General features: G+C 33.7%; 8 protein-coding genes across 11 annotated transcripts; 5 read left to right on the top strand and 3 right to left on the bottom strand.

Annotated features, from left to right (window-relative positions):
• Window positions 1-15922: 15922 nt before the first annotated feature.
• LOC126978500 (zinc finger BED domain-containing protein 4-like) lies at window positions 15923-19110 on the top strand. Its single transcript, XM_050827339.1, has 2 exons — window positions 15923-16734; window positions 17301-19110. Exons 1-2 carry the CDS (start codon window positions 16515-16517, stop codon window positions 19004-19006), a joined length of 1926 nt encoding a protein of 641 aa, XP_050683296.1. The 5' UTR covers window positions 15923-16514; the 3' UTR covers window positions 19007-19110.
• An 8765-nt stretch (window positions 19111-27875) lies between these two features.
• Window positions 27876-54881, bottom strand: LOC126978507 (probable citrate synthase 2, mitochondrial). Its single transcript, XM_050827349.1, has 9 exons — window positions 54707-54881; window positions 45407-45568; window positions 42736-42965; window positions 42159-42315; window positions 40863-41062; window positions 32020-32152; window positions 31130-31275; window positions 30251-30413; window positions 27876-29184 (listed from the first exon to the last, which is right to left on the bottom strand). Exons 1-9 carry the CDS (start codon window positions 54749-54751, stop codon window positions 29023-29025), a joined length of 1398 nt encoding a protein of 465 aa, XP_050683306.1. The 5' UTR covers window positions 54752-54881; the 3' UTR covers window positions 27876-29022.
• Window positions 54882-57069: 2188 nt separating this feature from the next.
• On the top strand, window positions 57070-66349 carry LOC126978503 (putative serine protease K12H4.7). The gene is made up of 9 exons (XM_050827344.1): window positions 57070-57465; window positions 57584-57768; window positions 57922-58160; window positions 60094-60229; window positions 60856-61003; window positions 61534-61690; window positions 62766-62898; window positions 64689-64858; window positions 65680-66349. The coding sequence occupies exons 1-9, from the start codon at window positions 57268-57270 to the stop codon at window positions 65787-65789; spliced, it is 1476 nt and encodes a 491-aa protein (XP_050683301.1). The 5' UTR covers window positions 57070-57267; the 3' UTR covers window positions 65790-66349.
• A 2386-nt stretch (window positions 66350-68735) lies between these two features.
• Window positions 68736-89061, top strand: LOC126978984 (uncharacterized). Its single transcript, XM_050828123.1, has 18 exons — window positions 68736-68917; window positions 69834-70021; window positions 70985-71229; window positions 71941-72076; window positions 73689-73839; window positions 74218-74374; window positions 74522-74654; window positions 75635-75804; window positions 76149-76210; window positions 79250-79456; window positions 81093-81277; window positions 81886-82130; window positions 82635-82770; window positions 84425-84572; window positions 85935-86091; window positions 86477-86609; window positions 87188-87357; window positions 88879-89061. The coding sequence occupies exons 1-18, from the start codon at window positions 68753-68755 to the stop codon at window positions 88995-88997; spliced, it is 2907 nt and encodes a 968-aa protein (XP_050684080.1). The 5' UTR covers window positions 68736-68752; the 3' UTR covers window positions 88998-89061.
• Window positions 89062-90492: 1431 nt separating this feature from the next.
• Window positions 90493-104839, bottom strand: LOC126978506 (solute carrier family 46 member 3). The gene is made up of 9 exons (XM_050827348.1): window positions 104644-104839; window positions 104204-104395; window positions 101763-101937; window positions 100059-100244; window positions 98611-98901; window positions 97639-97793; window positions 94557-94725; window positions 93588-93747; window positions 90493-92031 (listed from the first exon to the last, which is right to left on the bottom strand). Exons 1-9 carry the CDS (start codon window positions 104674-104676, stop codon window positions 91953-91955), a joined length of 1440 nt encoding a protein of 479 aa, XP_050683305.1. The 5' UTR covers window positions 104677-104839; the 3' UTR covers window positions 90493-91952.
• Window positions 104840-105185: 346 nt separating this feature from the next.
• Window positions 105186-106165, top strand: LOC126978518 (uncharacterized). Of its 2 annotated transcripts, none has more exons than XM_050827373.1 (2): window positions 105186-105359; window positions 105455-106165. In XM_050827373.1, the coding sequence occupies exon 2, from the start codon at window positions 105464-105466 to the stop codon at window positions 105965-105967; it is 504 nt and encodes a 167-aa protein (XP_050683330.1). In that variant the 5' UTR covers window positions 105186-105359; window positions 105455-105463; the 3' UTR covers window positions 105968-106165. The 2 variants fall into 2 exon arrangements, with proteins under 2 accessions (XP_050683330.1, XP_050683329.1); XM_050827372.1 differs by having other exon boundaries at window positions 105186-105363.
• Window positions 106166-110619: 4454 nt separating this feature from the next.
• On the bottom strand, window positions 110620-111879 carry LOC126978982 (uncharacterized). Its single transcript, XM_050828120.1, has one exon. It carries the CDS (start codon window positions 111877-111879, stop codon window positions 110620-110622), a length of 1260 nt encoding a protein of 419 aa, XP_050684077.1.
• A 2421-nt stretch (window positions 111880-114300) lies between these two features.
• Window positions 114301-239012, top strand: LOC126978498 (uncharacterized). 3 transcript variants are annotated; one of them, XM_050827335.1, is made up of 7 exons: window positions 114464-114585; window positions 185705-185800; window positions 186523-186666; window positions 191134-192414; window positions 194939-195104; window positions 207780-207978; window positions 237096-239012. In XM_050827335.1, the coding sequence occupies exons 2-7, from the start codon at window positions 185762-185764 to the stop codon at window positions 237211-237213; spliced, it is 1947 nt and encodes a 648-aa protein (XP_050683292.1). In that variant the 5' UTR covers window positions 114464-114585; window positions 185705-185761; the 3' UTR covers window positions 237214-239012. The 3 variants fall into 3 exon arrangements, with proteins under 3 accessions (XP_050683291.1, XP_050683293.1, XP_050683292.1); XM_050827334.1 differs by lacking the exon at window positions 185705-185800 and having other exon boundaries at window positions 114301-114585; XM_050827336.1 differs by lacking the exons at window positions 185705-185800; window positions 186523-186666 and having other exon boundaries at window positions 114301-114585.
• Window positions 239013-241384: the final 2372 nt, after the last annotated feature.

The raw sequence follows: 241384 nt of genomic DNA, 5'->3' as shown, positions 1-241384 counted from the left end.
TGAAACTTGTTGCTTTGAAGGGCACTCCGATGTTTATACAGATTTATTGGAGTGTATTTCTCGTTAGTATGACCTTCTAAATACGACTGCTTTCAATGAAACTCATAATATTTTATTTTATACTCATAATATTTTTATGTGAGCAACAAACTTATGGGAATCAATACAAATTGCTTTACTATTGTTAACACGTTAATCGTTCTTAATTAATGACTCAAACATTAACGGGACTGTTGTTCTATTTTGACAAAAAGTTGTTCGAGTTCTATAAATATTTGTTGTAGCTAAGAAAAGAGGACCCGTAGCCCTTTTCTAAGGGATCTCGTTTTCCCACCACCAGTGCTTGTGATTCCAGGAATTAGCTACTAGAACTCACGTCCTTTAAACTGGTACAGAAATCCGATAGAAGTAACAGTAACTCTTCTGGAGGAACATAGTGTTCGTTGTACTGCTAATTGAGTTATGATTTCAATCTTGTACTAGAAATTTAAGTAAAAAAAAAAGTGAGTGCACTATGTACGCACGCAAGAAGATATTCTTCTTTGCCGGAATACGACAAAAATCCTTATATATTTTATTCCTCGTGCTATTTTACGTATGCAGAAAAAACAATATTGTAATAAAGTAGGTATTATATCCAACCAATGAATATATAATGATACCGCATCATTTTGTTAAATAAGTGTTATTAAGTATCATTAAACTATTGTTATACAATTAGATAGAATTTTGAAATTATATATTGAAATTTATTTAAATCTCGTCCATTGGTAGTGATTCAGCTACAAGAGGCTTTGAAGCTGAAGTATGATTTTTTTAATGAAAATAAGGAACAAGACGAGCAGGATGTTCAGCTGATGGTAATTTATACGCGCTACCCATTACAATGCAGTGCCGCTCAGGATTCTTGAAAAACCCAACTATTCTGAGCGGCACTACAATAGCGCTCGTCACCTAGAGACAAGATCTTAAGTCTCATTTCAGTAATTTCACTAGCTACAGTACCCTTCAGACCGAAACACAGTAATGTTTACACATTACTGCTTCACGGTAGAAAAAGGCGGCGTTGTGGTACCCATAATCTAGCCGGCATCCTGTGCAAAGGAGCCTCCCACTGGTATAATACAAATGGTTGACCAAAGTTCTAAAACGCGGGCAACGATCATGAGATTAATCGAATGTGGGCAGCACCAATCACTTAACATTAGCTTACCCATACGCCCGTTGTCCCTCTCTTCCATAAAAGACTTAAAGCAATAAAAATATCTGATTCAAGGCTAAGATAACAACAAAGAGGATGTCTGTAAGCGTCGCCTTATCGCCTTATATTGAAGCAACCTGTAGCGCCGGGCGTGACACCTGTTGCTTTAGTTGTCCCGTTATCTAAGTCAAATTTATCTCAACGTGCCTCACAAAACTCTTTCGTTTTTCATGATTTTAAATTTCGAATAAAAATTCGAAATTACGACTTTTATTTAACCTCGCTATTCAATATCATAGAATAAAAAAAATAAAATGTTTTTTTTTTTAAGTTTTGGATTTTGTATGTGAATCTTCCAAAATCATAACGTATATTTATATTAATGAAATAAGTTTTTCTTTTTGCAATATAGAAATAATTATTTTAATAGAATGCTATTTTTATATTTCATACAAATGGCGCTCAGAGAGAGAAGAAGCGGCGCAATAAACTCTCCCAGTATTATTGTTTTGCGCTTTCTTTAATAAAATATATATACTAGTCAAAACAAAATAAGGGCCACCACGTTTTTACAGTATTCTCATGAATTCTTGAGATTTAAAGGTTGATCAATGTTTCAGTTGGATAAATTGATTGATTTTTATTGTAGACAGCATAAAATAATGATGCATTCCATTAGAAAAAGAAATTTGCTCCACATTTTCTAAAAATTGACATTTTTGCAAAAATAATTAGTGAGGAAAAAAATTCTGAAAAAAAAAAACATAAAATGTTTCTTGATTTATGACTTTCCTCAATATCTAGTATGCCGTCCTCGATTACTAATGCACTCTTGAAGCCTAGAAGGTACATTCTCCTCCAGGTGAACCACTGTTTCTTGAGGAATTTGTTCCCAGCTTGATTTCAGAACGTTTATTAGCTGTCTTTCATTGTGCACGGGTTGGTTTGTGCTTCGAACACTGCATTTCAGTAAATCCCACATGTGTTTAATGGGATTTAGATCCGAACTGTTTGCAGGCCAGGCCAACACCTGTATACTAGCCTCCTCTAGGGCTTCTCTGGTGGCCCTAGCTGTATGAGCGCGAGCATTATCGTGCATCAGATGGAATCTTGCGCCGATTCTATGTGCATATGAGACCACATGGGGTCTTATGACCTCCTCGATGTAACGTTGAGCTGTTATTGTGCCTTCGTTTAGAATTACCAGCTCGGTTCTGCCTAACATAGAGTTTCCTCCCCATACCATAACATTGGGGCCCCCAAATCTGTCACTTTCATGGATGCAAGCATCCGAAAATCGCTCACCTTCACGCCTCCAGACCCAAATGCGACGAATATCACTAAAAAATTTAACTTTGCACTCATCCGTAAACAATACTGCAGTCCTACAATCATTCATATCCCACGCCAGATGCTGCCTTGCGAATGATAATCGGTTTGCACGATGAGCACTTGTTGATGGTATCCGCACTACACGTCTCCTGAAGAACTGCTGGTCTTCGTGTAAACGATTTCTAATAGTTTGATCACTAACACGTGTACCGGTCGCCTGCTGCAAACGGTTTTGTAACGAACGGGCTGTTATACAGAGTTCTCTACGCGCAGTCAAGCGCACGTAGCGGTCCTCCTGTGCTGTAGTTGCTCGAACTCTGCCAGATCCCCGTCTCCTGGTTAGTCTCCCAGTCTCTTGAAAACGATTCCAAGCATTCTGGATCGCTCGCCGGGAAAAACCCAGCTGAAACGCCACAGAACGCTGCGAATGGCCTTCTTGAAGCAATGTTACGGCCCTAGTTACGGTTGGCAAGTCCATATGACTTCGAATTCTCGGAATAACTTTTTTAAAATGTTAATTCAGCCACTAGTCAAACGAAACTTACAGTGTTCCTGAGAGAATCGTCAATTTGACTGAGTTGAAATCCGTCTTAAAATCGGGTAGAATCAAGTGGTTGCAATAAATTATCTAAAACTACCCACTTTAAACAATTATGCGGGTGGAATGCTCAAAAAAAGTGTGTAAACAAATAAGGTAACACCACAATAAAGTATCAGCTACTTGAGAATGCATAAAAAATAAATTATCGCTAGCGAGGTCAAAAAAATCAAGTGGCCCTTATTTTGTTTTGACTAGTATATAATGTATTATGTACTGTCATTGTTATTGTTATAAAATAACCATAATCTATTCCAAGACTGTCCGATCACTTAGATATTCAGCTGTGGAGTAGCAGGATTTAGACACAGCTATTTTTTAATAAAACATGTAAATTTATTTATTTATAATTCCTGAAAAGTGGCTGGGACGTTATTAAAAAAGTACATTACATACATTTACCCTTAAAGCTAATATATATCTTATGAACCCTACTTGAATTAGTTACAATCAATCCCTTATTTCTAGTGTTATAATAATGAAAATCATTAATTAAGAGCAAAAAGGTGTAACTTTTGTGATCGTATATAAAAATTTACATAAATGTACCGAAAATGAACAGTCATAATATTTATTTCTTTAATTTTTTCTTTGAGTGACTCTCTATGACCAAGCTGATGTATAGCATGAACAGCTCTCTTTTGCAGAGCAAACACTATACAAAATACCGTACGTCACGACGCTGTGAAACAAGATATTTAACAGAAGTATACTAATCTATAGCGGTAGCAAAATTCGTGTACACTCGAATCTAACAGCGTAAGCCGCAGAGTTGAGTCTATCTGTTACTGAAGCTTTTTACCTACCGTGATACCCAAGAAGACCGTAGTTTCCAAAAGCACCACTAGCTGGTCATTTATAAGTACGTTGGTTTGTACCTCCGCTGTTGGTTATAATGAACCGCACTTTGTTTTTTTACTGTTCAAGTGCAGATTTTTCGTCACAAACCAACGCACTATTTTTGAGAGTGCATTTTTTACCCCATCATCAATATCTGCACGTCGCTTCACTTCACAAATAAGTGAAGTATCATCAGCAAACAATTCAATCTCATGGTTATCATCTACCATAAATGGTAACTCGTTAATATATATAAGAAACAAAAAGGGACGGGGAATAGAACCCTGCGGAACACCAATTCCTACAGGTTTACCCGAAGAGCGTTTGCCGTTTACGGCAACTGTCTAAACTTTTTCGCTAAAATATGATTTTAACAGATGTAGGTCTGTATTTTTATTCCATAATGCTTTAATTTTAGGAGTAAAATTTAATGGTTGACGCAGTCACATGCTTTGGACAAATCACTAAATGCCCAATGCATCCTGTGACTCTCTTTTCCCAGGCGTCAAAGATGTGTTCAATGAGACTAACCCGCATTAATTGTTGATAAGCCACTAATGAAACCAAATTGATTACTGTTCAATAATTGACAAAAATGCAAATGTAGCTGCTGAATCAAATGTTTTTCAAAAATTTTACTAAAAACAGGCAGCAATGAAATAGGCCTGAAATTAGCAGGGTCAATAGAACTGCCCGATTTAAACAAAGGAATAATTTTTCTGTATTTCATGAGGTCAGGGAAAACATCCTCATTTATGCATGTGTTAAATATTATTGCTATTTCAGGTGCTATAATGCCAAGTGTGTTTTGTACAATATTATTGGAATGGCCCCATAGGTCCTTTTTATGTTTTAGGTTAATTGATTTGAAGATTTTTAATATATCGCTTTTAACATACTTAAATATCAAATCAATGGAAGATATTACAGGAAATATTAAAAAAAAGTGATCAAAATCCGCTTTTACGAGTATAAAGCACTTTTGTAAGGGCAGCATTTCAAAATAACAATAGGCGCGATTCCTACTTGAATTCATGATGGCATGAATCCTACTTATGAATATATTGTGCCCTCATCAGTTTCGTCTCCTTTGGCAGGACACGTATAATATTATATTTGTTTATATGTAGAAAATTATCTCTGGACTACTCAACCGATTGCAAATATGATTTCTCATATATGACTCCATTTTTTATTTTGATATTGATATATTTGATATAAAACAAGCTTATATCCAAAATGGGCTACATAGTCGCTTTATAGGCCTGCGCTAGTCAAATGATTGACCGTACAAGAAAATACCATTTTATAAAAATGTTTTTGTAATTAAAAGTAAATAATTATGGCCAAACTTTTCCACTGACATGCGAAAAAATACAAAACTAATTGCGAAAATTTCAGGCGGGTGTCATAATATTATTTTAAAGGATAACGTGTCCTTTTCTCTAAAATTATAGGATAAGACCTATCCTATCCTCTATAGCAATTGCAGGTTTACGTTTACCTAGGCCTAAATTTAATCAATGTATAATGGATTGAAAATCCTTTGAACGATTTAATTTCTAGGGTTCTTTCACCATCTTTATTTATATTTTATTTTTTAACTGAATTAGAATTCCACGGCAAAGATAAATTGAAATTATTAACATATTATTAACCCGATTAAACGGTCAGAAGATTGGTATATTCACAAAAAAGCAATTGTGTAGTTTTATGAAACCACCATGCAAGTGAATTTTTTTTCGCAAAATAACATATGTATTAATATCAGCATAGAATAAAAAACAAATTTATATATATGCTTTACATCATAAAATAAAAAAAATTTTCTCAAGCGTGTGGGGTTCGAACCTACTCTTCCACTCGAACGCTATTGCATCCAATATGCAAACTATAGGCGCCGCCCGACCGTCACGCGACATGCAACACACAGACGAAAAAGATTGAGACGATGTAATAAAAGTTTCACTTTAAAAGGAGCGCGGGTGATGTCGCTCACGACACTCATCTCACTTCCGATCCTCATTACACAAAATTTCGTTGAACCGCTTTTACCCATATTTTGATAATAAGACACTAATTGACAGGTTGTAATCGAGAGAAGCAGCACTGCACGACTGAACGCTGTTTTAAATAATTTGCGATATATTTTAAGACGCTGGTCAGGTTACATAATAAGGACTGTTGTTATATTAATAGAGCTCTTTTAGCTTCAATTAATCGAATAAGAGCAATAAATAAGGAACAACTGACTCTATAGAATTATATACTACTAGCAATGCCCCGCGGTTTCATCGATTTCGTAGTAGTGGAAAGTCTACTAACACGGATTATAAAATTATTTATGTTAACATAAAATTTTTCTTTTACTTGGTTATTATTGCATTATTTTCTTTAGATTGACATTTTATAATTCGGTGTGTCTTTTGAGTTAAATGTCCGATTTTAATAATTTAAAAAGTATTTTACTTAATGGGATAAGGATACTTTTATCAACTTATAAAATGTAAAAAAGTAGTTACAGTAGTTTAGCTATAATAGTTGCACATATGGTATTGCGGTCTTTTTGTAGAAATTGATATGGTATAATATAATACGTTAGAACATTTTTAGTTCAACTATTAATATTTTCCGCAGCGCACGCGATGACAGATTTTTTATGACAAATTTTTTCACACCTTGGGTTACATTATTGCATTTTATTAGGGATCCCTATTTTTTATGAAAATGTTAAATAGCCTATGTCACTCAGTGAAGATGCAGTTTTCTAATGGTGAAGGAAGTTTTTAAATCAGTCCAGAAATTTTGTGTGAAAACATTGCAAACATACAATTATTAATTATTACAAATACACAAATGTTTCCTCTTTATAATATTATATATTATAAGGTTAAATTATTAACGAGTCATTGAGTGCAGTTTTGAAGTCGCCTGACCATAGACTTGGTATATAGGAAGAGATTGCTCTACATTTAAAGCTACGAAAGCCTTTATACAACGCCTTTAACGTAGCAATCATACATAGTCGGACGATGCTTTATCATAGTTCTTCTGTCGAATTTATAACGGGGAGTGTGCTGGAGAGCTATCTGACCTGATTCCTCTCACCAGTTTCCACGAAACTACTAAGAAACTTGGGTATCATCCGCAGCATCTGAATTTATGGTCGTTCCTCCACATTGCCGTTTTCAAACTACTTTCTACGTAAAAAAAGACCAGCTACGCTCCTGTGATTCTTGTCGCGTTACAGGAGTATGTCGGGCGGCGGTGGTCACTTAACACCGGTGGCCCGTACGCTCGTTTGTCCACATGTTCCCTCAACAATAACTTAATTATTTAACGGTGAATATAAACGACCATACTTATTAAGATAAGAACGTAACTCACAATCCGACTCGCTCGTCACTGTTATTTTTTATAAAAACACTTAGAGCTTTGCAGGGGCGTTCGTTAATTCAAAATAATTGAGGAGAAATGTATTCTGCCAGTGGCGATATTTCTTGTTTCACTTAAATACTAAGCCGTTATAATTAAGGCGCGTGGTACCATGGAATGATCACCTTTGAAGGCCTACTTCCCTTTATTTCGTTTACTGGAAGATTAAAAAAAAATAATGTTAGGAACGGATGTATTATGATCTGCAACCTGAGTGTTTAAAAATTTTGTAAAGCGAAATATTATAACGAAAATGAAGCTGTTTTAGACTTTAAATTTTCCACTGCTTCTAAACTACAGGAGATATATGTTCACACGCTAGTGTTTCGTGAATTAGGGAATCAAATACTGATACGAATCAGAAGCCACGCAGACAGATTGATATAGATATGTGTCAAGGGGCACTAAAACAAAGGGTCGGGCATCTCTGGTATATGATAATATATTATCTATAGAGCACAGTATGAACGGAGCCCAAGAGTGGACGGGTTGCGTGTGTGTCTGTACTGCGTTCTTCCTGCAATAACAAATATGACAGAAGATATGTCTACATTTGAATCACGGAGTGAAAAAAAGTAATACAGTTTATCGATGCGTACGGAATAATAAAATGAATATTTGTATAAAAAACATCACGAACAGGACTTGTGATTGGAAATTGCCAACTTGATAGAAATAAAACAAAATTATTAGTTACACAAATAAAATTTGAAAACAAAATTGTATGAACGATGCGGGTCTCGAACCCGCAACCTCTCGCGATCCGTGCAATCTGAGAGTTGAACAAAGCGTACAAGATTTTATCAACGATACGTTACTCGAACGGTTGGCTCAGTTGGAAGAGCGCTCGCATGGAACGCGATAGGTTCGAGTCCCACATCGTTCATAAAATTTTGTTCTAAAATTTTATTTGTGTAACTAATTATTTTGTTTTCAGCCTGAACATCGGTATATATTTAAGCTTCGCTTCAAAAATCATAAGGAAATGGTTAGAAAACACAAAATTATCATTTATGAAGTTTTATTTGCATTGTATATTTTATATTTGCATTTTATTGCATTTAAATTTTAGTTAAATTATCACCACAAATCATCGTAGCCACTAATTGGTCGTCACGATCATTCTCTTGGCGTGTTTTTGGCAGGTTGAGCTATGTTCGCCGCGGGCATGCCGGAAACAGACGTGAGTAGGTAGATGGTCGATATGAAATTCTCCTTTCATATAACACTTCATGTTCTGTTACAGCAGTCTATACCCACCTTAAAAGTATGTTATCAAAAATCAAAATAAATTAATACTTGTACATTCTCTTCTTGTAAAATGCCTTCGAATTTATTTCACAAGTGAGTGCAAACTGATCAATTTATATCCTATTTTATTTAAATGTATGATTCAATACGACAAAAAATGTAATGGTTCTAGTTTGTTGCTACTATATTTTAGTACAGTGTAAGCTGCACGTTTTGGCCACAGGCCACAAAAAGAATGTAAAGAGTTGCACTCCGGGAGTGCCGGCAGAAATGAAAACTTGAACATTAACGTTGTGCATTTTTTAATATTTTGGATTTGTTAGGGAATAACATTGAACGAATTGCTTTATTTATCAGCATAAAAATACTAGCATTTATATGGTTAAATACAATTTTCATTTATTGCGCTAATATGTTACATAAAAAACTTAACACTTCAGAACTATTTCAATTATTTTACATTAGAAAAAAAGTTTGCATTGTTTTGAAAATATTTTTAAACTTTTATGTAATTAATATATATGTATCTGAATTGTATTTTTTGTGATTGACGTTGACGTCTTTTGATTTTATGTCAATCAAATATTTTGACTTTGACTTTGAAAGTTTATCTCTCAAAAAAATCAACTTTCAACCTTATTTATTATACTGTTAAAATAATTTACCGCAGAGATACGATCCCTGGACCTCGAGGTGATTCGGCCTAGCATTCACGATGATTCAACCACTTCACCGACCATTAAGTTTAAAAAGCCGAACTATAATAAGTTACAAGTATAAATCTTCCATCATCAACTGATACCATGTAACTAAAGATGGCGAAAAAATAAATTTGAAGCAATCATAAAAACGTCCAGAGAAATTGAGTGCAGTGGATGAATCAATTGAAATACATCATCCAACGTCCATAAGTGGCTCCAGTTTAGGATCACCTCGCATGGATCTGCCATCGCTTCCCTTTACCATACTTTAAGGAGGGCAATGATATTAAGTGAAAAGAAAAATATAAATAAGAATATAACAGTTTGTGTGTTTCTGGTATTAAAATTATTGACTAATCGTTGACAGTATCTCGATTAAGTATTCTTTTCTCTTTGTTCGAGTGTCGCTGTTTTGGTCGCGTCCCCCACCACACCTCCCTCTGTGGGAAGTAAATAAACTTGCTAGATGCCAAAAGTCCTTTTGTAAATTTAAGACCCCTAGGCATCTGACGCACGCTAAGTGACAACCAACGACGACACAGCTAAGATTGCCAACCTCGAGGAAGTGTAGTGAAGTGGTGAAGTGAAGCTTTTTCTATTACTAATTATGACACACTCTCAGAAGCCACGCCGAAGACAAACAACGACAAGGCCTTCGTTGGTCGACCCTTCTTAGTCCTAATTTTTGAAATAGGAATTTATTTTGTTGGAAAACACTTTATTTTTTGGAAGATTTGTTTGCACGACGCTTCGCCGAGATGACGTTCTGATTCAATTTACACCACGATTGTAGGGGTGTTTACCGATAGCGCTTAATTTTGGCAGATTGCAATAGACGACGGGGCCGTTGGTTCTTTGAGCTAACCGTGCTCCGAAGGACACGTGTTCGCTTCCTCGCCAGGGGCTCGCGTTTGAACAAGAAAACATCTCACAAGTACCTTATTGCATTTCTTTATTCTCCTTGGGTGGACAGAGACACAGGGATCGCGCCCATTCATTACTTTATTTTATTCTAGTAAGCAATGGTATATCAAAGTTACCTACGCTCCTTGCTCCAGGCTTGCTCTAATCTAGCTAGGTTCCTAAGATTTTTTTATAAAGTTACACTGCAGTTGGCTTTACCCTAAAATATTTAATACTATACAATTTGTAAATCTAAATTTGTAACGTAATAGATAGTATTTTCTTTGATAAACGCGAGTGTTACACATTTATATAAAACACTTTTAAAGTATTAAAACGCGTGTAATTGTAACTGTTTTACATAAGGTTTTTGCGTAAAAGTTAAATTTTTCTGTCTACAGCAAATACCACCTCCAAGGCAATAAATGGCGCTAAGCATCATAATAACAACTATGACAAACACTATCTTTGACTCATTTCATCTGCAATCCCCCTGAAACCGAGATCTGGAAAGGTCTTGAAACGTCGGGTTAACTAAAATAATAATAAATATGTAACTTTTACGCAAAAATCTTTATAAAATTACACACGTTTTAATCCTTCAAAAGTGTTTTATTTAAACGTAATAGAAACCTTAAAAGAGTAGAACCAACTCAACTTGGATACTCTGATTGTCAATTTAACATAAAGTAAATAACTATTAAACTTGTCGTTAGACTTTGAAGACGGTAAATTAATAGTTTTTATTATAACTGTTATACTGTTAACTCAACTGTAAATTTAATTTACCTATCTCAATGAATTAAAGTACATAGTAATTAAGTACAGCCTTTAAAATATAATTTATCTTGTTGAATAAATGTAGTGACTTTGTTTAATTTCTTAATCCTGTATAGAAAGAAATTTTTGTGTGTCCACTAAGTTTAAAGCAACAGGGGAACTCCTTAATATCTGTTTTTTAAGGTATAACATAGGGAATTAAGCTAACCATCCCTTCCTTCTATCTCTTCTTTTTTTTTGAAGGTGTAACAAGGAATTACTAAACACTTGACGCTACGCCGACAGTATTTGAAAGAGATTGCCATGGTCCTATTCAAGCAATATATGACCACAAGGTCATCCACTGATACATTTAATATTCCGTTGAGGAACCAAATTGCTCTCTTTGTATCTAAAGAAGAAGCATCATCTTCAAAGAAGGGGAAAATTAAGTAAATTACCAACAAAGAAGATAAGAATAGACGCATGAAATAAGGGTGTTGCAGGTACTCCAAGTGCTCAATGAACATTGTACATACCTTTGTAAAGACTGTTTGTGTAAAGCACATTCTGTAGATTTGGAAAACATACAATTTTGTATATTATTTCCATGTTTTCGGTATTATCAAGGAGAAGTTAAAATAGTCAATTAAAAAATTATATTTAATCTTTCAGATTGTTTTTGTGAAACAGTTTCTAAAACAGAGTTTAATAAATATGTTGATTTATCATTAGTTATTTTTGTATAACTTAAATCCTGAGAAAATAAGTTATTTAAATTCCTGTATTCCTTCGAACAATAGTCAGTAAAAAGGGGGCCGTAAAATGCTCCCCACTCGCCCTCTCACGTTTCGCGGAAACACGCACCCACTCTTCGGTTAAGCTCTCATTGTTTTGCCAATTTACTTAATTATAACAATGTCAGTTTTTATAGTGATATTATGATGTACGAGTAATGAAATTTCGTCTTTCAATTATGTTGTCAAATGAGTTATTCAAAGAAAAATTTAAGGGAATATAGAATTTTCTGCCGGCGAGTTGCGCGTTGCACACCCGAATCTAAAGTATCATCACTATCTGGATAAATGGTGTTTCTCCACTTTCCAGTTTTAAAACACGTAATCTTTTCAAGAACTGATTATGGAAGAAACTTACTTTTACAGAATTTGCAAGATATTACGAGCTCTAACTCGAGTTTACAGTTGTCATACCTCTCTAAGGGAGCATTACATTTACAAGGGAGCATTGGCAGTGATGAACATTTAGGTGATCAAATGAGAAAACTCGTAAAAAAAAATAGCGTCGTCTAGGGACGCCCTTAAGAAGCAAATCTTTATGAATAAAGCGGAGGAGCTCCAAACTTAAAGATATATCAGTAGAATGTTATTTATTTAATTATTTATTTATTTAAAAAAAAAAAAGTATTTTACACAGAGTGACGCGTCTATTTTATATACACAGGCGGTACGCGAACACCGTCTGCGAAGTGCCGACTGCCGATAAGGACGACTTTAAACGAGAACGGTAAACATGAGCAGGGACCAAGACTAGGTATTTTTAACAAAGCTATTTATTTTTCCGTAACGACCCGTTGCTCTCGTTTTTCGTTTTGTACTGTTTCGGTTTTCGTGTACGTAGGTGTTACCGAGTAGGTGTTGAAAGATTATTATTTTTTATACCTGCTTATTTACAAGATTAATATCAACAAATCTAAGATTAGAAAATTTAATCTACTTTTATATTGCTATCTTTGTCTGATTTTTATTTTATTCTAGTATTGTGAAGCCTTAGTGTGACAGGCGCAGTGTGCAAATCAAGTCGGGGTCATATCATAATATTATTATTATTTGACGACCTGTATAGCCGAGTAGTTAGCATACTTACTAAACTAGAGGTCCCGGGTTCGAATCCCGGTAGGTGCAAGCATTTATATGAAGAATATGGACGTTTTTTTCCGACTCATGGATGTTTGAATGTATTTATGTATGTTTATATGTATTTATGTATGTTTAAGTAAGTATATTGTATTAAATATATCATTGTCTTGTAACCCATAACACAGGCTATATGCTTAATTATTGTAGAATAGTATTATAGTATTGTTTAACGACATTTTATGGAAAGCTATGACGGTTGACATTATGTTAACATGTTTGAAACTTAGGTACCTATATTTTATCTAGTTATAGAAAAGTTTGACTAATAAATTCCATCGCGACAACCAACCACCATTTATATGATATATCTATTTAGGAATAATAAAATAAATTTTTACTTGATAATAATTAATCAGTTTCACAACTACGTGAAGAAATAAAATAAAAATACTATTGTATTTAAACTCTGGGTATTGTAAAATACATAGTTTTATAAGAAATAGTTTTTTGAAACATTGCACACTGAAAACTGTTTAAGTTTTGCTTCTGGGGAGAGCGCAGCATCTGCCTCTCTGTAGTCTTATATACTATTTCGTGTTACGATGACAAATCGGATGTTCTAGTGTAACGATAGAAAATCTGGCTGACTAATGTAACGCTAGAAACTGACGCTTAGCTCAAGTAGACAGCTTCGCCTCAAAACTGTTAGGGCAAGTCTCCAAACACAGGATTTCGCGTATATTTTGTTTTCAAATTCAAATTCAAATATTTTCATTCAAAATAGGATTCAAAATCACTTATGAACGACATAAACTACCACCCATTCAAAAGAGACTGACAGACAAACAGATTTTTGTATATAAAAATATGGATTAAAATGTGATATCGTACAATAAACATTTATAATTAAAAATCTTGAGGGTGTTCGCTTTATTCCCAGTCCGTGGGGACATTAAGAAAATCGTTAATGCTGTTGTAACCTTTCCCACACAAACGTTTCATCGCCCAACAAAAGACTTACTAACTCGACCTAACCCAGTAGTAGGTATAACAAGTTTATGATTGTTCCTCGTGTTAACATTATGAATGTCACAGTTTCTAGAAAATTCCTCAATGTGCTTATGAACATACAGACAGCTTATGTCAGACATTAACAATAAATAGTATAGGACTTACTTGACGGTACATAATTATTCTTGCGTTTCACTAGAATATATGAGCTAGTGATTAAGTATATTTCAACATAGAAGGGAAGATTCACAAACTGAAACCGAAACATCTAATTCTCGACGTCTTTTGCATTTTTGAATACTCGAATAAAATTACATCAAAGCACTCGTGGTTGAAATAATTGAAACCACCGACCCGTTTTTCGATAGGCAAACAAATAATTCCACCTCATTCAAGTTTTATTATAATATTCGTTTCATTTCAAATGAAATGATGTTAATTAAAATGGAAAATGTGATTTATCACGAAACAAATATGATGAACAAAATAAGCACGAGCAAAGATCAAATGTTCGCGTGGATGGAGTCTTAAATATATTTTACAGTCGGTCTCGCCCGAAGCATTCTGGTATACCTATTGTGTCGAATTTATATTTCACACTCATATTTCTCATTTTCATATACAATTCATTTATTAATTTACAAATGAGAATATTGTTTATATGTTTCTGCTGTATGTATAATAACAGATATAGTCATGTTGTTTTATTAAACGACTTCAAAAAGAAAGAGGTTCTCAATTCGATCGGTATTTTTATGTGTGTACACCGAATACGTTGAGGTTTATGATCGATTTACGTAATTCTTCTTTACTTTAATGCGGAATAGATGCCATTTGGTCCTTTGAAATTTATACATAGTTAGTCTGGCGCTGTAGTTTTCATTCTATGAACATTTTTTATGAAATTTTTTGTCTACGTGGATGATATAATTGTTTTTTGTGTACCGCTTTTTTATGAGTTTTCATTCAGGTTGATTATAAATTATTATTATTAACTGGCACTTAAAAGTTAAAAAGAATCTAGGTTTAAAAAACCGATTTAAAAAACTGAAAAGTATAAAATAACTAAAATTTTTATTTAATACTCCTTGTATGCATACCTTTACCTATAATATTAATAGTCTACTATTATTTATATGTGCTACGTATTAATAGCTAGGCAAATATGTAATTTCAGGTATCTACACTCGCCAGGCGTGACTTTGAGCGAGATAACTTCCTCTAGAACAAAACAACCCAAACGGACAGACACGCGCGGCCAGACTTCCTTCCTTAATAATTACAGTAAGTAAGCTGATTATAATACTAAGTTTTATTTTATTTAGGGCTTGGCACCGACTTAAAACCTATCAATAGGTAGCATATGTAAATGAAAGTATTTTATTAATTTTAAATGTAAAGGTTCGCCTAAGAGGTGTATTAAATTAATTTTTTAGTTATTTTACAATTTTCAGTTTTTGAAGCCGGTTTTTTTACATATAAATTTGGGTATGAACTACTTTCATTATAACAATGATTATTTTATCATAAGAATGACCACTTTATTCAGAGAATTTATTGCCCCCTACTAGGGCTTAATCCCTCAGATACTCTTCGTACCTTCGAAGTTGTGAAAATCGTGGCTAATTATATATATAAAGGACCTTGCCCTTGCTTTGCTGGAGTTTTAAATCACGCCCTTGAGTCCTACCACTTATAAGAGGCGTGGGATCGCACAGCAGAATCTTCTCTAAGACCAATTTTGGCTTGTGTCCACCCGTTCAGCTTACAATGAAAGCATGCTCAGGGGTCATGTTCAAGGGTTCGCAGTTGTTTTCTGTTGCATTAGCAAGGCGGTTAGAAATCTAGTAACCATCAATACCTTTGTGATGGCAGAGTAATTTTCTTACGTTGCTGTGTGTGGGAATGTAGAAGGAAATTGATCTCATAGGGTGTAATACTAACATTGAGAATATTGCGAAGGACTTTGCTGTCGTGACGTTAGAGCAGCTTGGCTATTTGACATAATAGCATAATATAGACCAGGGATGTTGCGAACATTCGCATCTGCATCCGCAAATGCGGAACATCCGCATTGTTTTGGACATCTGCATCTGCTTCCGCATCCGCATTAATCAATGCGAATGTTCATGCGGATGCGAATATTATACAAGTAGCGACAAGAAAGAAATTGGGCGGGGCCGGTGATTGACGCGTGCCGGTCGCACGTGACAATAACCAATGGGAGCGAAGAAATTAGTGACAAGATTCGACACGTTTGTTTGTTTTCGCTAGTGCATCATTTGTTTGTTCCTTTCCTTGCAAGTGGAAGTGAATAAATACGTGTTTGTTTGCGTTGTGAAGTGAAAGTGAACTACTTATCGTATCATAAAGATAAATAGGTATTTTTAATGTTATTGTGATACAGTGTGTAAATAAGAAGAGTTTACAAGAAAACTTTATATTATTTAAGACTAATATCCATAAGATCACAGGGTAACTTCTATTATATTACGCCGGTAATACGTTTTATTGTAGGAAAAAATATCGTTTTATGACGAAATTCGTTATTTTTCCAGTGTGATTCCCGTTATTGATAGTTTATCTATCTAACTATTTAGTCAACAATGTCACCACCGACCAAAAGTAATGTATGGGATTATTTTGAACCAAATAAAGAAGACCAGGATAAAGCTGATTGTAAAATATGCAAAAAAAGCTACTCTCGCAAGGGCCGCACCACGTCGTCTTTAAAAAACCATCTTAAGTCGATGCACTCAGAAGAATTTTCTACATTTGAGAACATTAGTAAAGAAAAAAAATTACAACAGATGAAATCTGACGCAAGTAAGTTTCATAATTAATAGTTTTAATTAATTAATATTTACTTGAGGCATTGTTTGGTTAGTTTAATAAAAGAATAGTTTTAGTTGTGGTTTATTGGCTAAGTTTCCACTCAATATTATAGTTATTTGCTGTCATATAAAACGTCAGTTGTAAAAAGACTAATATATGTAATTCATTTATCTACTTTTTTATTGTTTCAAAATAAAACAACCTGTACATAAATGTATATTTTTAATATGATATTAAAATATGAATAGTGAATTACTTAACTCAAAAACTATTCGGCTGATTGCAAAAATTTTATCACTATCAAAAAGTGTACCTTTTCTTTTTAGTGTAGTTTAGCTTCACGCTATATTTAATGTTAATGCCAGAAAACATTAGGGATCCTTCCTTCTTATAAATATTTATAAGGAATAAACTCCTTTTATTTTTATTTTTTGCAATATAAGTTGGACATTTGATAGAAAGGTTTTCTGGTGTTTTAAAATGTCCTCACTTTTTAATTACTTTTAAGTAAATAGTTTTTTACAACGAAAATTTTTATTTATTTGTGTATTTTTCAGATAAAGTTACCACTCCTCTGCAAGAATCAAAGAAACAACTTTCATTAGAGGAAATGGTTCTAAAAGAAAAGAAGTGGGACGTCAATAACTTGAATTCTAAAAAAATTGATAAACTCATTGGAGAAATGATTGCACTTCAAAATTTGCCGTTTAATTTTGTTGAAGGGCTAGGTTTTCGTAGACTGATGCAAGAATTAGCACCAAGATATAACTTTAGGGGACGCAATTTTTTTACAGATTTTGTATGCAAGGAATTATATAGCAAAGTGGCTCAAAAAGTTAAAGGATTAATCGAAAATTTTGATAACATGTCGTTTACGTCTGACATTTGGTCGGATCCTAGCTCAAACGCTTCTTTGCTTAGCCTGACTTGCCATGGAATTGCAGAAAACTTTGATAGATCATCGATAATATTGAAATGTGAGACATTTGACGGCCGTCACACTGGTGACATAGTTGCTGAAAAATTCAGTAACATGCTTTCTGAATGGAACATTAAAAAACAACAACTGCATTGCCTAATCAGAGATGAAGGGTCTAATATGAAACGAGCCGCGCGATTAGCAGCATTAAATGATATAGACTGTACTGTTCACAAGATACAACTGGCTATCCGTAGTTGTTTAGGTTCTCAAGAAAACATAAAAATACTAAAACAAAAATGTAAGAGAATTACGACCCATTTCAATCACTCTACCATTGCCCAGAAACAACTGCAATCAATTCAGGACAGACTGAATCAACCGCACCTGAAAGTGTTTCAAGATTGTGTAACACGATGGAACAGTACATTCTACATGTTCGAGCGTTTTTCAAAGATAAAGGATGCTCTGAGCCTTTACATGAATGATAATGAAATTGACCCTATTCTACCAGAAGAATGGAAAATGATTGAAAGTTTCATTCAATTACTGGGACCTTTTGAGGAAGCAACACGGGAACTGAGCAGCTCTTCTGCTCTTATTTCATCTGTGATACCGATAATACAAATGCTTGAAAAAAAAGTTGATGACTATTTATATTTAACAAGATCGCAAGAGTTTGATCCGATTCGTCAGGCTGTAACGACTTTGAAAAACGAACTTTCTACAAAGTTTTCTAGCTTGGGAGAAAACAATTTATATACCATCGCTACCTACTTAGATCCTCGCTATAAGCACAAATTTTTCACACCGGTGACTGAAGAAAAGATTAAAGATGACATTTTAAAAATGATAAATATTGAGAATGACAATTTTGAATCAGTTAATACCAATGCCAAAAGGGCTAAAATAACTGATTGCATGGAAAATGAAACAGAACAACTAGGACCAGGGACTTCAGGTTTCAACAAAAAGCCATGCTTAAAAAACGACCTGGCTATGATGTTAGATTCGTCGAGTGAAGACGAAAGTCAAGATGAGCCAGAAAATAGTAGCGTTGAAGCTGTATTAAAAAAAGAGTTACTTGCTTACCGTACTAAAAAAAGAATAAATGTGAGTGAAAATCCTTTAAACTGGTGGAGTGTACATCGAGGGGAATTCAAGGTATTATCGCCGATAGTACGAAGATTTTTATCTGCTCCACCGGGCAGTGTTCCTAGCGAACAACTATTTAGTAGCGCGGGATTAATTTACGAACCTCTGCGTAACAGACTAGAACCAGAAAAGGCGGCAATACTACTCTTCATCAAGTATAATGCTCCTATTTTTAAATTCAACTACTGATATAAAAAACAGAAGGTGTTCAGTTACATTATACATGACTTATATTTTTAACATAAAAATAAGTACTTAATTATGTTTGATTACAATAAAAATGTTAATAATTACGTTGTCATTGTTTTAATTCTTCATGGATAGACTTTATTTACATAATATCTTATACATCCGCATCCGCATCTGCATCCGCGGATGTGAGCCTGCTAAACTCCGCATCCGCATCCGTATCCGCGGATGTGAAAATATCGGCATCTGCAACATCCCTGATATAGACCGTGACTGGTATATTCTACGTAGGTTCATTTGTGAGAACCTGTCGAATGCAGCACCAGCACCGCTACCGGCTTCGGTCCTGGATCCATCCGCTTACTATTTAATGTTATAATTATCAAAGTTTTCTTTAGTACAGTACACTTTAGTGTCACAGAAGTAAAGATTATTATTTTTCATACCTACTTAATTACAAGATTAATATTAACAAATCAAAGATAAGAAAATTTTACCTTCTTTTATATTGCTATTTTTGTCTGATTTTTGTATTAGAGTTCGACATTATGTTAACATGTTTGAAACTTAGGTATCCATATTTTATCTGCTGATAGAAAACTCTGACTAATGAATTCCATCGCGGCAACCAACCACCATTCATATGATATGCATATGATATTATATTATATAGGTAGGAATCACAAAATAAATTTTTACTTGATAAATAATTAATCACTTTCACAACTACATAAAGAAATAAAATACTATGGTATTTAAACTGGTATGGTATTTATCTGAAATACATAGTTTTAAAAGAAATAGTTTTTGAAACACTGCATACTGAAAACAGTTTACGTTTTGCTTTTGGAAAACGCGCAGCAGCTGCCCCTCTGTATTCTTATATACTTTTCACTCTTCAACTGTACTTTTTTAGTTTAATGAGAATTTGATACTATGAATAATCAACAACCAGCTCTTGTAATGCCTGTAGATTTCCACCAAAGAAATTTAGATGGATACTTGTGATGGGCTAAAGCGGTTGAGTCAAAAGCGGGGACGTTTATGCCAGAACAATATTATTATCTTAGAGCTAGTCTGGCACGAAGCGCTTCTATCTGAGGTAAACTCTTATGAAAACCCTGAGAAATCATACAAATGAGTTCCAAGCTTTTTGTCCGATCGGAGCATCAAGGTTGTAATGAAACGTTGCGTATCTTCTGAGTGGGTCGGTGTATGCTTCTTACATCTGTGCTGCCAATATCTCGGGAAAATATCGACGAGAGCCGTCATCAACTTACAACGTATAGGTATTTTTTTTTTGTAAGGAGAATCAAGTTGTGTCACCTTGTGGTAAGTGATCGCCGCTGCCCAAGATAGAGAGCCTGGGTAGCAACAGTAGACAAACACCAGACATATCACAGGAACGGTGACGGCCTTTAAAGTGGTTGTACACGCATATTTGAGAGTATCCATGTCGTATCGTCCCTGGTGAAAACGCGCAGGGAAGCTTAATGCATAGTTTTAAGGACGCGTTCTCAAAACAGAGAGGTATCGAATCACACTACTACACTGACACCCCTCAAACACATACACTTACTTAAAGTTAATTGCGGGAATCAAATGAATTTGATACTTTAGCAAGTTTGAATTTTATTTTTTTAATACCTATGTATTTTTGATAATTGGTTGATGTATTCGTTTAGTAGTTAAATATTAGAATTTTAGATGGCAATTCTGTCGCATAACGTCGTGTGCAGTAAACGCAGTTTTTTTAAATCCAAGATGGCCGCCGCGAAAAATTATGATTTCAACAATATGGGTATCGTATCCGAGGTTATCGAGGGTGCAGAGAACAATTAAATAGGTCTTTCAAAATCAAATTTTGTGATTTTTTAAATAGATTGGTAACGGAATGTGTTTTGTACATATTGTGAGTGAAAAGTCGAAACGTAATTATTACTATATTTAGGGAATGAAGAATTAATTTAGCATGTGGGATATTGTTAGACAGGCCTTTTATAAGATAATTTAAGTTTATGAATGAATTCTAATTTTGACGATGTAAATGACACCCATGAAGAAAATTTTGTAAATTTCATAGGCGCCATCATGGATTTCGAATTAGGCCCGCTATACGTTATTGTTGACCCCAAAATCCATGAAAATGTGACACCCATGAAGAGAACTTGGTAAATTTCACAGGCGCCATCTTGGATTTCGATTTTGACCCGATATTCGTTATTGTTGACCCCGAAAACCATGAAAATGACACCCATGAAGAGAAGTTGGTAATTTGCATAGGCGCCATCTTGGATTTCGATTTAGACCCGATATTCGTTATTGTTAACCCCGATTATCATGAAAATAACACCCATGAAGAGAAGTTGGTAAAAAAGGCGCCATCTTGGATTTCGATTTTGACCCGATATTCGTTATTGTTGACCCCGAAAACCATGAAAATGACACCCATGAAGAGAAGATGGTAAATTTCATAGGCGCCATCTTGGATTTCGACTTAGACCCGATATTCGTTATTGTTAACCCCGATAATCATGAAAATAACACCCATGAAGAGAAGTTGGTTCAAATTGAAAATGAAAATTCATAGGCGCCATCTTGGATTTCGATTTTAACCCGATATTCGTTATTGTTGACCCCGAAAAGCATGAAAATGACACCCATGAAGAAAAGTTGCCAATTTTATAAGCGCCATCTTGGATTTCGATTAGACCTTATATTTAGAGATGAACTTATAAATCACTAATTCTTCAAAAAAATACAGAAATATAATTTATAGAAAATCTGACTGCGTACAAAATATGTAAAGTATCAAAGACAGTATTGTATAGCTTATAAAAAATATTCATGTTCGTACAGCGATCTTTCCGAGTACGAGCTGCTGCTTACAACCGACACAGAGTCTACCCAAGACGGCGGCCGAGCGCGGACTGAGGTTATTTCGATAGATCTTTCTGTGCAATGCGTACGGAGTGACAAAATAAAATAACCCTTAATACCACACTTTAAAGCTCATGTTTATCAGAGATATATATGAATTTTAGACGATTCATTTTTATTTTTTTCTGAGATTATTTATTAGATATTCATTAATTCATTTCCCGTGTTTTTGAAAATATTATATCTGCTTTCCTTACATAATTTTTAAGAGCCAAAATTGTGTAAGTGGTAGCAGAAAACTGATCCTGAATGAAGCCCCATTTCGTCAATTTTGTGTGAAGAGGTAACGGATAATCGTTTTTACGACATAAAATATCAAAATTTCAAAGCAAACATTTTCCGCTAATTGGAGATAAAGAAGTAATCTATTTGTGGCAATTTTTAGTTTTGTTAGACTTAGTTTAATTTCATCACAAACTCTACCGAAAAATATCATATTTTTGTCGGATTCGTAAACGCGTCCTTAATGTATATACGTGGAAGAAATGTCATGGAAAATACTGTACATGAAGTGAAAAATTTGAGTTGTACAATTGTGTGTATTCGCCAGCATATGTGATAAACAGCTTTTCTGAATGATCCGTAATAAATGCGGTACAAGACACATAGAACCGACATCTCTACGTAACGCTAGGCGATCAAGCCGTTCACAGAGTAGGTAAGTACTGGATCTCGACAATACGTGCATATAATATGTATTACACGCGGTAAGTGCAATACACCATATGATACCGAAACAGCACCTCATAGTATGCTAGAAAATTGGCCAACTTGAAATACTGTTTCGTTCTAATTTCAAGTAATTCGCAGTCACTTGAGAATATGTGGAGCTAAAATAGCGACATTAAATAAACACACATCATGTTAAAATTAAATAACATAAATCACCTTAACAAATCAATTTTCCATTTAATATCATTTCGGAAAGACCTCTACGTAATTTAGTAGCTAGTTAGCCACGCGCTAGCCTATGCACTGATACTACTTCATTCCTACTTATTCCACGCCGCAACGTAGCCGTTTATGACACGAAATAAGGTTGATTTAAATTTTGTTACCTAAATATATAATTATTTTGATTGAAAAATTTTATTTTTAGATATCTTTTTTATGTTTACGATTAAGTAAGCTATGCCCGGGTGTTTGTTTAATGTTGCCATTATCCCACGCTAAAAGCTCCAGCCTAAGTGAGTATTGTAATGAAATCCCACACAGATTCCTTGCTTTGAAGAGTCGAAATACATAATCTTAGTATTTTATCTGACATGAAATTTATCAAAATCGACATACAAGCCTCTATTGGGGAATGTATTAGTACTAATGTACAAAAATATAACAATGAAGATTTTTCTTCAATTAATTTAAATTAAGTTATTTGACAAGGGAAGAATATCATACAAAATAGGCAAATTTCACCAAATATAAATGTTACTGCTAGGGATAATCACAATATAAAGCTCATAAATATTGTTCACCAGAATATACAAGGTAGCTCAAGTAAGGAATTAGAAATTGAACTGTTTTAGAGCTGCTGTAATAGATATATTATGTATTACAGAACATTGGCGTAAGAGTCATCAGCTCCAGATTCGTTTTAGAGAACATAAAGTAGTCAGTTCGTTTTGTAGAAGTAGGGCAATACATGGAGGTTCGGGGTCACCGAGGACTCTCCCTGAAGTCATGGGTGACATCAGAGGTTTGAGTAACTTCCTTGAGGAGTTGGGATGGCAAGATTAGCAACCCAACCCTATGACGCAAAATAGGCGCATAGCAAACGTCGAGTTGCGGAAAGTAGCCCGTGAATACCTATACCTATACAGCATTATCACAATCTCGGAGTCAATAGATACTATTTGTGGTTTCCATGCATATTTTTTTCAAAATAACATAATTTCAAAATAAATCATTACTGTTCATAAACAACCCATGCGTAACAATTATTATTTACATGATTTGAATATATACGATTTAAATGTCAAAACCGATTTTTGAAAGTCGGGTTGTTCGTTATGCGTGGCATATCACTATACTCATGTACCCATCCATGAAGTATAACATTATCGGTATGACAGTTTAACTTAAAAAAATATTCACTAGTCACTAATATACTTCATAGGCGTGAAATATCAAAAGTAGGCGTGTTTATTATGCCAATTATATATGTGTTGACCAATAAAAGGGCTGCGTTAGTGGTTGCGTATGTGTGCGAATGCTTGTGTTTATTTGATGTGGGGGTGTCTAGGGCGTGAAGTAAAACATCGAGTGGCGACAGTTGTTCCCATACAAATTACGAGTTATGGCCTTTCTAATGTATTCTACCTGTTCTGTGACTAGTGGCCATACATGGAATCGGAATAGCTAGCTACTGCAAGCTCAAGAGAAATCGTGAGTCTGCGAGTCGTATTCGATGGTAGGTCGCATTGTCCATCGCAAAAAATTATTATTATTACAGTCCGGACTTTACCAAGTACGACGCCGGACCGATCGGTACGAGGCACCCACTGGCCTGTCGCATGGTCCGGTCGAACCGAATCCGACCATGTGTTTAGGCTTGCTAGATTAGTAGTAACAACTGCAGCGACGTCTGTCGGTACCAGTGTCGAGAGCAATGACAACAACATCTATGTGTATTGAAAACTGCGGCAACAATATATGGCGGCAGCGTGTGTTACTTCAGGTACGTAAACATACCTACGGCAGGCGTTACTTCGAAGTTCAAAGTAGTTACGCAATCAGTTGTCAATAGTTCGGCACGATTCCAATACTTACATAGGAGGGCGGCACTGAAAATTTCGGGAATCAAGGAAGTGACACAACATTACTATTTAAAAATGTATTTATTCAATTCCATTTTCTCAACGGCTAAACAAGTTTGAAATTATCTTGTGACAAGACCGAGAATCTTTTTTTAAATAAATAAATGGTATTCCATTTTTAAAACTAAGGAGTTTTCAATTAAAAAGATTTTAATATGACAGGAACAGTGGAAATATTCCATTCCCGATACTTTTAGTGCAGCCCTCGTACCATTACTCCTGACTTACTATTTAAACTCTCTTCTGTGCCAATACAGTACATATTAATTGTTTTTATAATTTCCTTAAAAACCATATCATAGCTTTGGCTTTATTCGGGTAGTCATCAACCTTACAACAAGCAGAAGAACATTAAAGGTAGTTTTCTCACACATTTTGCTTTTGAACTTATGTACGAAGAATATTTTGTTTTTGATGAAGTTTCCGCACTTGCTTAGTGGTGATGAAACATACACGTCTTTTTATCTAATATACTAGGTAATGGGAAACTGGATAACTAACTAGTAGGTACAACTGCATGTGAAAATTGCGCCTGTCATCTTTGTCGGGCGCGACACCCGTGTAACCTAGTAACTACTTACCTAATCTGAACAGGAATATTAGAAAAAAAGTTACCAAAAGTTTGAGCGATATCCCTACTATTTTCGATGACTACTCAATCTTTTTTAATACTAATAGAAGCTTTACTTGTTTTATTTTTACCTGTTATTTATGATTGCCCAGGTCGTTTTTATTATATTATTTTAAGAAACAGTCTGAACGCGAAAATGGATATGTTTTACCTCTTCACAAACTTTTTTAAATATTTTAGAATCGTTACGCACATATTTCTTGAATACTAGATCGTTGTTCAAACTCTTAAGCTTAGAGTTCATAAAGAAGCATTCTACTCCTATGAATGCTTGCTGTAGCCCAGTCACTGAATTTCGATTAATTGTTGATACACATCTTTTTTTCTTTAAAAATATCATCAAATTCTTTATGCAAGAAATTAAACAATGTAAAGAACATTTGATTTGTGTCTGATTGTTTTACAATATCATTGTTATATTCAATAAGTTTTTGAGCAATATTAAATTGGAAACATTTTATTCGATTTATTCTCATGGGTCTACAAATAATTCGACAGAAGTCGGATTCGTTGATAACAGTTACTATGACGTCTGTCGGTATAACTGTTTACAACAGTTACAATGACGTCTGTCAGTATAACTGTCGACAGCAGCGACATCGACAGATGTCGGAATTATTGACAACAGTTAGAATGACGTCTGCCGGTATAACTGTTGACTTCAGTTAAAATGACGTCTGTCGGTATAACTGTTGACAACAGCTACAATGACGTCTGTCGGTATAACTGTTGACAGCAGCGACATCGACAGATGTCGGAATTATTGACAACAGTTAGAATGACGTCTGCCGGTATAACTGTTGACTTCAGTTAAAATGACGTCTGTCGGTATGACTGTTGACAACAGCTACAATGACGTCTGTCGGTATAACTGTTGACAGCAGCGACATCGACAGATGTCGGAATTGTTGATAACAGTTACCATGACGTCTGTCGGTATAACTGTTGACAATAGCTGCAATGATGTCTGTCGGTATAACTATTGACAGCAGCGACATCGACGGCTCGAATTACATTTCCGACTATAGACGTAGACAAATCTTTCCTTTTACGCTTACTTACATTTTAATAACCTATTGATATATATTACTAAACGGTGACAGCAATGTAAGTTAAATTATGGGTAGATAGGTTATCGAAAACGGCCGTTAGAAGACAAACTGTCAGCCAGATTATATTGTGTGATCAATTCTGATTTATGTATGTGTGCGTAAAAGCTATTATTTTGCTAGTTTAATATTCAACATGCTAAGGAGTTTCAAGTGTAGCTGACCATCTAAGATTTGTCAATCAACTGTTACCACAACATTAGAATCGCTTTATCTTGTAGGTAGTTCCTTACCTTTTCTATCTTGCTGTATTCTTCTCTCTGGCACGCTTTGTTCGTCTATACGCTACGTCTACGAGTATGAGTTTCAGAGAGTAGCGACAACTACATCTATCAGTGTGTAACCGTTTTGCTTACCTGATGAGCAATACGGATTATTAATGTCGTCCATCTTCCGTTTATTATAAAAGGACTGTGTGGTTTCTGTGCCATATAAATGAGTATTCACCAGGCTTTGGCCCCTTCAACCAGGCAGGCAATGGTTACTGCTAAACAGCACTAACTAAACCTATAATCCTATAAGCCACATAATTAAAAGGGGTAGAAGTATCTTGAAACCCTCCTTGTTTGTGCCTCTATTATTTCTCTTTTACCTTTTTATTTCTTACTATAAACTATTTCTTTTTTATCCGTATAGTACTGAATTATTTGTATAATTATAAAAGATGGAATAAGATTTCTATCATATAGGGGGAAGAAATGGGATTCTTTTTTTAAAAGTGACAATTCAAAATTAAAGAAGAAGTAGAATTATATGCTTATATAATTATACAAGAAGACTGAAAACTCTTGTCTTAGTAACTACTAAATGTATTAAGAAAAAGTGAAACTAAATATAACCTTTAATTAGTTCATCAAGCAAAAGATTTCTTTTTAGCATTCTCAGCCTCCGTGGGTCTTGAATGTTCGTAATCTGTTAATTGAAATATCATTTAATAAAGTTGCATTACACGCAAATTGATTGTGATTTTGCTATAATCTTGTTTTAACTTGTAACATAAGATGTTCATAAATATTGACTTACAAAATATGTAGGTAATAATATGCTCCATCAAAGAGTAGAGTTCAATCCCACCATTGACATAATACAGCAAAATGAAGGTTGTTTGAATGTATTGTTTGTATGCATGCATATCATTACAAAGGGTTGTTACATTGTTACGCTCAATAAGGTATTTTTAAATCCTTTTTTGAATAACAATCATTTAAGTGAATGTTAAACTCAGGTAGTCAAACAAAATAATATTGAGTGATATCCTTAGAGTATTTAAAATAATAAACATATCTATGCAATCTAACCATCTTCTGTTATTCTATTTGGCTAAGATACTTAGATTACTTCGAAACCAAAAGCTTAAAAGGACTAAAACAAGATTGACTAAAATTACCATTTAATTAAATATTGTCATCAATCACCTTGACATCAACACTACAAAGAATTAAACATCTCACTACTAGCATGAATGATTTATTAGACTTATATTTAAATGACAATAATGTCCTCCTAACCATTACAATAACGAAAGATACCCCAAAACATCTGAATCAAAAATGAACAATAAATTATGTGAATGAATACTTTGGTAACTCGATACATAAACTAGGTATTGGTTTTATTACGATAGTCTATTAGATGTTGAACATTAATAAATAGCTTTATCTTTAATGAAGGAGTAAATACTGAGCACGCCAGTTAAAACCGTATAATTAAATTAAGTGTGTTTTTGAATATATCACAGAACAATAAAATTCAGAAGTGGTCTTGATAAGTAAAATAAAACAAATCGTAAAATAATACAGGGTACATAACATTAATAAGTATATATATCATGATTTCAATAATAATCAGATACATGTATAACTATTTCCAAATTTACACAATAAAATATAGTACAAAATCCATTGATACAATTCATTTCAAAGAATTGTTCTTTTTAAATTTCAATAGAGGAATTTAAATAAGTGTAAATATAATAAATAAACAAAAATGTAATGAATAGTTACGACATAGCAGCATGATTAAACATAAAATGCTATTATAATATATAAGAATTACGTATTTCTGTGACTATATAACTTCAGAAAACTTACTCCGATTTTCGTTCACGAGACCATGATTCGTAAGGGATCATAGACGACACCTTGCATTATTTTTAGAGGTTTGTAATGAACATAACGGAAGTGTCTACAAAATGCGACAGATTGCTACTGTACTGTCTACAAGTACAATTTATATAGATCATGTGCTTCAACCACACGATATGCAACAACTAAGCATGACATGATAATAATTATTGTATGGTGTTAAATATTTATTTTTTACATCTGTTAGTATACCTCGAGTCAGCCCTATTTATTTGGTGTATGTATTCAATTGTTCTTATAAAATTTTAATCTTATTTAGATAAAGATGACTGTTTTGAATGCTAAATAACAATATCATGTCATCCGTAATTGTGACATACAATTCTACTCTATATCACCTATTCATTACAAGCCATATGGGCAATTATTATTAAGTCTACATGCCGAGTTGTTTAATCAGTGCTTCGGTGCTGAGTGATTTGGGTCTCTCGATGGGGAAGCCCAAGGCTCTGGACCAGACCATCTGGGCTAGGACACCAAGTGCACGAGACACGCCGAACATTACAGTGTAGTAATTCATCTCCTTCAATCCGTAGTACTGTTGACAAAAATTTTAGAGTTATTCCAGTTTTAAACAAATAAAATTTTGTATTCTACAGCTTTGTGGAATTTATGTTGATGTGATAGCATAATAGTGGTCCCCACGCTATATATAGATCTAATAGGCAATCTCTTATTAAACCACATCCATCATAATATTTAGTCCAATTATAATCTTGTGTACAAAAATCTCATGAATATCGGAAAATCTGTGGGCTATTTTCCGCAACTCAACGTCCAATGCGCGCCTATTGTAGGTAAAAACGCTCTGGCTTTGTGAATTAGGCCAAATTTTTAAGATAAGCTCTGAATTTGTACACAGGTGTATGAAAATAACGTACATATAATTTTTTGTATTAGTACGTGGCAAGCTGAGAAACGGCGCCTCGCGGATGAACCTTAGCGCCATCGAAAACTTCTAAAATATACCATTTTAACAATAACCAAATTGTGTACACTATAGTGTAGTCATAATTGTATAGTAGTAAGTTAGCTTACAATCCTGAAGTCCTTTCTACCCCGTTATCAAGATGATGGGAAAGCCAACACAACGGCGAAAATAAATTAAACCTTTACTTTATCTAAATAAGTTAGTAGACACATATGTAAATTATACTTCAAGAGGGACACGAAAATATTCATGTTATATACATTTGTCGATTTATGAGTATAAATATATTCTACAATAGAATTAACCTCTATTTTGAGCAATGCATGCACACTACAAAGAGACATACCGTGCGTAACACGTAACTTGTTACGCACACTAAAGTATTAAGCCTGCCTGTTTTTATTGGTTCTCTAACGGCAAGAATCTCTTTCTAGACATATAAATTAACTAAAGTTTCAAAATAGCTTTCGATAGGAATCATTAATCTCTTCGACGTATGGATGATTTAAATTTACTTTAGATTAACACAGGTTTTAGGGGAATTCATTGAGCATACAACTGATTCTTCTGTACTCGTTTTAATCCTAGCAAATAAATATAAACTACTATCAAACAAACTTGATGCATTTTTAACAACAATAGATACTGAGCCACTGAACAAAATTATTATTACCTGTAATAGGACACCAGAGTGCGAGTCTACATTGGGCCATGGGTTCTTGACCTTGCCAAGCTCAGTTAGGATTGGTGGCACAACTTTATAGACAGACGCCACCAACTTGAACAATGGGTCGTTTGGCAGATGCTTGAGAGCGAACTCGCGCTGACAGGTGTATCTGTAAAAATATATGTTAACACTGTTAGAAGCAAGTACCTTTATTACCCTACTGCCTACTGCAAACCTTGGTAATGTGTTTATCAAAATATGTGTGTTTGTATCTTTATGGAGCCCTAGAGACGAAACGCGGGATTGAATCTCATTGATTTTTCATGTCAATTATCTTAATCTTGCCAAAGTGTCACTAAACAATTGGGATCTTAAGAAGTGTTAACGCCTGTCAAAGTCACTCATTACTCTATGGTAATCTGGTACCAACTGTCGAGATAAAGGTCAATTAAAATAGTTGTTTTAATTAATACGTTCACGACGCGACAACAATATATTTTTTACATTCCGGTAGTATTCTCAAAAAATCTTGTCATTGTACTCATTACTGGATTACGAATAAGTTTTAAAATGGGTTAAACACTAAATTAAATTGAGAAAAATTATTACTCCGACAAAATAAAAAGAAAACAATTAATATACAAAAAGATTAAGAATTGCTATTTAATCAAGTGTATCCTTAAATCCCAATAAGTAACTTGCTCTTCAGAAGTAATCTTATTTAATTACTTATTTAATTGAATCTTAATGCTTCTTCTCTTTTCTTGTTTTCTTTTTATTTTTTTCATTGTACGCGGTCAAATAGTTAGAATTCAATAATAATTGGAAAATTTAGTCATGTTTCTTATTGCAATGAGATGGTTTACAGAAATTTATGGCTCTCACCTAGGGTCAGTCTTGCGCAGTACGGCATGACCGTAACCGGGTACTACTTGGCCTGACTTGAGCGTCTTCCAGATGAACTCCTTAAGGCTGTCCTCTGTGAAGTTGTCACCCACTTGCTTGCGGAGCTTCTCCAACCAGATCAAGACCTGTTATACAAATGGTTCTCAAGTTAACACATGTACTTAAAAGAAATTAAAAGTGTCAATGTAAAAGATAGGGGTTGCTTAAAGAGCACAGGAGTAAGGACAGATGTACAAACTCTGTATAAGTCGAGGTTAATATTTCGAATAATTCGAGCGTTACCAATTCTCAGTCTCATTCAGTACCCAGAAAATAAAGTGCGCCCAAATAAGTTTTCACTTTGAAATATCATCCACAAAACATTTAAAGGTTTGCATGAAACTTTTCAGACGTTTTTTCAGACTCAAGAAGCTTATTTATTTCATTATAATAAGTAAAGGATGAGCAAAAAAGCAAACAACAATTATAATACCCGAAATTTCACTGTCAATATGGAGATATGTTTTTATTTTATAGGATAATAAAAGAGCCTTCAAATGAGTCTATGTTATCTTCCAAGAACAGTGAGGATGTATACACTTTAAATAAAAGAATATATTGGACCTAAAAGCCAACAAAGTCCAAACTGTTTGACTGTACGTATCCAAGACTTACTGTGTTTCGGTCTGAAGGGCGCCGTAGCTAGTGAAATCACCGGGCAAATGAGATCTTATGTCTCAAAGTGATGAGTGCAGTTGTAGTGCCGCAAGAATTTTTGGGGTTATTCAAGAATCATGAGCGGCAATGCAATGTAATGGGCAGGGCTTATTAATTATCATCAACTGTATGTCCTGCTCGTCTCGTCCCTTATTTTCATTACTGTTCCTTACCTCTTGATTGGCAAGTCCGTGCAGTGGTCCAGCTAGACCGTTGAGCGACGCCGCGAACGACAAGTAAGGATCGCTGAGTGCTGAGCCAACCAAATGTGCGGTGTGTGCTGATACATTGCCACCCTCGTGGTCACTGAAGACAAATAAACAAACAATTCAATATAGACATTTAAAAAAAAACCCTTTTTAAGGGATTAAAACGCGTGTATTAAACTTTGCTTTTTCATTAGTTACCAGTTTAACAGTGGGAGGCTTCCTTGTACAGGAAACCGGCTATATGATGGGTACCATAACGGCGCCTTTTTCTGCCGTGAAGCAGTAATGTGTAAACATTATACTGTGTTTTGGCCTGAAGGGCCCCGTAGATAGTGAAATTACTGGGCAAATGAGACTTAACATCTTATGTCTCAAGGTGACGAGCCCAATTTTGGAGTGCAGCTTAGAATTTTGGGTTTTTCAAGAACCCTAAGCGCACTGCATTATAATGGGTAGGACGTATCAATTACCATCAGCTGAACGTCCTGCTAGTCTCGTCCCTTATTTCAATTTAAAAAAAAGTTTTAGGGTAAAATGTACATTTTTATTATTACTTTAGTAAGCCTAACGTTTCCAGACCTTTCCGGATCAAGCTGTCAGGGGGACTGCAGTTGAAATGGGTCAAGATAGTAGTCTTCATAGTTGTCATTATGAAGTTTAGCGCCATTGATTGCTTCGGAGGTGGTATTTGCTGTAGACACGACGGTTTTTGGCAAAATTTACAGTGTCCCCTCCTTTTTGGTATGTGTTCGTTTTGGGTTTTAATTTAGAGATTATTGGATCCCGTTTTATAATTTCAATGGCTTCACGTACCAGTCTTGGGAGAAATCTATTCTCTTTTACCAAAATTTTTGGTTCGTCGAAGAAGCAGATGTAGTGGTTAGGACAGTCTGTTATGTGTTCACATACAGCTGACTTAGAGTGACGTCTGTGTTTGATATCCGTTATATGTTATAGTTTGTCCAATGTAAAACAGGCCATAGTCACAGTCCAGTTTATAGACACCCGGATGTTGCAGTATTATATTTAAATATGCGCTTATCAAAGAAAATACTCAATACGGACATTTTTTGTATCATTTCATGCTTGCGTTTAATTAACTTCAATCCGTTTAATGTTGAAATTAAAAGAAAATAACAATAATTTTATCTTTAAATTTCAGTACAGTGAAATATGCTTTGGACATATGACATCAGAAGCAAGGAAGATCAATATCGTATGATGATTACAGGTATTATATAACATACATTGCGTAGGTAACGAGACATTATAGAGCTGTTATCTTGAAAGAAATTTTCCGATAGGGGCAACAAGTCGTGTCCTTACGTTTACGTAATGTGGAAACGAGATTATCATATACTATTTAATAGGTATCTTCTTGAAACTATTTACGTTCTATAAATGGGCTAAATTAATTTTTATTCTTATGAATAGTCGACAAAGTAATACAATTTGAAACTAATTAATCGAGTTTTTCAACCGAAGTATGATTAGTTGATAATTATTAGATTTTTTTTTTGGTTTCATTAATAGTTTTCGCCGTGTTTCTATTTAAGTTCACAGTTTTTTAACGACAAATTTCAGTGTCTTCTTAATTTAAAGTATTGAAACGGCACTTATTTTTTTTTTCATATATTCTTTTTTAGAGGGACAGATTAAGAGAAGATGAAAAATAATGAGATCTAAATTGAGATTCATATAATTGACGATAGCAAAATCAGTGTGTCAAAAACATTTGAAGCAGAAATTATCTGTTAGGACAATGGTTGATTTATACAATGGAATAATGATGGATTGTCTAATATATTTAGTTCTGCAGCATATTATGTTGTAAAAAATATTGGACAATTAACTGACATACAGCAACTAGTTTAGTTATTTTCATGGTATTAATCCTGTGGTAAACAGTGTTATGGGGTAGTGCGGCCGATATTTATATTGAATACAACCACACCACACTTGAATTGTTGCATCTCAACATATTCTTGGTAATGTTATATATGAAACTGTGATAATCGTAATAGTAACGCCAGGAACAAACAAACATGTTATACCCACTTTTCGATTTCGAGTTATTAAGCCTTTTGTTGGGTGATGTATATGCTTTTACAACATAATCCTAGAGAATGTACTAATCAATAATTGTGATACGAAATTCAAACAATAATTGTTAAAAAAAACGTTTATATAGTAAAGCTGACTAAGGTATTATAAATAACTTTCCTAACTGACTAACGGATTCTGAATGGGGCGACCGGTCTCAGGCTATAGAATAATATTTTTTAAGCTTGACGGATTACTTTTGAAGGATCAAACTACACACAGTGTGCAAAATTAACTGAAATTGATTCAGTTGTTTAGGAGTTCATCGCGGACAAACAATGCGACACGAAAACTGTATATATGAAGATAAAAAAAAAACGAAAATGTGAGTTTTTAGATATCATAAATTATTTATTTTGTTAAAATTTAAACTATGTTAGATATATTATGTACCTTATTTTAGGACAGTGATATATTATAATATTATCTCAAGTAGCAATTGCTCACTCGGGATATATCAAGGTGACACATTTATCGCGATAATAAATAACTAAGGAATTCATATTATATAACCACTGCCATACAAATAAATAGTTAAGTGCATAACAGTTTATAGTAGAACAAAACGAACAAGAGAAAAACATATTTATCGGAGATACAGCAAGATATAAAAAGTAAGGCACTACCTACAAGATGGCAAAAGGTCATTAAACAAAATGGCACATATATAGGTAATGCAAATAAATAAAACCTATACTTTTTCTCGACCTAATACATAATTGTCGGTGGCAAGATATAAGTCTAAGGCGAAAGGCAGAGGACGTGACATGTCGAATGTGAGCGCGACGGTATCGTATAAATAAAATGTGACAGCTCTTATAAAATGGCCGCCGCTCTGCGACGGACTCGACTGCGTGACGCGAAACCTTACGGCGACCTCTGGCAGATTGTTTTGTCTCGCCAGTATACATTGTGATTCTTTTAATTTAGATCCATTGTATTACTGTTACAGTTTGTGATGAATAAATAACTTTTTTTTTAATGAAATCAGCTGATGGTAATTGATACACCCTACCCAATACAATGCAGTGTCGCTCGGGATTCTTTAAAAATTGCACTGCAATTGCGCTCATCACCTTGAGACAAGATGTTAAGTCTTATTTGCCCAGTAATTTCACTAGCTACGGTGCCCTTCAGACCGAAACACAGTAATGTTTACACATTAGTGCTTCACGGCAGAATTAGGCGCCGTTGTGGTACCCATAATTTAGCCGGCCTCCTGTGCAAAGGAGCCCCACTGGTCTGGTTGTATCTTAAGAATATTCATTTGCGGATATATAAATGCTAATTGTGGGTACACTTAAAAAAATGTAAATAAATACGTTCGTGAGATGTACTACTTATGTAAATAGTACAGAAAGTAACAAAACACCTCATGATGCCGAGATAAGTCACCCTTGTATATATTTTGATTACAGTATATATAACGGTTAACTGTCACCTACAACTATAGTATTTAAACCACTTAAATAAAAATACATAAAACAAATAGAAACATTTCAAGAACAGAATTGATAGCGTTTAGAAAACGAGCACGAATAAACAAGGTCGCTATTATAAAGCCAATTCGCAGCAAGATGTCACGCGACGTTTGTGAATTAGCACAGACATGCAAACAGAAGCAATGCTACATTAAACACACCCACAATCAAGAACAATCTTAGTAGCACACACAGTGAAAATTTATTATTACAATTACAAACAGTTGCATGAAGAAAGGGTTTCATAAAGGTAAACTGTACAACGATGAGATGGCAGTCATATGAAAGATTAGATACAATATATATATATAAAGATACAATATACTATCGAGTAGATAGCTTGACACTCGGATGATGCGTGACCAATTTTAATTTGTAGCTAGCAGTTTCATATTAGTATACAAATTTTTTTCTTTAGTAAGAGCTAATGCTAAGTGAGTTTACGACTTGACAATCAAAGTCGGTTGAAGTAACAATAGATTCGGCTTCTCAGTCTCTCGCAAGCTTTTTTTTTGGTTTATACGCTAATATATTGTAATTCTATGTATGGAATAATTTCTTAGTATTTTCTTAAGCGTCGTTGGCGTTAAATATAGAACCGTTGAATCTCCCAACGGAGCCCCGGTTCAATCCGCTCTCACCACGTGCGTATCAATGTGTTTTCGGTATTCGAATGTATTTGTACGTTTATTGACGCTTTATAAAGTTCACAACCATCACGAGAACCCTCGGGTATAGGCTGTGGTGATCACATAACATCGTTTGTTCAAATTTCCGTTAAAAAAAAGTATAAAAATTTGGTTTCAAGAGAGGATAAATAAGATACGTCAAAAGTTAAATTAATTTAGAACATCAAAGAACTTTTATAGGTAACAATAATTTATTATAAAATAATAATTTATTATAAAAATATTTATAATTTTAATAAATAGAATACACTTGATATACGAATTTATATTTGATTATGTTTTAAATTTCTCTGTGATTAATTTGGACTTCAAGAAGTCATGAGTTAGTTTGAGGTGGTAATTTTATTTATGTAAAAGGAGACAAACGGGAAAGTGGCCCACGGAATGAGGAGTGATGAGGCAACCGCCGCATTGGACATCCGGAATGCCAGGTATCAGAGATGGGTTGCCGGCCTATAAGGTGGGGGTATGCTCTTTTCTTGAAGGTCCCTAAGTCGTATCAGTTCGGGAAAACAGCAGTCGGTATCTGATTCCACAAAGTGGCTGTGTGCGGCAAGAATTTTTTTGCAAAGCGCGCGGTTTTGGAGTGCCAGACGTAAACGTGATATGGTTAGTATTTAGCATTTTGACGTATTGTCCGATGGTAAAATTCATCCGCTGGTAGCAACCGGACAGCTCCTATGAGCACTCCCAGTGATAAATGCTCAACGGAATGCTAAAGAATCAAGCCGATCGGACCTTGATCGTTGATGATTCGAGCCGTTCTTCGTTGCAAGCGGTCAAATGGAAGAAGCTGATACTGGGGAGCCCGCCCAGAGGTGAGAACAGTACTCTATGTGAAGCCGAATTTGCGTCTTATATTAATTAGGCAGTATAGTGCGGGTATTTTAGAAGATAGCTCAAGATACAACGGAATATTGAGGATAGTGTTGTTTGTCACTGTCTTTTAGCTCTTTCAGCAGATGTGATAGACACAACTGATGAATCTATCTTGAGTAATATTACAAATACAAAATAAATGAATTTAACTTCTATTCATTAATGCTTACACACTTAATTAAAATTCGCTTAATGCATTATCTACTACGATAATTCATATATTATCATCATCATAATAAACTAGGGGCTATATGCGATGTTCGTCATTCCATGAAGTGTCAGGTCGCTCGCGTTCTTACGAAGCAACTAAAGCTTAAAAAGCCTTCCTCACATTTAAGAAATCTAAATCAATATTAATGTCGCACCTACGCGGACGAGACAAAAAAAATGCGATAAAAGTCCAATAGCAGCTCCATTAGCTATCGATCGAGCTATGATTTACAAAAATTCTCCCAAATAAAAGACTATTCCCTCCTCCTAAAAACTTGCTAACTGAATAGGAAGATAATATTCTGCATTGGACTGCTTTGACTTTTACGCTTAGCCTATATGATAAGGCGGTTAAGCTTTGTTTAAAGTAAACTAGCTCATACAGAATCAATACTCTCAAAACAGAAAGACTTATGTTATTGATACAAGGTTAAAAACCAAGGAGTAAACAGTAGAGCACTTTTGTATGGAAAATTCGCAAGCAAAAGTTATTTTAATATCAGCTCACATGAAAAGCCTTTATTAGAACAAAAAAAAGTATTGATTCAATGTCAAATTTAAGTACGGTTTGTTAAGTTATATAGGTATAAACCTATACATAAAATGATAAAAGTTTATTTGTTTTTTATGCCAAGAATGGAAACTTAATGTGTGTTTAATTATTATTATAAGTAAAATATCACCTCAAGGTTAGCTATATGAACGTAACATCGAGTTAATGTGTAGATTTGATCCAGGCGTTAGACTGATACGTATAAGGCGCATTTCTGAGAGCCAGTTTGATTGCAAATAAGGTTCTTATGAAAATTAAAACGAATTCTTACTGACCGCACCGTACCGACCTTACTTACAATATAGAATTGTGCGTACAAATGATTTATAATAAATGACGGGAGATATCAACAGCCATCAAATAACACGTAAAATACAAAATATCTCCAACCGTAATTACAGGCACAAGAAATTCCATCTTAAATCCGCATTCCAAGAGGTGTTTCAATACATAATCCACGATCGAGTGTATTGTTGCCACAGCGTCATGTGAATACCAGTGGGAGGTTTTTTCCGCCGCCAAGGAGTATGGAAGCACTATTTCTGATAGTTTTGAGACTTTAACATTGTATGGCTCTAGGCGATGAGCGTACTCACGGTGCCACTGGATTTAGGGTTTTTCTAGACTCTTGAGCGGCACTGGCAGGCAGGGCGAATTATTTACCATTAAGTGATCGCCTTGCTCGTGTCGTCATGTAATCAATAAAAAATACAAAATATCTAAGTCTTAGTATGTAGTCTTAGTATATTCACAGATGTGTAAGGGTCAAATAAATCGTCACTTATATGGCCCGATGATTCCTTTTACCGCATATGCTAATTCCGTCACTGGTGGCAGCCATCAAATAAAACAAACCCATATTTTCACAAAGTTAGAGTCCAGTCTTACTTGGCATGTAAGAAAATGTATAATTAATACGTATGGATTGATATAAAGCAAGTAGTTATTTTGATGCTTATATATGGACATTATGTATTTTGATGACCTCTATTCTGTACGTGCGTGGGGTTAAGACAGTTCATTTCACGTCGCTGGGTTTAAAATTTTTAAATCAACTCATTTTTAATGTAAGTGTATTCAATAAAATGTAGTTTTTAAAACCGACACCACAACAATGGGGTTCTTAAAGTGTGGCTCCCAATTTGTTTGCCACATCATCTTTTTTAAGCTCGCCACTTCAGAATCCGTGCTAAATAAACATTTTTTTTTAGTTTTCTTTTAGTCCAGGGAGTTTAGATCTGAACTCGACGAGGGCCTGACTTTAGCTCCTATAAAATCCGGAATATTAAAAATTTTATTGCTAAGAGGTTTCACAACACGATCTAAGACAGTCTCTTGATATTTTGGCAAAGATTTCACTCGGTTTTCACAAAAATCAACCTTGATAAGAAACCCGTACCTAACGTGGCTGACACGGATATATGACAACCAAGTATCTCTTTTCCAACCTTGTGAAGATTCTTCGGGGCATGATGAACATGCACTGTCATTTTGCTAGTTGTAGAGCCCTTCATTTGTGAAAATATTTAAGTATTCTTTGATGACAGAAGAAAGAGGCCTGGCGATAATTTTCATAACTTTTTAACCGAATTAATTTTAAAATGACACTCAGCTAGATATTAACATAAGGTATCTACAATATTATTGAAAATCGGTAAAATATTTCCGTTTGCATTGTTTTACCTAATCCTATGGATCTGACTACAGAATGTAGTTTCTCAAGATTTTTAACTATTAATAGGTACATTATCATATTGCACACCATGTAATCTATACTTATATTATAAATCGGAATATTTTTTTTAGTTGGTTTGGGCGCGCTTATCTTAGGTCTACTTTTCGGATTGGAATAATTCATTTTATATGGTAGCCATGAAGAATAATACGAATGATTTAAGCTATGCAAGAAGTTATTACTTGTTAATCCTAGATGAAGGTCCTAAATATATAAGCGATAACTCAATCGATTTGGAATGACATATAGAATAATGTATCTCAACTATAAGCATATAAAAATGGTATTTCGTTTAACGAAAATAGCTCTAGACTAATATTAATAAAGAAATTTGAAAAGAAAACATCCTTAGTGAGGAGGAAATTCTCGAACCTGTGCCTCTCTTATTTATAATTCTGATTCAACGCCGAAAATAGCCGCTACGGCATGGGCGCACTGCTGCTAAAAAGTGTATCACATAAAATATATTTTATAGTAATTTAGTTTAATGCACTCTTGTAAAATAAAGAATAAGTTATTGACACTATTGACTATCGCCTCAACACAAATTGACAACGACATTGTGACAGATGACAGTTCTTTTTTTTTTCTTACTAACATGTGACGTAGAAAGTGACCTTCCCTTTCAGATATCTTTATCATAAAGAAATGTTGCTTACGACACAGAAAGAAATGAAAAATTCAACAAGTCAACGTAAATTATACAACATACATTTTTCTATTTCCATAGAGTAATAGCATTTATAATATTATATAATTATAATTGTGGGCTATTAGGACTCTGGTAAAATTTTCACTTACTGATCGAGCTCTCACACGCTTAGTCGACTCGGGCCGACTTTACCCGAACAAGCTAATGCTTGTTCGGGTAAAGTCGTAATATGTAATATATCTGAGCGTGACAGCTAAGTATCATTCAATGCCTTCAGAATAAAAGCGCTCAGCGCGCCTTAAAAACGATATAAATAATTTTGTAATTTGGAATAAAGAATTACATAAATCTGTTAAATAATTATAAAATACTCTAATGTGACGCACATTATTACGTTCGCACATAAAATTGGTATGTGTAGAGAATTTCTATGTATTGCAAAATTTCCGCCAGCATGTTGAAAATAGCACAAGTAAAGCATGAAAGCACACACATTATTTCTTACCTGTGTATCGTGAGGTACAGACGCATCAGCTCAGTGAACTGCGGATCGTCGAATCCCAGCATGGTGCAGTAATTAGCCGACCAGTCTTTGTTGTCATCAATGGCGCCGATGCCCTTGCCGTCGCGGTACACATTGCGGTAGATCGTCGCAGCGATCACAGGCAACTTCGCGATCAGATTCATCGCATCTTCATACACGTACTAAATAAAATAATAATATATATGTGTGTGTATATTATCCATGTGATCAAAGGGATTGTTTATCGTATGTAACAACGTGTTTATACTATTTTGTGACAGAATATACATTATACTGTACCCGCTACTTCTTCAGCCTGGACATAATCTAACTCAGCCTCATCAAGCTCTAATATTATTACAAGATAAAACGAAAATGGATTATTTTGTATGTTTAGTCGGTTGACAATTTGATTTGCTGATCAATAAAGATCTGCAAACTTGAAGCCGCAACCTATGCTAACAATGTACCTCTGTAATATTCAATAACTAGTTTCTCTGTATATTAAAATAGAAGTCAAATATCCAGAAAAGCGCGAATCAATATTTTTCAATGTATTGAGCACGAAAAGCAACTCACAGTCAAATCTACGGCTGCAGTGGAAAAAGTTGGTCTTTGTGCTTTTTTTATTGTTACTGCATAACATATAGCATACGTAAAATACAAGGTACAAGATCAACATAAAACGGGAAATTATTAGTAATTAGTTAATTATTCAAAACAAAAAACTCTAAGGCCGTTATACATACCTACTCGTAATATGATAGACATTATAGTAGAGACCCTACAGTAGGTATAGAATATAGTTATAAGCACAATAATTATTATATGCAAGTCTACACGGTGAGTGTGATAAAGACGACAATAATGTGCAAGCGAGACAGGAATGAAGACTGACAAATTCATTAACGACGCGAGTATATAAGTGAAACTTCTAGAACCTTACTTTTGTTAGCTAAAATGATATTTCATCTTTACGTTATTAAAAACAAAATATCAATATCATAATATTATATAATGCTGTACATTTAAACATACCTTTTACTGTTGCATAAGTACCTATGATGTATTTTCAATCGTTACTAATTTTGGAACTTGGCATGAGTATTGCGCGTAGATACTTGACCTTTTAAAATAGTTCTGCCACGTACTAGTACTGCCTAGTACTTAAAATAACATACGCACTCAGAAGGAAATAATCTAACAAAATACTTATTAATATTTCTGGGAATGTATTACATATTTATGTTTTTAATAGTTCATAAATGTGGTACTAACCTCCCAATATTTGGACTTGTGTACACCCTCGGCGTAGGCCTGTGCGAACTTGGACTCGCTATTGAGCGCTGTCACGGCCGCCGAAAATTGTGACATAGGATGCAACTTGGTGGGCATGTTGTTCAGCATTGTAACGACGTGAGATGGTAGTTCAGCCCTGTTAGAAACACATTGAGATAAGCATCCTATATGTGTATATAAATACACAGTAGAAGATAATTCTAAACAATATTACATATTCCAGAATTTTATTTTATATTAACATGGATATGATGTTATATTGAATCGTAGTAGTATAAGGATACGTAGTATTAGGATGCCCTTGTAAACAACGTCACAAATAATCCATTTCTTTTATGAAACTTTTAATGTATTCGAGAAGCGCATTAATAATATAGGGATACGTTTTAATTTGAAAAATTTAGAAAACTGTTTTAAACACACGTCTATACACACATCTTTGATGTTTTACGATGTGCTAGAGCAAAAGTTGCCTTGTGTTCGGTGCTGGAGAAATAACCCTGTAAATGACTTATACCTACTAAAAGTGATAAACAGCCAATTAATGTGGACTTACCTCTGCGCCCATTCTTTGGAGATCGCTTCAACTTGTGCATTTGTTGGCACATCTCCGGTCACTAATAACCAGAAAAGACCTTCAGGCAGCGGTTCTTCGCCGCCCTTGGCTTTGGGAAGGGCCTTTTGGCATTCAGGGATGGACATTCCACGGAACCTGATACCCTCATCCGGGTCCAATACTGAAGTCTCGCATATGAGACCTTTAATGCCGCGCATACCACCGTACATCTAGTGTAAAAATAGTGAACCATTAAATCCAATCTATACAGATATCATACAGATGTAAAGTTATTTAGAATCAAATGTACCATACGAGGGACGGCTAAATGTTTTCAGCCTAAGCACCTTAAAGTGTCACTAATGACTTGCGCTGTATGTACGTCACTAATTGAGCATTATCTATTTAGTATAAATACCAAATTTCATGTCATTAGCACCATTGCATTATAAGTTATTGACCCTTATACGTCACCATGTCTGAGTCATCCCTGTATTGTACCTCACAAAGAAGAACAAAACGCCGCGGCGATCAGAAATATTTGGACCTTAGTTTGGCATCATAAAATGTTAAGAGCCGAGAATTCAAGATTGGCAGAGAATCGCTGGATGATAGCCCCAGGTCAGAACCATCCAAACACCGCCGTTACCGAAGAAAATGTTGAAAAAGTAAAGACACTTTACCAGTGGGAGGTTCCTTTGCACTGGATGCTGGCTAGATTATGGGTACCACAACGGTGCCTTTTCCTACCGTGAAGCAGTAATGTCTAAGCATTATTAGGTTTAGGTCTGAAGGGCGCCGTAGCTAGTAAAATTACTGGGCAAATGACACTTAACATCTTATGTCTCAAGGTGACGACCGCAATTTTGCATAATCAATTGCAAATGCAAAAGGTGTGCGCGCGCTGGGTGCCAATAATGTTCACATTGCTGGACAAGCAGCGTCGAATCCCAAATTCGCAGGAGTTTTTGGACATATGTAGCGATAATCCTACTGAAATATTTAATCGCATTGTCACAGTTGGTGAAATATGGATCAGATGATATGACATGAAGTCAAAACAGGAGTCAATCCAGTGGATCGCCTTCACGGTAGTTCGAAGTGGAAAAATCGGCATCCATCATGGCCACTGTCTTTTGGGACTGTGAAAGGTTTTTTTTTCAATTACCTTCCTAAAAAAACTAGGATGAATCGGGACTATTATTCCACATGCTGACAAAAGAGAAAAGGAAGGTAGGCAAAGAGACCTCCGAGGGCGAAGATTTTCGAGTGACGAAGAGGTGTAGGTGACATTTGAGGAGCATTTCCAAGTTGGTTTAAAATCAGGTTATAAGACATAAGTAAAGGCGGACTACATAGAAAAATATCGAGTTAAGTTTAGAGCTGGCAAATAGTCAATACAGAAACAAATTTTAACAACACTTATGATTTATTTATTTTCACAACATACTAAAACATAAAAATATATAGTACCATACACCTAAAATGTTATTTTATCGTGTATTTCAGAGTTCATTCTATCGATTAAATGTTATAGCTTCCAAAAAACATATATAAATGCTGACAAAAACTTCTAATAATTTACGTAGCATTACACAAAAATGAAAGAAAATATAGTCACACCGCATATTAATTATTTAACAATGACGTAAGAACACAATATTACACGACATTGACTATATTTCTAAAATAATTGAGGTTCCATTAACAAGGTCAACCATTATATTGTCTTTGGTTAGATACCAGGCAAATTAACTACTTATTCGATGCTAGAGACCTTCTACCTAGTATAATAATTGTCTCCGAGAACATAACACTATTTATTCATCTACCTATAATAATATTATAAACAGGTAAAGTTTGTGAGGTTGTAGGGGGGTCATTAAAGGATCTTCTGAACCCATTTTGAAAATTCTGTTACCAATAGAAAGCCACATTATTTGTGAGATTCAAAGGCTAAATATTATCCCAAAAAATTAAGACTTTTTCGTCGGAGTTGGATTTGCAAAATAAGTCAGAGAATAAACGGTCTAACGAAGAGATTGGACGCTGCTTTAAAGATGAGATATATTATGTATTATAATTGTTTCGTATATATGCATATGACAGCATTAGAACACCAACTAAAATGGTTACACTGGTAGATGCAAAAGAAGTCGAGGGTAACATCTAGTTACCCACAATACCTACAACCAGATATCTACGATATATCATATTATATTATACGAGTCAAATCTTTTTTTATATCAATTTAGCTGCTGAGAATCTAATGCACGGAGAACAATAAATTAACTTTTGTAAGTATTTATACAAGGATTTTTTTTAAATATTTAAATGAAAGTTATTCTTCGGCATCACAAAGAGTCATTCAGCTAATGTGTAATCGCGCAACCTGGCTTTCTTCAAATGCAGGTCACGTTTCTTGGTTAAATTATGGGAAATTTGAAGGCCACGTGACCAAGTTAAGTCGGTTTTGAACAATTACACAATTAGGTAAGTGTGCTCAGGAAAAGAGTTCTCTTGCTCAAATAATAATAATAAATAATATAGCTAAAGCAGAAAAAGTAAGAAAGTGTTTGATACTAATTATTATAGGCTCTATGAAATACGTCATCATTGGGTGCGTAGAAAAAAGAACAGCTTTTTTGTTGGTATTCCCGTAATATCTTACCATGTCAACGGTAACTTCACCAACTTTTGTCGAGCCATGTTTCTTACGAAACTCCCTGATCTTCTCTTGTTCCTTAGGGATTTTCTCTTGTAGCACACTCTTCAGGTTTGTGTTCTCTGCGCTCAGGTTGCGGAGTAAGATAGTCGCCGTTGGGCATGTTTTCTGTATAAAGAACAATTAAATATACAATTATTAATTCTAGCAGGGGAAGAAGTGGTATGTTCTTCTAATTTTTATTCTAACCATCACGCGTCCGACATCGGACACACTTTACGGTGGGTGAACCAATCTATTCACAAATTGAGGCCGTAAAGTCATTTTACACTTGACGCACGGAATCATTAGCCTTACATTCAGATAACAATCCTAATATTATTATACAATAAGTAGTTATTTAGAACAATATTGCGGCACTGTTATCTTGAAATTGTATGCCGACACAATCAGCTTATTAAACCATTGATGCGGTTGTTAAGATAAGTACGGCCTGTTTTTACGTGAAAATTACAAACTCAATGTTAAAAACAGGTAATAACATGTCATACTAACAAAACATCCACGAACAGTAAAATAAAACCAGTAACAATTCAAGGTATTCCACATAATAACTACGGGATCTGTTATGTATTAATATTGACTATCAATAGACATAGAATAATTAATAGTACTACCGTAGGGAGGACAACATATTATACGATTGTTAAAATTTACGAATATATTGTGAGTCAGACTTCTAGATAATGTTGTATTATAATTAATTATATAATTAACATATTATTTAATGTTGTGTCTCCTACTGCTCTTGATACGTCTTATTGCGCAATGTTATATTTACTTGTATTTTAATAGAAATAGAAATTAATTAATTTACCATTAGAAGTGACAGTAAAAAAAATATTAACAACACTAAATGTCATGAAACTACATCAGTTCGTAAAGGGACTTTGAAATGGTGAGGAGAAATGATAAGAAACTCCCAGCCCATCTTTAAAATCATATAACAAATTAGCCTATTTAATATAACATTATACAATTTGGGTGGCCTGCACAGAACAAGAGTCATGCATCATTATCCTCTATAAAATCTACTACATTATAGTAAGCCAGGGGTGCTCAAACGGTCGATCGGGATCGACAGGTCGATCGGGATCGACAGGTCGATCGCGTGTGCTTTTTGAGTCGATCTTGAGCAAAAAATCCGGTATAATAAACTAAAATCGGTAATTACGTACCATCTTATGAAAAGTATGCTCAGGGGTGTCACGCTTCAACAGCCAAAGTCACTCTTTAGTTAAGCTTATAACTTTAGAACGCGTTTGTTTTGTAAGAACCAAAAAACTCGCAATTTTAAATAATAATTATGAGATTTTTCAGTGAAATTTAAGAGTAGACCTACACATACCTTGACTAAAAAAATGCATATTTTGCGCACAACTAATATCTATGTCATCGTGACACTCTACTTAGACGACAATCCTTCATCATACATACTTGAATTCTCTCAGAGCCGATCGATCGTAGTCTAACAATTTTGAGGTAGATCGCCAGCAGTTCAAGCTTGGGCACCCCTGTAGTAAGCCTTATTTGTCAAAAAAGCTTTCTTGAATTTGTGCTCAGTAAGAATGACCATTTTAATCCTATGTTGTCCGTTAACAGTAAATTATTATTAAAGCATTAATATTACGATTAATCTATGATTACTAGAACATACAAAAATCATTCTATATGTACAAAGAGAAGATTTCTTTTTGTAAGTTTGTATTGGATTAACCCAAAAAGTACTAATCGGTTCTTGAATAAGATAGGCGGTATTTTTAGATAAGTAAATAACCATTATTTATATGTATTGTAATGGTGAAGCGTGGGAGGCTAAGTTTGTCATATTATCAACTAATCATGCCTCGTGGGCTAACATAATTAAAATATTTGTTAACACAGAGTACCTACACAGAATCATAAAGTTTTGTTTGAAAACTCATAACGTTATTTGGCTGATACAATGCAGAGTGCACGTAGACGAGGTTGAGAGCACAGCTTGTATATAAGTATCTACTAATTAAGCAGTGCGGATCGATTCTAACCCGAGCTTGAAAATTAAATAAGCCATCAAAATCATACTCAATCTGTCTAATAAATAGAACCGTCTAATTGATGTGATGATCCGATCGAGTCATGATCAATTGCAGGTCAGAGTTGAAAACAATTGACATTGTTTGGAGTACAATGACAACAGCTCATGATTGAGTTTAATCCGTCTAATTGAAAACAATCAATGTATTGCAATTCAAACGGCAGATTGTTAGCAATTTATACTTTCAACAATACGCCAATGTGAGAGCTTACATAAAACAAACTTGGTTAAAGAAATATTTGAAGTTACTGCAAAGTTTTTGTGTTGCATAAGATAAAAAAAAATCGTATAATAATCCATATTTCTTTGTAGTCATTTTGTTTTGAGATGCCGAAGTATCATGTGAGCCTCAAATTAGTATCGTTTGCCAAACAGGGGTCCCGTCTTATTGAAAGCGAGGGGTTAAATTGATTCGAATTGACATTCGGTCACCAGAAGGAACACTGTTTAACTTATAGTATAGAAGGATTGGATTGTCACACGATATGAATAAAATCAAAATTTAACGCAAGCATTTAAAATATCCTTATGATAGCCAACTGTTAGTAATAATGTCTAAAATAGCTTAACGACATTCTTCACTAAAATAACAAGTTAACCACCAAAAACCTAAATTTCGTTCGACGATAACGTTATATGGAATTACAATTAGATACGTTATTTGATAGCAATGCACTAACTGTCGTAAAAATGTTTTGTTAACGAATTCAATAAAAACAAAATAATATATCAATTTAATTTTATAAATACCCCCAAGTTTATATAAGTTCTTTACAAGGCCTTTTTCAGCCTTAAGAAAGGGTGTGCGTGTTTTTTTTTGTTATGGAAGAGGAGGACAGATGAATCACTGGAGCGTTGCCGGCCTTCGTATAAAAACGAAACTCACTGACATACCTACAGAAAAGAGTAGACCATCAGAAAAGGAGGTGGACAGAGCACTTGATGCGAGACACAAAAGGAAAATGGAGACACATTCATACGAGATATGAAGTAATGGAAATCTTTACAGGTCTATGCCAAGAGGCACGTCAAAATTAGGGATATCCTGTAAATTTTGTTTTAGTATGATATGTATAATAAAAAGAAATTCGAGACAGGTCTGTTCTATAGAATAGTTCATCGTTACACAATCATCAACATCTTGACAATATAATCTATTTTATGTATTCATTGCAATAGGAATCCATACAAATATACGATTAAGAGACTTTATATGAGTGCTGACAGATTTACTTAAGACGACTATGAGGTCGTATAGTCATAGGTTAGGAAACCTAAGTATAAACTAAAAGGCTTTAGGTTAGTTAAAATGAGGTTATTGCGCAAACTTTGTACATGACTGGCTTGTAATATTTTCCTCAAGGATAGGATACTGTTGTTGTTTCAACAGGAAAATCTTGTGTTAAATCAACATTCAAAATAAGTATAATAGTATCTGTATTAGACCCATACCAAACAAATAAAGCTGCAATTGAATGGAATGTGTTTGTTTTCATTCATGCTGCTGCCGCAAACGACACATTGTACAAATAATAAATACTAGCCCATCAAAGTCAGTCCTGTCGGTTCAGACATAAAGCGGCACAGACAGACACACAATAATTTTAGAAATTGGTAGAAATTCCGTATAACACTCAAATGCATATAAAATAAATATTTTGATACTACAAATAGGCACATTAATTAAGTCATAAATTATTATAAAATTGACGGAAACAGCGGGAGTGACTTAACTGGGTGGTAATCTCTTTCACCCTAATACCGAATAAAAAAGATAATATGTGCACAAACCGCCCAAAAGCACTGTACGTTAGCGCCGTATAAAATAATAGAAATATATGACAAAATATTTTCATGTTAAGTACCGAACATGATTACAAGTCTGAAAATATTACTTTAATTTAAAATATTGCGTCGATTGAATATCCATTTTTTGTTTTTTTTTTTTTAATAAAAATTTTCGTGTTTCTAACTTAATTGTATAATTATTAGACTGAATGTTAAAATAATTTTGTAAAATTGTACTAAAAATAAATTAAACATAAGAAATAGATAAACCTAAAAAAATTGACAAGAGTTTTATCAACAATTTTTCGCGTGATTAGTTATTAACTTATTTTTGGTCCTGCTCTCAATTTTGCATGTAAAAATTGCACAATTAACGACTATTAGCTACTTTTTTTTACTTCGTAACAGAAAGTAGCCAATCGAGACTGAACCAATGCAAACTCTTCTGTTCTTTATTCTGCGGCGATCTTTCTGCCACGTACAACTGACGGTGGAATTAATTCATAGCGGGGTGATTTCAGGTAGTAGTAGCAGGTGTAGCATAAGGACTTAAAAGCTGGCAACACTTCTATGATTTTCAGTTTTAATAGCATCGATGGCAACTACCGGGTTACCCGTACGTTTATCGAAAAGATTCTTATGAATCTATTCCATATAGAGTCGTTGGCAAGTCACCAATTTAATTCGTAGCTTTGTGTTTTTAAAATTAAGAAGAATAAAATAACGATGTTTTTACCTTGTTAGTGACTGAAGAATAAGGAGGAAGCAATTATAAATCTAATTTGGTAAGGTTGCTTAGCTTAAGCATTGTTAGGAGTTTTTTTTATAATTAAATATTTACTTGTAAATCCACAAAATATATGAAGACTTACAAAATAACGCAGTTATTGTGTGGATTAAAACTATTAATAGCCTATAGCCTGTCAGTAGCACCAACATTTGCCTCATAACCACTAGGCTGAATAGATACTTGGTGAGTGTTCATTGTCTTTTGAAGGTCTCTTAACATACCTTCTCAGAGACTACAGATAAGAGAAGCCTTATTTGAAGAGAGAGTTGAAACTTTCTCTTATACTGAAGTATTCTAGAAATTCAAGAAGTATCCTAGAGGCATTGATGATCATTGGTAAGATAATACAACAAAACGGTTCCAGAAAAGCTTACGATATCACGTGACTGCTTCCTTTAGCTCGTCTTGGCGATTTTCTGTGCCCCATATGTGTATATATATATATGACATTGATACACTTATCTCTTTCCGATTCCTTTAGACGTTATGTTTCCGAATATATACCAGGTGGTACTTTTATAGCTGATTACAGGACTATATCGGGAATTTACCTAATGAACTAATCCTAAAAATTAAATCTACCATATAAGGCTAATACAATATTCTACTTATGAACCAGGGTGAGCAGTTCTATGGGTTCAGATCTAGTTCTAAACTGAAGCGCTCGGTTGCACGTTATATGCACAATACAGATCAATAATCAACAGCATAAAAGCATAATTCACGACTAATAAAGCAGAATTGCTCCATAAATTCGATGACGTAATCATCACAGAAAACGTGGCGCGAAAGCAATTTGTTCGTATAGCGGATCCTGACATTGAACCACGCAGCCGAGAATATTATAGCCTTGTTACGAATTACGTAACACTTCGTTCGGTATAGTCGCATGGAAACTGAATACTTCGGACATAAATGGTATCAAAATATATCATTAAAATAAATGATCCAGGTTATGAGAATAAAATTAACAAAAGTATTAATCTTATTTTAGTATCAATGAACGATACTTAATATTGTATCTACAAAACCATGACTAAACTAAAACTGGAAACCAATTTCACTATGTTTAAAATATTTCTTATTTGATATTCAATTCACTACTTTGTATGTTAATTTCATATATATTTCCTCTAAACGAACAAACCTTTATATAATATATTGGTAGCCACTAGGCTTAAAATATAGCAACTAAATGAAATAGCTCATATCAACGGGTTCAAAGGACTGCAGACTAGTGTTTGTAGATCATTTCTCTGAATTATACTTTCCGTATTGGAACACATGGACAGATGCCATCACAAAGAGTCAAGCTTCCATTTTTCTTTTACAAGTACGAAAACCTGTTAAAGGGTATTATTATGCGCCTTACAGGTATAGTCCTGTTTTTAGTGACATAGGAAAGTAAGTAACTATATTGTATTTTTACTGCACGTTATATTGATAATAATTTAAAGTATTGTATAAAATAATTCTCTGCGGTTTCTTAGTAAATTAAATACCGCGTTCTATGCTTATCTGATTGCGGTAAAGAGTATTATTTAAACAATTGTTATTGAATTACTAGTGTAAGTTTAATGGAGTAGTTAATACCACATGCGCCGTGTTGAATTTAGATTTCAAAAAATGATCTGAATTTTTAAGGCAAAATTTTGAGTTAGTGTGTGAAAAATAAATTAAATTTAAGGCCCGTAAAATCAATCACAGCACTATTTAGCCTTGTGTACACCTACATTCGAGTTCGATTACAGTCATTCGTAGTCTTTATTGTAAAGGTCATTATCATATTATGTGAACTTTGATCAGTATTTAGATAATACGGCTTTGCATTTGAGTAATACATTGATAAGAGCGTATAAGAACGAATAAAACATCGTGTGCATCATTCTTAGATATGTGGTATGATGAATTTAGCGCATTTCTTATCGAGATATCATAATATGTATTTTATATCTCTTATCAAAGGATCTTGTAACGAACCAGATCTACTAAAGTTTTATCATTGAAATTATAGTTACGTAATATACTATCCCCCTTATTCATAATGGTCCGCTAACTTTAAACAGCCGCTACGGAGTGTTTTTTCTCATTCTGACTTAGGTCAATAGAAGAAGACAGAGTGAGAATTAGCAATGCTTTAAGTTAGCAGACTATTATGAATAAGGGGGTTAGTCTATTACGTAAAGTATGGTTCCAACAACAACAAAGAGTGCTAGTTTATGTATGTATATATGTATATAAATTTTCTAAGATTCTCTAAGCCAAAAAATTCGTGCCTACTTATAATGATTTCATGGCTCAAGGTGCATCGCTAGAACGACTAAGTTGGCTGGAAATCATTCATTCATCTCGAAAACTTTAATACAGGCCAGGATACAAGGTCTTGATTACGACATATTCTATATCATCATGTTATTACAGTACTTGATATAGGTGTTATAAGCCAAGATTAAAATTCATTATAAATATAGATATTTAGCATAGGTATAATTTGAGTAAAACTACAGTAAAAAAAATTAAACAAATATATTGCGAGTAACTCAGAGCAGCTAATATTTATATATCTACTATAATGTCTTAAATAATGTTAAAACATGGGGAGAATTGTGGAAAAATAAAGTTGTACTAAAAGTTAAAACTGATTATAATACTAAAAGTTAAAACTGGTTATAATGCAATGAAAGTACGAACAAATAAAATTCAATGGTAGGTACATTGCACCGATTCAATTTGGCAATGTCTCAATTATGTACACATACAAATAAAAGGAGGGACTGACTTGCAGTTATGATTGCATAATATTTCAATATATACATGTAAGTGATTTTTAAAAGGAGATTTGAATATAACCCTTAAACATACTTATGATGTCAGTGAAGTGGAAAAAAACACTAAGTACTTTTTATGTGATAAAAGCAAGAATGCCTAAGTGTTAGTTAGCAGACACTTATTACCACCAATCAATCTCTTACAACACCAGGGAAAAAAAAGTATTGTGGGCCTCTTAGCAAAATATAATATGCACTATTTCAAGATAGTGTACCTATTTTTCAACATGTTCATGTAATATATTATGTTATTTAAAAAACATAATCTTTTGTTAAAAGTCACATAAAAAAAGATTAGGACACAAATCATATTATTATGACAGCCATAAATGTCCATGAATGTAATCGATGCACGTAAGCATGTAAGGTGGTAACTTTATTTCACTATACAGTTATATCAAATACTTGAAGGCTAAATTTATTTCTTCATCAACAGTTATATACAAGGAAACTTGGCTCTAACAAGAAACAAACCTTCAGGAATTTTCTGAGAAAGGGGTTATCAACTACTATAGAAAATCAGTGATCTGTAATTTATTAAGGAATAAATTGAGTAAATTTTTTATGCTTAGGTTATTCAAAAAAATATGTACAATATAAAATTACATTAACATTGCAAATGACAATTCTATATTCAAAAGGAATGACATAATTAAATTATGATAAAAGAAGATTGAAATTAGTTTTTTGTATTCCGTTTTGCATACAAGTTTGAGTAAATAGACAAAAATGAATTAAGTGGAAAGAAAATGTAATTAATTCTCCATGTCCTGACTGACATTGAAGGTAATAAATTAATCTGAATTTACATTCACTTACAATGTATGTCTTACATAATCTGTATAAATTTAAGATACAGATTATAATTTACAGTAATCTGAGATAGTTTCAAAGAATATTATTATTTCTCCATTTGTACTAGTTCAAAATATTATTTCTGTTGTGGTGTAATCAACTTGATGTTCAATAAATTTGCTGGACAATTATATCATTTATAACAGCGATATTGTATAATTGTATTAATTGTTAGTTCAATTATTCAGTACTGAATTATAATGCAATCTTCCACATTGCCTTACTACAACATAATAATGAACTGAATATTAACAATATGACTGGCCAATCCTGCCATCACAAATACCCTATTTTTAATATATAAGTTAGAAGTAAATCTGCTTTTATGATACAATCTGTTTGCAATTAGATGCCCTTAATATTATCTGTTTTATAATTGAGTAAGTCATAAGTTGAAAATGATGGTGTTTAAGCATTTGTCAAATTATGTAAGTTTAAATACTAATCGACAAATATATAATTCACAAATATTAACATTTTTTATTCTAACCACCTTCAATACCCTTCCTGATGTTACGATTCAATTAAAATATAGGTAATATAAGGAATAATAAAAAAAAATTACTCAATACACTCATTTATCTCTAATAAATTATTTTAGAAAACTAAATGCCTTATTATGCAAAAAATAACGAAGTTATTGAATTTCGTAAAAAATTCCGATCCTTTTTATATAACACAAACTACAATAATTTATAAATCAATAATGATTGATAAGTGACGAATGAGTGCACATAAGCGCAGATATAAAATCAGTTGATCTCAAAATAGATAAAATCCCATTACATAACTGCAAATTCAAAAATGTGACTGAAAAGGTTATAATAGGTATGCGCAAACCGCGATAAAAAAATGTAAAATTAATAGTTATCAAGTTATACTAATTTGAGGGTTTATCATTATCTTACCTGTAATTCAATTAATTTAGAAGTGCTGATCCTGAATAAAGCCATTTTTTTCGCTCACCGTTTTCTGGTCAGCACAAAATCAAACTGATAGACAGACTTCAGAATATAGAGTACAGACTAACTAAATGTGCGAAAAGAAACCGTGCAGCCCGCTATCGATCACATTCGTAAGTGGAAAACACAGAACACTATCAAATGGAAATTGTGCGTGTATATAGACTGGAAGTGTCGACGCCTAAAAATGCGAATATATTAAATATTATTATCTATGACAGCTTCGAAATAAATTATTTTTCATTGTAATTTAAAGTCAGAAAGTCTGTAAAATGTGTATATTACCATTATTTATACTTTATACTTTTATTCGATGGATTATAGAAGAGTGGAGAATGTTAAAAGAAGGATGGAGGTATAATAATGTTTCGTTTTGTGAAAGGTTACTCTAAAATCTCAAAATATATACATAAAAGAAGAAAATAATATTCTAATAATGATATGCTGATTAATGAAGCATTTACAGTCACAATCAAATAATTTTTGACTGATGTAGCACGCTCCAGCACGATCCCTACGAAAAGATCTTACGTTGTCAAGTCACTCACCGCCTAGCTTGATTGCATGACCCGATTTAGGGACGTCACATTTGTCCCAAAAGCCCTCAATTTCTATGTTAGTTAAAAATTGTTAAAATATTAACGCGGGTTTTACTCTGTAGGTTAGTTAAATAATGGGTAACCCTTTTTTTTATTTAACTTATTTGATTAAAATGGGTCAATATATTTTTATGACTACATCAAACCATGCCGCTAATTTCTTGGTATTTTGGTGCGAATTAACTTCTGTTATATTCATAATATTAAAACATATATAGTTTTTAAAATAAACATCTAATTTTTGAAACCGTCATCACATACCGAAAATTGTTTACGTTTTATGTTTTGGGCAGCGCGCCGCAGCTGTCACTTTATGTATATCTCGTGTAATGGCCCTAAATCTGTCGATTTCGTGTAACGCTTGAAAATTTTGACGCTTAAGCATTTATTACACTTCACTGAATTTAGTCCTTCAAATTCAGAAGCAACTTACAAATTAGAAGCTTCTGATCACACTGTCCTAAATCAAGTTACTGAATCAGTTACCACTTAAAGCGCAACGAAATCAGACGTGTCGTATACAAGGATGACTCCAGACACCAAGAAAATGTGTATTGCCTAGCCCTAGCCGTTAGCTCAAGTAAAAAAGAAGAACATGGGTGAAGGAATATTTATTACTGTGTGCAAAGCGAGTAAACATGGACGTTATGGGTATTTTAGAGGCAGTGGACTTCAGAAATTATCTACGAATGGATTCGAGATCGTTTAAAACTTCGGGCTATTACTATTTTTCGAGAACATAAAACAAAACTGAGATACGTCCTCCACGCACAAAGAGTCGACTGAAATCAATAACTTAATGCGATTACACCTTTATAATCTTATTATAATAACTTCTTGCATAATTACAAATTATGCTTCTAAATGATTCAGTTAGAAACCATATTTATTTCCAAATTCAGGATGCTAGATTGCTAAATGTGATTATACTTGTCTACATTCAGTAACCACGGAATTCAGACGACTAAATGCAGTGAAGTGTAATAAGTACTTTAGCTCGAGTAGACAGCCCGCGCAGTGAGGCCCGAACATCCGTATAAAAGTTTCGTTCCAAAATAAAAGAAGAATATTTAAATTATTTTTCAATATACTCGATAACAAGAGAAGCTCCTGTTATTGGCAAGTAAATCTTGATGTAGGTTACACCTTCATTTTGATAAATAATATGACTTCACTGTTCATAATACATTAAGCTAGCTGAAGACCATTGATTCCCGACGTTGGGCCTACGTCGAGGGCCACACGGGGGCAATTTAAAAATGGACTCGATACAACTTTAACCCTTTCGCTTTGGGTTATTTAACTGCAATGCTAGATATCGGTGACAAATTTAACAAAAAAAGGCAAACTTCAAGAATGTGCAATAAAACTTTTAGACCGTTTCCATCTTCATATATGATTGAATGTGGAATTTAGTGCTGTAAGTGATTTACTGGTAAAAAAAAATTACTTGATATAACACAACGCCGAGACTTGAGATTAAAGCAAGGTAAATTGGAACCTCATATAAAATTTATATTTCATAAACGAAACAATTTATAAAGGTTAAAAATTATGTATGGAGGAGTATAGGAGAAATGTTAAGGTGGGGCATGGCCAAAAAAAATTTTGGGAAACACAGACGTATTGATCGTAATTCGCTTTCGTTACCACAGAGTAGTTTACCACACGCCACAGACTACAGAATACTTTTCAGTTTTAAATTATCATATAAACTTGAAATCGATAAATTATTTAATTATTTAGTTCGGAAGAAATCTCTGTTTATATACATATAAAATGTATTGTGATTTGTATTGTTACACTCAACTCTATTTAATGACATAATTTATGATTTCGCTTGTGAATTTATGCAAAAATTTTCGTGTGAATAACACCAAGCATTGATATTGATACCTAGTTGCTACAATGTATCTTAGTTTTAAAATATGTATTATTTTAACCTTCGGGGTTACAGTTGAATGTGGAAAACATTTTCGTCTAGGACGAAGTTCAGGGGGAATCCTTAAAGCAGCGGCTGAACCTGTTCGCCACAATGCGCCGGCTAAATGGTTCAACCAAAAACTTGATCATTTCACGCCCACAGACATGCGAACATGGAAACAGGTGCCCTACATATTTCTTGTTTGATTTTATCAGTCCTCTTTAAAAACATCAAAGAATATGAATGAATCCAAATATGCTAATAATAAGATGTTTATATTTCTATTAAATTGCTTTGCAGAGATACTTTGTGAATGATTCTTTTTATGATTCAAAACATGGCCATATATTTTTGATGGTTGGAGGTGAGGGAGAAGCCAATCCTTTATGGATTATCAATGGTACATGGATAGATTATGCCGAACAGTTCAGGGCACTTTGTATTATGCTAGAACATAGGTACTATGGAGCTAGTCACCCAACAAGGTATGTCACAATTTTTTTTATTAGAACAATAACTCGAATGGGAGAGGACAATTAAATTTGTAGAACAATGTCTCACTATTATAAGTATATTAAGAAGTAGTATATGTATAATAAATACCATTTCAATAACTTGTTATTAAATCTGATTTTTAGTGATTTAAGTGTAAAAAACTTACAATACTTGTCATCCCACCAAGCACTAGCCGATGTGGCTAATTTCATAAAAGCCATCAATGAAGAGTATAAGTTGGACTCAAACAGAGTCAAGTGGATTGCATTTGGAGGATCATATCCTGGATCATTGGCAGCTTGGTTAAGAGTTAAATTTCCTCATCTGGTGTATGCATCTGTTTCTTCAAGTGGCCCACTCCAAGCTAAATTGAATTTCAATGGTAGGTGATAGGAAAAATATGAAATGAATTATTTAAGAATATAAATACTTAATCATTTTTATGTTATTACTACATTAGAAATAATATTTAAATGATTTAAACAAAACTAAACTAAGCTCCTTTGCAAAAAAGCTGGAACTTTTGACTTAATCTAGTACTTTTAGTATTAAAAGTTGTCAACGGAAACCGATAAATAGCAACAACAAAATAAAATAAATATTATTATCTGGTGTTCAACTTGTTTGGTAATTTAAGTCGAGCTTAATCTGTGTTTGATTTTCAGAAACTTGCTCGTATTGACAAAAATGACATAACATCAATTGACTTATGTGACATACTTGACAATAATAATAAAGTTATAAACAATAAAAATAATAATGTAAAGTGTGGCCTCCACTGGCTGAATGCTGCAATTCTTCATGGCATGCTTTGGACTAGGTTTTTTATGGGTTCTTGGGGAATATGCTCCCGTAATAGCAATTTTAAGCCATTGGATGTAATGTGGTGCTGGGTGTACAGCTCTAAAGCATCATTTTCAAAAGTCTCATAATAGACCTCTATGTCACCCACTTGGTATGCTCCATTGCAGTATCATCCATAAACACAGCAGCACTTCCTGTCACAGCAGTAACATTGGTTGTAAATGAGGAATTTGGATATAGAGTTGCGCATTTACAGAGCCAGTTTCTACAAAAACTAACTGCATTATCTTCAGAAGTTATACTAGGCCATGAACTAAACATGACTTCTTCAAAACATGCCTCTGCATAACTTAGCACTTTATGATGTTGGTCCTCACCAAATAAAGAGATTCTGGCTTCATGAGAAAATGAAACCTTGCTCCAGTCTACATATGTCCATGTAACACAATTTTTGAAAAATATTAACCTTGCAAATAGTGCTCATGGGGTAATTTATGACCCAGGATAGTCCTAATGCTAGCACTCACATTTCTAACATCTTCAAGAATGTTTTTGATGTTACTGTAGGTAGACTTCTGTTTTCATAAAGATTGGCATCACAATGCATTGGTTGTGCCTGGCCTCAGTACATTGTTTTCTTCCTAATCCCAGTCTTCTTTTTGAAGAACCACTTTTCTGAAACCGAGTCCAGGTCTTCTGAATACCGACACCAAACCATTCCAACACAACATTGAGTACAGCCTTCTTGAAGAAGAGTCACTATATTACCAGCAGTAATTGTCTTGTCATTCATATTGCAGTATAAAATTTATCACACAAAACCAATTTAAATAATTAACATCAACCTCAGTTTATTAAAATTACTAAAAACCCTTTTTATATATTTATCACACTATATCTAAATACAAACTGCAAGCAAATGCTTGAATCAAATAGAATATTTATTGAATTAGGCGTTACTTTGCGGAAATCCATAATTATAAAAATGATTTAAGTTTTAAGACTCAGTTAGACATAGTCTCATGCCAGATTTTGGCGAGACAACACGTCCTGAGGATGCCTCGTGTAGAGACGAAACACGTGTCGAATTGTTTTAAAAAACAAATATTGGCATTTTTACAAAATTTTACATTATTTTTACAAATAATATGTTAAAATATCTTTGAAATTTTCAAATTTGTGAACATTTTACTTTACTTGCCAGTACTTTGTAATGCAAAGACAATTGTTTCTAATTAATTGAATGCATATAAAACCTATTGTTTAAAATTTCCATAGTTGTACAGAAAAGATTTGAGTGCCCGTTTTTTTTTGGTAATTGGTTTACCTAATAAAAACTAAATTGGCTTGAAAATATTTACCATAGGATCCACAGGTTCTTTTAGAATTAGCTGGATCTGTTCTTTATAAAGGGGCCAAGCTTACCTCTTTAGTGATAAGTAGTATAATTTTTAGACTTTGATTTTGAAATGTTTCAACTATCACACAACTAATCTTATGTTTTGTTCTAGAATATTTCCAAGTAGTAGAACAATCCTTAAATGCAAAAACCTCAAGTGATGATTGTGTGAACAGTGTGAAGATGGCCCATAAAGAATTGGAGGCCTTAATGGAAAAGAGTACAAGTATTGTTGAGAAAAATTTCCGGTAAGTAATCTCTTATTATTTATATTAAAAATAATTGTCCTGAAGCCAATTCTTTTGTAAAAAATAGCTGTTTTCAACATACATGAGTTTCCAATTTCACCAATTTTTTTTGGTTGGTTTGGTTACCTGCACTGTTTATTTTGAAAAATATTTTTAGTGTGAAAGAGTATTTCTCACAGACTACTCCCATGTTAATAAGAATTAGATCTAATAATGAAATCCTCTTCCATAATAGCCTTTTGCGACACCAGTGTTTTACTTATTATTAATCGTTCGAGCTGTTTTTGAAGCCATGTTAGTGCCACGATAAAACTTGTAATCGTAAATAATAGAATTTTAAAGATTTCCTATGTAGAATATAAGCTATGCCAAAGAAAAAACAAATCAGGAAAAAACAAATTAATGACTGTTTACAAAACTCAAAATGTACCAGCTAATTGGATTTATAAATATTAATTTGGAAATCCTAACTAAAGATTTTATGATGATAGATTTCAGGTTAAAGTGGCCATAAAATAATCCAATAATTGTATCCAATCATAAAGCTTCACAAGGTTGTAACTTTTTTTAATGTGTCATTTAATCGGAGTTCATATAATCATATTGTAAAATAATTTATTCCACAGTGTCTGTGTTCCCTTCTCAAAGGCGAATTCATATGATGTAAAGAATTTCTACAGCAATATAGCCGATTATTTTGCTGAACTTGTCCAGTATAATGAGGATAACAGATTGAGTGTCAAACCTGCATATAAAAATATTACCATCAATAGTGTGAGTACTTTTTAAGAACATTATTTAAAATAGTTTCTATTACATTTTCTGTATAAAATAAGGTATCACACTCAACACTCCTTAAGAACAAATTTATTTATTTATTTTAGATAGCTTGATGTCATTTAAACTTTATGTTAGGGTGTTAAGGTTTAATTTGCATTAATAGACAATTACATAGTTATTATTTAACTTCATTATGAAATGGTATATCTTGGGTTATTGTTATATGTCAATGCTTTTATGCCTTTATCAGTGTGCAGTTTATGTAAAAAAAAACTCTTACACTCTTATATCTTACAATATGATATTGTTTTCTTATTAGGGTTCCATAGCCAAGTAGCAAAAAACGAAACCCTTATAGATTTGTCATGTCTGTCTGTCTGTCCGTCTGTATATATCACTGCCTCTTTTTTCCAAAACTAAGAACTATATATACTTTAGAAACCTGGTAAGTAGATGTATTCTGTGAACCACATTAACATTTTTGTACCTTGTTTCTTGTTTTTGTTAATATTTTATTTTACCAGGTTTGTGATATGTTCACACAAAGCAACGAGAAGCCATATAAAGCACTTGTCAAGCTCAATGATTTAATGCTGGAGAAGAATAATGAAACGTGTTTGGAGTATAGCTACAGTAATATGATAAAAGAACTGAGAAATACGACATTCGGAAATGAAGGAGGTGGGTCTTGATCACATAATGATGCTACAAGTTTTATTTGATATCACAATGAAAGCACAGTTTGAGTATTGTTGAAATTTTTTGACACCCTAATGAATTGTGTTCTATTGACTTGAAAGAAAGAGTTTTGTGTTTCTGTTATAGCCATCTTGCCTAAAAAGTAAAATCTAATACTAAAATCTTAATAGAAACCAAGGAAATTAGTATACCAAAAAATTTTTTTTTTATGATTATTCAGGATAAAAATATTAGATAAGTTATTTTAGAATTGTGTTTATCAGATTATTGATAAATCTACTTACTAAAATGTGTTTTATGTATACACAATCAAAAATATAGGTATATAGAAAAAATACCGCCATCTTGTGAATTATTGTTTGAAAATGAGAACAGGCCAACAAAAGTGAGGCAGGCGAGAAACGTTGGTAAAAAATTATTGCATTTTTTACTCAGCTATGGGTCCCATCTGCACAATTCCACTTGAAGATCAAAAGAGTGTTAATGCCAAGTGGTATTCTACCATTTGTTTACTCAGGGTGTTAAAAAAAGTTCGCGAAAGACGACCAAAAAGCCGCGTTCTCCTACATTATGACAACGCTTCTTCACACACGGCCAACAAAACTAATTCATTTTTAGCTTCCGAAAAGTATAACTCGTCACCCATCCTGCACATAGTCCCGACCTACCCTGTGATTTCTGTATTTTCCCCAAAATCAAAGATTTGATGAGAGGTTTCACTTTTACCAATTCCGAAGATGTGTCCAATCAGCACGTAGAAAACATGCCTTCAGATCTGTGGTCTTCCTGTTTTAAAAAATGGTTGGATCGCATGAAAAAATGTTTAAAATGTAGAGGAGAATATTTTGAAAAGCAATTAACAGATTATTTTGGTGATAACTTGTTGTTGACCTACGTGCAACTATTAAAATTAACAAAAGTAAATTGCTTGCTGCCTATGATCACACCTCCCGCTAGGGGAATATAATATGGCCATGAAGTAATATAATGTATAATTATTATTCATTTATTTTATCTCTTGTAAAATTGCATTAACTAATGTAAAGAAATATTGCAGGTCGCCAGTGGATGTACCAAACATGTACGGAATTTGGATTTTACCAAACATCAAGCAGCGAAACTGAAATGTTTGGTGATTATTTTCCGCTTGATTTCTTTGTAAAACAGTGTGAAGATATATTTGGGCCAAAGTGAGTAAAAACGCTTTCCTTTGACAGAAACATGATTTGTGTTTAGTGTTGCTGTATAACTGTGATATATTAAGGAAGTACGCACAATGATAATAATATTTATACACTGGACAGCAAATAAACTGGGCCAACAACTACTTCGGATATCTGACTCGATTTTGTCGAAAAGTATAAGACTTACAACTGTCCTAATAATTATACTTACAGAAAGTACGTTTCATGATAATTAAAATTACTATAAATTTATAATCGAGCACCTAACACGATTGTAACGATTTTCTATGTTTTAACTAGAAATCACGATTAGCGTTCGTTGTACTCCAATGAGGGTAGCCGGATATTTCTTATAATTTCCTTAGTTTTTGTCAACCGTTTGATCTAAAGCGCGTAATCTTGCCTTTTTTTCGGTCAATAATAGATACGACACCTCAGGCAACAACTCAAGCTGTAGCACTACTTCAAGCAGGCCTCACACAACGTAAGGTCGCTAGAAGATTTCGAATCAGCAGATCTTCAGTGCAACGAGTTTACAGACGATATCTAGAGACTGGAGCATTCGTTCGCCATCCAGGTACGGGCAGACCTAAGGCTACAGAAGCACCAGATATCCTACTTACTGTTCTGCGAAATCGCCGCCTCAACGCAGTTCAAGTCCAACTAAGTCTGCGTGACGAATGCCAAGTGGTCATAAGTTCAGATACCGTCAGAAGAAGACTTGCTGAACGGAATAGACCGGAAGATCCTGACTCCAAAGAGAGCTGCAACAGTTCCAGCATTAACGGTAGCCCACCGTCGAGCTCGACATGAATTTGCTTGGGAGCACGTAAGAGCAGTGAGGAAATTTTCTCTTCACTGATGAAACCAGGGTGAGTCTACATGGAAGTGACGGACGACAGATATATACAGTATATCGTTGCCCTGGAGAACGTTATTCTCAGTGTTGCATCGAGGAAACTGTTGCTTATGGATGAGGATCTGTAATGGTCAGGGGCGGCATTTCGTTAACCGTTAATACAGCGTTATCATCGAACCGACGGCCCTTGGCCATGCACGTGGTTTAAGTTCTCATCGGTACATTACTGAAATCCTCGCAGACCATGTGGTACCTTACGCAGGATATATCGAACAGAATATGCAGTTGATGCATGATAATGCACGGCCTCATGTGGCTCACGTGGTGACCCAATACCTACGCGATGTCGGCATTCATACAATGCATTGGCCAGCTCGAAGCCTGGACTTAAATCCGATAGAACACTTATGGGATAAGCTGAAACGTCGGGTTCGAGCCGGGTACCTACTGCAACAAGTCTTCCAGAACTGCGAATAGCAATTGAAGAGGAGTGGAATGCATTTCCTCAAGATTACATCGTCAGACTCGTGAGATCGATGAATACAAGAATGCTGGCAGTTATCCGCGCAAGGGGAGAGAATACTGAAAAATAACTTTTTTTAATTTTTTGTTTTGTTTTAGGCTATAATTTTTAATTTTATTTTATAATTACTAGTGATTATTACTATTGAAATATGGCTCTTTTTTGTAAAACCTGTAATTAATACTTAAAAATGAATTTCTTTTCACTTTATTTCGTCATGAAACGCACTTTCAGTAGGTATAACTTCGATAGATCTAAGTTTTATACTTTTCGAGAAAAACAAATCAGAGTTCCGAAGTAGCAGGTGGCCTGGTTTATTTGCTGTCCAGTGCAATATGCCCATCTTAAACCAACGAGTTTGATGTGATATGATCCCTTACCTATTATATTCATTAATTCATTGTGTTTTTATAGATTCAACGAGAAATTCATTAGTAGTGGCATTGAGTGGAGCAACATTGACTACGGCTCGAAAGACATAAGGGCAACGCGCGTGGTATTTGTGCATGGTTCGATTGATCCGTGGCATGCGCTCGGTATTACTAGCAGCATGAGCTCCGACACCCCAGCCATATTCATCAACGGTAAAATATCTACTTACATAATTTAAATCACATTAATATACCTAAACATTATCTAAAAGTTATTTAGTATTGAAGTTGCCTTAAAATGAGTGAAATATTTATAACAATTGAACGTTCTTAGACAATTTATGCGTCTAGAAAGAGTCCAGGTTTAATACTTTGATGTGCCTTTCAAGCTACGTCCTATACTTTGTGTTAGTGCGTGTATTGTTATAAATAGAGGCTAATTCTAAACTAAATTTTTATTCCACGTTTTCACAGCTGGCATAGTCTATCTATACGTATAAATGAATATTATTGATATCCAAAGTGTGTGTTATAAGTAACACTAGTAATCTGTAATCTGTGTCATGTGCCTCCAAATCCATTTTTGTTTCTCTAAAATAATCGTGCTCTTGTGTATACTGTTGTGTCCCGTTTCGAATATTATGGATCATGCTGTTCTTATTTAATCTTGATAAAAACGGGAAGATTTCCACAATTATCATTTCTTCTGGAAGGAGAACTAACATCAATATGATAACTTCTGGCTCTCTTCTCTCTCAGAGCGCCATTTGTTTCCAAAGCGGTGGTATTGTGTAAAGTGATATCCAAAAAAGAATCACGAATGAATTTTGAGAAAATAAATGCCTTTATGCCGTTATTATGTTGTATGTAGATGTAAATCTTAAAGATACTATTCTACTTACTCAAAAGAAGGCCCGAGGCTCGTGTCTTTGAAATGTATCTGTTGAATATTATCATTAGGCAGGTGAAAGCAGGTTCACGCTGTGAAGGTTCCTTACGTGGCCATTATACTCATACTGAAAACATCCTTACAGGTACCGCCCATTGTGCTGATATGTACCCGAGACGCGACGAAGATTCCGAAGAGTTGACCCAGGCTCGTTTACAGATCCAAACCCACTTGGAGACTTGGTTAAACGTCTGACATCTAAATCGCACGATAAGAAAATATAAACTAACCAAAGGCAAATGCTCAATTTACTTCCATGTGTTATTATATATATTTTACTCTATTGCTCTCTTTAGATAATCTGATTACATACTCAACGTAACATGTATTAGGTTAATTGATTAGTTAACTTCACTATTATCATAATCGTCATATACGTGAATCAACGTGTTCATCAAAAAGTCATCATTTTTATAACATCTTATTTAAAATTAGGTCGCAATAAGTGTGGCAGTGCGATGTGCCCACACGTGCTTAAGGCTTGATTTGAACTCAAACGTAACCTAATGGTATGTAGGTACATATTATATTTTATTATGTATAATAAAATCCAGCTCAAAAACCCATTTTAGCTCAATGACTGAAAACAATACTCTGATTATGGTTAAACACAGGTAAAATTAATGTGTAAATGTAATTTAAGGTAAACAGTAAGGGTATACGATGTGGTTAAATATAATTAAGTGTATTTTGAATATTTTATAGTATATATAAGAATAAATATCGTTGTGTGTAAAAAAAACATGAAGTTATGATGTGTGTGTTTTATTTCATCATCAATAAAAATATATATATATTTTATGTATATGAAATAAAAAGCTATATTTTATATACTTCAAAATAATAGTTTAAAAAAAAACTAAAAAATAGAAAATAACTTAAATTGAAAATAGTGTAAAAAAATATATTTTATTTTAAAAGAGCATGGGGTGTAGAAGCATTATTATTTTAATAATAGCTTAATAAGCTGCTAATATTTGCGAATAAAAATATTTTAGTTATATTGAAAGATCACTTAATTCAGGTCGCCGGAGATCACCGAACTAGCTTATTAATTTATAATAAGTAATAATTAGCTCAGTTAAATCACAATCAATTTATTATGGAAACAAATTAATTAAACAGCGCCATCTTTTCATAAATAAAAACATCATTTGTATACGCGTACGTTTCAGGATATCATTTCATAATTGCCTTAAGAGTTTATTAAAATGCTGCTAGATGGCGTGAAATACAAATTCATCGCCATCTAGTCGCTTTTAAACGAATTAGATACTAAAATTTTCTTGTATTGTCGCGCGGTTCTTTGTAGTTTATAATAAGTCACTAGATGGCGCTTATTAGTGATTTATTTATTTAAAAATTATATAAATTGGCAAAAATCTTATTTTGCAAATTGAATAATGGAATAATCTTATCAAATTAGAGTATTATCATCGGTCCTCGATAAATCTACAAAGTTTGAATGAAATCTGGCCGTTTAAATGGTATATGTAATTAAGGATTTTTTTAAGCTAGGGGGGCGACATACTCATTATTGACTAAACCCCAAAAAAAAATAAAGAATAAATATTTGATTTTTAACAATTTTGCCGGCTATATTTTTATCTTTTACTTACAGAAATGAAGGAACATTGGATCGAATTGTGAGATGCGATGAAAAGTGGATTCTTTACGATGACCGTCTGCGAAAAATGTAATGGCTGACCCAAAGCAAAGTTTACCAATAAAAACCGTTTTAAGTCTACAGGAACTGCAATTAGAAACCATTCGTCACCCTCCTTATTCGCCAGAACTTGCTCCAACGGACTACAAATTTTTTCGTGATTTGGACAATTTTCTACGTGAAAAAGTTTTCTTCTCAGGAGGCAGTAGAAAATACATTCACACAGTTTGTCGAATCAAAAAAAATAAATTAAAAAATAAAACGAAGTTCAATTTTTCAGTTTAAATCGTTAATTTCATACTTTAATACCTAATATTTATTTTACACTAAGAAACTAGTTTGTACTGTAACATGTTATATGAAAGATCCGAGCACTAATTTACGTTATTTGGAGTGAGCGGTAATTTTTAATATAGAAGGGTGCAAAGGGGCAACAGACTCCCGATGGGGGAAACCACCCACAGACATCTGAAATCCAAGGGACCAGAAATGTGCCTCTGATGTTGGAGTATGCTCTTTGCTGGAAGGTCCCTGAGTCCCGGCCCGGGAAAACTGCAGCCGGTAATTGATTCCACAAAGTGGCTGTGCGAGGCAAGAAATTCCTCGCAAGAGTCGTGGTCGTGGAATACCAGGCGAATGATTTTAGCATTTTGATAGTCCGGTGGTGGAATTCGGCTGCTGATATCTACTTGAACAACTCCTCTGAGAACTTCCCGTGATAAATGCGGTAGAAGATGCAGAGAGCCAAAGAATCAAGCCTGACTTGATCGTCGGTGATTCGAGCCGATCTTCGTTGTATGTTTAGGTATCGAATGTAACCGATCGTTCAGGCGCTATGTCACTTTCGTTTTCCCTATTTTTCAAACAATGTGCTGGATGATACTACATGCTGTTTGAGGATGTTGGTGTTGATGATAGACGAACCGCAAAGTGTCGTTAGCTGCCAGGACTTTGCCGGTGTTGAATTTGATAGGTGATATAGATACTGACGAGGCGACTTCAATAATTTATTATTTCTTTGTAAATAATTGTGTGATATGTACAAAACATTAGAACTTCTATATTTGTAGGTACCTATACCTTAAATTTAAATAGTTCCTAAGTACCTACTGGTAATATAATATATACCTTTTCATATAAAAAAAGAGTCCAAATCTTTCAACTTTGATTCAAAGATTGAAATCAAAATTAGTAGGTACCTACCTATACGGTTGGTATAGGTACTTAGGTACAAACATTATCCCTCCTACACTAGAACGTATTTATTCATGAACATACATTAATAATATAATGCTTATGTTAATGATAGTTTAATAATTGTATACTTAGTAAGATAGTGCATGTAAATTTTTTACCATTTACTTGCGAGTTTAAGAGTCATGCTGTTTTCACTTTAGATAGGACATCAACTTGATATAGGTACAGCACATGTTGTATCCAAATATTTTTTTTATTAAATATGAACGGTCTTACAATAATTATTTCAACTTTTATGAACGGATTGATGACGGTTCAAAGTGTGCAATATTTTCGCTTAAGACAAAGTTCGGGGGGCCTACATCCTAGCTCTTCTGACGATAATCATATCACCTCCGGGCACTGGTTGCAGCAAAAACTTGACCATTTCAATACATTGGACACGCGGACATGGAAACAGGTATTTTTATCTCGTTATTTCAGTACTATATATGAATATATTGTATGTATATTGAAGTGTTAGTTTGGAAACGCCACCATGTCAGTCTGTCTCCAGGATCAGTTCTTGAAGCCTATCCGCAGCGGGGAGTCAAAGGCGGTGTCATATCGGCTAAGCTATTTACCGCTGCATTGAAAGATGACTTTAAGCTTCTGGACTGGAAGGGGATTGGCATCAAAATAAACGGCGAATACATCACTCACCTTCGATTCGGAAACGATATGGTATTCATTACAGATACCATGGAAGACTTAAGCCATAATATGCTCGATCTCGGCCTCAATACACCTCCACTAGGAGCTCAAAATGAACATGGACAAGATGAAGATCATGTCTAATGCCCATGTCGCACCTACACCCGTAACATCTGGGATCGGTACTCTTGAAATTGTTGACGAGTACATCGTTCGTTGACAAGTACGTCGTTCGTTGACGAGTAGTCTACCTTGGACAAATAATCCGGTTGGGCAAGTCCAATTTCGCGAAAGAGGTCCCTCATAAAATCCCACTCGTATGGCCAGCGTTTGGGAAGCTCCGTAAAATCATCTCGTCCAAAATACCACAGCGTCTGAAGACGAAGGTTTTTAACAAGCGTTTGTTGCCAGTGATGACATACGGAACGTACGTGCGTGCGAACGTGCTATACTCGGAGTGTCCCTGTGAGATCGAAATGAGGAGATTCGTAGGAGAACCAAAGTTACCGACATAGCCGAGATGGTTGCGAAACTAAACTGGCAGTGGGCAGGGCACATAGCTGGACGGAGAAATGGCCATTGGGGCGGTAATGTCCTCAAATGGCGACCACGTACCGATAGACGTAATGTTGATTGACCCACCACAAAAGGTAATAAAATATTGATTTAATTATTTGTTTTAGCGATATTTTGTTAATGATAGCTTCTTCGATTCTAATGAAGCAGGACCAATATTTTTGATGGTTGGAGGCGAAAGTGAAGCTAATCCTCAATGGATGATCAGAAGCACATGGATTAATTATGCTCAGAAATTTAAAGCACTTTGCCTTATGCTTGAACATCGCTACTACGGGAAGAGTCAGCCAACACCGTAAATACTAATTTAATATTTTTTATAAGTAACTTTTGTACGTGGATTGTGTTATTAATATTAATTCAAATTGCAATATTGTGAATAAATTAAAAATAAAGTCATATCATATACCTACGTCCGAATACACCATATACCAGAATATATTAACGCTAACGAGGTCAGTTAAACTCATTTTTCTCAGATTTCATTGCGGATGGCGCCATTCGAAAGCGCTTGATGAAACTTAGATTTTGAATACAATTCAGATAATTTTAAGTAATCTCAAAAAAAACAACGAAAAATGATTTTCATATTTTGTGTCGTTTTTTTGGAATAACTTTTAAACTGCTTTACCGATCGATCAATCAGCTCTTAACATGAAAAAACCACGTCGATCGCCACCAAGCCGGTCAAAATCGGTTGATTTGTTCGTGACTTGACGTTGACGAAAGAAAACCGAAAAAAAGTGTTTTTAGGGAATGACTTCGAAATTCCTATTTCAATCAATTGAAACTCAAAGAAAAAACTGCATCGAATGCCGCCAACCGCATGAAAATCGGTTCATTCATTCAAAAGGTACTGCCGTGTGAAAATAAAAAAAAATGTGTTTTATTAAACTTCGAGACTTTTATTAGACTGTTAGAAGTTTAAAAGAAGTCTGGTCGTGATAAGTACAATTTGAAGCATTTCGGTATGGAATTAGCGGGAGTTGCAGGGATGGCCTTTAGGGTCAACCGATTTTATAATTTTTTAAAGTGTCCAGTGAGTTTCTTCTATTTTCTTTACATGGGCTCTACTTTTTGATTGAAGACTTAAAAGCGAACAGTTCAAGCTTTTTTGAGTTTGAGCTTAAAGGCCTTAAGACGTAGAAGATATTCCTGAAAATTTAAATGGCAAACTGCGCAACGATTACGATCCGAAGTTTTTACACTACTTGAAATCTAATTATGCATATATAATGTAAAATAATGCATGTTCTAGTGATTTGAGTGTGGAAAACCTGCAATATCTGTCATCACAACAAGCACTCGCTGACATCGCGTACTTCATTGAAACAATGAATAAACAATACCAGCTGAATGACAGTAAGAAAGCAAGGAAGTGGGTGGCGTTTGGAGGATCGTATGCTGGTGCCTTGGCGGCCTGGCTGCGAGTCAAATACCCTCATCTGGTGTTCGCATCCGTGTCTTCAAGTAGCCCTTTATATGCTAAATTAGACTTTAGAGGTATGGCCGACTTCGACCGCTTAGAGTAATGTGACCTATAGGATTAATGTTTATAATTAAGTTAATAGGTAGTTTATATTGAAAATACAATGGTGCTAAATCCAAGCGCTGCTTACGACTTGTCAATCAGAATTGGTTACAGTAATTATAGATTCGCATTTCTTCTATATATAGCTGTGTCGCCGTTAGATAAATTCTTCACCCTCTCGGCCCATCATCCTCACGATCTCTGCTGAGGAGACCGACATCACAACACAACAGTACACTAATTGTACATTTTGTAGAAGAAATAATTTAATGATTTTCCCAATAAATAATAGTATTACAAGTTAAAAATATGTTTCTAAATTATATTATTCATTAAACTAATTATGTAATTTATAAATTATTATTATTAAATAGATGTGGTGGTAGTTCTGCGCAAATTTATAATTCATAAAATTAAATTTTATAGACAACAATGCAGTTGAACTTAGCTAGCACACAAGGTTATTATACGGTACATAATAACATAAACTAAGATTCTTCACATTGTAGAATACGAACTTGAGATTTCCGTTGAGCTTCTTTCTGATACCACTCGGTATAATTAGCTTAACGTATATGTGATACAGTTAAAAGATTTAATTGACTATTCAAAAGTGTTTTTTGATAACGTACTTTAGTATATATGTGTAGCAGTTCTACAGTTACATAATTTTTTCATTGTAGAATATTTTGTTGCTGTTGAACAATCATTAAAAGAAAAGACTTCGAGTGTTGAATGTGGGAACAAAGTAAAGATGGCTCATGAACAGTTGGTTGCTCAAATGAAGACAAATCCGAGCGCTGTTGAAAAGGATTTTAAGTATGTATATGTATTGTTATAGTTATTTGACATTCTAACTAGTACCAGTTATATATAAACTATACATACAGTTATGATAATATTAATATTATAATTAGTAACCTGTTAATGTTATATTGTTTTAGTTATTATAATTTTATTAATTGTAATATCATATAACTACATGCAAAATCTTAGCGATGTCGGCTTTATTATGAAGTATATAATTTCGTATTATTAAGTTAAGGTAGTATGGTAACTCTTAGGTATTGCTCTCAGCTATTACTTTTCAGGCGGTTCTTCATAGAGTACTTTAAGCTCTTCTTGTTGGAGCAGTCAAAAGTGATAGACTTGCTGGTCACCCTACTGCCCTAGTGTTATAGATCATTTAGTATTACTATATATATCTAACGTGATAAATAAGTGTATACAAAATAATCGTCTATCTCTCATAGTTCAGGTAGCGTTGGTAAAAATATTTCGTTCGACCGTGTTTTCTCCGACTTACTTCACAAATCCAACTACCGCGCAAAAGTCTTTTAATTTTTTTTGGGTTAATTAGGTATTATTAGTATAGATTATTCTTACAAAATATAGTTACCAATGAAGAAAAAAATTATTACCACACGATTTACCTTCGATTGCGAGCATCAAGATGACCATGACATGATGGTAAATAATCACCGCCCCTCTTGATTCTTGTACCACAAGAAAAAACACAGAACCGATTCAGGGTGTTAGTTTGTGGACTTAAGTTTTTTGGGAACATTTAGGACTGCACCTGGTGTTATTTTTTATTAACCTGCCTTCAAACTGTAACTGTTGCGCTTCAATTATTCAATATTCCGTTGAAATAAACATACAAAAAATCTTTTTATTTTGTCCCTTCAACATATACATCAAGTCAGCGCTTCATACATCCCTCCATACAGGCACCCTTTGGAATTGTTTTCAGTAGTATCTTTAAAAAATTATAATTGATAGCCTCGAAGAAGTAATTTGGGTTTGTGAAAAAAAAGAAGGAGTTGTGCTCGTGATAACGTTGGTGAACCTTATGACAAAAGCGACAACCAAGGCGATATTAATAATAAGAAATACTACATGACTGGCCTCTACTATATACCACTGGACTGGCGGCTGTCAAAGTGCTTTTGTGCCTGTTTGATATTCGCCATTTTGGCGCTGTTGGCCATGCAGCGAGAGTCTGCGGTACTAAAACTAGTGATGACAACCTAATGGTCAACATAGATGGTGGGAAACTATTTACAAAAATAATGTATACTTTATCACGTTGATTCTTTAAGTATAAATCACACGGAAAACGAACGAAATTAATTCAAAATGTAAAATACTTCAGAGTATTGTAAGTTCCTTCGCAGCCATTTGTATTATACGTCAAAATTAATTCTCTAGACGTTGTCAAACATATGGAACAGCCTGTCCAGTAGTATTTATACAGGTCAGTGTCAAACACACTGTTAGTCAACCCGAGAGGACTTTCACCGAGCCAGCACAGGCAGCGCGGCGGCTCAGTCTCATTGAATACCCACAAATTTTATTAAATCCTTTTGTGCAATAATCATCAATTGTGTATCTTTGTTAAGTAAATAATAATTATGTTTTATATTGATAGGTCCTGCAGTCAGCCATTCTCAACAATGACCACAGATGACGTAAAGGTTTTTTACAATTCAGTTGCACAAAATTTCGCTCAAATTGTTCAGTACAATGAAGTGAATAGATTGAACTTACAACCTGAATTTCAAAATGTCACCATTAATACTGTGAGTTAAACATTAATCCACTCTTATAGTTCTCTAGCCTAACAGGGTAATATTACTAGTGTTGTTTGCTAATAGTTAGTGAGATAATGAAGTTATTATGAACCGAACTTCCTACAGCGATGTGTTTCATGGAATAGAAGGCAAACGAGTGTAATGCATTTCTTTGTTTCGGTTTTGAGGGCGCCGTAACTAGCGCAATTACTGGGCTTATGGGCTTAACATCTTGATGTGACGATTGCAATTGTGACGCCGCTCAGAATAGGCGGCTCAATCAAGAATCCGAATTATAGACGGGGTTCTAATTCACAATTAGGTGATTTTTTTTATATTTATAAGCTTATATGTAAAACTTTTTGAAGGAATGATATATAAACGCAGGTTTGCGATATGTTCACAAAGGCAGGTGATGAACCATATGAAGCCCTCGTCAAGCTAAACGACTTAATAATTAGGATGGGAAACGCAGATTGCATTGATTACAAATATGACACATTGATATCAGACCTTAGAAATACGACGATAACGGTGGACCTAGGTACGTTAAAACTTACACAGGAAACACTAGGTATGTGTAGTAATGTAAGCAAATAATAAATATGTGTTAAGTACATTTATGTGAAGAAACAACTTATAATTTAAGGTAAGAACATCGTAAGTTATTATTTTTTTGTTTATATTGTAGGTCGCCAGTGGACATATCAAACGTGTACAGAATTTGGATTCTATCAAACATCCAGTGACGTAGTGCCTTTGTTCGGTGACTACTTCCCGATTGATCTGTTTGTGAAACAATGTCAGGATATTTTTGGAACCATGTAAGAATATTTTGCTTCTATCTGCATTTTGCTCTTTCTCTCTTTGCATTCTCTATCTCTCTTTTTAATGGATCTTCCGTCCTTAGATCTTGTTAACCTGTTAATAAGTGTTGCCCCACCCTAAGTGGTCATATATTAAAAAATCTTAAGTTGGTAGCAAGACTGGTTTTATTTAAATTCATACTTTTACATTGTACGAATGGCAACAGATTAAACGTCAGATTTACATAAAAACAGGATCGGGGAAAACAAAAATGCAATATATAGGGACAAACTGACATACAGATGTAAATAAATACAGACTACAGATTTACCAATTCTCCCCTACCACGTATCAATGTGTTTTCGATTTTCAATTTTATAATGTAGGCTTACAAGAGGGTACACCTATGGGCTGCGATTATGACATACCATCAGGTGACCCGTATGTATACTTATTCTGGCCACAAATACTGTTACAATAAAAATTAACAAAATATTACATTTGAATTTGGAATCTGTCATTTTTATATGATTGTTCATAGAGTTTTCTCATTTTGGCGCCAATGCATAGTAATTTGTACAATATTTTGCAATATTAAAATGGAGTGGGGTGATAAAGAGAACCGCATCGCTGTGATTGCATTACATAAGTAGAGTCCCTAAAACAATCCGTACGATTGGCACTGAAGAATTTTCCCATGGAAAGAGTGCGTGCATCTATTGATAACAGCGGCCTCAACGTTTAACGGACTGTATTTCAGCCAATGGAGACCACTTCGAATAAGCTTTTTATATTTTAAATTGTTTTATATTTATGTATGAAAATAAGACACAGTAAAAGTAATAAATTTTATTTGCAATTACAAGACTAGGTATGTGCTCGATTAGCCTTCTCTCCCAAAACACGTTCAGTTGCATCTTATCTGCATTTTAAAAGGCCAAATAAGGAGAACCAGGAATTTAAAATAGATTATTGGTTGTTAAAATACTTTTTGCAGTTTGAACGAGACACTCATGCGCTCTCGGATCGATTGGACAAATACCAACTACGGTGGTCTAAATATAGAAGCAAGACGCATAGTGTTCGTGCATGGCTCAATTGATCCCTGGCATGTGTTGGGCATTACTGAATCAAGACTCCCTGAAATGCCTACAATTTTTATTAACGGTATTTTCAAAAAATCATAAATATTGATTAATTATAACTTTTTAATTAGAGCGGGAAAATATATATATATTAATTGGATTATGAAGTTTTTTTTGTTATAAAGGTATATATATAAAGGCCGTCAACGCTCCTGTGATCCTGATTCCTCTGGTGTTGCAAGAGATTGTGGGCGGCGGTGATCACTTAACAACAGGTGACCCGTACGCTCGTTTGTCCTCCTATTCCATAAAAAAAGAAGCGTAGGCATGGACTATTTAATGATATACAAGCAAGACTGATGTTTCATTAATGTATTTTGTTTAGTAAAATCTCCAAATTCTCTAAGTAATGATATTTACTTTCAGGTACAGCCCACTGCGCGAACATGTACGAGAAACGTGATGAGAACTCAAAAGAGTTAACTGAGGCCCGTATACAAATTGAAACGTACTTAGATAACTGGTTAAATAAATAATATTGACACGTTTATTATAGCTATTAATTTGGAGTAAAGTCTATTAGCATTCTGTCTCAGAATACAGAGTTGTGAGTTTTCTGTACCTTACGTACATAGTTCGTACATACACCACAACTGTGATATGGCCGCTGAGTTCTCCTTTCAATCACATATAAAGTAAATTAACTGCTTAGTAAAATAATAGTCAAACAAAATAAAAAACACGCTTTTTTGGAAGTGTCTCTCGCGCAAACTATTCAGCTTAGGAAAAAAATATTTTAGAAACCTCAATATAATTTTGGAAGACCTATCCATAGATACATATATCTAAACCCACACGTATGGGTTTAATGAAAAAAAAATTGAGTTTCATTTCGAAGTATGGGGAACCCCCAAAATTTATTATTTTTATTTTCTATTTTTGTGTGAAAATCTTAATGCAGTTCACAGAATATATCTCCTTACCAAGTTTCAACAGTATATAATAATCGTAACGGATTGTTTTTATAAAAACTGTCATGAATTACTTGTTTAATTGTTAATATTGTATGTAAATAAATAAACGTATATTTATGGTCATAAGATGCATTCATTCTCTCACAGGTAGTAGAGTGGTGATTGACACTTTGCTTATGAAGCTCGGTAGAAGTACTTTTTACCTTAATAAAACATCCATCCCCTTGTTGTGTTTTACGATCTTGCTATTGTTAACAATGTACTTAAAATAAAGAGACTACATTCTATCTATACTAATATTATAAAGCTGCAGTGTTTGTTTGTTTGTTTGAACGCGCTAGTCTCTGGTACTACTGGTCCGATTTGAATGATTCTTTCAGTGTTGGGTAGTCCATTTATCGAGGAAGGCTATAGGCTATGTTTTTTTTTCAAAATTAGGGATCCGTAATAAAATTGCTATTTTGTAACACAAGGTGTAAAATCGAAAACCTATTTTTGCGTGCGCTGCAAAAACTATTGACAATAGAACAAAATGATGTACAGGCTATAATATAGGCAATATTTTATTACTTAATAAAATAACGCTTAATATGGCAAAATAACGTTTGCCGGGTCAGCTAGTAATTTTATAAAGTCCGCTTAGAATTTAATTCATTATTTTATACAAGGTTCGACTACTTCTCTTCATCCATCAGCAAAAATATTAGATTGAACATTTAGTTCCAAAACAAATATTCAGAATTAATTATAATAATAATTATTTATTCAAGACGAATAATAGGTATATGGTATAGAATATTTTGTGCCCTACCCTCTATGGTAGGATAGGTCCTTCCGAAAGGTACACATAAAGTTACTAACTAACCATGATCTTAAAGATTTTGTTAAAGAGTATTTATTTATTTACCTCATAATTTTATTAAATTTACTAAAATAGTTACTTAGAAGCGTTTGCTGAATTAAATTCATATTGTGACTGAGCAAAGCGTGGTAATTCTGTTATTATCATTAGAGTTTATATTACTTTTTACATGAAATCGTGAAATTATTCCATAAATATATTGCTGGCGGACACTGAGAAGTTTACTCTCTTCATGTTATTGGTTGGTTGGGTACCTAAACGGCTTATTGAATTATTAATTTATAGCATTTTAATCGCTAACTTCACTCAACGCTACACCTGAAGATTAAATAATTTGATAAATTAACTGACAATGATAGAGCTGAATTATATTATCTTATTCTATATTTGCAATCGTATATTATTTCGTGGTAATGCCGATACTATATTTGTATTGCAGAAAATGGGTTGTTTTCGCTATTTATTCATATTATCATTAAGAGGATAATTTAAGAAATTAATTTATTAACTACAATATTATTTAGTATAGCTACGGCTATAGGCTATTATTATAAGCTACAGCCTCTGAATATATTCCTCATGTTAATATGTAGGTATATAATAAATTAATAAACAATGTTAGTTTATGTTTATTCGTAATGTGACCAGGAACAAACATAAACTTGTTGTGCCTACTACTCGGTTATGTCGAGTCAAAATTTATTTTATTGGGTGATATATATGGTTTCACGAACTGATTCCAGAAATGTACCAAAATGTGTTGCGTAATTCAATAGAATTTTGTATATATATTAAATGATTTTGTGGTTAACTCAAATAAAATAAAATCAAAACAAAACAAATGTTATTTTATTAATGTAGGAAAATAAATTATTCTTTTAAATGTCGAACTCAACCATTTTACTATTTACCGTCATTCGGAAAAGTTGAGAGGAAGTAACAAGAAACTCATTGCCACGCCTTTAAATCAATATTAGGTACCTTTATCATCATAGAAAATATTTTCAAATAATATATCTAAAGTGACGTAACTTTAATCTAACTATAAGGAATTGAAAAAATAAAAATGGTTCCGAGTGAGCCCGTTCCAGTCCACAAGCTTAAAGACATCTTCCAATGCAGCGGTGATGAGACATCGCCTTGTCTGACTCCCCGCTTTGAGAACTGATCCTGGAGATGGATTGACAAGGTGGTGGTTCCATACTAACACTTGAACTCTTCGATATATCGATAATCAATCTGGCACCTCTGTAGAGACTGAAGCACCAAAATCAGATAATGCAATTAATTTTATTTAAAAAAAAATGGATCACCCGTTTATCTCCGGTCAGTGGATCCATCTCTTTTGTAATAGGATTTGACGTGCAATAAATGATTTTGGAATTCAATTTCTAATATGTAAAAGTATTTAATTTGAATAACACTCGTGTATGGGCTTCAGGAGATTAAGTTAGAAAGTAAGTATATAGTTTTTAATTATTATGTAGTTGAATTTTTTTAACTTATAGATAACCTCCAAGCAATAAATTCATTTGATACCTATTACAACAGTACATTCGTTTCATATTAACATATTTTAATTATATAGATAGCGGTTATGCATTACATATTCACACTAACAGCTTGCTTGTAGGGATTAAGTAGTTGAGTTTGATTTAAACTATTTATGTGCGACCTCTGTATTTAATTAGTTTTATAAAATGTATTATCTCCATTATTGCGTGATGGTTATCTTGTTTGATTCATTTGAGTGCTGGAAACATTTTCGTGTGAAACGTTTTTCAGGAGAACATAAAGCAGTGAGTGCAGATATCGACCAGCATGGTATTGTACCTGCTAAGTGGTTTATGCAAAAACTTGATCATTTCACCCCAACAGATGAGCGAATGTGGAAGCAGGTATTGTTTATTTTTATTTGTAAAATATGTTACTTCTGTGTTTTACACTTATTTTACATATTTCACATATTACGTATATAGCGAAAGAGAACATTCAATATCTGAACGTTTGTTTAAAATATTAGGAAAAACTTCCTAGAGAGTAAATCTTGCATGGTCGCAGAAGAATTTCACTATCAGGCGATATTTTAACAACGTGATTATCTAGTTTATGCTTAAAGCAGAATACAGCGAGCATTATTCAACTTAACTGATTAAGTGGTGTAGTGCTAGTTAACAAGATGTGACTGAGCCATGCTTTGGTGGAATCTACGACTACGACTCAAATCAAACTCCAATATACACAAACATAATTTTGAAATAGTCGTGGAAGACAACTAAGCAAACGGGTCTCCTGATTGTAAGCACCGCTCTGTTGTAACAACAGAGGAATGACAAGAACGATGCCGGCCTTATAAAGCGTCAAATAAACGTGGCGGACGAGGATCGAACCGGCAGCTTCTTGGTGAGAGTCAATGGTTCAATCTATTGCGCCACTGACGACACACATTCTTGGAACCTGTGGTTGAAACGTTTCTGACTTTATGAGAGCTGAAGACTGGTCGTCATTTAGTGCCGATCTTAATGTGCTGGATTATAATTTGTGGTTAGAGAGATCTATGATATGCTCCGCATAGACCTTGGCATCCAATCCATAAAATGACTAAAAGGACTATGTGAGGGTCAATTGAGAACATTAGTTTCATATCATTTAAGTAATTATTTTAATATATATTTAAACTTATGGACACAACATTACTAAATGTTTAATGTACATAATAGAAAAAAAGTGATTTGCTGTTCGTTAGGTCTTGCTAAAATTCAACACGGATTGGACTGACTAGAATGTTTTGTTTTGTTAATTCTAATACAGCGGTGCGTGGTTTGAAAATAAAAATAAAAAGTAATTAAACCGTTATTAATATTCAGTTGTGTATTGAGCAGTGAAATTCGGTAATTTTTTTATGGTAACACATATAAATACCAAAGGAAATATAAAATTCACAATATGTCTCGTTCTTAAAACCGTGGTCAAATGGTCAAACTATTTTAATTAAAGAAAAATATGTCTTTGTATGTTTTTGGCAATCTTTTGGAACAGGGGAATAGATACAAATACGAACCCTTTATCTGTGAGCTACAGTTGTTCCTATCGTACTCTATGGGAAAGATCAAAGGTGAGGGAGATAATTTTAATACCTATTTCTCAATAATGATGTGACATGTGGGTTGTCTTTGCATCTTCTGTCTGCATTTATCTCGAGGAGTGCTCAGAAGATTTGTTCGGGTGATGCCAGCAGCTGAATTCTACCACCGAAGGTAATGACGTTAAATGTGTAATGCCCCCGCATCATATTGACGTCTGGCATTCTACAACCTCGTACAGCTACTGGCCGGTAACGCATCTGTTGTTGCGAATGTCCATGAGCGGTTGCCTTACCATTTTTCATCGCTTGTCTGTTTCCCCTCTTTTACGACAAATTTATCTCAGACTGTCGGTGTGTCGGTCACATTCTTCTGCGTTTTGAATAAAATTTTGATTATTTTATAATTAATATTTATCGTAATTATAATGACATTGTTAGTATCTTTTTAGCGCTACTTTGTGGATGACACCTTCTTCGATTTCAAAAACGGGCCAATATTTTTGAGGGTTGGAGGAGAATCAAATGCTAACGCCCAATGGATGGTCAGTGGACCATGGCACTATAATGCTCAGGAATTTAAAGCACTTTGTATCACATTGGAACATCGTTATTATGGAAAAAGTCATCCAACAAAGTAATTAAAAAGTTTCTATAAAATAGTTAATGTAAATATTCCTTACTTATTTACTCACAATATCATTTTCTCTTATTTCATACCATTTATTTTGCTTGTTTTATATGATATTTTATCGTCAGCTCACTGTTATGATCTTAAGTTTACACCAGGGGATGGCTATTTATCAAATATGAGTAAGTATATAGTAAGTACGTAGACATAATGAATATCGAAAATTTTGATTTGTTAAACACTTAAGTTTTTCGTTAAAAAAACAGTCATTCTATTAAAAAAAATATTAAGAAAATAGTAAAACCAATACTTAAAACAAAATTAAAAACATGTGTTAATGAAAAAATTTATAGTTAACAACACTTCTTCACGCGTGGTAGAAGTGTAACCTTCAAAAGTTTTGGATTCAATGTAATGAGACGAAAGAAATATTTCGGGGAGAGGATAATTGCAGGTATTAGTAATGATCATAGTGATACAAAGTTCGATAGTTATTTTACATTTTATTAGTATATATTACATAGATTTATTCAGACTCAGAGCTTACATTTTCGTTAAATGATACAAGAGGCTTAGGTAACTAAAGTGTATATTATGTTGTATCTATGTTGTAGTGACTTGAGTGTGGAAAACCTGCAATATCTGTCATCACAACAAGCACTCGCTGACGTCGCGTACTTCATTGAAACAATGAATAAACAATACCAGCTGAATGACAGTAACAAAGCAAGGAGGTGGGTGGCGTTTGGAGGATCGTATGCTGGTGCCTTGGCGGCCTGGCTGCGAGTCAAATACCCTCATCTGGTGTTCGCATCCGTGTCTTCAAGTAGTCCTTTACATGCTAAATTGGATTTTAAGGGTAGGCACAATAAATAATTTCTTTTCTTATAAATTTTATTTTATTAAAAGTTACAATCATCGCATTGAGTGCTTTGCTTTAGAAAGAAGTTTTTTGTATGACAATAAGGGACGAGACGAGCAGGACGTTGAGCTGATGGTAATTTATACGTCATGCCCATTGCAATGCAGTGCCGCTCAAGAATCTTGGAAACCTAAAAAATCTGAGCAGCACTACAATTGCGCTCGTCACCGTGAGACATACGATGTTGTGTCTCATTTGCCCAGTAATTTCACTAGCGACGGCGCCCTTCAGACCGAAATACAATAACACTTACACATTACTGCTTCATGGCAGAAATAGGCGCCGTAGTGATACCCATAATCTAGGCGGCATTCTGTGCAAAGAAGCCTCGCATTAGTAAAATGGTTACGGTAGTCATTCAACTTATTAGGTAACTTGTCTATATATAAAACAATTGCCTAAATAAACATTATATTATATTCATTCATTATCGTCTTTTAGAGTATTATGAAGGATTCAGACAGGCATTGCGGGCCAAAACGTCAAGCCTTGACTGTGAAAATAAAATAAAAGAGTCTCATAAGGAACTGGTGGACATGATAAAGAAGAATCCGAAAGCTGTTTGGGAGGATTTCATGTATTATGTTTTTTTAATAATAGATATTTATTTTTTAAGTATAATTTTTTTATAAGTATAGATTAGTCACGTAACGCTGTGATTTTGGCTTTTTTTTTTTAATCCAAGATGTCTATGGCTTAAAAAGGCAACAAGCCTTTTTTTACCGACTTGTTAAATTTGTTGGGGAGTGCGGCTGCCACTCTGTATACTTATATAATATATCTGTAACGGTCCTAAATCTGACGTTCTCGTGTAACGCTAGAAAATCTGACGCCTAACTCAAGTAGACAGCCTGCGCAGCGAGCGGCTCCAACGTCCGTTTAAAAACTTCGCTTCAAATTACAGTTCTATTTTCATTTATGGTGTTAATAATTACCGCATCAGATAGATTGTAGTTTTGAAAGTCTTAATTTTTATATTTAACTTGGCACCAACTTTCGAACGCTGTTGCGATTGTTTTTTGTTTTAAATTTTTACCTTGTTTTAAATTGTACACCTTTTTTGTTGTTGTTGTAAATTTGTTAATTATTTACGATCCTTCAACACGAAATCTCCTTAAGACTTGTACTGCCTTATAAATTTACAGGAATAAAAATTCTGGCATAATATACCTGTAAAAGTATAAGGTTATCTTTGTAGTGGCAATGCTGCAAGCTGCTTCACGTGCAGACTGCGAATTTGATGTTTTTATTGTTATAATATTTTGTATTATAATTTAGATATTTTTTTGTTGTTTGGTTAGTAGATTTGTTATTGCGTACATAATAAGGTCAATTACTATTGTTTAAATTTTTGCTTCTTTTTTATTTGTTGGTTAAAATATTAATTAGGTATTTTATTTGTTTTGAAAGAGTAGGACAAACAAGCGTACGGGTTATTTAATGTTAAATGACCACCACCAGAGGGGTCATAGGAGGTGACAGGGCTATAGAGGGGTTATAGGAGCGTTGCCAGCCTTTAAGGAAGGTGTACGCGTTTTTTTGGAGGTACCCATGTCGGGGCGATCCCGGGAACACCGCACTAGGAAGCTCATTCCACAGTATTGTTGTACGTGGAACAAATTTCCTTGAAAACCACACTGGAGGAAAGCCACACCTCCTGATGGTGGGGATATTATCGCAATTTGTGGCGTGTCGTGCTAAGGTGGAATTCGGCGGCGGGAATGTAAGAATATCTATACATAGAAATCGAGTTAATAAGTCATCTGATGATTTTTGTTCAATGAGAATCCCGGGAGAACGCCAGAAAGAGAAGAAGATATTAGTTCAACTTCTGGAGCTCTATTTATTTTTTATGTATATTCATAATAATATAACATTCACTTATTTACATACACACACATATAAAGTAGAACTAAGAAATTTGAACTAAATGTAGTGATTACTTAATTACAAATAAACACACTATGTAGCGACATTTCTACGTAAACACTTACCCCCTTATTCATAACAGCCGCTAAGGAGTGTTTTTTTTCATTCTGACTTAGGTCAATAGAAGAAGACTGAGTGAGAATTAGCAATGCTTTAAGTTAGCAGACTATTATTAATAAAGGGGTAAGGGGTCGAAGTATCCACAAAGACGGGGTTCTTGATTACTTCTACTCATGCAGCTCTGCAATAAATATATTATATGACTAAATATAATATATAGCATGACTAAATCCCACTTCCAGATCCTGCGAACCATACTCAAACCCGAGTACTGATGATTTGAATCAATTTTATAACTATATTGCATTCAACTTGGCCGGAATAGTCCAGGACAATGAAATTAACAGACTAAGCATCCCGATTGAATTTAGAAATATCACGATCAACACGGTAAGTTATTTAATATTGCAACAGTACTTGTATTTGGTGATCATTTAACAAGATGAAAGTTATCGCATGCAAGCAATTTCTCGATATGTTTGATGAAAAGATAATAAACAAATAAACTCATGTGATACTACCATTCCTTTCAGTATGAGGCTCCGTTGCACAGGATGCCGGCTAAATTATGGGTACGACAACGGCGCCTGTTTCTGCAGTGAAGCAGTAATGTGTAAGCATTATTGTGTTTCGATCGGAAGGGTGCCGTAGCTATCGAAATAACTGGACAAATGAGACTTAACATCTTATGCATCAAGGTGACGAGCGCAATTGTAGTGCCGCTCAGAAATTTTGGGTTTCTCAAGAATCCTGAGCGGCACTGCATTGTAATGGGCAGGGCGTATCAATTACCATAGCCTAAACACATGGTCGGATTTGGTTCTCGCTCGCACGCCGCTTTGTACTCGGTACGATGCGGATGTCAGTAATAATAATATAATTTTATTTAATTTGTAATAATAATTTCACTAATATTTCCGTTGCAAACGTATATTTTAATTTTTAACGTGTGTTGCTTTTCGTGCGCTATAGATTTGGCAAATAACTTCTGTGCGACTACCTACATATTTCATATTAAATAAGACTTAATTTTGATGAAAAGCGAAATATTATTGGAGGTTATAGAGGTACATACATTAATTAGTATTTGTTGCCGCTTCACGTACTTTCGCCTGTTCTTATAACTTAATTAAGGAAAAAGCCTTTTAGAAAGTTCCTCGAAAGCCGCACTGCAGAGGAGCGCCAGACATCCAGGTGGTGGGACCGATATCCTAATTTGTGGAGTGTCACACAATAAGATTGCGCGTTGAACGCGATGAAAAGGTTCTGCTGATACTGGGGTGCGCCAGACTAGAGATGACAGCAATACTCCATATGAGAACGAACCCGCGCTTTGTAGAGCGCTAGAATGTAGGCCGGGTTGAAGTATTGCCGTGCTCTATTTATGACGCTCAGCTTCTGCGAAGCCAATTTATCGTTACTTACCCTTTTGTATTTTACATCATCTTATTTATCACTATTTGCGCCGCTCCTCTGTCCTTCAAACGAGTGTTTGGAGTGTGGTCAACTGATATGTATGTGATCACCACCTGTTAGGTGACGTCGTCGGTCACCCTCGTAATGTCGGCCTTTTATGAAGACTTTTTTGAAGGTACCCATGTCGTATCGTTATTTATAGAGTACGCAAGCAACTTCATTTCATAGTTTGGACGTGGAAGAAAGCGCCTTAAAATATCATTACATAAACGTTATTTTCATGTGTTGGAACCACTTTTTATTCATTTCACTAATAAATTTGAAATTTTTAATCAGATATGTGACATGTTTACCAAGTCCAACGATAAGGCGTACGATGCACTCGTCAAGGTTATACGTTTGATTGCTAGGATGAGCAATTGGGGTTGTTTATATTATAATTACAAAATTAATGAAATGCAGTTGAAAAATACTACGATAGAGGAAGATTTAGGTTGGTATAAAAATATATAACCTATACAATAAGATTAGTATGAAATTAGATTTTGTGTATCACATATTTTTATCATAAGCATTCCGATATCTGTATTGATACAACCTGTTATGGAGTTAGGGAAATTAAAAAATCGAAGGGATTGGACTAAGGAAGACGTATTATCACTGAACGCACAAAGACTTGGTAGGCGATTACTTCTACCCCCTTCTTATAATGCGCTAGCGAACATGTTTAGTTTTTTTTCTTATTGCACTGAGATTAACAAAACAAATTTGAAAACAGCCTTAATCTTTAAGCCTTATTTGTGAAAAGTCTTAAGTAAATCTTAAGTTTTATTGCATGAGTTATATGCAGTTGATACTGATCTTATTACTTTTATCAGGTCGGCAATGGACATATCAACAGTGTACAGAATTTGGATACTTCCAAACATCGACGGCTGTAGCTGATTTATTTGGTGATAATTTTCCAGTTGACTACGAGATCCGTACGTGTCAGGATTTATTTGGAACAAAGTAATAAACTTTTTGCTATTCCTATGTAGTCGTAAATTATATTTGTTTGAAACTAGCCACAAGTTAGTAAAAGTTTCAGGTCGCAAGTAGTCACTATGAAATGACCTGTTTTTATGTATTGCCATTAATCAGTGTATCGTTCCGTATCTCGAATGACTCTCAAACGCACTTCTTGCGCTAAGAAGCGGATTATCCTATAATTGGATCCTTGAAGGAGACGACGATTTTTTGTCAGTTATTAATGGACACTTATATCAGTACTTTTACCAAAAACTTAAATATTTTAAGACGGTGTACTAGGGAGATTCAACGGGTGGTCTGCTGCCCAATGGAGTTTATTAAATAAACATTTAGTATATGTCACATAACTGTATACTTATAACTATATTTACAATACTACGCTACATAAAATCATTACGTGGAAGCGTACCAAGAATATTGGTAGCATTACCGCGTTGGATGACAAGATACTGGATACTTACATATTTTATTGAATATTTTATAAACTAGAATACCACCATTGGCATCTTTAATGCGCTTTGGTTCTTCCACCACTAAGAATAATAATATATTTAAAGGTTCGATAAAAAATTCATCACCTCTTCAATTGATTGGACTAATAACTACTACGGCGGTCTAAATATAAAAGCAAGACGCGTGCTCTTCGTGCAAGGTTCCATTGATCCCTGGCATGTGATGGGGATTTACAAGTCTCAGTCGAAGGACATGCCCGCAATATTTATAAATGGTAATACTTTTATCTTACATATCATTATAATTTAATTTTAATACTTTTTAAGTAAAAATGCGAAATGAGCGAGACGGTCTCATGGTCCTACCCACCAATGCAGTGTGCTATTGAAGAGACCCAGTTAATTCGAAACCAATTTGGCCTTCTCGATAATCGAGACTTAGCTTTCTGATACCAGGCGAAGCACTTAGAGAAATGTTGTCGAAGAATAGTGGTACAATACATGTTTTATTTTGTGGGCAAAGCGCAAAGTTTAAAGTTCTAGAGGTTAAATTGAACAAGGTTCATCTTAACCCATTCCACGAACTCAAAATTATAGCTCAGCCTAGTGAAGCTCTCTACGAAAAAAGCGATTCACTCGATTGTATGAAACGTTTATAGATTGACAGATGACGGCTATAATCTTGTAAAAAACAGAGATAGCTGAAATCCACTACGTTTTATGCAACTGTTCGCTTTCAAATTTAGGATTATACTTCGTGGCCAATCGCAATACTGCAATTACTACTATTTCAAACTTATGTCAAATGACTGCACATTTCATACTAAACTAAATTTCAATTTTTACTTAGACAGTCATTGTCGGGAAAATAAAATTTAGGCATACGTAGCTTAATACGTAGTCTCAAATTCGTATTTTATTGTTACCAATTGTATTGATTACAATTCTTTTAATCTCAACAAAAGTTTCGTAACCATAAATATGAAACTTCTTCCAAACCATCCGCTCAAATTGTGGCATTGCTGCGGAAGGCTTGGATCAACGAACGATTGCTAGAAATATGAAAAAAACAGTCTACGTTTTCCAAAGTATACCGAAGGTTTGAAGAGATAGGTTCTTACAAAAGGAGACCCAGTACCGGCATAACCCAAGCATTCACACGTCGTGGCGACCAATTTATTGTTTCAACTTCCGTTTCAACAGACCTGAATGTGGTGCGTGGAGTAAACGTGAGTGCACGAACAATAAGATGGATGCTTAAGAAGGCGGCAATCACCCCTTTTAGACCAGCAAATCAAAATTAGAAATCCAAAGCTGTCTGCAGCTCACAAGCAAGTGAACATTTTAATTGAACTGAAGAGCAATGGGTCTCCATATTGTTCACGGATGAATATAGGACATGTTTATATGTGCAGACGGGCGCTGCAGAAGAGTCTATCGTCGACGTGTGATATGCTCAAAGTTGCATTGAGGAGTGTGATGCTTTTGGAGGCAGTTCTTGTATGGTGTGGGGGCATTTCGATTATACACCTTAATTTTTTTAATAATAGAACCTAAATCGATTATTATTACATTTTCATTTTGTTCAAAAAATTTAATGATCTCCTACAGACACATGTTATCGAACCAATAGGTTTCAATTTGTATAAAGAGTTTGCATACTTGGTTAAAATTTTTATTTCAAAGGCTTCTTGAACATTGATGTAGTTCATGAGTCCGTCAGTGTACTAATTCTTTCGTAATTAACAGCGGTTGCCTATTCCTATGCCATAAATATCTAAATAACATGTTTTCAGGTACTTCTCATTGCGCCGATTTGTATAACGAACGCGACGAAGATTCTAAAGAGTTGGTCGCAGCACGTTTGAAAATCAGAGAATACTTAGAAACCTGGCTTGCACAGCCCTGGACTTAAATGTTTTGTAACTAGTAACAGGTTCAATGAAATGATCATTAAAAGCAATTCATAAATAATTTAATCAATGTATTATTTCGATTTTAACTTTATTATTCTTATTTTGTATTATTAAAATAAGTAATTCTAGTAATCTTAAAAATGTTTGCAATAATGTAATTTTCGTGATATTATGTACAGATGATGATGAAATACTCAAAAACTTTTAGTTAATTTATACATTTTTAGAGTTGTTGAAGGTTTAATTGAAATAAAATTATTTAACTTTATTTATATCCTTTAGAAAAGAGCCAAGTTGACTCAACTAATCAGTTTATGATCATTTCCTCTACGATCAGCTCGACTCTTTGGCATCGCGTAGAATATTATGACTGTTCATAGTCAGTACATTTATGAAAATTTAATATACGTTCACAAAAATCGTCACCTTAATAGTGATTTTCATTATTATAACACTAGATTTAAAGGTTTGCTTGTAACTAATTCTAGTAAGCGTCATAAGATACATAATAGCTTTAAGGGTAGATGTATACAATTTTATAATAAGTCCCAGCCACTGTTTAGGCATTCTCTATAAATAAATTTATATGTTTTATTTAAAAAATGGCTCTGTCGTAAATCCTACTACTCCACAGCTGAATATCTATGACCGGACAGCCTCGGACTAGATTATGATTATTTTATAGCAATAGCAATGACAGTACAATATTGTATATTTTTATTAAAAAGAGCGCAAGAAGAGAATGCTGGGAGAGTTTCTTGCGCCACTTCTTCTTTCTCAGAGCGCCATATGTTTCTGAAGCGGTAGTAGTATCTAGTATATACCTATAGAAATGACATCAAAAAGAATTCTAAAGAAATCAATTTTGAGAATATAAATGCCTTTTAATAGTCTTTTCCTATTATCATGCGCAAAGTTCGATTTTGCGAAAATAATTATAGTGGTCGAACTTTGCGCAACTGAATAGGAAAAATAGTATACGATACTTGTGCGCACGTAAGTCGTTCTAGGTAGGCACGTAGCACGTAGGTCAGGACGACCTACTTGCGCACTTGTATCGTAATGTACTATGCAAGGTGTTACTGTATATACTCTCGTATCGCAGGGGGTTGTCGGAGTAGTCGTTCAAGTATTAAACCAATGGATTGATATAAACCAACAGCTGAATTTTACAAATGAACATCAATTTACAAATTCAGTAATTTCGCGGTGGTAAGTATAACCAATTTGCCTCGCACAGTCACTTAATAAATCTTTTAATTAGTTTGGAGCGTACTGTCTCTTTTCAAGGCCGGTAATTTAACTCTAAAACATCTGTTCCCTTTTCCCATCTGTTACTTGTCTGATTACCTCTTTTCTACAGTAAATTCTAACAGGATAGGACAGGACGAATCAATAATTCTATCAGCAACACTCAATCTTACTAACTTCTTACTTACTTATCCTAATTGATATAAAAGTGGAGATTATTCTACAACAAATAAAACAAAGAAGTATATGCATAGTGGAGTTTATTTTATATTTATTATGTTACACATCTGATGACAATATGCTCGATTTGACAAGCCTCGGACGCTTTTTGACATTTTTCTAAACTAGGATTAACTTTTGGTATCAGAATCAACTAATGGTAAGTGATCATATCACACGTACGATTAATGATCTTTACTAATATCATAACAATTTGAAAAAATCCTAGTTATTATTTATTATAAGCTTAGTAACGCATGGTAGAAATTTGTAAAAATTTTTGTGTCGAGGTAGAAAATTCGATTGGACCTTTCGATTTGCTTAAAAATATTTATATATAAATTAAAAATAGTTAAATACTAATTTAAAAATAATTGATATATATTTCGAAAGAGGACAAGATATTAATTCTTATTATGTAGACGAGCCACCATAGGATGTATGCCAGACAGCATAGATTGGATTAACCAAAAATTTAATTCAATTCTACTCCCTGAAGTAAATACAGCGTTATAGTCAAGATGTACAAGGTATCCAGAAATAAGGTATACATAACATACTTACACAATACCATCAGCCACCACCCGAATGTTCACATGTTTTACCCTACAACCTAAGGTGGATATTGGTTAAATTCGTACTAAAAATCGTACTAAAACCATAGTTTCGCGTTGATACCGTCACAATTTCAATGCAACAACATCTATAATGTTAAATAACAATTCAAACGATTTTCAACAATTCTTGCAACAGTACGCGGCGCCGTTATAATATCGTCGAGATTATATCTCGTGCATGGAAACTTCACTTAAGGTCAATATTCGATTTGTTACTAAAATTATACTTACATCTAATTATTCGGCTGTTCGGCTACAACTGTTTATTATATATTACATATATACTTATACATTATTTTAATATATACATAGCACCAGCCACCTAAAGGGAATTCTAAGTACTCAGTCTCCTAATGTCAAACGCTGCCTGTGGTGCAAACATCGGTGTTTCATGTGAACGGCAAGTAATCTTTTTTTTATATTAAAATCGACAAGACAGTGTCGTGTCGTGTCGTGATTGAGATATCTCTATCGCATGGTGAATGATATTGTCCTGCGCAATGCGAATTCTGACAATACGCGTGCGCGGTAGATAGCGGCCAAAATTCGTGCGCCATTCTTAACTTCCACCCGCACCTAAATAGATATTAATTTATTGATTTCACGGTCTTAGAAAAAGTACTGAATATCGTGCTACCAGCAATGTTAAAACTTAAAACAGCGCTCATTACTTAGCAGTGGCATAAATAACAATTTAAATATATTCGACTTGCATTGTCGAAAATAAAAATAAATAAAATGTATATAATATCAACAACGAATGTAAATCTTGTTTAGTTACATTTTCCTAGGACAACATGGAATGGAACAAAAAGAATTACAGAGTGAAATGGAACGTTAGTTATTAAGTATCTTAAATATTAATCATTATTCATCTGATATTCGCTGCTCGTCTTCTTTCTGGTCTGAATCTAGTGGGCGGCCCTTCAGCAATATCTCCATTATACTGTAATTAACATTAAAATTAATATACAGGATGTCCCAAAGTTATGGGACATGAAGGGAAAGTACCTTAAATATCGTTGATAGGGTATTTTACTGAAATAAGACTTTATGTTATTTTTAAATGTTAGTAATTCTGCATTCAAAGATTTTCTAAAAAATTACTTGCCTCATCTGGGACTCGAACCGACTTAAAACTATAAAAAAAAATCACACCTACTTTTATGATGCCAATCGAAAGTATGGCCTAAAACTAATAACTCTTCTTAAGTAACATAGTATTTTAAAAGAAACAAGCAACGTAAAATGTTTGAGTCAAATTTCAAGAAAGTTGTTTACTGCCGACGACGACGTCCCTAAAAGTAGAGATATTATCATTCCATACATAGCATTGATTATTCGTAAATAAGTACCCACTTCATAATTAAAATACTTTATGGCATAGTTTTTTATTAGTTTAAAAGCGAGAACGTGAGCGAGTTACAAACAGAATTGTGCCATATCATATCGAGTATTCACAATAAAATGATAAGAAAGTCAAAAGGCAGCGGACTCATTAAAAGATTGGCGATTTGCGTAAGACAGGAGGGATCACATTTTGAACATTTAATTAATTAATTTACAAAAAAATACCCACTTAATTGACTACTTTCTCGTATCTACATATCATAAAAGTAGGGGTGTTTTTATTACATTTAAGTCGTTTCTATTCTCAGACGAGGCAAGTATTTTTTAGAAAATCTTTGAATGAAGAATTACTAACATTTAAAAATAACATAAAGTCTTCTTTCAGTAAAATACCCTATCTACGATATTTAAGGTACTTTCCCTTCATGTCCCATAACTTTGGGACATCCTGTATATGTTTATTACATATTACTTGATATTACATTATTATTAAAACTTTCGTGAGACATTGTTTATTTTTTTATTAACTAGCTGACCCAGCAAACATTGTATTGCCATATAAAGTAATAAAAAATGTTTGTGTTGTAAAAAGTAGATGCAACCGATTCTCAGACCTACCAAATTTATTGTACTACAATTATTTTAAGTATTGATCGATTGCCATCTTGCAACCCTATAGGGGATTTGTGGATGGAACAGAATAATATAAAAATCGCGATACAAAAATAGGGGCTGATCGTACAGGGTTGAAAATTTAGAGTTGTATGTATTTTTAACGTTGTATCATAAAAAAATAAAAAATTACGTCCAAAAAAATAAAAATAAATTTAGGGGTGGGGACCACCCTTAACATTTAGGGGGATGAAAAATAGATAGTTGCCGATTTTCAGACCTACTGAATATGCATATAAAATTTGATAAAAATCAGTAAAACCGTTTCGGAGGAGTAAGGTAACTAACATTGTGCCACGAGAATTTTATATATAAGATATCATTCTTTTAGTAAAAAGGACCTCAAAAAACTAATTAAGAATAAGAGAGCTTGTATGAAAGGATTGATGCGCGTGAAGGATCGGCAAATAAAGATCTGTGAAATCCCCTTTTTGGGACGTATGAATGGAAATTGGAATAAATCATACACAAATAACTTACAAAGCCAATGTGAAGACCACAGCCTGCGTGGACATGGTAAGGTAGAATATAGAGTTGATATAGTCCGTATCGATTGTCGCCTTGTACACTTGGGTGTAAATAACACTTGCGAACATTCCTACTACATTCTCCATCACCAGCAGAAAAGCAAACGCCACACCTGCAAAGTGGCACAATAATTGTAGAATTACTTATTTGACTTTGAATGGACTAGCACGTAGTTTATTTGATGGTAGGTTTTATGACTGTCATCTATGAAGAATTTTTTATGAAAATTAGGGACGAGACGGGCAGGATGTTCAGCTGATGGTAATTGATACGCCTTACCCATTGCAATGCAGTGGCGCTCAGGATTATTGAAAAACCCAAAAATTCTGAGCAGCACTACAATTGCGCTCGTCACCTTGAGACATAAGATGTTAAGTCTCATTTGCCCAGTAATTTCACAAGCTACGGCGCTCTTCAGACCGAAACACAGTAATGTTTACACATTACTGCTTCACGGCAGAAATAGGTGCCGTTGTGGTACCCATAATCTCGCCGGCTTCCTGTGCAAAGGACCCTCCCACTGGTAAACATACACGAAACTAAATATTACTGATAAATTTTATGACAGTCAGCTATGGACTAGCACGAAACTTAATTGGTTGTTAGATCTATGATAGCAATCTCTATGGACGACCATAAACCTTAATTGAGTTTAGATGATCGGCCAGGCACATTCGTGTCAATATCTTAATATAGCCCAGGTGGATGGATTAACGAACCACGGCTTACAAATTTAAATGCCGATACTTAAGGTTTGCCTTTGTTAGCCTTGGCTTGTGCATCACCCCAGTACTTCAAATAAAAGAAATATCAACGGCGCATGATTCATCATTTGGTATCCGAAAAATTAACAGTAATTAATCGACGCTTAGCTTGGTAACCAAATAGTGCGGATTTATATATTAATAATATGCTCTTAACCTCTTTCAGAAGGCGCCAAGAGTTTGGATGTCATAGAGCGGATGAGCGATACGACGCAGGGCCCGAGGGCCGCAGCCGTCGCTCCAACGAACATCGTGCTACCCTCCGTTGCCTGAGCGTAGATGAAGTGACCACACATGTGGGCCGCCGCTCCTAGCATCACGATGACCTATAAACATAACAACAATACATTGATACAGCGAAGAAAATGCGAACCGAACCGGACTAAAAGCATGGAGTCAACGTCAAACTACAAAGTAGTAACGTCAAACTACAAAGTAGTAACGTCAAACTACAAAGTAGTCACGTCAAACCGAAAGCGAAGCGTTGCGGGACGCCACTCGTGTCAAAATTTTGTAAATAAAAACAACCGTAGCGCTACCCTCTTCTTTCTCGTCTCGCATTCGCTCTCTGTACTTTAACGCCGTGTATAAAAAAGGAAGCTATTACAACTATCTTGCTCACACCTCGCTTCCCGCGCTCGCCTCTGGTTTGTCCTACTAGCGTGCCACACCTATCGGTTCGCCACGTATTCGGTTTGCTTTCGCTTTTCTATGTGACTAGATTCAATCGATCCTATGCATATGAATCAAAATGAAAACGCTTTTGGTTCGCAGACTGTTTGGCAATAGCTATTATGTTGGAATCTCACACGACAAATAATAGCATGCTTTGTGTCAAACTTTGGAGCTATGTGGGGCGTTGCTGTATACATTTAACTTTATAGGTATATAGGGCTTTATAGTATATTTCCTGAAAAAACATTACCTAATGTCTTTTCACAGTAATATTTTTTATATCGCTATTTAGTTACTACATAATTAAGCCGCTTGCATTGTTGGTTTTAGATTTGATAGTCAAGCTATCTATGTCAGCTTGATGTGTTTACAAGCGCTACCAATGCCATGAACTGTCATAAGACATTTGTCATTTTTGACATTATTTGTCATTTTAAGTTCACGATATATGATTGACTAGATTAGACATCCCAATTATTATATTTATTTAACGACTTACTTTGTTAGTACTGTTTTATATAATTATAACTATAATTTTAGAAATAACTATAATAGCATATTGATCTTTGGTTAACTTGATTCGTGTAACTACAGTAGTGCCAACTAACAGTTGGTAGCATAATCACTGTGACGGTCGTGCGCTATATAAGCCGGAGTGCTCAGTTCGAGAGAACATTACACACTGTTAATTGAAAGCGGTAACGCTGCCCAAATTGTATAAAATATAATAGTTATTAGTGGAAAGTGTACAGATATTTCAATTTTAAGTGCGTTTAAATTACCAACCCCTTCTATATCTATGAGATGGTATTAATCAAATATCGGACAAGTTGGGTCTTCAAGATACATTGTTTCTTCTGCAGAGTCAATCACGACCATCGTGTTCACGAAGCATCCTTATACAAACAATTAATTCAAGCTCTATAGGTCCGCAAATGCATCCAATATACGATAACTTATATATATACAGTTAATCCTTTATTACTTTTTATGAAATAATTTATATTATCTAAACACGACTCATATACTCATAGTACAGCCATTGTAAAATATCTATTTGATTGTTGAAAAGAGTGGCTGTTGAGTTTCTAGTATGTCCTTCTCACGAGCTAAACTTTTTACGAAAATATGGTAAATTCAGTAATTTAAAAGAAATATTTGTAGTGACGATTCAAAAGCGCTTAGTTTAAGCCTTATTATATAAAGTTTATTTGTGTTTATTAGTGTTCGTGGATTTGTGTTGAGCCTACAAAATCTTAAATGAAAGGTCAGCTAAGCTGAGGTTATAAATGGTGCGACCCAAAATGATTCTTGTTTCAGATTGTCACGTTTCTTCCACATTTTATTTCTATGACGGCATTTTGTTTTGAAAACATAAGTCGAGTCATTTTCAATTAATTAGAACCATCACGCCGTAGTCCAAATTCTCTGGTATGATGTATTTACATATTAGCGTCAAAGACAACAGAAAGGGCAGATCAAGCACTTATTAAAGAGAAACTCGCTAGAGTTTTAGACGGCAAGAAGTCAGGTGATGAGCTGAGATCGCTCTAGCAGTTTGCTATTGCCTCTCGAATTGGCAAGAAACCAACGGAGCTCTAGCGAACTAGCTCTCGAATTGGCAAGAAACCAACGGAGTTTGTAACGAATTCTCGCAACTCAAATAGCTTTTGGAAAAGAATCCGACATTAAAATATTGAAGTTTTAGATCTAAGACTCATCATCATCATCATCAGCCGGAAGACGTCCACTGCTGGACAAAGGCCTCCCCCAAAGATTTCCACGACGATCGGTCCTGCGCTGCCCTCATCCAACGTATTCCGGCGATCTTGACCAGATCGTCGGTCCATCTTGTGGGGGCCTACCAACACTGCGCCTTCCGGTAGTAATAAGGACGAAGAAGGAATTTATAGGACTCACTGAGCACAAATATAAGAAATATATTAAAGCTTATTGACAAAAAAGGCTTAGTACAGTAAAGCAAATTATATAGAAGACAATTAAGGCATGGTTCTTGACTGGTTCTTTGCAGGCCACCTAACACCTGGTGTAGCTTGATGACGTTTTCCAAGTGTTGTTTAAATATACTATGTTATGGTTACTCACTATGGTGAATAAATATATTTCTATTCTATAAGTGACCTATCTAAACGTGGTACTAGGGTGGGAGGTTGTTTTCTCAAGAAGCCCTCTAGATGGGGGGTATCAGATCTTGTAGCCTTCTTGAGAAAAACTATTTTCTTCCTGCCCCGAACAGAAGCGGGCAAGCATTTTAGTTTGAAGTCATTAACTAGTTAAATGACTTGGCAAATTATACTTTACATAATTGTGGTGCTCTGCTTAGAATTCCTTTTTTTTTGAGAATCCTGAGTAGTACGGCATTTTAATAGGTAAAGCGTATCCCTTAGTCTTCCTTTTTTTAATTACTACTTATATCAAGAGGGAGTCCATTAAGTTCAAATTCATATTTACAAATTCTAAAATTAATTGAATTAATTCAATATTTTTTTCCAATAATACTGACATATCAAAATAAAATAGTAAATATATTATAGTCTTCTTACTGTATCCTTCCAATGTAAGACTTTATTCATTAATGGAATTCCAAACAATGTCAATATAACATATGAAGCGCTAAGATATGTTCTGAAATTGCTGTACGTTGTTGAATCCCATTGAAATACTTTCAACGTGTACATATGTAGAAATGGTTTTTCATCTGGAACAGAAATATATTAACTTATAATAATGATATATAGAATCATGCTTGTGAATGTGCAGATGGAACAAGATCTGATACTAATTAGATTTATTACAAGGGCTTGTTCAAAGTCATGCCTAGATTCAGTTAATGGTTTAAGTCAAGTGTATAAATATTTATTTGGAACTAATTCAGGGCTAGTTTTAGTCACTTTTAGGTACTTATTTTGTACTACAAAATTTCCCACAATCCAAAAAGTCGGATTTCATTAGAATTGTAGTGAAATAAAGCTGAAGAATAACAAGTTTTGTTGCAGAGTTACTGTATGTAATATCTTTATATATATATATATTTCTTGTGTGCGTGTGTATGTCACTGAACTCCTCCTAGACGGCTGGACCGATTTTGATGAATTTTTTTGTGTGATTCAAGGGGATTCGAGGATGGTTTAGATTCACAATTGAAGAACTACCTTCTAAACGGCTGGACCAATTTTGATGATATTTTTGTGTGTTCCAGTAAATTTGAGATTCGTGTGTGTCTTCGGGTGGATTCGAGAATGGTTTAGATTCACAATTAAACTACCTCCTAAACGGCTGGACCGATTTTGATGATTTTTTTGTTTGTTTCAGTGAATTTGAGATTGGTTTAGATTCTCAATTCCGTCCATATAATATAGTTCTCCTGCTCATGTTGTTATGTATGTATGTTAGTGAACTCCTCCTAACGGCTGGACCGATTTTAGACGTGTGTACAGGACAACGCCAACGTCTGTTGGGTCCACTAGTGTATGTATATTAATAATAAATAGTTTCTATAAAGTAACTGTGCTCACCTCTTTGGAATGTATAAAACGCTGTAGATATAAGCAAGAACCACAGAAACATCCTCCGATTGTGGGAGCGTTTCTTTGTCAATGTGGTCACGCTCTGTTTAATATTATTCAAGTCGAAGAAGTCCTTTATCGGGTTCCGGACACCCGCGTCTCTCATCGAGACTTGTTCCGCGCGACTTTGCCACTTTAGAGTTAAAACGCAATACAGTGTTGCTAATACCATTAGCGAAGTGTTGATAGCGAACATAGCTGTGAACGATCTGTCTACAAGCCTCTTGTATATTAAATCACCTAGAAAATATAATAAAAATTATGTTATTTCATAACTTCACACCACATATATTAAGAATACTAAGTTGTTGACTAACTCGTGGGACCTTTCGCTGATGATAATTTAACATAATATGGTGAGGCACAAAGTTGTTTGGCTTCTCACCGCTAAAAAGCAATCACGCTTTATTTGTACAGCCCAACTCTAACTGAAGTTAGCCGTAAATATATTAATGAGCGGCGATATTAAGTTCAAGGCGATGCTCTTGTCAAGATAGTACAGTGAGATAATATTGCGTAGTTTGAAATTCAGAAGTCGATCTAATATTTACTTTTGTATTAAATAAAAAAATCTATTTGTGAAGACTTATACAGCCCACTGGTTATTTATTAATCCTGACAAATGAGGTACGGGATCCGGGTTCGAATCCAAGCTGGTGTAAACGTGGGATGATATTGAAGTGGGGTTTTGGGGCTGGACAATTTGTGGGAATTGTATTAATGATTATTATTTTTAATTCTGAATAATTGCAACAGAAGTAGATTATCTTTAAATTGTTTTATAAGTTATAGCAGTATAAACTGCTCAATAGCGTTACAATTAGGTTTGCTCTGTTTGTAACACTATTGGATCACCGAACTTGTGATGTTCTGTAACGGTTTGAGTGTTGTTGCCGATCTTATTCACCGGTGCCGATGTTTTTATGTGCACGTGAGCTATTCCGTCTTAGCGTGTAAAGCGTAGCATTGGATGAGGATCGTTTCGCGGTATGCTACGACAAAAGTTGTTATGTGATGCGTTAGGACTCAATACGGACAGCGTATTGAGTCGTAACGCATCACATAATTTATGAAAAGGTTTCTTTTCATACACTTTTACACAATGCTTTTTCTACTACATTTATCACGAAGAGTGTTGCGAAGAGCTATTTGCCGCAATCCATGCCGCCGAATCACACGCCTCACTTAATAGTAATTATAATAGAATGTAATCAACAAAACTATGGGTTTAGCTTTCTTGAGCAGAGTTTCAAGGTCGATATTACATGGGTACCACCTAAAAAGCGATGTTCACTTGTGGCGAATCATCTGATCGATTCGCTTGTTCACATAAAAATTGCTGCTACGGAAATTTTCTCACCATTAGATTACCATGTAATTTGATTTTAAACTCTTACCAATTGCAATTCCAGTTGGCATAGTACTGAGATATACCACGTCCAATATACCAACCCTCAATGTTCGATTCTTCAGCGAGGACACATCTGCCAAGTAGGCGAAGCACCCAGTGAATATAGCCAAGTCGGAGCCGGTGAGTGCGCTTGGTAACGCAGCCAAATATATAACGTATTCCACAGGCCATGCTAAAATGTACTCGGTATTTATATATTATACTGTGTAAATATTACCTTTTCTTCATTAAAGAGCTCTTGGGCGAGTGATATAAAGTGTCATATATTAAACTCGATTTAAGTAGATAAAAAGGCAACGACTTTTCAGATATTATTTGTAAACGATATATTAAAAATGTGATTTTGAAATCACGTATTGAAAGCCTCAGAGAAAAGCCTCAGCGCTGAGAAAAATGGTTGCAAGAAACTCAGCGGGGATTTTCGATGTTTTAACAGCCGAATAGATCATTTATATCTTGCACTGTCATCATTAGACACGGAATTAGCGTTATTATAACAACGTAATAGTTTTGCTCAAAGTGCCTATAATTCGGTTCCTACCGGACAGGTCTACGTAGCATCAAACGAACTACTACATAATACTAAACTATTTACAAAATAAAAAAGCATAACCATAAGATAACATGAGCTCGCTAAGGGCTCGTATTATCTGACATCTCGACAGCCCATAAAGATATGTATCTTAACGTCTCAAGGTAGAATAAGTTTTATATTAAATACAATGATAATTCTGCTTGATAATAATTGTTCCAGTCATCTTGATACACAATATTATCTGTAAACATACGCGAATCTACTAAGGAAAATGTGAACACAGAAACATAAATAATTATTTTTTTATAATACGGGCTCCCAGAAATTGCCTTCATATTGATGTGATGACTGGGCCGAAAGTACGTCATTTATTTAAGTACAAACAAGCGGGCGGAAAATGTATATGATGTATCTAGCCTGTTCTTCATTAATTGCATATTGAGTTTGAAGGATTTCGTAGACTAGCTAGGCACCTGGCTAGTTACATTTTATATTCAAACTATTTTTGAAATTTAAAATTGATCAATATCAAAACATTGTAGTTATTTATATATTTTTTTATATTACGGTAAGGGTAAGGGTCGAGACGAGCAGGACGTTCAGCTGATGGTAATCGATACGCACTGCCCATAACAATGCAGTGCGGCTCGGGATTTTTGAGAAACCCAATAATTCTGAGTGGCACTACAACTGGGCTCGTCACCTTGAGACATAAGATGTTAAGTCTAATTTGCTCAGTAATTTCAGTAGCTACGGCGCCCTTCAGACCGAAACACAGTTATGCGTACACACTTCTGCTTCACGGTAGAAATAGGCGCCACGGGAACACACAGACACCGAATGTTTGTTAATTTTTAAAAACTCAAATGAATACTAACTTTCTACCATAATATATTTCTATCTTTTAAATAGGCTTTTCCACTTTCGGGGGAAGCAAAAAGTATAAATAGATTGGTAAAGATAGGTTTAGATAGACGATAACATGACATAGGTATGTTTTGAAGTAAAACTTCTTCTAGGATGGTGTGGATTGTATTTTATGAAACGAAACGTAAAAGAGACATTTAAAAAATTATTTTTAAGGCTTAGTCTGAGAGAGGGAGATAAAACGCGTTTCTATTTTAACTAAATAAAAATTGCAGAAATCAAACATACGGTTCATAGCAATGATGGTCATCATGAAGGAGAAGTACAGTTTTCCCAAGAGCCCCGCAAGTAGTATTATCTTTCTCCCGCGCTTGTCGCTGTAGGCACCGATAAAAAAGGCAAGTACGATCGGCACGGCGTGGTTAGCGATGCCATTCCACTGGAAGAATGTTGATGCTGTGACCTGCCCACAAGTGAATAATAATAGGTAGAAAAAAACATTGCGTGCGTACAAAGTACACATGTCAGAAGGGAAACCTGCATGGTGCATGAACCTCTAAACTGCATATGAATTCCTGGTACGTGTTGCTAGGGTGACACATGATTTCAACCGCTATGAAAGACATTCGTACCACCACTAATATATTATAATAATATGTTCTTGTATTATAATAATATGCGCTTGGAGTCAGAATATATTAAGGTATACTCGCGCCATACTTAAGACAATGTCTTCTATAACTATGATCACCTGGTACCAAAACATTGTCCTTTCTCATTATGTTAATTGTGTAAAGTTCATTATGTGATAAATATTATGAATTGATGTGACTGCTCTTTTTACTGTTGCTTTTTCGTTTCATCCACTTTCAAATCACAATGATGATTAAGAAGTTTTTCACTTTAAAAGTATGCATATTTCTGTCTCATTCTTTACCGGCTTCATACTACACATTTTTGTATTTGTGTCTCTTACCTGTCATTTTTTCCATTGCATCCGGTTTGAAATCACAACGATTCTAAAGAAGTTTCACTTCAAAAAAAATTTTACCAATTACTTTGTTTTGTTGCAAAGCTATATTACAAAAAGATATATTCTCCACCCTTTAAAAATGTATGATAGGCAAATACTCTATAATTATATATCTATAGCAGGTTTATTAAAGGTTAATATCAGTTGTACAATCGCCAAATAAATGATTATATTCAACTTAAAATTAGGATATAAGTAAAATCCAGAAAAAGCAAGAAACTAAACTGCTATTCTAAAAATATTAATAGTTTTAGTAGTTATACATTTAATATTGTATGTTCAAACTGCAATTAACATAATATGAATGGACTCAAGGAAACACAAAATGGAGCCATAAGTTTAGAAGAATCTGTGACATTAATTGACCTGTGCAGAATTTAATAGAGCTGCATGAGTAACAAGATGAACATGAATGATAATATGCAAAACATTTAGTTACATTGGCCGGGAGCAAATAGTACCAGATATTACATAGTATTATGTAAGATTTGGAATCACATTTACAATATTCATTTGCAGTACATTAACCATAAGACATTCAAAATGTTTGATGTTAATTTTTATACATTATATTCTAAAATAACAAAGTAAACACTGTCCTAGTATTGAGGAAATTATATTATATAAAATCCTAATTGGGACTCAAATACTCAATTTATTAAAGCTACCTACTAATACCTGGGTAACACAGTAACACTTTATTCTGCCATAATTAGTAAATATCGGGACGGTTCGGATTATTAGAGTGTACAAAACATGAATAAAATAAAAAAAATATGACATCTGGATTCGGACTTCCAGATTTCCCATCTGAGTTATTATAGCCTTGTATATAGTGACAAAATTTGCCTTTGTATTCTAATGTTATCATAGCTGAGTTTTCATAAAAACACAGATAAAACGACATTTTTTAAAATTGAAACCTAGCTAGATCGATTTATCACCCCCGAAATCCCCTGTATACTAAATTTTATCAAAATCATTGGAGCCATTAGCCATATATATACAAGAATTGCTCCTTTAGATATAAGATGTGTCGGAATTATTGTGTTATGATTTGAAGGTTGTTGTAGTTTAACATCTTATGGCTTAAAGTGATGAGTGCAATTGTAATGCTGCAAAGAATTTTGGTTCAATTATGAATCCTGAGTGGCTAAGCATTGTAATAGACATGAATCACTTGCCGTGAGATCACATTTTCTCATAAAAAATCTAGCTAGTCAGGTCAATGAAACTGTTAAGAAATACTATTTTAGACAGATCCAACCAACAAAATAGTTAAACACAAAATCATCTGCTCATCTTATAAGTAGATTAAAGCCAAGTAAGCATTTTACAAACTAAGTGGTCTACTCAACCTTTTAGAATTTTACTAAATACTACTGTAAGCAAGACATGGAATTGCATACAGCACTATACCAGCACACACTTTCTCTATATGCACACAATATGCTGACTTGAAGCAACTCAGCATCAGTGTGTAATACATTTTACATCACTACATGACAGGAAGTTATATAGTAAATGACACACCTGGATAGAAATGTTATTCATGCACATGTAGATGATATGGTTACATCTGCCAGATGGTACTCAACAAAAGACCTTTTAGTTAAATTGTTATATATATATATGATATATATAATATTATATATTTATGATTATTCTATAATTTTATAATTAACAGAGTTATTACCTGTACTTCTTTATTGATTTCATCATAGCTACTTATGTTGTAACAGATCTCTTCACTGTATCCATGATTTACAGTGCATGTTCGGAAGAGGTAAAATGTCTGCTCCGGCACACTGGTTATCATGTATGCCATCATATACAAGAACATAACAGGCTCCACTGTTATTAATTGATACCACGGTGTTTCGTTTGTCTACAATGAATAATTCATACTGAAATTCAGTTTTATTTTATAGCATTTCATTGAGTTGGGTTAGCAAAGTTTGTAATGCAGAATTTACACCAAACTTAAAGAAAAGTAATATTATATAAATATATTAATTTAAGGCCAACGCTAATGACCCAATAACTTATACACAGTTAGAAAATTCACAATTCAAAATGTTATCTAAACATAATATATTGATACTTTATAATATTTCAAATGCATGTTTTACTTACGTGAAAGATAGGTGTACTACGTTGAGTGACCATTTTATTTGTTTGGAATAACTAATTAAAAAAACTAACATAAACACTGTATACAATACCATAAGTCCGCGCTCTATTAAGTTTGTTAATATAGTTGCGATTTAGTGGCTAGATTTTAGCCTTTTTAAAGTTGAAGCACCGAGTGGCTCAGGACTGACTGCGAACACTTGATGGTTCACTGCTGACACTTGACACTGACAGTTGACACTTGAGCCTTGACAGATCCATAGAGCATGAATTCTAAGATTTAAGATTTTATAGATAAATTATGTTAAGATTATTATTATTATAAATATGTATAGATTAATTATATAGCAGGAAGAGTTACGCAGTTAGATTTAATGAAATATTTGCAAGTGTTAGGGTGAGAGAGTAGTCATATGGCTTGCTTGACTGACAAGCATATTGTGAAGCATAGATAGAAGTGTTCATCTTCTATCTACGATTATACGCTAGTTCTATGCGTCTTAATTTAGCATGCGTCATTACCTACATCAAATTATAAAGATGAAAAAGATCGTTGAACATGCTTGAAACACGCATTTTTAACAAGTTAGTAGGTAAGGTATAATGGGACTCAAGAATAAATTTTGAGCGGGAATGAAAGCTTACTACCATAAGCTTGGCTGGCAAGAAAGTGGGAAAATCCTTTGGAGACAAATTATTGTTCCTTGAAAAATGTGTAGGTAGGTAAGTACTTATTGCTTTTACCGTAGCCGTCTCTAGCGCTTTTTAATATCTTCAACTAGTCTTTCAATAAAATCCGTATATTTTGTTTCAGTAATTCAATATGGGACAAAGTTTATTGAACTATTACTTACCTACAACAAGGAGATGTTGCTTTTGTATATCGCCCAAAATTGGCGCGATGATTATCTCTATACTCGGTTTCATACCATCTGTTGGCTACCTATTGCTTTACGAATTGTTTGGAGCAGAAAAACTGCAGAATATGTATTATGTAGACCATATTGGTGCTCGATTAATAATCCACACTTATGGCATAAATGGGATTTTACAGTTGGCACTGCATATCATATTATTCATAGCTGCAATTAAATATATCGAGACTTTAATTTTATTGTACCTTTGGTATATGATAGGATTCAGTATAATAGATATTATTATGGTATGTTACATAACATTTTCAGCAATTGTTTATGGTAAAATGATATCAGGTATTTGTTTGCTAAGTTTGGATCTACTATATTGGATATTCATGTATGCCATAGTATTGACTTCATTAAATGGGTTCAGGAGGAGTATTCACACGGTGGTGATAATTATGGCGTAAATGTATCATTATAATAAAACCGATGTGTAGGTATATTTTAATTTACCTACGCGTTGTGCGATGTGCAATAGAATATTAATGTGAGTTATTATTAATACTTACGTCATATCATTGGAGCTTACAATTGCAGACACAAAGGTCTCTGTATTCGAGAAAATATCTAAAGTCATCCGTGATAAAATGTACCTATTATTGTCTCCTCTATGAAAAATAAGAAAATAATGAGAATATGTACACATATCAAGCATAAAAAGTCTTTAATTTGTAGTTAAATTTAGTCAATATTAAAAGTTACTTAGATATAGAAGAATATAACATGCATGAAGATTAAAGTAATAAAATGTGGAAATTTTAACGTGCCAGTGAAAGTACCATCAATCACGCCAGTAAAAGTGGTGGTTTCGATCACATGTTCATGCAAGGTCTTGTTCCATTGCAAATTTTCGAGGGTTAAGATTGGAGCGCCAACTTTGAGGTATAGATGTGAGGTGGTATTCCTGGTGGCTCAAGAATGTGAATAAACTGTACAGGATAATGCACAGCATTGTCGACCTCCAATACAGTATCTACAGATTCATATTTTTTTTATGGAATAGGAGGACAAACGAGCGTACGGGTCACCTGTTGTTAAGTGATCACCGCCGCCCACAATCTCTTGCAACACCAGAGGAATCACAGGACCGCTGCCGGCCTTTAAGGAAGGTGTACGCGCTTTTTTTGAAGGTACCCATGTCGTATCGTCCCTGAAACACCGCACAAGGTAGCTCATTCCACAGCTTTGTAGTACGTGGAAGAAAGCTCCTAGAAAACCGCACTGTGGAGGACCGCCACACATCCAGATGGTGAGGATGATATCCTAACTTGTGGCGTGTCGTGCGAAGGTGGAATTCGGCGGCAGGAATCAGGTTAAACAGCTCTTCGGAACACTCCCCGTGATAAATGCGGTAGAAGACGCACAATGAAGCGACGTCTCTACGCAACGCCAAGTGATCCAGCCGATCACAGAGCACTGTGTCCCCGACAAATCGAGCTGCTCTGCGTTGCACGCGGTCAAATGGATCGAGCTGATACTGGGGTGCGCCAGACCAGAGATGACAGCAATACTACATGTGTGGCCGGACCTGCGCTTTGTAGAGCGCTAGTATGTGGGCCGGCTTGAAGTTGAACAGCAGGAAGCTTTTCTAGCAAAAAAATATCAATACTGTTTGCTGAGTCGTTTCTTGGGGAAATAATAGCTCTTTCTCTCAGCTATGCAGCGCAATTTTCTCCAGATTGAACCATATTGGGGTAGATTCTGTCCGTTAAGCTAGTCAGATCTCTCACAACATCACCAAGGATAACTGGGAATGTTTATTGTACCTCCCTTCTCCAAACTGTTTCCACACCAATGTCTAGAATTGGAGAACTCCTCCACCTTTGAATCACGTTGAAGATAGACACGCATATTCACTTTTAACGACAAAATATTAACTTAAGGCTGTAGAACTGATGACTTCAGGCAAGCCTTCACTTAATCCGCACGTATCCCTCGTGAGACAACAGGCAACTACCGTGACTCCGCCCATGAGTCAGTTACAATTCCTTATATCTGCACTATTTAGAGCTTCAATGCCTTTCTTATGCGCTTCCATACAGTCATCCCATACAAAAATTTTGGCTTCTCGAAGCACTTGTGCCGTATCACTCTGATTGGTTATTTTTATTAATCAGTGGAGTTTCAGAAAAATTCTATAAATAATATTATTATCTTATATATTTATTTTAAACGATTATGTATTTCATTTGAAAAAAGCCGAATCTATTACATTTGTAATCATGTTATATTACTTCATCATCAACAATTGCGGCTATGGGTTGATCATGATGACTAAACTTCACCCCCCTATTTACCACCCCTAAAAGGGGATTTTACAAAATCACTTATACAGATTTAAATTATTTAAAGCTACTAACCTAAATCGATTTTCACGTCTCTAACTTAAAAACATAGGACTTTTTTTTTCATCTTACTTTCAAACAAACAACCTTCGGCGCCCCCTTCATCACCTTAGGAGAGGATTTTCGAAAACCGTTTCTTAGCTGACACCTACTTCCTAGAAAGAACCTACCTTCCAAATATCAAGTTTGTATGCTTTGTAGTGTCTGAGATTTCGTGATTAGTCAGTCAATGAGTGAGAGAGTGGTATTTAGCTTTTAAATAATATATGGATTTCATTGTACTTATTTACATATTTCTATGTACATTTTACATTTCAACTTTATTCCATTATCGCGGTTATAATGGACAATTACTGCACAGTAAGAATATGCAAACCATATACTGGGAATCCTTAAAATGTTCTATAGATGTTGAGACTAAGGAGTTGGGTAAACTAGCTTAAATCAATAATAACAATACTATGGTACGAGCGCAATGATATCCAAATTAGAAACAATAATGCGGAAACTTTGACAGAGCCGAAGAAAATTTGGAGGAAGTGATGACTAATGATTTATATAAACGTAATTTTTAATGTTATTGAGTCTACAGGAGAACGCGAACCATCCGATTGTTCTAGCACAGAGTAAGTATGGAATATGAATACGTATAAAGTTCTAGTAATAATTCAACGTAACATCTTATTGCCAACAGTACAATATTTCTTGGCAAAAAATAAAATCAATGAAGGAGACAAAATAATAATGATATAGCCTTGGTTCGCGAGGCCTTAGCCGTGGTTTAACGGATTTGGAACTCTGTTCGTCCAATTCCTTTTTAGGGTTCCGTAGCCAAATGGAAAAAAACGGAACCCTTACAGATTCATCATGTCTGTCAGTCCGTCCGTATGTCACAGACACTTTTTTCAGAAACTATAAGAACTATACTGTAGAAACTTGGTAAAAAGGTGTATTCTGTGAACCGCATTATGATTCTCACACAAAAATAGAAAAAAAAAACAACAAATTTTGGGGGTTCCCCATACTTCGAACTGAAAATTTATTTCGTCAAACACATACGTGCATCTATGGATAGGTCTTCAAATGATATTGAGGTTTCTAATATGTATATATAATGGTTGTTTGGTTTTACTTTAAAGAGCCCTCTTGTGACTAGACTAGTATTTGTATTTTTTGCCTCTTGTTATGGTTTGGGTTGTGAATCGAAGTTAATTCATTCTAGTTGTTGGCGTTGTTAGTGTGCTCTTATTCTGAAAGATGGCGCTAATCGTAGGGCCTTAAGGAAATATGTTTGCAAGTCATCAATGTTTTTGGACTATGTTGTCAGCGACACGTAAATTGGATATTTATGAGATAATTTTACTAGAGCTTTGTACGTAAATGTAGCAGGTATATTTATGTTAAAGTATCTACTTACCACGTATACTATCATACAGTTTATGAGCTTGATTGTTCTACGAACGAATATGTAATGAATAGTACAAGTCACCTTAAATTTCCTAAGGATTCGTATAAACCACAGAGTGGGGATGGATACTTGTAAACTATAAATATAATTCTTTAACTAGACTAACATAACTAAAATAGTTATTAATTCTACTAATGTAGTCCCAAATTGTATTTGTAATAGAAAATAAATTTAAATTATGTCCCAAGATGCCCACCTTTGCCGTTAATAGCTGCGATACGGTTTATACTAGTTGGTACAGTAGCTGTAGACGATCTTTTTTGAATCTTTTTTATTTTTTAAATCTTATATCTTAAACTTGTTTTCGTTTTCCTTAGCACTTTTTGATATGGTGTGGAAGTCCCTTTATGAAATAATTTCTACGGAGCCGATGTTTACCTTGGCAATGTGACGCCCTCGAGACAAAATAAAGTACATAAAATCTCAAAGCAGCTGAAAACGGAACACAGGTAATAAGAAATTCAGGGGAGAAAGAAAGTTAGAAAGGTTTCAGACGCAATAGAAAAGTAAGGTAATATAATACGTACAATCAATTTACATCCGCATCATGTTGACGTCTGGCATCGTACACCCACGCATTTTGCGAAGATCTTCTTGTCTCGCTCAGCCGTATTGTGGAATCAATTACAGCCTACAGTTTTCCCGAACCGATAAGACTTAGAGACCTTCAAGCATAAAGTATACTCCAAATCTAAAGGCATCTATTGACCCTTGGTGTTGCGGATGCCTATAGGCGACTGCCTCACAACTTCGCATTACGTAAGGCACTTGCCCAATTAAGTTCATCCATAGGCATGTTTTCGTTTTGAAAGCGCGAATTAACAAACATCTTTTGAATTAAAGTGCATTTCGACCCAAATCTATTATTGCTCATTTATCGTATGTGTTGGTTACTGGAGTAGAACAGGTAAGGCGATAAATTTGACCTGTTTCCCCGGCGAGCGTACGGTAATTGTTTTAATTACCTATGCTTTACGTATTTTTTAAATTGGAAATTTAACTTTACGTTAAGTGTGCTCCTAAATCAAATATGATTTCACCTTTCACGACAATGGGTTACCAAAGGCAAAAATGTACACCTACCTACTACGACTTGCCAGAGTTTCAACACATAATCCAATAAAGCATATTATAAACATAAAAACATATAGTATATTTTATGGAAGCCATTATGCACAATCTAATAAGATGTGGTCACAAAAATTAAACAACAAATAACCAACCAAATAAATAAGAAAGAAGGTCATCAAAATTTCGTAGATCGATTGAGTATCTGTTCACAAATTTCCATAAGACTTTCATTATCTCTTGTCTTTTGGGCTAATGACTTCTGCAGGGATAAAATAGTTATCTCATATTTCTTGATAACATCATTCAGCTTAATGATTTCATCACTATCAGTATTTTTGAAATTTTCTAACGGTTTTTTTTCGTCGTTTGGATATACGCTACAACTTTTCGCTATTTCCGCATCGTATTCTAATAACTTTTCATATAAAACGCGTTCTTTTTTAATAGATATATTTAGACTTTCTCTGCAGTTCTTATATTTTAAATTGAGATCATCGAAATGTTTTACAGCTTCATCTTTCTCTTTCGTTATATTTTCTAGAGCTTTCCGGAGCTGTACTTTTGCTTTTTGTCGATCTTCAATTATTGTGGTCATAGTCTTCTCATATTCCTCCATTACAATGCACATTTGTTTAATGTTTAGTTTCTTTTTATCTAATTGTTGAATTAATCGCATTTGTTCATTAGATAAATGTTTGTTTTCCTCAATTATTTTATTCAATTTCCCAGAAGAATGCTCTTTATATCGTAAATAATTGTCTTCCATGTCTTGCAGAGAAGCCCGAATTTCTTCATTTTCTTTTTTCAATTTTAATATATCCTTATCTTGTTGTTGAACGATAGCTCTAAAAAGCTGGTATTTATCAGATTCTTGGAAACTATTTTTCATAATATGTATCGCACTTCTTGGATTTGTGATCCTATTGGTGTCGCCAGACTCAAGTCTTTCTGTTAGAGCTTGTGTAGGTGTCAAAATTACAGAATTACTTCGTTGAATATATCCAAGCTTAGAATGTGCATTGTGTGGTGTGTTAATAGATGGAGACACGATTCGTAGTGGCTCATCCATATCATAGTTGCTTTGAACTGAACTTGATGACCTTGTGAATTTGGGTATAATACGAGTATCAGTCATACTAGATGTATTACTACTTGTTTCATACCCAATATCATTGTCAAAAAAATCTGTTGCACTTTTGGTTTTTGGACGATACAAAAATTTCTGACATTTACCATCATGAGGGTCACACGTGTTCCTCTGTTTTCTGTTATTACTTTTAAGGTTTTTCTTTGGTATATAACCACCTGGATCAGCAAGCTCAGTATTATCTCCAATGTAAGTATTAAAATTTGATCCATTAAGTAAGTCACTTGACACATCACAATCATCTAACAAATCTGTTGCTTTTCTCGGGTGATCTATTATATCTCCCATACGTGACGGATGTTTTATAATTAATAGCAATAGTCACTACGTAAATGTGATAAAGTTTAAAATGATTGTCTTATCTTTATTTTTGATCAGACCCGCTGTAATGTACAATTTAATATTGTCTTCAATATTTCTTTATAAAGCACATAAAATATAATGACTCTTAGTTTCTTGACTACAAAAGTAACTTGAATGTCAAAATAACAACAATACGAATTGAGAACTATAATTTTGACTTTAATATGTAAATTCACCATAAACTCGATGCGGTTTTTTTTCATAGTATAACGTAGTGTGTAGGTAATAATATAGTGTCGCATTCAAGCGAGGAAATATTATAAGAGAATGCAAAAATAATTCAGAAGTTAGGTAACGTTTAGTACGACAAATGTTGCTTTTTGATGTTTGCACATTATTAGTAAGTTTTTTGTAGTTTTCTTATGCTTAAAATCTATTCCTAGCTTCTTGGTATTTTTAATAATTCAACATAAATCGTGAAAGAAATTTCAAAATAGTTCAATATCTCGATTAATCACACTGTTGAATATACCACGCCATATTCTTTTGGTGAAAATAGAAGAAGAGGCCACAGAATGATTTTTGTATTCTACTCTTGGTTTTCACCGACATGCCTGAAATAGACAAATAAAGAAAAATAACATAAGGCAAGGAAATAAATTAAATTCACTGAGATTCGATGTAGGTGCGTTTTTATTTTAATTAGTTATGTCAGTGTGTTCTTATTACATATACTATGTCCCTATTTCACTACTCTGTCATAGCGGCGATACGAGTTCGCACTTGATTAAGTGGAATAAACAGGGCTTCGTTTGCCTTTTCTCTCTCACCAAAACAATCAAACCTTAGAATATTAACGCTACAGAAGTAGCGTCGGTAACTTCAATAAAAAGAGAAAGGACAAGCGATATACAACTAAGGCTGAATTAGAACGGGACAAAGCTATTGGTTTTGCATCTCTATCGCTTAACACATCTTTTTATTTGGCCCAATGTCAACTTTGGGACAGATAAACAAAGATCTGTCATGTCATCTAGCTTGCGAATAGTATTTTTGTGATTTTATCCAAACAAGAGTATTTAAATAATATTGAAGTGAAAATTCTTTAGGATCGTTGTGATTTCAAACCGGATGCAACGGAAAAAACGACAGGTAAGAGACACAAATACAAAAATGTGTAGGATGAAGCCAGCAAAGAATGAGACAAAAATATGCATACTATTTTATTTTTATGTATGACGCGAGTAGGTATACCTTAATATATTCTTATGTCATACGCACGACATATTACTGCATAGACACCAGGAGAACATAAATATGGTAGCGGTGTTAGTAATGTCTTTTTATAGCGGTTGAAATCATGTGTCATCCTTGCAACATGTACCAGGTCTTCATATGCAGTTTAGAGGTTTTTTTTTATAACAACGAATATGAATATACGTCTTTTACATTTTTGTGAAAATATAAATTTCATCATTATTTGGATATGGTTTGATTACGTAGGCCTTATGTCCACCCTAAATGAAAATAATAAAATAAGAATAATTACAATACTGTGGAATTTATATCATTATATCTAAGAAATTTAGTTTTTGCAAGTTATCTCCAATCCATCGTATTGTTATGTGCAAGGTCTATCTTCTATCGCGTCACAAGAACTACGAACATTCAAAAGTAATAAAATGGTCTAAATCCATAGAGAGAGTTTTGTATATTGTTTAATGTGCAGGTACCTATGTAATTTGCTATGACTGGACATATTGTTTTCATAATAAAACTTCAATTTTTTTTATTATTTATGTAGTCAAGAATAGCATCTGGCAGCACCATTGCAATTCTTATGTCACATGAACAGGGCTGCCAGATCCAAAAGTTAGGTGCAGAATTGGTATTATATTTTTTTGCTTAAGTATTCAGTATGTACAGCGGTTTGCCTGGTTAACAAGGTTATTTAATATTAGTTAGTTATTGGTAACAAGATCTCTTTTACAAGATATTCTCGAGATTACAAAAAAATATTCCCGTGAGGTCTATCACAATGTATGTTTAATTAGAAAAGAATAATAATTTGCAAAAATATAATTGATATCTTATTTATTTTTCTGACTCAAATTTAACCGCCAAATAGTTTTATTTGCGGCAAGATTGATTAAATTTATAACAATTATAGCAATAAAATACTTTGTTTTTTTTCTTCTATTCAAAGTACGTTTAATGATAAAATGATTACATTTGTTTTACAGTTTTAATTCTTATTAGTTTTATTGGTTTGTTTATTGTGTTTCGATTTTGTATAATTTCACAGAGATGGTATAAAATGAGTTTCGACTCTGGCAGCCCTGCACATGAGCCACTAAATAAATTAAAAAAAAAAAAAAATCAAGTTAACAAAAAAAATATCACACGAACCTCAATACTTATACAAGTTTTTATGACATTTTTAATGTTGGTTTTTGTAGTAGAAACGTATTTAATTTTGGGCCTTTTTATGAAAGATGTAATATTTTACGCCAAATATATATATTGGTCAAATTGCTTTAGAATATAACGAATTCTGGGGCGATGGAGTCACCGCCTTCATATTCAACACATTCAGAAGTGCCTCCTTTGAGTGAAGACAGTGGCTTGCTTATTACTAGTGGTTCTCTTTCAAGTGATTCAGCAAGTGGATGGCATCATATCGCGTCTGAGGTAAGTTAAACTCATTCAAAAACTAAGCATTTTATTCAAATAAGTTTATGCTTATGCTGTATGAAGTTGTTGTTGATATGTTTACATTTTCTTATATCTACACTTATAAATTCTAGGTATACTTTATATTTATTTCTTATTTATGATGTTATTATGGGCTTTAGTTTATACATAATTCATTAAAATAGTTTCAGATTTCCTTCATAATGATATGTTAAGAGTGCATTATGCACACAAGTTAAAGGTTCCAGAACAGTATTAAACTGTTAATTTTTTTATATCTATCTATTAATTTGAATATTTTCTGATCACATTTAATTCATGTAATTAATTTAATATACTGACTTGCATAAGTGTTAATAATCTTAGAGCCATTTGCTATGCTATGCGAAGTTTAAACTTCAATGTTGTGCTTAGATCTTTATTATACATAAATATTTTTATACTACTTCCACTTTCAGACACCTTTCAGTATTTATATTTCTTCTGCTTTGTATTAAATATTATGTTAAATATAATATTTAATAACCAATGTTCTGAATGAGATCTGTTCCAGCATGAAATACCTAATATTATCTTAATCACACATTACATTCACTATGTTTTAATTTTCTCTGTCTGATCATAAAGTTTCTGCATTATAAAGAAAGATAAATAACAATGTCTAAAAGACCACTTATGTGATAACTACTAGTTGTGAATTTAGACACTCTTCTCATGTTGATTAGATTTTTAATTCCCACATTTAGTTTCCTTGTATAATAATTATAGCTTAACAGACTTACAAATAAACTTTATAAAAAGTTATTTATACCTGAGAACAAACCAAGAATATGCAAAATGTTGACTATATTGCTGACAACACTGTTAATAAAATGATAATACTGAAGTTTTTCGAATGTCTATTTGTAAACATTTTGCATATTCATGGTTTATTCTCAGGTATAACTTTATACCAAGTTTATTAGTAAGGCTGTAAGAGTTTTTACAAATTTTTCAATATAATGCAATTACTTCATTAATGTGCTTGCATAATGTAGTATGTATGTATGGTATTAAAATATCTTAATACACAGTATTTTACAAGTCCATATGTATTTGGTATTCATTTATTTATCAATATTTCAACTTCAGAGCTTACAAGAAGTTCTTAATACTTAATAAACATGATGATTTGCTTTTGAATTCATATCCACAAGAAGATAATTGTGAAAACAGAATGTCACTTAATCAAACATGGAAAAAATAACCTTAAATAATATTATTACACTGACAAGTTCTTTAAACAAATTACTAATTATACTATTTTGATTCAATTTCTTTTTAACCACGATGATACCTGCAGTACACACATCATTACTTGTAACTTATTACTTGAAAAAAAGTAAAAGTTATAATTCCATCAGCGGTATAACCACGTCCTGCTCAAAAATAAAAACTGCATGAATCAAACTTGTCTGTCTGTTATTTGATTTATGCCATTCCGTAGATAGTAGAAATTAAGCACAAAATTACTCTATATATTATAAACTTCAGTTAACATCTAATAGCAGCAACAATGGAAGTGAGGTCTATATGTAGGTATTTTTGTAGACTTCTTTTTGGCCCACATATAAATTTGTAGTTAAATGTTATATAATTATATATAACAGTTATAAACAATGATTGTCATGGTGATATTTCGGGGAGGTCTTTCTTCAGCATTGGATGTCTTCTGGCTGAAAGGATGATGATGATGAATGATTAAGTCACTCTTAAAACCTTGTTGAAAATAACATCCATATTGTGACAATGAGAATAAAAGATGTCGAAGTAATAATGAGACTATCATGGTCATCTGTTAACGGTAAAAAAAATAAGTAAAATTTATATGAATGCTAGCACAGCGAATGATCAATACGTCCATATTCCTTAAAGGACACAATCCGAGTTGATGAAACAAAATTAGTGGGTGTGCTCTTATATTGAGTGGTGCCATGTGCCAAATCAATACAAATATGTATGTATGGTAAATCTATGTGGAAAAACAAACATTTTAATATTTTCAATTAAATTCGATTCCTGTAAAATATGAATTACATTTCATTTTATGTTACCAGAGTAGAACTTCTTTTTCCTAGAAAAATGGTAATTCCACAAATCTAGAAAATCTATAACTTATGGCCACCAAGAATGATATAAATACCAAGGCTGAAATAGCAGAATATTTTTTCGCTCTCAAATCATTCTCGTTTATATAATAGGCTTAAATTTACTGAACACAAGAGCATGTTACGCTTACTATCAACCCTTTACCCCATTTTCAGTAAATAATGTTTAACTTTGATTTGGTGATAACCAGTTCACAAACTCTTGTTTAGCAGTTAAAACCATGTAGATCAAATTATTTTTAAATTTACGTTTTCAGCCTTCTTTCGAATTTTTACTACTTCCTACTGAATTTTGGAACTTCTTTATAGAAAATCTTCATATTTTATTATTAAAATGGCAATCACTAGTTTTTTTAGTTAGACCATTAGTAAACATAAACAATTTATGTATAAATAATAAGTTTAAATAAAAGCGGTTCGAAAAATACTTTTTTCTACTCATCTACTTTTATCTGTCATTTATACAGCCATGATCAGAAATATTGGTACATATTTTATCGAGTCTTTGAGAAAGTCTATACTTTATGGCCTAAAAAAGTATTGTTTGCCCTACTTTAAAGTCGCCAAAAAAGCAGTTTTCTTGGTGCCACAGACAACTTAATCTAGGTTGGGCATGGATAATATGAAATATTAGGTAATACGCCACCCACACCACTCACGTTTTTTAACCCTTCTTGTACAACTGTTGAATAAAATACTATTGTAATAGCTGCCAACGAATTTTGTGTTAAAAAAAAGAAGAATATTACAAATACGTCTGAAGGTCAAGCCAATATTTGACCCAATATATTTTATTAAAAAGTATTAAGACGCTATACTATTTAGCCAAAACATACACCATTAGTACTTATAAATATAAATCATGTATGATATCAAATCATAATCATGATGAATTACTATAAGTTAAAAAAGAATAATGACAATCTGAACGAAATATCAAATGACAGAAGCAACATCAGTTGTAAATTGGTGATCCGCGATTGTTTTTTAAGACATTGATTGTTTTGACATTTCAATAACCGACAATAGATTCTCAGCGATGCTTTGACTGAGTGGTAGATCTTGATGAGCTTAAGTTGTATATTATATTGGAATATTTTGGAATGCCTCCTATTTTGAATTTTTGAATCCCAATGTATATTGAGACGAATTGGTATAATAACTTCTTTTGTATGAATGTGACATAAGTTTTGTATGCTCATCGGATTTAGAAGTTAAGATTGACATAGTGTAATGCATATTGGGGATTGTTTGATAATGAAGCGGCCGTAAACGCGCTCTCAAGCACGAAAACCATAGGCCATCGTTTATTGAACATAAAAACCTACAATGTGCCAGCTTATGTACATGCCATCCATTTTCAATTTCATTAATCGATACAGTCAAAATACCTCAGGAAGAGACTCACTGGCTACCTCAGACTTCAGTGGAATTACCTCAGGGAAAAAGACCAAATTTAATCAAAATGAGAAGCCATATCGGGTTTACAGACAAATCAAAAATAGACGAAGTTATAAGTCCTTGCGGATCTACGGTGAGAGACCAAAGTTTTCGGTATGTCCTCTATTTTCTAAACTTTCTCGATTAACAAACGTGTCATATTATTTCTAAACAATCAATCAAAAAGGTACCCCAAAGCTTCTCTATTTATTAGGCGTGTATAGGTTATAAGGTGGATGTCAAAACGTACAAGTCTGTTTCTATCAAAATGGAGTTTATTACGGCCAAAAATCTGATAGCAACGGGTGTCAATAGTAATTTTGAGTACTGGAACAGAGATAAATCTATATTCGTAGAGGCATTTAAAATGCTTTAAAAAATAATCATATTATACCTACATGATGGATTTTCCAATAATTTGTGGAAGACAACTTCGTTTAAAAGAGGATATTAAAAACCAACAGATAAACTGTCATTTTCAGCAAACTGATTTTAAATTTAAAGTAAATATCTGCTGCAACAACATTCTCGTAAGGGTAATATGCAGACGATGTTTTTAAAATAGCGGGGCGTTGAAAGCGATTCATACCGATTCAGTCGGTTAGGAAATCTCTTATATATATATATATAGAAGATAATAGAATGTGACGAACAACTCGCAGATAACCAGATCAGGAGTCGACACAATAGAGGCTCTATTTGCAGTACAGGCTTTGGTGCAAAAATGCTTAGATATGCAGCAGGATGTTTTTCTTTGCTCCATCGTTTACAAAAAGACTTCGATAGAGTGTTGCATGAACGCCCAATTGCAATATTTCAAATAATCGGGATAGATGGCAAAGATATACGAATTAGCCAGAATCTGTACTGGAATCAACGATCTACTGTTCGGGTTGATAATGAGGACACGGCAGAAGTGGAAATTAAAAGGGGAGAGCTAGTCTTAGGATGAACATCTCAAAGACCAAACTCATGTTCATATGTTAGAATAAAATTGATGACTTTGTCATTACAGTAGCAGTCCAAAAACTAGTAAGAGTGCGCACATACAATATTTAGGTACGTGGTTAAATGAAAACTGGAATAGCGACCAGAATTAAAATGGCTCGAAGCACCTTTAATAAAATGAAAAAGTACTAAACAACCGCGGTCTTCAGATTTTCTTACGCTTACTGCGCTGTTACATCTAGCCCATACTTCTATACGGATCTGGCCCATACTTATTATATAGACGTATGGTGGCCATTAGTTGGACTCATAAGTTCACGAATGTGGAAGTTGAGGAAAGTAGCATATTTGGGGCACGTGCTTAGGAACGAGAGGTACGAACTCGTACAACTCATCATTATGTAGGTTGCAGAAAAAAGTCTTGACTGCGCAACATCCGAGAGTTTTCAGGAATCGCGAGTCTGCCAGAAATATTTCGCCTCGCGAACAACAAAGTAGAATTTAAAACGCTGACTGCCAACCTTCGCTAGTGGGAGAGGCACGCGAAGAAGAAAATAAATACAAATGTGACTTTTTTACACTCTCACGCCTTAACTTCTTAAAGTAACCTATCATTATGAATAAAGAGTACGTTTCATCCCAAAATTATTCCCGCGGACGAAGTCGGACATAGGTTACTCGTATAATAAAGAAACTACATAACTACATATAAAATATTATTATAATATATATCCTCTGAACTTTACTCTATTACAAACTCTTATTCTTACGTGCATTTGAAGCTTATTAGTCTCATTTATAAATTAATCAACACTTTCTGAAAAAGCACGGAGGCAGTTGTCAGGCAGCAATTTAAACAATAATTTAAAATATATCCACTACTAGAAACAACGTTATTAATTCATTCAATAAGAAGAGGCTAAACTTGTTAGGTTTTTTGTCACAGTGTCTTAAAAGAATAAACTAAAACTTAAGTACAATTTATGTAGGTAACCATACTAAAAACTCGAAACATAGTAAATATCTCGTTAAATTAGTAATTCCTTTGGATATTATAATATATTGTGTATATATATACTAAGGTTTAAAGAACATTTATTCTCAAAATTGAAATAATTTAATATAAAATTACAAAAATAAATTTTGATCGTCGTGTTGATAACCATATACATATAACTTATAACTGCAAATGTGAGTTTGTTTAATAGGCTTTAACGCCTTAACTACAAAACTTCTCATCATGAAATTTTGAAAACACATTGTCGGTGGTACTACACAAATTTTGTAAACCAAAAAAAAAACTAAAATTTAAAAAATAACTTAATAAAGATTTAATTTAATACACCTCGCAAACCTTTAATATTAATAATATGCTATTGTTTGTATGTGCTACCTATTGATAGATTTTAAGTCGGTGCTAAGCCCTAAACAAAATTAAACTTAACATTATAAACAATTTAACTACTGTGATTATCAACGACGTCTGCCCAATTGGGTTGTTTTGTTCTAAACTAAGTTATCTCGCTCAAAGTTACGCGTGGCGATGGCACCTCTATTACATTTGGCTTGGCTCCGACTTCAAGTTACAGTTTTGCAGTAAGATCTAAGAGGGTGTAAGCCTCTAGTACGAAAACTAGTGAAAACTGTATGTTCAGTCGGGTCAGTCATTCAAAACACATGATAAATATATAAATGAACAATAAAGTGTATGTATGTTTGTGTTTGGGATGATGCCGCGCAATATTATCATTGCAGCTATATGGATATAATTTCCAAGGAATTCGGGAGTTGCAGAAAACGAATTTGGAATCATTTTTAAAGTCCAAGATGACAAACATAATAATTATTGCAGCAATATGAATATCGTTTTCAAGGTCTTTCAGGGAACGAATTTGGGATCATTTAAATCCAAGACGGGTGCTGCGTAAAACTATGAGCATCACAGTAAAGGTTATCGTTTCATATAGGTTTCATCATTCGCTTCGTGTCGTACGTCAGAGTGAAAAAATTCGGAACTATTATAGAATCACTTACTTATGTGTCTGTCTGTCCGTTGATTAACGTAGATCTAATGAACTAATCTACGGTAATCATACTCCACATTGCATATTCCAAAGATTAATTACGACTAGTTAGATCTACAGTGCCTACCTTCGTAGAAAACTAATGCATGCGCCTTATTCTATATATAACTACTATAGGATATACCTTCTAGATAATATTATATGCTATGCGTATTTTGCCTTCATAACTCCAACCACATCGCATCGTACTAAATGCAAACTATTCCCTCTTCAGCGAAGCTGCTCTAAGCTTATCAAACTTTCGAGTAAATTTTGCCTGAGCTCCCGTAATTTCGACAGCACTTTAACAACATAGGTCATGTTGAGGCGGCAAATTGTTAATATGTTTTTAATCCTTACACGGGAAACTCATGTTTTACATAGATTTCTGAAAGCGCTTTTAAGTAAGTACAGTGCAGGCAGGGATGCAAAACAAATGAAAATCTTATTTAGGACAGGGAGTGCTTGATGCAAGGTTGATGTCGTTATAATTCGGTTAAAGTGTACGGCGGGTGTATAAAACAATTTAGGGTAGTATCATAAATACTACCTACACTTTATTTTAGCTACTTTCTCGTGACATTTTTTATATATGCAGTTTTGAATAATTATTATCAGTAAGTGGCATGATATTTCAAAATTTTCTAGAACGTTTCGTCATATAATTCTTTGGTTCCTGTTTTATTGCCTCATTATACATGCACCTATACTTGATTGGCAATGACCTATCAAGAGCGCCCTGAACACATATTGCTTTTGATAAATCTTTAGTTGATTTATATGAAGGAAAAAGATTATGTAGAAATATGTTCATTATTAATCATTTTGAAATTTCCGCTTTCATTAGTGTGAGATTGCTTCTTACAAAATCATGTATTTCATGCAACTGGGCATTAATTTATTGCGAGTTACACAGCTCCAATGAAGATTTAATAAATACATTGATGTGTAAGAAGGACATTTCATACAGACGTCAAATTACGACTTAGTTATGGTTAGTGTCTCCTGAAAATGACTGGCAACATTGTTGACGTCAAGTCGTTTAATTGTTTTTAAATAAGATTTAAAAATTCCAAATACTTAAAAGAATAGGCCATTGTCCAGCAGTAGACGTCTTTTGGCTGAGATGATGATCATTATTGTTAATTATGTATTTTATTCTATTCCATCTCCGTTATCTTGATTAGAAGTAAACTTGAATATTGTTCTGTTGTATGGAATCCTAACTGTATAAAGGCAGAATAGAAAGAGTACAAAAAAAATCTTACGACACTTAGCCTACAAGGACAATATTTTAAAAGAAATTAATAATACCAACGATCTCTTAAAACTTTATAAAACCATATCACTATGCAATCGTAGAAACTCAATAGATATCTGTTTTTTGCATAAAATTGTAAATGGAGCTATTGATAGCCCGAACTTATTAAACAGAATAAGGTTAGCAGTTCCAAGACAAAATGCACGGTCACATATTAAAAATAAAATTACTTTTATGCCAATAATTACAAAGAGTAACCTAGGTAGGACCGCTCCTATTAACAGAATTGTAATGTCCTACAACAATATATTTTAAATTGCAGAATTGGACATATTTTGGAACTCTGTATCGATTTTCAAGCGCAAAATTAAAAATCATTTTATTAAATAATATCATTCGTTTTTTTTCATATTTAATAATAGTTGTTGCTGTATTTTAAATTTAGTTTATATAAAATTTACTTTTTTCTTTATTGTTTAGAGTTTTAAGTTTTTTATATTTTTGGGTAGGTAACTAATTTATAAAGTAATTTAGATAGTAAGTAAACGAGAAAATTTTCATATGTTAATAATGTTCTTAAGCACTTGTAATTTAACTAAGTAATTAATTGCATGTCGAGTTAGCCCGTAAATGGGGTATACGATGTTAAATAATATAAGTAATTAATGTGTAAATATACCATAAGGTTGTATTGTAAACAACGTGGGCTTCCTATTATATAAATAAATAAAAATCTTAAATTACTACATAAAAGCTTAAATACCTAATATTATTATCTATTAATATTACTTCGTAGCCCTTATTATACATATACTTAACAACACCACGCGATAAAAGACAATTAAAGTTTATTAATCTCTTTGTAATATTTTTTTAAAGATCACGAAAAATTAATTCATTCGAAAGAAATCGGGAACTTCCTTTGCAAGTGCCTACTGAAATCCGGATTTTACTTAGTTGTGTCTCAAGTAGTGAGAATGAATCTGTTAATTATAACCTAACTAAACTAAAATGTAACACTTCTAAAATGGTTCAAATATAAACATTAGCCTCTAATACATAATTTGTTTCTTATTATTCCTACCTGTATGTAAATAAAAAAAAAATAAAAAAATATAAAAAAAAAGTCGTAAATCCTATTACTCCACTGCTAAATATCTAAATGATCGGACAGCCTGGGACTAGATTGTGATAATTTTATAGCGATAGAAATGACTGTACAATATTGTATATTTTTATTGAAAAGAGCGCAAAAAAAGAATGCTGGGAGAGTTTCTTGCGCCGCTTCTTCTCTCTCAGAGCGCCATTTGTTTCCGAAGCGGTAGTAGTATTTAGTAGTATAAGAAATGACATGAAAAAGAATTCTAAAGGAATCAATTTTGAGAAAATAAATGTCTTTTATGCCTTTTTATGCCTAATAATTAATTCTGCTTTATGAGCTGCACTTAGATATTTATTTTATTATAGAGGTGATAAGTATCCACCTCGGGAGCGTCGCTATTTTAAACTCGATTGACGTACTTTAAATCCTCGCTCCACTTTGGATTCAAAAAACACTCTCGCTTTATTATATTGGTTTGCTCCTTAAGCAAACAGTCTACTATAAATAGTCTACTGCGAATTCTACTAAAAGAAGCATATTATTAAATGAGTATATACCATATATACGCGATGAACTGATTGGGCAGGTGGATACTGATAGTATTATTAACTTTATTTTCTGTATTTATTAAGTTATTGTCATGTATAGGTTTTTATAAGTCTATTTTAATTGTTTTGACCTTTACTTTAATGAAGTGTTAATAATGATTATTTTTATGTGTATTTAATGGTTAAAAAATAATTCTTGAGTTTGTTGGCGATTCTTCTCGACAAGCAGCTTCAAGAGTCGGCGGTAGTGTGAAAAATATAATTGACGATTTTAACTTTAATAAAAACATTTGAGATTGACTTTAGTACCCGTGTGAGTTTCTGACTAACTGGTGAAACTCGTAAATAAAACGGAATTGGAGTAATCGCAAATGCGATACAAGCTTGGTGTCCATCCATTTGACTAAAGTAGTTTGGAGCCACATTGAAGCGTGAGACCGGAAATGTCCAACTTCATAGAAAGAGTTTTACGGCGACTGACTTTTTTGTGTTTGCGCGTAATTTTCAGTCTGTTAATATAAGTAAAACTATTAAAGTATTAATTTTTCTAGATATAATGGTCCCTTGTAAAATGATGACTTAAATTTAACTAAGATACACATTCGGAATAGAGTTACATAAAATACTAAAAAATAGGATAAAACAGCCGTGGACTTTGTGAAGAATGAAAAGTCACTTGAATGTTTTATAAATTTGAACTACTGATATCTTAATATAATATTTCAATCTTTATATATATATTTCTTGTGTGCGTGTGTATGTCACTGAACTCCTCCTAGATGGCTGGACTGATTTTGATGATATTTTTGTGTGTTCCAGTGAATTTGAGATTGGTGTGTGTCTTCAGGTGGATTCTAGAATGGTTTAGATTCACAATTAAACTACCCCCTAAACAGCTGGACCGATTTTGATGATTTTTTTGTTTGTTCCAGTGAATTTGAGATTGGTTTAGATTCTTAATTCCGTCTATATAATATATTTCTCCTGCTCATGTGTATGTTAGTGAACTCCGCCTAACGGCTGGACCGATTTTTCAAATTTAAGACCTGTGTACAGGGCAACGTCTGTTAGGTCCACTAGTAATCTATATAATATATTAAAATGAATTACTGTTCGTTAGTCTCACTAAAACTCGAGAACGGCTGGACCGTTTTGGCTAATTTTAGTCTTGAATTATTTGTGGAAGTCCAGAGAAGGTTTTAAATGTGAATAAATAGAAAAATGCTTCTAAATTAAATAAAAACAATAAATTTGTTTTTCCTTTGATGTGTCCATACATAATTTCTATAAGAGAATTTATTGACGCACGGTTTGACAGTTCTGCTGTGAAATAATTTCATTAGGACATCAGGGTGCATATTTTACGAAGTAATTTTTGATGTTATGATATATTATTGACAAATTCATATAAAAACATTCTTTTATTTATTATATACAGAACAACGTCTGTCGGGTCAGCTAGTATGAAATAAAAAATGTGTCTAACTCGGTTGAATATATGTATAGTTTAAGACCCAATCGGGGAATTTTGCTAAGTCACATAATATTTATTGTATAATATCTTAATCAGCTACAACTCTTTGCTGAGTGGATCATTTCAAGAGGCTTAATTTTTGATTTTTTATACATTGTCTGAACACTATTGTTGGTTAATGATGAAATGTATATCATTGAAGATTATAAGTGTAATATTAACGCTAAATCATTTAATAACTTTCATGTTTAAAGTATTTTTTGGGTTGAGTCGCTCTTTTCATCTATCTAGGTGGGTAACTAGCTAGGGGCGCCATACCCAGTGAAATTATTGGGCTAAAGAAGCTTAACGTCAAATGTCTCAAAGTGACGAGCGTCATTGCGTTGCTGCTTAAGAATATAGGGTCAATCTGGAATACTGAGCGGCATTGATTTGCAATGGGCAGGGCGTCGCACTTACCATCATGTGACATAAAATAATGAACATTCAAAATACGTATGTTTTTATATACTAATTCTATGATGAACGCATGTGTGTGAAAATGTATCATTCAGTGAGCAATTGCAATCAATATACAAAGTACAAACAGACGCGCACTCATTTTTCTTTTCCTCACAAAATCGCTGCTTAGTCAATTTCTTGGCGAGTTTACGTTTGTGCAAAGAGATAGATACGATACTGCATTGATTAATTTAAGAGATACTATTAAAACTTGTACAAGCTCTGTCTGGAAATAAGTTTGCCTACAGTTTGTTTTATTGGCTGTATTGGTGCATTAAGGGCTATTTCTAGTAAAAAGCACGAGCAATGGGGATATTTGAAGTTGATTTTACTTATAATAGAAGCCAATGAATTGGAGCAACATCGTTGACGTCAAATCGAATTTGATCATGTCTTGCCATTATTTTGCTAGTTGCTGCCCCATAGAAGTTGAATAAAATCAACTCACCAAAAACTTTTCTGTAGGTATCCAAGTATCGCAAGTTAGTAATGATTTAGCTCTAAAATTGTTACAAGGTGAGCCAAGAGAAACCTACAAGCGCTATTCTATAAAGTTCTAGATATTTTAAGAAAAGTATATCGTGACACAAAGCTATCTCTTATGAACTTATTTTAGTTTTTATGTAATGTAATCGTTCCTCGATCCACACACATTAAACGCCAATAACATTATAAATAACAACAACTAGGTAAGATGCAATATCCGTTTTGATGCACACAAATTTTGTTCAGCAAAGACGCCTTTAACATACTTTAATATATTCAAAGTGTAGTGTAATATCAGGTTAAATATCAAACCATCGCGGTTACTATCTTCTTGCGGACGATGTTAAGTTTTGATCAAAGGCTAACATTATTAATTTGCTATCCTTGCTAGGGAACCTATCTCCACGATGTCAACAGCATAAAGCGGTTGTAATATTTTACATTAAAAACGACATTCTTTGATGTCATCATGAACATCCAATGTAGCGTTATTTACCTATGTTTTGAATTACTTTGAGTACTATACAAGACACAAATAGACGTAGAGTGGGTGGTCTTCCACCACCTATGACTGTAATTAGCTTAAGATCTTTTTTTATTATATAAATTTTTATTTTTAAGTCTGTATGGTATGCAATAATGTGTCTATCTATCTATCTATCTATCATTCCCTTACGGTACTGTACGCCAAGTGTCTGATTTAACTTAATCTTAAATGTTCTTGGTGAAATGATCACTAACCAGATCATACAGAATAAATATATTTTTTTTTTTAAATTTTCTATTAGCACATTGAACTAAGCAACCGTGCTTAAATAGGCACTGGTGGATTAAATCGAATATTATGATGTTTATATTATCTTACACATACCTGTAGTCGGTTACATTTTATTGCGAAAAATTTGTAAACGTTAACGTTTCTCTCGTTTCGTCAGTTCTTGCCCTAAATAACTATTTACTATAATATACATTAGGAGACTATATAATGGTGTACCTTTATTGTTGTGTTCATATTTGGTATTTATGCACTAGACTGTACAAAATTGCCGAGCTACAGCGTCCGAAATGTGTTTACGCTTGACACAAACATAGGCTGAATAAAAAATAAATCGTTAGCCCACCAAAAAAGCCTAGGTTTAAAACACAGTGGAGGTAGAAACTTTAAGGTCCACTGGCTCCTATTTACACATGCCGTATTTTGGTTAAACATTTACTGACGATGCAGCTTTTATTTAGTGCCCTGATGAATAATGTAGCAACTGGTGACGCGTAACGTTAAATTAACATATAAATTACATTCTTAAATTCACATATATTATATAATGTACATGCAATAGAACTTAGTAAAATGATAAGTAAATTCTCTTACGCACTTTATGAGCTTTCAAAAGTCGCTAATAGACAAACTGTCCTGACAGCATATAATGAATTCGTTGTAACCAACTTACGATACGGTATAATTTTCTGGGGAAACTCATGCGAAAAAGAGACAATTTTTAAAGCCCGAAAGAGCTGCAATAGGTCATTGTGTAGTCTTAAAATAACGGATAGTTGTAAACAATTCTTTAATCAACTTAAAATTCTTACTTTGACCTCACTATATATCTATGAAATAGCATTATTTGTAAAAACTAACCCTGATACATTTGTCAGAACAACTGCAATCCGAAATATAAATTTGAGAAGCAAGAATAGATTATATTTGATGATAGCAACACAGCTACTATGTTAGCCGAGAATATTTAACAAGATACCTACACATATCACAGAACTTAAGTTGAAATGTTTTAAAAAGAAACTATTTAATCTCCTACTGACAAAATCGTACAATTCCATATAAGATGCTACACTCAATCAACATTTTTAAATATCATTTTACTTAATTTAATTACTTTTTACATATCAATTTACTATCATTGTGTATATATACAGGATGGTTTTTTGAGAAGGCCGGTGGTGGCCAAGTCGGAAACTACGAGACTTAGAGAAAAGTCGTGAAAGGAGTCATGCCCTCGATTTATAAGAAACCAATAATTGTATATTTAGTTTTTTTAAATTTCTCGAACTATTGGCGGAAATCGACCCGAATGATTTAAAAAAAAAAATAACACTCTGTATTATTGAACTAATGGGCTCTGTTGCTGATAAGGATAAATCTTTGCAAAGATATGTATTACTAAAAATGAAAGCTAATAGAAAAAATTTACAAATTGCTTTTCATATCAAACTTTTACCTAACTAATAAGTTGCTCAAAATGATTTTCCGTTGACTCCAATGTATAAGTTTATAATTCTCTCTAATGACAGGATTTATCCTCGATAGAATATCAACAAAAAAAGTAAGATTTCTAACAAAAAGTTTGAAAAAGAAGTGAGTTTTATTTCGGGTGAAAATAATAAAACAGAAAATTTTGTATATTCTATCTTTTTTAGTAATACATATTTTTGCAGGGATTGATCCTTTTAAGCATCAGAGTCCATTGGTCCAATAATACAGATTGATTTTTTTAAACATTCGAGTCGATTTCCGTCAAAAGTTCAAGAAATTAAAAAAAGAACTAAATATGCAGTTATGGGTTTCTTATAAATCGAGGGCATGACTCCTTTCAAGACTTTTCTATAAGTCTCGTAGTTTCCGACTTGGCCATCACCGCCCTTCTCAAAAAACCACTCTGTATATATGTTTGACTTGTTTTTAATTATTGCACACACACACAGCATGCGTGCGGGCAAGGAATGGAGAACTTTTATTGTGATTTGTAACATCTTGTATACCCATGACTACAAATAATGAATGTAATAATTAATTTGACCGAAACATGTTTTCTCCCCGTAATTCATATTCAGATAAACTCTGTAGATTCAGTCAGTCTAGCAACTTATTAAAAACTCTAATTAACAATAATATGTTATGTAGAATGCTTTTACCTTCATTAGTCTGGACTCACATAATAATCAACGTTGAGGCAATAGTGCGTGCAGCTCAGCTATCTTCTCATTGCCACAATTTGCACAATTTTAATTCCTGCATTATAACGCACACTTACAAACCTCTTGACTTTAATGTATAAATGAATATATGTTGTAATATTTTCATTTCCTAGAACTATTTAGGTATAATAAAATTTTGACAATATAGATATTAAAGCGACTTTGGCATTATATACTAATTAGGAAGAAAGTAATTTATTTATTAAAATATATAATGAATAACGGCACACTTGCGTCAAAACTTAAATTAAGTGCCCTGGTTTGTCATAGATATTATTGTAAGGGAATTGAAAAAATATTCTAATAAAACCATTATAAACCAGTACCTAATTTTGCAACAGTATAAAGAATCAAAAAACGTAAGCGGTGTGGGTGGATTTGTGAGCAGCCGGCGAACATCGTAATGAATGACGCCACGAGCGTTTTTTGACGTAGTTATACAACGTCGCATATAATATTTTTTTCATAATTGTCACAACATAAACAAACCATGTACCGAACCATGTAGTGGGGGAGCCCCAGCGGGAATTTTGGAGTTTATTCGAGTGCGTCAGGATACCATAAGAGGGGCAAACTTGAAACTTGTGAAGTACTGTACCCACCATACCTGAGCCTTGTTTATAGTGTCAACCGATCAGATTAGAAAAAACATGTCCATTGTTAGAAAAACTCCAGCACGTTACATTGAAGTAAGCTAAGTTAGTTAATTGATATGCTGAAAATTATGCATCTCAATAATCTGACAATTTGAGCGTGACTTAAGGATATGTGAAAGTCAGTAAGTTTCAAACTATAGCAAATTCAAACCGTCAGATTAAGGGAATTCCTCCATATAATTGTCAGATTATGTGCCAGGATGACAAGGACATTAAGATGACTTGTCTGTATTCAATAATCTGACGCTCTTGATTATTTCATGATCACGATTATTATTGCATTTTCAAAAATCGGTCATAAGTTTTGGTCACGTCCAAATCGTTAGTATGAACTACAAGAGGATTCACTTAACATCTTCAATCAATAATGCACTGGAACAGATTTTTTTATTATTTTTTACCGCTTCGATGCAAACCGGTAGACTAATACTATTCCGTTATAAGAAACACAAGTGGCGCATACACTATTAATATCTAAAGCGCTTGAGTATTTCTTTGTAACTATGTAAAAACCTGTAAACGCTGTTCCCACTAGTGAAAGGGTGGGTATAAAGGTATTCCCCACCATCATATAAACTTTTTTTCTTTTAAGCATCTAACATTCATAATTCAATAGGTGCCCACGACGCTCTTAATGCTTTACTATGCCGTTTAGCCTTTTTAAAGGCGCAATTAAGTATGTCTTTATATCAGTGATTGTGGTTATATACGACGACCCATATAGCCGAATGGTTAGTGACCCTGACTACTAAGCTAGAGGTCCCGGATTCGATCCCGGTAGGTGCAACCGTTTATATGATGAATATGGATGTTTGTTTCCGAGTCATGGATGTTTATATGTATTTGTATATGTTTAAGTAACTATATTGTATTAAATATATCGTTGTCTTGTACCCATAGTACAGGCTATGCCTAATTTGGGGCAAGATAATTTGTGTAAAAGTTGTCAATATTATATATGTCGCAGGTATATTGTCAATGCCGTGATATTACAAATTCACTAGTATTATAATTAAACGGTAGATTTTCAACCGACTTCATTTCTTACAATTTAACGACCTGAGTTTAGAGACATTGTATTGTCACGGGTGCACTGGAGTGATATTGTGAATCAATGTTTTTTTGACAATTTTCCTAGTCGTTAGTTTATGAGGCCGTCTCTGATTGGTCTACTTCTTGATTTTATTGTATAGTCATTATTTTTAGTAATATATTAGTGTAATTAACTAATTGTTATCTAAGCTAATCGGCCCTTGTTAACTAGTAGGTCCCAAAACATGCGTGCCGAGCGTAGCGTACCGCGGCAACAGCCGGCGAGTTCCAGAACCGAATCGGCCCTGGTTCACTACTTCTCTTGAACAATAATATCAGACGCAAAATTGTATACACGCTCTAATGTTTGCTATTATTCTTTTGCACATTGCATTTGAAAAAAAAAATTACCAATCAATACGCTAGACGTCTCCCACTGCTAACTTCATTCGTGATAAACCTAGATTTATTATAATATCACTAAAGTGTACCCATGACATTACAATGTCACTAAAACCAGGCCGTTAAATAAAGGCATAAAAGGCATTTATTTTCTCAAGAATTTCCTTTAGAATTCTTTTTGATGTCATTTCTAATATACTAGATTCTACTACCGCTTCGGAAACAAATGGCGCTCTGAGAGAGAAGAAATGGCACAAGAAACTCTCCTAATATTGTACTGTCATTGCTATTGATATAAAATAATCATAATATAGTCCCAGGCTCTCCGATCACATAGATATTCAGCTGTGGAGTAGTAGGATTAACAATAAAACATTTAAATTTATTTCTAGATAAAGCCTGAACAGTCAGTGGCTGGCACCTTATTATAAAAGTGTTATACATTTTACCCTTAAAGCTATTTATGTATCTTATGAAGCCTACTAGAATTTGTCGCAAGCGAACCCCTATTTCTAGTGTTATAATAATGAAAATCACTATTAAGAGCAAACAGGTGACGATTTTTGAGAACGTATATTGAATTTTCATAAATGTAATGACAATGAACAGTCATAATATTTATTTCTTTAAATTGTAAGAAATGAAGTCGATTGACAATCTACCGTTTAATTATAATATCATTAGTGAAATTTTAATATCACGGCTTTGGTAACATACCTACGACATATATATTAAGACAGATAAGAGTAGAGAATTAGAAAAAAATTATTCAGTTGATATTGGCGACTATTGAGGCTGTTAAAGGAGTTGTATAAGTGTCTGACTCTTAAGTAAGGCTGTGTGTACATTAAATCCCTTCTGGAATACGAGTTATATAATATTCGGATAGAAGGAATGTTAAGTGAATGAATTCCAACGCCGCGATGAACCAACGTTGATATTTAATGCAGAGGCTGTGATATGCGGATGCAAGTTTGCCACAGCTCGATAGTGACTCTCTCAAGTGGTCAAAGTTGTTTATCAACAAATAAGGGAAACGAATTATACTTCACATTTTTGGTGGTTCAATTAAAATTGATCCAATTTGAAGTTAAGTTGGCGGACTTAAAGAATTCTGATGAAATCATTCCCTAATTAGTAATTAATATTTTTAATGTTTGGCGGGAAGTAAAAAGAGATATTTTATTGAAGGAAAGATTACGAGGTTAACGGTTTACGGCTGATTTCAATAACGTACCTCTTGTTACGGATATATTGCTGTCACCGTTAAATGACAAGATCTTATCTATCCATAGTTATGTCCAATATAGTAATAGTCCAATGCTTTATGTCGATAGGTTATTGAAATGTAAGTAAGCGTAAAAGGATAGATTTGTCGACCTCTAGTAAGTTAAACTAAGGATAGATAGATTATTGAAAACGGCAGTTAAAAAACATTAATGCTAAAACCGAAAGAAATAGACTGAAGCCGACAAGTTTAGACGTCGAATTCGTCATTCAAAACGGGAGTAGAACGACAAAATTGTATTAATCCTTTATTGAATTGTTGCCAACTGAAAAAGTATTATCTTCTGAATAAGTATTTATAATAAACTCGCATTAACGGAGTGGACGGACGGATGGAGTATCATCCGTCATCAATATTCGTACGTTGATGTTAAAAATAAAAAGCTAATGAAATAAATAAACTTTGAAAAGACCATATCCCTTGCTCTTCGAAGAAGACCATAATATGCAATATTATTAAATTTGTAGCCAAAATAAAATAAAATAAATACACGCAGCTGCTTTGTGTATTACGCTCCTCATTTTCAAACTTGGTTGATTTAATTAAAATGAAGGATGCCTTTTCGGTTACCTGGTATTATAAAACTAGCTTAATAAAAACAAATTGTGTTAGAACCAGTGAGTTGGCTTAAAAGCTTATTACATTATACAATCAGTATTAAATCTACTAAGAAAATATGAAACTGCGAGGTTGGAAGCTCGTGATCACACATGACTAAATTCGAATTAATCTGACCCACGACTCGCAGTCTTAAGGTAGAATTAGAATAGGGCGCACGCTTCAATGAGCTCTAATCAGCTTAATTTACTAATAATAGTGATCGGCCTCTTGCATGATTATAATTAATAATTATAATTTCATGTTAAATAAAGACCCTTATATGACTAATTATTTCAATATTTTTCGTATGTAGATATTATTGACCGATGATCTGGTAAAGATTGCCCGGAAAAGGTTGGTTAAGGATCTTGGTCCAGATGTGGACGTATTCCGGCTGATGCAATGATGATGTTGATTTTTAATTTTCAGGTATAAAGGTGAAATAAATACTTAAATAAAATATTTTTATATACATAAATCCTATTCAATAATCACCGCTTACTTATCCTATACAGTTATTTGACATAAAAGGAAAAGCAGCTAATCTTCCAACTTCTATGAATTGTTGTTCTATGCAGAAAGTTATTTACAATGATGTCGTGGTATTAAATAGCAAAGCAGTTCATTTTAGGTCGTCAATTGAATAACGCAATAACAGTTCATGGTAGGCCCGCAGTTCTAACTAATGCATCAAAACATTTCTAATATTTTGGCAAAGAGAGAGTTGCTAGAAATAACTTTAATGAAGCTTAACAAAAAATGCCTTTGACCAGACGCAATCTGCCTCGCGGAAATATTTATCAAAAAAAAAAAATTGGAAAAAAATATTTGACTATGAGCTAGTTGCGAGCTGCTCTACGAAAGCTAAACGAGGTGTATCATGTATACTTCTTAAATAGGGTATCATATCCAACGAACTACAGATAATATTAACTGCATCTCGGTGACATACTTAATAATTAGAATTGTTTCTCACATCACAAGTTCCAACATGCGGTGCAGCTTGTTTGGATCTTGTACTAAGTACCATAAAAATAGCAAAGGGTGAAATAGAACACTTTATAACTATCGGATCATAATACGGCTCCACTTGTTCAGCAACATGTTCTAACTTCGATTACATCTTTCCATTTCATAAGACATTGAATAATGTAATAAGCTCATTATAAGATCTAATTTGGACGCAGTTCCTGAAAAACGTTCCAAGCCACAAACATCACATTTTAAGGAATTCGTGTTTAAAGTTTAATAAATGTCAGTGTATTCCATACATGTGGGTTGGGCTATACTAAGTCATGATGTCATTCAAAGAGTGACAGTAGGGCTGCCCTTTTTTGTCAGTCCGTTAATACGAATCACGCTACCAGTTTTGTGTTGTTAACTCAATTTCGACATGATTGCGGTTTGGAACGTTTTTCTGGAACTACCTCCATTTTTGCTTGATGAAATGCGTATGGCTTGCCCAGCTCAACGCGTTATCGGAACAATGTCGCTGCAGCATGAGAATTGAAAACTATCTATCTATAATACTATGACGTCTATAATAAGATACTAAGTTATGCTTCCACTTTTTCCTTATAAAACGGCAAATAAAAATCCTGGGCATATAAATATCGACACGTGATTTCCATTGCAATAGCGAAGTGACAATAATACACCATTACTTTATTATTATTTATGTTCACCTGGTCTGGTACCTACCATTAATAACAACAAAATGCGTGAATTGCATTACTAATATTTTTTTATATACTTAATATGCTCCTAAACGAGTGACAAAAATAAAAGTGAAGTAAAAATAAACACATTCATACAATAATAGGGTTTTAGATTAAAAATAAAATTTTTACTAGAAATACAGTACAAATTATATCTCAGAACATTCCGACTTTATTAGCTTATCCTGGAAATCATTGCAGATTCCATTCGATTCCTTCTTTTTATTTCAATTGCCGTTTGCACAAATCATATCAAAGTTGCCCTAGCAACCGTCAAACTCAATACTTGTAGCCAATAAAATTTATCCTGTGCGAACAAGATTTGCGAATTGTCTATAAACGATTTGCTGTTCCAATGCATTTTTCATTTGATTTAACAGGAAAAAATGATTTATGCAAGCGTTTAGAATTACCGTCGTTATATTTTTCATTTTGAATGTACCGAGTACTTCCGACATATAAATTGTTGACGCGGATAGTGGCATTAAAACCGCCGGCTCTCGTTCGAATATTCACATACTGTGACATTATTACATTACTCTGACTTACTTTTTCAACCGCCAATTACTTTTTGTGTTTTTAATTTGAAGGACGCCGTAGATTTTAAGTTATTTTTTATAGCAATAGAGGAACAAGGGTCGCTTGATAAGTTTTATGTGGGAAAACTTCTCCTCTTTTAGTTGTTGTCAGTTCTCTTATGTAGCTATCCAAAAGGTACTGAAAAACGGTTGATTAAGGTTATATACTAAAATCTGACTGAACTCTAGTATAACATGGAATTATATTTAAATCTCAAAGGCTTCGTGCACAGATCCAAAGTACATAAGCCGCCCTAAGAGGATTAAACAGTCAATGGTCGCTTAGGTAAACTTCACCAATTTACCTTTGTAACAGGCGAGATTTAGTTATGTAATCATAGCTGAGTCTAGACTTCACTGTTTTTGTTTAAACGTAGATGCTGTGAGCTATGTTAGACACCATAATGTATAAGGGTTTGGGAAAACACCAGTATAGTGCCGCTAATAATTTATAACATGATATATAGAAGATCACCTCTACATATTATACCCCTAAGGATTATTAGCGCATAATGTCGAATAGTGTCATTAGTTACAAATAATGTTTAGTATTAAGGAAGGAATAATTTTTTCAACACGTTATTTGTGTAACAGCAGGTTAGAAGGCTCGACCTTAATTTGCCAAGATTCTTAATTTGTGACTCATCCCAAGCATTATTTATTAAACGTCAAAATAAATAAAGATGATGCGTGGTATCTTGACACTAAATGGCATCTTTCAAATTTTGTAACATACTCTTCGTGTTATTTTACTTTGAAATTATTAAAATACAAAATGCTTGCTGATGTTATGTGAAACAAGTGTCTTTCTTATTTCTTGTAGTAGTATTTTTATAAAGTTCTACTACGCAACGAGAATGGCTCGATTACGCCCACTTGGGCGTAGTATTAGTTGCCTTACTTTGCGACTACGCCTGCGGTATCTAGTTCGAGCGCAGCGGAGACCAATCCCTATTCTAAGGGATTGGTCTCCGCTGCGCTATCTATTATATTTTTATTACGATCGAGACGTCATTTCACAAAAGTGAAATTTCACAAATTTCACAAATTCCTCAGTATACACACACTCGATTTTTTTTACTATAAAAAGAGGCACACTGACTTCTTGCGCCAATTCTTCTCAGATCGAAAATGCATTAAAAAAATTACTGTAAATCCTATTTTAAAGAAAAATTTAAGAATTTATGAATAAAATATCCCACTGTATTTAACAGATATTATTAAATACATATCGATTGTTTATGTAACGTATTATTGTTCTAAATGATATTAAAATACCTAGTTATGCTGTAAGATACAATCTATCTATATTGCTATTGTTAAATAAGAACAAACACATGTCAATATTTTTGTCTTTTATATATATGCGAGTAAGGGTCTACTAATCGATATATATGTATATAAGAGATTAAATGTATAATTCATCACGATAACTCTGGAACCATAAGGTTAAGACACTTGACATTTGGAAAAAAAATCTTTTCGCCGTTTGGGCTTTACGAAAGTCCATCAGCAAAAGTTTTTTTGAAGTTGTACTTCTTTAGGCGCGTTATAAAAAAATTATGTGAGTGAAATTTTAAGATGCGCGCGGCATCACTGGAACACAAAAGTAACTGGTTGAAGTTGGTTCCTAAAATTTTCTGTCGTTTGCGTCATTCGTTACTTTTTTTGGTTTCTTCGTCCATTATTAGGACAGGTTCAAGCCCATGCAGCTCTATTCATTATTTAATAATTAATTGTCAAAGCCATTTTTGTGAGATTTTTACAAAATTATTCTTTCTTAAAACTTAGAATTGCACCAGGAATAAATCATTTTAATGATTTTTGCTTTGCTAGGCCAAACAAGTGTAACTTCTTGCGTGCATACATAAGTACACACATACACTGTTTTATTATGAACAGAACAGCGTCGGGTCAGCTAGTCTTGAAATTATTACATGGACTAGGCACTAAGTACACTAGGACTGCAAGACGGGTCGTTACCACACCCCATAATCAATAACTCAATTATTTGTGAGGCTTTTGTCTAGAGGATTCTCTTGCTAGTTGCAACCTCTTATACAATTCGACGTCTACCGTTTCTTGTTTCGGTTTCTATGTGCTCTCGCTTCACATTATAATTTTAAATAAACAATATTTTTATAGGTCCAAGCCACGTTCTAAGTTAATCTTTACCGTACTGAGAAAAATTACTTATTATAAAGTTTTTATTAAAAATGTGAATATAATTTGTAATATTTTAAAAACATTGAATACGAAGTCTTTGTGAAATCTAACTACATGAAAAAAATATTAATAAAAAAAAATACATAAGCTTAAAAAAAGAATTTTCCATGTCCGTTTAGCGTGCGGACAGTTATTCTTTTCCGCCCTGGGGTCTTTGTTTTTCTCCTGCATATAACCTAACCAAATATATGAAGGAGGTTTTGTAAATTCTTTTGTATACAATAACTATTTTACACGGTAAAGACTATTAAAATATAAATTAAATAAATTTTATAATAAATACGTATAATGTTTATAAGTAAATTAATGACGCAATTAAAATTACTCTGAATTTAGAATAAATTTAATGCATAGAAACCGTTGCCCTGATATGTCCTTTAAAAAGAAATGATTTCATTTGTTATGGTAGGAATTTGAAAAAATGCGTTTTCCCAAATTTAGTAAACAACATAGTACATAATACTTGTGGAATTGTCATTTCTATTTGCCTCAGACAACATGACTTCTTGCGAGCATGTAGGTACGCCAAGAGTGGTTGTTTTACGTTATATAGAACATAGAAAGTTCACAAATGTATGATGTTTTTATAAAATACTTCTATTAAAAGATAAGTTGTTTATATACTAATATTACTTAACTTTTTTATTTATTTAATAGAAAAGGAGCTTCAGTGTAAGTACTTAATGCGGCTTATGTTTCCTTGCAACTTCAGAGGAATTTCCATATTATTACTGGCAATTTGTGAGGATTTTTTTGTGGATGCTTGACTAAATACTTACTACATAATAACTGTAGAGTTATTAAAGTGCCACTCAAATTTTATGAATCATTTAAATAAAAATTATTTTTTTATCTATCATATGCATCATTGTCACGTGTCTTGGTGGTGTACTGGTGGTCTTGGATTTATACCTACATTTAGCTTTGTTAATCATGGGGCATGTTTTCGGAACGTAAAATTATAAAATACTAATTAATAGTCAAAAACAAATATATCGCTCCAGTTATCGATAAAACCATGTGTCCTCACGCGTTACAATCTACTATATGCCAAATTTGAGATCCCTTTGTTTGAATCTGGTAAGCATGGCATGCAACTAGAGACGCGGTTCGCTGTTTGAGCCTGAGTCAAATTTTATATAATACTAGCTGACCCGACAGATGTTGTATTGTACGTAATAAATAAAATACTGTTTTATGTATTTGTCAATATTTTTTATTACATCAAGAATTATTTCCTAACGTATGCTCCTTGTTGTTATAATGAAATTGTTTCACAGCAGAACTGTTAAACCGTGCGTCAATAAATTCTCTCACAGAAAATACGTCCATACAACAAACAAATATTGGAACTAAAAATAATTATGTGTCCCAAATCGAAATAAAAACTATGCTATCTCTCAAGTTGGACCTAACTGCGCTCCATGAAGTAATCCCCATTTAAATATGTTCATTAGTTTAGGAGTTCATCGCGGACAAACAACGTGTCACGTAATTTATATATATTAAGATTATGTGATAGAAACCTTCAAGCATAGAGCTTACTCCCAACTCCCGACTTGTGGTCACACAAGTGTGCAACAACAGTGTGACTACGAGTTATTTTTTTTTCTCGCCGTCACACCACGGGTTTTACTACAGGAACTTACTGCCAAATATGATTTAAAATTACCTAAGAGGTTTGATAAGTGCCTAATTTAGTATTTGAGTGCCCGCAAGGGATATGTGTATGGAATGGTCAAAAGCGGAAAGTTTGGAAGTTTATTGGAATAGTTAGGAGACAAACATACTAAAAGTCCTGACCCGTCTGATATAAGCCCTATCTAGGGGAGACACAATTCCACAATCTATCATTATCTAAATAATCAAGATTGCCTTGATGCTGAGAATAGAAATTGATACATCACTAATATTAATTACAGGGTGTATAGTGAAACCCGTGGTGTCACGACGAGGAAAAAAATTATATTCGTAGTCACTGGTGTGACCAAGAGTATAGGTCGAGTAGAGTAGAGGTCGGAACTGGGTTTTTGCGGATGTCCATAGGCGGTTGCCTCACCATATCCCATCACGTGAGTCTCTTGCCCGTTTGCCCGATCTTATATAAAAAAATAAAACGTGAGATCCACGGAAAGCACAGCTTTTCACACCCAAATGTTGTGTAGAATTTATGTTTCGATCATACGCTATGGTGTACTGTGTGCAGCATCGATGTTTTTGTTGGACGTGCTCGGTGGACGGGCGACCAATACAAAAATCGACAATGAGATTCGCATGGATTCAGGCTTGGATTATGTAAATCTACTATAAATAGTCGATTTGCGCGGTGCTGCTAAAGACAATATGCAACCAAACGAAGCTCTACTAAGCTGTCAAATTACACTTAAAATAGTTTAACAATAGTTTAAAACGACAACAATTTTCTTCAGCTAATATGATATGCAAATTTCTATAATGACGCGAAAAAGTGTCGTTCAGATAAATTTAAACTGTTCGCAAGTAAAGACCAATAACGTACAACCAATGAGTTCCAGTTTCCACACAATAATGCTGACACATGCTGCTTCACGGCAGAAAAAGGCGCCGTTGCGGTACCCATAATCTAGCAGGCATTCTGTGCAAAGGAGCATCCCACTGGTAGTTCTCCAAAGTTCAAGCAATTGTAACTACTGCTTATATATTTTAATGTATATTTATATGGTTCGCCCTATGTATCTGTATTTTGCACACCGGATAGAAAAACTTGACCGCAATTACGTTCGGTCACAACCGTACAGTTCAGATTGCGATTCAATAATACTACTATGAATAAAATAAAATAAATAAATAAAATAAAAGGTATTTATTTCAGGCATAATAAAATCCATAGTTACAAAAAATTAAACTGTAAAGCAGTGCCAAGTTAAAAGTAAAATTAGACTAACTAAAACTATATAAATATTGCACAAATTTGTGCAGTAATTTTTTGTTCTTGTCCATGTGAATTGAGATCCAGCGCTTAAACACTGGTTTCCTGACTATATTAGGTTTACTATACTAGTTTTCATTGAAATCATATTAATTAAATTTGTAATGAATTTTTGACAATTATAAAAAATGTCGCGCGTGCAGCTTTTGTGACGTGGACGTCACATAGTTGATATACTCATTTTAATGAGTGTTATTCCCTCAGGCTGCAGCGATTTTCCTCTGCAGCTTATATTCGTATTTTCGCTAAAGTAAATATTTTTTTGCAAAACTAGTAGTCGACATTTGTGCCAAGTTAATGTTGTTAAATTTGTGCAGCATATTTAATGTAATATTTTATATTTTTCGTAGTAATTAGGTTAATAAGCTTCGTGTTTTAATAAAATTACTGTGTATTAATTACGTTAATTGTATAATTATGAATCAGTGATTATTTGCAATAACTATTATGCTTATTTCATTGCAAAATGGGTAACCTTTTCGTTATATCGATGCCTACTGTAACAAGTAAACCTACCCTTTTTAATGTTTTCATACAAAACAATATGTTGAATTTTAACAGCATGATGCACTGTCCTCTCGGGAGTGTGCTAGTGTAATTAGACATAAAATTCCATTTTCAGTGTCACGTTGACGCCTTAGGTCGTCCTGTGAGTTAACCTAGTTCAACGCATTACAGCGTTCAAAATCATATTGTTCCTGGGCAGATCATTTCGCTGTACAACAGACTATTGCCTGTTTCGTTTTCAACTTCTATAAAACAATCCCTATTAATGAAAGCCATATAAAATAAACAAGTTGAAAACTACTCGATAAACTTTCGAAACAATAGTATTGGTCAAATCGACGCCACAATTCATGAGAAGCAATACAAAGTTAATAAATTAGAAAAGTATGGCCGCTGTAAATGCAGTTGAAACTCGAGTTTTCGATGCGCAACAATTGTGGCGCTTGGGATTAATGTCCTCCTGCCTCATTCTGGATGATTCGTGAAAATATTATGTGGAAAACTCTCGGCTGGTCGTTATGTGTCAATCAATAACGCGACAGCGTATCGGAAATGCTGTTAATTTATATCAACGTTACATTGACATCAACTTTTTTTGTAATTAGAGAAGAGGTAAGCAATATGTTCTCTCAATGCAACAATAGTTACATTTGGGGTTGCGTTTTTTAGAGGAATCAATGTTAATTTATTTTTTTTTTGTAAAAAAAAAAATTAACGTTTAATGTAAAATGTAACATAGAATGCAGATCACTCAGAGATCTTAAGCATCCAATAAACTCAAAGCGTGGTGCTCACTACCTTTAAGACATAATTTGTTAAGTTAGTCTAATCTAGCGGCCGCTTCGCACGGGGAGTTTCCATTAACGTGGCTATCAACAGTAATAACAAATTTAATCTGAGTTGTAACAACGGATGCCTTGTGTCTTGTTCTTTCAATAATTCTAGTCTATACACTAAGATAAAACGAAAAATGTGTTTTTTTGTCCATTATGTGTTTTGTTAATTGGGCATGTTGTTGAGTTGTTGGGCATGAAAATATGTTGCCTTGATGTCATTACTTTTCTACTATTTTACTTACTACATTAACTTTTCTACTGTCTTCCTTCAAACTTTGGATATAATTTGCGATATGCAACTGAAATAAATGACCGAGGCTTCTGTAGCTATTTCCAGTTGATGAAAAGGAAATCGTAACTTCTAGTTTTATTTTTGCAGGTATGGCATCTCTTTATGATATATCGCTACTCTGAATATTGTTTAAAATTAATGATAACAACTCCTCAAAATTTTCTGCGGTCATTCTCATTGCCAATCTGTATTCAAAGGCATCTTCTAATTTTAGCTGTTGCGAAAGCATCGTTAAGCCTCCTTTTACATTTCTTTCGATTATACAATTTATCACTCAAATCCCCTTTCTTTCTTTTTAGTTCTTTTTCCACAATGTCAGTTACTTCTTCTAACAGTAATAATAGAACAGTTTTTAAACAATTTCTAAAGCAGTGTTACCGATCTTATACCCTTTGAATGACTGGAATAATGTGGAGTATGTGATCCAGTCCAGCACCGGACTGGATTTACTCGCTGGATTACTGGACTGGAATATTGTGAATTAAAACATTTTTATAATAAATGTAATTTATTGACGAGTCGACTAGACTAAATATATAACATATATGATTGTTTTGTTAATTGAACACACCGAATTTTGTTATAACTTATAAGTAATTTTCCCATATAAACTTCCATACAAGTTTACCAATTTCCGAAACTTCGATGTAGAATGTAATCGAACGACATCGAGGTCAATAACTAAGTTTGTGGCTCTCAATGCAATGACGCATTTGGCGACAAATTGCTAGTTACTACACTGGTAACACAGCCGATCGATCAGGTACCATACCTGAAAGATGAAGCAGTACAAATAGAAATGAAATTTAACTGTCCCGCTAGCAAATGATTGTTAAAAATTTTCCGACATTCATGTTAGCTCTATTACATTGTTAATAAATTTTTACCAATTTAACTTTATTTCAATTTGCGATCCGCTCACTTTTGTAGTGCCTGTGTGCTATGCAAGTTGCGGCTTGCATCTAGTTTATAAATTACGGCCACTCAGCGCATTCGATGTTGTGCAGAGTTAGTTTGTTCCAGTTGTAGTATCGTTACATTTCAATGGCTGATGTCTAACGAAAATCGGCTTCATCAATGCCGTTATTGCTTGTTTTGTCGTCTGTTCATAGTGCTAGTTGCCTTTCTACTCGTTTTTTTTTCAATTTCGACTTTGGGGCATCAAAAAGATGTCATCAAAGTGTGGGTTAATAATATAATGAGTGCTAGTCCCGGAAGAGCATATTTCTTAAATATTATAACCATATGCGAAAAACGCGCATTGGAATTTATATTGAAATGAATTAAGCCTGTTTTATCATAGCTTCCCTTCATTTGAAAATAATTAAAGTCTTGAAAAACGACTACTTCACAGAAAGCCAAAATAAATAATAACCCTATTTATAGATTGAAATTTAATCACACAACCCTCTCTCTCCACCTATGATTTTAGCAATTCTAAAACTTTTGTAAAATTCCACCTTCTATTCATTCAAATTCTTGAATTGTCGAAAATTCAGACGAAACGAATGAATCTCTACAATTGTCTCTCACTTTTTTTTTCACTTTTGTCCTTTATTTTGTTCGCGTAAAAATAAAGGAGACATTTTTTTTTGTTCGACGTTTAGGCCCACCTCGAAATGTGGTGTATAGTATTGAAACATATATTGATTTATTCCTTATAATCTCTGGATTACAACGGTATATTAAGTTAGAAGTGGTCTAACCGGAATACCTCAGTATTTTTTAAAATACGAAAAAATGTGAACGTCAAAATAACCTAAAAATCATATAGAAATGTTAGTAATAAGCTATTACGTAATATCTAGACATAAAAACAGAAACGGCCATAGTTAAGTAGGGGTGTAAGTAGTACTATCTGATATCAAAATAAACAGAGCCTGCACGAAAAGTAAGGATACAGGTGATAAAAGATGGTTTACAATGATGCACAGAACAAAAATGTTCATCACACAAGTATATAAATAGTCACAGGCGGGTGTACACCGACACCCCAGTACTTCAGTTTAGCAGTTGGGGCAATCACCATAACCACTATACCAGAAAGCCTGCCAAAAATACTTAACAACCATCATTATAATTTCAGTCATGTCTTAATAAAATAAGTATTTCATATAAATACTATTGAGGTAAGGTTTTGTACACTGTTCATCATAGGAAGAAAAACACATTGTTTATATAGTATAAATATTTATTAGTCATATATTAGTCAAATAGTTGTTATGATATTTTATATTTAGAACCTTATCCAGAAACGATGCAGGTGGCTCAATCTCATCTCGATGCCCTGCCCTAAATACCACCCAACAGACATTTGATGTTCACAGCAACCAACAGAATGTCTACCCACCAAACTATTGCAACAGTATCCGGTAAGAGCAGCTCTAGTATTAGAAATCGATGGGTCAACCAGTAGATAAGTTTTTGTACTTGTGTGTCCTACCCCGTAGAAGGTATTTATTTTGAACAAAACTTGTGTTCTCCGGAGGCCCAGTTCAAGTCTTCAGGCATCTCAGACACTAATTAATGTTTTCGCACATTACGATGAAATCGTACTGCACAATTTACACAATGACTCTCTGAAGTATAATATGCTGTAAATGCGATATTAAAAGCTATGAAATAAACTAAATAATTATCCTAATGAAAAATAAACTTTCACGTAACTCGAAAGAAACGAAAAGTACGGAATTCCGTTTTGACATCATAAAAATCAAAATGACAGATGTGAACTGTGAGTTCACAGATATAGACTTTGTCTATGTTACGTTATTCCATTGCACGGTAATATTAAACTATGTACTTAATGCTAAATTAGTTTAATCTCTAAAACAATTATTGAAATGAGGTTCATGGATCCAATAGATATTTGTTACTTGTCAAAAGCAGATAATCACTGTTACCACCACGTTTTGCAGTAATATTTTAATTTTCTCACATGAATGTTACAAATGTTTCATTGTACGCATTTTATTGCCATGGTGACCACAACTGTATGCAGGAAATGTATCAAGTGTTTGCCTTTTTATTATATTTTCATGAACCCGGTTAGATTTTACAATTAAATATGGCCTGTTGACAATAATAAATTAATTACAATTTTACTAGCATAATACGATTAATAAACATCACCATATCCAGTGGGCCCTAAAAAATGTCTCCTTTCAAGTACCAAGTTATTTTGAACATGATTTGAAAAACTTCTATAATTAGAACGTATGGAAATTTGGAAAATACTTACCGTAGCTCAAACAAAGCTTTTGAAGTTAAACAGTATAAAAAGGATCTTAAGAATCCGTTCGTCTCTAAAAAAATAATAAAAACAACAAATAACGTACGAGATCCAGTCTCCATCGAAAGATGTGAAAGGCGTAGTTTCAAACGAATTTATAAGACAAATTCTACGTTACGATTAAAATTTATACGACTAAATGTAACAATATCCGTTACTCAGTGGAAACAAATTTCGCAAAATTGAAAAGTTTGCTGAAAATATTTGAGATACGTGGAAATTTTCAGGCGGGTTCATAAACTAAAACAATGATTCTATTTGAAACTGGATTATGTCGTCAGTAGTGAAAAATTTTTGAGATGTTTTGTTCAAATTTTTTCACCGAAACGTTACGGAATTGTTTTACGAGTAAATATTTGTAATATTTTTTTAGAATCGAGACGGTGATGGTCCTTACGTATAAGAAATATTACGTCAAATAACTATAAATATTTTATGAATAGCTTTTATCTTAACTTATTATAAATTGTTTATGTTTACTAACGGTCAAACAATTTTTTAATTTTAGTTCCTGTGACTGCTATTTTAATTATTCATAATGCTTTGACAATGGTTTGATTTCTTCTTGTGTTATCATTTATTTAAATTAAATTACTTACAACACTCGCATCGCTCATGTGTGTTCATCTTCGCTTTCGTGGGCAATCGACAACTGTCGCACGAGTTGCACATAGTAGTTTGTATTACAATTATTTGTAACTTAAATTATTATTTTATTTATTAAATTAAACTGTCAGACGCGTCAACCTCAATTCAGTTTCGATATTTCGATTGTGCTTTTTTGTTATTATTTTATATTTTATTTTAGCAATTTTATCCAAATTTGCGTATGCCAAGTATAATTTGCGTGTGCCAAGTATGATTTGCGTGCGAGAAGTAATCTTTTCGCACTCAAACAACTGTGTCATTTAAGAAAAATCTCACGCGTAATTTTAAAATGGGCAAACGGCTCTTTTTCAATCGCAACAGCGAGCGCCAAGATACTACTTTTCCCGCATGAGTACTACAAAATAATTTATTAGATAATGAAGAGATTCCACGCTGCCGCACCCTGCCAATAACAATTTAGTCAAAAGTATCACCACAGGTATCACCTACAGTGAAATTTTGATTTGACATCAAAGTGAGAAAGGCAGAAACTTTACAGTAAGAATAATAAAATCTTATTACATTAGTAAAACACTTGTAAATTATTTTCTTATTTCCTAATCAATCGAAACATTAAATTTTCGCTTACTTATTTATTATATAAGTAGCAGTGCATCATTGTAAGACATAGTTAAGCTCAATCGTCGCTTTGTAAATTCCGAGCGCTCAGGGTTCCTAATAATTGCACAGAATATCCACAACATTCGAAGTTATTTAATAATAGTTGGGATTGTTAGTTGTTCACGTATCTACTGCATTTCAAAATATGGTTTTACGAAATGATTGTAGAAGGTTCCCGTTACATTTAGTGTTTATTTCATTCCAATCGGCTTACAAACAGAAAAGTTAAATTGGCGCGAACAAAGTTGCGGGCGCTCACTAGTAAATAATTAACTTCGTTACGTTTACCGAGAATACGAGCTACTAGAATTTAGCAGGAAATATTTCATTATTATAATAATACAATTATAGGTAATCCAAGCAGATAATTCGCACTGGTAGTGGCTAATAAGGTAATACATACGTCCTTATAGAATAAAAGTATGTACAAAAAATATAACCAAAACATTATATTGTACTGAAAGTACCTCATATAAGTTTATTAGACTATTAACAGATTGCCCTGTTAATTAAATCATTATTTTTGAAAATTTCAAAGTAATTGTGTTTCGTAGATAGCGGCGAATACTTTTAAATAGTGTTTAGACGGATGTTTTATTATTGTTGTCGAAATCATTTGAATCTGATGAAAATTTTCTGAAATTTTGGCGTTACCCACAAAAACAACTTTGATAATACTTACAGATTGCTACCACCTAATATAATATTACCCCAGTAGTTTTTCTTTATGTGCGGGTAGTTTTCAGTTTCATCCATGGATGGTAGTTTTGATGATTTGGTTTCTGAATCAATCATTGATTTGACCAGCTTCTTAAATAAATAAAATCTTCCCAACCCGACAACCCTAGACAGACTGTCATTGCGCATGAATTTCAGGAGAGCCGACCACACCTAAGGTGGGACAGAGCAAAGAAGAAGAAGAAGTGCCGTATACGTCCTCTGTTACATTCAGAAATTCATCAAATTTATTTACTTGTGTGTATTTTCTCGAAACAAAAAATGAAACCCATATGAATATTATGAGTAAGGGATTGTTTTCATAAGTGAAACTTAAAACATAATATACGCGCAACTTAAGTGAAGTTCGCGTTCCTATTACAATATATCTCACTCATATGCGGGTTCAAGTGGTTGATTTGAATGGAGATGTGCGAATAGTGAGTCTGTTCATAGCGAGAGTCTTCAGTCGAGTGTGACACATAGCGCTTATAGCAAAGGGAACACCTTATGGACTTTCCAAAAGGTTATGCAAATAGGCAACTAGCTTTTGGCTGATCGAAACATTAATGTTGGTATTGATGGAGCATTCCCCCATTTAACACCTATAAACGCTGGTGCCCCGCAATGCTACATGCAAAACCCTACACAGTTTCTTCTGCATATTAATGATATGTTGTAAATCAGCGCAGTTCATTGCTATACAGACTGTCGCTTGCATAGGGTAGGCTTCTTACCCGGTAAGATCACCTTGTATTACGTAATGTTTAAATGACATCCTATATTGATCGCATTTAGTAATAACCACTATAAACTGTTAGTTACCTTGTTTTTAATATTTACTCGTGTTTGAAGTCGGCATTTTTAAAGCTTTTTTATTATTCGCTTTTACGATTAACACGCACATATAGGACTCAATTAGTATAATTTCTAATCCAATTTCCAAGTCCTCAGACAACTTAATGGGAAGCCTCAACCACTGAATTGTAAATTAAGCAAGATTTGAAATTTATTTATTATTTGCCATTAATCCAAAGGTAGGGAATTTGTATTAAAGTGAACATTTCATGGCAACTCCAATAAAATCAAACACGCTTGGGATACATGGTTTTATAAAGTTATTGCGTATCTACCTTGCGATTTCATCATCTGATCGAATTCAGAAACGCCATTTCCATTGTTTATCTGCGAAAAACATACTCATACAACATTTTTCATACTCGTAGCTTCCATATGACGACAATACTTCCGGTAGCCATTTGTGGTCTTCTTCATCAGTCTTCACCAAATGACACTTACACGATAGAAATGTTTACTATGTTGTTGACCTAACTAAAACACTGTTCACCGTCCTTCCTTATAAAATTATATTCCGAATCGATAACATGTTTTCATGTAAAATGGCAATATGCATTTTCCTTGCAAGTTGGTCACGTGTATTTGCTGATACAAACTCGTTAGGGAACACCATTAACTTAATTACAATATGCTATGGAAACGTGTAGTCCAATAAGTCTTTGACGTTAGAACAGAAAAGTCATATTGAACATCAAAGGTACAACACACACGTGACAGGGAGGAGATCGCTAATAGGTACAAGCGATGCTATAATCAGCTTACAGATTGAACTCATTACTAGCTAACAACTTTATTATTTCAAAATGATTTTCCCTTCAGCGTTTTAGTTTGAAAAATAATATTCCCTTAAGATGTTTCCGCTTATGCAATGTGTTGTTATTCTACGAGTGTTTAATTTATTAATTCTAATGGAGAAATGAAGATCGTGCGTTTGTAAATTTGCTCATACAACGTAATAAAAATAAATACTTGATGAGAAACGGAGCACATTACCTAGAGCAAGGGTGCTCAAGCTTGAATTGCTGGCGATCTACCTCAAAAATTGTCACACTACGATCGATCGACTCTGAGAGGCTTCAAGTATGTGTGATGAAGGATTGTCGTCTACGTAGAGGGTCATGATGACGTAGATATTAGGTTTGCGCACAATAATATGCATTTTTTTAGTCAAGGTAAGTGGCGCTACGGAAACGTTTTAACCCCATGGGATACCGGAAGATATTATTGTACTCAACTCTAATGCCGTCGTGGGTTTTTTTTAGTATTATTAGTCCAGAGTTGACAGGTGTACAGGGACTGACAATAGGTCTTAAACAATGTTAATTTTACTTTTATTTTACTATCATGTTGACGACAGAAAGTCCACGTCGCAGTCGTTCTATCATCGGCATCGGCACGGGGTTGTATCCTAATGCAATTTTTATTATAAATATAATATATTTTTATTATAAATTAAAAAGCGATTTATGTATATTAAAAAGTAACGTGTTACGTTACAAAAATCGTACTGCCATACGCAATTCCACTTCAGAAAGTAAATGACTGCAAGTATGTCCTGCTCGTCCGTCGTATATTTTCATTTTATAAGTGTATAGTATTTCTATTAAACGAATTGAATTGTTCGACTATTTTCGAAGGATTCCTTGTGGTGGAGACATGACGCGTGGGAGAACGATCAATATTGCCACCGCGACGCAGATAATTATTGCTCAAGTGGGGCTTCCGAAATCTTTCCACTCAAATTGTCTTTCTTTACATTTTTGTTCTTATATTTATTATAGCTTGCATAATTACTTAGCTTACGCTGTATGTATGTATTTACCTATTTACTGTTAGTCATTGTGTCTTTCAATGTAATTTTCACAACCTTTAAGAAGTGCGATTAACTTTATTGACACACATGTACGTACAAATTGAGGCTTATAAATATAGTAACTTTCAATGTTTTGATACTTTTAAACAAAAAAAAAACAAATATAAAACGATATTATTGACCAGAGTGAGAATGTAAAGAATATAATATTAAATTCTATGAACAAAATTCAACACATTCCTATCCGCCACGACGCAACCGGATATCACTATCTATGTAATATTTTTATATTGAAATTGTGACGATTTTCCACTCACGGTAAGTTGCTTTGACTATAAAATAAACAAAGTCCTGAAATAGTGAGCAATATAGGAGGAAATTGCATTGCGTACGTAACGTTCGTGTTTACCTATGAAAACTTTAATTATGTCGAGAATAGCGCTGCTGGCGCTGTATAAAAAAATTCATATTAAACTGCCTTTGATCGATGTGTCGGTCATCGCATTCGCGTTTCGATATCTCTAATAAAATAATAAAAATGCCTTTGATGACAGTTTTACAAAAGCAAAGGTATTTTTGCAACGTTATTAAAAATTCCATTGTGCGAGACTTCATTTCGTTATGAATTTCGTTTGTGCTATTTTAGTGCATTGTTGTCGTGTGTTATTTAAACATAATTAACCGAAATTCACGTAGACCCGTCTATAGCTAAATCCATATAAATTAAATAAATGACATGTTCAATTATGAACTGTAAAATTTGACTTTCACAGCATTATAGTATTATTATTATGGGGTAATTAATGCTGCTATAGTATAGGATACCAGGAGATTCTCTTAAATCTTAATTAAACTATTTAAAAAGTTGACACTTATTTAGGTTGTTAAAATGTCTTGTGTGTGACATTCATAAATGTCATTTCTTTGACCTGAATAAAGTAATTTTGATTTGATTTGTGTATGGTTTTATATATATTTATACCTTAGCGTGCAATATAACCAAAAATATTATATTCTGTTATGCTTCATTAACGGTTTGATTTATCGCATGACAATATTTATATAAATGAAATTTTAAATCTGATGGTAATATTTTGCACCCATAGAACACTTTATATTCCTACAAATGCATTTCAGAGTAGCAAACAGAGCAAACTTACTTTAAACATATTAAAGCATGCCAGACTAGCTCATTTGCAAGTCAGCCATCTTTGATCAATGTTTTCATTGCTCGTGTGTTCGTTTCATTTTCATTATTGCGCGGTTATTACAGCTCTGCCTCTGTTTTTATATTACGTGTACCTTGCATGTGATTCTGGCCAATTGCGATATCCCTTCTGCTATGCAATCCTTACATTGTTTTAATTTAAAGTTATTCCTGTTTGGAATTTAATTTTGTTCAAAACTGTTTTGATTCTACGCCTTTTAATGTTTTCTTATTTTCAAAAATTTCACTATTTAATTTCTTTGTTGCTAATGCTTACCGAGCCATAAACTAGGAGCTGTTAAGTTGTAAATTTTAAATGTTTGTTGGGTATTCATCTACATGAGGTATGTCAGGCGAAGCTCCCTTAATTATATGACATTTTGATGAGTTTTTTAAATAAATGAAATAAGTGAAATTTATGTATTTTCAAACCGTTATCTGTGTGATGCCCAAAGTGAAAACACGATTGGAAGATATTGGTTCGTTACTTTTTGTTATCGACAGCGAGGTTTATATTTAAGAATATCGCTTTTTGCTTGAGAATTACATATTCTATAATTAAAGCAATAGCAATATTAGCACATAGAAAATACCTCAGTATCTTTTATCAAAGGCGAATTTACATAGGTTCTTTAGTATTCCCATACTTAATTGAGTAAGTTTTGGGACTTACGCTGTTTAGTTCGGAGCAAATATATCGAAAGACATTTATGTGATGCGACGCGATACTCACTCTTGTTGTTTGTCATAAGTCATAAGACCGCGGGCGATCACAACCGCCCCGCGAACTTTAGTACCAATCTGGATTTTAATAGGAGAGCACGTATTTCGCTCGCTTATATAATCTCTGTCGCTCTTTTACTAATAATAGGACTTATATTTTACCTCTAATTGATAATCCAAAATTTACTCATGCCAGTATCTATCCACTAAACAGTAAAGTACATAAACTTTACCCCCTAATGCTAAAATAATTTCAAGGCTAACGATCTTGATCTCTATAAGGGTGTGTTAGGCGAGCGGTATTAGCAACAGGTTGCGGGTTCCATCCTGCTGAGAACATACAAATTCATTGATTATTATGTATTTGAGTACTTATATTTAATTTGGTAGATTTATTAATGGCTGAGTCTATTGATACGGGTACTCGACAAATAATTTATTATTATTCGTACAGAAGTCGGACGAATAATTTTATTTTAGGCTGTTGCTATTCGTCCGGCAACTGGACGAATGAATTTAATTAGTCATCCGATTATCACATTAGAGAGAAAAAAGACATCATTGAATGAAATTTGGGTTAAAACTTAGTATCCCGTAGCACGAATTATGAGGTAATAAATATTTAAATTGATAGAGTTTTAGTCCACGATTATAATGCTACCTACTCTAATTACATGGTAATGCACCGTTCCAGAGAAAAAAGCATTATAACCTAAACACAAATTATGACATTTTTAAGGGTTGGACATTTTTATGGGGAGGAAAGAAAGGGAAACGCCTAGAATTTGTTTCTGGCACTCGCCGGCCTTTACCGCGGCCCGCTACGCTCGGCTCGTGCGTTGTTTTAACGGTTCTAACATAACCTAACCTAACCAATTTTTATAAATCATAGTGATAGAGATTTGGTCCACGTTTATACTGCTACTAATCTTATTACAACACACAATTTTCAAGAAAATGGCGAAAAAAAATTACAACACGTAAATAAAACACAGATCATACATTTGAATAGATAATAAAAAAATCAGACAAATGTGTTATGATAAGTTTTTAATACATATAAAAAGGAACTGAGCTAGGTCATGAAATAAGTAAATAAAAATTCACAGAAATGTTGAAAAAGTTTTACGTTTTAATTAAAAAAAAATGGAATAAATGTACGAATAAATATAATTTATTCGTACAGTACCCGTACAAATAGTCACTTCGTTTATTAATTTTGTTTGTGATAGGATTGGAATAAAACAACAAACAAACCACTACAACAGTAACAATATAAGAGTGAATAAGAAACAGACCAAGAGACAAACCAATTAAAAAATATTTTTTTCCTCGCATACATAATATGTACCTACCGATAACGTGTATTTTTTTTAAGAATGAGGCTACGTTTCGTAAGTGATACTGTGATTACATAAATGACATTATGACAAGATGTACAACTAAATAAAGTATACTATCAAAAAAAGTTTAAAAATATGAAAGGAATGGAAGATATAATTTTGATAGATTCTCTCCGAAAATTATCGCTCTTAGTAAAAGAAATGAAATTTACGGCTGCAATAAAAATGCTAGCATAAAATAAATGTGTTTTACTATCTATAATCCCAAAAAAGAAAAACATTTCTGTAGATCAATCAATACCACGTACACTGGTAATGATTTGGCGACAAATACTTAGATAATATAAACGCCTCGAACGATTCTCTGTTTGAACTTGGGCAGGCAGTGGAGTCGCTTCATCTTAAAAACTTTGTTCATATTTTGAGAACATAATATCGGGATGAGTAAGTACGTTAAAATTGTGTCCATATATTATTTATTGGCTATGGCTGCGCGTTCTAAAACTATAAAAGGTATTTTATACAGATGTGTGAAACTCGCGTTAAATAAAGGAAACACATGTATGATTATTTTGAATACTATAACATTAATACTATACTTCAAGTATATATAATAATATTATGACTAAGAATTTACTCCAATTTCCTTTTATGCAAATTCACTCATTTATTCACAGTTTTAGTACAGAAGTCTCACTACGCAAAATAAATTAAAGAAATAGGGTCTCTTGTGGCCATGCAACAAAGTATAATTCAGATAGCACAGCGCTATAAACCTACATTTTTATTCACCTAGAAGGTGCTTCTCTTTTTATTGCATGACTCTTACCACTTCTGACGACATTAGGTCTCCTTTACCTAAAACTGTACCTATCTAGTTTAAGGTCAACTTATAAAAATAGCTCAGTTTTTTCTATAATATAAACAGGAATGTAATCGTAATTTTAAATCAATGTTCTTTCGTTGTCAAACCTACATTAATTGCAGATAGTATTGTATGCGTTGGAAGACCACGACATATTGAAAGCTACTTAATATAGGAAATAAATAGGTAGTTATAATGAATGGTAATTTTATTATAATAATAATAACTTTAGATCGTTCCAACATCTTTAGTCAGCTTAAAAAATAATTTAGGATCGCAATGCCCCTCAATATTCCTTGCTTTTTTATGTTTCTCTATTTTGAAATGATCGTTCGAAGTAAATTAAGTCTGTGTGTACATTATATGAAAATTCATATGACCCAATGTTATTTTTTGTACAAAACTTTTTTCTTGTTCACCGCTCTATGTCATATGGCAGGCAATGGGTTCTAAAGCTAATGCATAATTAATAGCCAAAGGGGTTCAAATCTGGGCTACACGAGGGTTAGTGTTCAGGTCTTATGTCCGGAACTTTGACCCCCAGCTAAGCTTGGATAGTTTGTGAATTGTGGCCAGATGCAGTCCTGTTGAAAGTCCAAGGTATATTTTAAATTTCTGTATTGCTATGAAGTTCTTAGACGCGGTCTAAGATAGTCTCTTACAATTTTGCTATAGGTAACTCCTTTTTTAATAACTTTCACTACTATCTTTATTAATTTAAATTTATTTGTGGCTGTTTGATTAGATACCTCCGGCAAAACCATGACTGACGCAGGATGATGACCACATTTTGACTGTCGTTGTAGTCCTCTTCGATTTGAATATTTCTTCGTCAGTGAAAAGGACATTTCTGTTTATTCATCTGCTCATCGGGAAAGCGTGCATTAAGCACAGCCTTTTTTAGTTCTAACAGCACTCCTACCCAGGCGCGTGCATTGGTTTTCCTAGTAAGGTAGGCACTGTGGATGTAACTAGTCGTAATTGAGCTTTGGAATAAGCAAAGTTTGCTTACCGTGGGTATTTAGTATCTAGCGTAAGGAAAAAAATTATGAGTGGATGTTCAACAGAAGTTTGGTTATAAAATAAGGGAACCAAATTAAACTTAATTAACTTTAACACTAGTGCTATATTCATTTAGGTTCATAACGAGTAGGCACTGCTTATTGCCTATATGATATGCACGCCCCTGCTCCTACCCCGATGTTTTATAGTCCTCGACCGACAATGTTGGTTGGTACATCCACAGAACAGAAAAATCTCGTAGAAGTGGCATCATGTCATTTTACTATGGAAACCGATGTCGCCATACTCACACATTTATCTATTAAATATACAGGGCGTCCCAAAGTTATGGGACATGAAGGAAAAGTACCATAAATATCGTAGATAGGGTATTTTCCTTTAAGTCGGTTCGATTCCCAGACGAGGCAAGTAATTTTTAGAAAATCTTTGAATGCAGAATTACCAACTTTTAAAAATAACATAAAGTCTCCTTTCAGTAAAATATCCTATCTACGATATTTAAGGTACTTTCCCTTCATGTCCCATAACTTTGGGACAACCTGTATAATACACACACAATTCGGGCTTTATGAGAGGCCTAAATTCACAATCACGAAAAGACATAACTACAAATTTATTTACATTAATTTCGAACTTAATACAATTACTCTAGTCTCATATTCTTAAAGTGATTATGACAACCTCAGAACTTTTTCTTAAATTGCCAAAAATAACATATAAGAACTTGACGGATCAGGAACTCTGTAACCATAGATTTGACTTCTGTCATAATACCTAGTATTGTACAAAAATGAATGAACATGTCGATAAGTTAGTGAAAACCAATTTTTCTTATATAGGTGTTGTATTATTTAAAAGGGTGGACAATATTTAGCTCAATTCAAATAAAATCAAGAGAGCGTACACGAATAGTCTTGGAAAGTTACAACACCAATATTATATTTATATGGGAAGCAATAAACGCATAAAACATAGTTTATTTTATATAAGTATTCATCGTTATTCTATATAAACATTTCTATGTTATGCTATGCTATGCCAGGAAGACATGAGATTTTATAAGACGTACTGTTTTCATAAGTAATGTGCGCGCGGAACGAAAATTTCCAAAATAAGCAGTAACCAATTATTACTAAAAGAGAAGCTATAAGTATTAATAATCTTGTTAGCCATATGAAATTTTATATTATGATGTACATATGCTACAATGATGGCAAACATTCCCAGAATTCATGTTTTCGATGTATTTTTTAGAATTCTATGACGTATTTTCTCTACTGCATGATGTCATGAGGTTTTTCCTTCTACTCCACCTCGACTCAACCTTAACGGTGCAACTTCAATATATACTAAATATTATTTACATATTTATTATTTATTTATTTAAAAATTAACGCTTATTTAGTTTAACTGAAATCTTACACATGATTACCGTTTTTGTTTTTTTGGATTCTTTTTAAAGATAATTATGCTTCATTTGGCATAAAATGACTGGTCTCCAATGATATTTAAAGTATAGATAGGTTACTTAGACAACATTCAAATTTAACATTGCAATAGCACACTACATTACGATTACACGTCAAAGAAGGATAGTAAATGCAATTATCGCAAGTGAAAAAGAGATAAGTCTAATTTGCTAATTGCTTCGTATTTGCATAGCACAAAAACACAGAATCATTCACCAAATATGATTTTTTACCGTACCGTAGATATTATTTTATGCCTAAACATATAATAAAAGTTATAAAGTAGTAAAACTACATTTAAATTAGGTAAATTAGGTGTTATTGATTTAAAAAAATAATAATATTGATTATAATATATAGCCATATTAATGATATAAATTATTTGTACATAAAATAATAAAAAACATACAGATATATCATAACAAAACCAAAATGTAAGGTTAAAATTAAGGTAAGGGTTCCGTTTTTACAATTTTACTAACGACGGCTCCCAAAAATTTTTAAGTTTACAATTATTATTTCTTGTATATTATATTATTTATGAATGTATTTTTGTTGAGGGTTTATTACAATAAGATAATGGGAGAAACAGAAAATGATCCATTGATTCTTCTGCAGTTAGCAAGGGATATACCGAAAAGGCAGTGTTACTGAAAAAACTCCTACGCAAGCAGATATCACTTACGGTCTACGTCCGCTACCTACCCTAAAACTTGTTTTTGCACTTGTTTATTAAAAAAATATTAAATTTCGTATTTCATTCACTGCAACAAAGCCTTTTTTACATGATTTCCTAAATTGTCCTAAAATATACTACCTCGATCATCCCGCAGCAGAGAGGGTAGTTGCGGTATATTCGGAGTATTATCGTATCGTGCCAAATGTATCGTTGTCGATTTTGCGAGTAGACCTCCTGGTACGTTACATACATTCCAAGATTAAGTACTAATAAAATATCAAATAGCCTGCTATTACTAATCTCATTCTATACCATATTTATTATAAGACTTTGAAAGCCAGAACTTATTATAATCATAATAATATTATTTAAGAAAGACGCTCACTAACTAACAAGAAAACTCAAGGTCAATCAAGCGGTTACGAACGCTATTTATTCTGCCTACGATTTCACTTCTGGTTGATTAATCTATGACACATACTATTTGTCCTTGTCGCGCTGCGGTTGAGATCATATTGTCTATCTTGCTCGAACCACCATGTTAATAATTCGAGATTTATTTGTAAATAAGAAATAAAATCGTGATAAAATACAAATACGGCGTTCTTTTATATAATTTCGTGTGGTATGAAATACCTGCACTCTTATATATCTTGCAAACATAGTTTTTACATTTTCTTAACACACAGTTTAGCATTTTAGATTATTATTGTCACGCCACGAAAACGTTCCGCTTAGCTCGCTGCTATTAGCCGACTAAATGAAATTACGACAATTGTCTGAATTGGTCTGCAACATTTTGCGCGCGCTAGTGCCATATGTACGTCTTTATTGTATATAATATCATTGCTGGTCTCACTTGAGCCTCGAGTGGGTACATTTGTACACAATAGTGGCGACAGGGTAACGCCCACATGCCACTTCCAATAGTTTTTTCTATTCCGTGGGTACATCGGTCGATAGTATAATATACGAACGTACGACTGACACCTAAACAGCTTTTAAAGTATCTTGAAATTGATCTTCGGCTCCATCCCCACTTTGTGTAAAGCAATCGCTGCAATTCTGTTTTCTTTAAACCTCATTCCACTGTAGAAACTTAACACGATGTAGTACACGCGCGTACTATAGTCGACCACAGTTACTATTTTTGTAATAACTTTTTAGTTAAGCACAGTAAAAGCTAGTGACTCTAGGTAAGCCTCGTTTGCTATATTTTTGACAACCTCATCGTCCCGTGTGAACCCAGTATCAATGTACGCTAAAGCAAGTTGGCTCCAAATGCGTGGGCCTACTAAATAGTCCATTGAAATGTTACATGAGCTTAAAAAATGCATTTTTAGAGGAGCAATTTTATTTTTGGGACATGTGTGGGGGGTCAATAGAAGCTTAACCCCAAGTTTGTGGGGTTGCCGCCCTTGTACCCACCGCCATCTTGGAAAAAGGGGTGAAAACACCGTCTTCGCGATATCTCGGAAACTATGCGTACTACAAAAAATTCGTAAAACATAATTTATATCAAATCGCTTTGCCTAAAAATATGTTCAATAACTTTTGCCCTTAACTTAAAATTAAAGAAGTTATAAGCAAAAAAGTGAGAATATTTTTATAAAAATTTTCTTTTTTGCTAAAATTACCTTAGACCAATATTGTAGATGGTCTTTCCGAGACGATGGACGCATATTTTCCGAGATAAGGCGAAAAAAGTGTTTGCACCCCGTTCTCCAAGATGGCGGCCGGGGGACAAGGGCTGCAACCCCACAAACTTAGGGTTAAGCTTCTATTGACCCCCCACATATGTCCCAAAAATAAAATTGCGTCCTCTAAAAAATGCAATATTCGGTCCTTAAATTGTAACATTTCATTGAACTAATAGTAGTTGACGCGTGCATTGGTACCAAAGTCAGGTATGTAACTTTAGAGACAAAATTTTAGAGACATAAGTCCGATTACATCATAGATATTTACAAAGGTAAAAATTATTTCATTATAGATACTGAAGATGAAGAAGTGGTTGAAAGTGAAAATGATGTGGTTATTACGTTTTCTCATATATTTTCTAATATATTGTTTCTTAATAATTTCTTTATAACTTACCTTATAAGTAAGTTGTAAAACTAAGAAAATTAAAGACATTTTCCGTTTCATTTGTTGTTTCAATCAGAAAGTAAGGAATGTACAAGTTATTTCCATTTTAAAATAGCCTACGCGTGAACCTAACTAAAAAAAGGGTGCATGTACTAGCGTTAATATTAACCTCACAAAAAAATTGTGAAATGGTAGAAAACCATAGACTAACAATATACTAGCGCTAGAATTGATCACGCAATGACAGGCTGTCACGCCAACTATACTCTAGTCTATTCTATGTGGAAAACGATCAAAGATTTTTTTCATATAAACCTTTCAATATTGAATACAAAAGAAAAAAAAAATTAAGTTGTAATACTAATATGTGTGTTCAGATTAACACTTTAATCAGAGAGATCAAAGTGTTAGTGACAGTGCTTTTCTTCATCCCCAAAGTGCCCAACGTGCCAACGTAAAGAAGTTTTAACTTCAAAATCTGTTGTAGTGCGAAAAGAGCACGCCGAGTTTGACTTGGAAAGAAACTTGTTCGTTAAATAAAAGTTGAGCTTGACCGCCCTGGTATCTCGGTAGTGAAATTGTCACATGCAGACAGAAATAAGAGGAGAGGGTATAAAGATAGAAGCTAGGGCGAAATAAAATGTTTGTTTCAACGCGAGTGTAAGAATAAATTTATACAATAATAATTGCGAAAAATGTATTTTATATTATTATTTTTTTATTGAATCGGTTCGCGGGATTTATTTACAGCCGGTAACCAGCATTAAATGACGAAGTTCAGTTATAATTTCGAGTCTTCTAATGCTTTGTAAAGCGTTTTTGAAGTTATACTTCTTTAGGCGCGTTATGAAAAAATGATGAGAGTGAAATTTTAAAATGCGCCCGCATCACTGTAACACAAAAGTAACAAGATGAAGTTGGTGGTACCTTAAATTTTGTGACGTTTGCAAAATTCGCTTTTTTTTTTGGTTTCTTCGTCCGTTATTAGGATAGGCAAAGGGTTCAAGCCCGTACAGCCGTATTCGTTATTTAATTATTAATTGTCAAAGCCATCGTTGCTAGATTTTGACAATATTGTTCTTTCTACAAACGGAGAATAGCACGAGGAATAAAAATTTTTAAGGATTTTTGCTCTGTTAGGCTAAAGAAGTATAACTTCTGGCGTACATACTTAAGTACACACACACTTTTTTTAAAAGTGTGATACTTATTTTAATCGTTCAGTATACAAGCCACCATTTCGTCATAGTAATAAAAAAAAGCTAGTCAAGTGCGAGTCGCACCCACGGAGGGTTCCGTACCTAGATATTTACAATTTTTTTTTCATTCTTGGTCAAAAATCGAAAACTATAAATCAAAAAAAATATTGGAAATTTGTTTAAGCTTGTGCCCATGGAGCCCTTTCATACGATACCCGACATGACACTGTTAACTTAACTCCAAATTTGGATCGCCGTTCCTTGCATAAAGATGTTTTTTATGATTTAATTACTAATAGTATAAGACTGTATTACTTGTCAAATTTCATTGTTTTAAGTCAATGGGAAATACCCTATAAATTATGATTCCCTTGAAAGTGTCGAGATAATTGTTTTTTGTGCCATAAACAGTCGTATCTATTTTTAACTTCGAGGTTTAATTATTTTCACACATAATATCAGTAGTATTTTGTAGAACAAGAGAATGGTGGTGAGAACAAACTACGCAAACACTTAAAATTATTCCTTTGGCAGTTTAAATTCCTTCTATATGCCACACAGACCGCTTTAATGAATATATTCATACACACGTCCTTTTTACTGGAGCTGTGCTGATGCGAATTTTACCGTCTTGTCTGTTTGACAACAATTATACCCAACCAAGTTTTGTAAAGTTTAGGGTGAATTTATACTACGTGTATACTACTATTGTGCTACGATTTTTGAAATTTTTATCTGTGTCTTTCTGTCTGTATGTCCTTCTTTAACTCCAGAACGGCTTGTACGATCTTTATGAAAATTTGTGTGTAATTAGATCATGAGACTGATTGATGGGAAGGCTTATATGATGAATTTATTCTGCCCGCAACTTCGTCCACATGGTGCACCCTAACTATCGTAGTCCTAAATAAGAAACTGCAACTTATTGGAAAATCTATAAATTATGATGTTTGTTACACCTTATGTCAATTATTATATTTACATTTTGAATCCTTTTTTTGCTTGCATTGCGTTGGTAGCTCTAGTCATTTGTTTTTATTCAAATTCAAATATTTTTATTTAATACAGGATGTGACATCACTTATTGAAAGTCAAAAAACTACCACCCATTCCAAAATGAATGCCTCAGACCTGAGAAGAATGGGCGCAACAAACTCAGCGGGATTTTTTTTTCATCGAATAAATATGTTTACAAAGTAATATTGTACAATTAAACTTATTATTTAATAGCCTGAGGGCGGTCACTCCATTCCCAATCTGTGGTATCATTAAGAAAGTCATTTATGTTATAGTAACCTTAACCACACAAACGTTTTTTAACAATTATTTTGAATAACGTTATACTTTTGTTTTGAACATTTTCTGGGATCTTGTTGTTAAAGCATATACATCGCCCCACAAACGACTTACTAACCCGACTTAGCCGAGTAGTAGGCATCATCAGTTTATGTCTGTTCCTGATGTTAACATTATGGTTATGACAGTTTCTGGCAAATTAACTTATGTGCCTATGAACATACATTACATTATCAAGAATATATTGAGAAGCAACAGTCAAGATGTTAATTTCTTTGAATTTTGTTCTCAATGATTCTTTAGGACCTAGGTTATAAATAGCGCGAATAGCCCTCTTCTGCAGCACAAATATTGTATTAATATCGGCAGCGTTGCCCCATAGTAATATACCATAGGACATAATACTATGGAAATAGCTAAAGTATACTAGTCGCGCCGTATCTATGTCAGTTAATTGTCTAATCTTTTTAACCGCGTATGCTGCAGAACTATGTCTGTTCGCCAATCCTTCAATATGGGGGCCCCATTTTAATTTGGAATCTAGAGTTATGCCAAGAAATGCAGATTCCACCGGTTCTATCACCTCTCCGTTTAACAAAACATTTGCATTTACATTTTTGACATTTGGTACGGTATTTTTTTATATGTATTTAGTTTTCTTGCTCTCTAAATCTCTAAATTTTTCTAAATCCTCGTTTCCCATTAAAGCTTTTTCGTGTAAATACAGTTTTCGTGAGCTTATGTTCCGCTATAATCGTAAAATAATATTTCAAATAAAGCTGCAGAACACGATTCTTAATAGAAAACTAAATGGAAAAGTATAAAATAATTACCAATAAGATAAAATTAGAGCCGTTTTGAAAATGTCTTGACCTTCCTACCCCAACTATTATTTGCTTTTTTAGTCTTAAACCGATAATTTTGTAGCAACGAATAATCGACTCATGTGTTAAATAGGAAGGTCGGGTAATTATCCGGGTAAGAATAAGATTCAAACTAATATATGTAAAGTATTTATTTTAATAAATAAGCTTCATTAACACTGAAAGTATAACTTTATATCCAAGAAGGTTAATATAACATATCAATTAATTTAATTAATTTGAAATCACTGTTTAGACTAATGATTATCAATCCATATTATTATTTATATACAGTAAAGCACAACTTAAATATAAAATATTTATAGTCATACTATACGTACTTTCACACTTCTATATGTGACAAGAAAAGTATTTATATGGTGGTGGTACGTTCCGACTATTCTGCTATAAAAAAAGCGTTAAAAGCACAAGAATATACATATTGCGATGTAGATTATTTTGTTTTCTTACATTTTACAAATGACCAATATGCGCATATTTTATTTATATGCGAAATTTCAATTCTATTTAAGTATATATATATATAGAGGTATGTTAACATTGGATGCGGTTTCACGCATGCAGGTCATTATCGAATCCAATCTACATCGTGCCTAATTAACAGGCACCAGAACAATGGCGTAAATTGTTATACTAACCGAAAACCAAGAGATGTTGCCTTTCATCTTGTATTATATTATCTATGCTAATAAATTGAGTGCTGGTTTTTTTTCGGTTATACGGCGAAAACTACTGAATCGATCGGAATAATACTTATAGAATAAGATGCAGGGTGGTATGTGATTATGATATGTTCGCAATAAAAATAATTGAGTCAATGATATTTCATTACATATTATGACCATTCATACAATGAGCGGATGCAGCGTACTTAATTTTTATGGCAAAACAACGTTTGCCGCGTAAGCACTTCTATATTGATATGCCGTAAGAACTGAACTATATAAATACCACTGGACAGGCTGTTCCATAAGTTTGGCAGCAAATTTTTTGTGCCTATTTGAAGCGCCACTCGCGAGCGTCCAGAGAACTAATTTTGACGTATAATACTGCGGAAGGCTGCGCAGGAACGTACAATACTCTGAAGTATTTTTGCAGTTTGAATTAATTTCGTTCGTTTTCCGTATTATTTATACTTCAAGAATCAACGCAAAAAAGTGCATTTGTTTTGCAAATAGTTTCCCACCATCTATCGATGTTTGCTGAGGTTGTCACCACTAGTTTTAGTACCGCAGACTGTCGCTACATGGCCAACAGCGCCGAAATGGCGAAAGAATCAAATCAAATCAAATCAAAATCACTTTATTCATGCAGGTCAAGGAAATGACTTTTCTTTTTATATCCACCGCCTTTGAGGGTTGAGCTTTAAAAGAAAGAAGTAGCAAGAAACTCATTGTGACTATCACTCACTCGCAAATCACTTCAGTTACAATATATGTAAAGTTATGAAGCTATAATACTCAAACTACAAATACTCAATCAAAAATGTAAATACGTAAAATCAAGAGTTATTGAGTATAGTCATGGCCGACTACTACTGTATTAACAATAATAGTAGCGCCATGGTACAGTAGATGCATCAATCCACACACACCGTAAATAAATAAAGGTATTTAGCGACCATTTTATTAGCAATTATAAAAAATATAATTTATTATTTTTAAACCATGAAGCAGAGCTTCTGGCTACAGGATCATCCTGCCACCGTAAGTAGCGCCCGTTCACGAGCATCACGCATGGGCCAGCCATCGCCTCCCTCGACCATATTTAAGGGAAGGGAACGACCAGTCCCACGTCGCCGCCACAAGCAGTGAGATTTAAGCGAGCATGAAGAAAACTGTCACAAGAACTCAAACAAATAACAAAAACCAAGAATGTTCATCTACATATATATTCAACAACACTCACTAAACACCTCTACTTACAATTTCACTATTTTTCTTATAGTATAATTATTTATAATTATAAATACTATAATATTTAATAAGGGTAAGTAAAGCTCAAATCTTTTAGAGCAATTCTTACCCAAGGTTTTTCTTATCATCTAAATAATCCTTTAAATTGTAATACGATTTTTCCATAAACATTTTTAATATAGGGTTTGAACTTGTTGAGGGACATTTCCATTATGTTCTCAGGAAGCTTATTATAAAATCTAACGCAATTACCGATAAATGACTGGAAAAATATCAAACAGACTCAAAGGCACTTTGACAGCCGCCAGTCCAGCGGTATATAGTAGAGGACAGTGGCCGTAAGACATAAGTTTAGAATAGAAATATCCAGATATTTCTGCATACTTTCTACCTCGTTTGACTTTTGAGGTATTTTATCAAATGGTATTTTTTGATACTAATATTTAACATGGAAGTAAGTGATTAAATGAGCAGATGACCCACCTGATTTTAAGCGGTTTCACATTCATTCGGCCCATAACAGTGACAATATGATAAAAGTTGTAGGGCATCACAATAATTCCTAAGTCTTAGTGATATACCCCGACATCGGCATTTACACCCCCATCACTCTGATGCTGCACCGATGGGTAAAATAAGCGTTTCGTTTCTCATACCAAATAAAGTACTCTTCATAAAAATAGAGCACTACAAGTCGCAATCATTCATTGAGGGTTCTATACTGATATAATTTAGTATATTCTATTGATATAGTTTGTTTAAAAATAATCGAGAATTATACTATATGTATTGAAACGTGAACTTTTAAGCTCAATATAACTTCAGCCGTCCAATGACTGTAAATACCAAAAAAAAAAATATGCCAAGCTCACACTTAGCTTAGTTTTAAGTCAACTCTGAGCAAAGTCTAAGTAGATCTCAGCGTGAGATTACAGCTTGAATATCCCATTTGCTATCGCTTTACTGGCAATTTTCTACAAAATGTTGCAATGTTTATATCTTGAGGTCCCACTTTGATGTCAGAAGATAGTAAAATGTAAAGTATTGCAGAATATATTCGGCGAATTTACACATACGATATTCTGCTTTGACAGGCACGTCGATCTGCCATAACTACTTCAATTCGATTGATCAGTCGATTTGAACATATCTTTGTTGTATTCATAGGCGTGAAATACATCATTTTGGTGTCCCAATTCATGGGAGTTAGATGTTCAGCCACATAAATTATATCAATTATGTATGTGGATGAAGATGCAAGTACTGCTGGCTGGTGTATAAATATTATAAAAATATGGGCTACAAAAATACATGTTGGCTGATTCTCAGACCTATCCGATATGCACACAAAATTTCATACAAATCGTTGCAGCCGTTTCGGAGGATTTCAGTAACAAACAACGCGACACGAGAATTTTATATAACAGATAATATACTTTAAAATTCATGTACACGGCATTCCGAATCGAATGACCTATCATCGCTGTTATTTTAGGAGCTTTTATCAAGAATTACCACATTTTTGATCTTGTTGAGTCGATGATTCTTGTCTTTAAAACGGCGGGATTGATTTAAACTATGACGGCCTTACAAATTAAAATGTTTTATAAACACTGTATTCCACCCTCATACCTACTTTGGTTATACTGAGTATGGGTTTTACTTGGAATAAATTGAAAATACATTAAGAATCTTGTTGACAATTAAACTAAAAATAGCCTTCTCTCTTCTGTTATGTCAAAATAAGGTAAAAATCATGTCAAAATGCGCGGTTCGGATACAGCGCAACCAAAGAGAAGACACAAAAAATGTAGTTTTGTCTGCTCTGTGTACACATGTTAGTTTGATGGATTGATACTTCACTTTACAAATTCGTTCTATAAGACAGGCCGCACACCAAAGTAATACCACAGTAGACATATAAATATAAATTACTTACCTATATGTGCGTACACTCCATTGAAGCAATAGGGTTGTCAGGTTAGTTTTCTAAGCTACTTTAAAAAAGGAATTTTGGAACGAAGTTCCTTATGGGGCGTTGTAGAGCGTAAAAATGTAAAAAGTGTAAGATTTTTATGTATAGTGTATGTATGATAGCTATACAGTGTATAATGCAATATTATAGTCTACATATTGACTGTTATGTAATGTTTAAACAACAGTTTATTGAATGTTTTTCTTGGATTTTTTTTTTTAATTTTCGTTGAAATATTTTTTTTGAAATATTGACGGGAAGCTTTGAAATATATGTTTTGAAACTTTGTCCGTGGATGTTTCACTTCTACCACAGTCTTAAGAAACTCTTCCTTGCAGTCATCCCACGAACATGTCTAGACGGGGCAATTATTGTTTTCGTGAGTGTTAATAACGAATATGACATCTACTTTGAGATCCGAGATGGCGGATGGAACGTTTGAATAAAATCAAATTGGGTATCATTTTCGAGATTTTCAGGAGTGTCGAGATTTTCGGTCGGTGTCGGTGAACACACAATTTTATTTCAGTCTTCGATTCATTTACGTCCACTAATATCGCCTTCAAATCCTTCGAGTATCATGAAAACAACAACCATGATGAAAAGGTTAATAATTTCATGTAGCTCCAACTTTGATTTAAATTTTGACAACACTATCAGTTTCAACATCCTCAAAAACTATGAAAACGACACCCATGACGAAATAATTTTTAATTTTGGCGGCCACCATCTTGGATTTACATTCACACACCACTATCTATTTCAGCAACCTCGTAAATCATGAGAACGACACGCGTGTCTTGTTAATTTTATCCATCTTGAATTTTCATTTTGGTGCTAGTATTGGTTTCAACACTCACGAAAACCATTACAAAACACATGTAGGTAAGTATTTTAGCCCAAAATAAATATATATAAAAAACATAACGTAGAAAACCATTAAACCACACTTATAAAGAAATAATAATAAATATTGCAGCAGCCATTTTTGTGTAAATTGTGAATAACATAATAATAAATCATTCTTATATATTATACTACTTTTATTTCATGGAATAGGAGGACAAGCGAGCGTACGGGTCACCTGTTGTTAAGTGATCACCGCCGCCCACAATCTCTTGCAACACCAGAGGAATCACAGGAGCGTTGCCGGCCTTTGAGGAAGGTTTACGCGCTTTTTTTGAAGGAACCCATGTCGTATCGTCCCGGAAACACCGCACAAGGAAGCTTATTCCACAGCTTTGTAGTACGTGGAAGAAAGCTCTTTGAAAACCGCACTGTGGAGGACCGCCACACATTCAGATGGTGAGGATGATATCCTAACTTGTGGCGTGTCGTGCGAAGGTGGAATTCGGCGGTATATATACAATATAGTTTATAAAGCGAAAACTGGAGTTTTGATGGAGCCGCCGTATATCAAGCAATACGCTGGCATTTTTAAAAAGCAATCGAAAACAAATAACAAGGTGACACTCGACTCGTATTGACCGCGAAAACTTCTTAGGGGCCTCGTCGATGCGCATGTTTGTGAAAGTGTCATTTCGAACGTTTGTAGGTAGTTTCCGTACTGGTACATATGTCTACTGTGGTAATACGCTACACGCAAACAATAATTTAAGTCAGCGCAAGGATTTTATATACATACTAGCAGTTGCCTGCGACTTAGTCCGCGCATAGTAGAAGGACAATCAAACTTATCGACAAAGTCCTACCGCTAATAAAAACCGCACTTCATACCTAAAGAGGTCAAGGGCAATTTAAATTTTTTTTGGAATAAAGTGCTGATAGTTCTTTTTTTTCCAAACTTCCCCGTAAACAAAATTTTAATTAATATATCGATAAAAGCATCCACGTAGGTACAACTGGTCGTGAAGGAAACAATTTCTGAGATGTACACCGGGTGTTTTCAAAGTTTGATTCTGGCTTTATTATAATAAGACTATCGAGAAGCATAATTTCTTAACCAGAAATTGCTATTGCTAATGCATTGAATTGACAGCCATATTTTCTTAAAACTTCTCTGTAAACAACATTTCTTGTTCTTCTTTCGGGTTGAAGAAAAGTCTGGTGAACTGACTCTGGAGCACGCCACATACAACTGGCCATGCAAGAAACAATCATTTCTGAGATCTATACCGGCTAGTTACAAAGTTTGCCATTGTGCTTTATTAACTATGCTATGCGATGTAGCAAATTTTAACCGGAAATTGCAGACGTTTACGTTGGTAATCTGATGGTATCAGGGGAATCCTAGGGATAAATACTGTTTCCTCTTGGTTGACACCAGTAACAAATGGTGGCTTCGATCACATGTTTATGCAAGGTCTTGACTTGAAGTCTGGTACCATTTCAAAGTATTTTAGGGTTTGGGTTGCGCATTAAAATAATTGGAGCACCAACTTTAAGGTATAGGATGTGAGGTGGTATTCCTGGTGGCTCAAGAGTGTGAATAAACTCTACAGGGTAATGCACAGCCTCTAATACAGTGTCTAAAGATTTATATTTTATATGATAGGCTAAAATTTATTAATTCTGTTGGCTGAGTCGTTTCTTGGAGAAAGACGAGCTCTCTCTCTCAGCCTTGCAGTGCAATTTACTCCAGATTGAATATTGGGGTAGATTCTGTCAGTTAAGCTAGTCAGCTCTCTCACAACATGACCAAGATTACTGGGAATTAAACATCCCTCCTCCAACATGTTTCCATCACCAATGTCTAGCAACAAATTGGAGAACTCCTCCGCCTTTGAATCATGTTGAAGATAGACTCCCGTATTTACTTTTAAGGATAAAATATTAACTTTAGGCCATAGAACTGTAGACTTAAGGCAAGCCTTCACAAGACAACAGGCAACTTTTGTCTGGAGTCACAAGCCAATGGTACCGTGACTCCGCCTATAAGTCGGTACAATTCCTTATATCTAGGATAGTCCTATATCGAGCTTCAATGCCTTTGTTATGGGCCATACTGCACTCATCCCAAACAATAATTTTGGCTTCTCGAAGCACTTGTGTCGTGTTCAGGTTCAAAGGTGATAATAATAATAATAATAATTTATTTCTCTTAAGAACATAGTTTACAGCAGCTAGTGGCCGGAGTCACCTTTTAGGCAAATAATGCCTGTACCAGGTGTCTCCGCTCTTCCAATTCAGCAATGTGTTATTTTTAACAAAAGTTTTATTGACATGGTGGTGAAATAATAATAAAGCTATGAAATGAATATTAAAAAGGTTATGAAATGAATATAAATTAACAATTTAAATATTTGGAAAGTTATTTTTTGAACACCTTAACAATTACAGCGACATAGATTTACAATTACGATTTTTAATTCTTATCGAACATGTAAGTCATTTTTTATTATTGTAAACATAAATGATAAATATGTGTACCTATGTGTGAGTGTGTGTGTGCGTGCGATACTGTGTGTTTTTGTGAGTGTTGTGTGCGTGTGTAATATTAACTGTCTGACTATGTAAATATTGGATAAATTATAATATTCTGTACATTATTTAAGTTGTTTGAGTAAAATCTCCGTTGCCTCATAGTTGAGAGACTTTAGCCACTTCTCTACGGTTTTTTTACAGTCGTTATATTGTTTTGAGTTGATATGTAGTTTTTTATTTATTTTATTGTAAATTTGAGCTGAGAGACTATTGTATTGTGCGCTAGCAAATTTTGTTTTTGTTCGAGGCACTTTAGTTACGTTGGGTTGCCTCCTACTTTGTTTATTATTTACGAGATATGGTACTTCTTAATGTTTTTTGAGTAAAACATATTTCAGAAACAGTTTCCTCACTGAGAGTAAACCGCACTCAAGGTAAAGTTGTTGTGTAGAATATCTGTAACGTTTAAAATACATGGCCTTAATCAATGCTCGTTGCGAGCGCTCAACGTCTAAAAACTTTGTTTTTGCAGCACCTCCCCATACTGGAATGCAGTAGGTTAGGATGGATTCAACTAGTGCAGTATATATCCTCTTTAGCAGAGTGTTAGAGGAATCACTATCGTTCTCAGATTTGTCATTCTTTGGGACCACGTACCTCAGCGAGCGAAAAACCCATATTAATTTTCTGACTCTTTCAGCCAGTTGCTCAAGGTGAGGGTACCAGGAGAGCCTCTGATCTAGTATGACTCCTAGATATTTGAAATTTTCTACTTTATTGATTTGGGGACAGTTACAGTTATTATGTTTGCTAACTTTACAGTCATGAACTTTCAGATTAAAGTTGCCATCGGGCTGATTATTATTATAAATACTGAAGCATATATAATTTGTTTTAGAAGTATTTAATGATAGTAAATTAGACTTCAGCCAAGCAGATATTTGAGCCATTCCTTTTTCAGCGCTATTTTTTACATCTGCCCAGGTACTTCCAGATAAGACAACGGCTGTATCATCAGCGTATGAAAAAATTTTAGCATTATCGATTGTAAGATTGCACAGTTCGTTTATATATATTAGGAATAAAGTAGGGCCTAATATGCTACCCTGAGGTACACCATATGTTACCTGTAGCCTGTACCTGTAGATTCGCTGGAATACTGTTCTAATTTTACTTTTTTCTTTCTTTTAAAAGAGTTAAAGGCATACCTCTAATTCCAATATTTTCCAGCTTGTTCACAAGAATAGGGACAGAAACCGATTTGAATTTTGATCAAGATGTTCGGTTACTAATGAAGATAGCACTTAGTTACAGCGTCTTCTGTGGATATACCTTTTCTGAATCCAAATTTCGAGGGAGAAATTACATTAAATCTGTTAAGAAAGTTAAGAAGGCGAGAATTTATTAGCTTTTCTAAAATTTTAGAAATGCAAGGTAAGATAGATATAGGTCTGTAATTATTAACGTCGTTTCTGTCCCCATTCTTGTATACTGGGGTAATAATTGACTGTTTTAAGAAGGAAGCGAAGATTCCCTTACTAAAGCAAAGATTTGCAAGATGGGTTATAATTGGTACAATATCATTCTTTACATACTTTAAATACTTAGTTGGTAATAACTATGTTGTTTTGTATTTTAATTTTATTAAGCTGACAGCATAAGGAATTTAAAAACGGTTCAATGTTCGATATTGATGGGGAACGATAAATACGTAGTAATGAGTTATTTAAAATATCAATTTGTATACAAGACGCATGTGTCAATCTAATCTCCTTTACTTTAGCTTTTATGGATGACTTTATAAAGCGTTTATTCCGGCACTCTTATTCCAAAGGCGTAGTCCCTGACTCATGGAAGTCAGCCCTTGTCCTTCCGATCCAAAAAAAAGGAGACAGTTCGGATCCGGCAAACTACAGGCCTATTGCTATTACCTCCCTGCTCTCCAAAATCATGGAGAGCATAATTAGCCGTCAGCTCTTGGTATACCTAGAGGGTCACCAGTTGATCAACGACCGACAATACGGGTTTCGCCATGGTCGGTCGGCAGGTGATCTTCTGGTATACCTAACACATAGATGGGCTGCGGCTTTTGAAAGCAAGGGGGAAGGCCTGGCAGTTAGCCTGGATATAGCGAAGGCCTTTGATCGTGTATGGCATAAGGCGCTCCTCTCTAAACTTCCATCAATTGGGCTTCCCGAGAGCTTGTGCAAGTGGACCTCCAGCTTCCTCACTGGGCGCAACATACAGGTCGTTGTCGACGGACATTGCTCGAACCCGAAGCCCGTGAATGTTGGAGTGCCCCAAGGCTGTGTGCTATCTCCTACGCTGTTTTCTCTGCATATCAATGATATGTTGGACACCTCCAACATTCATTGCTATGCAGATGACAGCACTGGTGATGCCGTATACACGGGCCATGCACGTCTCTCTCGGGAAATCGTCGACCAGTGCCGGGAGAAACTTGTGTCTTCTATCGAGTCCTCTCTTGAGAAAGTCGCGGAATGGGGTAAATTGAACCTTGTCCAATTTAACCCCCAGAAGACTCAAGTTTGCGCGTTTACCACTAAAAAAACCCCATTTGTCGCATCACCGCTCTTCGACAACACTTCCCTAAAAGCCTCGCCTAGTATCGGAATACTGGGTCTCGAAATCTCGAGCGATTGCCAATTCCGTGGCCATCTGGAGGGCAAAGCCAAATTGGCTTCAAAGAAACTGGGCGTCATTAATAGAGCACGGCAATACTTGCGTCTGGCGCACCCCAGTATCAGCTCGATCCATTTGACCGCGTGCAACGCAGAGCAGCGCGAATTGTCGGGGACCCAGTACTCTGTGAACGGCTGGATCACTTGGCGTTGCGTAGAGACGTCGCTTCATTGTGTGTCTTCTACCGCATTTATCACGGGGAGTGTTCCGAAGAGCTGTTTTACCTAATTCCTGCCGCCGTCCTGCAGGATATCATCCTCACCATCTGGATGTGTGGCGGTCCTCCACAGTGCGGTTTACAAGGAGCTTTCTTCCACGTACTACAAAGCTGTGGAATGAACTTCCTTGTGCGGTGTTTCCGGGACGATACGACATGGGTACCTTCAAAAAAAGGGCGTACACCTTCCTTAAAGGCCGGCAACGCTCCTGTGATTCCTCTGGTGTTGCAAGATAGTATGGGCGGCGGTGATCACTTAACAACAGGTGACCCGTACGCTCGTTTGTCCTCCTATTCCATAAAAAAAAAGACGGTAACCGTATCATTTTGATTCAGTTGTTGAGTAGTGAAGTAAGAGTCGTAATTAGGAAGGTGAGGTATAGCTTGTTAGTACTCAGTCTGCATTCTGTTAAAACAAGTATATCTGGATCAAAATTGAAGTGAGACACAGTTAATAAGAAGTCGTCAAAGTTAGAGTAGATACTTCTTATATTTTGAGAAACAATAGTCAGATCACTCTGCTTCACATTTATGTAGTTACTAAGTTTAATGGGATCACACTCAACAGACCGCGCTAGTTCTAAAGTGTCTATTTCTTTTATAGTTTTTAAGGACTCAACCATTAATAAAGGTCATATAAATAATACGTCCTAGAAGCGCGTCTCTATTTTGAAGGGTTACATGCAAATGTACATGTATATAGAAAAATAATATTCATTTTAGAACCTGCCATAAATTCCATAGCAAAGTTGCAGCAGTGCGAGAAAGCTATGTGAGTGCCTCCAGACAGTGCAGATTTACATTGTTGACATGTATTTGCGCAAACAAATAAAGACAGAATAGAATAGATCTTATAAATATTTACGTATATTATTGTAAACTTGTATTTGTATATAATATACCCATTAAAGTAGGATGAAGTAAAAATAATAAGGCTTTTTACTATACAAAATGTTAAATAAAAAGCCCGTGTATAAAGACTATCAGTATTTAGTGTAATATAATATTGATTGTTAGTTAAGTTGTGTGTAAATATTAAGGGTGTGTATGTAATGTGGATAGAAAGTAACAAAAGTAATTATAATTTAAGGAAAGTCTAAATAGGTCGCTTAAAAATATTTTAGTAAACTCTATATATAGTCATGTATTACGTAATTGTTGTACTTGAGACTCACTGTAATAATCTGCGAATTATCATCCCGGCGAAGGAATACTTTTCCGAAGTTTGTCCAGCAATATTTATATTTATGTGACAATTTTAAATCTCTAGCTAGAAAATACAGCCTGGCTCCTTTCGGTGTGAGGTTTTCCGATATGAAAATCGGTATATCTGTGTTTGTTTGAAGACCTAGATGTTTTGCACATAGTTTATTGCTTTTGTTTCTGTTGTTATATAATTTAGCCGATTTAATGAGTTCAGTTTTTGTGAAAGTATTAGTAAATTCAACAATCATAGTACTGTTATTTGCCTTTTTATTTTTAATATTTATAATATCCTTTATTTCGGCTTGTGTAATACTCATATCTAAATTATTAACCAAATTTTGTACCATCTTTATGAGATGCTGTTTATTTTCAGCCCCTTTGAGAGGCACGTTTTTTATTTCAATATTATTCTTCCTTTCAGTTCTTTGACTCTCTTCAAGCTTGTTTTCTAGAAGAGTGATGTATTCCATGTCTTTTTTGACTTGAATTTCGAGAGACGCTATCTTTTTTTGGAAGTCTGAATTTTGGTCGCTTAGGAATGTAATACTTTTTTGAATACCTTCGTTTACTTGTTGTATATACTTCAATGCAGTTAAAATGGATTTTATTTGTTTATTATTATTTTTTTGTGTGTCGAGAAACAGCTCTTTCATTTCTTTCATCTCATTTTTAATATCCTTCCTTAGATCTTATTTGATAAATGTCGAGCTATTGCTCGTTCTCGTATTCGCTCTTCATTTTGATAGTTTTCTCGCTTTCTCGTACAAAGTTATTTATACAGTTTACACTTTTAAAAGTACCCTCCACTGAATGCGGCTCACTTGAGTTTTTGTACACAAAACTGAGAAAGTATTTAACAGTAACGTATTATACACTGTGACGATTGGTTTCGCATTATCCTAAATAACTTCCAAGTGTGTATTCGATTGTATCTCTTTACAAAGTTTCAAGTCTTCTTCAAGGTGATTTGAAAGCAGAATGAGCCGTCTTGCCTCCATCAAGCAATCCTTCTTCTAAATGAATATGTATAATAAATTATTTATTTATTTATTTTATTATTTTATCATCGAAAGTCGTAGGTGTCAAAGGTATTTTAATTATTTAGGTACCTATAAAAAAATACCACTACGGCCGAACTTCATAAGATTTTTATCTAACATTCTAATACCAATTTCACCCCCTTAGGAGGGTTTTCATAATATCTTTTCTTAACCGATACCTACTCCTTAAAAAGACCTACCAAACATCAACAAAATTTAACAATAATTAAAACTTTCCCATACAAAATTTCATTTTATCTCTCTCTCATCAAAATCTAATCACCCTTAAGGGGAGATTATGTATAGGTCAAGATAACTTATAGGCACAGATTATCATTATTTATAGCGAGTAAACTTAATTATGATTTTTACGTCTCTTACTTCAAAAACATAGGACTTTCATACATCCTTCCAACCCCCATTTCACCCCGTTTGGGGTGGGGTCGTAGCATCCATTTTTCCTGCACTTGTCCTCTATAAAGAACCTACAATTCACACTTTAAGTTGAAATAACTATAGTAATAACTTTTATATACAAACTTTACCCCCCTATTTTGCCACCCTTAAAAGGGTATGTCCTAAATTGACTGACACAGATTTTTTATTATTTTAAGCTAATAACCTAAATGTGGATTTTCACGTCTGTAACTTCAAAAACATAGGACATTCATACAACCTTCGACCCCCCTTTCACCCCGTTTGGGGTGGTGGATTTTCGCTTTCTAACTTTTGAAGAGTTCCCTATTGAAAAGATAATCCTGGCTGCAGCATCAGATTATGTTTAATATCATATTATTGAATTCTCACCAAAGTTATGTAGGAGTACAAAATTTTAGCTTAATCAGATATCGGGAAGTATTATAAACGTTTTATCAAAATTTGAACGTTAACAAATTCTAAGATAGTTATTTACCAACTAACCGACATACAAGTTTTTAGTTAAACCTTGCAATAATAATAAATTGGTGAAATATCAAATATTTACTGACCATGGGATAGTCAACATAATATCATACATTTTTTAATTTTTCTCCTATTATTTATGTAACATCATCATCATCAGCCTTAAGACGTCCACTGCTGGACAAAGGCCTCCCCCAAAAATTTCCACGACGATCGGTCCTGCGCTGTATTCCGGCGATCTTGAACAAATAATCCAATAAACCAATATTATAAAAGCTAGGAATTGAAGGCCCGACTCTTGGTAAATATATCCATATTGTTCCAACATCAATTTTGTGCCGCTTCGACATCGATTGCGGATTCGTTCCCAGCGTGAAATTTAAAACGATTTTTATATTGATACATTGACGATGTCACGTAGCAGTCATCTTCGAAAAACTTCCCTGCCACATTGCAAACCTTGGAGATGAGATCCATATTGTTATGACAGTTTTGTGCAGCAGTCATTTTGATTGCGAGTTCTTTCCGAGCTACCTGAAAACCTTGGAAACAATATCCATATTTGTTATGTTTTTAGACTGATAACCCTCACTTCTAGGATGGAAATCTTGGAAACAAAATCCATTTTATTATAATGTCAATTATCCGTAGCAGTCATCTTGTTTCGAATTAGTTCTCAGCCACCCGGCAAACCACATGCAAATCGTCTATTTCGTAGACCATTCGGAAACCACATACAAATTACATTTTCTACTAACCCTACACTAGGCGCCTATCTCGTGGGTGATTTAGCAAAGGAAACAAAAAATTATTATTATATATAAATAAGTGGTTTGTGCCAATAAGCTGAAAACAAAAATTTTATATGATTTTACTAAACAATAAACCTTGGTTATGACAATTTAACGCAGCAATTTACTAGTTTTACAAAAACCTTAGATTTTTATAGCGACAATATAGCGCAGATTTTTTTTTTAAGAACGACCTTAAGTTTAGTTCGAATACGAATGTACGCCCGCATCCTTTGTGATTTTTTTGCTAAATTTTTTTGAAATTTTTTGCCGCTGCAGGAGGCCTTGAACGGAAACGGTAATATTCTTAAAATAATCTGCAAGCTGAGTTTTAATACTTTTTTTTGGCATTTTAGTGGAAAAATATCTCAAAAAATATTGTAAATCAATCGTTTTTCGTCTCATATTTTTCAATTTGGACCGATAGTAATTGCTTTAATTTTAATAAATATAAATAACGAGTGTTTAACGTGCTTATAAATCAGAAAAAAAATGAGACTTGAATTTATATTTATTCTATATAATATTAATAAATTTTTGTTGTTGCATTTTGGCTTATTTTGAATAAAGCTAAAAATATGATAACTGCTAGATAGTTTACGTTCGCATATTGTATATGATGGTTAAAATTATCACAAATTGTCCCTCTATTACCTTCTACCGGGAAAACATCGAAATACCAATAACCCTATATTTTCCATTTCTTGAAGTAAAAATACATATCTCTCTACGATTCATTTAACTCTGATGCCTAAAATTAGGCGGGCTCTATGCTCTATAAGTCAGTTGTATTTACATCTCCGAACCGTGACCATATACGCAAAAAATTACAATCTATATGTATGTATTTTCAAACGCGCTAAAAGAATTAGATTATGTCTGTTGAATAACACTAAAGTTCACCCAAAGAGAGATCAACGATTTGCACGAATGTACGTGTGATTTTTGCGATAAAACCATTTATCTTAGCCGTGTTTGAGCATATTCGATTTGTCATCAGCTCGCACTTATTTATTATTCCATTCGATTTTGCTGGTAAGATCCCGCTTCATAATTGTTCTACTTTATTGAGTTATGTAACGGTGGACTTCATTCACAATTACAATTTAGGTATAAAATATATTTTAAATAAAGATGGCTAATAATTAATTAATATTTTTCTACTACCTTTTGATGATGTAGCTAACTGCTATTTGTGAAAAATATGTTTAGCTATACCATAACATAATATAAAGTATTGAATGTAGTAATTTTTGTCTGCAATTTGGCGCTAACTACTAATTATGGTGTGCGAACAAATTTTTTCTTATTAATTTCTCTTTCATTCAGAACATTATTTCTGAGATCATTGTTATCTTATCGGAAACGTATGAATATAACTATTTAATTTTTTTTCTTTAGATAGCATGATGATGCAGCAATGGACTTTGCAATTTTATATGTATTTTTAAGAATAAAATTATATTTAAAAAAATTGTTAAAAAATTACAAACATAATAATTATAGTGACAAATTATTTTTATATTATTTTTTTTTTTTTATAGAATTTTTGTCCTTTCCTAACTAGAATATTCTATATTCTAGAAAATGAGATGAGGTGTGCACATTTGAATTTTCCAAAATTTACATCTAGTTTTTTTATTAATCTTTTTAGTACCTTTGTCATTAATCACTCTGTCTATAAGTGCAAACTGCATGGACATTCATTCATACTATACTATATTAAGTTCATGGGAATAGAATTAACCGTAATGATTGACTGTCGATATACACATGTCACAAAAGTCTGAGCAATATGCATGATATTACAAATTTACCATTTGTATTAATTAATTTCTAAGTCTTTATTCACTCAAAGCGCATAGGTATTTAAACTTTTTTGTTATTGATGATATACTGGCTGGTTGTAAAAAAAATAAGATTTTTTTATAATTTAAGTGCGTTTTTAGTGCTACGTTTAGTCTTGATTTTATAATTTTACCAACCATTTAATAATAAAATTGAATTGTTACATATTCTTTACGTCATGGAGCGACGTCATTTGACGGCAAATGAAATGCAAAGAGCTGTAGGGATGTTGCAAGCGGGAAGTAATCAATCTCAGGTATCTCGGCATTTTGGCATTCATACAAGTGTTATTTGTCGTCTATGGCAGCGCTACAATAATACAAGGGAACCTGCTGAACAGCATTCAGGCTGTAAAAAGAGTACAACCACTCGGCAAGACCGGTACAATACAACTGACTGCAAGACGCTAGCCGATGTTAACCGCTCGAGGTATAAGTTTGAGGCTACAAAACTCAAGTGGTGTTGATGTAAGTCCTCAAACTGTGCGAAATCGACTACATGAGTACGGCCTACGAGCTCAACGCCCAATTAGGTGCCCACCGATAGGGGAATCGCGCTCATCAAAATGAATGGTGTATAGAACGCAGAAATGGACCCAGGAGCAGTGGGATAAAATTGTATTTTCCGATGAGTCGCGATTCGGCTTTAGGCCTGATACAAGAAGGGTGCGAATGTACCGTCGGCCCGGAAATACTGAAAGGCTCAGGTGCATTCAGGAAGTTCATCCATACAGCGTCTCAACAGGTATGGAATGGGCGGGTATTATGAAGAACAGGCGAACTGAATTCGTTTTTCTAAATGGAAAGATGAACGCTGAAAATTACGTTGAGGATATTCTCAGACCTTATGTCCATTCATTTGCATAAACCTTGGGCGCCGATTTTACGTTAATGCATGAAAATGCGCGTTCACATACCGGAGAACGGGTATTGCCTGGCCTGCACAATCGCCAGACCTTAACCCCCTCGAGCACCAGAGACTCTAGAGACGTGTTTTGAAGGACTTGGACGGAGTGACAATAACCCAACAGCTGAAGGATTTGCCACAATTTTATTGGCAGCGAATACCGCAAGATGATATAAAAAGTCTCATTAATTCAATGAATAATCGTCGCCGACAAGTTCTGAATAGCAGAGGAGGCCATACTTTGTATTAAATTATCCTATTCTTTCACAATAAATTCATTTTCTTTAGAAATTTCATGTTGTTAAAAATATGTTTAGTTGCTTATGTACCTAAGTTTCTGCAATATATTCTAATATTTTTCATTTCTGTTATTAAAAAAACTTATAAAGACAACAGCTGTTATTTTTACATCATAGGACCCTAAAAATATTATTTAAAAAAAAATACAACATAGTACATGTTGCTTAGACTTTTTTGATGTGTGTATTATGACAACAAAGTACCGCAGTAAAAACTTGGTATATTAATTACAATTAAATATAGAAATAGTATCTTATGGAAATTCCAATAAATCAAAACACGGCTAGGATCACAGCATTACAATCATAGTTATTAAACGAATGTAATGGTGTAGAGAAACGGCGTGGATCCCGTAGGGAGGCGGGTGGCGTAGCCCGTAGCCCCCATTGTGCTCAGTTTTCGCACTCGAATTCTGACGCTACGACCTACGTAGGCGGTACAAAACGTACGGCATCCGATGCCGTGACAAACGAATTCAATACAAAGCTGTATGCAGCTGCGGTTTTGTCTTACGTACGCGCGAATCTTCCTACCAATATTATTGCATTTTATTTGATAAACGCGTGTATTATATATTTACATCTCATGTAAATATAACTAAACTTTCAAATATAAAATTAAAATTATTTTTTTTTATAATTAAACATGCATTTAAAAAGTATTATATTTTAAGCCTATTATTAGAAAATTCATTTCTTATATTCTTAGATATTTTATAATAATACTTCACATACATACTCAAGAACTACATTCGTCAATGAAATGAAATTATATTGTATACTTGGAAAATTTCTCGAGATGATGTTGAATACGTTTCCGATATTTACCGGGAATCACACAGTTATGAACTTATAAGAACTTCTGTTTAAAAATGACACAACATTCAGTTTCCGCGAAAATATTGTCACGAGCTAGAAAAATCTTAACTAAGAATTTATTATTAAAAAGAAATATAAGAGTGATTTAAATAATACACAAAAAAAACTGATAACCCACACACAATTAATCACTAGTCACAATATTCTCACTTTTATCTCTTCGAAGCTATTCACTTTGCCTGGGAATAATATGCCAGAATTTCCTAGTCAAGTTCTATTTTGACACATAAATCTAGAATATTCGATATTCCATGTTTTTCCAGACATGATTTTGTCCTTGTCGCACAATTCTAGAACGTTCGCTCTAGCTTCTAGAAAGTTCTAATATTCTTTCCGTCTTGGTACACACATCAACCCAATCGATTGTATTTTTTTTGTCTCTCGCCGCGGCCGTACTGAGGGCAGTCGCGACCTCGGATATTACTTAAGCCAACTTGCATACAATAGGTTTGTTTGATTATTTTGGCGTGTACGTGTGTTCGGGGTGTAGTAACCAGCTGATTTTGTTGATTACTATAATAAATAGACTAGAAAACTATTTTAAGCTGAAATTTCGTTATTTTATTTATTATTGAAGACGAGCCCAAAAAAGGGCTACCAGGTCACCTGATGTTAAGTGATCACCGCCTTCCACATTCTCTTGCAACACTAGAGGAATCACAGAAGCATTGAAGACCTTTTGAAATTTTCAAAGTAATTGCTCGAGATTCCAATACACTGGGTATTCCGATACTAGGCGAGGCATTCACGGAAATGTTGTCGAAGAGCGGTGATACGACAAATGGCGTTTTATTCGTAGTAGGTAAACCTGAGTTTTCTTGGGCTTAAATTCGATAACGTTAATCTTATTTGTTGTGAAAAAAAAATATTTTACGTCTTATATAAGTAGAATTTGAATCACGGCCATTTTAATGTTTATGTCAAGCTTAAATTATGAGATTGATCATCCGAACGCGAATATATAACCTATTTTTTTTTATCATAAAACTGAAAACATCCTAAACTAAAGTGTTATGTACAAGTAATAACACAAATAAAAAATATGACATAATTTTATCACTAAACTAGCTGACCCGACAGATGCTGTTCTGTGAATAGATGATGATAATGATGAAGATAAAAATGATGTAAATATTTGGAAATAATAATAATAATATTGACAAACTTTTACACAAACTATCTTGCCCCAAATTAGGCCATAGCCTGTATACGGTACAAGACTACGATATATATTTTAATATTGTGTTACTTACTTAAACATACATAAATACATATAAACATGACTCCGAAATAAACATCGATATTCATCATATAAATAATTGCACCCGATTCGAACCCGGGACCTCTAGCTTAGTAGTCAGGGTCACTAACCATTCGGCTACATCGGTGGTCATGTAGTTAAATGTAGTCTAAAGCCATCGGAAATGTGTAATCAAAGTTAATGAGTTAAAAATGAAACAAACACGTATTTCTGAATGGTTTTATAATATGTAGTAATAAAATGATGATGATTCATATCGTATTTGTGTAAACACCTTTTACATTACCGCTTTATAATTGCCAATTTTTAAACGTTAAAGGAGTGGCTTAACTGGATAGTGTGTACAGTAAGGTTATTATTAAAATTGTTGTCGTTGTATTATTTTTCATAAAATCCGTTGAATTAAAACATACTTGTGCACGCAAATTTGTTTGTTTATGTTAACTCTACACAAATATATATAATATATGCATACAGGTGCTCTTCTCCAATTATTGATTTATATCACGCGCCTATTTCTGCCGTGAAGCAGTAATGTGTAAACATTACGGTGTATCGGTCTGAAGGGCGCCGTAGCTAGTGAAATTACTGGGCAAATGAGACTTAACATCTTATGTCTTAAAGTGACGAGCGCAGTTGTAGTGCCGCTCAGATATTTTGGGCTTTTCAAGAATCCTGAGCGGCACTGTATTGTAATGGGCAGGGCGTACATAATTGCCATCAGGTGAACGTCCTGCTCGTCTCGTCCCTTATTTTCATTAATCTATTCGAAGAGAGCTGGTCTGGTTCGTAAACATGGATTATAATAGGTCTTTAATTCCTGGAGACTAAAAGTGATTAAAATAATGAATGTGGATATTCTAAGTGAAAGTTCCAATCATTAAGAGATCAATTATCAGGAACATTGTATGACTAAGTGACTGGCTGTATGATAAACTAAAACGAGTGCAAGCCGGATTGTTTACTCAAATTATGTTTTTACATAATTTTAAACTCCAGAGAACATTGTATTACGCAGTAGTATTTCACCTACAAAATTCCATTATCAATATATGAAAGCGTGTGACAATTTAATAAACTCAATCTACAAGTAATAAATAAATCTATAATCCTTCACTCTGCCCTGGATTCAATAAAACACTCGCGCCTTTATAATATGTATTCGTTTTCTCCCTTGGTGAAAAATCTACTATTTCTTAACCATAATAATAAATAAAAAATGCACATAAAAGGAGAAACCTCCTAATTTTTTAAGTTGGCTTAAGCTTTCCTAAACGATTGACTGTACTTGACCTGTACAAGCATATATTATGTTTATTTTAGTAATGAAATAATAATAAAATTGGTATTTTAAAAGAAAAATTTGAAAAGAGAGAAGAATAATATGTACCATAACCTATAAAATAATTACTTGTACCCCAAAGTACAGGTACACCACTCACTAATGTTCATCAATCATGGGCATCGATTACTTTGATTTCTGACATTACACAACCGCGCAATTGAAAAAAAAAATTGCCTCGCATAGCCACTTTGTGATATCAACTCCTGACTGCAGTATTGCCAAACCGACACAACGCATTCAAACTTTGAGCAACACACCTTAAAGGGCGACATCGCATTTCTTCACCTCTGGTATTGCGGATGTCCAGCTGATTTTTCACTTCCCTTAAGATAACCCTCTTGTACGTGTCTCTTAAATAAAAAATGGTTTGTGCTTAGTTAACACGACTAAAGTGAACTGGCGTAATAGTATTATTGCAACTATATAACTATTATTATTAAAAATCAGAAAATATTTCGCGAGAAAGAATAATTAAAAGTGACTTATTAATTTAAAATTCGTTAAATAAAAGTGATGTAACCGTCTGGTGTTGCATGCAGTAGGTAGAACCCAATAAATGTAGTATATTATACTTTGATTTTATCAAGTTATTTTTATTAGCCGTCTACGTGAACTTTAAAGATTCCTCGGCTTATGTTGATGATGTGAAATCAATGTATGATTTTTAAACAAAGCATAGCGAGGTGCAAATGTATCGTTCCTTATTAACGGCCGTTTTCAATAACCTATCTATCCTTAGTTTAACTTACGGACACATTGCTGTCACCGTTTAATGACAAGATCTTATCTATCGTTTTAGTCCAGTGCCTCCATCCGTCAATAGGTTATTGAAATGTATGTAAGCGTAAAAGGATAGATTTGTCAACGTCTAGTAAGTTAAAGGATAGATAGGTTATTGAAAACGGCCGTAAGTGCGTAAAGTTCATAGAACAATAATTTAAAATGACACTTGATTATAATATGTCAAATATGTTCTTAATCGAATAAAGGCTCAGCTCGTTCCTTCCTTAGATAATTTGGCGTATAAATGATCTAAAGTTCCATCATTATTCTCAGCGTTGGTGTTTTTCTTCATAATGTCACACTTAAAATATAAGTGTGAATATAATTTGTGTAATTAGTATTTTGTTGTCACTAACCGATGATATTAAGAGATGGTTACTCACATGTACATTATAATGTGATGCATAAAATTAAACGGGCCCGTCACTGTATCTCTTTTTTGGTCAACAAAACAAACAACACATTTTTTAAAATGACTGTACTAAATCAAAAACTAAACTTTTTGATGTTAGTTACAACTTGCCTATTACGGCAACAAGTTGTGTGTTTGTTGTGATATTTTACAAATAAAACCGTTTGTAATATTATTCTAACGCTTCTCAAGAGCTATGAATATTACAAATATAAAATATATTTGGGTAACAGCGAGCCACCTTTCATAATTAAAATAAACTTGATCAAGCGATTTCACTCCCCAAGTGGAACCTTCAATATACAATATAGCATTTCGCACTACTCAACTTCACCAATGTTAAAACTAAAATGGCGGTCTAAAAACTTTTGATGTTTAGCCTGAATGTGTGTATAACAAGTGCCACGAATTTTGCCCAAGACTTCCCCACTGCTTATGCGCTTCACTTGGTTGTTTCAGGAGCCCTTTACACGAGACTGTTCCCGGTCGAAACTGCATTAATTATTCGTACCGCTAATGATACTCACTTCAACAAAACAACCCCACTATTACCTTGTGAGTCTACGGACGAAAATAATATCCGAAAGTAATCCGAACTTAGTCTCCCTGAAACTCTCCTTGATCTATAGTTAAGTTACTTATGTCATTTGGAACTTTGGTTGGACATCTATTCGATTTACAGCATTATTAAGAGTTGTTTTGCTTTTTATTTAATGCACCTAAAAGTGCGTACTGCACAAAGAACATAACACCACTGGAGCCTAAAACAAAAAGCTTCATAAATTTCTTAAATTCATACGTAATTACTACGAAAGTGGCTAGCATAAACTGTAGTTTCTTCTTCTGATAGCCCCAACACTAAACACATACGTTGGGTTCAATTACAAGACCCAACAAATTTAATGAGCATGAGAAAATACTCGATAATATGCTTCAAGACTGTACTCAGTATAAAACAAGAACCTCGCATCGCTTTAACAAAAGTTAGACTCAATTATAAACGGAAACTTTCAGCATAGAACTATTAAAATATAAAACTTAGTGAAAACTCTACTCCCGCCACAAAACATAGACGTCCCGCTTTCGGCGCTTAAACGATATTTATCGAGTGTACGTATCCCGATTCCCGGCAAATATAATATGATGTGCTGACAATAGTGTCCCTTGCTATTTGCTTCGCGTTATTTCAATCACTTGAGCGCGAGTCGCCGTGCAGTGCTCACGTGTCTGTTGCCTCTGGCTAACTCCACGCGATGACGTATCGTTATTCTGTGCAGTTACAAGAGAGCGACTTTGATGAGCAGTCGCTATGCGATTCTTCCGACTCTTCCGAGCGCATCGGCGGCGATTTCTTCAACACCGTTAAAAAAGGACCCGGTAAAGTTATCGTTGCTGCCATAGAACCGCCCCCGGAATTTCAGGTAACTCATTAATTAATTGTATATTTTGAATTAATTTGCAACATTTTTTTATCGCCATATTAGTGTCTATATCATTTGTATAGATAGCATTAGCAGAAAGGTGACTCGTGTAAACAAATACTTTCAAGCTTGTAAGCTTTAATGTAAATAATTCTATAGTCATTGTGTAAGTTTTCGAGTCGTTCGGCGTGCAATTTAGAAGATTGTCGTTCCTAGTATAAAACTTTGTGAGGTGCAGTTCGCAACGAGGAAGGGAATGAATTTCCCAAATGTATTATTATAAACGTACTTGTCCATGAATTAAAAAATATGATAGTTTTGCTTTAATTAAACGTTTTGTTATGGTAAAGATGGAGCTCAATTTAATTACGAACTTTTACAATGCATTTAAATATATATATTATCAAGTCTGTCTGGCCGAGAGTTAGGAAGAGATAAGTAGTAAGAGTAAGCCCCACAGAATCAGTAAATGGGAATAAAAGCAATATTATTATTTTACTATTTATTATCACAATTCAAATAATTAAATATATGTCACATTACTCTGTGAAGTAAAAGTTGTGTCTGTTTTTCCTTTACATAGAATTTAAATGATTTAAACTTACAATAAACGATTTGCGTAAAAATATTTTATTGTTCGTCTTATTAAAATATGTTTTATCATCATCATCGTGGTCATTTCAGCCAGAAGACAATGACCTTCCCCAAAGATATTATAGTATTATATGCCTTATATTATTTTGTATCCAGCATGGGCATAAATAGCTGATGATGTATGTGACGTTTCAAGAGGTAATTTTTCTCTTATGTTGGTGAATAATAAAAAAACCTCACGTCTCAAACTGTTATAACTAAAAAAATATGAATTACGGACAAATTACGAGATCTCATTAAAAAGTTTTCATTAAATATTCAGTTAAATAAGTTGAGAATTAATTTTCAATTAATAGTACCATAGTTTAACAATAATCACCTGCCTCATAATAATTATTAAGTTTTGTCTAGAAATTCGTCTCCGTTAAATAAGTATCGCGTTCTCTTGGGAATTTTTAAAATTCCGGGTACCATAATATACCCGATAAGTAGCCTTTCTGTACCGCTAATAAATGTGCGCAAAATAATATATCAAGATAATCTCAGAAGAATAATTAAAATTCACAAAAAAATTTTATCTTTGCACACAAAAAAATATGAATACTTATTTTCGCTGTTAAAGTTATTTTTTCGTTTAACTTTTTTTTAATATTAATTATGGATTTTTCTTAAAATCTTTTAATATAACAGCTATATGTATACATTACTTTGAGGTATAATGGCGTTATTTACTATATATTGAGGGAAGATTCGACCAATCAATACGAAATGGACGGGTGGATGAACAGCCAATATTGATAATCTTTGTCTAGCTAGGATTTAAGCGAAGCGAAGACTTCTCACAAAATTTAATGATATTACTGTGATAACTTTTTTTGTTCACAACTCGAATTAATTGAGTCTCGTGAAAATTTGCTAAGCCGTTTCGGATATACGTCAGAACAATTGATTGTCTCGTTTTGTAATAAGCTGTTATTTTAACACTTCAATTTCACGTTTATTCCTCAAAGGTGTGGTTTTTGTGGGATCTCAATAACTTCCATATTTTTAAATCAAAATTTAATGGTATATATGTCGCAGCCAAATCACATAATTTGGCGTTTTACATACAGCGTCATCCGTTTACAAACGCTCGCTGTCATGAAATGTGCCTTGTGCAAATTGGGAACTTGTTTAAGTGCTATATTTTCGACAATGATAATTGTAATTGTAGGATGACCATCACAAGAAACAGGTTGGACAAAGCATTTTTTTTCCAGTAAACAGGTACCGAGGTATAATAGATATCATTATGGCTTTTTAAATTAAAAGATACAAAGGTTAAAATAAATCAAATCAATTCTTTGAAGTCTAACATTTTCACCATGCCCTAGGCAAAGATAAGAATTTAACAATTAAAAGAATTCTATAAATTTAACAGACATATACGTACACATATGATTAGAAAAATTCCTTAGTCTTATATTTTTATCATACCTACTAGACATAATAATATTTAAAAAAAGGGAAAATTTTATTTAAATTGTTATTTAAGGATTTGAGAGGTAATTATGATTAGTAAAAAGAAAATTAAAAGCTATTTTATTCATCGGCGATTGTTAAATTAGTGCGATAGTCAAACATGGACAGTTACTAAAAATATTTTGGCCGGTTATTTCATCCTACAATTTGAATAATTTAAATACGAAAGCAGTCTAATAAATAAATGGCCAGTAAAAATGATGGCCATTCCAACATTGGCGGTGGCGAGTGCCAGAACAGAATCGGACCTTGTGGACTAGTGGGTCCCAAAAACAAATTTAGACTGATAATTAATCACAACGCTCGAGCCGAGCGTAGCGTGCCGTGGCAGCGGCCGACGAGTGCCAGGGCCGAATTAGCCCTTGTTCACTAGTAGGTCCCAAAAACAAATTTCAACTGTTAATCGCCCCTTTAAATTTACCGTATTTTTCCGGAAAGTCTGCACACGTAAAATTTGGATATTTTTTTTGTGTGACAGCCGACTCGACGCCAATTTTTCTTATTTTGATCAGCAAGGACGCGCGTTGAGAAATAGAACTAAATGCGTCAATTTGCCGCGGCAATTTGTAAACGGCGTTTGAATTATTCATAAAATATTGCGGCATCTTATAGACGAAGGCATATTTCATCGTTTGTAAACAGACGACGCCGTATGTGAAATGCGAAATCATACAATGTGCCTGCGACATATACACTATTTTAACACTTATGTTTGCCGCTATTGATAGGCAAATATTGTCCTTAAAAATGATAAAAACTTTATGGTGCAATCTGTTGACAGTCAATTTAATTATTTTGTTGTATTAACAATGCATTCAGAATTACGCGCATTGTTCTACTGTGACTGTTTAATGCAAGCGAAGTATTCGCACGGGCCATCTAGTTTATATGTAAATATATTATATTAAAGCACTTATGTAATACTTACGACCACTGTTAATATAACAATTTTAGCAAACGCACGTATTAGGCAAAAATATAGTTTCGCATAACTGAGTTTAGGTTCTATTAGATGATATCATCCGCATTCCAAATTGCCAGACCGTGGAATAAACTAAAATTTTTGCTCATTACCGAATGAGTATAGACATAAACAGGGCGCCTCAGACCCTCCTGTATTTATTTAGCTTTGCTTTGTTTTTTAACAGTTGCAGATGTGGTAGCTTTAACGTTCTCAATTATTTCCGGCTGTCAGTGTTGAATGTTGCGGCTTCGGCAAATATTACTAGCAATGTGTCCTCTTAGGACATCATTTGAACAACGCTCAGTCATATCTGAAAGTCATTTCCCTCAGGCACTTAAATAGCCTGAATTATCGTTGATATCCGGGGACGTTCGATGTCCGGTCGTATCCGGTGTGGAACGAGCTGCACTAATAAGTAATAAGGAACGAAGCCTACCGCTATTACTGTGCATTATATCTATATCTGTTTCTTAGCCTTGTGCATGAAACGTGCGTGAAGACAATAAATATCTTATTCATTAACTAACTAAAGAATAATTGGACATAGGTGTTGAAAAACGTTCCAAGCCAAAAACATCACATTTTAAGGAATTTATGTTCAAAGTTTAATAAATATTAGACGTGTATTCCTTACATGTGGGTTGGGCCACTAAGTCATGATGTAATTTAAAGAGTGACAGGCTGCCCTTTTTTTGTCAGTCTGTTAATATGAATCATGTGACCTGTTTTGTTTTCTTAACTCAATTTCGACATGATTGTGGTTTGGAACGTTTTTCTGAAATTACGTCCAATTATAAAAACTCTAGATAGCGTTGATTCACTTCCATTTATACGATGCTAAGTCTGATTGGTAAATTGAATCATTTACTAGATATTTAATTAAATTGTACCCAACTCCTGTAATTTATAACATTATTAATAAATACATAAAAGTATTTATGTTTAATAATTGTTGATTTTTTAATACAATAAGATTTTTTTTAAATTATTTATTATCACATCAATCTGAAACACTAGTATAAACCGAATTATTAGTAAGGGAGTAAAACCTCTAAAAGTTTTTATTCGTTTAATAGTTTTTATTACGAAACAATACAGTGTAAACCAGCAGTATAATGAAAATAAACCAATCGTGGTAATAAACGTTCGAAAATTTTCGCTTGAAAGTCTAACGATACTCTACTAAATCAAAGAGCGTGTAAAAAGTTAAAAAGCTTGTTACAATTTTACGAGTTACATATTATGAACGCGAATATGGCAAAGCCATTTTTTTTCTCAACCGTCAAAGCGAGGTCATGTTAATTTTATGTAATAACTGCTTTAAAATGTAAACTTTCAAATGGAATATGTCGTAATATGCGATCATTAAAGGATATGTTTTCTTGCAGGATAACCCAGTCCCAGCAAGCGTAGAAATGAGTACTACGTTTATTGAGACCAAGATAAAACCTTTGGCTGTGTGCGTGCCTCCATCAATTATATGTACTAACGATAATAATATTAGTAAACCGAAAACTACGAGCTTAATTTTACCCGTGACAGCTGGTCACATATCGCCTATTTATCCAAGAAAGTTGAAACCGGAATCACTATACGAACGCCGCCAATGCCTTAACCATCGCTTCGCCAGTCCGAGATTACTTCACCTAAGCCCGTGTCGCGCCACTCGACCATCGTCTCGAAACTCCTTATCATCCCGCCTATCCAGTAGTCATAACTCTCTTGTAACACAGTTTCAAGCCGACGATTCTAATTTTATAACTCAGGCTATCTCTCATGACACTCTGTCTGCAAAAACATCCGACATCACAGACATGTACAATGTCCCTTTCGATAGCGACATATACGCTGTTCCTATTGATATGATAAGACCTAGTCAAACTAATAGAGGGAAAAGTAGGAGATCGCAGAGACCTTACAGAAGGCGCTGCAAAACTACAACTCCTAATATACCATCGAGCAACTTATCCACCGATAGAAGCTATAAGCCAAAGGATGTTCGATTTAAGGACATAAAGTCTAAAAGGCACTCGTTACCTAGTTCATCCTGTAAGAAGAAAGTGTCAACGGATACCAGTACTGATTCTCTACATTTAACATTAAGGGAAATGAGAAAGTACTTGCATACTTTGTATTCAAGTTCGAGTGATTCAGAATGCAGGAACACATTACACAAAAAGAACAATTCTATTATCACAAACGTTGGTATTCACACAAGAAGTGGATACAAAGAACCTGTGACACCTATGTTCTTGAAGCAGAGTAACGAAGTATCGAAAGCTGTAGAGACGAACAATAACCATAAGAAAATGAATAAGAATTCAATTGAGATTAACGCCAGTACTATAAATAAAAAGAGTAAGGAGACCAAAGAGAGTGTTATTGAGAATGAGCCGAAAAAGAAAGGAAGTCAGGACACGAAGGTGAAGATGTCGTCCGTCAGATTGCTCTCGCTGAATTTGAAGCAAAGTTTCTGCAATTTGTTTCGTTGGAGACGTCCAAGTGAAACCGATTGTGTGGAGAAGTTAGGTCATGAGACTCCACCGCCTGTAGTGAGGAGAGCGCTGCCGCCGCTACCTCAGTCCCCACATCCGACGAACTCTCGCCGTTCAGCAAACGACGACGAAACTGTCATGGATTTTGCTACTTCTATCCAAAAAGTGAAAGATGTAAGTGTTTTTATTTAATTAATAAATTGTGTCACTGTGCCAGAAAAACATACGCCGCAGACATCTTAATTTATGAATTGGGGCTTTTACTAGGAAGGAGTTTAACTCAGAATCCGTTCCGGGTCCAATCGCGGATCGTCATTTTATTTCACTTTTATTAAATACGGTAACATTTCAGCCTTAAAAGTAATGAGATTTAAGTTAACGACGAATAGACCGATACGTGCCATTCAACCCTTGGGCTACGAAACCTTTAATTATTTTTGTGTCGGATTTAACAGTGAAGAATTTTAACGTAGCATTTATTTAATACTGTAGGAAAATGTTGCTACGTTGAATGCTACGAGTCCGGCTACAGAATGCATGCTATGAAAATAACGTAGTCTCAGATATACGATTTGCGCTTACAGTGTGTAATGTATAAGTTGGATTGTTATAATAATATATGAATAATGTCATTATATTAAGTTATATATTATGTTACATTTCGCTTTTAGCGCTATCGTCAAAGCTCTTTACACCTAATACTTTTATTCAAAGAAGTTATAATGAAGAACAACGCGGCAGAACGCTACAAACGACACTCATTAAAGCGCCAACTTATGCTTAACGCGGATATACTTAGCTTAGTTATGATCGAAAATAATATCTACTGGTTGGAATTTTTTAAAAGAATATATCAATAAATAAAGCTCACTTGATGATGATTTATTTATTTAGAGATTTATCTCTTTACATTTATACATTTAGGTTTTTACTTATAAATTTTAGTTATAAGTATGTGTTAATGTTTCACTATTTTAAATAAAAGTATTTTGTTGGTATTGTTATTTATTACTTTCGATATAAGGACCGCCTTTAGCGGTAAAAGCCTCCTGTATTAATTTTTCACTCGTTCCTGTCTCTTGTAATTCTTGTCTATATTTTTTCTGCTGTTTCTACTATATCATCGCTACATCTTTAATTAGGCCTGTCTCGATTTCGTTACCTATTCAGTTCATTACTACTTTGGACCATCTTTCGTCTTTTGATCTTTATATATGTCCACCCCATTTCCATTTTAAGCGTTGAATAGATAAGGCTACATCTTTTGCTTTGGTTTTCTTTCTTATTGTGATATTACTAATTTTGTGTCTTACTCTTAGCCCCATATAACTTCTCGCAATTCCTCTCTGACAAACTTTTATCTTTTCTAAGTTTCTATAGGTTAGAGGCCATATCTGGCAGACATAAGTAAGGGATGGCATGGCATGGCATGGCTTCATGATGATATCAAAATAAAAATAATATCAGAGTTCTATTCCTTTATTGTTTGGCTTCGGAGAAAGGTACCTTTAAACCTTAAACATCAAATACAAGTAAGTGGGAGTGTAAATTAATATAGGAAAAGCGTAATTAATCCTCCTCTCGAAAATAAAATCTCTTTATTTTTGGGTAACACAATCGATATTTATTTAACTTGATTTGTCTAAAGGGCCACCATAATATACATGAAATGCTTAGTGTCAGTAACATATTTGATAAGGCTTAGTGCTGAATCCGTCTAAATAGCTTTCCAATTAGACTTTTATCTGTAGATCTATACAAATCCTACTATACATTGTTTTGTATACAAAAAAAAATATTACAAAACCATTCGGTAGCTTTACCGATGTTAGGTCCCAGTCGGCTTGATTTTCACGGACATTTTCAACAATCATCGTCATATTTCGGATATAATCCACAAAGCTTTTACATAGTATAAACCTGAAACTTCCTCATCCATCAATATTCTTTTAGGGAAAAAGGAATTAAAATCAGTAGGTACAGTAGTTTTTGTAATTATCCTGAACAGAAAGACAAAGAGGACTTTATCTTATTATTTGTTAGTGATAACTAAATGAATAAGCTGATGTTATTATAACAAGCTATTGTGCATCGTATTCGGTGTCAGATGTTAGAATGTGGGCGTGGGATTTTATGTAGGGGTATATTACCAATTCAAATTCAAATACTTTTATTCAAAATTGAAAGCCAAAAAAAATTAATGCCTCAGACCTGAGAAGAACGGGATATTCAGCAGGCTTCTGCTTTTTTGAAATAGAATTTCAAGACAATTAAATTTATAATTAAAATTTAGCCTGACGGCGGTCGCTCCATTCCCAATCTATGGTATATTTAAGAAAGTCATGCTATCGTTACTTTTACCACTTCAACATATTTTAACAATTCTTCTTAATTAAATAATACATTTGTATTCACCATTTTCTAGGATATTATTGTTAAAAGTATATACATCGCCCCACAAAAGGCTTACTTACTCGACTTTGAGGAGTAGTAGGTTTTTGTTGCCGATCAGTATTTTATTATTTGTCTTAACACTTTTTTCTCTTCTAATCTTTAAAATGTTCTTTTCCCTCAAACTTCTAGATATTTTAAATTGTCTATTGAGTATGGTAGTAGATTTTTTTCTATTGATAATATTAGCTGAATCAATGTTTTAAAAAGGTACAAAACAAACATTGATTTTTTTTTAATTATCCAGTGTGGGTGGTACTGGGGTCCGATATCGGTGGAAGCCGCTGAGAAGATACTATCCAATGAGCCCGACGGCTCCTTCATTGTTCGTGACAGCAGTGACGATCACTATATATTCACCCTCACCTTCAAATTGAACGGCATCAGGCATGTCCGCATCGAACATGATCAAGGTAAGTCTCAAACAACCTATAAATATATTTATTGGGTACCACAACGGCGCCTTTTTCTGCCGTGAAGCAGTATTGTATAAACATTATTTTGTTTCGGCCTGAGGGGGTTCCGTAGCTAGTGCAATTACAGGGCAAATGAGACTTAAAATCTTATGTCCCGAGGTGACGAGCGCAATTGCGGCGCCGCTCAAAATTTTTGATTATTCCAAGAATCCTGCGCGGCATTTCATTGTAATGGGCAGGGCGTTTCAATTACCATCAGCTGAACGTCCTCCTCGTCTTGTCCCTTATTGTCTTAAAAAAGTATATTATAAATAATATATCAGATAATTACTTGACCTTTTTTGATACAAAGTAGCAGAGATTCAGCATGTTTTCTTGAGTAGGAAAAATCTGAACGTTATGTCATCAATGGTCGCGTAATGTAGCTATATATATATAAGCGTTTATTAATAGTTTCTATTGGCAGCGATGTATGGTTTACTTGATAATGTCTTTATTGTCCGATATTTATAACATTTAATCTCAATAATAATTTTTACGGTGTGATAATATCGTGGTTCTTAAGAAATAATATTGAAGATTTTTCTTTCATCAAATTAAGCAAATTTCACTGTATTCTATGTGTGGACGAGCAAAATAAAAGTCAGGTGCAGCTTTTATGGTGAAATTGCAAATGACCTTTGGTTGTATTTTGGTCATCGAATCACAAACAAAGGGCTAACGTTACTAATCGCCCCCACCCACGACATCGAAAATGCACATAAATTTTAGTTTTTTATTTATTTATTAGACTTAACTTGCCTAGATTTCATTAATGTGAATTTTTACAATCGGATGTGATTTTGTTAACAATTCCATGGATTTAATTTAATACGCAGAACAATTATACATTTCCTAGAACAAAAATTGTCCAATTTACTCCTCAAAGTTAGTAGTGAAAGGCCTGTTTAAAACTAGTCTCTCTGTTTTTGTAATGAAGTGGAAAAACAAATAAATTCTAGACCGTTTTTTCCTTATAAGTATTCATTATATGTGCGTTTCACAAACAATTCAAATTCACTGGAACAACCACAACCAAAACCTTCATCAAAATCGGTCCAGCCGTCTAGGAGGAGTTCAGTGACATACACACGCACACAAGAAATATATATATATATACTAGTGGACCCAACAGACGTTGTCCTGTCAACAGCCGTTAAGAGGAGTTCTTATTTATATGAACTGAGAGAATTATATTATATGGACGGAATTGAGATTCTAAACCAATCTCAAATTCACTGAAACAAACAAAAAAATCATCAAAATCGGTCCAGCCGTTTAGGAGGTAGTTTAATTGTGAATCTAAACCATTCTCGAATCCACCTGAAGACACACACCAATCTCAAATTCACTGGAACACACAAAAATATCATCAAAATCGGTCTAAATAAATAATAAAAAGAAAATTAATTCTTTATATTATATTAGCAAATGATAACATTTATCATAATTTGTGATGCATGCGAGTTGACGAGATACGTGATTCGGAAACCGACGTCAATAGCTTGATAATTACGTAGATAATTAAGCTATTGAATATCCAGTCCACTCAATCATCATATCATTCATTCATACTGAAACAAAATATAAATAAATTACTACGGAAATATAAAGAAACTTAAAGTAGGTACAGTATTCTGGTCCCGTAAGAGGAAAAATGTACCAGTTGCATAGAAGGAATCTGTAGGAAGAAACAACTACTCCATAAAATTGTATATGTTTACAATTGTCCGTATTTTCGAGCTTGCTCGTTGCATAATATATGATGAGATGAGACTTCACAACGATAAAATAAGTAAAGTCTAAAAACCAAGTATAAGTTTATACTTATCTTACTCCTCTCAAAATGTGGTTTGCAGGTGAAACAGGTCAGGTCTAACTGGAGCCTGAATTTTTTTTTTCAAATTAAACATTTGTAGAAAAGATTTTTGTATAGTTTTGTGTGTACAATACATGTAGTACAACTATCTAATATATAAAATTCTCAAGTCGCGGTGTTTGTAGCTAAACTCCTTCGAAACGGCTTGACTGATTCTCATGAAATTTTGAGTGCATATTGGGTAGGTCTGAGAATTGGACAACATCTATCATCTATTTTCATCCCCCTAAATGTTAAGGGTGGTCCACGCCAAATTTTTTTTTTTAATTTTTTTTAAATTTGTTTGATTATGAGTCAGCATTAAAAAATACAAACAACTTCAAATTTTCACCCATCTAAGATCAACAGTTACTTTTGTATCGCGATTTAAATATCGGCAATACAACGTTTGCTGGGTCAGCTAGTATATTAATAAAAACTTAATTTGGTTCGATGAAATTAAGTAGGAACAGTGGGCAGGGCACATAGTTATAGCGCGTAGTCCTCGAATGGCGACCACGTATCCACGTTGGAAGGCCCCCCACAAGATGGATCGACGATCTGGTCAAGATTGCCGGAACACGTTGGATGAGGGCAGCTCAGGACCGATCGTCGTGGAAATCTATGGGGGAGGCCTTTGTCCAGCAGTGGACGTCTTCCGGCTGATGATGATGATGAAGTGGGAACTCATTCCTATATATTTATAGGAGTATCCGGCGTGGATTATTTGATTGGACTGAATTAGAAACTATAGTGGTAGATAAAAACAATGGACTATGTCTGAGGTACTGAGATACCACTCAAGTTTGCATTGTTATTTAAATAGAAATGTATAAAGAAAAGTTTCCATGATGAAAATACATAATGCAACAGCCATCTTAATCCTTCAATATCGAGAGAGTAATAACTTTTTGTTCCATTTTGCTTCATGTAATCGATAGATGTGTGATATGATAATCCCTGCATCAGTACTAATCGCTCCACGAGTTTCCATTGTGGTATTTTTTTTGCAGATTGCGAATGCAGAATATACCTTTGCTTTGTAATCCTAATAAAACTGAAGTTTTCCTTTCCGGTTTAACGGCCACTTGAACCATCCGACTATAGATATAATGTTAACAATTTGATATTGAGTTGAACTTGCTATTAATTAATGATAATGCAATGAACACTAAACATGTTTCAAACTTAGCCGAGTGCAAGTTATTCTTGTGTATCTCGTGTTTCACCAAATATTCAATGAATATAGTTGTTCTGAATACTAATACTGTTCTATATAAAAATGTACTATGGTCTTTTTAATCCCGATAGTTGTAAGATGAATAGATATTGTGTGAATAAAATGAAAGAGAAAATCAAAGTAATTAGGTAAAGTTTATTGGTTGGGATGACGATAATTTAAAATAGATAAGTCAGAACCCAAGTTTGGTTGAAGTCAATGTTCCGAACTTTATAAGTGTTCAGTTCTCAGACTGACCTTCGTCAAGCCCAGATCTGAACCTCTTGAACTACAAATTATAGTCAGTTGAAGAAGTGACAGCCTGCTCTAAATAACACGCTGACGTTGAGTCTGAAATTGCTAAAGAATAAATCTTTAGCAATCTCAGACTCTCAATCTCAGGAATAGGTTGTAACAAGATATCTTATGGAAACAGTGCGTCAATCCATAGTTGCGTCAAACAGATTGAAATCCCGTGTTAGCGGCCAAAGATAGAAATTTAAATAGTCATCTCTTTAATTTATTGCTGAGACTCAGTAAATAAATGTATATAAGTTTTATTAAGATTACATCACGTCATAAAAATAAATGCATTTCTTTTGTATAAGAACTTATGGCCAGGCTAGGTATATTGAACTGAATTGATATTTGTCCGAAGTAAACCGAATGAAGTACGGAGTGCGCAACGTTAGGTATACACAATTATCGAGGACTCGCCCGTACGACACGAGAAGCCCTTGTTTGAAATATTGGCAATTTGGTTAGTACTGAATACTTTGGGGAAAGGATGTTTGCAGATGTATAAGTGAGTATACTATCTCTTTGCCAAAAAGGAAAATTCGAGTGTCTGCCAAAAGAGGATGCAATTTTCAACTTCAGCTAAAGGCAAGGTGATCGAAACTGCTCTCAAGATTGAAACTGTTTTGCAACGACGAAACAATTATGATATTCGCAGAGTTAGTCGTTCACAATAAAACAGTGAAGAAGATTTCTCTTTCAAAATTGTTTGCTGAAGTTGTGAAATCTGTTGTACGAATAAACAGAAATGTTGAAAGTTTTCATTATTTAGTTGAATCCATAAAACATCCATTGTTCGCCGTTAATTGTCTATACAAATATTATAAAGAGGAAAGGTTTGATTTTTTGTTTGTTTGTTTGTTTGTATGAATTGAATAGGCTCCGAAACTACTTGGCAGATTTGAAAAATTCTTTCACTGTTGGAAAGCTACATCATTTCTGAGTGACATAGGCTATATTTCATTTTCAAAAAAAATAGGCATCCTTACTAAAATTACGATAACGTAATCCAAGGTGTGAAAAAAATATCAAAAAACTACCTTACATCGCGTGCGCTGCGAAAACTATTGATGATAGAACAAAATGATATACTACATTTTTTTAGAACACACCATTATCTACAAAAAATCAGCGGCAGCATATCTCTAACTATTACAGTCATGTCACAATAAGCGTTTTTTTATTGAAAAAAAGAAATTAAAATACCACCGCTACAAAAAGCTCTTTATTTGTACCTTGGTATTAACCCTTATCAAAATAAATGATGTATTATTTAAGACTGCTTCAATATCTTTATACTACTTTTTGAATTATTCGATTCTGACAATCCATTCAAAAGATATCACGAGTTAAAAAAAAAATAAAAAATAAACTGTATTCGGCTAGCTATGCGTTGTAGGCGTCACTCGGGCAGGGGTACGGGAGGGGGGTTAAGATCACGAAATAAACTTGCCGCGCGGCTTACTCGCGCGGTCGGCTCCCTACGTGATGGACGTGTGCGGAATTTACGCTTGATAATAATTCGTTTAGTAAGTAACTAAACCGATTTAAAAAGTTCTTTTCAGAACTAAACCCATATATATAAAATATTGTTCACTTAGTTATTAACCTAATAAATTACTTGAATATTTTTCATGATTTTCAATTTAATTTTAATAAATAGTAGGTAGTTGTGTACGTTGTAATATAGTAGCATATATAGCTTACAGTTATGCTAATTTAGTTCAAAGGCATTTTTTCTTTTGTCATTTTGAAATGCCTAAAAGATCAAGATCTCAACTTTCTAGAAATAGTTCCCAGGCCAGGGCATCAAAAATACGTCGAAATGAAGAATCTTCATCAGAAACTGAAAATCGTCTTTCAATTCATAGACAATATGTGGCACAATCGCGTGCTAGAGAGTCGAGTACCGAGCGTTCGCAACGGCTCGCTGAACAAAATATGAGAACCGCTCAAATACGCGCGCGAGAATCCAGTTTGCAGCGTTCTCAACGGCTCGCTGAACAAAATGTGAGGACTTCTCGAGTCCGCGCGCGAGAGTCCAGTCTTGAGCGTTCAGAGCGACTAGCTGATCAAAATTTGAGAACCTCTCAAGCACGCGCGCGAGAATCGAGTCTTGAGCGTTTACAGCGTCTAGCTCAACAAAATTTGAGAACCTCTCAGGTACGCGCGCGAGAGTCCAGTCTTGAGCGTTCGCAGCGCCTTACTGAACAAAATCTAAGAACCTCTCATGTGCATGCGCGAGAGTCAAGTACTCAGCGTTTGCAGCGGCTTGAAGAGCAAAATATCAGAAATATTCAATCTCGCACTAGGGAATCAAGCTCTGAGCGTTTCCAACGCCTTCAAGATCAGAGAGAACGACAACAGACGTCAAGAGCGAGAAGTCGCAATCAAGTTTTAGCCCACAGTAAAAGATCGGCTTTTAGATCTTATTATGTTGATATAGAATAAGCCTTACTTTAGTTTTTTAATGTATGTTAGTTTTACTTAGATTAGGTATATTATAGTAATTTTTAAGATAAGTTTTTTCATGTTATTTGTTATTAAATTTTGTAAATGTTCTCGTGTATTTGTAGTGTTTGTTCCAAATAAAGATATACTTACTTACTTACTTACTTACTTAGATACGATCCACAGATTGATTATGCTCAACAGTCTTCCGTCCAAATCGGCGACATGAATAAGATCTGCCCTAAGTGTTCAGCCAAAAAATGGGTCGATGAAACTAATGGCATGTGCTGTGCTTCTGGAAAAGTTAGTCTCCCCAGTATTCAGGAACCACCACAGCCAATAAAAAATCTTTTGACAAATAATCATTCGCTATCTAGACATTTCATAACCAACATCCGTAAGTACAATAGCCTATTTCAAATGACTTCGTTTGGCGCCAAAGAAATAAGAGAGGGTAATTTTATGCCAACTTTTAAAATAGAGGGACAGGTATATCATCTTATTGGTAGCCTTTTACCACCACCAGGCCAAAATCCACAATACTTGCAGGTATATTTCATTTCAGACGCAGATCAGCTATCATTGAGGTCAAACATAGCTCCAACGCTGAAAATAGATTTAATTAACGAACTACAGACCGCACTGAATAGCCACAATGTATATATACGAAGCTTTAAACAAAACATAGAACGCAATTCTTCGGATAATTTAAAATTAATTATTCATTCCGACCGCCCACCACAGACAGCACACCCGGGTAGATACAATGCTCCAGCTGTAAACGAGGTAGCCGTTCTCTTGGTTGACGAAGAAAAAGGCCCCAGAGATATAGTGCTCCACGGAAGAGACGGCCAACTTAAAAGGGTCTCTGAGTTACACCGATCGTATGATCCACTACAGTATCCCTTAATGTTCGTGAAAGGAGAAGACGGTTATTATTTAACCATTCCGCAGGAAGGTACAGCGTGTAACAAAACTGTGACGTGCATGCAATTTTATGCATTTAGGTTGATGGTTAGAGCTAACTGTTTTAATGCATTACATTATTACAGGGACTTATTTAGTCAATATATTGTCGATATGATGGCAAAAATGATATCGGAACGATTGAATTACATATGTCGTAACCAACAGAGACTAAGGGCTGAAGAATACATTCATCTCAGAGATGCTTTAAATCAAGACGGAAATGTTGACCCATCAAATATCGGTCAACGCGTAATCTTGCCATCTTCATTTACAGGTTCTCCGCGTTACCTGCATGAAAAAACCCAAGACGCGATGACTTATGTCCGAAATTACGGGAGACCAGACTTATTTGTCACATTTACGTGCAACCCCGAATGGCCTGAAATTAAAGCGGAACTACTACCTGATCAGCGATCTTTCGATCGTCATGACATCATTTCAAGGGTGTTTCATTTGAAAATGAAGAAATTCTTAAATTTATTCGTTAAAAATGAAATATTCGGCAAAGTGAAATGTTACATGGCAAGTGTAGAATGGCAGAAGCGAGGTTTACCACACTGTCATTTGCTATTTTGGCTAGAAACAAAAATCCAACCAGACGAAATTGATAGCGTCATAGTTGCGGAACTGCCCAACCAACAAAACGATCCGATATTGTACGATATCGTAACAAAAAATATGGTGCACGGACCATGCGGAGAACATAACTTATCAGCACCATGTATGAAAAACGGTATTTGCACAAAAAAATACCCACGACGTTTAGTCAACGAAACTCAGACTGGAGAGGACGGATATCCAGTTTATCGTCGTCGTGATGCCGCAAATGGAGGACTGAGCGCTTCGCTAAATATCAGAGGCAGAAATTTCACTATAGATAATAGTTGGATTGTCCCATATTCTCCACTTTTGTGCAGGACGTTTAATGCTCACATAAATGTAGAGTACTGTCACTCAGTTCAAGCCATCAAATACATTTGTAAATACATAAATAAAGGATCGGACCAAGCTACATTTGGCGTCAGAAACCCAAATGATGAAGTGGAAAACTACGTAAATGGCCGTTACATAAGTACTTCCGAAGCTGCTTGGCGAATATTCGAATTCCCGATCCATGAGCGGCATCCTACAGTTTTGCAGTTAGCTGTCCACTTAGAAAATGGCCAAAGGGTGTATTTTACCACAGAAACGGCTGTACAAGTGGCCCAAAATCCACGTAAAACAACATTGCTGGTTTTTTTTGAGCTCTGTAATGAAGATGAATTCGCAAAAACACTTCTTTACCACGAAGTCCCGCAATACTACACATGGGCCAATAATAAGTTCACCAGAAGGAAGCGTGGTGAGAATGTAGTTGGCTATCCAGGCATAAAAAAAGATTCCGCTTTAGGTAGAGTCTACGGTGTCCATCCTTCTCAATCCGAGTGTTTCTATCTTAGGATGTTGCTGCACCACGTACGCGGTCCAACTTCATTCCAGTACTTGAAAACCGTTGACGGAGTTCTGAAAGAAACGTATCAAGCTGCTTGCCGTGCTAGAGGTTTGCTAGAAAACGATGACCATTGGGAAAATACTCTCAGAGAAGCTTGGCTTTCTCAATGTCCATTACAATTGAGAGAATTGTTTGTGGTCATACTTTTATTTTGTCAGCCATCGGAACCATTAAAATTATGGAACATTTTGAAAGACGATTTATGTGAAGATATTAGACACAGAATCAGACAGCAAAATCAAGACATCACCTTACCATACAATGAGGACATTTATAACGAAGGTTTGATACAAATAGAAAATAAACTGTTGCAATTAAATGACAAAAGCCTAAGTGATTTCGGATTACCATCATCAGTTCGTACAGAAAGCAATGCAGCAGAGACTATGACTCATCGCTATGATACAAATAATTTGACCGCTTTTGTCAATGAAAACCTGCCAAAGTTAGTCCCAGATCAAAGACATGCTTTTGAAACTATAGTCGATAGCGTCATTCATGACAAAAGAAAAGTTTTCTTTTTGGATGCACCTGGTGGAACGGGAAAGACGTTTCTTGCAAATTTGATACTTGCTAAGATAAGACAATCAGGGAAGATAGCAATAGCAGTTGCTTCCTCAGGAATTGCTGCAACTCTCTTGAAGGATGGCAAAACTGCTCATTCTACTTTTAAACTTCCACTATCCGTCAATCTTGAACAACAATCTACATGTTCCATCCGCAAAAATGGACCTATTGGTAAATTACTACAAGACGCCTCATTGATTATGTGGGACGAATGCACGATGAGCCATAGAGCACATATAGAGGCCGTGAACAGAACCTTACAGGATCTAAGGAACTCCTCTGCAGTCATGGGCGGGATTACTTTTGTATTTGCTGGAGATTTTCGACAGACTCTCCCCGTTATTAACAGAGGCACGCGAGCAGATATCATCAAGGCATGCTTGAAATCGTCTCCCTTATGGACTACGATTGAAACATTAAAATTAAGGACAAATATGAGAGCTCATCTTCATGGAATCACTGATAGCGATTTCCCACAGCAACTGCTAAAACTTGGGGAAGGAATTTTTCCAACTCCAAATTTAAGCGGTCATTGTGACATTCTTCTGGATGAGTCTCTAGGCCAAATACTCCATAATTTGGAAAATTTAATAGATTCTGTATACCCTGATATCGAGAATTTGCACGAAAGAGACTTCCATTGGCTGTGTTCTCGGGCTATAGTATCACCTAAGAATGATACTGTCAATGAAATAAACAATCTGATTGTTCAAAAAGTCCCCGGCCAAACAAAAACATACAAATCGATCGACACTGTAACGAATATTGAAGATGCAGTCCATTATCCACAGGAATTTTTAAATTCGTTGAACCCTTCTGGACTGCCACCCCATGAATTGACGTTAAAAATCGGAATCCCAATCATGCTTTTAAGAAATTTAAACCCTCCGAGCATGTGTAATGGGACGAGGCTGCTTATTAAGGAGTTAAAGGACAATTTAATAGTAGCAACTATTATCACTGGCCCAGCAGGTGGTCAACTAGCTCATATACCGAGGATACCGATGATCCCAACTGATCTGCCAATCCCATTTAAACGGCTTCAATTTCCGGTAAAAACATCTTTCGCATTAACAATTAACAAGTCCCAAGGCCAAACCTTCGAATTAGTAGGGATCGATCTGCGAAAGAAATGTTTTACTCATGGTCAACTGTATGTTGGTCTATCGCGAGTCGGAGCCCCTGAAAATCAATTTATTTTGCTGCCACAAAATAAAACAACATCAAATATTGTTTACAGAGAAGCTCTAACAAAATAAATGTATTTTCTTTTAGGGTTATGACCTCAATAATTGAAAAAAAAAAAAACAAAAAATTAAAAAAATATATCAAAAAAAAGAAAAAAAAACCCAAAAATATACAAAAAAAAACACATAAATACAAAAAAATCATTAAATAATATCTGAATTTAATTATTCTTATTTTTTTTTATTTACTCTTTTTTAGGAGCTCGACGCAAAAAGGGATGAATATGTGTCATATTATTATTATTATTATGAATGTGTTAAAATTAACAAATCTAAATGTAATGTTTAATGCCCGTGCGAAGCCGGGACGGGCCGCTATACTTTATATGGCAAAACAACGTTTGCCGGGTCAGCTAGTATGTTATAATTATAAAACTCGTTACATTAATGTTGCAATTTACAAAATATGTTTACATATTGGCGAAAATTAGCGCTACCCACAGACATGGATCCAAATAGATGCCGCGAATGTATGTACTTCGCGTGTCAAAAAGAAGAGCAATGCTCTTCCTTTGACGCTTTTATTTTATTTTTTATTATGATTTAGGTTTAAATAACTTTATTCTCATTAAGACCTATTGTCACATACATGAGAAATTAATATTTTAACAATTAAAGTACTTAACAACAATGATTTTGGTAGGTACAGAATGCAATACAATGTTAGGCAAACAGATAAGACATAAAACATACCTAATATAACCTACATTTGTTATTGAAACATTTCATAATTATTGAGTACGTGCCTTTGAAGGCTCGCTTTAAAAGAAGTCAATGTTTTGGCATTTCTTATTTCTGAGGGTAGGTTGTTATATATCTGAACTCCCTCAAAGGTTATTGTCTGTTTTCCATAATTACTTCTCACCATTGGCAGCTCAATATGACTAGCTCTATAATAGATTAGAGAGCAGATTTATAATACATTGCCGATTTTAGTAATAAGCAATACCGACTATTGATGTACTGAAAACGTCAACTAATTATGAAGTGGGTGACTAAACGTTAGGCTCGATGCACTGGCATTTTTAACGACGTCACAGTAGATACAAAAAAAAGGGCACGCTTGTTTTTTATACAGACGGAGGGATTTGCGTTATCTACTTGGATCTGTGTATGTGGCGCTACCGGTAATTTCTTTTTGGCTTACTTAGCTTCGAGTAATTCTGTCATGAGTATTTTCTATCTTGGTGTAAGTGCATCTTAAACACCCTGTCAATAAATAAAGGTATTATTCGAGCATTAAGAAAAATAATTAACTCATTAATACTTCCATGTTGTAATTACCTATTTTAACCCCAAGTAAATATACTTACATTGTTAATTACCTATTTTAACCCCAAGCGTACGATTTGTAAAAAAAATATGAAATTTTATAAATTCGCAAATATATTTTTGCTACTTCTCGTTTGAATTCAAGTTTTTCCGAATATGTATCCCTATTTTGCACCAACACTAAGCTAAATAACTTAATTGCGGAGAAATTTTGAAAATTTAAACCAATAATGTCAAAATCTACCTGAATAAAATATGATTTCAACTGACATGGCTCAATTTAGAATTCTGTTTAATCCCTACATCCCCAGTATTAATATTATAAATGTGAATGTAAGTTTCTTTGTGACGCTTTCCTGCCTAAGCCACTGAACCGATCCTGATAAAATTTAGTACAGAGATAGACTAGAGCGAAGAGTGACCTTAATTTACAAGAGACATAGACCTTTAATTGGGAAAAAAATAATGGACTGGTTGAAATAGGGTATGGAAGATTGTATGAAAGTTCGTCACTATCAAAGATGACACTATAACATTTTGTATTTAGGCACTTGATAAGAAATAATTAATATTTTTTCGAGCGTTTTTAAAATTTGGGGTATGAATATTCATATAGAAGTCCATACAACGTCACGCTTTCACACCTAACTCCAAATTAGATTTTGTTATGTTTGGTACAAAAATAGACTAGACATTAGCTACCAATTTTTTCTTATAAAAGGGTATGAACGGTTTGAAATAAGAGATGAAAGCCGCACTTGATAAGAAATAATTTATAAACATTTGTTAGTTTTTGAAACTTTGACCTACTTTGAATTAGTAGATTAAAAATTCGCAGGCAAATATTTAAAGAGTCCACAATGAGAAGAGATATCCGCTGTATCATAAAAGGGTGCAGCCACCAGCAAAAAAGAACAGTTTGTAGGTGTATTATTTGAAATGTATCCTAGAAAATAAAATATGCTGCTCAAAGTAAGTATTCCACGCGGGCGAAGTCACGGGTAAAAGCTAGTTTATATTATCAAATAGTCTTAAATAATGTACATAATTTTATTAATAGAAAATGGTATATTATTCTTAAATCTAAATGCTTTGTGTTGTTGTTACTATGAATATGTTCTGTATTAATATGTTCTCAAACTATAGTTTTCTATGAATCGAAGTTTTAATTATGCTAACGTGGTGGTATTGTTGAAGAGCGTTCTGATGATAAATAATATTGTAAAAAATAGAATTCGTATAACGCTCAGTATCTTTTCAGGGCATTTCTCATTCGGTGGTTGTACAATGTTCAAAGCCCAGACTATCGTGGAATTCATCGAGAACGCGGTGGAAACCTCAAGAAGCGGCCGTTACCTTTTCTTTCTGAACTTGCGGCCGATGCTTGGTCCTGTGAGGGTGCAGCTACTCTACCCGGTCTCTAGATTCAAAAGGGCGCAAAGCTTGCAACACTTGTGCAGGTTAGTAATTAAAATAGAATTTTGAAATCAGATTAAATATTTTGTCATCGGTTTTACTTGTCTGGTAACAGCAGTTTAATATAATTTTGCTGGCGGTTAATGCGATTTTAGCAGCGGTTTAAATGCGATTTTAGTATAATTGTGTGAATTTAATGAGTTTTGTAGTATTTAAATAGGGGCTAAAGCATGAAATTGCCGCTTCGTAATGAATAAGTAAAATATATGTTTAGGACAAATATGTTATATCCTGAATGTATATTTTTACCATCTATCATCATAAGATCATTATTTAAACCCTTCCCATCAAATTAGGTAGACTTGGAGTCTGCTACATACTGTTTTAAGACAATTTCAACAACAAAAATTGTCCAAACCGCAGTAAACGTGGTCATTCCGGCGAGTATGGATGGTGAATGGTGAATTCTAACTGCAGTTTTTGTAGCGTTAAAACTGTTTCACGACCAGTGTGAAGTATGAATGGTGAATGGTAAATTCTCATTGCAGTTTTTGTTGTGTTAAAACGGTTTTTCGAACAGTGTGAAGAATGGACTTCGAATGAAGCAATAATGGCAAAGACTGATTTACGAGACAGGAATGGTTTGCTACAATATCTGCTTGGTAGAAAACTGGTATGAGGAAGATCTAATGTATTACCACCAAATAGGTACCATAACTTTTCTGTGGGTAACTTCGCTGTAAGGGTGTTGTTGATGTGTTCACCTGGAGTCATTATATGTGAGCTGCTTAAACAATGTAAGACAAGCTCAAACCCATTGCTCTCTGCGTTAAATTTTTACCGATTTGCGACAAATGAGGCAATATTTTCGATATGAAAACGTCAACCCATGCTGCTATTCTTTGGACGTCTGAACCGGATGGGCTTCCAATATCACATTCAATTTATCGTTATTTACTTTAATTGGTGGGCTTACTCGTTGTTACATTTTCTATTGCGCTACGAAATTGGTTGAACCAATAACTTACGGAGCGTTTAGTAGCCTAATCCTAATAACCAAACATGCAACCAGTTTTAAAGCTACATGTTAAAATAATAAAAAGTAGAACATCAAGTGTTCTCTTAAATTTAAAATCTTATTGTTTATTTGTGAAAAGAGTGGTGTATATCAACTATTATTATTAATTATAATTTGCTTATTTCCCTATTATTATTGAAATAATTATTGCGGCCACCTTGGATTCAAAATGATCTACCCCGTGAACCTAAAAAACGTCTATATTGTTATAATGATAATTTTCCGCAACGGTCATTCTGTATTTGTAAATAAATACATAATTTCAATGTGTCAAGTAACGCTTATAAATAAAGCTTAATTTTACTTCTCATAACATTAATAAGGAGTAGAGTCAAAAAAGTTTCTCTCCGAAATATGACACAATGCAGGTTCATTTGTCATTTCAAAATGTAATAAATGGCAATTTCATATTTAAGCCTCTAGTACGTTTATTTCGCATGAATGCTTAGAACTTATGGCAATTATTCTGTTGCCTACACTAACATTTAAAGAAACGCTACCAAATGTATTATAATCAATTTATTTCAGCTGTTGTTTTAGATAATGGCTTTTTTGCGAAATAAATATCATTGACGGTAGGTATCCTGTACTGTTATTATATATTTTAATAACTTATAAGTATGTAAATTATACCGCGTCACTATGTTTTGGATAAGTTTTATGAATCTTCCTACACATAACAATATGTTATTATTAGAAAAGTCCCTTGAATTAATTATTATTATAAAAATAATTTGGGTTGTGATGTGCTTTCGGTATTATTTCAATGTGTATTTGAGTGGCATCCTAACTTAAAGTTAAATTAATCGTTAAGCATAAAACTGCTCCTTAATTCGTCAAAGTTTCAAACCTAATCATGCTAATGTCTTCCAGACATCTACAGAGTTTCTATTTTCATATTATTAATAATAGTAATATTGACACACTTTTACACAAATTATCATTCCCCAAAGTTTAGTGTATAGCCTGTACTATGAGTAAAAGACACCATATTTAATGCATTATACTCACTTAAACATACATAAATACATATAAACATCCATAACTTGGAAACAAAAATCCATATTCATATAAATGTCTAGTGCTAGCTACCGATGCTAGGATTCGAACCCGGGTCCTCTAGCTCAGTAGGCAGGGTCACTAACTACTGGGCTGGGTTCGTGTGAATAATAAGTTTTAATATCCAATAAATTAACAAGTGTTGTTTGAATCCATCTAGTGACAGTAACTGTTGTATGTCTACTGCAGATTTATTTATAAAATATTTCAATTACAAATTATGTTCTTTTAAATAAAATAAATTGTCATACGATACACTTAAACCGTATCAAGTTAAGTGACCACATAATTTCGGTGACGTCTAACTAGGTGAATGATTTCCATTTGCTAATTGCGATCATGAAAGCACGTTTCATGTAGATTGCGTTGATGACTTAATGCGTATTAATTGAAGGGTGCTGGGTTCATAACAAGGTTTATACGTGATGTTCTGGTTAAAACTGATTCATATAGGAGTAAATATACGATTTTGCACAGTCTCCGGGAATTGTTTGTAGTGAAAACGTTTCGTGTAATGTAAATTAGTCAGCCTTAACGATTATTATTTGATTACTTAAATTAATTTGATATGATAACGGCTAATTGTGCTGTAAACAAATGGTGGTCACATGATATCCTTAAATAAAAAGATAAATACGCCTTTCATTAACAAGTTTAAAAAAAAGTAAAAGTAAAAAAAAAACGGTAATGCAATATTCTCTGCGGGGCTTGAACCTAAAACCCGTAGCTCGTCAGGCAGACACATAACGTTTCACCATTTGGCTCTATTGCAGAATGAAAAAATAAAATAAAATTAAATAATGTGTATTTATTTAAGTCATAAAGTTGAAACGCAAAAATATGTAAAAGTTATACAGAAGTTTTTCATTTGCCAGCACTTCAGAAAAAATTGAGCTTCAATATTAAGGTCTTCCGTGTACCCTCCGAATCCAGTGCCAAATCTTGTTTTTAAGCCGTCCGTTAATATCACAAGGTCTTTTACATTAAGACCCTCGTTTGCTTCTTAGTGTAGCCTTGGAAACCTTTCGCTCTGCTTTGTTGTTGAATAAAAAGTTGTATGTAGAGCCGGTACATTCTTTCAAAGCTTCATATAAGCGTCCTGTAATAGCCTGGTCTTTGGAAGCCTTTCGTTCTCGAACCGTTTGACCGCGTGCAACGTAGAGCCGCCTTAATGGTCGGAGATCTAGTGCTCTGTGAACGGCTAGATCACGCGCATTGCGTAGAGACTTTTGCTTCATTGTGTGTCTTCTACGGCATCTATCACGGCGAGTGTTCCGAAGAACTGTTTGACCAGATTCCTGCCGCCGAATTACACCTTCGCATGATACGCCAAAAATTAAAATACCATCCCCACTGTCTAAATATATGGTGTTCCTCCATAGTGCGGTTTTCAAGGCACTATCTTCCACGTACTACAAAGCTGTAGAATGAACTTCCTTGTGCGGTGTTTCCGGGACGATACGATATGGGCTCCTTCAAAATAGCGCGTACACCTTCCTTAAAGGCCGGCAATGCTCCTATAGTTCCTCTAGTGTTGTATGAGAATATGGGCGGCGGTGATCACTTACCATCAGGTGACTTATACGCTCGTTTGTCCTCCTCATATTCAAAAAGAAAAGCGTAAGTAAACTAAATTTGATTATCACTGTATTATTTATGCGTAATTTAGAAATAATTACTTAATAATAGTTCATACTTTCAACACACATTAGTAATGTAGTACTGTGTAAATAGATTGTTTTTTGGGTTTTGAGAATTGTTCTTATATAAATTACTCCTAAAGACAAAGATCGGCATTATAGAGATTTAAAAAAAACTCACGATAAATTTCGTATGGGAGCGAAACAAATTCATCGCATATTTCGTGTCACTTTGTACTTTTATTCGATTCGAGTTTAAGTTAAATATCCGAACATTTGCAATTTTCGAATTCGCATATGTTTTTCCAATTCGAAAAATCATATCGGAACAAGTGTGAGTGCGCGCGCTTAACGTGTCGTCGGTTTTGTTTTCGTTGCCAGGCGTTTTCCATTTTCTCGAGTCTCAGGTTTTAGTAAGTTTAATGGGAATATATTATTCCTTGATAATGTAGCTTGCGTTCAGGCTTTATAAAGTGCATAAATTTGAGATCCTTTAAGTGGCTTTTATGCTAAGCGCATTATACAACTGACGTTTACTTTTACACTAATTTGTTCAAAACTTATTGTTTACTTTGAAAACAATTTTATAATAGACACAGATCAGAAAACTAAGGAAGACCAAGGATTTAAATTACATTCTTCTCAAAATTGCAAGAGTTTAAACACTTGTAGTTCGTACGCACTAAATATTTGTTGTCTCAAGAGCCATGCTTCACAGATGTTATTTCAAATCCCGTATGTTATATTTGTATAAATCTTTTTTTTATGGAAACGGAAGACAAGTCAGCGTATGGGTTATCTAATGTTAAGTAATTACCGCCACCCCCATTCTCTTGCAACACCGAAGAATTTATGAATCGCACTGTAATAGAACGTCACCTAGAGATGGTGAAGATAATACCCAAGTGTGTAAATGAGTTGTGTTTCGTGCGAAGGTGGAATTCGGCGAAAAGAATAAATGAGTTTACAACATTGGTTACATTTTGGTAAAATCATCCGCGGGCTTACTATTTTACATGAATTACATACATTACACGCTTGTATCAGAGACTTCTAGTCTAGTCAATAAAAGGTGTTATATTAATTCTTGATAATATTCCTAGGAATACGAGCGATGGTTCTTTCAATTCGGAATGCCGTCTAGAAAAATGTATCAAAGTGTATATTAGAACATAATTTGCAATTGCTATTGACAAATTAAGATGACAAATGATAACGTTTAGTATTTCGTTAATAACTCAAAAACTATTAATATTTGAATGGACTTCTGGAAAAGATCCACCAAATAGGAGGAAACTCCCAATAAATAAGTACTGACTCTATCCCTAATATTTTAAATCTAATGCAACGCTGAAATTCGGTCTGCGCGGAATTTAGGCTATGGGCGCAGTACCATAAAGATAGTGTCCCACAATTTTTTTTTGTAGTAAATATAATTTAATAGTGGTACCAAAATAATAAATTTCCTGTTGGTAAAAATAATTAGTAAATTTTTGTAAAATGTTATTCTATGGTTTATTAACTAAATAAATTTATTTTATTGTATCAAGAATTAAAACTTTTATGAGGTTGTCGACTAGACTATATGGACAATCAGTGGCCACAACACTCCGGCTCCTTCCACAGAATAACCCTTTCATGAAAGCTCCTTTATTCTTGGTACTAGTTACCTGTCACCTTGTTAGTACTCGCCAAAACCCTGTATGCTCGCGTCAACAATTTTCCCAATACTTCCATCCACACTCACTCTATAAATTTGTGTAGTTAACCTACTTTACATACTCATCATCAGCAAACCTCTTCACTTCCCACCTCTCACTAACTGCCACCACGTCTTTTTAACTACACATTATGCGCTTATTACACGATCTCGAATTATGCTTTTAAAAAAAATTAAAATATGTCCACGACAGCATCCGTCTATTCGATTTCGAAACCCGGGTCGCTAGTTGTATCCTAACTTTAAAAAACTTCTAAATATTTAACAATATGTGCAATATGTAGTTTACTAAATTTTATAGTATGAAAGGCTTGGCCTCGGCGACATAACTGCATTGTATAAATTTTAAACACAATAAATAAAATGTGTTGTACAAAAATTAGTCTCATTTTTCCCATATTGAAAAATACGGGCACAAATTATAAACAGTGGTTTTTCTCTTTAATATAAAATGAATCTCAAATATTCCGCGGACTCAAAGCGTTTGATAAAAATATTTTCATTACATCGAAGATTACAAATAGAATAAGACTGCAACGATATCGATATTTATTAAAAAATGCAGCTTTATTAAAAATTACATAGCTGTTTTTAATTAGAGAATCGTACGAAATATTTCGTGCTTTAGAATTGTAGTTACTTAACTTTGGATTATTAAGATACAAGAGAAGTGGAAAGTAAATAATAAGCTTCACGTCGTGGGAGTTTGGTTTCAGCAGTTCTTGAAGTGGGGGCTTGGACTTGATAATCTGCAACTCGAGCGTCAACAATATGAATTGTACTAAAGCGAATGTTTTTGTGAGTTCCCGTGGCCCCTTAACATAAGTTATAACAATTGGCAACATAGCAAATTGATTTATGTATTCGAATATCTGTATCTGCTTCCATCGCGATGGGTTGACACCGTAAGGCTTCCTTTAGCTGCATTGGTGTCGGACTGGAATCGCGTGCACACCGCAATGATGTGGAATTAATAGCGACGTATCGATGTTGGACAACAGCTTTGTAAAGCATTGCCAACGGCAATATAACTTCGTATATATAATATCGTCTCCGTCTATATATAAACAAAAATAATAGATTTCTTATGCGATAAGTGCTTACAGTCCTTGTATCACTAAATCATCCCTACTAATAAAAATAATCTTACATATAAAGTTATGTGTCCCGGTGTTGGTTACCAAACTTTTCCGAAACGGCTAAACATATTTGTTTGAAAATTATCTGAAGGGTGTATATCGGGTGGGTCTGAGAATTGGCCAACATCTACTTTTCAAACCCATAAATGAAGGGTCACCCAACCCTAAATATTTGTTTTTTATTGTTGTTGATTTTTTTTATGATTCAGGATTAAAAAATACACTCTAAAGTCAAATTTTCATCGTAATGAACACTATTTTCGTGTCGCGATTTTAATATTATTCTATAGAGTTGCAAGATGGCAATGCAATATAATGATTTTTGTAGTACGATAATGTTCATGTACGATATATTTGGTAGGTCTTAGAATCGGTCGTCATCTATTTTTTATACCCCAAACATTTTAACTATTGTTTTTTTTTATTACTTTATTTATATTATTATAAATGTGTATTTGAGTTTGTTTCGTTGATTTCGTTCGAAGTCGATTGACAATTTACCGTTTTATTATAATATCATAAGTGAAATTGTAAGAACACTGGATTTACAATATAACTGCGACATATACACAAAATCTTAACAAATTACATACTTAAGTATTCGTTCCTTGAGAACCACGCTATCCATTTGTGAGAACAAGAATAAAATTGGTGCAGTGGTTTTTGAGTTTATAGCAAACATACACACAGACATACGCAGCGGAGGACTTTGTCTTATAATATGCACACACTATGATGACTTACATTCCAGATTGTACAACTGCTATTAGATTTAGCGTCTACTAGTACACGGTGAACTTGTGTCCGAAGACTGTTCCAATCGAGTTTAACAATTATAACGAGCTGCCGGCTGAAGTTACCCTTACCTATACTAATTGCATATCAATAATTTTACGGGATAAGATCTCAAACGAACAAGAGATAACCGCATGTTACTAACTATTTGATTACTAACAATGATAATTATACAGTGTCGTTTGAACTTCAATCCCATAAAAAGTACGAATCAAATAATTATAACGTCATTTTTACATAAACCTAAATAATATTAGGGATGAAAGTATAAAATTGCCGATTTGTACTGATTTTTTTTTTAATTTAACATATTTAATTAATCATTATTATCTATACATTACTGCCATCTAATAGGAAGGTCATTTATGCCTTTGCGATAGTGGCCAGGCGGTACTCGAACGGTTAGCTCAGTTGGTTAGGTTAGATATCGATATAATTATTTCACGACATCATAATGATTCTCGAGTAACCTGTTGTTAGCAGAAGAAATGGTAGAGAAATTCTCGCTAACGACTCGCTAACTTGTATAAATATTATCTCGTATCACATGTTTAAGTTCAAAGAAAAATAAATTGGTTCGTTTTGAGTGCGAGACTTGATATACAATAATTCCTGCTTTTATATTCAATATCAATAGCGATACATTTATCGCTCTTGCACGTGGGCGACGATCACCAGTGTGAACATTTTCACGAAGCAATTTTTGTATACAATTCGATCAGTGGTGTATTTGTACGAGTTATTCATATTTTGTGGCTTGTGTATCTATCCGAGCATTATTATTTACCATTCCGCAGCCAGTGTATAACTTAACATGTTTACTCGACTGTGTATAACATCCAATTAATTCGACATGTATTTCTAAAAACCATTACGATATCGTTATTCTGTCGAATAATATTTGCAATAATTATTGTAGAGAGGAATGGTTTTCCAAGTCATTACTTGAATAACCATTCCATTACATTATTATTATACAATTTGTGTTATCTACATATATATGTTCTTATTTGTATTATAGGTACATCCGCCATATCTGCGGCAAATTGTTTTATTGAAGCACTAACTATAACCCGCGACTTCGTCCGCATTTAACAGTGTGACCATATTAGTTAGTGTTCCTATGCTGTTACATGCTTGTATACAAAACGTCTCACATTCTTTGCCTCTATAGAATTGGTATAGATTCGTCAACAGTTAAAAATATGTTATTTTAAAATGTTAAAAACGTGTCGAATGCTGGATTGATCGTCGATACCATGCTATTTTTATGAAAGCTAAATCTACCTGGGGACTGATATCTGCTTGGTGTATATTAAGGTTGTATGCTATAATGTACCTATAATAGACCTTCATCAAAATCACTATAGCCATTTAAGAAGATTTTTTGGTGAGATATTTTATTTGCTATATATTATAAAAGTCAGACAAAATTTAATAGAACGGCTTCTTTTTTACTGTTTTAGTCTTAAAAAAGTCAGCTCGCTACGTGATTGTCCACTTCAAGTGCATTTGGTACTAATGAAACGACCTGAATCGATGAGACTATTTTACATTTAGTAATTAATATAACATTAGACTAATTATTGTAACTAATACACAAGAGACTAGTTAACTGTGATTTAGACACATTGACAGTTAGACAAAGGCAACGGCCCATTGAGTTGGAACGCAACCGTAACGAGGAAACATTTACACTCTTTTGCCAAAAAAAACGGGTACTGCATCGTCAGATTATTTCATAATTCTAAGTAGCTTTTATCATCATAATACCTTAATAAATAAGCAAAAAGTAGTTTTTGTCAATTTCGTCATTACATGGCGATGGAATCAATGAAAAATTATCTATCAGCTAGTTTATTTATTAAATTAACTAAAAACTTAACTTTTTTTAACATACAAATAAAAAGTAAACGTTTAATATCGAGTGTGGCCCTCTTGCTAAAACTACAGCTTGTATTCTTCCTTTCATGCTATCGATGCTATTCTTAATTATTTCTTGTGGAAAACTTTTCCACTGCTCAGCAATTACATGATGTTTGCAAGATGTAATGATGTTTTGCGGAGCGGGCTGCACCGATTTTATTCTTCGTTTTAAAACACCCCAAGTGTGCGCTATGGGATTAAGGTCTGGACTTTGGCTAGCTGAAGCCAATCCAAACGAGGAATTCCTACGGCTTGAATTTAAGCTTCCACATCGCCAGGACGGTGAGCGCGAGCGTTATCGTCCATAAAAATCATTTTTGTTCCAAGAACCGTTAATGCGGGTTGTATGTACTGGTTTGCATTCAAACTGCTATTTTCTATGAAGACTAACTCCGTACGGTCCAATAGTAGATTAATCGCTGCCCCAAACATGACTGAGCCTCCACCGTAAGGGGTTATTTCTTCACAGCAAACTTTTGCGAGACGTTCCCCTTGCCTTCACAGTACACGCCGACGTCGTCCTCACCATACACTATATGGTATATTCTGTCCTCTTGAGTCCACTTCGCATAATTTCGAGCGAAGCCAAGCTTAGCAACTCTGTCTCGTGGCGTAATTTAGGACTACGGGCTGGACGGCGACTGCATATATTGGCACCAAGAAGCCTCCTCCTGAAAATATACTGGTTTGCACACCTCTCATTTCCTCTACAGTCTTTTTGAGGTCGACATAAGAAGATTTGCGATTTCTCAATGACTGGTTCACCTGGCGGTCATAACGAGCTTCTGTGCATGGTTTTCTTCCATACCCAGGCCTTCTACAGACGAAACCAGTCTGTTGATATTGTTTCTAAGTCCTCTGGACAGTCGAATGACATTTAGCCTCTGGGACACATATCATTGACTACACCCTTCCGCAAATAGCGCTATAATTTTGCTCGATGTTATCGTTCTATCAACCATTAAAGAGCCCGCTAAATAATGGTATCAAGACTTAAAAATATCAAAGAAATAGGACAATCCGACAATAATTATCTAAAAATAATTTACGGCTGTTTTCAGTAACTTATCTCTAGTTACGGATAATTCGCGCTGTCACCGTTTAATGACAAGATCTTTTCTATCCATAATTATGTCCAATATATTTATAGTACATTGCTTTATGTCGATAGGTTATTGAAATGTAAGTACACGTTAAAAAAATAGATTTGTCTTACCTCTAGTAAGTAGTAAACTAAGGATAGATAGGTTATTGAAAACGGCCATTAGAGTTAATACGAATTATCAATGATTCCCGCCACGATACGTAATTAACTGCAAATCAGCCTAGCAAATCTCTAAGAAAAAGTGATTCACTTAATTGTATGAAACGTGCAGTAATTGATAGATGAGGGCTATAATCTCGTAAAAAACGGAGATAGCCGAAATCCACTACGTTGAAGCAACAGTTCGCTTTCAAACTTAGTCGGATTAAACTTCGTCGCCAATCGCCATACTGTAATTACTACTATTTCAAACTTATGTCAAATCACTGCACGTTTCATTCTAAAGTAAATTTCCATTTTTACTTAGGTAGTCCCGTCTCTTCTTAGAAATTTTTGTTAAAGCCCGACTCAGTCTTAAATTTATATTTGGAATTAACTTTTTTATGCACCACAACACTTCATATAGGAGCCAGTAATATTCTCAAATGATTAGATCCTCTTTTGGTATTTTTATTTTGTAAAGTGATGGAAAAAAATTAAACCGGCCGTTTTTTTTGCAAATGAGTTTATGATAACACGTCCCCAGCCACCTTCCACCAATTGTCTCTAATAAATAATTGGAGGGATCTCTAATGCCAGGTTTTCACTTGTCAATATTACAATATTGCCAAAAGTAAGACTTGTTGTATATAATGCAAATGATTCTTCTGCATATCAATAATATGTTTAATGCCTCCAACATACATTTTATGATTATTACAAGATGTTAAGTCTCACTTGCCCCGTAATTTCACTAGCTACGGCGCCCTTCAGACCGAAATATAGTAATGTTTACATATTACTGATTCACGGCAGAAATAGGCGTCGTTCTAGTAAACTAGCCGGCATCCTGTGCAAAGGAGTCTCTCACTGGTTAATACTTGGCCATTGCTATCGATTAGGAAAGCCTTATAGTTCTGCAATATTTGCAAATGTTTTATCATTTTTAACCGACTTCAAAAAGGAGGAGGTTATCAATTCGATCGGTATTTTTTTTATGTATGTACACCGATTACTCTGGGATTTATGATCCGATTTACGATATTCTTTTGTTAGATGCGAAATAGATGCCATTTGGTCCCATAACAATTTTACATAGTTTGGCCCAGTAGTTTTCACTTTATGAACATTTATATGAAAATGTTTGTCTACCTGGACGACATAGTTGTTTATATATTATTATTAACTGACACTAAAACATAATAAAAAATACGTTTAAAAAAACCGACTTCAAAAACTGAAAAGTATCAAATAACTAAAATTTTTATTTAATACACCTCTTATGTAAACCTTTACCTTTAATATCAATAAAATACTATTATTTGTATGTGCAACATATTGATAGCTTTGAAGTGGGTGCCAAGCCAAATGTAATAAAGATACCTACACTCGCCACGCGTGACTTTGAGCGGTATAGCTTCGTCTTGAACCAAGCGGACAGACACGCGTGGCCAGACAACCTAAATAATAACAGATTGTAAGCTGTTTATAATATTGGGCTTAAAACTTATCAATATGTAGCACATACAAATAATAGTATTTTATTAATATTAAAGGTAAAGGCTTGCATAAGACGTGTATTAAATTAAATTTTTAGTTATTTGGTACTTTTCCATTTTTTGAAATCGGTTTTTTTAAAACGTAATTTTTTTTCTCTATAATGTTATATACATTATGCTTTATACATATACGGGTCGACCTGATAGCCTCCAGTCTTAAAGAAGTCGGAAAATGTAATTAATACCAATTTAACCTATCCTTTTTCCTGTTCATATTGGGAGCATACAATAACGTCCATATTTCCAAATAGTTACGATGTTTGCCGTTGCGGAAACCGCACGATGTAATATCGATTATTAACAATGTTCTACCCGATGTAACTTTTTTACCCTATTTTAGCCGTCATCGGATGAAAGTCTTTATATTTGAATACAATGGTTCGTTTGGAGAAAAATATTTTACAAATAAAAATATTTGATAAATGAACGAGCCTCTGCTTCGCCTGTGTAGATGCTGTTTACGTTGCAGTCGGATTTTGTTAACCATTACATTAAGGGTTAAATTGTTTTCTGCATAACCCTTATATATTACAAATTAACTATAATAGAATTAAAACAATATTTTTGATAAACTCGGAAGATAAAGTTGAAAAAAAAAATACCACAGCAATGTAGAAGTTTTAAATAAATTACTATTTAAAGGATAGAACCGGTCAAGATCGCCGGAATAGGTTGAATGGATGAGGGTGCTGCCCTCATCATGATCATCATGATGAGGGCAGCAGAATCGTCGTTGTCATCTTTGGGGGAGGCTATTGTCCAGCGGTAGATGCCTTCCGGCTGAAATGGAATACAGAATAGTGGAGAGATTCAGTTTAGCTTCAGTCTCTCGATGACATTTTGTTGAGCTACTGCAGTCGATGGTCAGCCGGATCTGGGGATGACCCCATAAATTCCTAAATTATTAAAATTTCGTCCTAAGTTCACGAAACCGCTAAGTATCTATTGTATACTTAGGAGCGGTCTTCTTAAAAGCAGTTTTTTTTTGTTCTTGAGACAGTTAAGGTATTAAAGATTTTTCAAAGAAAAACAATCTTCTCAAGTTAAATAGTACTATATATTTAGTTGTGCAATCACAGAGTATAGATGCGGACTGATATACAAACTATATAAAATATAACGATGTTGTAAAAGAAAGTTAAATTTTTATTCCCTCTTCAACAGATACCTGGAAATGAAATCATAACATGAAAAGCTTCCTCCGAGATGCTATTGTTGCAAACAATGAAGCGTAACAGATACTTGTAAAAATATTTTAGAAGAGAAATACACAATGGTGGCCAACCATGATTTACTAGGAATAGTTGTATTGAAATTATCAGTAAATTCAAAATGCTTTCAGAAAAAACATGTAATATTTTCTCTGTGGTTAACAATATTCTGCAGCAGCATTGGTTAAAACAGACATTTCAATGTAACATCCTAGGACATATTTTTGAATGAAATATAAATTTGGAAACATCATTGTGTATACAAACGTATTTCCGTCGCAATTCATATAAATTTCAAAAAATGTTGCTCCATTTTTCCAGTTAATATTCTATTTAATTTCATCAACAATTTTATACATTATGAAACATCCAGTTGAATTGAAAAGTTCCAAATAGTCCTCTTAAAAGCTCACTGCAGACTCAACTTTATTCACGGGGTTTTATTCAATTATTTGTATTTTTAATCTTTAGTTAAGCCGATGCTAGATCCGATTAAACCTAAATCGAATGAGCGTATTTTACGTTTTACAAGGGCTTACACATGTGAAGTACAAATTAAGGAAGTTGTAATTGTGAATTTATGTTATTTACTATTACCACAGAGTAGGGACGGATACTTACCTGCTATTACGTACCTCAATATAAATTCAGCATAGGGTTTTATGAACCCACTCATAGTATATTATTTAAAGAGTTTTTGTACGCAATTTTATATTAAGGAACTCTCAAGTTTCGCTGGTTTCTATCGATTCTCCCGAGGTATTCTATGTTAGGATTACAATTTTTTTCATCCGGAAAGTATAGGTAAATACCACAGTAGACATATGTATCAGTATGGAAACTAAGCCTATAGTTGATTAAAACTTACCTACACGTGCTTACACTCCATTGAAGCAATAGGGTTGTCATGTAATATTTTTTAACCGAATTCAAAAAAGGAAGAGGGCTTTGAATTCGACTGTATTTTTTTGGAACAAACTTCCTTTCAAGCATTTTCGAGGGTTTCGGGAGTGTTGATACCGATTATCATATCAATTTCGAGATACAAGATGGTGGATGTGACTTTTTCACTAAAATCAATATGGGTATCATTTTCGAGGTTTCCGGGAGTGTGAATTACAAATATGACATTTTTTTTCAGATCTAAGATGGTGGATTTGGCGTGTTTCAATAAAATTAAAATAGGTATAATTTTCCAGATGTTTGGGAGTGTCGAAAGCTGTATATTGGTTTTAACTATTTTTTGTGCAAAATAAATAAATAAAAAAAACCTGGAAAACCATTAAACCACACTAATAAAAAAAATTGTAATCTATTGGAACCGCCATTTTAGTTGAATATTTTGAATTATGTTCACGAATTTATTACAATCGATCAAACGGACTTATAATTCGAGTACCTACAAATTATAATAATAATATTATAACAATAAATCATTCTTACCTTTCAAAATCACCAGGAAGTTTAAAAAACGATAGCTCCAGTTTTGATGAAGCCGAGTTCAAACAGCAATTTTTAAAAAGATCGCGTAATCAAATAACAACGCGAGTGTGACACTCGACTCGTATTGACCGCGAAAACTGCTTAGCTGCTTTGTGTGAGTGTGTCATTTCGAACGTTTGTAGGTAGTATCCGTACTGGTACATGTGTCTACTGTGATAATACTGTTAATTTAACACGTATTGGCATTTTAGAAAGTACAAATTCAATTCTCAATTCAATTCTCGGTCGCAAATTATACCAACCATTTTTCTTTATCGTCTTATATTTTCTAAAAAGACACCGTATACTCTATTATTTTAAAATAATCTTTTAAGAAAACTGGTTTATCGACTACCGCTTTCTTACAATTAACGTTACTGCGTTTTCGTTAGTAACGTCACGGGTACGGCGAAGATAGATCTTCGCCGCCAGTAGGATTCTTGTAAAATTTGTATGTAATAAGTCTGTTATTTACGATATATTTTAAGTTGTGTTAAAAAAAGTTCCAGTCACTCATTTTACTTTACTAAAAGGTATTCTGACGCCCCGGTCATGAAATAGTACTGTTACTTTACTACAACCGTATCTGGATTCTTAGTTCTGTTCTCCTCTGTTCTGAACGCCTTAGTTTAACATTAAAAAACGATTATAAACTTTACTTTTACTATATGTTTTCTTGTTTATTTTCAAGAATAATACCTGTATAGATTGTAAATTTTATAAAGGAATAAATTTATTTCAATATAATAATACGCGAAGAAAAACACTGTTCCCTTTTAACGACCAAACACGGAAGAGTGTGAGATTTGCTATGGCGAAAGTTTATATAGAGAAAACTACTCAATCAATCGGAATATTACTTATATCCTAAGATGCAGCGTGTTTCGGAGAAGGTTCTAGCAAGTATATTATATGTTGGTGATTACTTATTCGAAACCTTTAATTTTTTATTTACTAACTTAGAAATACCTATAAGGACATTTCATTTTTATTTTATTACATATCAGAATCCATACAATGAGCGGGCGCGGGTTGCTTAAGTTATATGGCAACGTATACGGGGTCAGCACTTGTGTATTATTAATGAAATAATACAATCATTTTTACACTCTTATTAAAAAGTCTTGTCTCTTTATTATTAATATAATAAAATCTTGATTGTACACACATAATCGTAATCGAAAAACTGTACATTAAATATTTCTTATACGCTGTGTGTTCTATAAATAATACTGAGACCAGTTAAAAAGTTGCTAGTATAATTTTTGTCTGTTTCAATGTCTAGGCAAAACGTTAAACTACTGAATTCGATTTGAAATCTGAAGGTGCAAAGCTATAGGCAGATGTTTAATACTCCAAAACAGATCTCTAGTTATAAATATTAAATGTAAATTTTTGTTGAGTGGCAAAATATAATAATAATAACTTTATTTCCCAAACATTATAATAATTAATAATAGTTAATAGTTACAAGTTACAAATGTATGTGTTGTCTAGGGTTTTCGTGATGAAAGATTAACAATTTGTTTTTGGTACCTGCTTTGCGATTTTCCTTTTTAAAACGCTTTTATCACCTTCATACGTATGTTAGTATGGAATGGAAATTACATTTATTTTTACTTTGGAATTCGATTTTAATTCACATTAAAATGTCGGATTCAATTTAAACTCTGCGCACTTTTCAATGACGGCTGACAATATCATAATTTTCAACTAAACTACTAATAAATAATACTTTAAAAAAAAAATATGTATAATGAATTTGTTTTAACACTAAAAATGAATTTGTTTTTTTTTTAACTATTATTTAAGTGTACTATTTTTTAAAAAATGTATTGAAATCTTCACGACATTCACTTATTTAGATAGAAAGAAAAACAAATTAAAAAGCAAAAGTAGCTGGATACAGCATTTTACTAATTTGTTTCTTTTTTGTAATGTAACATATTAAATGTTTTCATTACCAACTCCACGTATTTTAAACATACTATATGCGAAAATAGTTCCTTTGCGCCTTAATTAGTATACAAAATCATCCCGTATAAATTTTGTTTAAATAAATGCTTTACAAAATAAATTAAAATATTTATAAATTATGCTCACAAAATATTTCTCTTAATTCCGTGAAACCCGGGATGGACTCTCAATAAGGTAATTAAGTTTTATTGATATTGCAGTATGGATTTCAGAACAAAGGTTCCTTTGTTAATTGATGTATTTTGAAGGAATGTATTGATATTTATAAATACCGAGAAAGCCCTGTACTTATGATTTCGAAAATTTATTGAGAGAAGATTAACTGACATAGACACGGCTCGCTTAGTTTGTACATGATTCCTACGGTATATAATTATGGGGCAATGCAGACGATATTCATAAATTGTTTGTGCTGCCGAAGAGGACTATTCTCTTTTTTTATAAATTAGGTTCTTTGGAATGTGGAATACTCGAAGAAAATACATTTTATCTGTTGCCTCTCCATACATAAATATATTGTAATAAATTGATCATTTTATAATCTGATAATTTGCCTATATATATTACTACTTCGATATAACACTTATTTAGAGGACAAAACTTTAAAAGGTTTTAGAGTTTTTGCTTAAGGCTTTAATTATTAATGGCCTTCAAGTAATGTTAAGGCGTTTTTGAAGAAGTTAAAAAGTGATCTTATTACTGATAAGTTCCCAATAAAGCTAAAATAAAACCGACGCCATTGAATTTTCTTTACTTCCTAATAACAGAAAACACATTTTAATTGATTTTTCAAGTCTTTTAGTATTAATAAAGATTGAATTGACGTTTTGAGTATTGTTATTCAATGAAGCGAGTGAGTTTATATCAGAACACCATATTGTTTGATTATATTGCATGTCATCCAACCTATCACATTGCTTGAAGAGAGTTCAAACTATGCGTTATGTAGGAAATAATCTTTAGAAGCTGTACCGTGAGACAGGAGAACATTAACCTGAGCTTTTACCAGTGGGAGGCTCCTTTACAAAGGAAGCCGGCTAGATTATGGGTACCAAAACGGCGCCTATTTCTGCCGTGAAGCAGTAATGAATAAACATTACTGTGTTTCGGTCTGAAGGGTGCCGTAGCTAGCGAAATTACTGGGCAAATGAGACTTAACATCTTATGTCTCAAGGTGACGAGCGCAGTTGTGGTGCCGCTCAGAATTTTCAGGCTTAAAGCAGTGCTCTACGTTACCATATGAAAACTGCAAGAGTTCTTAAAAATATACTTCTCACGGCTACTGGTGTAGAAATTTCCAACCAGACACTAAGATTTAGGTTGATGGAAGCCAATTTGAGATTACGCCGACATCAATTCGGGCTTTGCGTCTAACTACTCAATATAGACAAGCTCGTCAACGGTTCATGCAAAACCACGCTAATTGGCAACTTTGACATTGGAGGACAGTGGTTTTTACTGACAAATCACGATTCGTCTAAAACTTTGTGATGGTCGTCTCCGTGCTTACATATATTACTATCAAATATGTCTATTATGTAGCTCTGTGATGGTGAAATAAATAATTTCAGCATCATGAAATCAGTGTAAGGCAATGCCGCGTCGTCGTTAAGCTGTGATAAGGGCTCGTTGTTCTCAGTGGCTCCTTACTAAAAGTCACTCAGGAAGAATATTTAATCGATATAAGATTATATCATTGACGAAGTTTTTGTATCGCTACTGTAGATTTACTTTTGTGTTTTAATAAAAAAATTGCATATTTAATTGCAGTTTAAAAATAATTAACGTAAAACTTATTTCACATCTAATTGTAGTTAAAACAATAGAAAGTACAGAAATCCTGTTTCCTTTATTTAATTAATTTACTAAATTTATAAGAAACTGCTATCATCATAACATGCTTAGGCCAAGTGAAGATGGACTATTTTTGGTTGATGTTTATTATTTTAAAACATGATCATAGAAAATGTTCAAATTGTGTTGCGAGATTCTATTGAATAGTAAAAACCTTTTTATGATAAAGGTGATAATCGAAAATATGTGATACTTCCACACCTTCTACAGCAATACAAAAAGAAGCATCGAATGGCTTCATAAAACGAATTAAAAAAATTGGTATATATTCCCCGGTGATGTAATCTACCGAGATGTTGATATTACTTTTAATTCTGTTAGTTAAAGTCTATCGGCCTTACATATAAACTTGGTATAAAGTTATAACTGATGATAAACAAAGAAAACGCAAAATGTTTACAATATCGTTGACAACACTGTCAATACAATGATAATTCTGAAGTTTTCCTAATGACAAGCTGCCTTGCAAATAAACGCGGGAAACGTTATACGTCCGAACAATTCATTCGTAAGCAAAATGTCTATTTGTAAACATTTTATATATTCTTGGTTTATGCTTAGTTATAACTTTAAGCCAATTTTATTCGTGAGGCCGTTAGTATGTACATATTACGACTATTGAAGCAAATACTGTGTGAATCTGGTTGGCAGTTGATAGGATTAGAGAAAAGAGCATTTTGCGAGAAAGAGAAAAGAGCTTTAGATTGGGTTCAAATAGGAATGTGAAGTGTATGAATAAGTCAAATAAAATCGTCACACTTTTATTTAAGTTAAAAGTAGATTGTAAATATAAAAATATTAAATCAGCCCTTAGTTTTGTTTCCGATATACGTTTTTAAGGAAATAAAGAATTTATTCTGCTCTCTAGCAATAGTAGCTTCAGAAATGTTGGTTACTAAGCAGACATAAAAACAGACAGATTGGCGATTTGTTTTCTAATAGAACCCTCGTGTTTTATTTATTTTAATTCTTTACAAACACCAGATTCATTTTATTTTTCTAGACCTATCTAATATGTAATTGGTATTTGAATAATAATATACTAATTTATTCAAATTTTAGTCAAGATATGCAATTTATTCACGAACAACAGCCATATATTATATCATAATAGTGAATTAGTTCATTAAGTATGCAAAGACGGAATATTATTAGTTCGCATCAAAAATATCGAACAGCCCTGCGGTTCTCATTCTGATGAATATTAATTTCACTTGAAAGAGATAATGTCATTCAAATGCTATTATTCAGCGGCTTTACCCAGCTTCTATTCAGTAACAGTTTGGTTGCGTCGATGCTTTTGTTAAGAGCTTATTTTATATAACTTGTCTCGATTGTCCCAAGTTTTTTTTTTATATTAGTATATGCATCTTGAGTATTTCTGACATAAACGTACTTGCATTTATTTGTCAAATCTATGTTATAGTGATATTATGGGGTAAGATATCTTATATACATTTGCGACCCGCCGTGGCTTTGCAATGATAAATTCTCTTTATCGTTTTCGTTACTTCGACTGAATTGAACTTTTCTGGTATATGTCGTATTATTCTTAACTTCGTTGTAGCATGATTTAGTGATAAGGTGTTCTTTAAAAAGTAATTTTCCGCCGTACTCATAGTCGGTTAAGGAATACTTTAATAGCTACTTAGTATAGCATTAAAAATGTTCACTCCTATAGTTACCTAAGGATTCCTTAGTAGGCCTAAGGAATACTTAACTTAAAGTATCGTCGGTCCAACACATACGCCGTACTCATAGTCGTTTAAGGAATACTCAAATAGCTACTTAGTAAAGCATTAAATATGTTCTCTCCTATAGTCGCTTAAGGATTCCTTTATCGGCCTAAGGAAAACTTAACTTTAAGTATCGTCGAACCTATACTTAAATGGTTAAGTAATGGTTTTGACGTGTAAATATTGAGATGAACGTGTCTATTTCTGTAATAATAAATGCAATATTATTTGCAAATATATTGAATAGCTGGCAACTCCATAAGTGTCTGAAAACAGCGAATAATATAAACTGACTGGTTATTTTTTGCCGTGACAATATCCGAAATCCATTCAGTGTCATGTGTCTTCGACTGTCATTGTTGTGATTTTGTGTTTGGGATATGTGTTTCATGAAATTAATTACAAAAGACAAGTAACTGTTATAAAACTCGAGCAATTGAACGTGGCAGCCTGCTTTAAACAAGAGGTGGACCTTCTTCTGTACCTCCATGGATACCGATGGAATCCTTCTCTCTTTAGTTGAAGACATATCTCCCATACCCTCATCATATACAAAATGAGTGCTAGTGCACTATTAATTTTGGTCTTAAATTAATTGTAGAAGTCCAGAGAAGTGAATAAATATGAAAATACTCGGAATTAAATAAAAACAACGATATTGATTTACCTTTGATCTGTCCCCCGTCGTTCATAAATCAAATTAAAATGATAGTTGTTGTAATATAATAGTAATAAAATGTATAACCAATTAGTATTTTTATATATTTCCAACTTTCTGTGTAGGTAAAAAAGAAACTTAATTTTAGGTAACTATAGTGGGTTGATTAACTACAGTTGTTAACTATCTATCGGATTAAACAAAACAAAAAATATAGTATAGCAAAAAGCTTTAAATTGATAAACAGACTGTATCATAACTGTGTGTGTCTGTCAATATCAAATTGAAACCTTATAAATAGCCAATATTGCAGGAAAACTCTTGTTTTGTAAGCAAGCAACATCATTTTATTTTATTTTTATTAATATTTGGCTACTTACAGCTAGCTTACAATTATAACTTATGAAATAATTAAAACTAATGAAGGCTACTTAAAAGTTTCCACATTTATGTACAACTATTGATACAATCATGTGTAATTAATCGAAAATAATAATAAAATTTCACTCATACCGAGCATTTTTTCTTGTTTTAATAAAAAAAGGATTCCTTTTGTTTGTTTTAAGTTTATACAATAGTTTAGGTCTTTTATTTATCGATTGAGGCAGTACGAAGACTGCCGAGTAAGCTAGTAATTTATAAATATTTGCTCGAGCAGTTTTGAAACTTTGACCTACATGGGGATCAAATAGGAGATAGGTTCACAGGGAAATATATAGAAAAATATTAAAGAGACTGTCCACAATGACAAGGGATGTCACAGAAAAGCGCTGCCAGCAGCGGAAAGAGCAGTTTGTAAAAATTTTTTCCAAAATAACTATTCAAAAACAACACGTCATACAAACATTTCCTTAATGTATAGTTCAAGACGACGGGAAGAAAAATTAATTCATCTCCTTTATTATCAATGTAATTATTGGCACAATGGGATTCTAATGGAGGTGGTTTTGAATTTTTTTGATGTAGTAAAATCGCCATTTTCAGCAAAGCCATTTAGTTTTCTGATTAGCAGAATGAAGTACCAGGTGATGTAACAAGATATTTCGCGCTTACGTAAAGAATAGTAACACTGATAATATTTGTTTAATATGCTGCATATTATACTTTTGTAAATCGCAAAGGCCAGGACACAATGGTGATTAAATTTGAACACGCTTGTGTATTGCCTGCGGCGCAAACCCACAAATTTAGTTGTTCATTTCAATTTGACCACGTAAAAGCTCAATATCCAATGACATTGGTTTTGTAAATGAACTGCAAATTTGTTCTGTTTATTTCGCAGATCATTTTGAGCAATAAATATTATTTGCTTTTGAATATCGGTTATGTAATTAATTAATACGAGTAGATACGAGTATTAATAACTCCTACCAGTAATTACTTTGGGTTAAATCTTTCATTCAATTAAAATTTATAAAATGGATGTGTAATGTTTACTATACCTGCAGATATATATTGACTGTATTTAACATTTTAAATCTCAAAATATAAAAACTTATAAAATATGTTTCATAGCAACAGAATTGTTGTTTATACTCGTGTGTTTCTTTTGAAATTATTCGTTTTATCTTTAATTTTTTGTTCTTTTAAAGAGATTCTAAAACAAACACACATAATATAATGCGCTGAAAATTATAAAAATATTAGCTGTCGCCCGCGGATTCGCCCTTGTGGTTTATTAATTAAAAAGTAGCCTGTGTCCTCCGCATTCAGACCATCTATATAAAATTTCTTCACAAACGGCTCACCGCTCCTCCAGCCGGCTCTGCGCGCCGCCGACTTATGTAGAAGGCGCTAATTGGTGCTCCACTCAAATCAATCTTGTCGCGATAGTTTTAAACTTTTCGTCCAAATTACTAAGTGTAAAAGAAAAAGATATCTAAATAAAGTTTCAGCATCAGAAAAACTAATATGGTTTAAAAATTAAACTTATTTACGACTGTGAGCTCTCTAGTTGGCCAAGCTTACTTGATTTAAGTCTCGAGTCGTAGAAAGCCAGACTTTACATTTCAGTTAGTCGAATTACACAAAATCTATGTGGTATAAATAAGAAATGAGAAACCTATATTACTATAGAGTATCAACAAAATTTGTTTCGCATTTTTTGCGTGAAAGCGTAACAAACATCCTTTAAACATACATTGTCAAAGTATTTAGTCATAAAAAGTACCAACACCCTCACACACATACACATTCTTTCACATTTATAATATTAGTAGGATGATATGATGATTAAAATTATAAATTATAGCAGATTTTATTTTCTCATTACTGAAGTGTAATTTGGTCTGTTGAATTAGTTCGGATATACGAATATCAAACCCATTACATACGACTATCATTACAATTTTCTCTGCTACACTAGCACGTTCACGATTGCTCGCAGTGTCTATTAATGTATGGAAACAAATAACACGACTGAACGGGCACACGATTTGCCACACGACTAGATTTTAATTTCAAACGTCTTCAGTTCTAGATCTGAAGCCTTTAATTTAAATACGTTTTGGTTGCTCTCTCTCTGAGCAAACATTAGTTAACGTACCAATTTATTTTTGTATTTGTACGTACTGTCCGGATAAGCAGAAACAAGAAGTGATAATATTACTTAAAACATGCAAAAGTTTGTGAGTGTATGTGTATGTTTGCTACTTCTTCACGCAAAAACTACTGAATGGCTTTTAATGAGACTTTACAATAATATAGCTTACACATCAGAATAACACATAGACTATAATATATGTGTAAATTATAGTATAAATTACCCAATATGTAACGATAAATATCAAGAAGCGGGAAAAAATAATGTATGATAGAATTGTGTATATCATAAAGGTCTGCGGAAAAGTCCGCGACGGCTTATATCTACCTTTTAAGGATAAGATACAATATCCATATTAATACTTTAACAAAATGACAATCATACAGCGGTTAAGTAAAAGCTGTTAACACAAATCCGATATTAATCCTTATCATTTTAAATAATTTAGTTATTTTACTCTTTACACCATACAATTGTTTAATACGCTAAGACCCCCCGCACCGTCTTGCCTACCTCAAACAAGGAACGGTAGTTGAATGGTGTGATCATTCAGAAATACATTTTTTTTTCTTTTTTACTTATTAAATAATATGATTACACATTTCCGATGGTTTTACGACTACATTATTCCCGGATACTTACATCATATATTTTTTTGTTTTGACAGAACAGCGTCTGTCGGTTTAGCTAGTGTTTTCATAATAATGCAGTGCTTGTGTACGATTTCAAACATAAACAAAAACGGAATAGTTGTAAATATTCGTTTACGTCTACATTTAAATATTAATAATACATATAATAAAAATAATACTTTATTGTCATTTTTTTACACTAACTGCTAATAACTTAAATCACAAAATTTATAATGTTTATTATATAAGACAAGTTAATGATTGACAATAATAAAATTCAAAAATGAATTTGCATATCAAAAAGGGGATCTCTAACCCCGAAATTAGTTAAAACTGTATCTTCAGTGATTCCTCGATGTTGCAATTTTTTGAGCTAAATCTTTGGAAAAGAAATATAATTAACTTCTTTAATAAAAGCAGCCTTAGAGAACGGAGTTTTAAATGGTATTCTTTTCATTAAATAATTAACCATTTCACCGTATGTTCGTCAAATGATATTCAAACGGATAGGCCACTGTTTTCAATAATAATATTTTCATCTACATTTTCAAAATTAAAACATCTTTTTTAAGGTATTAAGACAACCAACACAACTTAACATTTTCAAACAAGCGAACATTATGTTTTATTTATAAGTACTCATGAAAATGCTAGGTATTGATTGATTGTTGTTCTATCTCGTTCCCTCGGGAACTCATAGAATCTTTCTGGATAGCATGTTTTCTACTTACCCCCGATAGTGTGTGTTAAAATTTCCTGATGATCGTGTAGGAGTGAAGTCAAAAGAAAAATAACTTATTCATATTATTAAATATGATGTAAATATTCTAAGTGGTTTCATGTAAATCACTTCAGTAATTTGAAAAGGCTGGTGCCTTTCTTGTGATTCTTTAGAGCTCGAGATGGGCGGCGGTGATCACTTTTATTTAGTAAAAAATATAAATCTGCCTTATGCTCCGTCATTATACACCATATAGTCAGTTTCTTTTTGTACTGGGCAGTAACAGAATTACTACATGTTACTCTTTTAAATATTCTGCCTAATATTATGGATTGCCCTGTGCTTCGTCGATAAGTGTTCCCAGAACGTTATTTAAAAAGTACACTTTTCTAACAGGCCCGCAACGATCCTATGATTCCGATTCCTGGTGGTGTTGCAGGAGAATGCGGGCGATCACTAATCGTCAGGTGGTCCGCTCGTTTGTCCTCTTTTACTCAATGATATTTAAAAGTATAGATAGGTTACCTAGACAACATTCGGTGTTTGTAAATGATACACAAACGCACACATGAATAATTTAACATTGCAATAGCACACTACATTACGATTACACGTCAAAGAAGGATAGTAAATGCAATTATCGCAAGTGAAAAAGAGATAACTCTAATTATTTGCATAGCAAAAACACAGAATCATTCACCAGATATGATTTTTTACCGTACACCGTGATTTATGCCTAAAATACGATTTATTCATGAGTTCATGTAACAAAAGATATAAAGTAGTAAAACTACGTTTAAATTAGGTAAATTAGGTGTTATTGATTTAAAAAAAAAATTATAATATATAGCTATGTTTATGATATAAATTATTTGTACATAAAATAATAAAAAACATACAGACATACTAAAACAAAACCGAAATGTATTAACAATTTAGAGGTTCCATTTTTAGAATTTTTAAGACGGCACCCAAAAAGTTTTAAGTTTACAGTAATTATTATTTCTTGTTTATTATATTATTTATGAATGTTTTTTTGTTGAGGGTTTATTACAATAAGATAATGGGAGAAAAAGAAAATGATCCATTGATTCTTCTGCAGTTAGCAAGGGATATAGCGAAAGAGCAGTGTTACTGAAAAAACTCCTACGTAAGCACTTACTATCTACGTCCGCTACCAACCCTAAAACTTGTTTTTGTAGTTTGATAGTTCATTTACATATGTACGCACCTGTTTATTAAAAAATATTTCGTATTACATTAACTGCAACAAGGCCTTTTTTACATCATTTCCTAAATTGTCCTAAAATATACTACCTCGATCATCCCGCTGCAGACAGGGTAGTTGCGATATATTTGGAGTATTATCGTATCGTTCCGAATGTGTCGTTGTCGATTTTGTGAATAGGTCCTCGTACGTTATATAAATTCCAAGATTGATTACTAATAAAATATCAAATAGCCTGCTATTACTAATCTCATTCTATACCACCTTTATTATAAGACTTTGAAAGCCAGAACTTATTATAATCATCATAATATTATTTAAGAAAGACGCTCACTAACTAACAAGAAAACTCAAATTCCGCAATCAAGCGGTTACGAACGCTATGTATTCTGCTAAGGTTTCACTTCTGGTTGATTAATCTATGACACATACTATTTGTCCTTGTCTCGCTGCAGTTCACATCATAATCTCTATCTTGCTCGAACCACCACGTTAATAATTCGAGATTTATTTGTAAATAAGAAATAAAATCGTGATAAAATACAAATACGACGTTCTTTTACATACTTTCGTATGGTATGAAATACATTCATTATTTATATATCTTGTAAACATAGTTTTTACATTTTCTTAACACACAGGTTGGCATTTTAGATTATTATTGTCACGCCACGAAGACGTTCCGCTTAGCTCGCTGCTATTAGCCGACTAAATGAAATTACGACAATTGTCTGAATTTGTCTGCAACATTTTGCGCGCGCTATTGCGATATCTACCTCTTTATTGTATATAATATCATTGCTTTTACTACTATAGTCGGAAATGTAATTCGATATAAAAAATGTAAACAAAGAACAAAGAAATGTCACTGTCAATATGACAATTCAGAGATTATCAACATTTTTCTCGGTAGTTTAATTATAAACTTATTTTGATTCATAATAGTAACAAATATATTAAAATAAACTATTTACAAATGTATATATATAATATATATATAAATTTCCATATTAATATTCGCCGGCTCATTCGGGGTCTCAACAGCTTGATGACGACGACTCGGAATTGGTTACTCTTATTATAAATTGTATTTTCCGCGGCCAACTTGTCCACAGCAAAAGTTTGATAATTTGTTTTTTCTCTTTTTACAATTGTTGTGAGAAGTTGAGAGTTGTGAGGTTCGGAGCTAACTTTCGGTGGCACTAAAACTTATACTGAATTGGTTTTTAGCTTTGGCAGTATGACCTTTAACCACTTTTAATAATGAGCAAGTTTACAGTGTTTTTTTTTTTAATTCGAACATTAATAATGCTCCATTTACAAAAACGCCATCGCTGTCTATATGAGATAATAGCCCGTGGTGAGGCCCTCTAAGAAGGCTTGTTTAGGAGTTTTAATTTGAGTATCAAACCACATGTACTATTATTAACTGTAATCATTGAATATCCATATTGTATAAAAGCAAAATATTCAATCTCTACTTTTTTGCAAATATAAGATACACAATATACCGCTACATAAACATGTCAATATTATAGGTCTATGTCTTATTAATACGCACCTTCATTGACCCATGTTTCGTCCTGGTAATATAAAAACCTTCCTTCTCTACGATATTGCTTTATGGTTATGAAGTATCGCTTTGTCCATAATATTATATCTTGGCTATCTTGACTATCATTTATCAACTGCTGCGGCGCTTGCGTGTAGCAAGTTTAAAAATTTATATATTTTAGGAAGATTTTTATCGTGTGAATTGAAAAATCAGGCAGATCAGGATCGGAGTTTACAGTTTAAACAATCTTAAATAATTATTAATATTTTAATCATCCATAGCAAATAATTTTAGAGTGCAACAGTATCCAACATACATACAAATAACGAAAATATCCAAACTATCATAGTAATATCATTACAGATTAAGTTTTATATAAAATTTATACTGTTAACATACTAACCTTTTTACTGTGGGTACTTCTGTAAAAGAAAGCATGCACTTTTTGTCTTATTGCTTAAAAAGTTAATTCATCAACTTTGTCTGGAATATTTTTTAGGGCCGGGTTTATAAGTTGTTTTAATTCTTCAGTGTTTTTTTTTTAATTAATACTTTTGATTACTGTCACCGCAGTAATACCTTCTCTACGAGCCAAGTGTTTTTAAGCTTCTAACATATTGCCAGTGTCAAAGCTAAGTTTGCACAAAAAATTTACATTTAAATTTTTGGATGTATTTAATGCTATATTACAAAGAGGAAACGTTGTGCAGTATTTATTTTTATGTATTTATACTACAATTATATTTTTTAAATGATATTTTAGTATATTTCAACACGCACAGCGGAAAAGGTTAATATTTTTAGTTGGTGCTGCCATTGTTTACCTTACAGCTTAATGAATTGGAGTTGCGTTCGGCGAGCAAGTGTCGGAGGAAGTGAGGTCAAGTTGCTTAGCGATATATAAATTAATATCTATGTAAATTATTTTATGATTTATCAATTATTTGCTATTTTTGTGAGATATTATTTCACATTGTTTTTTGTTTTTATTTATAAATGTTTTCATGATTGATATCTGTCACTGTTTCTTCAAGTGAAAACTTCTGACAGCGTTGGGCATCTTTTGAGATTGGAAAAATCCGCTACCGACACCTCTCTATATTGGCCCCGTTTACACGAGAGATGAGTTTGGATTGAAATACATTAATAAATTAAAACATTACTTGGCATGTCAAAAACTCCACACGTAATTGATTAAGTTTTCACTTCTGTCGGCACTCTCAGAGTGCCATTATTTTTTCCAGTAATTTTTAAATGGTGTATATTGCATTGTTACATAACATAAAATATGCTTTACTTTTAATTTTTTAATTATGTTACTTTTTATGCTTTCAGTGTTGCATTCTCTTGTTAATCTTTTCTATGTGAAATGTATCAAAATTAATTGTATCCCTTATTGATTTCAGGTTTGTGATATTGAAAAACGTACGCCGTGACTTAGTAAGCAGCCTTCCATTGCCTCGACGACTACTCGACTACTTAAACGCGACACACTACTACTCAGAACATTTATCTGATCTGTAATTAAGTTAGAAGATCGGGCGCCTCATTACTTCCTATAAGTTTTATCATATTTTATGAAGCTTTCGTATACATAATACTAAATTGATGAAAAATTTATCAATTCTGACATTCTATCACTCTTGTATCTGTATATATTTTCCATTACTATATCATAATGTAATAAATTACTTAGTTTTTAGTTAGATAATGGTTGGACCTTAAAATATTAAGTTTACAGTCATTATTCGTTGATATTTTCGTTTTTTACATTTATACCTATCATCTAAACTATTTTCCAGAGCGCTGGGCCTTGAACACCGTTTTCCTTTCTATACGAAGCTTTATCCTTTCGGCCTCAGAGATCTTAATCTCTGGAGCTATTGTCGTTCATCCTATCTGTATCTGAAGCATCCACGCATGCCGTTGTCTTTTCTAGTCAGGCTGCATATATATTTGTTACTAGAATTGGTAATTAAGTGCTAAAAAGGTAACTTAATATCATTAGATCGTTCGTAGCCATTGTATATATACTATTTCCTAAGTCTAAATTTTAGTAAAACTTAATTCGTATCTCCAAATTTATGAATCGTATGTTTATCGACGATATATGGAAAAGTATGTATTAATTGTTTCCCCGGTCTCCTTCGGATAATTTTTCTGTGATATTAATTTCGCAGAAGTTAACTAGCGCGTTCCAATTAATTTCGCTCACCATTAAGCGCATACCAATTCTAGTGGAAACAGATCTCGTACTAGCGATATAACTTCCAATGATTTACCAAGTCATGCATAAATTATTACGGTCAATTAATGGATTGGTTTAATGCACTTGGTTTTCGCGTACATGTTAATTTGACTGTATTTATTGATATGCGTAAGTTTTATCAATTATTTAATTTATATGTTGTGATCAGACTAATAAATGATTGACGGAGAACGGATTGTTTTTGTAACTTCGTTAATTATTATTAAATATTTTCTACAATTTAAGTAGCTGTTTTTTGTGATTGTCGTCTCATTACATAATTAATAGTATAATTGTTAATATTATTTAGGTACTTACTTTTGATCTTGATAATGATTATTATTAATAATTAATTTTTAAATGAAATCAATTTCAATATGACGAATTCTACTTCATTTACAAATTAGAACATAAACATAAAATTCGAGTCAATAACCATATGGATAGGTAGGTAGATACATATCGATTTCCCGTTATTTGAGTTAAACAAGTGTATTGAAGCCAATCAAAATTAATTATGTAATGAAAGTGTGTTATTGTTTACATTACAACAAATTTTTCAGAAATAACGTTAGTGATTCAATGTCTCGTAATTTTACGTTTTTTGAAATGCTTTTGGATAATTTAGCTATAAACATATCAATTAAATAGCATTAACAGCTTGCAAAGCACTGCTGTTGTTAAATAATTAAAGGTTAAGGGGTCATTCGCTTTACTAATGGTCAGTAAAATGTAAAGGCGAACATAACAAGAACTGAACAAAGTTAGTGTTCAGTGTTGAAAAAAATCTTTTAAGAAGCACGCATCCTTTTTGTGTCACATCAGACAGGAAACTTGCTCTTGCAAACTTTTTTAAAGACAACTTTCACACACGCTTTAACAACTGTCGTTTATTTTAACGTACGACTGCATGCTGTTTGTAAAGCTGACTCTCAAACCCCTAGAATAGTTTCAGAATATTATTTATTGTGATTATTAGTTTGTATATTTCTAAAACTCTACAGTGTTACTAAAAATGCATTAGTTTCAATCTAACCAAAGATGTAATGTAGATGATTAAATTAATAAATTATTATTTTGTTCTTTTTGTTTATTAACATTCCGTTTGAAATGGTAGCTATTAAATATACAGTTTTATAACACTATAATTGATTTACATCGATATTGTATAGATAGGTGTATATACACGACAGAGGTTCGCGTATAGGTAAGTGATTATCCAATTAAACTGTCCGGCCACCTTACATGAAGTATTCAGCCTAGTCTTGTCTGGCCCTGTTTGCATCTTTGTTCAAGTCTTTATTTAAATATGTTTAATAGTTACCATTATTACTAACACATCTTAAATTTAATTATTTATTGGTACATAAAAATGTCATTAAAATATGTATAGGTTAGTTTTTTGTATTAAGATTAAACATACTTAGTGTAAGACTTATCTAATATAATTGGTGATTTTGTATATGCTATAAACTATCAGTTCATATTTTTCAATGAATATTTGTTATCGGATTGGATTTAAATCTTCTACTTCTGAAGTTATTTTCATTCAAAGTTAATAATGAACTTTTTCCGAACTGCGCCCGTAACATGTGATTTTGAAACTATGGACACTGATTATAAAAGCCGTTAGTTGAAGCCAGGAAAACGATTGTACGAATTTCGGGCATAAGGAAATCTGAATGCGGAAAACAAATATAGAAAGTCAAATCGGCACGTTGGTTTGTTTGTTGTTTGGTGAACAAGGACATGACAAAAGTAACGTGGCACGCACCATTGTGTCAGGACAGCCATTGTGGGTTGGGCATACTCCAAGGTGGTTTTGTATATTTGTATAAGTATTTTTCTAAGAGTTAATATATTAAATCTCTTAGAATGATATCTCGAGAACTTTGATTTGTATTTTTCACTATATCCCAAAGCTTCGATTCTAGTTAGGTGTGGACTTTTGCAATGATCGGTCTTAGGTAGTTGTACTCATTGGGGCGACATAGAAGTCAAGATATGCTTTACGTATATATTCCAGGTTAGAGTTCTCCTACGGCGTTCCCACTATCGGCCGGTTTTATCTGTTGTCCGGCCTCCTATAGCGTTGTTTCTACCTATTTCTATCTGCGATTATTATTTATAAAGATCTGTTATGGATGCGAGTTGACCCTTGGCACCTTGATTTCACAAGGGCTGATATGCTTTGCTCGCTCGGATAAAGAATTTCTGAAACTTGTATTTTGCCGATATTCATAGTATGTCTTATTAATAAGCGCGATGAAAAGTTTCTCCAAGTTTCAAATTAATTCTCCCTGCCATATAATTCTGTAGTGACCAAAGTAATATAGAGGCTAACGGCTTTACAAATGAAATTGGAATAAAATTATACCTGAGAAGAAACCAAGAATATGCAAAATGCTTACAAATAGATATTTTTTTACGATTGCTTTATTCGGACGTATAACGTTTCCCGCGTTTATTTGCAAGGCTGATTGACATTCAGAAAACTTTAGAATCACCATTGTATTGACAGTATTGTCAGCAATATCAGTCAACATTTTGCATATCCTTGGTTTATTGTTAGGTTTAACTTTATGGCAAGTTTATTTGTAAGGCCGAGGTTTTAATTTGGAATAACTTTACCTTTCGTTTATTAATCTTTTATATTTGCTTCAGGCCTGTGGCAAGTCGTCTCTTCAAAGAAAGACGGCGAATGAAAGAAATCTCGTCTCCACCTCTTTTACCGCTGCGCAACACATTATTGTAAAAATTGTTTATTTCTAGCATTGTTATAGTTATTAATGCAACTGTTGCGTAATAAGGGGTATTAAAATGCGTATTTGAATGCCTAATTATCAACAGTTGCATACAAGACTTTATCTACACTCATAATATGAATCCTCTATAAAATATTCTGAAACAGTTAGCTTACTGCTAACATTAAAAAAGCCAATCCTTATAACCATTACATCATCCAAACGAGTGTTGTAATGTTGTACTGAATTTCATTACAACACTCGTTTGGATGATTTAATGGTTATCTGGACATTGGGTGTTTTAATGTTGGCAATAAGCTAACTGTTTTAGAATCCTTAATAGAGGATTTAAAGTATGGGTGTAAATAAAAATAAAAATGATGTAATACGCTTCATTTACATTAAATTTGTTTAAACCATAGGCTTAGAACATACTAACGTGTAGACGACGACGGCTTGATAATGCGTGACAATTTTGATTGTCAATGTGTTCGTTACCTAGTGGTTTAATATTCAAAAAACTACGAAGGTAATTGTATGAGTTGCTGACTTTTTATGAGTTGTCATTCAAAATCGGTTACACTACCAATTAACTTGCTTTTTTAGTCTTGCCGTTTCTCCGTTAGAGATGTCTTCTGTCTCGCACGCTCACCTAGTATATTCCAAGTCTATTGTTTAAACTAATTATCCATTTAGGTAAATA

The sequence above is a fragment of the Leptidea sinapis genome, chromosome Z (genome assembly GCF_905404315.1).
Source record: "Leptidea sinapis chromosome Z, ilLepSina1.1, whole genome shotgun sequence".
Classification (NCBI taxonomy): Eukaryota; Metazoa; Arthropoda; class Insecta; order Lepidoptera; family Pieridae; genus Leptidea; species Leptidea sinapis.
This window is presented reverse-complemented; position numbering and strand designations above follow the sequence as displayed.

Coding starts and splice junctions, on each gene's coding strand:
- LOC126978982 (XM_050828120.1), bottom strand. CDS start 111,879: ATGGGAGATATAATAGATCACCCGAGAAAAGCAACAGATTTGTTAGAT.
- LOC126978503 (XM_050827344.1), top strand. CDS start 57,268: ATGTATCTTAGTTTTAAAATATGTATTATTTTAACCTTCGGGGTTACA. Junction 57,466..57,583: donor ACATGCGAACATGGAAACAG/GTGCCCTACATA, acceptor ATTGCTTTGCAG/AGATACTTTGTGAATGATTC. Junction 61,691..62,765: donor GACATTCGGAAATGAAGGAG/GTGGGTCTTGAT, acceptor GAAATATTGCAG/GTCGCCAGTGGATGTACCAA.
- LOC126978498 (XM_050827334.1), top strand. CDS start 114,457: ATGGAGTCACCGCCTTCATATTCAACACATTCAGAAGTGCCTCCTTTG. Junction 114,586..186,522: donor GGCATCATATCGCGTCTGAG/GTAAGTTAAACT, acceptor TATTCTGTGCAG/TTACAAGAGAGCGACTTTGA. Junction 195,105..207,779: donor CCGCATCGAACATGATCAAG/GTAAGTCTCAAA, acceptor GTATCTTTTCAG/GGCATTTCTCATTCGGTGGT.
- LOC126978984 (XM_050828123.1), top strand. CDS start 68,753: ATGAACGGATTGATGACGGTTCAAAGTGTGCAATATTTTCGCTTAAGA. Junction 82,771..84,424: donor GCTGTTTGGGAGGATTTCAT/GTATTATGTTTT, acceptor TCCCACTTCCAG/ATCCTGCGAACCATACTCAA. Junction 86,610..87,187: donor CAGGATTTATTTGGAACAAA/GTAATAAACTTT, acceptor ATATATTTAAAG/GTTCGATAAAAAATTCATCA.
- LOC126978506 (XM_050827348.1), bottom strand. CDS start 104,676: ATGGTCACTCAACGTAGTACACCTATCTTTCAC. Junction 97,794..98,610: donor GTTTTATACATTCCAAAGAG/GTGAGCACAGTT, acceptor TTTCTGTTCCAG/ATGAAAAACCATTTCTACAT. Junction 94,726..97,638: donor TCTTACATTGGAAGGATACA/GTAAGAAGACTA, acceptor TTATGTTTATAG/GTCATCGTGATGCTAGGAGC.
- LOC126978507 (XM_050827349.1), bottom strand. CDS start 54,751: ATGGCTTTATTCAGGATCAGCACTTCTAAATTAATTGAATTACAG. Junction 42,316..42,735: donor TCCAAAGAATGGGCGCAGAG/GTAAGTCCACAT, acceptor TGTTTCTAACAG/GGCTGAACTACCATCTCACG. Junction 41,063..42,158: donor ACAAGTCCAAATATTGGGAG/GTTAGTACCACA, acceptor TATTTTATTTAG/TACGTGTATGAAGATGCGAT.
- LOC126978500 (XM_050827339.1), top strand. CDS start 16,515: ATGTCACCACCGACCAAAAGTAATGTATGGGATTATTTTGAACCAAAT. Junction 16,735..17,300: donor ACAGATGAAATCTGACGCAA/GTAAGTTTCATA, acceptor TGTATTTTTCAG/ATAAAGTTACCACTCCTCTG.
- LOC126978518 (XM_050827373.1), top strand. CDS start 105,464: ATGGGACAAAGTTTATTGAACTATTACTTACCTACAACAAGGAGATGT.